At 38.6% G+C, this 288,358-nt stretch overlaps 3 protein-coding genes and 5 long non-coding RNA genes across 16 annotated transcripts; 4 read left to right on the top strand and 4 right to left on the bottom strand.

Annotated features, from left to right (window-relative positions):
* The first annotated feature begins 41,904 nt into the window (after window positions 1-41,904).
* On the top strand, window positions 41,905-44,502 carry LOC135758541 (uncharacterized). The gene is made up of 6 exons (XR_010536497.2): window positions 41,905-42,312; window positions 42,519-42,612; window positions 42,982-43,180; window positions 43,425-43,475; window positions 43,811-43,916; window positions 44,053-44,502. It is a non-coding gene; the product is annotated as an uncharacterized lncRNA (long non-coding RNA).
* A 1,689-nt stretch (window positions 44,503-46,191) lies between these two features.
* On the bottom strand, window positions 46,192-48,670 carry LOC135758542 (uncharacterized). Of its 3 annotated transcripts, none has more exons than XR_010536499.2 (6): window positions 48,411-48,670; window positions 48,083-48,193; window positions 47,515-47,713; window positions 47,218-47,268; window positions 46,777-46,882; window positions 46,192-46,640 (listed from the first exon to the last, which is right to left on the bottom strand). It is a non-coding gene; the product is annotated as an uncharacterized lncRNA (long non-coding RNA). The 3 variants fall into 3 exon arrangements; XR_010536501.1 differs by having other exon boundaries at window positions 48,400-48,418; XR_010536498.2 differs by lacking the exon at window positions 48,411-48,670 and having other exon boundaries at window positions 48,083-48,386.
* A 178-nt stretch (window positions 48,671-48,848) lies between these two features.
* Window positions 48,849-133,520, top strand: fmnl2a (formin-like 2a). Of its 5 annotated transcripts, none has more exons than XM_065273111.2 (27): window positions 48,849-49,226; window positions 76,010-76,093; window positions 80,079-80,159; window positions 92,056-92,132; window positions 99,836-99,919; window positions 104,086-104,238; window positions 109,326-109,434; window positions 109,792-109,868; window positions 110,282-110,375; window positions 110,456-110,530; window positions 111,203-111,313; window positions 112,374-112,523; window positions 113,090-113,191; window positions 113,671-113,995; window positions 114,362-114,532; window positions 117,873-117,997; window positions 119,254-119,456; window positions 119,713-119,947; window positions 120,576-120,644; window positions 122,537-122,617; window positions 122,710-122,839; window positions 122,962-123,125; window positions 123,412-123,513; window positions 125,089-125,187; window positions 125,653-125,779; window positions 127,779-127,882; window positions 131,272-133,520. In XM_065273111.2, the coding sequence occupies exons 1-26, from the start codon at window positions 49,113-49,115 to the stop codon at window positions 127,853-127,855; spliced, it is 3,219 nt and encodes a 1,072-aa protein (XP_065129183.1). In that variant the 5' UTR covers window positions 48,849-49,112; the 3' UTR covers window positions 127,856-127,882; window positions 131,272-133,520. The 5 variants fall into 5 exon arrangements, with proteins under 5 accessions (XP_065129183.1, XP_065129182.1, XP_065129184.1 ...); XM_065273110.2 differs by lacking the exon at window positions 127,779-127,882 and adding an exon at window positions 129,550-129,643; XM_065273112.2 differs by lacking the exon at window positions 131,272-133,520 and adding an exon at window positions 129,550-129,643.
* A 1,592-nt stretch (window positions 133,521-135,112) lies between these two features.
* Window positions 135,113-165,302, bottom strand: prpf40a (PRP40 pre-mRNA processing factor 40 homolog A). 3 transcript variants are annotated; one of them, XM_073811990.1, is made up of 27 exons: window positions 165,224-165,263; window positions 163,932-164,012; window positions 163,683-163,823; window positions 156,972-157,055; window positions 154,895-154,922; window positions 154,785-154,807; window positions 154,593-154,637; window positions 153,127-153,237; window positions 151,589-151,709; window positions 151,476-151,500; window positions 150,204-150,422; window positions 146,821-146,926; window positions 142,268-142,332; window positions 141,988-142,152; window positions 141,386-141,494; window positions 140,972-141,122; window positions 140,731-140,864; window positions 140,163-140,277; window positions 138,980-139,071; window positions 138,774-138,890; window positions 137,886-138,023; window positions 137,674-137,769; window positions 137,445-137,531; window positions 137,152-137,245; window positions 136,885-136,946; window positions 135,749-135,886; window positions 135,113-135,509 (listed from the first exon to the last, which is right to left on the bottom strand). In XM_073811990.1, the coding sequence occupies exons 1-27, from the start codon at window positions 165,224-165,226 to the stop codon at window positions 135,420-135,422; spliced, it is 2,640 nt and encodes an 879-aa protein (XP_073668091.1). In that variant the 5' UTR covers window positions 165,227-165,263; the 3' UTR covers window positions 135,113-135,419. The 3 variants fall into 3 exon arrangements, with proteins under 3 accessions (XP_073668091.1, XP_065129185.1, XP_073668092.1); XM_065273113.2 differs by having other exon boundaries at window positions 135,113-135,505; window positions 135,745-135,886; XM_073811991.1 differs by lacking the exon at window positions 163,932-164,012 and having other exon boundaries at window positions 165,224-165,302.
* Window positions 165,303-211,059: 45,757 nt separating this feature from the next.
* LOC135758544 (uncharacterized) lies at window positions 211,060-215,016 on the top strand. The gene is made up of 3 exons (XR_010536503.2): window positions 211,060-212,098; window positions 213,240-213,376; window positions 214,880-215,016. It is a non-coding gene; the product is annotated as an uncharacterized lncRNA (long non-coding RNA).
* A 222-nt stretch (window positions 215,017-215,238) lies between these two features.
* LOC135758543 (uncharacterized) lies at window positions 215,239-219,075 on the top strand. Its single transcript, XR_010536502.1, has 3 exons — window positions 215,239-216,263; window positions 217,553-217,595; window positions 218,903-219,075. It is a non-coding gene; the product is annotated as an uncharacterized lncRNA (long non-coding RNA).
* Window positions 219,076-222,356: 3,281 nt separating this feature from the next.
* Window positions 222,357-226,217, bottom strand: LOC135758554 (uncharacterized). Its single transcript, XR_010536521.2, has 8 exons — window positions 225,989-226,217; window positions 225,716-225,875; window positions 224,816-224,939; window positions 223,804-223,922; window positions 223,639-223,730; window positions 223,431-223,516; window positions 223,084-223,227; window positions 222,357-222,643 (listed from the first exon to the last, which is right to left on the bottom strand). It is a non-coding gene; the product is annotated as an uncharacterized lncRNA (long non-coding RNA).
* A 57,500-nt stretch (window positions 226,218-283,717) lies between these two features.
* rprma (reprimo, TP53 dependent G2 arrest mediator candidate a) lies at window positions 283,718-284,029 on the bottom strand. Its single transcript, XM_065273103.1, has one exon. It carries the CDS (start codon window positions 284,027-284,029, stop codon window positions 283,718-283,720), a length of 312 nt encoding a protein of 103 aa, XP_065129175.1.
* Between the last annotated feature and the right edge of the window lie 4,329 nt (window positions 284,030-288,358).

Here is a 288,358-nt window from a genome sequence, read left to right on the forward strand (position 1 = left end):
TTAACAGCGCGCTGGATCGTTTCAAGGCCACAAGCGGCAAGCAACGAATGCACAGCATTTGGGAAAACATTTATTTAAAGAATATATGACGTCGTCGTTCTTCTTAGAATCTCCACCCACAAAGGCTGCTCTTCCTCGTGAATCTGACTCCCTTACCACACCCAATTTCAGCCTGTAGGCAAAAATGGACACACACAGACACGAAGAACAAACACAGGAGATTCTGTTTCTTCAAGGTTGAGCTGCCCTGCCCCCATTAAGTTATTCTATATGCAACCTTCATTTCATTGGTTAATACAAATTTATCAAAGACAACATCTTATATTTATTACATCAATTATTCAATGATTAATACTGATTAAGTAAGAAATACGTTGCATATTTTATCCTGTGAATATTAAAGCATTAGTTAATACATCTTTGCCTGTTTACTTTTCTCCCTCAGGCCTCTCTCTTATCTTAACAATTTCCAGATGTACATTCCTCAGCATATGCTGTTTCTCCCCCAACCGAAAACACACAGACAAAGTTCTTGTATTCAGCACAGAAATCTTTGTTGTAACAATACACATAATTAAGATTATAAACAGCACAATTAGTAAAACAAAATCAAATCCCACAATTCCCTCTCTTGACTTCTGAAAGAGGTCACACATTTTCTCCTCATCATCCTCCAGGTTCTGTAGGCCTAAGGGCGGCATGCTGTATTTGGGTGGATTTTCTTTTTTCTCTATTGCAGACACTATCAGTCTGTTACACAGGGATCTCCATTGTTTATGCCAAATATTATGGTGATTATAATTGCAGTTATAACTCCTAGGGCCCACAGAACCTTCCAATTTCCATATAGCTTCATCTCTGTGGAAAAAATACACTTATGCCTATTGGCTAATACTCAAATAACAATCGTAAATTCAAAAAGGAAAAGAAAAAATGAAATATGAAATTAATACTGTAGAATTGTATAAGAAACTTAAGAAATTCAAAGATCAAAATTCAAAGGTCAATATGGTATGTAGTTACCCAGGTTATAATGAATATATGGTAATTGTGATATTCAGGTCTCTAAACACTTCTGTCAGGATTTCCAGCACTTTGTGGAAATCCAATTTATCCAGGCCACACCCCAGCCGGGGAGTGGATACACTTGTTATGTTTTCTTTCTCACACCACTCTCTCATACATCTGAGGCTGTAGGTAAAATTCTCATATGTTGGTAAATCAGTACAATTTTGTTTTGTTATTAAATGAAAAATCAATCTGCCGTCGTCCTCATGGGTAACTGCACATTCACCTGTGTGTTTGTTCTGTCTTACAACCTTTTGTGTACCGTACTTCGCTTTGAACTGTACGGCTATACCTGCTCCGTAGGCACAATCTGTGCTCACACAGTGTGCTAGGGGTTCTGTTACTGGGCTGGAAAAAATGTCACCTTTTTTATGCACATTGTTACAGTGTGTTTGTTGACTTTGTTGTTGGTGTTGTGTGAGTGTTACCACTGATGTGTTACCACTGATGTTTCACTTCCTGTTTGTCCTCTCTGTATTCCAGCTGATTCACTTTCACTTTCAACACTCTCCCTCTCTTGGACCTGAGTCCTCAGGTCCACAACTGTGTCTGTTAGAAACCCAATCATCATTTGTAACAGCTGTGTCGTTCTCACAATTTCGTTGTGTGGTAGCCTGGCAAGAAAAATGTTTAATCAGAGCAGTTAGTTTGTAGAAATAAACATCATTAGTTAGTGGCAGGATAGGGTCCTTCACCAGGGCATTCCTCGGACCCGGAAACTGACGACCTGTTAGCAATTCAAAGGTTTTGAAACCAGAAATCCTGTTAACAGAATAGCGAATAGACATTAATGCAATTGATAATGCCTCAAGCCATGTTATTTTTGTCTGTGCACAGATTTTGTCAGGTCAAGTTTAAATGTCGAAGTCAGGTTCATTATTTCAGTTTTGCTCTAACATTGGGGTGATTAAGCAGCCCCGAAACTATATTTCAATTCCAGTGCGTGTTTGTCAATTTTGTCAGATCTAACTTTGTCTTGGGAAACCATGGTTGGGGATATAAGTGGTTTATTAGGCAGTTGACAACAGCCACTTCATTAGGTACCTTCACAGCCTGTAGTATGTGTCAGGCTTTGCTAGCATTTATTATAGGCCGGCCTTTCCTGGTTTCAAACCCAGCTATCTGCCATATGGCAGTTCCATATTTACTGCACCAATCACATATGCAGAGTCACTATAAATAATCACCCTCTCTTCACCAGTGTAGTGCAAGGCTATGATAACAGCTATCATTTCAGCTCTCTGTGCTGACTGCTTACCCTCCAATTTACCACTCACTCTAGTCACAAAATCACCCTCAACCTGTTCAACCACTGCAAAACCTGCCGTCAATGTGTCATCTGCTGCTCTGAAACAACAACCATCTGTAAACAATATGATTACCGGTTGGGGAGTTGTCAGTGGTACCGCAAACAAACCATCTCTCAATCTGTTTGCTTTTTCAGTCAATGGTATGCAGTCATGTGGCTCACCCTCAGTGATGAGATCTGCCATGTGAACACCTTCATGCACATATATGATGTCTGGGCTGGCAATTTCCTTAAATACAAAGTTTGTCACAATAATCAGTTATTTTTCTATTGTCACAGCTTTTCCTGTTTACCTTTTATAGTGTTCTATGGTGTTCTTTTTTCTTTTTCAATTTATTTCTTTTATCTATTTTAATTTCCTTTCTTCCATAGCTGTTCTATGACATCTATATTTGCTTTTTAGCTTAATACCATCATTGGAGTTCTAACTTCCTCTGTAGATATCAAATTCAATTATGCATTTCTTCCTGTCAGATTAAATAGGAGTCTGACTTGATTACAGAACAGGTAGTCACACCTAACAACAAAGTTCTTGATCAGCCTTTAAATTTGTCCAGCTGATTTTCTCATAAAGATTGTCTGTGTCCCTACAGTAACAAGGTCTTTACTAAACATTGAACGGCTGTTTACTCTTTCCCCTTTTTCACTCAAAGGCTCGTATGAAGATGAAAAAGTTCAGTGTCCAGTGAAGTATTGTCCAGTTTTTCTCTTGCCTCCAAGAACAATATTGTCTTTGTGAGTCTCTTTCTGGATTCCACTCAGTCTTTTTGGTGTTTCATCCTTGTAATTGTCTCTGACCATATGCAGTGCCCCCTTCACTGCTTGAGTTCAATTATAGTCCCATTCAAATAGAATGTGTTCTCAGTCCAGTTTATGAGTTACTTCTCTCTTTGCAACTCCAACACTTTGATGTCACACACAGTTTTTCATTGTCTGTTTCTTGCCAGCTTTTATTCACTTTCTTGAATGTCAAAGGATCAGAGCTTTCAGCCTTTCAAGGTTTAACTTAACCCATTGCAAAATATTGCCTTTCAATTTAAAATAAAATTTATCTTGTGACCACCTTCCATCATCAGATGAAGACTCCTCTTCATTTTGTTAAATCTTTTTTCCTTTATACAATCTATCTGTTTCATTCACCTTTTAACAATTTTCTGTCCTTTTTTTAATTGTTCATCTTTATTTCCACATTTAATAACTTGGTCTCTACTCTTTTCTCTAATTTGTTGTTTTTCTTTCAAAGCTTCGCCTCAGTCTTTCTGCTAGATTTTGCTTAATCCCATTTATGGTTTTAACAGACTCATTATATCACAGACACACTACATTTTCACACAAATAAAATCTACATCTACATTCAATTCACCGCTATTGATTTGAAAAACAGGCTGTTTCATTTGGGCTTTGGCTTTCTCATAAGGAGGAGGTGTGTGCAAGGAGGGGTAGATCGATTTCACTGGGGGTGGAGCTGCAGGAGGAGCCGTAGGTGTCACAATTGAGTCTGGCTGACTGTTTCCTTGTTTAACTTCCTTTGGCTTTGCAGCTGCACCACTGTCAACTTCCCCTAACTAATACAACCTCTTTCTGTCTTTTCTTAACATCTTTAGGATCAGTTTGGGCCATCATTAATTGAATTATTTTTTGCCATGCCACATACACCGGTGAACACACATATTCATCACACTCTTTCTGAAATTCAGCCATAATATATATCAACGTTCAATACACGGTACAAATACTATTACAATACAATTTCTCAGACAAAACCACAACAATAACAGTAAGACGTCAATTTTCTTTTCCAGTATTCGTGGGCCTTACACCGCACGGGCTGCTGTACACCCCCTACGGCTACAACCGAGTCGGTATTTTATAACACCTAATGTATTAAAGGAATCCTCAACCTTATATTTAATTCTGTTAACTTACACCGCCATTAACAGTATTCGTAGGAATTTCACCTAACGGGCCTTTCACCCAAATTGGTACTTTATAGCGCCTAATGCACTAATGGCCTCCAACCATAAATTACAATATTCGTAGGATTTTCACCTAACGGGCCTTTCACCCAAATTGGTACTTTATAGCGTCTACTACGCTAAGGGCCTCCAACCCAATTTTAATAAATCTCTTAATATCTATAAAAATAAAAGTTTTTCACTCTGATCATTTCGTATTATTTAAATAATCAATTTCAGTTCGGAGCTCCTTATCAACACAAGTAATTTGGTATATTCAAATAGCAGAATTCGATAAAACAGGCTTCTGCTTACCTTGTTTTAGTAGAGCGCTCTTTTTGTGTTGAAATGGAGCCCTCCCTTACTCTGGTTTCTTCAATGTGAAACCCTCCTTCCTCTCACTCTCTCCTTTCCCTCCACAAAACGTCGGCGGTCACCAATTGTTGGACTTTAAGGCGTCCATTGCATGTTCATAATTTAGAGGAAAGGCACAAGATACAAATATCTAAGTTCAAATATTTATTGATCAGATATGAAAAAGTTTAACAGCGCGCTGGATCGTTTCAAGGCCACAAGCGGCAAGCAACGAATGCACAGCATTTGGGAAAACATTTATTTAAAGAATATATGACGTCGTCGTTCTTCTTAGAATCTCCACCCACAAAGGCTGCTCTTCCTCGTGAATCTGACTCCCTTACCACACCCAATTTCAGCCTGTAGGCAAAAATGGACACACACAGACACGAAGAACAAACACAGGAGATTCTGTTTCTTCAAGGTTGAGCTGCCCTGCCCCCATTAAGTTATTCTATATGCAACCTTCATTTCATTGGTTAATACAAATTTATCAAAGACAACATCTTATATTTATTACATCAATTATTCAATGATTAATACTGATTAAGTAAGAAATACGTTGCATATTTTATCCTGTGAATATTAAAGCATTAGTTAATACATCTTTGCCTGTTTACTTTTCTCCCTCAGGCCTCTCTCTTATCTTAACAATTTCCAGATGTACATTCCTCAGCATATGCTGTTTCTCCCCCAACCGAAACCACACAGACAACATTCTTGTATTCAGCACAGAAATCTTTGTTGTAACAATACACATAATTAAGATTATAAACAGCACGATTAGTAAAACAAAATCAAATCCCACATATGGGTTGGACTCCCATTTCCTTCTAGACCTGAGGAGCCATCATGTGTTTGTCTAGACCAGGGATGGGCAACTGGCAGCCCGTGGGCCGCACACGGCCCGGGGTAAATTTTAATACGGCCCGCTGGACCATATTATAATTAATCAAATACTTTTAAAATGAAGATTTTTGTATTTGGACGTAAAACCTCCCAACCAGCAGGGGGCGCTAGGTCCCGCGGATCGTCACAGTGTATGGGCTTATGTGAAGAAAAGGTCTTCACGGGGTCCGAAAACCCAAGGTCCAACCCGAGACCTGATCAGGTTCGGGTCTAAATGTTTCACGCGTGCCTTGGACACAGGTCGAGTACAATAATCGGGTCTTTGGTTATTTAAAATGAATGTGTTTTTGCCGAACGGACCCGAGAAGCCCTGAACTATGTGTGTGTTAATGTGTGTGTTAATGTGTGTGTCTGTTAATGTCCTTAAACCTCTCCTCTGTTTGCCAAGAGCGCTTAATTGCGACATTGTGTGGCTGGCGATAGGTACATTTTCGTTGAGACAGACATGTCAGATAATTTTAAATGTACATTTTAGCGGTTACCTTGGTGTCATCGTTATATAAACAAATGGAGCAGCTCGCCAAATTGGTTGCGAGCCCACCGGGGGGCTGCAGACTGCACACACGTCAGTTTACAGTCGGGTCCAGTCGGGTTCAAAACAATGCCACTGGTTTGAGTGACGGATCGGACTCGAGCCAGAATTACTCTTAGATTTGAAAGCTAAAATACATTGTTATTAACATTTTTATATATTTTGTTTTGAATGTATGTATTATTTATTATTATTATTATTATTATTATAACGTATATTTATTTTAAATAATTTTGTTATCTGAGGGCAGGATGAGAAACTCCTCTATACTAATTTAAAAGTGCCCTGTTTGTTACAGATGTTAAAGCAATGCAGTTAAGAAGTTTTATCTAAAAATGCTTTGTCCACTGAAAATAAAGTTATGATTTAGAATTAGCATAATTGCCAAGTTTAATAGTTAAAATCTTTAAAGACCGGTTCATTGTATATTGTGGTTTCTTAATAAAGAAAATTAAGAATGATGTAAATTGTGCGTGTGGTTCTGGCTCCCTCTGTATAATGGAGAAAAATGCTGGCCCTCGTCATTATCAAAGTTGCCCATCCCTGGTCTAGACAGACATCACATCTGTGGTTTCTTAAATAAATTTCTAAGGAGGTCTGCAATCAAAGTCATGCATCGTTGTCTGCGTGCTCTGTTGCTGTGGAGGAAACATTGGTTTCCATCCTAAGGACTATTTTGGGTGTGCGCTGCTGGTGTGTGACGCTGACAACAGACGCATCCCTTACAGGTTGGAGTACAGTTATGATAGGCTGATAGGGACAAAATCACAAGAATGTTGATTTTGGGATAATGGCATTTGTGGTCTCTGGCAGAGCATGTGAGCGGTGCGGAGCGGGAGCGGAGCGTTGAGCGGTGCGGTAATATTTCAATCATTTCCGAAAATTCCGCTCCGCTCGCTCAATACGCTCAGCACAGCTCGCTCATCCCAGAATGCCCTTTGGTTATTTGCTAGTTCGAGAATCTGTAAAAATGGCTAGCAATAAGTTATGGAGTTCAAATATTGTTTAATGAAGTTGTCAGCCTTATATATAAATGAAAGAAATGAAACTAAGATGACAGAATAACTGTAGCGTCGTCTGCATCTAGATGCAGTTTTAATGATTAAAATAACTTTAATCTAACTAATCAACACAAATACAAATATATTTGTACATAATATAACTGATTGCTTACCAGCATTAAAACCACTTAAAATAAAAACATTTATAGTTCTTTGTGTATGTACAGCAGCCACTCCGTGGATGAGGAAGCTGTAGCCAAAAACGCCGGTGCCTTTAGTATTAACTGACTGAACACTTGACTTACCTGGACATTTAGATATTACATTTTTTCATCAACAGTATCTGCGTGGAACATTATAAACATTGATGATAATCTGCAGACTCGACTGATTCAGCACGTCCTCTATTTTACAGAGAGTCCGCTTAATTAACGGCTTTTCGTTCGGTCCGCGTGAGCTAAACATTTTTGTTCTGTAATTTGTTCTCGTATAGGCTATATTTCTACATATTTTCGACCATGTAACATTTGGGATAAAATGTAAGTTGTTATAGATAGCATTTAAGCTTGTTCTTGTTCTGAAATGATGAAATGTTTAGTCTGACTAAAATGATCTATCCAGATGAATTTAGCCAAAATAATGATTTATTCGTTTTCATACTATATAGATACATGTTAATTTATCTAATAATATACTATTGAAAATGCCATAAATAAATATTCTGTATTGCATTCGTTTTGTACATTTACAGGTTCATAAATACAGTCGAATTTTAATTTCTTTAAGACACTGTGTTCTGTTTTTACCATGCAATGTAAATTCGCACTTAAAAACCTTCTTGTTAAGAAATTGTTCTTCAATTTATTTTAGTTTTTTCAAATAATATATTTATATAATATTATAGTTTGTTAATCTTTTTCTCATAAGGGGAACGAATTGTTATAATATTTCGTAATTACTTATTACATTTATTAAAACTTAAAATTGTGAATTAGTAAAACATGTGGATGTCGTGGAAACAAATTGTTAATTTGAATTATATCCGTATCAGTTAAACTAGGTCTAATAGCCAACAAACAACTGTACATAACTTCGATTTATTAGCTAATACTTTAATTAAATGCAATTATCCAAGAACGTCAGTACAGAAAACAATTAGGCTTACTAAATATTTTTTATGTCGGAGCGGGATCTGAGTGGGAATTGGTTTATTTTCGAGCGTGAGCGGAAAGTTAACGGAGCGCTTGCTTAGGCGGTGAGTGACTGAGTGGAGCGCTTGAACAGTAGAGCGGAATATTTAGCGGAGCATCACACCGCTCCGCACCGCTTACATGCTCTGGTCTCTGGACAAACTGTGCTCGTTGACGACAGTTTAGACCCAGGCCACTTGCATATGGCAGATGCCCTGTAAGGCAAAGCCCATTCTCTGGGAGTTAAGATTCCAGCCAGATGTGGTGTACCACATCTGAAGATTATTTGGACGCGCAGAGGTAGATCTGTTTGCGTCTCAGGACACCACACACTGCCTTATTTGGCTTTCTCTTCTTACCTCCAATCACTCTGTCACAGAAGTTCTGGAGAAAGTTTGCCAGAGATATGGTAGCTGTCAGCTTGGCCTCTGAGGGGGCCAGGCTCGCAGGCTCAGGTCTCCCAACTGAGGTTGAGGAGACCATACTTTACTCCTGACAAGTGTTGGTCAAGTTACTTGGAAATAGTAATTAGTTACTGATTACTGATTACTTCCCTAAGAAAGTAATCCCGTTACTTTACTGATTACTTATTTTCAAAAGTAATTAGTTACTTTACTAGTAACTTTACTAATTACTTTTCAAAAACATGATGCACGACATGAATATGCTACAGTATGCAACAGGGCCCGGTTGCATAAAGCACCTTAAGTGTAATTTTCCCTTAAGATCATCCTTATGTTTCATTTAAACTTAAGGGTGTTGCAAAAAAACCTTAAGCTTTTTCTGTTGCATCTCCATGGCAACAATAGTATTTTATAAACCTGGGTCGCTGTCATGAAACATTTAACCATTACCCTTACTTAAGAGAACCATTTAAGGGATTATACTGTATGCAACACCCTTAAATTATTCTCTTACTGTAGGTAAGGGGTATTTACCCCTTAAGTGTCATACTTAAGGGAAAAACTTAAGGCGCACTAATTCGTGGGCGTGATGGCGTTTTTTAAGTCTGCTAACAATATCTATAGCATACTGTCTACAAACATTAATATCAACATTACTATACATCGTTTAAACGGTCTATGGATTTAGCATCAGTGTATGGTGAGGGTCTCTGTTTTGAGATACATGCTTTAGCATCATAAATGTAGTATTTTGTTACAGAATTTCAGATGACAACATGCAAAATATAAACGGGACTTCTTACCTTATAACGATCGCGAGTCGAATCCGGTCTGTTTCATTTGTGTGAATAACCCATGAAATCAGTCTAATAAAATTTATCAAATGACCATTTTTGTCCACAAATGCGTATAATCCATGAAATATAGTAGTCTGTTGTTTACATCAGAATTCGCGTGAACGTGAGATGGAGCCGCAGCGGTCATGTCAGCTTCCACAAATGCGTACAATCCATGAAATACAGATATATAGTCTGTTGTTTTACATCAGATTTCGCGTGAACGTGTATGAGATGGAGCTGCAGCGATCATGTCAGCTGGGGGTTTAGGAATTTTTTCAGTAAGTTTCACATTGCTGTGCCGGCTTGCTAGTGTTTGCTTAGATTTGAGGTGGAATTTTTCGCTGTGGATAAAAGTGTTATTCCCATGCAGAGTGTACAGCGGACGCTGATGTTTTTGTCACCTTTAACTATGTTAAACTCAAAGTAATGTCGGTACTTCCAAGCATTAAACGCTGCATAGTCTTGTTCTCTTCCGAGCTCCATGTTGTCTTCTCACGTTCAACAATACACCAGGGACGGATTGGTAATCTGTGCGTTCTGGAAAAGTCCAGAACGGCCGTTCAACGGAGGGCCGTCGCCTGGCCGTCGGCAAAAAAAGTCTAATAACACAATATGAACAGCCAACAGCAGGGGCACTAATACGATCACTTATATGCTGCTACGTGTAAAACAAAAACGAGGAAGAAGAGTCGGCCTACTAGCTAGCCGTGATTGGTCCATGAATTCGCCATCCTGAGCATCCACAGCCTGGTCATGATGAGGGACTGACAGAGTTACTTCACATCAGCAAAAGGTCCTGTAAGTGCCAGTAGTAGCAGGACACGTGACATTATAATATAATATACACAATATAAAAATAAATAAAACTCGTGTGCAAATTAACGTAATGTGTGTGTGTGTGTGTGTGTGTGTGTGTGTGTGTGCGCGCGCGCGTGTGTGTTAGAGAGAGAGGCGCGGGCGCGATTGAACAGTAGAAACTTAAAAACAATACATACTCCATCATTTTGTTCATATGGGACATCATTCATTTGTATAAAGTCGAAATAAAAAAACATTGTGCTTTTGTCAAAGTGTAAACTCTTGTCAAACTGCATTATCTACAACTGTCATCTAACCAAAATCACACACACACCAAAGCAAAAAATATTTATCCAACCCCATTTAAAAACAGTCTATGGGTGGACATTCATCGTATTGCATTGGTTTTCATTTCTTTCATTGACTTTATTGTATATGAGAGGTTGTAGTGAGCTCACATTTTCTGCTACAATGAAGACTAGGTATTGAATTAAAAGGGAAAATATCAGGCATGCATTGCTACCACTCTAAACATGCTAATATACAAGAAAGAGGGCTAAATAAATGACCAAATTTTAGGTTAAACAAAAAAATCCTAGCTTGCACTATCTGTCTGTCTTCCATCAGAGTGCAGTTTTTCCTTGTCTTTCATATTTGTGTTTAGTATTGTGGAATTGGCAAAGACCTGGTGGTTGTTTGTGAAAGCTTTACAGACAAAATTTATTGGGCTTCGCCATTTTCATTATTTTACAGACTTATTATACATCAAAGTGTAATATGACTGTAATGGCAAAAAACAATGTTTGGGTTTTTCCTCTAACCCCCTGTTTTCTTCCTATTGTTTTTAAACCACTTCGAGAATGCGGGTACTCACAGCCCGAATCCAAGAAAATCCAAGAGTGTTGTCATTCAATGATTTATCCGTATTTATTGCAAATAAAATAAAATACAAAACATAGATGCAAATTGTTTTAAATGTCCTTAAATATGATTTTATGGCGCTTGGAGTTCAGCTTTTTAATACAGCGCTCCCGTAGCGCAGATCCAGTACAAGGTCAAAGACTGTATCTGCTGACACGCCTTCTCCTCATTATGCACTACCCACTCCAACTTATAGGGTAACGCCCTCTCCACCTGTTAAAGGTGCACTTCTCAAATGCAACACAAAAGACAACTATAAGTAAATTGTAAAACCATAAATAAATTAAACTGTGGCTCCTACACACCAGCCCCTAATTGTTCTCTATAGAATCAATTATTTAAAATAAATACAAAAAAGGAGCCAGTTTTCAATAATCTCTTTTTGCTTTTAGAAAATATATGTATACATTACTTCCCTTATTGGTAATCTTTAGGAGTCACCGGACATTCTTCAGTCTCCAGAATTCGGCATAGCTTGGTAATGGGCCTATCAAGGACTGAAGTCCGTGTCTGGAGCTTTACGGACCGAACCAGCCCCTTTGGATCAGGCTTGGTCTCTAGCACTCTTCCTAATGGCCAGGATCCTCTAGGAGCAGTGGGGTCAACTACCAGGAGAAGATCTCCAACATTCAGGTTCTTCTTCACTCCAGTCCATTTTTGCCTCTCCTGGAGTAGAAGAAGGTATTCTTTGGTCCACCTATGCCAGAAGAGATCCGCCATGTACTGGACCTGTTTCCAGCGGCGTCTGGCATAAAGGTCTGATTTCAGGAAGGTTCCAGGAGGCAGAATGGGCTGGGTTTTCAGCAGGAGGATGTGGTTTGAGGTCAGCGGCTCCAGGTCGTATGGGTCTGAGGACACTGTGGAGAGAGGACGGTTGTTTAAGATAGCCTCTACCTCACAGAATAGAGTTTGAAGACCTTCATCATCGATGGTTTGTTGATGGAGTGTGGAGTTCAGCACGTGACGAACAGATCTTATAAGTCTTTCCCAGACTCCACCGTGGTGTGATGCGGTTGGTGGGTTGAAACTCCACTCAATTCCATCAGGAAGCAGGGCATCCTGAATCTTTATTTCATTCAGTGTCATCAGAGCCTTCTTGAGTTCCACTTGAGCACCCACCAGGTTTGTTCCATTGTCAGATCTGATGTGCTTAACCTGCCCCCTTCGGCAAACAAATCTTCTCAAAGCGTGAATGCATGAGTCAGTGTTTAATGAGAAAGCTACTTCCAAATGAACAGCTCTGCTGGACATACATGTAAACAGAACTCCATACCTCTTGATGGTGCTTCTTCCTCGCTTTACTTCAATCGGGCCAAAGTAGTCCAATCCGACATTGGTAAAGGGAGGGAGGTCAGGTAAGATTCTTTCCAGTGGCAAATCTGCCATTTTCTGCTCACCTGCTTTGCCCCTCACACGTCGACACGTGACACATCTTGAGATCACCCTTCTGGCTAAGGAGTTAGCCTTACTAATCCAATATTTTTTATGGAGCTCTGAGAGCATGTGGTTTCTACCACTGTGACCACAGCGTTCATGAATGTGTCTTAAAATAAGAATTGAAATGTGTGATTCCTTGGGCAAGATGCAGGGGTGTTTAGTTTCATCAGGCATGGCAGCTTTATGTAGCCGGCCACCTACTCTTAAAATGCCTTCATCTAGCACAGGATCGAGCCTACAGATCCTGCTGCTCCTTTTCACTTGAGGTGGGGTCATTTGCAGTGTTGTAATTTCAGCTGCGAATGCTTGTCTCTGAACATAAGAGATAACTGATCTTTCTGCCTGTGAGAGATCCTTCACTGTGAGGAGCTGTCCACTGGGTTTGGTGGCTAGTTTTGGGCTCACCTTTAGGCTGTGGGAACGGGTAGTGACTTGATACGAGGGAAAGTTATTTTGTTTTTTGACTCTCAGCATCAAGGTATTTTTCAGCTTGAGGTACCATGCCACTGCTTTAAGTAGCTTCATCCAATCTGAAAAGTATGAAATAAGCTGTTCTGTGGGCGTTTCAGTGTTCGCCGCTGTTGTAAACACAGTAGTGCTTTTCCTAACCTCTGGATCATCCTGTTTCACTGAGCCCAATGCCTCCACCACTGGCCAGCTTTCCTCTGGCGTCCATAGGAACTCTGGGGCATGCATCCACCTCTTCTGTTCCATGAATTTGCCTGCACTCAATCCTCTTGAGGAATCATCAGCTGGATTGTCCTTGCTTCTCATGTATCTCCATTGAGACAGCTCAGAGTTGTCCCGAATCAGCGAGACCCTGTTTGCTACATACGTCTTGAATCTTACGGTGTCACTTCTAATGTACTTAAGTACGGTTTGGCTGTCAGTCCAGAAAACAGAGGGCTTTAAGACTAGATGTAGTTCTCTCCTTAGCATTTTGTCCACCTTTACCAACAATGCTGCAGCGGCCAGCTCCAGCCGAGGTACTGTGATGTTCTTTAAAGGAAGGACTCTGGACTTTCCCAGGAGAAAAGTGACATGTACAATGTCCTGCTCATTAGCTTGTCTTATGTAGCTTACTGAGCCATAGCCACTCTCACTGGCATCAGCAAAGTGGTGTAGTTCTGCACATTTTGTTGTTCCATAGCCCTTTGGTTTCAGACAACGTGCAACACTGAAGCTTTTTATTTTTTCTAAACTTTTTATCCATTCCTTCCACCTGTCTACTAAAACTTGGGGCAAAGGTTCATCTCATCCAAAGCCTCTCTGGCAGAGTTCCTGTAACAACTGCTTGGCTGGGAGAATGAGAGGAGCAAGAAAGCCGAGGGGATCAAAAATTGAACTTACAACAGAAAGTATGCCTCTGCGGGTATGTGGCTTTTGGCTTAAATTGATGTTAAACTGGAAATGGTCAGAGTCCACGCACCACTGCAGTCCCAGGGCTCTTTCAATGGGTAGGCTGTCTTTGTCAAGATCCAGTGTTTTGATTTCCTTTGCCCATTTTTCTGTTGGAATGGATGCTAGAACTGCTCGGCTGTTGCTGACCCATTGAGTCAGCTGGAATCCACCTTTGTAGCATAGTGCAGTGAGGTCTTTTACTAGCTGAATGGCATCAGACTCTTTGGCCATGGACTTAACACAATCATCCACATAAAAGTTGTTCCGGATTGTTTCAGCTACATGAGGGAGAAAACAGTTTTCATTGTCATCAGCAGTTTTTCGTAATGCAAAACTTGCACAACTTGGGGAGGACACAGCACCGAATATGTGCACAAGCATACGGTATTCATTTGGGGTTTGACTGGTGTCAGCCTGTGGCCACCACAGGAAGCGCAAGTAGTCCACACCTGATTTTTCTACTCTAACCTGATGGAACATTGACTTAACGTCAGCCATAATTCCAATGGGTTCTTTGCGGAATCTCCAAATAACTCCGACAAGAGAATTGGTGAGATCAGGACCCTGCAGTAGCTCTGTGTTAAGGGATACACCTCGGTATGTAGCTGCACAATCAAACACCACTCGTAGTTTCTTCTTTTTGGGGTGGTACACCCCATGGTGTGGTATGTACCATACCTTTCCAGGTGCCTGTGTGAGTTCCTCCTCTGGGACCTCCTCTGCATAAATATTCTCAAAGATGTCATTGATAAATGCAACATATTCCTGCCTGTATTGTTCATCTTTTTTCCTTTTCCTTTTCAGAGTTTGAAGACGCTGCTCTGCAACTTGGCGATTGTTAGGCATGCTGATATCAGCCCTCCTAAAGGGCAACTTCAGATGGTAATGTCCATCTTGTAAGACCGCCTCATTGGCTATCTCTAAAAACCTTCTGTCCTCAATTGACATTTCGGTCCTTTCCTCAGATGCTACCTCACTAAAATCCTGGTTATACTTGTCACAGTGTTTAACTGTGTTCTGTGTTTGTGTGTGTTTATTGTGTCAGTCACTGATCATCAGCATCACCTGGACTCATTAGTTAATTACCTGCCTCTTGTCACCAGCTGTTACCAATCACCTTTTGTATAAATGCTGTGTCCTGGGTTGTGTCTTTGTGGGATCGTTGTTCTTTGTCACTGGTTGTTTGCTCCTGTTCACCATCTGTGTTACTCCTTGGAATGTCTACAATTTGTACTACTGTGAGCTTTAATTATGTTTATTAAAACTGTTTAACCTGCACATCCTTCTCATTAATTGGACCGTGACAGAACAATCCCACCAGTATAGAAGGAGCGAGTTATCCAGTCACAGGATTTGGACACAGGGATTCACAGATGGATCAATCACAAGAGAACGACTTGGAGCGGGTGAGACCCGCACTGAGTGCCAGGGTGGCGGACTGGCAGCAACAGATCCAGTTGTTGCGGAGTGGTTCCGCGTCACCCACACCATCCGTTTCCCCCAACCCCATGGAGTCGAGTGGTCAGCTGGAGCCTAGCACAGAATTTCCTGAGAGATACGCTGGTGAGCCTAAGTTATGTGAAGACTTTATTAACCAGTGTTCTCTGCATCTTGAGGTGCATCGCAGGACTTTTGAGACTGAGGACTCTAAGGTGATGTTCGTGTTACTTCTGCTGACCGGCCCTGCGGCCATATGGGGGACGGAGGTGTGGGAGAACCAGCACCCATGCTGTGCTACTTTCAAGGCACTGACGAGGGAGATGATTTGGGTGTTTGGCAAGACTGAGGTGAAGTCTCCCTCTCAGAGGTCCAGGAGGTCTCGCCATAGGAATTTTTTGAGGGGGTGTAGTGTGCACCAGACTCTGCGGACTGGGAGGCTAAGTCTGCAGGAACAGACACCCGAGTCCTTTCACAAGATGGCGGCCACGCCTGAACCCCTTCACAGAATTGCTGCCACACCCACTTCTTTGCACCAAACTGCCTTGATGAACTCTCCAGCGCTGCCTGAGTTCCGATATTTAATCGCCAGTCTGGTGGATACACCACTGGTATCTGTACGGGTGGCTGGGGTGCCCCGTCCTGTGCTCCCCAACTCTGTGATGTCTGAGGTATGTTTTCCGCATTCTGCACTTCCCATATTTGGCATGGCTCTGTGGTGTGCGTGGTCCGTGTTCTGCTCTTCTGTCTCCCGTGATGCCTTCCAGGATCCCGAGCCGAGTGAGTCATCTGAGCCGAGTGAGTCATCTGAGCCGAGTGAGTCATCTGAGCCGAGTGAGTCATCTGAGCCGAGTGAGTCATCTGAGCCGAGTGAGTCATCTGAGCCGAGTGCTGAACTCTCGGCCTGTTTTAAGATGGCGGTTCCCAAGCTCCCTGCCCTCACTGCCTGGTCCAAGAAGGCCAGGGTTGAACTCTCGTTCCTATTTAACCTGGTCCAGAGGGCCTCTTTCTATTGTCTCCCTCTACCCAGGTTCCTGACACCACCAGCACCACCCTGGGTTCCTGTCCAGCCAGTTCCGCCCTGGCTTCCTGCCTTGCTGTGGCTCCAGCCTCCGCCCGCGGCCCCGCCCTGGCTCCAGCCTCCGCCCGTGGCCCCGCCCTGGCTCCAGCCTCCGCCCGCGGCCCCGCCCTGGCTCCAGCCTCCGCCCGCGGCCCCGCCCTGGCTCCAGCCTCCGCCCGCGGCCCCGCCCTGGCTCCAGCCTCCGCCCGCGGCCCCGCCCTGGCTCCAGCCTCCGCCCGCGGCCCCGCCCTGGCCTCCTGCTCTGCCGGCCCCGCCCTGGCCTCCTGCTCTGCCGGCCCCGCCCTGGCCTCCTGCTCTGCCGGCCCCGCCCTGGGTTCTAGACCCTCCATCCCTCCCCCAGGTCCACCTCCGTTCCTCCACCCACCTGAACTTTTACGTGTTGTCGTATGGAGTGTCTGGAATCCACTCCTTTAGGGGGGAGTACTGTCACAGTGTTTAACTGTGTTCTGTGTTTGTGTGTGTTTATTGTGTCAGTCACTGATCATCAGCATCACCTGGACTCATTAGTTAATTACCTGCCTCTTGTCACCAGCTGTTACCAATCACCTTTTGTATAAATGCTGTGTCCTGGGTTGTGTCTTTGTGGGATCGTTGTTCTTTGTCACTGGTTGTTTGCTCCTGTTCACCATCTGTGTTACTCCTTGGAATGTCTACAATTTGTACTACTGTGAGCTTTAATTATGTTTATTAAAACTGTTTAACCTGCACATCCTTCTCATTAATTGTACCGTGACAATACTGTGATATCAGAAGCTGTTCTAGACCTACAACTGATATCCTGTTCACAGTCACACTCTCTGCACTGCCATCAGCACTTCTCAGAGGTCCATTTACAACCCACCCTAACAAGGTTCTAACTGCATAGGGGCCCCCACCTTGACTATTAATAACCTCCCATGGTTCTATGCATTTTGGAGCATTTGTGCCAATCAATAGCTGCACCTTTGAATTAATGCTGGGAAGTTTGACTCGACTTAGATATTTCCATTGCGCTAAGTCTTTCTGCTTGGGAATGCTGTTTGTGGTAACTGGCATTTCCTTTTGAGTGAAGAGATCAGGAAGAGGTAGGAAATTATTGCTGTCCAGTGCTGAAACTTCCATTCCAGAGACAACATGAGTTTGAACAGATTTTTCTTGATTCATTGTGCGTAGAAGAATGTGTGTTTTTCTACCCTTCAGATTGAGCCCAAACATAAGATCCTCAGAGCAAAAGCCGGCGGAGGATCCAGGGTCCAGGAGGGCGTATACCTGTAGGACTTGGCTGCCCTTTGCTGCCTTGACCTGAACTGGGACAATAGACAGCACACTCTCTTGGTCTCCAGCCCCTATATGACCACATAACTCTGCTGATGTATGACCTATAACATCAGAGGGTACAGTTGCTTTTTTTGATGATACCATCTTTGGCCTCAATATGTAGAACACTAGGGTGAGCTTGCTTGCATACTTTACAGCTGAGACGCCTTTTGCAGTCTCTGCTAATGTGGCCTGTGGAGAGACACCCAAAGCATATGCCTTTGGTCTTTAAAAAACTGAGCTTGTCTCTATGCGTTATCTTTAAAAAGTCTTTACACAAATCCAATGTGTGTCTTGAGCTACAGAAGGGGCAAAAAATACCAAACTTTGTCTCCTTTTGGGCAATAGCTATACTAGTGGCAAAACTACTGCCAGATGACTTTGAGAGCTGTGATTTGACTGGGGATCTAGCATTTCCTCTACTAGCTGACTGATCTTGAAGATTACCAAAGACTGGATCAGCTGCTATGCGGGCTTGGTTTTCAACAAAGCAGACTAAATCTAAAATCCTTACCCTACGACTACGCTGTTCTTGCAGTTCATAAGCCTTGTTACGCCATCTCTCCCGGAGCTTATATGGTAACTTGAGCACAATGCTTCTCATATTGGATATTGTATCCAGCTCCTCCATATATTCCATTTCCTCCATAGCATTGCAGCAGCTCCTAAGAAACATGGCATAATCCTGTAGTGATTTAGAATCCTCAGATTTTATTTGTGTCCAGGATAGGGCCTTTTCCATGTAAGCACAAGAGATCTTGTATTCATTTCCAAAGTTTTCCTTTAGCAACTTCTTTGCTCTCTGGTAGCCTCTATCTGGTGATAAGTACTCACAGCTCTTGACTAGCCTTTGTGCTGGGCCTTTAGTATATTGAATAAGAAATTGCAATCTATCTTTATTGTTGTCAGTTTTGCTTTCAATCATATTTTCAAAGGAGTTAATGAATGACTTAAACTCAAGAACTTGTCCATCAAAGAATGGAACGGTACCTTGAGGTAGTGTAGACAGGAGTTGCTGTTTCATAAGAATTCTTGTTAATTCACTCTGATTTTCCAGAATTTTGATCATATGGCTTTCCTGTGCTAAACTGGGTGTAGGAATTTGCCATTGAGGTACAGCCAACTGAGTGGCTGGGACTGAACTTACAAGTGACTGGGGAATGACCGGGGGAATACTGTGAGCTGAGGTCTGCTGTAGTTGTGGATGGATATCACTTCTGGCACTTGGCTGGACAACAGGTCTGCTGTGATGTCTGTCTGGGCCTAAATTAGGAAGGGGAAATTGAACCTGAACACCTGACCTGGTCCTAACTACTGGGGAGGTCTTGTCATGAAAATAAAGTGAGCTATCGAGCTTTTCATCTAATGGTACATATGTAACACTTGGTATTTCTGTCTCCACTTCATCTGCTTCTGCGCCTAACACAGGCATCTGAACTGTGACATCAGACTGGGATTTATACATTTTCGTTTCAGCTTCTTTCAGATAATTAATTTTTGCAGTAGTGGCTTCAATTTCAGAATGCAATTCCAAAGACTCTTTCGTCGTAGAATATGCTCTTGTTCCTTAATCGCATGCTTTTCTTGCAGCTTTGCTGCTTTAGCCATTAAAGCTACTCTCTCTGCTTCTGCACTAATGCGCAATGATACAGACGATGTATGTGATCTAAATGATTGTGAATCAGTATCCTGAAGATGTGCATTTGCATTGTCAAGTAACTCGAGAGGAAAAGATTCTTCTACATGGGTGTCAGAAGGAGGGACTTCAGCCATGGCTTGTGAACCTGAATTTTCTATGTCTGAAATCCATTTCTCAACGTTAGCAATAAAAGCCATTATCTGTATACATCTAGGCTGATACCATGTTTCATGATCTTCCTTTTTTGCTTCCTCATCCAACATTTCACTATAGGAGGCATGCACGGCTTTGAACTCTTCAAAAAATTCATTAAACTTAATCATGTTTTGTCCAACTTCATCAATAAATTCTGGAGTAGTCATTAAATTATGCACAATGTTCATTCTCCGTGTTACATGCGACATTTTTCCTCCTCTAGATGAGCGCAATTGCGCAATAGTTTCATTCATGTCTTTAAGAGAAGTGGTTTCCTCTTCGCCAGAATCGGCCATTATTTTCAAAAAATAAACTTCCAAAAATCACAAAAAATATTTATCTTGCTTCAATCAATGCAAAAGTTTTCAAAAATGTAGAAACAGTTCGTATTCTTTCCAAGTGTGAACGTATCTTTGCGTTTTATTCATTCGAGGCAAGCCGCAATTTCACCGCTGTCAATTGTTTGGCCACGCTTTAATAAACTTCAAAAAATGATCACAGTTCATCAACTCAAAAATCTGCGGTGAAATTCGTTTCTGAATCCTTAAAATAATATTTCCAAACGAATAATTCTTCAAAAATGTTCGCTTTGAAAGCACATACCTCCACCGAAGTGTTTTCTTTGTTTGATCTGCCACGCGTTAAGCCGACGCTTCCTTTGTCTTCAGATCGCGCAGTTCCAACATAAATCCTCCAAAACCGATCCAAAAAAGTCCTTTAAGAATTTACAGCCAGTCTTTGACGTTTTGTAATGGCAAAAAACAATGTTTGGGTTTTTCCTGTAACCCCCTGTTTTCTTCCTATTGTTTTTAAACCACTTGGAGAATGCGTGTACAGGGTCAGACTCACAGCCCGAATCCAAGAAAATCCAAGAGTGTTGTCATTCAATGATTTATCCGTATTTATTGCAAATAAAATAAAATACAAAACATAGATGCAAATTGTTTTAAATGTCCTTAAATATGATTTTATGGCGCTTGGAGTTCAGCTTTTTAATACAGCGCTCCCGTAGCGCAGATCCAGGCCAAGGTCAAAGACTGTATCTGCTGACACGCCTTCTCCTCATTATGCACTACCCACTCCAACTTATAGGGTAACGCCCTCTCCACCTGTTAAAGGTGCACTTCTCAAATGCAACACAAAAGACAACTATAAGTAAATTGTAAAACCATAAATAAATTAAACTGTGGCTCCTACAATGACATTGACAAAATATTAAATAACCTTGTCTGAAAGTCTGACAGTATTGTGTCATATTAACAGGACATCCTTGTGTCTGTTGCGCACGGCTAGGGGCGAATGGCCGGATGATGGGCCTATTTGGGAGAAAGTCCAGGGCTGTTTTTTAGCCCCAGTCCGTCCCTGCAATACACTGACTGACGGCGCGGCGCTCATACGTCATTGTCACTCGACTCGCGTCACGACACGAGAGAGTTTCACGAAACAAAATCAAGATTAAAAAATAACGCAGTAACGCAGTCTGCTAACGGGGAAGTAACAGTAATCTAATTACTCGTTTTGCAATTGTAATCCCTTACTTTACTCGTTACTTGAAAAAAGTAATCGGATTACAGTAACGCGTTACTTCTAATGCGTTACTGCCCATCACTGCTCCTGACAGTCCCAGTCAACTGCCCTGTTGTTGTGGTGAAGTTTCTGTAGGAGCAATTCTCTGCTGGCTAAACTCCTTCCACTCTTAAGGTTTAGGTGGCAGCAGTCTCTGTCCACCATACTCCTTTGGGAAGGATGTCAGGGTCCCAACTGAGGTTGTGGAGACCATATGATTACTCCAGAGCTTCCTCAAGGAGAAAGCTTAGGCCTTAAGTAGAGAAACTTCACTTCTTGGTGTTCAGCTCACCTGACAGACCCAGTCAACTGCCCCTTGACGTGGTGCTGAAGTTTCTGCAGGAGCAATTCTCTGCTGGCTAAACTCCTTCCACCCTAAGGTTTAGGTGGCAGCAGTCTCTGCCTACCATACTCCTTTGGAAGAATGTCATGCTACCAACTGAGGTTGTGGAGACCATATCATTACTCCACCTTTATGGTATAGGTTGCAGCAGTTTCTGCCTACCATACACTTCTGGACTCTCTGAGGGCAGTCTACATACCAGGCCACCTGAATGTGGCAGATGCCCCTTCGAGACAACAGACATCGCCGGTGGGAGTGGAGACTTCATCTAGATGTGGTGAACCACATCTGGAAAAGGTTAGGACGTGCAGAGGTAGATCTGTTTGCATCCCAGGACACCACACTTTGCCCACTGTGGTTTTCCATGGTACAGGCATGGCTGAGGCTACGTCTCCCGGTTTTGTTTATCCCTCCATGGGGAAACTTTATTCCCTTAAGTGGAAAATGTTCACCTCTTGGTGTTCAGCTCATCTGACAGACCCAGTTATAACTGCCTGTTGACGTAATGCTGAGGTTTCTGCAGGAGCGTTTCTCTGATGAGTTTACTCCTTTCACCATTAAGGTTTAAACGGCAGCAGTTTCTGCCTACCATACTTCGGTGGAAGGCTAATCAGTGGGTAGACACCCGTTACTGGCTCACTTTCTTTGTGGCACTTGCAGGTTGCGACGAGTTAGCCGCACAAGGGTGCCAACTTGGGACCTACCAGTCAGGCTGGAAGGGCTCTTGTCGGCTCCGTTCAAGCCATTTGAGACCTTGCCAGATAGGTTTCTCGCCTTTAAGACTGTGTTCCTTCTGCTATCACCTTTTTAAAGCGAGTGGGGGACCTTTAGGCCCTGTCAGTATCCCCGACATGTTTGCACCTGGGATGGCAAAGGCTTTATTACACACAAAGCCAGGTTATATTCCCAAGGTGCTGAACAATGTGCCGAGGCTTATTGTTCTACAGGCCCTTTGTCCTTCCCCCTTCAGGAGCGCGGACCAAGGAAAGCTGAATTGGGTGCGAGCACTGGACACATACGTTCCCAGGACTGCTCAGTGGAGGAGGTCCAAGCAGCTATTTGTGTGCTTTGGTTCACCCAGAAAAGGTTTACCGGTGACCAAGCAGACTCTGAGCAGATGGATAGTAGATGCTATCTCACTGGCTTATGAACATCAGGGCTTACCCTCACCTGTCGCTGTGAGGGCCCACTCTACCCGGGGTATGGCTGCCTCTAAGGCCTTAGGGTCAGGCGCCTCTCTTCAGGACGTGTGTAATGCGGCCGGTTGGTCTTTGCCGCTCACCTTTGTCAGATTTTATGGTCTAGACCTAGACCCCTCTTTAGGGTCCCAGGTTCTTTGCTTTGACTGTGTTCAGTTATACACACTACAGGCATTTGGTAGTATGGAAGCGTGGGCATCTCGTTCCCCAAAGCGTTGCTATGGCGACGCAGCTCGAGTTCCTCGAAAGGGAACGTCTCGGGTTACGTAGGTAACACTGGTTCCCTGAGAAGGGAACGAGACGCTGTGTCGCCATAGCAACGCTTTAGGGAACGAGATGCCCACGTCATTGTTTGTTATATTGTATTTTAACACAACTCAACGCTTTTTTCACATATTATCTGTTCTGTTGTCAGACATAAAGAAAGAATATAAAATAGTGACTAAACACGACCCAATAACACCTCGTGTTTAATCCAAACAGCTGTTACTTTAACTACTGCTAAAAGTTTATAAAGATTTATAAACGCGACATCTGACAAAATCACCATACATTTACATTAAAAAGCTGAAAAACAAGTTGATTTTGGCAATATTAACTTTGCGTCTCATGCAGTGCAGAGCTTTACCGTTGCCCTTCTTGTCTTGTTGTGTTATGAGCGCTTAATTGTAAATGCGAGTGGTAGTATTATTGTAGATCGCGTATAGCACAGACAATTCGGTGCAAATTAAAAAATATAAGAGAATACACTGTTGCCATTAACTACAGAACACGCGCACACATACGGCACCAAGCAGTGAGAGAGCTCAAACACAACCACACAGAGAACCGGGGTGTCTGGGGAAAAACACTGCTAACCTTTTGTTAACTCATCACATACTCGTCAGCCGTCTTCTCTGTCCGTAACATCTGTTGACTGTTGATGTTTACGTAAAAAGGCAAGTAGACGGTAAAACGCACATGGAAAACACCGCCAACTTTTAATTCTTTCACTCAGGGTCATGTGTGAGAGGTGCTGTTGATGTGCTGCACGCAGCATGAGAGAAGGAGCGCGCACACACACACACGAGAGGCGCTGCTGAGCCCTCGCAAAAATGAATGAAGCCGTTTTACATATTAAAATATAAATGTAAATGGTGATCATGAAAAATCTATTTGTGGTGGCCAGTGTTGATTCTGTCGCGGTGCACCACAAATAAATTAATGTATGGGAAACACTGTGATGTGGAAATAACCAGCAAACATGGCCAATCCAGAGCCTCCCAGACTCTCTGCCCTCGTCAGATGGCTGCTCCGTAATTCCTGTATTCCCTTTCCCAGCTAAGATAGGCATATCCTGAACCCTGGCTCTTCTCTGATTCCTGTTGCCACCTGTACCATCCTGGTCTCCAGTTTCGACCTGGTTCCCCTTGCCACTGGTGCTTCCCTGGTCTTCAGCTTCGCACTTGTTCCCTTGGCAACTGGCGGCTCCACCCTGGCCTTCTATCCCTCCCTGATCTGCCTTCACTCCATCACCCACCTGGATTTGTGTTTTGAACTATTTTTGGGTGCTTTTAGATGCCGCTCCTTTGATGGGAGGTTTATGTCACATCCCGATTTGTCTCTTCGCTGGTTTTAGTGTGCCTTTCTCCCTCATGTTCCTGTGTGGGTCCGTCCCCTTGTCATGGTATTTAATTCATACTGCACCAACTGCCTATTTGTTTTCATATTCTCAGTTTGTTTGTTAGTTATTAAATGTAAATGGATTTTTGTATATGCACTGTCTGTACTTACCATGGTTCTGTTTCTGTGTTTTTATTAGAGCCTGACCGATAACCAGTTTGTTTGTTTTTTTTGGGGGGGGGGTGATACAGATATTAGGGAGTAAAAGAAGACTGATAACCCAGGTGAAAAAAATTCTATTAAAAATAAACTTTAAAAAAGTGTACTAAGTATATTTTCTATATTTTGTACTATTTTCCTCAAATCCAAGTATCGTTAAGTGTACTCAATTATGTATTAACTTCAACTTAAAACCTATTTGATTACACTTCAAGTGTAAATACTATACTAAAATGGAACAACTTTTTTTAAACTTCAAGTGCACTAAAATACAGTACAGTACAGTACAATTGCATTGTATTGCCATTTTAATGGAAATACACTTAAAAAGCCATTGCAGCACAAATTATAGTTGTGTTTAAGTACATTTTGTGCATACTGCTATCATACTCATAATTACTATAAACTATGTTAATTTAGTATGCCTCTGTAATATTTCAAGTGCTCTACAAATGCACTTCCTAACTATTTTTAGTGCTTTTAAAGTGTCCCACTATGACAATAATAATGTTTTTAAAGTGAAGTTCAATTACAACCTAAACATCATAGACACGTACTTTCAGTGCAATATTATTATAGTGTATTTTTTTTATATTTTAAGTATATTTCATCTGTACTTTTATCCCCATTTTGTTATACTTAAGCATGAATGTTGCTATTACACTACAAGTGTATTATATTACAATTCAGTTCAAATGCACACAAACAGATTACAAACTACATTTCAAAAAAGGATCTTTATTATTGACACAAAAGTAACACACAAAAAACAGATATTGGCAAAATGGGGAACCTTAAACAGTCGACTTTCTTTGAAATGCCGGGAAGAGAACAATTGCGAACAACTTGTACTATATGCACATCTAGCTCTGATTTGAACTACTGGAGGCCTTTTAACTGTCATTGTTGCACTTCCTCCATGGAAGGTCCCGGATCTCTGCCACCTCAATGTTTGGGAATCACTCCCTCACTGCATCTGTAAAAAAGGATAGAGACATTTCAATTCAATTCAATTTTATTTATATAGCGCTTTTCACAATTTGTAATTGTTTCAAAGCAGCTTTACATTAAAAGTAGCAGGGGAAACATAGAAAAATCGACAGACAATATAAGTAGCAAAATACAGCAGCTATGAATAAACTTTACAAGCGAGCAAATTAATAATGTCTTGTATACAAGAGGGTGCTAAGTTAAGCCAATGTTGGTTGACTCCCCGGGGTTGAAAAAACCCCTAGGAGAAAAACCTCAGGGATGAACAAAAAGTCCTAGGAGAAAAAGATATACACATATATATATGGGATGTAAACGGATAAGGAGATTTAAGGGGTTCCGTCGGTGGTCAGGCATCGGCTGGGCATCACGTTGAAGGGCAGCCAGTAGATCAGTGGTGTGTTGACCTCCACGGCAGCTGGAACTGGGTCTGTTTGTCTCAATGTCCTCGGGTTTGAGGACGAGACAGGGAGAGAGAAACAAAATTCTATTAGCGTAGGGGCCATTCACATGTAATGCAAGTGTCACACAGTGTTGTGTTTTAATAAAGGCTCGGTTCCAGACAGGCTAGCTATTGCGGCATTAGTAAATTACCCAGACGAGTTATGTGAATGCTTTGTTCCGTACAAGCTAACTATTGCGAGATAAGTATAATTTACTAGACTAAGTATGTGAATGCTTTGTTAAAGAAAAAAGTCTTAAAGAATAATTCCGGTATTAAACACTTTGAGTCTCATTTCTGGTTTGTTTTGGATGAACTACAGTGATGGTCACTGAAATTTTGACAATGGGTCGTGTCTTGACTTTTTTACTTGTTTAGAAGCGTCTCTTGACTGCTACAGAATGGAGGTCAAGGGCCATGCACAAACATGTCATTAAAATAACACTTAGGGCTCTATCTTACACCCGGCGCAATGCAGCGCAATGCGCGACGCAAGTGTCTTTCGCTAGTTTCCACCCTAATTTTCACGTTTAGCGCCGCGTTGTTTAAATAGCAAATGCATTTGCGCCCCCTTTTGCGCCCATGGGCGTTCTGGTCTAAAAACGAGGTGTGTTCAGGCGCATTGTTGGCGCGTTGCTATTTTGAGGCAACTAAAATAGACTACGCCATTGACCAACAAAAACCTGGTCTAAAGTCTAAAGTCAATGGCGCAATGTGTTTTATGTTATTTAAAGAGCGCATTAGTAAAATGCGCCTAAACACGGGAGGACAACGCGGGTTTGCTTATCACAAGGTACATAATGCGCAGCAGCACAAAAATGCTTTTAAATATGAAAGATTAAAGGATTGAATGTAAAAGATTATTATTGAATCTCTTGGACATAAATGAGGACAGATTATGAGACGTTAGAAGGCGCAAAGAGCTGCTTCACCTGCAGCCTGCTAAGTAAATAAATGCTTTGCTTTAAACAAATGCGTCTGTTTTTAAATGTTTTTTTTTTAATGCTACCTCACGGATTTATTGTCTATGATGACTCTGTACCTGTGGATATGGTGAGATGAGAAACATTTTTAAGTAATGCTTAAAAAAACTCTTTGCTAAAAAAAAACGCTGTCCAAAGTGCTGAAACGTGAGGAGAGCCGTTTGTAAATTCTTTATCTCCTGTTTATTACAAATAAAGTATTTTTAGAGTACAAACCTTATCTTACATGCTTGTAAATAATTTTTTGATGATATTGGATAGCCATACATTAAAAGCAATTACAAGCCTGCTTTTTACTTCCATGACTAAAAGAAAACGGGTTTTAAAGGTTTTGATAAAAAAATAACAATTTCAATACAAGTGAAAAACAACACAATTATTTAACATTAATCTTAAACTGGGGATCTTCTTCCTCCGCTTATTTTTTCAGTTTACAAAGTCCGTCATCTAAATAGGGATTAGACATAACGCCAGCGCAACTAGCTTTTAAAGGGGATGAGAGCAGAGACTCTCATTGGTTTATTGCACGTTACGCCCAAAATACTCCCATTACAATAGGACCTACCCTTTTCGACCATGCGCTCGGCGCAAAATCCATTTTTCCCGTCGTTAAATTAGCAAAAGTGGATTCGGACACGCCCATTTAGATGTTGCGCTGTGCGCTTTAGACAATGCGCTTAGATCGTTAAAATAGGGCCCAATACGTTCATTTTCAAAATTTGCTGACTGCATATGCCATTCAGTTAAAAACATAAGATATACAATCGTAGTTTCATTCTTACCTTAAAATGTAACGGTTGCTTTTCTGTAATAATAATAATAATCCTCTATGACGAAGACAAACACAAAATCCTGGATGGGATGCGTCCGGGAAGAATGGTACGTATGGTCACCCTAATGTAGAGGAATGAAAGTCAAACTTACCTCAGCGGTACTGTTTAGCATGAAAACGAAGACGAGTCAGTAGCGGTTTGAAATAATGCCGTTGATCCTGATTGGTGGGAATGAATGGGTGGGTGCAGGTGCATTATGGGAATTGAAGTCTTTTGCCCTGGCGTTGTTACTGCTGTAAACTGAGTAAACTGACTACAATTTCGATTTTTTTCATTATTTTGGATCCTCTGCTGGCACTTTATGGACTTTTTATAATCTGCATTTTCACACTGATTTGTTCTTTATATTTTATCAATAATAAAAATATAAAATATTTTTATAAAATGTATTTTTATAAAATGCATCCAGCTGTGAGGATTCCTGGAAACTCCCACAAGTTCCTGTTTACATCCATATACACAAGGTTTCTGGATGTTTCACGAGTTTACTTCTGAGTATTACGTTTCCAAGCACTCTGCCTCATTTATCTGGAAAACCTCAAGTTTACCAGGGATTTCCCATCCGTATTTGTCCGGATACAGCTCTTTTCATGCAGTGTATACATTTTATTATTCTAACGTATTTTATGAAAGTACTCTGATATGCAACTAAAAATACTCTTATTTTAGAGTGTACTGTATAAAGTGTACAGAAGTCACACTTCTAATGACACTTCAAAAAAGTAAATTAACAATTAATTTCCAAAAAATATACTTCCCATAAGTATATTGAATTGTCACTCTAAGTATGTCAAATTTAATACACTTAAAAAAAATTAACTTCTACACAATTTAAAATACATTGACAACAAAGTACACTTTCAAAAAGTAATTTTTAGTAGTTTTAAAAAATAATTGAATTACTGGTAAATAATATACTTATTTTTTGGACTCTTAAGTTGAACTTAATTACAACTTTTTGGAAGTATACTTTCAAAAAGTACATTTAAAAAATAATTGTATTACTGGTAAATTAGTATACTTATTTTTTGGACTGTTAAGTTGAACTTAATTACATCTTTTTGGAAGTATACTTTTAAAAAGTACATATTAAATACTCTTTAAATTAAGTACAACAAGTAGAAGCATACTTGTTTTATACTTCATGTACTTCAATCATATTTCTAATACACTAAAGATAACTACTTTTTTACCTGGGAATGATATTCTTCATGTGTATATTACAGTACAAAACACATACACTGAGCTTGGTCAGTACTTGGATGGGAGACCACCTGGGAAAACCAGGTTGCTGCTGGTACAGGTGTTAGTGAGACCAGCAGGGGGTGCTCACCCTGTGATCTATGTGGGTCCTAACACCCCAGTATAGTAATGGGGACACTATATTGTCAAAAACAAAATACCATCCTTGGAATGAGATGTTAAACCAAGGTCCTGATTCTCTGTGGTCGTCAAAAATCCCAGGATGTCCTACGAAAAAGAGTAGTGGTGTGCCCCCGGCATCCTGGCCAAACTTACCCATTGGCCTACTAATCATCCCTCAGACTTATTGGCTATATCACTCTGTCTCTCCACTATTAAGCTGGTGTGTAGTGGGTGTTCTGGTGGAAAATGGCTGCTGTTGCATCATCCAGGTGGATGCTGCACATTGGTGGTGGTTGAGGAGATTCCCCCATTCATATGTAAAGCGCTGTGAGTGCTGCAGAAAAGTGCTATATAAATGAAACAAATTATTATTATTATGATTATTATAATGACATGACAAAGATATGTAATATAGGCAGGGTGTTTAACAATTTCAATATAAACTTTATTATCCAAAATAAGTATGATATCAGTGCACTAAACAGTAAACTTGACTTTAAATAACTTTAAAACACAAACAGAACAAAATACATATAACTTGAATCATTGGCAGTTTTGATGAGAATAGCGTTATATTGGACTTGTATTGAAAAGGGAAACTTATGAAGTCATTGTATATTGCTTTATAGTAAGTTATTTACTTTTCCTGAAATTCTCAAAACTACCTGTTCAATCTTCACATCATTGGGTCACTTGTGCACATCAAAAAAAATTCTAATTTCTTTGAAGAAGTTGCAAATGCTTGGTACATCCATGAAAAATTCTTGGTAACACTCTTGGTGACACTACCTGAAAATGCTCAAGACAGCACTATATTTGCACAGCTACTATGATGTGCAGAAATGACTACATGTTGTGGAGGTTGAACTAACTCTTGTGCAAATGTAAATAGTGATGTGAGAAATGCACCAAAGCAACTGAGAAAAACTGTAACATCCCTCCAGAGTAAACTGTCATATTGACAACACGACTAAACAATTTGACTGTCTTATTCATTCACAAGGACTTGTCATTCTGATGGCACTGACATGTTCGAACCCAGATATTTACTTTTGAGGGATAAACTAATGATTTTGAGCAAGAGACTGGCTTTTGCAGGTAATCCGTTGTTAGGGTGACCATACGTGCCATTCTTCCCGGACGCGTCCTGGCCAGGATTTCGTGTTCGTCTTCCGGAAGTTGTATTTGTCGACGGTGTACGTCATAGAGGATTATTATTATTATTACAGAAAATCAAACATTACATTTTAAGGTAAGAATGAAACTATGATTGTATGTCTTATGTTTTTAACTGAATGGCGTATGCGGTCAACAAATACGACTCACCGAAATCCTGGCCTGGACACATCTGGGAAGAATGACACGTATGGTCACCCTATCCATTGTGTTTCGCTATTTGTACGAATTGTTTTGAGAAATGCATTTACTATTTTGCAAATATCGAGGATGATTTGAAGAATGCACTAAAGCGACAAAAAAAACCTGTAAACATTACTGCATATGGATTCACTGCCTTTGTGTTAACACATCATAGTTTATCATTTCTAAATCATAAACATCAAACATCACCCAAATACATCACCTTGAATGCTGTTTACTTCCAATACTAAGGGTTACTTGCCCATTGATAGATTATTGTACCTCTGGTACAAACCTCTTTTACTTCCAGTTGTGTTAACTCTTATTCGGCTACAAATTAACCTTCCCTTTTTACTGCTCAATGGTATATTTAAGATCTCAATTCCAACTGTCAGCAGAACATTTCAGAACATGATTGAAGTGTTAAATGGAAGACTCGTTCCAGCATTTGGGCTAATCGAGAAGAGCTTCAGCTCTCAATGCCTGTGATATTTAGACAGACATTTTACAGATGTGCCTGCATTATTGACTGCTTTAAGATTTTTATTGAAAAGCCTAAAGACCTAAGAGCAAGGGCACAGATCTTCTCAAAATACAAACATGTCCATAGCATGAAATATCTTATTGCCATAACACCACAATAAACAGTTTCTTTTATTTCAAAAGAAAAAAGGTTGGCAGATCAACAGACAATTATTTGATGGAAAACTGTGGGGTTTTATATATCCCCCGAGTTGAGACTGTGATATTGGCTGATAGAGGGTTTGATGTAGCCTATTCTTTGGTCTGGTCGGTACAATGCTGAGTTTAAGATCCTAGCATTTACTAGAGTGAAAAAGGAGCTGGGTCAGTACAACTGTACACCATACTTCAAAGTACAATAGGAATAGGAATTAAGATGTATGAAGGAATAGGAAGACGTACAATAGGAATTAAGATGTATGAAGCATTGACATATTTGGCTCCTTCAGTTGTTCTTGTGGACTAAGCCTTTAAAAAGTGCATAATATAATGCTATTTACATCAAATAAATAATGTCACTGACACGGATGAATTCATATTTTTAAACATAAATAAAAAGTCTGATGAAAAATCTCTTTTATATATGCTACTTTATAAGCTAACCTGAGCTGGTACATAACTTAATATACTATAATAGTCAACATTTGTAGTAGATCAGAAAAGTTCAACAGAGTTGGTGTATTGGGAAATGGTTTTAAAAAAAAACTTTTATAAGAGGTTTTGATCCTCTTCAAATGTTGACTAGTGTATTTAAGCTAAAAAAACAGAATGACATAAAGATATTGTGTGTACAATTTCACTGTCCTCAAATTGAATCAAATATTAAAGAGGGATGCATGAATCTTACCTATTTGCATAGTTAAAGGCACACCATGGAACTTTTTGGCCACTAGGGGGTGCTAGACATGTATTTTTCACGCCTAGCGCCCCTAGAGGCCACAAGCGCCGCAGCACTGTCACAAAGGAAAGGAACTGGCCAACCTTAAAACTAAACTAAAAACTAAACATTTAAAACGCTAAACGATCAACATTTTGAGACAACAGGGAGAAACACAGTCATGTTACAACTTTCTGATGAGGAACTCGTCGTGGCAGAAGCCATTTTTCAATCTGAAGGTTGCAGACTCCGGATGTCGTATTTCTAAGCTGCATACGTCATCAAGACTGTCTTATTTCACAATATTAATAATTATAAAGTTGACTATTATACTTAGTTAATCGTAAATTGTTGCAGTATGCTTATGACTTGCAAATGTAATGCTCAGTTTACCTTAATAAACCAGGCTTGATGACATATGCAGCCTGCATATTTGACCTCCGGAGGCTGCAGCCTTCCAATTGAGAAACGATCAGAAGTATTTCCTTGCCTTTCTCGAAACAAATATTGTTGCATCGTCTCTCTCTCCCTCGCCACCAGGATTTTCCGCAATGGCGCTCGTTTTTCCTCTCTTTTGTGTGAAAATTGTCGCTCCAAATCCAAGTAAACCGATGTGATCCAAGCAGACCTAAAGTCTGCCGCTTTGTAATACGCGAGTGACAGCGGAACGCAGCAAATGAGGAAGAGAGAAACGCTCGGATCTGATTGGTGAATGAATAGGGTTTGGTTTTACACTGTGTGAGTTTGAGCAAGTTTGACTGCTATAGCATCCTGGATTGTAATGTAAATACCATAGACATGTCACAAGGTGACGATCTTTTTAAGGGCGGAACCAAAGTTAAGGAAGTTTGGTTCCGCCCGGAAGGTTTCCCACCGGGCTGCATTCGAGGACGGACCTTCTCACTTCCTGGTTTCCAGGACAACGTAATCAGGGCTTTACGAGCAACAGGTGAGAGGAATTAAGCAAGCGAAGTGTGATTGGAGGCTGTGTGAAATAAATAGCTCTGCTGAAACACAAAGAAAGGGACGTCAGACACGAGAGGCGATCGACACGGGGAAAGCTCCTCTGCCTAAGGCAGCAAGAGGATCCGCACCTTTTGAAGAGCCCGTAGGCTCTGTTGATCCGGGCTGCGCTACGAGCGCGCGGAAAGAGGACAGGAGCCACGAGAGGCGAAAGAAAGGCAGGATGGGAAGAGAGAGAGAGTAAAAGAGCACCCCAAAGAGAGCTTTTGCTGGCTGGAATAGTGCGATTGTGAGGACATCGTGAACCTTAAAGGTTATGAGGAGAACGAACATATGACGGATTGAGACGAAGTGGAAAAAGGGATCTAAAACGGCATCGCTGTGAGTACTAGAGCAAGCTGAAAGTGACTGTTGTATTGACCTGGTTTATGTTAACTCCCTTCAGGAGAAGAAGGACATCCCTACCCCTCATAGAGCGTGTTGGGTGAGCTGAGGAAATATTTACCGAAGCAGACACAATAACGAACGTCACTAGCTGGGCCGCATATTTCCATCGCCACACCTGAACGAAGCGAAGTGAGAGAAGACGGGCGTCCTTTTTGTACACTTGGAGTGGTGGGTGAGTCTTTGTGCTGTGGAAACCTTTATTTTTGACTTGGTGCTGTCTATTGCTGTGGGTTGCTGTGTTTGGCTGTGTGTTTTGTCAGATTAACCCCCGCCTTCACACACTTCGTCAAGGGAAGACAAAGAGGCTGCTGGCGTAGTTAGTATAATACAGCATACGTTGTGAGCGTGCTTCGGGCCTCCAGAAATAGCACGGTGCTCAGAAACGATTCTTCCCCCTGTCTAGCCATTGGGTGGATGTGAAGAGTGGCGGTGAAGAGCTGAAGAAACAGCAGAGGTGTGAGTACGATTTGGGGCTATTATTGTGGATGTTTTCCATTACATAAACATTGTTGTTGCAGAGAGAGAGGTGACGTAATCCCTTCGTCCCGTGGACTCTACAAAGGGGCGCCCCTGTCCGGAGTTCGAACACCTGACGGTAACGAGGAAAGGGCAGCGCTCGGCCCGGTGAGACGCTGGGATTTTCAGCCCCTCTGCTACCATCTACTGGTCGTGAGGGTTCGCCCCCGACGCTACCTAGGAATTACTTACCCCAGCACACGTCGCGCCGATTGCTGTAAAGCCCGCCACTGTGTTTCTGTCTCCAAGTCGATACCTGTGGAGAGAAGAGGAGAGAGAGTGATTATTCTGAGGAGAAACAGAGTGAAACCTGTACTTACGGAACGCTGAGTCCAGCTAAGAGGTGAGAGCCATCGTAAAGCAAATTAACTGTGCTTTGTGTCCAAGTCGATACCTGTGGAGAGAAGAGGAGAGAGAGTGATTATTCTGAGGAGAAACCGAGTGAAACCTGTACTTACGGTACGCTGAGTCCAGCTAAGAGGTGAGAGCCATCGTAAAGCAAATTAACTGTGCTTTTGTGTCCAAGTCGATACCTGTGGAGAGAAGAGGAGAGAGAGTGATTATTCTGAGGAGAAACAGAGTAAAACCTGTACTTACGGTACGCTGAGCCCAGCTAAGAGGCGAGAACCGTCCAAAGCAGAGTAACTGTGCTTTTGTGTCCAAGACGATGCCTGTGGAAAGAGAAGAAAGAGAGCGAGTGAACGACCTGAAAAAGGAACTGTGTGAAACCCTGCCAGGGAGATAACGAGAGCCTGAAGAGGCCGTTATTTTAAGTTCCCCTCCCTCTTTCCCCTATTTATTTTATTTTAAGTAATTTAAATAAAGAGTATTTTAACTCTTTCACCGCCAGCGTTTTTAAAAAAAGTTGCCAGCCAGCGCCAGCGTTTTTCATGATTTTCACCAAAGTTTAATGCCTTCCAGAAAATGTTCTTCTTTAAATAAATAAACATACAATATACCAAATGAAAGAACAGACCCTCTGCTTTCAAACAAAAAAAACCGTTTCATCCTACCTTTAGTGGTTCTTTTGCAATCAGCTTTTGAATATGGGTAGGTTTTTGCAAAAACACCATATTTTGAGCAAAAAGCAAAAATAATTCCATATTTGTGACGGACTTTTCATAGAGATCCCATTCAGAGCGATCTTTAAAACAGACACGGACATGCAGCAGCTTGCCATAGGGCAATACTTCCGGTTTTAAAAAGTTGCGGAAGGGCGCCACCTGGTGGATAATAGCGGTATTGCGGAAAGACAGAAAATCTCGTCATTGGCGGGGAAGCGTTTTCTCTTAATTGACGAGATATCTCGTCAATGGCGGGGAAAGAGTTAATATTATGCTTACTGTGTGTGTCTGGTCATTGGGGTGGCTTTGGGAATCTCCTCGAGGTGGAGAAAGGGGCGTGACCTTATTAACATCTGGGTCCACCCCTACCTGTGACAGACACAGTAAAAGAAAGGTAAATACGTGAACACAGCATCTGATTACAGGGAACTATATGCAAGATAATCGCCGTCATTTATAAAGAAGATCGCATTTATGTATGAATCAAGAGTTTATATAAAAAAATTGCCTTAAAGGGGAATCAAACCCAGGTCGCCCGTGTCATAGGGCCACGAGACTAACACGGTGCCACAGAGTCACATAATAGAAGTTGCTCTCTACACTCCTTAAGTAGCAAGTCGATGTACTATCACAACGGTCTTGAAAATGTATTATGAAGGTTGAAAAATTACATGGTGTCACTTTAAATGCAGGTGAGGACTTTTTTTTGGACACAACAAGGGGAACGTTCAAGCTCACACCGGTGTGCAACGTTTTGCTACGTTTTCCGGGTTATACGACATGTTTCCTGGAAACGGTGTGCAACGGCGTGCAACAGGTTTTAGATGCGTTTTCTCTTGTTTGGTGGGTGTGTCAGAAATCTCAGCCCAATCAGCGGCAAGATGTATAAAACCACGTGGTAGTAAAGAGACAGCTCTCTCAATGAGTTCAAGTTGGAATGTTGTCTTTCATTCTGGACGGCAAGGTCAGTGACTGTAACATCAGTATTAAACACACATTTATAACGATTTCATCAAGCTTCAGAAACATTTATAAAAGAACACAAAGAATGGCCTCTCAGCTACCGTAATTGCAACTCTTGCGTCATCACAACAGGGTGTTCAACGCATCACTGTTTCTGTTTAATATACATGGTGCAATGTTTTGTCTGGGTTGAACGCAGCCCTGATGTTCTCTCAGTATAGAGGGTATGCATTGATGCCACGTGACCCCGCAGGAACTCGCCCTGTTGAGTGGCAAAACATTCAACAAAATATGAAAACCATCCCACCTTTGTAAAACACAAGGCTCATCATAATGGATGATTTTCAATGAAGGCTCACTGACAAAACTTTGCAATTACACAGAATAAGAGTATTAATTTATGCGTATTTCATGATTTTTTTTATATAGAATTTTTTATCCAAAAATTTAACATAGGCCTACCTGACATATGGCTGCTGTAACTGATTTACTTCTCCTGCTGTTCTAGCTGTGGCTGCGAAAATGTCAGTATAACTGAAAAATAAATACAAATATTTAGTTACACTTGAAGTGACCCTAGCAACTTGTTAACCCACCTGTGGTCATTGGTTGGCATGGACAATCCATTTACTTCTCCTTTCGGTGTTTCTTGGCAGTCTGTAAAACGATAGCTCCGAATTCTTGTTAAATTTGTACTACAGTCTATTGTGTGTGATGTTATGAGTACATTATGTTAAGAACTCCATTACCCAGCATGCCACAGCAGTTGTGAGCATGGGCAGAAGCCTCGGGTAAGGGAGGGGTTTGGTGTGCTTATATGCAGTTGTGAAGTAAAGATGTAAAAGCAGCTATCGCGCCTTGTCTGATTATTAAAAGTTAAAAATAACAACACATATCGCACAACTGCTTATTCCCATTTAGACGCGTTTTCCCCGTGTTTTCGCTGATTTAACACTGTACACAAATTCTGCCGATCTGTCTTTTGCCACTCAGTGGACGTCACTTTCGTTGAAGGTGGCGTCACGTGCATACCCTCTGTGAAATGGAACACTATTGCCTCCCGCAGGAAAAATCAGCAATTGCATTTTAAACAACTATCAAAATCAAAATCTTACAGCAAGTCACTTTCCTTGAGAAGCCTTTTATACAAAATATTGTCATAAGTTAGCAACAAAATTATGACATTTATACTATACCTGGCTAAACCGATACCATGGCAAAAAGCAAAAACAACAGGGAAGGTAATTCATCAATAGTATAAAAACTAATTGAATATTAAAAATTGAATATGATTAAAAAAAACCTTGAAAACTCTTACTCGACCAGCATGTTACTGCCTTGTTTTATAGCATTTCGTTCACTTAAAAATATAATGTCATGTCACCACACAAACTTGGTGCAGCACTCTTAAAGTTTAATTTTAGACACATTGAGTGAAGCCTGCTCTTATCTTTAATTGTTTATATTTTGCAAAATGGTCTATACTATGAATTAGGACATACTTTCCTTGCCTACTGATTTTCGCCTACTATAGCTACTGTATTATGGAAGTAAAGGATCTCAGACACAGCTGTTGTCATTACATTTGTAGAGCTAGAACTATAGAGGCTAGAAGACAACAACCGCCTCTGTTGGAGGGATGAATGATGATGGACTGGGATGTTGCAATTACTTTTAAATTCATAAATACTTTAGGTTTGTCCATTTATAAAATGCTGTTTTATGATCACAGACTTGAAGACAGAGTTTGGTAAGCCTTTGAACCAGTGGCTCCATTAGATGGTGCTATATTCAAAATAACAGTATGCCAGGAAACCATTAGCTCAAAGCAGAGATTTTACACACCTACAGTAAATGTTCATTTTTATTTCATTAGGCCCAATCTAATATTAAGAAAAAAAAACTCAATCATTATATTGTGAGATTTCTCACATATATTTTGTGAGATACTGTATGTACATATTTTTCATTATTTTTTTACATTTTGGCTGTCTTTACTAATATGTATTTATTGTAAAGCTACTTTGCATCAATGCAAAATTGCGAAAATTGTGTTGTACCAATAATAACACAGAGACAGGCACGTGCACACATAGACATCAAAGGGGGCTTGAGCACCTGCCCTTTTTATTCCTGAATAGAAAGTGCCCTTTTTTTCTGGGGTGCTTTTAAAAAAAAAAATAATAATATGATCTTAATTCATATAACAACTGATGTCTGTCTGTTTCCTGTGTTTTTTACTTGTTGCTTATTTAATTGAACATGAATTTATTCAGAAATCATTTAAATGAGATTTAAACTCTTATAAAAAGCAAAATAGCGCTATCTGTGGCACACAAACGGTTAACAGATGAGTCCCGCCTCCAAAATTCACATTGCTAATATGATTGGCTTTACCTTTCCTTAGTCCCGCCTCTCTAACTTACTTCGCTTTATGATTGGTTTGTCAACACTCGTGCTGCATCATACACGCTTCAAGCGCCAAAGCTCAGCCTGACCGAGACGCGATCATGTGCATGATTATGCAGGCAGGCTACCGGTAAGCGTGTGAGGAAGAAAGCATTCTTATATTAACAGTTTTATGCACAAAATATGGGACACGTTATTACACATAACAATTCAGGGACATTGTTTTCCATGGCAATCCCATATTAACCTGAAGAGTTGCAAACTTGTAACAGTGTAGTGTATGTAGTTTAAACAGACTGCTCAGAAAATAATAAAGCACAAACAATAAAATAATTGCTAACTGCAGTAGTAAGCTTTTTTGTTTGCGTTTTTTGTAATGGCTGTTAAATAAGTATAATGTGTTATACTGCAGTGCTGGAGTAGATTGGGAAGAAATCTGATGGTTCAGTATTTTACTTGCCCAGTCTGAATTTTCACTGACATCACAAAAAAGTAAAATATAAAATACAAATAAAATAGGCCTAATCTATATTTGATGTTTCTGACATGTGTAACACTAATAAATATGAAACCTAAGATTAAAGGTGCCATAGGATGTGTTGTCATAATATGTTAAATTGTTCTTTGACAATTACATAGAAGGTATGTTGCTTTATTAAGTGCAAAAATTATCCAGAAACGTTTTTACATGTCTATTTACAACCCTAGAATTTGACATTTTAATTAAATGGTCTATTTTTTCCCTATTTGAAAGTGTCATGAATAATAATGTTGAGCTCTGCTCTGATTGCTGTGCTCTGAGGCTCATGCCAGCTCACATTAGTAAACAGACCTTATATTTTGAGCCCTTTTCAGACAAAAATACATTTTGAGTAGGCCTAACAACTAATCAGCTAAACGCTACCATATGATATAGCATTTATTGGCATGTAGCGCTAACTCAGCAGTCACAACTTTGTTTTTAGCATTTTAACAAATTTGTAATTGATGTTATTGTAATGTAATTTAATGTTTTCAAAACATGCACATTGTGTAATGGCTTCCTTTGCTGCTCTATAAACCTAGACTACTGAGGAGACCATGGTGTCTGTGTGAACTGATTATTTTGTAGACATCTTTTGAAAATTAAACAATTGCGTGAGTTTGAGGAAGATAAAATTAATTAACTTTTTTAATAATTTTTTTAAAAAGGAAGTCAGAATTGCGTTAATATATATACTTTTTGTTTAAAAAAAAAAAGAAGAGAAGTGCCCTTTATTTCACTTGAGCCCCTGCCCCTCAAAATGTCTGTGCACGTCCCTGCACAGAGATGTGTCTTGTTAACATTTAAAGCTGTGGTCGGCAACTCTGGAGGATTGAGATGATTTTGAATGTTCACAATTTTTATTTCCCTCCCACACTACCACCGAGCAACCTCCCATAGAGCTTGTCCTCATCAGTGTGTGTGTGCACTTAGATTACTTACATAACACTCAAGAATACAATCAATGGTTCACAATTACCCGTCAAGAAGAAATGTGGCAAGCGCTGAATTCAGCTTGAACCCTTTAAAATATCATAGATCTCTCCACCTTGCAAAATGTGTGCATTCCGATATTGATTGTAGTTTTATTACAGGCACGGTCCATTTTTGCCAAATAAATAACAGGCACTAGGTGGAGGTAGAAGCATAGGGTGTTTCTTAAACAGTCTTATTTATGTTGTTTTATCGGAGCATAGTGTCGGTTTCAGTGAATATGATAAAACAAATTCTTGCCGACTGCAGCTTTAATGTGTTGTCCTTAACTAGACACAAAATGTGTTGTTTAAACACATTTAGTTAATATATCATTGGAAAGCTCAGAGTATTCATATTCAGTAGCGGCTCCTGACTAAAAATTTAGGTGGGGCAGATTCGTGGGTTATTTCGTAGGCTGTATGATTAACGTATGATTTACTGCTGGTATAAGTTTTACGTTTACATGAATGAACGCATGCAGAACACTTAGCAAGGTCTAGTGTCCTTCCATAAATAAGCGCTCTAAAGCTTATTAATTGGTTTTTTTTAGCCCTTTCAGACAAGCATACACACATATCCACTTGTCCCCATGAAGAAGAATGAAAAAGTAAGCATGGGAAATAAAACACTTTATTCTGTTTAGTATAACCAGACAGCAAAAGCTTTATGTCATCCCATGGCCCTTTAAATGCCCTTATTGAACAATTGGTCATTTGGCTGTTGCAAATTTTTTTATATCTGGCTTGTGAGGGCAAAGTTGTCTTCTCAGCTTGATCTTTACATACAGTAGCCAATTAAGCTGTGTGCTTAATTTCCAAGCTTAATTTCCAAACATATTCATCTTATTTTACAACTTAAAATAGTCTAGAAACTCTGGAAATATTTGTTAAAAATTATTAAGCAGATTTACAAGTTTAGATTTCACTTATGACGCTCTGGGTGGAGATTAAAGCAGGAGTGTATGTGTGAAGAGGGTGCTGGACATACTTGAATAATTTGTTCCACATTGTTAAACAAGTTGTAGTTCTCATAAAATACAAGTATGAAAACAGATCTTTCTAAAGACAAAAAAAGTGTGCATTACCTTAAATTTATTTCCTAAAACCGTTTATATTTGGTGGAACTAAACAGAAATCATTGAATTATTATAAGATTTATGTACAGGATTTGACCATATGTACAAAATGTTAGGAAAAGGCAACAATAAAACGCCACTGCTAAGAAGCAAACATGCTGGTGTCTCTTGAATACCAAAAAGCCATAAATATGGGATTCTTCAGTGCATAAAGCTGTATTTCAACCCCACCTCCAAACTAAAGCTTCCAAAAATATAACATTTGCTGTGAGCTACATTACGTTTTATTTATTGACATGCCATAATACACTGAATAGTAAATTTAGGATTTTTGGTGAATAGCCACCACAAACAAGACTGTAACATTAGAGAGAGGTGCCAGAGACCAGAGTAATGATTTGGAATGGAATATTGGGAAGTAAGATGGCAGGCCCCTTTAGGGTCTGTGAGGATGACAAAAGGACATCTGTGAGATATGTAAAGTTCCTAAAATACTGTATGGGTTTTCACTATGGGATATAAAAGGATTCATGTCTTTTGAAATAAATTTACTTTCATGGAGGATAATACACCATCCCATGTTGAAAAAAAAAACATCACTGACTATTTTAATTCATATGGGCATTAAATAAGAAACAATTACGGTATGCCGCCATCATTCTCTGACATTAGTCCTATTATGGAGCATCATTATATATGAAAGATCTGTGAGGTGGAGAGCACTATAATTCATATTCAACATCACCTCTGGAATGCAATAATAGCATCTTCAATTAAAAATGAAGACAGAAACCGTAAACTTACAAGTTTAAAGAATTGGAGAGTTAAAGTCATGTCAAAACTATGCTCATATATTTTTATGTAACTTGTGTTAAATGCATTATTTGATTTACATGGCTCTGGGGTCAGGGGATCTCTGGATAATTCGTAATTCGTTTGTAATTATAAAACGAAAATACCGCTTTTCTGTTTTTTGTTTCAAAACGAAAAACCAAATAACCGTTTTTGGTGTCAGAATCAAAAAACGAAACACCAATTAAAAACGTCCCGTTTTTCGTTTTTTGGCGATCATTTTATCGTTATTCCTTTTTGAACAAAAAATGAAGAGTGTCTTTGAACTTCAGTCAATTCGTTTTTCGTTTATTGCAAGTGGTGCCCGCTGCAGAGCCAAATGGGCGGAGCTGGAGCTCTAGCGAGGCGGGGCACCCTCGCTGGATCTAGTGGGCGTGGCAGCATCAAGTGCGCAGGCGCAGATAGAGTTTATTTAAACTTCCTGTACAGCCTGTATCAAGTACTCCGGAGTATTGCACGGTAATTTAAAGATAAACTGAGCTTTAATATGTATATTAAATCTTAATCTTACAATTATCGCTTTCTCGACGTGATTTTCGGGAGTGTGTTGAGTTTCGCGTTAAACACTCGATGTGCTAACATTCTCCCGTCCACCACAAGTGGCACGTAGTGTTTATATTGTAGTATTTATTTTTTGTATTTAAATATTTGTTGAACCTGCACAGGTGCACCAGACAATACTTTTGCGAGGACAGGATCACGGTGCCTCTGTAAATAAGCATTTACACGAGCTCTGAAATCATGCAGTTCAACAAAAAGGTATGTGTGTGTGAATTAAATATTTTAATTATACTGTGTGTGATAAACAAAATGTTTGTTGAACCTTTCTGTTTGTGCATGTCATAGTAATTTCTTTCTTGCATTTAAAACTAAAAACATATTGTTCATTTAATATTTTCTTGTGTTGTGAAACCTTTGGGATGTCTGAATTTAAACTACTTTATTTCAGTTGTTATAATAGTTTTTCTGCGTTACATTACTTATGACAAGTTAAAAACATGTATAGAAATACTCTTTATGTTGTGCTCTTGAGCAAGGTGATTCATCACAAAAGCTGTTTATATGCAATGCACTGTACAAAACATGTAAACAAGACAATGATGCTAATTTATGCTTTCTATGTTTTAGATTTTATCATCAAGCATGGTCTCAAGTGCAGACGATCCCACACTTTCACTGCTGTTACTGTACATCAACATTTTAAAATGTGTAAAAATCCAGCCTCTGGACAACCTTCCATTGGCTGCAACACCACCTTCATCCCCAGCATCAGCATCCCCACCTTTATTTCCCCTCGACATTGGAACATGTCTGTACTGATTTTGAGGTACAGCTTTTTAACTTCTTGCTGCTTGTAAACTTGTTTAAATATCTTTAGTGGAGTATTAAGAAAGAACGCAGTACACAGTTGTCACAAATAACCCACTGAGGGTCAGTTAAGTAAACCAAGTACACATTTTTAACAAAACTGTAAACAAACAGAAAGACTTAACTTAAAAAAACAATCCCTAGTTGTGACCGCTATATACTGTATTAATTGTATATCTAATTGTATTGTCTATAATTAACAGGGTTACCCTCTACAGCTAGGAGGAATTGATTGTGGGGTATTTATGTTGATGGTAAGTGGTCTTTTATTTGCTGTACACCTGTCTCTGTGTACTAAACATAGCATTTGTTAATATTGTTTTGTTTTTTCTATGAACTCTATGTTATGACTGTGAGAAAACATAAAAAAGAACTATTAAGATTTTCGATTGCTATCTTTTGCCAGTCTGACACACCAATAATCATAAAGTGGTGGTGCTCAGTTAATTTAGACATTTCCTCTGACAAAGTATGATATTAATAACTATACTTCTGATAAAACCTCCATTATGTGCATTTCCAGTAGGCAGACAATATAAATAAAGCAATGCATGCCTAAAAACATTCTAATGTTTGTCTCTTCTTACAGTCAAATCCCACAACTACTCACCCAGAAAGTAACATATGCAGATAACATGAAATTCACTCCACCTGAGTCAGATGTCATGGAGATCATCCAGACACCAGAAGTAGATGTATGTAGCGGGAATGTTTATGTACTGATTGACTTGTTTAACTTGTTAATGTGTGTATTAACCTTTCCTGTTTCATGAATTTGTTTATGAGCAGCACATCATTATTAATTATATTATTATTGGAATTCTTATATAGCACACAGGACTCAGCGGTGATGAGAAACATTCAGCTGACCTGTGAGTGGGTAAAGGAGACCACTTGCTGGGAAGATGAGCTGCAAAAGATCTAAAGGATGATGCCCAGTTGGCTATAACAATGTTGGACTTGTTTATAAACACCGTGTTTTATGAGGGTGAAAGGAATGAAAAAGAAATTTCGACTCCCTTCTCTTTTATATTTTAGAGAAGAGCAGGAGATATATGAGACAAAAGAGTTATTTGTGGGTTTTGTTTACACAAAAAAAACCCTGTCTTGTGAATCTACTAGTGGGGATAGACTAATGTAAAAATTAATTTTTTTGATTGGTTTTGTAAAATACCATTAAACGTTTGTGTGAACTGTAAAGTGATGTGTTCTTGAAATAAATGTATAATATTTATTATTGTATCTTATTATACCATTAAAGTCTTGTGTTCTTGAAATATTCATGATATTATTTTATATCTTCTTATTATAACATTTTATATAGATTTATTTTATGTTAGATGCATATTTTGCTAAATTTGGGTTAATAGAAACCAATAAATCCACTTGTAGGACAGTGGAGTATAACACTTGTACACCTGAGTATGTGACTATTAAATTACATTAATCTTCTACAAAAATGTAGTTGAATCGAATGCTTCACTAATGTCAAAGCACATCGTATATCCTCTACTATGAGAAGTCACATGGTTGGTTTTTGACTACTTGTCTGCTTATTCGTTAAAAATAGCATAATGCATAGCCTATCACATAAAGGTTTAATCTTTTCAAAGTTACAGTCAATATTCCATTTAAATTTGCAATATCATTTTTAAACCATATGCTTTCACATTTACATACAATAAGGGCAGATTAGGTAACCTAGTCTTATTTATTATTATTATTATATGTATTTATTTATTGAATTAATCAGATGATTTCGTAATACAACAAGGTAGTATGAACATTAGTAAATGCATTAACATGAAAAATAATTAACAATATAGCTTTTCAGCAAGTATTAATTCTTGTTAATGTTAGTTAATGTCAATACAGTTATTTAGTTCATGCATTAACTAATGTTAACAGTTACAACGCTTGTTAAATGTATTAGTAAATGCTGAAATTAACATGAACTAAGATTCATAAATGCTGTAGAAGTATTCATGTTAGCTAATGCATTAACTAATCTTATCGATCATTTAGATTAGTTCACAACCCACACGTTGCGGTGGACACAAATAAAGAGGGGTGCACAGATAGTAAGCTTTCACTGGCAAAGCAGCACACAACTCTTTCCTCCATAAAAGGGCCTTGTTGTCACTTTCAGATATTTACATCATGGTTTATGGTAAGCCACATTTCTGAATTGTGTTACTTTGTGGAATTGGATGATGTCAAATGATGTCTTTAAATACAAATGTACAACAGTACAGTGAAGCAGGGCTCTGCATTGCAACTCTTTCACTTGCATATATGCCCTTAAATAATTTACAAGCATAGTGGATGAGTGAAGACTAAAACCTTCTGTTTGTGTTATAATGTTAAGGTTATATTATACTTTTATACATTTATACTAGTTCCTGTGGCTTACCATAAACCATGATGTAAATATCTGAAAGTGACAACAAGGCCATTAAAGCATTTACTAATGTTTAATACAACCTTGTTGTATTACGAAATCATCTGATTAATTCTATAAATAAATACATATAATAATAATAATAAATAAGACTAGGTTACCTAACCTGCCCTTATTGTATGTAAATGTGAAAGCATAAGGTGTAAAAATGATATTGCAAATTTAAATGGAATATTGACTCAAAGATTCAACCTTTATGTGATAGGCTATGCATTATGCTATTTTTAACGAATAAGCAGACAAGTAGTCTAAAACCAACCATGTGACTTCTCATAGTAGAGGATATACGATGTGCTTTGACATTAGTGAAGCATTCGATTCAACTACATTTTTGTAGAAGATTAATGTAATTTAATAGTCACATACTCAGGTGTACAAGTGTTATACTCCACTGTCCTACAAGTGGATTTATTGGTTTCTATTAACCCAAATTTAGCAAAATATGCATCTAACATAAAATAAATCTATATAAAATGTTATAATAAGAAGATATAAAATAATATCATGAATATTTCAAGAACACAAGACTTTAATGGTATAATAAGATACAATAATAAATATTATACATTTATTTCAAGAACACATCACTTTACAGTTCACACAAACGTTTAATGGTATTTTACAAAACCAATCAAAAAAATAAATTTTTACATTAGTCTATCCCCACTAGTAGATTCACAAGACAGGGTTTTTTTTTGTGTAAACAAAACCCACGAATAACTCTTTTGTCTCATATATCTCCTGCTCTTCTCTAAAATATAAAAGGGAAGGGAGTCGAAATATCTTTTTCATTCCTTTCACCCTCATAAAACACGGTGTTTATAAACAAGTCCAACATTGTTATAGCCAACTGGGCATCATCCTTTAGATCTTTTGCAGCTCATCTTCCCAGCAAGTGGTCTCCTTTACCCACTCACAGGTCAGCTGAATGTTTCTCATCACCGCTGAGTCCTGTGTGCTATATAAGAATCCCAATAATAATATAATTAATAATGATGTGCTGCTCATAAACAAATTCATGAAACAGGAAAGGTTAATGCACACATTAACAAGTTAAACAAGTCAATCAGTACATAAACATTCCCGCTACATACATCTACTTCTGGTGTCTGGATGATCTCCATGACATCTGACTCAGGTGGAGTGAATTTCATGTTATCTGCATATGTTACTTTCTGGGTGAGTAGTTGTGGGATTTGACTGTAAGAAGAGACAAACATTAGAATGTTTTTAGGCATGCATTGCTTTATTTATATTGTCTGCATACTGGAAATGCACATAATGGAGGTTTTATCAGAAGTATAGTTATTAATATCATACTTTGTCAGAGGAAATGTCTAAATTAACTGAGCACCACCACTTCATGATTATTGGTGTGTCAGACTGGCAAAAGATAGCAATCGAAAATCTTAATAGTTCTTTTTTATGTTTTCTCACAGTCATAACATAGAGTGCATAGAAAAAACAAAACAATATTAACAAATGCTGTGTTTAGTACACAGAGACAGGTGTACAGCAAATAAAAGACCACTTACCATCAACATAAATACCCCACAATCAATTCCTCCTAGCTGTAGAGGGTAACCCTGTTAATTATAGACAATACAATTAGATATACAATTAATACAGTATATAGCGGTCACATCTAGGGATTGTTTTTTTTTAAGTTAAGTCTTTCTGTTTGTTTACAGTTTTGTTAAAAATGTGTACTTGGTTTACTTAACTGACCCTCAGTGGGTTATTTGTGACAACTGTGTACTGCGTTCTTTCTTAATACTCCACTAAAGATATTTAAACAAGTTTACAAGCAGCAAGAAGTTAAAAAGCTGTACCTCAAAATCAGTACAGACATGTTCCAATGTCGAGGGGAAATAAAGGTGGGGATGCTGATGCTGGGGATGAAGGTGGTGTTGCAGCCAATGGAAGGTTGTCCAGAGGCTGGATTTTTACACATTTTAAAATGTTGATGTACAGTAACAGCAGTGAAAGTGTGGGATCGTCTGCACTTGAGACCATGCTTGATGATAAAATCTAAAACATAGAAAGCATAAATTAGCATCATTGTCTTGTTTACATGTTTTGTACAGTGCATTGCATATAAACAGCTTTCGTGATGAATAACCTTGCTCAAGAGCACAACATAAAGAGTATTTCTATACATGTTTTTAACTTGTCATAAGTAATGTAACGCAGAAAAACTATTATAACAACTGAAATAAAGTAGTTTAAATTCAGACATCCCAAAGGTTTCACAACACAAGAAAATATTAAATGAACAATATGTTTTTAGTTTTAAATGCAAGAAAGAAATTACTATGACATGCACAAACAGAAAGGTTCAACAAACATGATGTTTATCACACACAGTATAATTAAAATATTTAATTCACACACACATACCTTTTTGTTGAACTGCATGATTTCAGAGCTCGTGTAAATGCTTATTTACAGTAGGCACAGTGATATAGAGAGCAGAAGATCCTGTCCTCGCAAAAGTATTGTCTGGTGCACCTGTGCAGGTTCAACAAATATTTAAATACAAAAAATAAAAACTACAATAAAAACACTACGTGCCACTTGTGGTGGACGGGAGAATGTTAGCACATCGAGTGTTTAACGCGAAACTCAACATACTCCCGAAAATCACGTCGAGACAGCGATAATTGTAAGATTAAGATTTAATATACATATTAAAGCTCAGTTTATCTTTAAATTACCGTTTTCTTACCGTGCAATACTTGATACAGGCTGTACGGGAAGTTTAAACAAACTCTATTTGCGCCTGCGCACTTGATGCTGGAATAACTCCAAAAAGGAATAACGATAAAATGATCGCCAAAAAACGACAAACGGGACGTTTTTAATTGGTTTTTCGTTTTTTGATTCTGACACCAAAAACGGTTATTTGGTTTTTCGTTTTGAAACAAAAAACAGAAAAGCGGTATTTTCGTTTTATAATTACAAACGAATTACGGATTATCCAGAGATCCCCTGACCCTCTGGCTTCAGCTAAACAACGTCTGTCTTCCAGCCAATTACCTACGCCTACAATGCAAACGTTACGTTACCTTATAAATATTCATGAACAAAGTCTTTGCTGTAGTAGGATTGGGCATCGTCTTGCGGGGCGGAGTGTAGAGGCATCGCCTGTAGTTTCTCGCTGAAGCGCGCTTGGCTTGTTTCAGTTCGTGATTGAATCATGAAGAACATAAAACATCACTGGGAGTGGTACGGACATTGTGCAATAGCTGGATAGAGGAGTTTATTTGCTCTCCTTTTGCCCGTGTGAAATTATAATGCTGCTGCGCACGGACCAAGCTGCTTTTCTCCATTTAAGCACCGATAAAGTTGGACAGAAAGTGATAACGGATACCGGACGTATACAGGACAAACCCGAATAATAAGATTGTGATTCTGCACAGGAAGAGAGATGGGGAACGCAGGCAGTATGAACCAGCACACTGACCCCAGAGGACACCATATGCCTCTCAAACTGCCCATGCCCGACCCGGGGGAACTGGAGGAGAGATTTGCGCTCGTCCTGGTCTGTAATAATGATTTTATTTTTAGTCATTTTGACGCGCAAAACAAACATAGTAAGAGAGTCTGACCCAAACTTTTACTTTAAGTGAGTTGGTTAGTTTGAACTTTCTTTTGTTATTAACTCTATTTAGTTAACTTCAAGAGAAAGTTTAAGAGAAAAATGTGTTTTCTGGGTATTTTTAAAATTTTTAAATCTGGGTATTTTCACGTTTTATTCTACCGTCAGTCGGAATAGGGACGGTCGTAGATGGGTAATTTGCTGTTGTTAACTCCTTAGGGTGTTTTGTTTATTGGGCTTTATGGTTTATACATCCAAAGCAGTTTATTTCTCTGTAAATGTCAAGGGCTTAACAGATTCTTTACATTATTATATAGGAGGAGTTGACACTTTTTTGACTTACACAAACCCTGCCTCTCTTCTATCCATTCTTTTTGGAGAACCATCTTGTCCAGATGTCAGATGTCTTTATTAAATTTAGTTTTTATTTATTATGGCCCACATGGCCTATTATTAGGTTAATCATTAAAACAAAATACATCTACACACCAGTTTTGTTTAATCTCTATCATCTACCATTGTCCACAACAGCTGTTCCCAAACAACCCATTTACTCCTTTAGTTTTGTCCATCTTGACTTGAATATGGCACAGGAAATTATGTCATGAAGTTGGAATCTACAATCCTTTGTCTCCATGTGTCATAAGAATGCCAAGAATGTATCAGATTAGAATGCAACTACCTGAAGTCTGGACATCTTCTAGTTCTGGTTTAATGGGAACATATAAATGTAGGTCAGTCGTAATGCTAACACAAGACAAACCCTTTCAGTTAACAAACAAACACCAATAAGCAGATAAAGTAAAAGAGTCTACTTTAAAAAAGCAGATTGTGGCAGAATGGGTGAGTTTAGTCCATCTCAAGTGAAATAGAGTTGGTCTCTGTTTTACACAGCCTCGGGCTCTGGTGATTTTATTAAACAAAAAAGTAGTTTTCATTCGCTGTCCTTCAGGTAGAAATGTTGTCTTTTTTCTTTTAGTCACTGTTTATAGTTTTTTTTTTTAGCTTTTGTGGTTGTGTAATAGTCATCACAATGCTCTGTGCTAATTGCCTCGAGTCACAGGCAGATGAATCCTGGATCCTGACGTCACTGCCTGGGTTAGAACAGATTGGAAAGTTTTATTCCGATTCCTAATCCATGTGTTTCACGATCACCTGACTATTTTGCTTTTAGATACATGTACTGTAGGAGCACTGCTGTAGCCCCAACGGCTTTGATCTGAATAAATACTATGGTTTTTATGTGGTATCTGTTTTCTGTATGAACCATGAAAACCACAGGTAGCCACATCAAAGTGACATCAAAGTTATAATTATACTATTGTTATTATACACTCTTAAATAGGTTTGTCAAATAATAAATGTGCTTTATGCAGTAACTTAAGCAACTTTTAATGCACATTCTGCCACCATTATACCAAAATACAACCAGCAGTTATTGCTACTAATGTAAAACCAGTGGTATTATAGGCATTAGCCACCACCGTCATAATTTTATATTAGTAACAATGAATACTGAAACTACCGTATTTGTTTCTTTGGAGAATTTCTGTAAGAGACATCTCTGTTGTTTTTGAGACTGACAAGAATTAGGGTGCCATTAGAGTCAATACTTGCAATAAAATAAAAAAATACACACTTTAAAAGTAGGCATCCTCTGTTTTGCATTGGGTCTTAATCACACTGTTGGGGCTTTCTTCACGATAACAACCGGCTGCATGTACATTATCCAGCTTATTACTTGGCTATTTACCTAGAAAGTTAAGGAATATTAAATATTGATTTGAAATATTTTATTAGCTCATTCTTAACAAATGCAGACATTCTGCAAGGAAAGGAACACACTATTTGTTTTAATAATTAGCAAATATAATGTCATATATGTTATTAAAAGACACATTTTATAAAATTTTTGTGTAATATTACCTGTCTAAATTATTTGAAGCATCTGGGTTACCCCCCAAAAAAACCTGGGTTATCTAAAAAAAATAATAAACCGCCATATGTCACGACTGGCCAATCAGAATCAAGCATTCCAATGAACCATGTAATAATATAATGTATAACACATCTTCTCCTTTACCTGAGGCTGATCTAGAGTTGCTCTACTCTTATCAATAGTTGATTGCTTTTTTGTAGGTAATACAAGACAATTCGCATACAGGTTTTTTACGTCATGAAGAAATTTTTTTGACATGCCACTTTATTTTTTAATAAAGCAAATTATTTACACAATATATTACAATACAGACAATAGGTTTACTTATACAGTGCATTATTTGTCCTACTGTAACCATTCAACCAGTATAGTGACACCCTGGGCACATAAAGGGAGGGGATTAAAGCACCACGTACAGAGTGTAACACAAAACATATAAGAGGCGACAAGATGACAGACAGATAACAGAGGGACAAGACAATTGACAGTTGAGTTGACCCAATAACGTATTATTGATGGTTGAGTAGAATGATCTTGAGGTTCACATTCGTTAGTCACGGTTAGGGTGTTTGAGGGGAAAAGGGTTTGAAAAAACATGTTATGCATGAGTATTAATAGTGTGTGCCTATGAAAGACTGAAATGATTGAACTGGTTGGCATTGCCACATGGCGTGCAAATAGACATCTATGCTACCTAAAGTGCATTGTGAACAAATATTGATGTTGGGTTGGCCCATTTTGAACATTTTACTTTGGGTGATGTGAGTTCTGTGAATGACTTTATATTGTATAAGCTGCAAGTTTGTGTTATCGGTCATGAAAAATGTGTTCCTACAGATTTGTTCCCAGAAGACATTTTTTAAACAAGGATTTTTATCAGAAAGGCAGTAAATGAACTGATCATATGGATTTGTTTAGCTATTTGTCCTTAGACATGTACAAAATAGGCTAAATAAAACGTGTGCTTTCACATCCATGTGAAATGTATCCTGTCACAGAGTGGCAGGCGCTTATAGGGATGATGTATTTTTTCTTGTCAGGCTGTGGTTAAAGCATTAGGAACACTTTAGAACCGTTATTGCAGATTTGATATTTACTGCAATGAAAATCCACAGGTCCTGTAAGTAAATGCCTTAGTGAGTGAGACGGATCTTTCTAATGATTGAACCTTCTGTGTTAGCGCTGCTTAATCTCAGAGGAAAATCTGATGGGTATCTGGCTGATTAATATAATGATGACCTGGTCTTTAAAGTCACATGTAAGTAAAATATAAGAGGAAATGGTACTTTCCAGGCAGAAAACCTTGATTATACTACATAATATATAACTATAACTTATGGACATAAAAAAGTTTTCCTGAATTAAATTTAAATAGTGCTTGCCCATGCTAGATTTGCTAGCACAATGCTAGTTGCTTGTCAGGGTGTTGCTGTATTATATGGTCTAAGATATGGTATGAATTGCCTGATTTATTGACAGGCTCATAAAAATAGAAAAGTATGGCAAACCAAAATGTTTTAAAATAGTTTATAGCACAAAGGAATGGGATGAGTATGGCACTTAAGTCTAACTCAACCAAAGGTATGAGCAATAGTAACCACTAACATGTGATGTTTTTTCATAGCAGAAGATCAGCTTTCATGAGCATCACACCAGTCTGTATACGGAAATATGTCTGTATACAGTACCAATAATGCCATGGACATGAGAATTCATTTTTTTGTGATGTTCAGCTTATAGTGTTTTGAGTTTGACATTTCACCCAAAAGCCAGATCCTAATGTTAGATTTTAAAGTCAGATTCAGTGTACTGTAGGTTAAGGTTTGCTGAAAGCTTGGTTGTTCAGATTTGAATGAGTTTATTCAGTATTTTAATACCAGGATCAACAGAAAGCCAGGTCAGTACAAGAGCTACAGTACACAAACTGATCACCCTTAGTAAACAAAATAGAAAGTCCATTGCTTGTTTTTTTACAGAGCACTCATCCTTTCAATTAGTGCTGCACAATTAATCGCATCGCAATCGCGATGTCAGCCTGTGCAATTATATGACAGCAAAATGTTGCAATTATATTAAATAAATAAATGTGTGGACTTGTTAACACAAACTTTCTGATAACAGTTTTATGATTTTCCTTGCTGTTTAAAAAAAGAAAGAAAAATGAACAAAAACGGCAGTGCACGTGTGGCATGCACGTGTGTGGTGTGCGTCGTCACTTATACCAGAGCGAAGATGGATGCAGAGGAGGTTGACAGTGATCTGGTAGCTAAAAAAACTCTATGTCTGTTGTATGGCGGTATTTTGGATTTAGGATTACTGACACTGAGCAGTTGCTACATCACGTGGCAATACGAAAACATTTCTAGTTTTACAAATACAAATTTTAGCTAAACTGTGTGTGGATTTTCTTTAAAACCCATCAAGTTGACTCATGATACCATCTAGTATAATCGCAATCGCACATCGCAATTTTAGCATCAATAACCGCAATGGGAAAAATTACCCAAATCGTGCAGCCCTACTTTCAATACAGTTAAAGGGAGTGTCTTTTTGAACTGGTTTCAATTGAGACAACCTTTTATATTTTTACGTCTCATGCTGTTACACTGTTCTGAAATCAAAGCTCACAGGAACACATTGTGTGACATTGGCCATGATGCGTGCTTCAACGATTAGGATATAACTCAGCTTAATGTTTGCTATTTTCCTTTTGTTTTGTCCTTAAAGGGACACTTCACCCATTTGCATTAAGCTTTGTATATTTAGAACCCCAGTCATGTTTTTGAATGGTCATGAATAATTTTCTCAGTTGCCACTGAGACAGGAGAAATACAGATTTCAGTGTTGCCCTTCCTTCTTTCAATGATGTAAAAATCATCATTTTGCATCATTGAAAGAAGGAAGTCCAATATCTTTGTTGAGGGAGTGAGACTACAAACACCCCTTTTCTCGGTCAAATAGGCACCAAATTCTAAATGTATGTTAAATTTTACCTACAAATATAATAGGGTTGCCGCAGTGACGTAATTTTCCCACCGGTATCACCGGGTGAGAGGGGCTTATAAATGCGCACGCAGACGTGCACATTTTACTTTCACTTTTAAATTACGTTTAAATGAACTGTTTAAATGCAGTGCTTGCGTACGCTGCATTAAATCGCATATAAATTTGCGTGCAATGTGAGTGCAACAGCTGGTTTACTTAAGTGTTTGAGTCAATGTGCGCAGGTAATTCTCAAAGAACCTGCCAGTCCCAAGCAGAGCAACCGGCTACTTCTCCATAAAGCGCTGCTTGAATGATGGGTTTATTATTTTTCTTGATGAAAAACACAACAAAAAAATGATCTCGCTTATATTAAACATTATATATGTACCGTAAAACTTCAAATAATAGCCACGTCCCAAATAGACGCCTGTCTCTTTTAGACGCCTGGTGTGACGACAGGTTTGGGTAAATAAACGCCTGTCTCAAATAAAGGCCTGGTCTGTTTTTTAGTTTCGGTTTGTATTTAATCTTCTAAAACCCGTCAGATAGTCTGTTTAAGACAGTTCTATGGTGCAGATTGAACACGCTAAAGTTTATTTTTGCTTACCGGTAGATGTCACGTGACAGACGCAGTCGTTCCGTTACTCATCACTATGACAACACAACAAGCTTCGTCGCCAGGATTGAGGTGATGATGACAGTAGCGAAGTGGCAATCGGGAGAGTCGGGACTTTTCCTGGTGGGCCGGTAGTGTTTTGAGGCCGCTGATAAAAGCCGGGCTTTCAGTCTTTTGTCATGCATGCTCTCCCGCCACACATTGTATTTCTCGCGCGGAAACACTATTTATCATATTTAATATGCTGCAGCGCCCAAAATGTATCTGGCCGCACTGCTCTCTCTCTCTATCAAGCCAGTCTTGCCTAGAGTTCTAGTCAAGCGAGCCAATACAAAGAAGAGAAAGAGGCTACACAATAGCCAATCAGAAGTAGCACTGTTGTATCTGGGTAAGATTTCACGCAACAACCAATAAAAAAACATATCCTTGTTTGCTTTATTTATAATTTAAGACTGTTGTTATTACACGAACTAATTTGTTAAACACATTCAAATTAAAAATAAAACGTAATATGTGGTAACCTCCTGCTGTCATGCTGGAACAATTAAATTGAAAGCCTGTCTCTTATAGACGCCTGGTGTGATGATAGGTTTGGGAAAATAAAAGCCTGGGCTATTATTTGAAGTTTTACGGTATATTATAACAAAAATTAGTAAGCACACGGCTTCTGCCATCGTCTTGTCAGTGTCAGCTTGCCTCGCAAACTCTGACAGAAATAAATGAAATCTGACACCTGCTGCTCTGTGACGTGACGCGCGTTCAGCTCCGCTGAATTCAGGCAGCAGACACATTCAGTTGTTAGTGTGTATGCTCTCTAATGAAACTAAATTATTTAATTACACGAAAATATCAAAACGATGGTAAAAGACGGTGTTGCGGTGGGTGGGCAAGTGATCTAACCGCTGAGAGGCTGAAGCACCGGTTATCACCGTTTCACCGACTATCGCGGCAAGCCTAAAATATAACACACTTTCAATAAAGATTAATGTTTCTATGGGTGAAATGCTCCTTTAAGTGTTATGGGTGTAATGTTTGTAATGTTAAACTACTTTCTGAGAGTAATGTGAAATACCAGACAACATACAAATGCAAGAAAATCCAGTCATAAATTGCACTAGTATAGGCCTATTTGTAGCAATAGCCAACAATACATTATGGTAGGGGTGGGAATTGCTTGGACCCTCATGAATCGATTCAGAATCGATTCTTAGGGTCCCGATTCGATTCAGAATCGATTCTTGACGTACTAATTTGCATATCTGTGACGTCATTACGTCACATTTGCTCTCAAAGCCAAAATGTTTGCGCTTTTGCTAGTAGTCTCTGAACTGTCATATACTGTACTTTAATGCAACTAAGGGATAAATAATGTCATTCTTATATACATATATGTCCTGTTTCTGTAAGACATTAAAACCAGTAAAAATAGTAATTAAACGTGACATATTAATTCTATATGTTAACAGGCATTAACTTCCACGAACTGACTAACGTTAAGCATCTAATCATCATCATTATACACAGTGATTGGCAGTATTACTGTATTTATATAATACAGCGCAAACAGCGACTGAATAACAAACTATGTGCATATTTTACAGAAGTATTCATGTTATATCTAAACAGTCAGCGGATGGGTTTGGGCAAGGGTGTCCAATACGTAGATCGCAAAGGCAATCCCGGTAGATCACACATAAGTTAACTGCTGCTCCACGAGCGAAATTGTCATTATGGTCTTTTAGAGTAATTGTGAAACACGCAGGTCTTTTTTAAATGCTGCGCCTTCCTTCTCAACTGTGTTTTGCCAGGCCACTGCAGCTCAGTCATCTTTAACTTCCAAAATTCACATGGATGCGCATTCTTGCCTCACGCAGGAGCAGATGCACGCGCACTGTGTGTGTGAGCGAGCAAACGAGAGAGAGTGAGAGGCAGCGTAGCGCTGATTTGTATGCTTCTGATACAGTTGTAATTTTCTAGTTTGTTTCACTAAACCGCATCTCCGCTATTTTAAGGAGTACTCGACATGTACTCAAAAAGAATAAAGTAATGGTGACAGCCCTAAATTCAGTGTAGAGATATATGCAGTATAATCCTAGAAGCATTTAAAGTGTTCTTTCTCTTCTGCTCTTGTAAGCTCCGCTATGCGCTTGTGCAGTGCGCGCTCTCTTAAGTTGTCTGTGTGAAGCACCGCTCCCCCAGTTGAGTTCCGCCTTTTGGTTCTGAAAACGTCACGTTATTATTTTGTAAACTGACATTTAAGAATCGATTCTTGAAATTTGTGAATCGATTCAGAATCGGCCCACGTCCGAATCGCGATTCATCTAAGAATCGATTTTTTTTCCCACCCCTACATTATGGGGCGGTTTCCCGGACAGGGATTAGACTAGTCCTAGACTAAAAAAAATGTAAGAGCTGTTCAAACTGAAAACAAATGCACTTACAAATCTTGCCCATTGTTTTGCCTCAAAATGCACACAACTAATGTTTTTAGTAAGGCATGTTTGTTCAAACTAGTTATATTTCCTAATTAAACTAAGGCCTAATCCTGGTTTATGCTAATCCCTTTCCAGGAAACTGCCCCATATATGGGTCAAAATTGTGCCAATATTTGTATGTCAAACTCATGTTTCATGAAAATTATTTATTATCAGTAATATGTGGAATAAGGATTTAGTTTGGAAAGGCGATTTTCTCAATATTTATATTTTTTTGCACTATTAGATTCCAGATTTTCAAATAGTTTTACCTCAGCCAGATATTCTGCTATCCTAAGAACCCATACTGTCAGGTTTCAGATTATTTATAATTCTCAATAAAAAAATGTATTCTTAGGACTGGTTTGTGGTCCAGGGTCACAATGTGTCTCCAGTCATCAGTGTTGTTGCCACAGCACATTAATGACAAAATGGCTTTCACTATGGCTTTGAAAAGGAATGTGTCTCACAAAAAGTTTATTGGTTGTTAAAAGTCAAGTTTGCCATTAATTATTAATCTTTGAACTACTTTAACAGCACGGATTTTGCTCTAAAACATGAGACTGGCTGTAGCACTCATATACTTTTATCGAGTGAGTAAAAAGTAGGACCATGATGCCATAGAAGAAACATTTAAGGTTGTATGGTTATTTGTGGTGCAAAAAATAGACCAGTTATTACATGCACACATGCAGAACATCACACTTGTCTTATGGAGAATAATTTGATTGCTGTTTAAAGTGGTTTTTTGTATGGTAATATTCATAATTTTTGTGGTCTGGTGTCTAACTTCTCTGTCTCTGTTCATGTTCAGTCATCTGCAAAGAAGGTAGGCAGTGGTGTTGTGCAGTGTGCAGGCCACACAGAGCGAGCTGAGTCTTGAGCCCTGTATTAAAGGATCATTCAGCGTGCTTTTGTTAGCCAGATGCTGTGAATTAAACACTAAGGCAGTTTTTCCTGTTAAGAGGGGGCGAGTTTTCCCCTTAAACAGGCCTTACTGAATCCCCTTAGAGAGGTTAAAAATAGAGGACGATCTTAATAAACAATGAAACTTTACAGTAGAACTGAAGTTGAGCTTACTGAGTCAAGTAAGAACATTTTCAGCCAATATTTCAATGTTTTCCAAAAAACAGGTGAGTTGGTTAAAAACAAAATATATATAGGTGAGATGATAGATGGCTAACTATTTCTCGGGTTAAGCATTGTTTGTATCTCAGTTCCTTAACAGAGGTAAATGTTAAAACTGTAATCAGTAACTTTGTTGGTTATAAATAAATCCAAACCAGTTGGCTTTTCATGACCTGTTGAGACATGGACTCCACTAGACCTTTCTACCAGAACCTGCAGTCACTTTTTCAGCAATTTCAGCTAGAGTAGCTTGTCTGTTGGATCGGACCACACGTTCCAGCCTTCGCTCCTCAATGAGCCTTGGCCTCCTATGACCCTATCGCCGGTTCACCACGTTTCCTTCCATGGACCACTTTTGATAGGAACACTGCAGGTTTTGGAAATGCTATGACCCATTCGTCTAGCAGTCACAGTTTGAGCACAAGTGAAGCTCGTGAGAGCTGTGCACTGCAGCTCATGCTGGACCAATCGAGCAGATGTGCGTCCGCTGCCCACCTTAAAGTGCTGTCCCTTGTTACATAAAGCGTTGCAACAATTCTATTGCAAGGTATTTTGCACTTTGGGTGGGAATTGAAGATGAGATTAATATCTGTTTAGCCAAAATGCGATTATGCAATGCTTTTTCATGGCAATATGTACATATTTTATGAGGTGGCTTATTTAAGATTTTCTTGACCCCTGTGATGTTGAGGTTAGGGTTTTGTTATTGTTTTTTATGATAATTTTATGATAAAAGCCAACTTTGCTAAATATGTATGAATTCTTGTAAGATCAGGCTGGATTATATGGCCGAATGTAAATGAAACAGTTTTAACAAAACTGCTATTCAGTCAGAGAAACACGTGAAGCGACCAGGTGTAAAAAGACCCTATGTCTACTTGAATCAGTGGCATAGCCAGAAAATAGACTCTGGATGTGAATCTAAAAATATGGGTGTGCCACATTTATTGTTGTGCAAAATTATTAACCATAAGCATATAACCATGCTATAACCATAATGCTATGAGTGAGAAGGCAGACACACATAGCGGAACTATAAAGTGTAAAGATGCTCTATTACTTTCATGTATTTCGGGAGAAACTGGGGAATTCAGCTGCTGTAAATCCGGTTGACAGGACTCTCTGAACTGCAGCGCTCATTATAGATCAATTTATAAAGGTTTTTAAACGAAGAATCGGAATATCAGATAGTTGACATGGTAAGCAAGTTAGTGAATATTTTTAAACAAAAACGAAAAACTAACTAAAAACAAATAGCATACATCTGTGTTAGTTATTGTGGCTGCAGTGTGTCACGTCGCCTTGGACACAAGGGGTCAGTTAAAATATTTTTTTACTTAAGCGTGAAAGGGTTGATTTTAAATATATATATATATATATATATATATATATATATATATATATATATATATATATATATATATATATATATATATATATTCTAAGGCCAACAACAATAGCACAAGTTAAGTAAACTTTTTTATTGAGATTATAAAAATTATTCTGCATCCATTTTTAGGGGGCTATTAACGTGAATGTTAAATAATGTTTATTGTTAAATAAAGTGAAATATATATGGTAAAAAGCACTTTCTGAAAATGTAACTTATGCAATGGTGAAAAAAAACTTGTTTAGTTGTTCAAAACCCTGCCTTCAGCTGAATGTTTCATTATATTCGGCTTCGGCCAAGAATTTTTTGGTTTAGGTGCATCCTGCTACTTATTTATACTGATACTGATCCTCACACATACTGATAAACTTGAATGCACTGTAAGTCGCTTTGAATAATAGTGTCTACTGAATGCATAAACGTAAATGCATCTGAAATTAAAACCTTAGTATAGTTTAACAACATGAAACATGAGTCTACTACTTCTGACAACATTTTTCAGTATGTGTCAGATGCACACTTTATTATCCCATTACACCATTGGAGTAAATTATTTTTGCAGTTGGCATTAGTACACAATAATAAGACACTTGAATATCTGCGATTTTGTGAATATACTTACAGCTGTAGGACTTTGTTGGGCATGAAACGGGTCGGTGTTTAATCACAATAATGCAAAATCTCTAATAGATTATTGCTTAATAATAGTTTTGATTGCACAGCAAAGACAGCACAAAGCTGAATTATGTGTTAATTGCACAACCAAAACCTAAAACCAAGCTGTCATGTGAATTCTGTGATCTCTTGTAATTAAAAGATTTTCATAACTTTCATAATATGTGCTTTTTTGTGGTGTTGAAAAAGTAGAAAGTGCTTTCTGCTGTATAAGCAACGTCATGTTTCTCTGTGCTGTACGTGTTCATGATTAGTATTATGGTCACAGGCCTGTTCTCCTGCTGACTCTTAATTAATCTCAATGAACAATAGCTGCTCGCCCTTCAGCAGGAGCTTAAAAACAGCTGTGAGTCCCGTGCAACAGCCAGAGAAAAACAAGACAGCCTTTATTCTGTCTCAGAGCAGAGCCTGGCACTAACCTTACCATCCACACCTCCTTACTCTATATCCATCCATCCATTCATTGTCCTAAGGCTTATTCAGGCTTTTTGATTTCATGTGGTCTGAGCGACAGACTGTTCACTGAGCCAATTAGTCATAGAGGGCAGAAAGCCAGTGGTCCAACACTAGCGCTGCATGATCATATTGAATACAGCTAAAGTTGGCTGGCACGGCTGGTTTGATGGTGCTGATGCTGCCGATGCTGTGTTATCTCATTGAGCCGATGACGATAGCAATGTGTCATTGCATAGTGCATGGTTACTCCATGGTTACGATTCAAACACTGTAATTGCTGTTTCAATGATTTGGGTTATTTGACAAAATGTATCTCATGACCTTAAAATTTTTAGTATTGTGCCAAGCATCACTCTCTCTGTTTCACCATCTGCATCGACCTAAAACGTTTGACTATACATAACTTTTTGAGGCATTCAAGTCATAGCAATATGCATATTTCCATATGCACTTTGCGATATTTCGATAATTTCAATATTTCTTATATATATCTTGGAGGCCTGAAATCTTTTCTGAAATGGATGACCTGTTACAGCAACGTTATGTTAATGTTGCTCTTGAGTCTTGTCTCTCTTCAGGTTTATTCACTCCTACAATACGTTTTACAGTTTTAATATAGTATGTTTTGTGAAGATTTGCAATAATACGATTTTCAATTTTTTATTATTTTTTTGCTACGTCTGGTAATATGTATTTTCTGTAAAGCTGCTTTGCAACAGTGCAAAACTGTGAAAAGCACTATAGAAATAAACTGAAAAGGCAGCCAAAAAGAGTACTACATGGATGGGAACTCCTTTAATACTTTTCAAAAGCATCCCTGGCTGATAGCTCAGGAATCTGGTTGATGAAATGTAGAGAGAATATATCTATAAATTCTAGGCAAAGGTTAAATAGTATGTTGAGGCACTAAATTACTAAGTTTTGTAATTGTTTTATTTTGTAGTTGCAGTAAAGTTCCCAGTGGTACATGTGTGTTATTCATAGTTTTGATGATTTTATTATTATTAACTAAATTGCAAAACAAAATATTATTAGAATTTATTGAGTTATTTTTATTAGCAATGTACACTGTGTGAGGAAGACACTTAAAGGTTTTCATTTTTCACCCAAAAATGACTATTCTGTCATCATTTTCTTTCTATGGGTTTGCTGCTTGCTTTTAGTGTGATGTTATCACAATGGGTCAACATAATATATAATACAGCTGTACTGCAATTATTACTATTATACAATTCCAACTTACAAATTATCCAATTGTGAGCACAAGTAACAGAAAATAATTATAATGATGAAAGGGGTTTGAAAGCGGTTCCCATTAATTTAACTTTATATATGTAAGCTCTTAATGAAGTTCCATGCAAATATTTATTATTATAATTATTTTCTGTTACTTGTGCTCACAATTGGATAATTTGTAAGTTGGAATTTTATAATAGTAATAATTGCAGTACAGCTGTATTATATATTATGTTGACCCATTGTGATAACATCACACTAAAAGCAAGCAGCAAACCCATAGAAAGAAACTCATAAGAGCAAAGTGTTCAATTATTTTTGTTGCACTTCTCTTTCCTTACATGACCCAGAAGCACAGTATATGTGATGGGTGTTTGTATCTATTCTGATTAACTGAGTACCATGCATTGAGTCAAATATTGTGTCATACAGTCCACACCATTAGTCCTATCAGGATGTCTGTGTAGCTGTATTGTGCTGGTGACGATGGTGTCACAGGTTGGTCTGGCATCGGTGAACAGTGACTGCTCAGACTGGGCTGCTGAGCTCTCTGCTCTCATTATCATGCAGTGCATTATGGGAGCTCACGGGATCCTGGTGTTGGCCAAGAGGACAGCTGTGAGAAACTTCAGCCTGAGCTCCGTCACAGATGATGTGGATGTGCGTGTGGGTGTTTGTTTTGGCTGGGTTATGTGTTCGTGAATCCAGATGTTATTGTGACTGTATAAAAGCACTGGAGGGTTTGATTACTCAATGAGGGAAGAGAAAGACTTTGTTAAATAACTGTTGTGCATGCAGAAAGGGGAACAAATTAACCTGATTAGGTTTAGTTTTGTCCTGTTTATGTATAAAAACATTTGTTTGGATATAAATTAAAAGTGTCACAGTTCTACAAGATAAAAGGTTTATCTTGAGTTGAGCTGATGCATAACAGCATAATGTCTGGTCTACGTTTTAGGAAAAAATGCCCATTTGACAGGAAGACACATCTGACCAACATATAAAATATTTTTTTTTACATTTCTCTTGAAAAATATGTAAAGTCTTTCTGTGAGCCCTTGCTGCTGCTTGTGTGTGATAGGCATATTAGTGTCTGTTCATTAATGTGCTGCCTGACAAAATTGATGTTATTTTCTTCAAATGCTTTCTTCTCTAACATGTATTTAAATAAATTTTCTGCTGTAATGATTCAACTGCTCTTCAGAGGTAATGGCCTGTGTCTGCAGAGGGTTAAACTTCTCATCCCTGAAATCTGTTCATGTCGAATCGTATCATTCTGGTAAATTTAACTCATGCCTGTTTCCAGCTCATGTTGTTAGCCAGCAGGGGAGTTCATTCAGATGTCTAATGGATTCAGTAGGCTACTGTACATAGTGAATTTGTTGTCTTAACTGTTTGTACTTAAACTTCATTGATGCACAGACACTTTTATTTCGTACAAATAAGTTGGTTTTCTCAGACTAAAAGAATCAGGAATCACAGGTGTCTAGAGATCTTGTGGGTGTTTTCTTGATAAGAAACAATTTTTTGTGTTTTTCCAAGTCATTGTTGTTAAAGGAATAGTCTACTCATTTTCAATATTAAACTATGTTATTACCTTAACTAAGAAGAGTTGATACATCCCTCTATCATCTCAGTGCGTGCACGTAAGCGCTGGGGCGCACTGCGACACTTCAATAGCATTTAGCTTAGCCCCATTCATTCAATGGTACCACTCAGAGATAAAGTCATTTTCTTCTTCTCACTCCTTTTCGAATAGGCAAAGGACATTTAATATAGTTTTATGTTTTGTGTGATTTGTATACTTGAATTTATCTTTTTTTGTTTGATGTTCTTTTTGCATAAATTCGAAATAAATACAATAAAAAAAAAAAAAAAAAGTTAGAAGCAGTGTTGGGGAAGTTACTTTAAAAAAGTAGTGTTTGCTCGTTACTCGTACTTTTTAAAAAAGTAATCCATTACTTTACTTAGTTACCGCCTTCGGAAAGTAACTTTTTACGTTACTCGTTACTTTTACGTTACTTTTATGTTGCCTGACATTGGGCAGAACCCAATATCTGTTTAAATGTGTAGGCCTAAATAAAGTTATACTATGGAGGACATAACAGGTATTTCTTTTGTGCTCTTTATTATAAAAAAGTATCAATAAGTTTCTTAGGAACAACATGGTAACCTCAAAATGAGTCATATGTCTCAAAATAAATTTATTTGAAAGTCTGTTTCTTCTGGGGGTAAGCACAAGACCTACCAGGCTGAACAGCCTTTCCACTAGTGCACTGGATGGTGCAGAGCCGGCCCTGGCCAATTTGCTGCCCTAGGCAAGATTTCACCTGGTGCCCTTTAGAATCACAGAATCACAATTGTGTTCCAATCATTTTGTTCATAACTTACACAGAAACAAACTGCACAGCTTTGTCTTGTTTTTCTTTATTTTGAAAATATTTTGGAAACACACACAAACACACGAACACATACACACAATATCCTGTTACTCAGGCATTTGATCTTGACATTGTTAAAATCTTGTCATTTTTACATGTTTTAACACTGTACATTTAACTTAAAATATTTAATTGTGTACAAGAAAACAGCTCTTATTAATGAATTATTAGTAGCATGTTGTAGTGTCTCGGTAGATTGTGCTCATTGTTAAATAGCTTTGTGGCTATACTGCACTGGAGCGGCAGTTTAAAATATAAACCCAGAATTCAGCGAACGTCAAGAACAAGAAAAAAACAATAAGGCCAAGACGCGGGATTTAAATTACGTTACACGGACCATGTATAAATTTCAATGTTTCTGGACAGAAATATCAACTTTGTCTGGTATTAATAAGCTGCACATTGGAATGCTGGCTGCTCCCCGCGGTGCTGAAGACGCATGATGGCACATATACACAGATATCTACGTGCAATCTATTGGAAAGTGGAGTGGAAAGTTAAGAATGACAACATTTGAAAAGCATTTTAAACAACCATGACCAATTCTTTCATTTGTTTTGCTTCCGTATTGTTGTCAGTAAGTGTACGTGCAATCATAGTATGATTTTATACAGGTTGGTGGAGTATACACATATGGATATAATGTTGTTTAATAGATTCGTTATTTGAATGGCCTTCTTGTACGAATAATTTTTGCCATACCGTAGATTTTCGTGAAATGCCGCCACTGGGCACAGCACCCAAGTAAAGTCAATGTGTGGGGAAACACTGTGACAAGAGTGTGCAGGCGTCAGAGTGAATACGACGCAGCGTCATCTATGGGAATACTGAGATAAACTCATTTCAGGACAATAGTAAAACGGCATTACAAAAAAATTTATGAATCGATTTTTGGAATTCTATGAATCGATTCAGAATCGGCAACGCTTGAATCGCGATTCAAATGTGAATCGATTTTTTTGCACACCCCTAGTACATAGTTCTGAAAAGATGTTCATAGTGTTCTTCAGCAACCCAGTCTCACCCCATTTCGTCAATATTTGACGACACTTGACCATTCGTCAATATGTGACGCGGAGGGTATACCTTTCGCGTCATTTTTTGACGAACTGGGGACTTCAATACTATTACGTCCGTTGGATTCTCTTCTCCTATTTTCTTACCAATTTCGCGTCGGTTTAGGGTTAGATTTACATAATGACATCCCTACCCAAACCTAACTCTAACCCCAACGCCAGGTGACAACTGTTTCTAACCCCAACGCCAGGTGACAACTATTTAATTTCGCGTACACTGTTTAATTTCGCGTACACGGTTTAATTTTGCGTAATCTAACCCTAAACCGACGCGAAATTGGTAAGAAAATAGGAGAAGAGAATGCAACGGACGTAATAGTAGCCTATTGAAGTCCCCAGTTCGTCAAAAAATGACGCGAAAGGTATACCCTCCGCGTCACATATTGACGAATGGTCAAGTGTCGTCAAATATTGACGAAATGGGGTGAGACTGTGTTATCTTCAGCATCCTTGCAAGTTATATACAACCAACAGCCTATTATTGTTCTGCATTTACTCACACACCTGTTGATCAGGAGTAAAAATACAGGTACATCAATAATAATATAAATAGATAAAAACAGACCTTGTTGAATTTGTTATTAACGAATTGGGGTATTTGAATGATCTTAAAACAATTTAAATATACGCTGTAAAAGTGCATTGTGCGTGTGGGCGAGGGGGCATAACGTTAGCTGTATATGTGAACGAGTTATGTCATTTTGCTAGTGTGGTTCTGTTTTGGTGTTTAATCGCTAGCTATAGTGTGGGGCATTAATTGTGGCAGTTAAATGCTAATCAAATTGAACCAAAATGTTGATTTAAATATTTTGGATGGTTTTTTGTGTGGGTTTTGGACAGTTTTTGGCTTGGAAACCATCAACTCTATCTGGCAACACAGGAGGCTTTTCAGACACAGAGCTTTTCAGATCGGTGAGCTTTGTACAAAATCAGAAAGTTTAATGAAGGCAGGGATATCTGGAGCTACAAAAATGTACGGTATGTGGAAAATAATGTGTTTTTTGAACCATAAACCATGCAAACACATTGTATTATAAAGACAGAGCACAGTTATGCTAATTTGAAAACCACGCCCACCGGGGGGACAACAATCCAACTGTCTCCATTGACTTTGTGTTACGTGAGGCTGCCTCCTTGTCATTTCTAGCTTATAACAAAAAACTGAATAATGCCTTAAAGCTGATGTGTGACTAGGTGTACAGCTAACAAGCTAAAAAAAAAACAGAAATACGTTTTTATAAGCTGTCGACCCCAAAAAACGAGCGTTTAATAACACAAAAGTGGATCGCCCACTACGTTTCTCTCCAGTGGGCGTAATTCTAATTATAGTAGTACTATGAAAAGTTGCCTGTATCCACCCGCAATGTCAGCATTGCTATTAGATGTCTACATATATAAAACACCTGATTCCACTCATCAGGCTACTGCCAGAATGTATGGCTGTGTCTCAGTCAGCTCCCTTGTTCAGTAGTCAGGGCACTGATTGGAGAGTCTGCCATTAAGGACTGTCTCAATCCAAAATCCTTCAATGTCAGAAAAAAGGTACAAAACTGTACCTTTTTTGTCGCTGGGGTGGTAACCCAAGGTACCGTTTTGTACCTTTACAGGTATATAAACATAATACAATGTTGTACCTTTTGGGGTTCATTACTGTTCTATAAGGATTGATTGTGTACCTTCAAAGGTACAGTTAACTGTTTTGTACCTCTAAAATTTAACTGGTACAAAATTGTTCCTTAAGGTACACAATTGGTCCTTAGGGTATAATATTGTACCCCATAAGGTACAACATTTGAATGTGTTGTATACCCATAACAACCGAAATAGGCTACCACCTATAGTAGAATTTTTTGGGGGAAGAAGGCTATTGTGATAAATGACTAAGAAAATATTTTGATAAATTATGGTAAGCACACAGTTGACAGTACCCATTAAATTCCATCATATTTTTTATTCCTACTATGGAAGTCAATGGTCACTTACTGCTGTGTATTTACCATCATTTCTCAAAATATCTTCTTTTGTGTTCATCAGAAAAAAGAAATTCATACCGGTTTACAACAACATGAGGATGAGAAAATCATGACAGAATTTTCATTTTAAAGTGAACTATCCCTTTAATTTACAGACTAACAAGCTGATGAACTGAATCAGGTGTTTTATATACAATAGTATTTATAAACAGCTACAGTAGTAAAGTTACATCCTAACAACAAGCACAATTTTTCTGTTCCGCCTGTCCATTCTTTCTTTCTTTTTTCGTTCTTTCTCAAGATAAGCATGACTGTTTACTTTTGAAGCAACTGTATGGGTGTGTCTCTGAGAAAGAGCTGCTACTCAATAAGAGAGCGTACAAAAATGACAGAAGACCCTGACAACACTCATCACCCACTTTTTGGACTAGGGTGATGGTTAGAAGAATTCTTTTTCTTCCATTTTCCTCCATTGAACTTGGCATATGACGAGACACAACATTGAATAGATTTGACACCATCCCTTTTCTGGGCTGCTACAGTATGAAAATCTATGCTATTTTTGATGAAACAAAAAAATATTATAACATTATATAAAATTTATATAACATATATATATTCATATATTTATAAGTTAAACTATGCTCAATTATTTTTAAACTCTTCTTTAAACCCTTTTTTAACTCATCTTAATTTCTAAATTTGGAAAAAATCCCAGTCCTACGTGTCTTCTTACAGAAGATATTACAATTGTGTCTATAGTTCAGATAGTTCATGGTTTGTGCTACTGATAGTGGTGGGGTGGCTCATCAGGTTAAACTGTGTGTACCAGTGACACTTGTCAGATTGTTAATCTCTAGTAACCTGTTAATCTGTTTCAGTGACTTTATTCAGTGCAGGATTTGTCAGACTGATTTACAGTAAACCTTGACTTGTGAGTCCATGAGTCTTTTCGGGAGATTCTGGATTCAGTCATACATTTGACTACAGTGATTTGCTGTGCATCACATACCTATGTGTAGCCAGCAAATATGACACAAAAAGTCCTTTATCTTTCTTTTCACATTAAATTCATACTGCAAACTTGCAACACAAATAAAATATATTTGCTGTCGCTCTTCATGTCCAGTAGTGGCAGTATATTGAAGAATATTATTCTTGTGTACTTTTGATTGAGTAAATTACTTATAATGAAAGGGAAACGGATGTTTTATTTATTATAAAATATAAGTTTATTTCAAAATGTTCAGATATAACCTTGTTAGAGAATCAAGTGGTGCAGTTTAAAAACCCTGTACATGCTAAAATCTTTACTACAAAAAAAATTGTATTCCTATCTGAAAATAAAGGTAAAAGGCAAAAAAATTCTGTCAGTATCCCAATAATATATTTAATAAACCTCCTTTTACCGGATAAAAAGCTCTTACCTCGACGTGTGTTCGCCATTGTTAACCCAATTACTCTCCTGTGTACTTACAGGACTTTGCTACTAAATCATTGTGATGTTTAACCAATTCTGCCAACAATGCAATATTTCTATATAGTGTTTTGGAAGGGTTAAGCAGATTTAAAGCGAAACTATTTGATGCACATATAATATGTGTTGAGAGCATTCGGTCCGGCATTTGCATAAGCTCTTTATATATTCTCCGGTCATAACCATTATTATGCTAAAATGTATTTACAGTGTTGTCATGACTGATACTTAGCAAAATATAAATGGCTTCATTTACAATGCTTCACAGAAAAGTCCTTTTGGTGCAGTCCATGTTTGCGTGGTAACAGTGAGTTCTTATTTGGTAAATCTTTTTCTAGACTCTTACCAATGACACCCTGACATATTTCCTCTTTCCATGTGGCTTCTGTGGCAGCTGGTTCATGTCAGTCCAGTGATTTATCTGTAGATGAATCTGATGGACACTGTAAAGCATACCTAACTCGACATGACAACTACATATCAGACTTCAGTAGCTATATCCTGCACTAGAGTCACAGGCAGGTCATGTAAGCTGTCTCTCTGTAGATGTAGGCTGAAACATATCCTCTTTGAGCTACTGTAACACAATAATACGTTTTCAGTCTACTGTATGTTTTGTGGTTTCAAAAAAATAGAGAGCTGGAGAAATAGTAAAGATTTTGTTCATGATGCTTTAAATACTGTATGTCGACTACATCCTAAAACACACACTAAATAAAGCCGTTTCTCAATACACTTGTGTTCTTGTTAACTTGTATAAGTATTGTTCTGTTCCAGTTCAAAGTTCACTAGTCAAGTCAAGTACAGTTAACTACATTTAAAAATGTTTGACACAACAACAACAGTAGTATTTTATGGATTATGCAGGTCACTGCTTCATTGCCGTTACTGTGAAATGCATTTTGGGAACTTGGTTGTCTCAATTTTGCACGCCACCTCCCAATGCATTCTTTATTAAACTTATCAAGTTTGAGCTACCAAGGTCGCAGGTCCTATGGGTTAAGTTTAGCCTTTTGGACAAATTACACAGAAGCCCTCAGCTTGTAAAATTTCAAGTGGTCAGATCTCATAAGGGAACTGGTGAGCTTTAATTTTCAAACCCTGACATAACTAAAATCAGAAAGACAAGGCATACTTATAGTTTATCTTCAGCACCGAATGGATGATAGCTGGCTATAATAGCATAATTAAAACATCATTATCTTAATGACACTGGATTTCTGAGTCACTGGAGTAGTAGAGAGACTAGATAAATGAGTTATAATAGGTATTCATTCTGCAATTATTAAAAATTAAAAACCTCGGACAGTATGATTAAGTTCCAAAGCAGTTATCATTTATCACTCTTAAGGTGTTTATTTTGTGATAATAATGAGGGTCTTATGAAATATTGATTTTGAGCGACAGAGAATATAGTAATATGGGAGACATAAAAGTAGGCATGTACTAGGTACAATTTAAGAAGCGAGATGATACAAGAGATGTACCAGTGCTGATTTATGCTTTTGTTCAAGGCATTAAATGGTTAGCTGAAATTCAGCCTTTAGTAGCCGAGTGCTTTTTAATTGCCCTTTTGGGCCAAACATGTTTGACTATTGAATTTCATAAAAGTCAAGTATCCTGGAGAGCATATCATATTGCCTAGAAAGAAAATAGGTAAAGGGGTGCTTTGCAGACAGGGTTTATCCTTGTCCCAGACTAAAATACATGCGTGAGCTGCCTTAATTTAAAAAAGTCTTGCACTGACATATCTTAACATAAACCATTGCCATTGTTTTGTCTCAAGAAGCACACCAGTATTGTTTTTTGTAAGGGTTTGTTTGTAAAAACGAAAATGTCCAAATAAAACTAAGGCCTAGTACTGGATTAATCTAAACCCTGTCCGTTAGAAAATACTACAGCTTTATCATCTGCAAAAACATGATCCACTCACTTAATCAAATTGCCCCTCTTACATATCTTTTGGATGTGGGGGTCTGCGATTACACAGCTAATCCGCTGGCAGACGGGGGACACCTGTGCTGCCCCCCAGAATTGACCGGATTACGGAAACATGTCGCGCTAATTAGGGGATGACACGTGCCACCTGGCCAGATCTGTGAGGAGCCATTTGGATCAAGTGGGAATGCCGGAAAAACACAGAGGAAAGAGAATTTCATGTCTGAGGTCTTGCAGTCACTGACCTCAGTGCTGATAGATGTTATTGATACTTAACTACTCAACTAATGCTCTTTAGTTTTTCTCTGCAAAATGACAGATTGAAAAGCGATGATATACAAAATTAGGTATTTGTGAAGGAACACATTACACATTAATCTGTAAATAGGGATACAGGGGTGGTTTCCCGGACAGGGATTAGACTAGTCCTAGACTTAAACACTTTTAAGAGCTCTCCAAACTGAAAGCAACTTACACTGACATATCTTAAAATACATCAGTGCCCTTTGTTTTACATCAAAATGCACACAGGTAATGTTTTTAGTAAGGCATGTTTGTTAAAACTAGTTATATCTCCTAATTAAACTAAGGCTTAGTCCAGGATTAAGCTAATCCTGGTCCGGGAAACCGCCCCATAGTGTATTTAAGCCTGTAAATAGATGAAGCTATTTGGTACCAGATGGAGACTCTGTTCGATTCCACATGCACTAAGAATTTTCATAGCATCCATCCACCCAGTCATATCATAGTTTGTGATTTTGGAACACTCTTACAGTTTTCAAATTAGGCCTAGATGCAAGGATATTGTGGTTACATTGGATGGCTTGCTGCTTTGAGTGTGGGAATGTAGGAACTAGGGAGAGAGAGATTGTAGGGTTTTTTAGGTTTAGTGAAATAGACTGTCTGGACGTCACCAGACACAGGAAAATGTGAGACGAGGAATCACATGCCTCACTGAGAGGAAAAAGCAGAGGGATTGAGTTAGTATAAGAGCAGCTGTCTTCCTTACACTACTGCTTTTTTCACTAAGATTGTAGGAGAGACAGAGACCAAAGCACTGTGCAATTGATACAAGAGAAGGACAATTCAAACTATAGAGACAGTTCAGGACAATGGTTAAAATGTGATGACACTTTATCAGGCTCAAGACATCCACACCTCATAAGTCACTCTTGTAATGTAGACTCCATAAAAACAGTGCTCTGTTATATCCATTTATGCACTGTAGGCTACATATCGTAAGTGCAGTTCATTTATTTAAAAAACTGCCTTCCTATTGGAAAAACATACATGTCTGCTGCTTTAATAAATTTCTTTTGAATATTATTATTAATACTCTACTCTAATTTACAGCCACATATATGTTTACTGTACTGCACATGATGGCTATTGCTTTAAATGACAGAAAGTTTAAGGAGCTGCTTTTAGTAGTATATGGGTGTGCCATTACAGGTGGTTATTTGGATTTGAAGTGGTTTAAATGTTTGGGACTGACCCAGAGGAACCACTCAGACACAGGTAATCAAACTAATTAATGGTCTTAGCTGCAGAGGTGAAACTGACCATTACTACACAAAATTAGAAATGACATCAGTAACCTAAATAAGAATGTGTTCCTGGAAAGTTTAAAAAGTCTTTCTGTTCATTTTTGCTGCATTGCTGTTTAATTTGGCTAGATACCGCCTACAGTACTTAGATGGGAAGACACAATGTGGATAACATAAATAACTAACCATTTGTTCCATGAAGCCAATAGCTATGTTTCCATCCACCTATTTTTATGCGCATTTTGGAGTATTGCATAAAAAGTGTCAGATGGAAAGATGCAGATAAATTCAAAAAATGTACATAAAAAACATATCCTCTACCGTATTTTCCAGACTATAAGTCGCTTCGGAGTATAAGTCGCATCAGTCAAAAATGTGTTTTGAAGAGGAAAAAACATATACAAGTCGCACTGGACTGTAAGTCGCATTTATTTAGAAAATGATTTCATAAAATCCAAGCCCAAGAACAGAGATTTAATCTTAAAAGGCAAGTTATTCAACTAAACAGTGGCACACAGACTGAATAGGTGTCCGTACATGTTAACGTAATATTACCATTTATTCACCGAACACAATAGCATATCAAACATACCTGAGAGACTATATAGGCTAAATTAACACGACAAGCCAAATCAAGTTATACAAGGTCATTCCACATCACTGAATCCATTGAATTACATAAATACAGGAGCAGTATAGAGCGGACTCTCGCGGCTGTAGACGGTAATGTTGTCTCTTGTCTCATATGAAATATTTTTGACGAAGTCGCACCTGACTAGAAGGCGCAGGACCAGCCAAACTATGAAAAAAAGTGTGTACGGTAAATTGATTCGAATAGATTTCTTATACAATAAGAAAACATGCGCATGAACTACAATGGAAATAAATCCTTATACATGCACATCAAAATAGTCTCGTTGGACAGCATAACTGTAAACTCAAACAGCAGTAATCCACATCCGAAAGCAGATAGCAGGTTTATCAGGTTGTGATGATCTTGCATTCTTTAGCTAACTGGATGGAAACACTGCTTCATTCACAACTTTGGATGAAAATAAAGCTTATGATTATTGATTGACAAGCAATGATGTGGTAGCTTACAGTTGGTTTAGACATTTAAACATCACAGATGATATAAGTAAAGGTAATTTATGTCTAGTCAAAAGTAAAAAACAGGCAAAACCTGTGGACATTGACTCTTAAAAGTGACATAACTTTGCACAGGTAAGATTAAAACGTGATTTTATTAAAATCATACAGTGTTAAAATCTTACAGCAAAAATCTTATCCTATGTAGAATTTCTTGCCCAATTAACACAATTCTTTTTTGACTGAAGGATTAATCTAAATTATTTTCTGTAGTAATAGACATTATATAGACAAAATAAACAGTATATGTCTTTATGAACACATGCAGTTGAAGGTGTTGCTCAAACCCAGTTTGATGGCTGTCCTTGTGTGTGTAGATTATGGTAAGTGCTGTGTTTCCCTCCGTTCAGCAGCTGCTGTTTTGAGAATGGAAAACACAACATACCCATCCGCTTTTAAAGCAGCTTCCTGCATGCTGGAAATCTACAAGGAAAGATTGAGATCAGCTCATGACAACAGCATACATTGACAAATAATATGGCTCCTGTTCAATAGTTTTTTTTCCACATTAAGATGTAATCGAACAGCTCTGGCAGTGATTTCTCATCAGTGAGACTCATGTGTTTGTGTTTGGGTGGATGAAGGGTGGGGTTCAGATAAAGCTCTGGTGACTGCAGTATTTTGGGGGAGTTCCATCAGCAGATGTGTGAAAGTAGGGCAGATGTAGAGGACAACACTTGTGTAATAACTGAATAGAGACGGAGGTCTGATTTCATCACATGTTTGGAGTTTAAACACATTCATGTATATGTATAGTTGTGCTACGAGTTACAACAAAAGACATTTTGTCTTGCAAAATCAAAGCTAATAGCCATTTGATAAGATTGCTACAGTCTATTAAACATGATTGTCAAGTTTGCCTTAAAATAAAAGTATAGTTAGTCATTACATACGTTTGTGTCTTTTAAGCAAAGCTGCTCGACTACATGCAAATACTGCTGCATTTAATCCCCATCAGTACAGAAAGTACTCAGACATGCTTCAATCATAAATGTTATCTATAAACTGAGGAGATCCAGACACTAAACACTGTTATTGTAAGGACTAAAGTCAGGAGAACTTTTCGTTCCAAAGAATGCCATAGGGGAGTTTGAATTACATAAATAATGACTAGACTTTCATTTTGGGTGAACAACCTTTTTTCTCCAATGAACAGTGACCTCACACTTTTTACTCATCTGGAAGTACATTTTTTATTAATGTTCTTAATTGGCAAGTCAAAGTCTTCATCAAGAACAACTTGTTTCTTTGGTAAGGTTAAAAAAATTTGATATTACACAAATACTTCTGTTTCCTTCATTGTAGATCTTGGTGGGCAAGACAGCAACAGCAATACCACTAAAAAATTAACAGTAATAAGTAACAGTAACAGTACCGGCAATAAATAATAGAATGCATTATAGTTTTAGATTTCCAAACTACAGGGACTGCTGTCTTCATTAAAATTTGTATACACAATATGATTGTAAACATGCATAACTGAAGCTTTGTCCGGTTTCTTTTGCACTGTTGTTTCTTCTGCAGTAGTGTTTGTTTGAGATGAGCAGCTCTGTTTGAAGAGATACAGCGGATTCTGGCGTAAACATGTAGCTCCATGTGTCTCCTTTGCTCTTCTGCTGAACTTGCACATTTTGCGCACAGACATGGAAGAGGGTTTGAAATCAATCTGGTGAATGAATGCAACTGAGTTTGGCTGTTTTTCAGGAGTCAGACAGGCGAATACCTAGACATATTCCTCCATTTATCTCACTGTTTAATTGCCTCTTTTAAATTGCATTGCATGCATGATTAAAAGCATCGTTTTATCAGTTTTTATACTTTTGAATGTGATGTGATCCGTTGTGCTGCAGAAAGCATACTGTATCTTGAAAGCAAAACAGCATTAGATTTTAGTTTTGGATAACTAGGCAAATATAGGATTACGAACTGTATGCAACATTGTTGCATTTTGGAGCCAGAATTAAAAATGTTTTTAAAGTTTATGTAGCTAAACCAACAATCCTTGAGAAGACTTTATGTCTTTTTATGAACTCAAAATGCCTTGCGGTATACCAGTGGTGGTTTAGGATCTGATCGAAGATCATTGAGGTTCTCAGCTCTATTCAGTATTTTTTAGTATTAAGACTCAACAACGTGAGTCTCTGCCATATCCATGGTGGGTTGATTTATTTGTTTGGTCTTTTTGTTTGAACATTAACTGATTGCAGTCTATGTGTCTCTATACAGAACTCAATGAATCTGCCTCCAGACAAAGCAAGATTACTACGACAGTATGACAATGAGAAGAAATGGGAACTCATATGTGACCAGGTAAATCCTTCACTTTTCCACTTGCACCTCTATTCACACACACAACAGTCTCTCCTCAAGTGCATGTAGGTTTATGAATTAAAGGGCCCATGTCACAGGACTTTTTTAAGATGTCAAATAAATCTTTGGTGTCCCCAGAGCACATGTGTGAAGTTTTAGCTCAAAATACCATATAAATAATTTATTATAGCATGTCAAAATTGCCACTTTGTAGGTGTGTGCAAAAATGTGCCGTTTTGGGTGTGTCCTCTAAAATGCACATGTGCAGATCAAGTGCAAACACTGATCACAATGATGGTGGTTTGTTGAAATTGAAACTCAATTGTTCTGTGAATTATTTTCTCTCTGCACTAAATGGCAGTGCTGTGGTTGGATTAAGGGGTTGGATTATTATAATAAGAGCTCCTTATGACATCATAAGGAGAGCCAAATTTCAACGACCTATTTTTTCATGTGCTTGTAGAGAATGGTTTACCAAAACTAAGTTACTGGGTTGATCTTTTTCAAATTTTCTAGGTTGATAGCATCACTAGGGACCCAGTCATAGCACTTAAACATGGAAAAAGTCAGATTTTCATGTCATGGCCCCTTTAAACAAAAAGCAATTGGTGAGTGGTTGAAGATTTGGGCTTACGATCAAAAAAGTTCAGGTTGGTTTGAGGATTGTCATCAGCATTATGCCATTGATTTAGTTACTACACTTAAAGCGTAACTAAACCCCTGGTCAGAGCCTGACTCCACCCACTGCAATATTTGAAAAATGCAAGAAAAGTGGGCAGATCCCAACAGAGATAGAGGGGACGAACTAAGTGTGTGGTGAGATCGTAACAAGGGCGTGGTGAGCTTGAACTTGCTTACGTCACGAGTCATTTCTTGGACCCAACATCCAATAGGAAAATTCAACTGCAGTAGCCACCGTTCAACCTCAAGAGGGCAGCACTCAGACGTTTTTACACCATATATTGTAGTATTGAAACACTTTATATCCAAATGTCAAAAAACTTACTAAAATCAATGAACAGCACTAGTAAAGCATCATTCTTACAGATCATTAACTAAAAAAAGTTGGCTTGGGGTTTAGTTACTCTTTAAGGGTTCTTTGGCAGTGTTGTCCCTGTAAGGTGAAATGGTCCTGCACTATGGTAACATTGTACATTTTTAATAGTCTGGATAGTCTGTATCTATGGTTATTCAGAACAAGATACTAATACAATTTAGTATTATTAAAAATCAATAATTAATAATGTAAGAAAAATTCTGAAAATGTCTTACAGTTTTTAAGCAGTAACAACAGGGTAACAGTGGAAGTAAAGGCTTGCTTACTGAAAATATTTTTCAAAAAATAAAATGTATATATATAAGATTGTGATACAAAAAAGTCTGGTAAAGAAGTGCTCAGAAATCATTACTGGGCACTGAGGGTATTGTAATATGTTGTCTGTTGTATTTCTACTGCACTGATACATTTTGACCCCTGTTCTTAAACGTTTGACAGTGTTTAACACAGATATCGGAGACCTTGTGTTGTTTTGAAGGGAACTGGGTCTCTTCCTTTTTCCTGTTATGTGTTAAGTTGACTAGGGGTTGGATCAGCAGCTCTGTAGCATTCACACATCAAAATAAGTGATGCTTATAGAGAGATAATTGTTTATCCTACTGTAATGTTACTAAAACAAATAACTGCAATACATATATGGTTTATTAGTGTACTAGTATCTAGTAGCTACATTCTAAGAAAAGATGTGTTCATTTTTTAAGCATTGTTTTGTGTTATGCCATTTATTTATTTATTAATTTAGATGACGCTTTTAACCAAATTGACTTACAATTGCTATATATGTTAGAGATCATCTGGATCAACTAGGGGTTAAGTGTCTCAGTGGCTCAGGGACACAATGGTGTGTCACAGTGGATTCGAACCCGTGTCTCGCACACTGCGCCATCACCACCCCATTTATTTATGAAAAGAACTAATTTAACACATTTTGTGTCCTTTCATGTTGATTTTGTGTTCAAATAAATAAAAAGGACAACACAGGATGTGTTAAAACAACACAAAGTTTGTTGTTCCAATAACACAGAGATGTGTCTTGTTAAGGACAACACATTAAGGGCTCTATCTTGCACCCAGCGCAATTGACTTTGTCAGTGACGCATGTATCATTCGTATTTTGCATCGGCGCACAGCGGGTTTTTCCCGTCACAGAAGCACGTCGGTAAACTAGGGAATGAACTTGCGCTCCCTGGGTGGGTCAGCGCAAAAAAAAGGCGTGTTCCGGCGCAAACCATCCCTGATGCTATTTTGCAGTTTCAAAAAACAATTGCGCCACTGACCAGAAAAAAAAAGTTTAAAGTCAGTGGCGCGTTGCGCGTTGTTCATTATGCTATTTTAAGGGCGCATGCTTGACCATATAGTGTGCACAACGCGCATACACTTTGCTTATCTAATCTACACAGATGCAACAGTTATTTTTGCAAATCATAAATTGTTACACTTAAAAATATTAACACATGAGATAAGGGAAATCATTGTGGTGATAGTTTTTATTTATTGTGTGTGGCTGCGTTAAAAAATTATCATGCAAATAACGATTAAAATATTTTCATAAGTTTGTTGTGTGGCTGTATTACGTTTATTTTATGTACATAATAATTAAAATGTTTTCATAAGAAACCTTAATGTATATGAACTTGATTTGTAAGTGTACTTTGGGGTTGGACCTTGCTTGCGTTTCTTGGGTCCGATTTCAAAGCCCCCAAACCCTTTCAGCTGTGAGGGTGGACGCAGCGATGTCCTCTGCTGGCGTCTGTGTAGAGGCAGATCCACGTCCCGTTACACGGCGTGCCCGATTTATGCTGGCAAGCTTGGGATTCCCCCGTCTCCTGATGAGACTGTAGCTATTTCCTCTCACGGCTGTTTAACCGACGCTGATTTGGGCGGGTTTCTCCCATCCCCATACAAAACAACTTCTCTGTCTTTGACTGCTCTTACAAGAACGTCGGTCTCCTCGGCTGTTAACCGCTCCTGGCGTGCGCCTGGTAAATCCGTCATAATAATAGCAACCCGCCATGGAACTTGCGCCCTTGCGTTTAAAGGGAATGTTGGATAGCGTTCTGATTGGTTTATTTGACGTTACGCCCAAACCACACCTATGAATAATGAACCTACTTCAGACCAACCCCTTATTGATTTGCGCCCGGCGCAAGAGTTATTTCTCACGCCGGGAAAATAGCAACAGCGCCCAAGATCCGCCCACAAACTCACTTGCGCGTTGCGCTTCACACTTGCGTTTCAGATCGTTAAAATAGGGCCCTAAATGTGTTGTGCTTAACTAGACACAAAATTTGTTGTTTTAACACAACCATTTTAAGATTGTAGTGTCTTTGCATGTAATCCTCTTTATTGGATACAAAGAAAATAAATTAAGTATCAAGTTTTTACTCTTCTGAAAACATGTTATGTCAAAAGTGTGGAAGATTTTTAATTTTCTGGAAAAGCAAGCTTGTAGTTAAACCTGTTTTTGACATTAAATATTGACCATGTAATGACAGGACAGAAAATATAGATGATTTTAGCAATATGTTGCCAACAATTTAAGCCTTCATGAAATTGTAATATGTAATGTAATGTATTTAATTATTTATAATATAATATTCAATTATAATATTGGCATAATTTCATTCAAAAGGTGAGAGTATATAATTTGGTAGTTAGTATGGTACATATGTGCAACTGACCTATAATAAAGGTAATGTAAACTATGTATCTGTTTTCATGGTCTGATCACAAAGACTAATATGATTATAATAGTGTGTTTTTAAAACACAGCCCTATTTTTTGATAAAATACGTCTAAGCATAGGAATTTGTGTATTCGTGTGTTTGCGGATTTGTCACTTTATAAACACAAACTTAATACTACAATGATTAACATTCATACACTGAACATTAGTGAGACAAATAACATCTATCCCTGTCTTTCCAGGAACGATTCCAGGTAAAGAATCCTCCTCACACGTACATACACAAGATGAAGAGTTATCTTGATCCAGCTGTTACAAGGAAGGTGAGTTCTGGTTTGATTCCCTTTATTCCAGCCAATCATGTGGCTGTGTGTGTATGTGTTTATGGATGGATGACCTCAAATGCAAAATAGCTCTTGATATCTTAATCTTCTCAGAGTCCCACCCTTACAGCTTTACTAGGAATACTGGAAAAAGAGAGGAACAACAGATATTTTACTTCCTTCTAGGATATGTTTATCTTCCTGTTTGGACAGACCTGGTGCCTGTGATAAAACGTCACACCTTTAATTTAATAATAAATATTTAACAAAAAGGGTCAAATAAGGCATCTAATTTTCAATAAATTTAATAAAAACATTATATACATACAATATATATAATTTAAGGACTGGATCTTTTTCATAAGATTTCAAAAGTTTGAATCCAGTATCTTTAAAACATCGTTTTGTTTCCTGTCAGCCTAATAAACAGATGCGCACCCTGACTTCAAGAAGTTGTGTTTTACTTGCAATGTTACAAGTTTTGTGCTGTTCGCATTATGTCTCAAGAGTATTAAGCAACAAATGAAGGCAGACATTTTAAACAAGATCCAACAAGACATCGCAATCTGATTTTAAAAATTAAAACTATATCGAACCCAAAAGCTGATCTGCAGCTTGTGCATGCATGCAGCAAAGCGCTATTGCTTATTTGTATTATGTAAAGAACATTTATATTAATTTGTTGACAATGTAAAAAAGAAAAAAAGTTTAATTGTAAGTGTAAGGAACATGGGGCATAAAAAAACTAAATTATAGCCTAAGTCTTTTTGGCACAATAAACTAACAACATAAATAGACCTCCGGGACAAAAATGAAAATCCTAAAATTATACAGTATGCCATGACCCATTTGAAAAGTTTAACCCTATTATGTTCAAGAGCAATGAGATGAGGGGAAATGAAAAAAAAAAGAAAATATAGGGAATTGACGATAGATGTGATAAATATTAAAGTTAGTTTGTTCTGTTTAGTGTGTTTACATCTTTCTTGTTGAGCACAGGACTGTGCTGTCGACTGAAATGTTCTCGAGATGTTCTCAAGGGCGTTACACACGCCAGCGGTTGACATCATGTCCCGCAGAAGGAGAAAGAAAATGAAGGCCGTTGGGTGGGGAATGACTGGGAGATGTAGAAAGAAAAACATGAGAGGACAAAAAAGTGATGGACAGATGGATAAAAAGACCCAGAATATAGTGGAGAATGAACACACACAGAGGGAAACACACGCACACACAGAGTAATGGCTGTACATTCTCACCACGGCTCTATTCTGTAGATGTGAACAATCGTTACTTTGTGTGCCGAAGAGCTTTACATACGGTGCATTCCACACTCAGCTCTGAGCCAATGAAATCGCAGCAGGAAGAGGGTCAATCCAGAGGGTCCTGAAGAATGTCTGTGCCATTGATTCCATTCCAGGATGACCTCTGGAGAACCGCTTTCCCTCTCTCTCTCTCTTTCGCTCTCTCTCCACAGCTGGGAATGCTTAAAGTAGAGGTTGGAGCATGAGCTCTATATATATACACACACACACACACACACACACACACACACACATGCACACACTGCATCCCAAATCCACATGTGCCAAACACACCCATATTGGAAACAACACTGCACACATTCCCCTCCTTCCCTTTGTTTTCATGCATTTCTTTCTTACTGTCTGTCTCTGCATTCTAGTTTGCACAATGTTTTAGTATGCAAGATTTTAAAAAGTGCATCCCAAATCTCTATAGTATGACAAAAGATGCCAGATATTTTTTGATGAGTTTTCAAAGCAAGCCTGTATGCATTTAAGCTAAAATTGCTTACAGTCTTCTGCACATTGACTATTCCCAGTTTTTTTCTGATCATAAAAAGTATATTGAAGTGATAGCGATCTATGTGCAGCTGACAAAACAAGTGTTACAAGTAATAATCTTTGATTTCATTTACACAGACCTTAAGCCCATAATCTACAGATGTGGCCTTTAAAAACGCGCGTTTTCTCCCGCGGCATTCGCCAAATCGTCTCGCGGAGTCACGCAGAATTCTGCAAGTGTTTTCGGGGGGGCTACTTTCCCTTTTCCCTTAATGTGTTTCGCTTCACAGAAAATCCACCAGGTGGCGCATAAAAAACTACATTTTTATATGCGTTGTCATTGCGGTTGTTTCCAGAAGTTAATAAGGGCATTGCTGAATATTTAATATTTCTATTAAAACAGCAAAGTGACGTCAACCCCTTCTTGCCAGCATAACAGCGCATACATTTATTAAGATGACTGTACGTGCAATGGGCATTTATACTAAGTGCAACAAAGAATTTAGTGTGAGCCTAATACCCTTAACTCTATTTACAATGAATATCTTAATTATTTGTGTTGTCGAATTTTGACACCGTTTCATTGTTTGTTTATAATATTAATAATTATGTCCGTTTTTCTAAAAGTATTACTATTTTAAAGAGATTCATGTGGTATAAAAATACATGTTTTAAAGTTAAAAATGTTGTAAAAATATATTAGTATTATTGTTCTTAATATATTAAGAACAATAATATGACACATGTATATTGCGCTAAAATGCTATACATATGGAAAGAGGAATTCTTCTCAACCACCACCAATAAAGTTAAAAAAATATTCTTTAGAAAAATAGCGTTTAAACCCACGCAGAGCGAACAAGAAAACATGGGCCTATGCTTACATACTGTACAGTGGGCATATGATATCTTTATTTAGTTTTACATATTTAAAACTTTAATAATACCTTTCTTGCGCATATAGGCAGTCAGTGTTATGATTTTTTTTTATCCTTTCAGCCGTTATTCATAACAATAAACAGATTTCCTTATTGAAAGAAAAACGTAGTAAATGTTATTATGGGTATAGTTGATGCAAATAAAGTGTGCAGTATACAAAAAATGCAAACAAATTATTTCTAAAAGTGGCAAGATTTTAAAAAGATAAAGGTGGTATAAAGAAAGACATGAGAAAAGTAGAGGTATGCAAAAGAGCACAGTTTAGTTATTGTTAATTAAAGCGGTTTTATACACCTTTGTTTGAATTGACAAGCATTTTATTCGCCACTTTCAACACATTTTGTGATTCATTTACTGATTTATTACAGAAAATTGTTGTCAGAAGCAAAGCTATTGTACAAAGCATCTTTATATGTATGTTTTAAAGTTAAAAATGTTGTAAAAAATATATTAGTATTCTTTAATTTAAGAATAACAATATGATACATTTATATTGCGCTAAAATGCAATATACATTATTCTGCAAGCAATATAAATTATTCTCAACCACCACCAATAAAGTGTAAACATTATTCTTTAGAAAAAAAACGGCGTTTAAACCCGTGTTGCGTGGAGCGAACAAGAAAACATATGCTTACATGCTTATTCGGCATATGATATCTTTTTTATTTAGTTTTACAGTTTTAAAAGTGGCAAAAAAGTTCTTAAAATCTAATGAATACTGGTTTTGTAAAATGTATATAACTGCAGATGCGTGCGTGGGATCCGTGCGTAGGTATCATTTTCCTCCAGACCTTGACGCATGGTCGCGGGAAGGCGAGAAATATATTTTTTTTTAGGTTAAAATATTTTGCACAATTGATATATTACTTATGAATATTTTAGGAAATAATTTTTGACACACGTAGGTTATTACGTGTATTTTGGATTTTAATTTCATTACTGTGCCTATCCGTGGCCTCATCCGAGCGCACTTTCTCCGCCTTGCATCTTTTGAAGACATTGGTATGCAGCACCATGACCCAGAAAAGACTCACACACCTTTCCCTGATGCATGCCCACACAGAAATACTGAACTCCCTGGATATTTGTCCTCTAGCTCATGAGAGACTTTGGAATCTCTATACAACCGGCGCAATTCGCGAGGCGAGTTTTTTCTGTTCGAGTAAAGAGCGCGTTGATAATATGCGTATTAACGGAATGACAACGCGGGTTTGTTTATTACATGGATGCGCAGCAGCACAAAAACGCTTTTTAATTTGAAAAATTAAAGGATTAAAATGTAACAGATTATTATTGAGTCTCTTGGACATAAATGATGACCAATTATGAGACGTTAGAAGGCGCAAAGAGCTGCTTCATCTGTAGCTAAGTAAATAAATGCTTTGCTTTAAACAAATGCATCTACTTTTAAATGTTTTTTTTTAAATGCTACCCAACGGATTTATTAATGACTCTGCACCTGTAGATATGGTGAGATGAGAAAACATTTTAAGTAATGCTTTTTAAAAAAACATTTCGCTGTCCAAGTGCTGAAATGGCTCTCCACACGTTTGTAAATTCTTTATCTTTTGTTTGTAACAAATAAAGTATTTTTACAGTACAAACCTTATATAAAGCCTATTCTAAAAATGTAATTATACACCATGTTTTTCTTATTAAAAGTATACAATATCAGAACTAAACCCATTATTATTTTTGTTCAAATTATGAATTATTTATATGTTTAAAAAAGACAGTAATAGTACTATTTAGTAAAAAAAGATCTATATAAAAATATACTAGGTATGTTAATGTAAAAATATTTTACATCTGTTAATCGACGTGTGATCTTAACTTAAAAACGAAAGTAAAATATGTTCGTCCGCATGGACATTGAAAACTGTGAAGTTTAATTAATATTATATGTTGTTATAATATTATATGTTGTATGTAAATTGTAACGAAAGTAATTCCCCCTGGGATAAGTATTTTTGCTTCTGATTAATAGCGCATATTCATCTGAGAACTGATGATGTCTGTGTTTCAGACCCTGGCTGTGTGCCCTGAAGTGTATATGACAATAAAGTAGTAAATCTCAATGTATTTATTTTTAAAATGTATTTTAAATAGGCCTATAGGCTCATAGGTTTTTTGGTTAAAAAAATTCACAGCACCCCCTGTTCAAAATGACTTCCAGCGGCCCTGCCTTGACGCTTTGTGTGTTCGACTTTAAATGGTGCGGCGCTGACTGGTCGGCGTATGACATCAGAGTACCGCGAGAGCAAAGGTAAAGTCGGACCATTTGTAACATTTCGACTTGCTCTCGCGGTACTTTGATGTCTTAGTTGCCGAACTGTCTGCGCAGCGCCACATAGAAACGCCCTTTGACTCTTTAAGGCAAAGTACCAGCAACATGAGAAGTGGTGGCACGCAAAAGAAAGTGAAGGTACGCAGTACGCTAAAATATAAAGTGTCTGTACTGCGAGCACTGGTTTAGTTATTTACATCGTGTGTTGCTCTTTCACCATTGTGCACCCGCGCACTCGCTCTGTAGTTTGTAGCTCGCGCTCCGGCTTCGATAAACAATGCCCGTTTCTCAATACCAAGTAGGGGAGAGTGGGGCAAAGTGAGCCAGTGGGTAAGTTGACCCACCCCCTTTATCTAGGCAACCATACAGATTTGTAGCCGTGTGACCACAAATACAGGTAGCAACCATAATTTATATTTGGCTATGTTAAAGAGAAGGACAAATTAAAGAGTTATGATTAAAGTATGATTTAAAAAAAAAAAAAACAGTTTTTATCCTATCAAAGTAAAATGTATACATACCAGGTATAATGGCTGTTATGTCAAAGTAGATTTATCCAGGTCTAAATATTTATACCATACATATTGGTGATAGGCTAATGTATAAAACCATGTGAATGATTTAGCTAAAGATTAGCCTGAATTACTAAGCTAGGCAGTTTTCCAAAACGGTGGCTGTGGGGCAAAGTGAACCAGATGGGGTAAACTGAACCAGGGGTTCAACCCCACCATGAGGCACTGTAACCATTGAACATGTTTCATAACAAAAAGAGCCTAGGTTATATCAACATATGTCAAATTAAGTTACCTGATATCCACTTAATTTTATAAGTTATAAACATTCATTTAAAATAACATACAGCGTATGTATTAGGCCTATTTGCTTAAATAGCATTTTAACAAAGAAACTGCAAGGGTTGAAATTAAAACCCAACGCGCTGGTGAAAACTGGATAAACCGGTTTTCTTTTGATTCCCTGATGATGAGGTGATCGATTAGCATTGGGGGTTGGCAAAGAATTGGCAGACCTAGGGGTGGGTGGTTTTTAATTTCTTGACTCTGTGTCACTGGTAGCTGCGAAAACAAGCAGCTAAACCATGTACAATTAATTACATTTTGGAATTAACTTCCTTCATGTCTTTTTATTTATACACTGTAAAAAATATTTTCTGAATTTTTAAGTAGTTAGCATTAAATATGTTTACAAACAATTGGTTTACAAACTCTGGGATGTTTGTGATTATCATCATTCAGAAAAGTGGTGCTTGTGTTTAGACTTGTGTTTTACGTGATTAAATCATGAAGATTACATTAGTTTCTTTTCAGTGTAGAACAGTTTGTAATCAAAATGCAAAAATATAGTATATTTATAAACATCGCTGAAACAAAGAGTGAATTAAAATTAAAAAAGTAATAAAGTTAAAGCTGCTGATAATTTTGTTTATATTTACTAGCCTTTTCTGAGTGAAAAATGTTTAGATTTTGTTAAGTAGCCTAAATCCTACTCCAATTTATTTCAGTGTGGGTTTCTCATTTTTATCAGCTTTCTTTTGCTTTTCAAAGGGCCGTCTACCTTTGCTACCGCCAGTGCTTTAATGTGGGCCGGTAGGCGCCAGTACTCAGTACCGCCACTTCCAAATATAGCTCTTGCGTACCACCACCTCTCCCTGCGCCCAGAACGTACTTCTAGCGTACCAGAACGCTCATTTGCACATCTGTTTAAATCAGAGGCTTAATTTAATCCTTTGGCTGCGCTGCCGCTTTTCAAAGCGCCCTTCACAATGCAAGCTACCTAATTCGTCCCACCGAGAGCAGAGACTACATTACCCATACACCTTTGAGTTTTACAAGTTAAAAGCGCATGCGTAGCTTTTGCTGCTGTCAATAGGCTTGTTCGACTTCATGCGGCGCCCCGAGAATCGACAGCCGGAAGACGTCACAGTATCGCGAGAGCGAGGCGAAATATGATTTCTTGAATCATTTTCGCGGTACTCTGACGTCATCCGGCTGTCGGTTCTTGTGGCGCCGCATGAAGTCGAACAAGCATAGTGTTAACAACGTGGTTTGGAGAGGTGTGTGAAACGCGCAACCATAGCTGCTCTGTTAAAATGAAAATACAATGAATACTTAATATGCCCTCCTGGTTTTAGACTCTGAGGAGTAAAAGAACAAGGCCAGAATCAGAGGACTCTCGCTGGCTGACATCCCACCAAGCCAGAATGATATCGCTGCAGGTACCCTTTTGTAGGTACTACGTGACAATCTCTGCTGTCGCGGCTGTCAGCTTGGTTCCCCTCGACGCAACTTCGGATTTCCTCAGACGATGTGCAGTGTAAAAACATTATTGAAATTGTATTATACATACTTGCTAAACTACAAGTGAACAAAATTTCAATGAATTTGAACGACGTGCACAGGAGTTTTATCACCCGCAAAATGGAAAACAATGGGACAAAATAAAGTGATGACTTTCGAGTTTCAAATGGCCAATATTTTGTTATTCTTGAACCCATAGACATGGTCTTGGTGTCCAGAGAGTATCTTTGCCCGACAGCGACAATATGTTATTAAAAAATAAATTACATCATTATGGATAAATGAGTGCTTGCAGAATATACATATTTGAGAATGCTTATCAGTACTTTTTTGTTTCTTTAACTTTAAAGATGAATATTCTTCTTTAGAGATGGGCAATTTTCAGCAATAGCACATTATATTCAACATTTTGAGCTCATAAAAAAGATTTTTCGCTTATTTAAATGATTTTTTTTATGTTTTTATGCACGTTTAGTTTTGGTGCAATTTCATCAAAAGCTTATAATTAGGAAATACACACAACACGCTTAACGTATATTTTATATATCTTAAAAATGTTGTAAAAATTGCGTATTCTTATATAATAAGAATAACAATATGATACATTTATATTGCGCTCAAAATGATTTAGAAATGGAAAATGGAATTGTTCTCAACTGAGTGCTTGCAGAATATATAGGCTATATTTGAGAATGCTTGTCAGTACTTTTTTGTTTCTTCAACTTTAAAGATGAATATTCTCCTTTAGAGATGGGCAATTTTCAGCAATAGCACATTATATTCAACATTTTGAGCTCATAAAAAAGATTTTTCGCTTATTTAAATTGCTTTTTTATGTTTTTATGCACGTTTAGTTTTGGTGCAATTTCATCAAAAGCTTGTAATTAGGAAATTCACACAACATAACGTATATTTTCCATATGTTAAAAATGTTGTAAAAATTGCGTTTTCTTATATAATAAGAATAAAAATATGATATATTTATATTGCGCTCAAAATGATTTAGAAATGGAAAAAGGAATTCTTCTCAACTACCACCAATAAAGTTTTAAAATTCTTCTTTAGAAAAACGGCATTTAAACCCACGTGCACCGAACAAGAAAACGTATGCTTACATACAGTCCGTGTATGATATATTTTTTATTTAGTTTTACATATTTTTATTTATATGCATTTAATAATAGTCTACCGTAAGGTCATAATGTACACACTGTTAAAAATGATTCAGTGGCTTTGTAAATATCTCTAAAATAAATGATTAAAGTAACTTAATAAAATCTCTTAATGCAGTTATGCGATTTTTTTAGTTGGAAAATAAATTACTTAAAATAGAACAGATATTTTGTGTAAAATGTACATATATTATTTGATGTATACGCCTTAATAATATAAGTATTACATTTACAGATTATTTTAGTCAATATATTTAAAAAGGTCAGAGTAATATATTTAAGTTTTTTAAACTGTAATAATTGCATATTTCAAATTATTATTATTTCTATTTGACATCAAAAATGTGTAAGTTTTACGCCTAACTTGAAGTATGAATTACTTATATTTTCACATTGATATTATTTGAGTAAATGTAGGCAAAAAATAAATTAATAATAAGTAGAAAAAATGTCAATTTTAAACAATCACATAGCCAACGGTTTTTAATCAGCAACAAAGAAACTGCACATTTTGCCGATGACAAACACCTCAGAAACTCCTCCAATTTATGAATATTTACACTCACAATATGATTTTATTTCCTTAGTACAAAAGTATAACATATTATACAAATTCTCAGTGAAATGTATTAAACACCAATGCATACTTTTTATCGTGTTTCATACCATGTAAAGGGAAACATGATAATATAAAAAGTAGCCTACTGTTCAGTAATGCAGAAAAGCGCACCGTACATGTTAAAGCTATTAAAACGTTCAGATGCAAAAATGAACTAAATGTAAAATTAGATAAACTAGTTAATGATATTGCGTAAATGCGCTCGGTCTCTTCAAAGGTCTTCGCGAATTATTTTGTTATTAGACTCGATTATCATACATCACGTCTCTTCTACTGTAAGTACACGGAAAAAATAAGACAAATGATGCGCGTTTGATTCCGATTTTTATGAAGAATATGTGACTGTTTATGTAACTGGCAAAAGAAAACTTCGCCAACAAAATGTTTGCCAAAAAGCATGCATTTGTATGACATCAAAGTCTATCGCCTAAACATTGATAATCCGTGTCATGTTACTTCAATATCATACAGTATACGCTAAGCATGAAGTCGAGCACACACATTGTCGTCAGTATGGCCTACATGAAACACGCCTGCCCTCTACAGGTTTTTATATTTCCTGCGTCCCCCACCGAACTCCCCTTCTGCGGGATCTCGCAGAATTTCGGAAGTCTCCGCGGCATTCTGCTCTCAGAAACGCGCATTTTTAAAGGCCACATCTGTAATCTGATACTTAAATGCTATTATTTTATTTTATAGTATGAATGTACAGTATTTATGTGTACTGGGATGCAGACAGACATCCCTCCTGCTTATTTTTCTGTCTCTTGCTCTTTCAAAACCTTTGTTGCCATTTAGTCTGGAACGTCCAAAGCTGGAATCATTTCAGCATCTGATATCAGAGATAAAGTGATTGATTATTAATGTCTGGTCTGTTGTTCATCATTAAACTGAAGTCTAGTTTGGTCCTCAAGTCTGATGAAAGCAGTGTGTCTGTCTTCTTGGATGGCTTGTTCACATGCACTTCACCTGACACGTGATTGGGTCAGACACAAAGCCCCACTGTATCCATGGCAATGGCATGGAGAACAAAAAGTTTTGACTTAGAGGCAGAACTTTGAGCCCACTTATCAAAGTTATCAAAATAATCCAGTGGAAACATCTAGTATTTATCATTACTTTATGTAAGTAACAATAAAACACCTTGTTATCTATAGCCTACTTTTTAATCCCACACAACATTTTATTGCTCAGAAGGTGTTGTTTCAAGGTTCATGAGATTGCTTAAAGTGCTTAGCTGGTGAAAAGCATATCTGGGTTATATTTCACCCAAAACATGAAGAAATTACATTATATTATACCTACAAAATGAAGCCTGTTTTAGGAGCTTTAAGATTAGTTTTTTCACACAGTTATTTTGATAACACACTCCAATTTAAATACACAAATAAACTCAATTACAAATAAACTCAAAAGTTCAACATGACCATTTTAAGATGAGTAAAATGAATGTGAGAGATGGGTCATGTCATGTCTCATTACTCCACATTACTTTGTTTATTTACTACCACAATGCTTACTGTCATAACACATTTCGGTAAAAACGTGTTTTTATACCAAGAAAGTGACGAGATGAAAACCACTATTTTCTGTTACAAACTTTCACATAGCATCTTTAGGTTATAATAACCATAAAAATTCAAATCCATAACAAAGATATATTATAAAAACGAATAATTTTTTCCACAAAATGCAATAAATCCATGCCAGGTTTTCTGACATTTATATATTTTGAATCAATATATAAATATATAAAATGTACATTGATCTTTGTCATGATATATTTATTTAGTTGACTAGTGGTATACACTTATTAAAAAAATAAACATTAATTTCATAGATCAAAACACTTTCTTTGTCATATTAAGAACATTTTCATTGCTGCTGTTATACTTGGAATGTCGTTGCTTAACTTTTTTTCACAGCAATCAGCTGTAAAATGTTTTGGTCCTGCTCGATTTTTGTTGGCTTCGCCTAAAATGATGGAAAGTTTATCATAAGATCCCATGGGGTCAATGTGTTAGAATGACTGAAGCTTGATGCTTAAGAATTTTTAACACAATTTGACTTAAAGCATAGGCGTCTGAACGTGAGTGGGACACGACCCGCCCACTTTTTAAGACCAGTGATATTTGACCCACGTTGTTGTCTGTTTACTTGTTGCTTGTCAAATCCCTAATAAGTTTCAGCTACAACCTTAACGTCCATGCTGCTGCTTCATCAAATCCATTCCACTTGCCTCATTATGGGGTGGTTTCCCGGACAGGGATAAGCTTAACCCAGGACTAGGCCTTAGTTTAATTAGGAAATATAACTAGATTTAACAAACAGGCCTTACTAAAAATGCACTGGTGTGCATTCTGAGGCAAAACATAGGGCACTGATGTATTTTAAGATATGTTAGTGCAGGTTGTTTTTAGTTTGGACAGCTCTTACATTTATTTTAGTCTAGGACTAGTCTAATCCCTGTCCGGGAAACTGCCCTAGGAGTCTATTATATTAAACTCCATTTTCACTACTTACCCCAACTGCACTCCTACTAGGGCTGTAACTCAAGGTAAACAAAGCTTTTAGGCTATAAAAGCAATTGTTTAATTAAAAGGCACCAGAACACCAGAAAATTACTACTTCAATAACTGTTTTGGACCTGCCCACATAATTTTTTTGCTTCCGACGCCTATGACTTGAAGATGGGATGAGAGTGTATATGATTCAGTATGTCTAAGGTTAAATATATCCTCTATTTCTCTTCTGTACAGAAGTTCAGAAGGAGGGTTCAGGAGTCAACACAGGTCCTGCGGGAATTGGAAATCTCATTACGGACCAATCACATTGGGTGAGTTCACCTGTCCATGTATTTGTTTTGATTATTTAATGTTGACACATGTGAAAACTGTTCTGTGAACCACACACTGGCTATGTTTACATGCACAAAATATAGTCAATACAACTGAATTTAATCAGATTAAAGGTTATGACAATACAGTTTACATGCACCCTTAACATTACAGTCTAATAAATATGTTTGTTTATTTCCATTCTATATAATCTGAACCAAACGTCTGCGCAAGCATTCAGCCAGGGTTGCCAGATTTGCGAATCAAAACCATGCCAATGGAAATTCAAAACTAGCCCAAAAGCATTAAAATGACTACTTACAGCCCAAATACACATAACTGATGAACCAAATCCTTTAACCTACAGAAGAAAAAAAACTTGTGGAAACAGTAGCTCAAATCTGAACTCGAGAAAAGCTTAAGGACTTGGCAATGCCATGCAGCGCTCAATACGATTACAAACAGATTATTTGGTTGCATGTAAACATAGCTAGTGACTCCTAGAGGAAACCTCGTGTACTAAATAACATTATTTAATCTGACTCTGCATTTGTACTAGCCAAATACTCATGACGTGAGCTTAATATGTTTCTGCAGTGGAAATTTTCTATTAATGATTATAAGTTAATAAGTTATTCTGGAATTGCACACACTATACTAAAACATTCCATAACAATACTGCTTCCTAAATGAGAAAATAGTATGTAAAACAGTATGCATTAACATTATTTCAAATATTGGTTTGTCACATTGTTCTCACATGGCCTTGCTTTGTGTCCACATGCAAAGTTATAATTTAGGCAAATAAACTTTTTAACTTTTTAATCGAGTTTTGTGTAGATTTGTAATTTGGTAGTCCAATGAAGTGATTAGTGCAAGATATGTGACCCATGCTGGCAAAATGAGTTATAGGGCCCTATTTTAATGATCTAAGGTCTAAAGCGCACAGCACACAGTCTAAACGAGTGTGTCCGAATCCACTTTTGCTAATTTAATGACAGGAAAAATGGTTTGTGCGCCAAGCGCAGAGTCTAAAAGGGTTGTTCTTATTCTCGTAATGAGTAATGGGTGTGTTTTGGGCATAACATGCAATAAACCAATCAGAGTCTCAGATCTCATCCCCTTTAAAGCCAGTTGCGCTCACGCCATGCCGTTTCCTTATTTAGATGCCGGAATTTGTAAACTGAAAAACTAAGCGGAGGAAGAAGACCACCAGTTTAAGATTGATGTAAAAAAAAATTATTGTTTTCATTTGTATTGAATTTGTTCTTTTTTGTATTAAAACCTTAAAAAGTCGTTTAATTTTTCTCAAAACTGACATTTTGCCAGCACGGGTCGCATATGTTCAGAATTATGTTCACACCTAATTAGTGATGTAACGATTCACTTAAATTGTGGTGCGATATGATTCACAAAACTGTTTTTTTTACAAATTGTGATTTTAAACAAATAGAAATGTAAATTGTATAAAAGTGTGGTTTTATTGTGTTTTCAGACAAAATGCTGCACATTTCTTTTCAATAGACATACCTTGTCAAATAACAAAACTAAATTGAGGTTTTAAAACAAATCCCAAATCAACAAATCCCAAAAAATCCCAAATCAACAAAAAAAAGACAGTTTGCTCACTGCTATCACGCCTGTAAAGCAAGCTGACAGCTTCAGCACCCCTGCTGTTTAAAATATGTACCACAATCCATTTAATATCTCAACCGGCTTAAATCTTCACATATTTTCTAGTGGCTTTGAGTGTATCGTTACATCCCTACAGCTGATTACACCCTGGAAATGGATAGTTAAGATTTCTGAAATTCTTTAAAAGCTAAAAACCACACATTCAGTTGCATGCTGGGAACTGAAGTGATTGACAGGAAGTGAAAAGGCTGATGAAACTTTGTGAGGTCAGGGTCACAAGAGGAAAATAGAAAGATTTGATGTTCCAGACCCCGCTCCCTCCCTCCCTCATACACACACACACACACACACACACACACACACACACACACACACACACACACACACACACACACACACACACACACACACACACACACACACACACACACACACACACACACACACACACACACACACAGCTCTTGCCTTGCCATGTCCTAAAAGAATGTTATTATAGTTTCATTATTCAAGGCCAGTCCAGACCAGACAAATACAATCCAGTGATTATGAAGGCCAGACCTACTGCACTGAGATTTCAGCAGCCGTATGGTACTAAACTAGATTACGGAAATTATCTAGCTAATCTATATGAGATAAAACCGTATTATCCTATTCACAGCGGGTGGATGGACACAAAACAGCAAAATAGCAACACAAATCCTAACCAAGCATTACTGCTTTTGTTGTTAAACTGCAACATAACTTATTACACAAAGCTGTTCTGAACATAAATATCTCAAATTGTGCAGGGCTGCCACAGTGTGCATGATCTTCACTGGGTGACAACTAAATTGGTTAAAAATAACAAAAGGCTTACCATAACTCACTCCCCACCAACCTTTGAGATTTTCACAAAAGTGTCACAAAATGTCTTTCAGAATTTTCTTCTATAAATAAACATACAAATATATCAAATGAAAGAACAGACCATCTGTTTTCAAACAAACAAACAAACAAAACGGAAAAGAAAGTTTCATCATATTTTCATTTGTTCTCTTTTTATCATGTGTCAAATATGGGTAGGTTTCTTCAAAAATACAAAATTTTGAGCTAAAAGCTGAGATAATTGCAATTTTGTGAAGGACTTTTGTTAGAGATCAGATTCAGAATGATAATCAAAACATACACAGAGTTTACAATGTTGTTGAATTAGTTGATACTTCAGTCTTTTATAAATTGGGTAAGAGCGCCACCTTATGAATAATAAAGTTATACAATTATAAATTATCGTAAAAACTCTTCAGGGAAGCGTTATTGGCAGGAAAATGCTTTCTCTTTATTGACGACATAACTCTTCAATGGCAGGGAAAGAGTTAAATAAAATAGCCAAGACTTGTGTTGGGTTCTTTAGCTAATCATTAACCATATGATGACCTTTATAGCCCATGACAGCTTGCCCACTAAAGCTAAGTTGCGTTGAGCCTGGTCAGTACTTGGATGGGAGACCACCTGGGAAAACCAGGTTGCTGCTGGTAGAGGTGTTAGTGAGACCAGCAGGGGGTGCTCACCCTGTGGTCTGTGTGGGTCCTAACACCCCAGTACAGTGACGGGGACACTATACTGTCAGAAAGCACCGTCTTTCGGATGAGACATTAAACCGAGGTCCTGACTCTCTGTGGTCATTTAGCCCATTGGCCTACTAATCATCCCCAAATCTACTAATTGGCTATTTCACTCTGTCTCCTCTCCACTAATATTAAGCTGGTGTGTGGTGGGCGTTCTGGTGCAATACCAAAAATCCAGGTGGATGCTGCACATTGGTGGTGGTTGAGGAGATTCCCCCATTCATATGTAAAGCGATTTGAGTGCTGCGAAAAGCGCTGTATAAATGTAACAAATAATTATTTATTAAATAAAAGTGTTTTTTGTCACTGTTTTGGTATTATAAGTTATGTTTTGTAATAATATTATTCTGTGTAATTTGTGTATATTTCTAAGGTTGATTATGTTGATATACTGTTGGTTAGTTTAATCTACATTAAAGTGTCATTTTTCTAAAATAAAATTTATATTTTTCTGGTTCCATATTTATTTTAATGAGTCAGAAACGTCTTCACTGTGTCCTGCTGACAGAAGTGCTTGGCGCGTGCAAAAGATGACACAACTATGGGGTCCTACGAAGGCTAGACCGTTTAATTTCAGTTTTCTTGTGAGGTTGCAAACCGAGTGCTGGGGCATGTTCAAGTTCAAAACGGTGCGCAACGTTTTGCTACGGTTTCTGGGTTGAACGACATGTTTCCTGTAAACGGTGTGCACCGATGTGCAACAGGGTTTAAGATACGTTTTCTCTTGTTTGGTGGGTGTGTCAGAACTGCAGTCCAATCAGCAGAAACATGTAAATAAACCATACAGTACAAAAGAGACAGCTCACACAATTGGTTTAAGCAGTGGCGGTCGTTGACTTCTTTTTTCGAGGGCGCTTGATGCGAGGTTCATCACAACATGTATGTAGCCCATCATGTGTGTGGTTACTTTTTTCAAAATATGTGTTCTGAGAGTTCCTGTGTGCATCATGGGGCTTGTCAAAATAAGGGCCTGCTGCAGACACGCGTCTAAAGGGTTTATGATAAAAGAGACACTCGCGTTTGCCAGATACTCACTTGGTAATAAAAGTTTACTGATAAGGGAGTGTCTTGCATGTATTTTTTGAATGTGAGCGTCTCTTTTATCATAAACGGTTTTGACGCATGTGCAGCAGGCACTTATTTTGACAAAACACATGATGCACATGGTTCACATGACGCAACAAACAAATATTTTGAAAACGCAATATTCAATATTTTTGAATAAGCGCCCCTCGGTTGAGCAGTCACGAGCTGCCACTGGGTTTAAGTTGGAATGTTTTCTTTCATTCTTGACGGCTAGTGCAGTGACTGTAATATCGAGTGTATTTTACAGTATTAAACATGTATTCATCAGGCTCCAGAAACATTTAAAAAGAGAACACAATGGCCTTCTCAGCTACCATAGTTGCAACTCTTGCATCATCACAACAGGGTTTTCAACGCATCACTATTTCTGTTTAATGAACGTTATACAACTTTTTGTTGGGGCTGAACGCAGCCCTTGTCTTCTGAGGTTGTGTCCTTAGAAGGTCGCAGTCTTTGAATTGTGACACAACTGTTGGTTGTTGTGCTATTTGTCCCGCCCCTCCTCCACTCTAATTGGATGGCTGACATTGATGACCTCAGTGTATCAACCAAAGTTGAAAATGTTTCAACTCTGGGTGCTCAAAGCTGAGCGTGGAAATAATGCAGATGAAACATCAGAAACAATGTAAAACAAAGTCGCCTTAGTTTACACGCCGCCATTGTAAGGATCCTACCATAGTACCGAGTCTTGTTTTATATTTATGTTTTATCATGATGGCAGGGTTCTGACAGCCTCATGTTATATGTGGAGGCTCATGGCCTTGTATATTGGGTCATGTGCCTCTGGTGTCTCGTTCCTAGTCCCCGCCCCCTTGTTCTCCTTGTTAATTATTCATTATCAGTTTATCCCATTCACCTGTGTTGCCCTCGTTATCTTGTATAGTTTTTCCCTATTTAATCTGCTCTTGTCTCTTGTCTTGTATTGGTTCATTGTGTACCGATGTGTTGTACTTTGTTGAGTTCATGTTTGATTTCAGTCTTGTTTTATATCAAAGTCTAGTTGGTATGTCATGTTAGTATTTTGTATATCATGTTTAATGTTGAGTTGCCCCCTCGTGGGTTTTTGTTTTCTGTGTTTCATGTTAATAAATGTTCAGTGTTCACTTTCCCCGACATCGTCTGCGCTTGGGTTCTCTTGTTCATTGTCAAATCCTGACACCCATATTCTGTGTCTTTTGTGATCAATGTTTTATCCAGAGCCGGCGCCAGACCATAACTAACAGGGGGGCACTCGGCTTCCAACGGGGGGCACGCAATAGCAACAATAACTTGCAAAAACAAGACATTAAAACAACAAATACAGCAAGCACACACTCATACAACTGGTACAGAGTGTCAGCTCATTTCCCGTATGAAGTGCAAAAGACCACAAACTATGCGCAAAACTATTGAACTTCGACCGCGGCTCGAGCGCAAGCTGAGCTTCGCTGCGCTCGCGCTCTCGACGCAACAATAAACCGCCCTCGCGCGACGCAAGCCAAATGAATGGGTTTCATAGCGCAGCGCACACCGCGTCCTAGCTTTAAAATAGCCGCTTTACCATAATCACGTCGTAATGCAGTTAACGGTCTATAGCCACACTTCACATTTAAGCTTACGTAATTTAAAACAACGCTTACTTACCTTTGAAATAGTTGAAGACGGCGTGTAAGAACATTAAACTTCCTTAAAACAGTGTCCTGTAGATTTGTAAATTCCACCTCAACCTCTAATCTCTGAGTTTGAGCCAGTCTGTGTTTGCATGAAGATGAAGCAGGCGGTGCTGGTTCGTTCTAAATGTTCTAATATCCATATTTTACACGATCCATAAAATGCCGCGAAAAAACACGTTGTAGTATCAAGTCACAAATATGCTAAAGACGTAAGACGGGTGAGACGCGGCAATACATCCAATCAGAGAAACTGGTCTATTTTAATTAAAGAAAACATATATCAACTATATTTTCCTCATTTAATTACATTACAAGTCATGAAACATTCAATGTTTAATTTGTTTTAATTATTATTGATATATATTAAAGTAATAAAAAACTTTTTTAGGGGGGGCACAACAACCTGTTCGGGGGGGCACTGCCCGCGAATGCCCCCCCTTGACGCCGGCCCTGGTTTTATCCTGGCCTTTGTTGTGTTTCTTTTCTTGTTGGAGCACATGGCTTTGTTTGCTATGTGCTCTTTTGTCCTATGTTTATTGTGGAAGCACATGACTCTTGTTTGTTTTCGATACCATGTGCTCTCCTATCATGATTATTGGCCCTTCCCCTTTAAAAAATGATATTGTACACTTGAGTGGTCACTTCATTGGGTGCACACGCTTGTCATTCAAAGATTATTCAAAGAATTTGCCATATGCTTTAAAGTTTGTAAAGGATTGCTACTTTTCATTATGGCAGACATCATTCATTGACCTATAAAAACTAGTCAGATATTTCATAGTTTCATCATAGCATGTAAATAAGTTTACTTGCATGAGTTGAAACAGTTTATTAATATGACTGATTTTTAATATTCTTCAGATAAATATTTTGTTGTTATGGATAAAAAGGATAACGAACAAAGAAAAATCATCATAAGTCATTTTTCTCAGATCTTATCACAGTGGTAAAGTTCTCAGGTGTTGACCTACTTTTCACTTCACAAAAAAGGTGAAAGCAACTTTTGATCATCTTTGTGATTCTTGAGGTCTTTGTCAGTGTGTGTTCATGCGGAGCTGTATTCTGGGATGTCTCTGCTGTGCCTTTGATGTATCTCTCATCGCTCTCCTTTTAGGGAGATATCCAGCTACCTTTGCTTTCAGTGAACTGCGTTGAAGCAGCTTTTTGTAAACTACTGACATTTCTAAGATTATGTTCCATGATGCATATTTAATGTTTGTGTCCGTAAAGCAAATCAGTTTCTGAATGCTGGGACACACCAAGACTGTGATTGTTTTTGCCCTGTTTAAGGACTGCAGGTGCAGTTGTGCATTTTAGTTTTTTATTGTATACTACTAGATAACAGAAATATCAAAGCATGACATATGCAAAATAATTTTTACCATGAACTACTGGTGTCAAAGTGTTTTTAGTGGACGTTTAAGCTGGTTCCTCTGAAGGCCACATAAATGTAGTGCGTCACATCCGCCACAAACTAATGATTGACATACACCACAACGTATGACATATACAGTATATCATATAAAACCTAATAAACAATTATGTTATATAGGTGTTTTATATGTATACCCCCCAAAAAACATCAACCTTACAACAACCGACCATGGGTTAATTTAAACTTTGGGTTTGTCCATATTTTATTTAAACATTTAGAGTGTGATATTTTTAAATTTTATTTCATTTCTGCTTTTTCTATCATTTGCTCTCTCTATCTCTGTTTAGGTGGGTACGGGAGTTTCTGAATGAGGAGAACAAGGGTTTGGATGTATTGGTGGAGTATCTTTCGTTTGCTCAGTATGCAGTCACGTAAGTCAGCCACAATTGCAGAGAACATGAACACAAAGAGTTCTTTGACCCGACTGCTGCTGAACCTGTGTGTGTGTGTGTGTGTGTGTGTGTGTGTGTGTGTGTGTGTGTGTGTGTGTGTGTGTGTGTGTGTGTGTGTGTGTGTGTGTGTGTGTGTGTGTGTGTGTGTGTGTGTGTGTGTGTGTGTGATCGGATCAGGTCACAAGATTCCATTTACGGCTTCTATTTACAACCTGATAAGAAATCATGTCATCAAGTATGTGTTCTGTGGAAAAGAGTACACCACAAAATATCTTACTGCATGAGCCCATCAAAAGACATTATTTATGATCTTACTTCCATTTAAATGTTTTAACAGAAATTAAAATAACTTAAAAATATGCTAAAATTCTTTATATTTTAAATTGTGAAAAGCACACTATTAAACACAAATAATTAAGTAATTATTTTATTTTAATTTAGTCTTTTTTATTTTAGAGTCATCTGGTAAACTGACTGGCTCATTATAGTGTAGTTGTGTGTACGTCCTATGGCGTACAAAAGACGGCATAACCAAGACGGCATAGGCTACGCGTCGGTTTTCATATACTTCTGCGTCGTCGTCCGAGTCGACAGGCAAACACACATGCAGGCCGCTGGTAGGCTATTTCTCAAGTGGAAGGGGGGTTTACCCTAAATATTTTTACTTATACTTTTATACTGTTTTTAATACTACATACACATTCCCTGTACTTTCAGGTTGTATTCTAATAAAGACACAGAGAAATAATTATATATTAAAACTGCAAGCAGTGATGGAAGGGCCCTCGCACACATGACACCGCCACGCAGTGGCATAAGAATTAAAGCGAACAGTAATAAATAGGCATTTAAGCATGTAAACATAGGTGAACCATTTAAAAGTGTAATATAATCTGCCACATTTCCTATTGCTAATTACAAATGACAGCGAGGTAGCATCGTATAAGATAGCATGAGAGAGAGAGAGTGATTGTGAGAGAGAGTGAGTGAGTGAGTGAGGGAGTGAGTGAGTGAGTGATTGTGAGAGTGAGTGAGTGAGTGAGTGGGTGAGTGAGTGAGTGAGTGAGATAGTGAGTGAGTGTGGGTGGGTGGGTGGTTGAGTGAGTGAGTGAGTGAGTGGGTGAGTGAGTGAGTGAGTGAGTGAGGGAGTGAGTGAGTGATTGTGAGAGTGAGTGAGTGAGTGAGTGAGTGAGTGAGTGGGTGAGTGAGTGGGTGAGTGAGTGAGTGAGTGAGTGAGCGAGCGAGCGGGCGGGCGGGCAAGCGAGCGAGCGAGAGAGACTATATGTAAATATTGGCACGTAGATGTGTTCAGTCCAGGACTCTTATTGATCATGTGAAATGTAGGGCAGATCTGACATTGAAAAATCAGTGTAAAACATGTCACTTCTCGGTGCCAGCAGGTGACGCTATGGCCATAAGTGACTATTGGCATGTAGATGTGTTCAGTCCAGGACTCTTGTCAATTATGAAAAGTTTGGGACAGATGGGACATTGCATAATCATTGTAAACATGTCACTTCCTGTTGCCAGCTGGTGGTGCTATGACCGTAAGTGACTATTGGCTTGTAGATGTGTCCAGTCTAGGACAGATCGGAAATTGCATAATCATTGTAAATATGTCACTTCCTGTAGCCAGCTGGTGGCACTATAACCACAAGTGACTAATGGCATGTTGATGTGTTCAGTCCAGGACTCTTATCAATCATGTAAAGTTTGGGACAGATCAGACATTGCATAATCATTGTAAAAATGTCACTTCCTGTTGCCAGCTAGTGGCGCTATAACCTCAATTGACTAATGGCATGTAGATGTGTTCAGTCCAGGACTCTTGTCATTCATGTGAAGTTTGGGACAAATCCGACATTGCATAATCATTGTAAACATATCACTTCCTGTTGCCAGCTGGTGGCGCTATAACCATTAGTGACTATTGACATGTAGATGTGCTCAGGTCAGGACTCTTAGCAATCATTTGTAGTTGGGACAGATCGGACACTGTATGCCTGAGTTCCAGCAACCTGTTTCATAGCGAAATATCAAACTTTGGCTGGCCAGAACAGACACAAAGGCCTTAAGATGAGACTCGCCAAATACGATGAAGATCCGAGGAAAACTGTATGAGGAGTTATTTAAAGTATGACTGCTGGAAATGATAAAAACTGAGCCTAAATCTGGGAAATAATTCAAAATAGCTGACTTCCTGTTTGGTTTAGGGCAATACTCCAAGATACTTTTTTGTAGGGCTTGTAATAATACATGAGCATACCGAAATTTGTACATGTACGTTAAACACGTCCAAGGGCTGCTTTGTTGAATATTTGAAAGCGGCGCTGAAACATGCCCCTTCAGGTTGCCAGCTGGTTGCACTATGACTATAAATGAAAATTGGAATGTAGATGTGTTCAGGTCAGGACTCTTAGCAATCATGTGAAGTTTGGGACAGATCAGACATTGTATGCCTGAGTTCCAGCAACTTCCTGTTTCATGACAAAACATCAAAATTTGTCGGGCCAGAACCGTCACAAATTTTTACGTAGAGTCAAATAATTCGCAATTTAGCATCACAAAGGCCTTATGATGACACTCACCAAATATGAAGATGATCCGACGAAAACTGTAGGAGAAGTTCATTAAAGTATGACGCCTGGAAATTACAAAAACTGCTGAATTCGGAGAATAATAATAATAACTCCTTGAAGAACAATGGTTCCTCACAGCCCGGTGTGCTCGGGCCGTAATGATCACTGTTAGGGTGACCATACGTGGCATTCTTCCCGGACGCATCCTGGCCAGGATTTCTGTGCGTCTTCCGGAAGTCGTATTTGTTGACTGCATACACCATTCAGTTAAAACATAAGACATGCAATCGTAGTATTATTCTTACCTTAAAATGTAACGGTTGCTTTTCTGTAATAATAATAATAATAATCTTTTATGACGTATGCGGTCGACAAATACGACTTTCGGTAGACGAACCCGAAATCCTGGCCAGGACCCGTCCGGGAAGAATGGCAGGTATGGTCACCCTAATCACTATACAATTGCAAAAACAACAAATCTAATGGTAGGATGGTGACCTAAGACTTAGCACTGTAAATAGCCAACGACTTTTGTTGCAGTTTGAGTTAAATCACTCCATCTTTGTTCATAGGGTCGCAAACGGAAAAACCTATGACGCAGTTTTCTCACCGGACGGGAGGGGTTTTAGTTGACCAATCACAGCGCTTTTGGTTCGTGTAGAACTGACGCGCTGTCAAAATTTTGTAGAGGTGCACGTCAGGCTACACAGAGCTATGCTCAGGCTACGGATAACCTATGGCTTAGCTACACGTTGACCTTACGCACGACTATAACATGGGCCTAAAGGGGATCGCACACCAGCCGCGCAGCGCCGTTCTAAAAAAAATCAAACACATTGTTTTCTATGAGTATACGCACACCGGCGCCCCCAGGTGGCGCCTGTCCGCGCCGCCCAGCTGTGACTCAGGAAGTTGCTCAAATCCCTGTCGCGCCACACAGCGCTACTCACATAGTTTAATAAAAATATTGTGAAATTCACAGTAATTACCTGGCAGCAATTGACAAGTAACTTACTTTAGAAAAAAGCACAGTAAGTTACTTGTCAATTGCTGCCAGGTAATTACTGTGAATTTCACAATATGTTTTTTACAGTGTAGTTTTCAAGAAACCATGAAGACCACTACAAGCTGATTTAGGTGTGCTCCACTTTAGCCCAATTCGCTTGTTGTCTGTTCCACTTATCCTAGTTTGAAATTTTTGTGTCTCAAATCATAGTATTTAAAAATTAGCATCTGTCAAGTACCCAAAAAATGAGCATCTGTAAAGTACCCAAAAATCTGCATCTGTAAAGTACCACGAATGGTCTTATATTTAAATTAGGAGTACAGATACATGCATGCACACTCTAATGGCTATACTGCCCACAACTTGCAAGAAGGAGGAGTGTAGTGAGAATACTTTGAATACATAAATGAAATCTATTTTGTTTTGTATAATTACTCAGTTACTACATTGTGTATTTTAGCTCTATTGACCAAACTTTTTCAAGGGTAACAATTATTCATATAATGCATTTGTGCTGCTCTTTGTGCTCACCCCGAGGTTCTGTTCTGTGTGTTTCACAGATATGATGGTGACAGTTCTGAGAACAGCACAGAAAACGTCATGGATAAATCAAAACCGTGGAGTCGATCCATTGAAGATCTCCATAAAGGAAACAGCCTTCAATCACCTGTTACAGGAAGCATCTCCAGAGCTAGCAGACATTCAACTCTAAGGTGTGCTCATGCATAAATACAAACCTTTGTTGTTATAAGTGTTGTAAACAAGTCACGCAGGTCAGTTGTTTCATCATAAGTGGCGTTTGTGCTTGGGGGGCACCTACTGGCAAACAAGGGTACTGCAATACTTTAAGATTAGCGAGAGAGTGTGGCTTCATGGTTTTTACATTATGGTTCAAAAGTATTAAAACTATAGTTTTAAGTTAAAATATTTAGATTAGACAAATACAATATGAATTCTTATATTTCTATTTCATGTCCCGGGGGACCAACTTTGCCATGCTTTGTGCCATTCAGCTTAGTGTGTGTCTGACTGCAGGGAATGAGTACTTATCTCATGTGATTTGTGAAAGGCTCTTTTATAGTCATGAGGTCTGTAAGTCTTTAAATGACTTAGGAAAGGGTGCACACAACCAAAAGTGGAACAGAGTTGATGTGTTTGTCTGGCTGGCTAACTGCTGACTCATATATCTTGTTTCTGTATTTCTGTAAAAGCAGAGAATAACTGAGACATAAACATCATATGAGATTTAATATAGGAATCCCTGTCTGCATCTGTCATCTTCTTGTCATAGTAACATGCATGCTACACAACACAACTTCAACAAGGTGAATAAACTACAACCCTACTAAAAAATCCAGCTAAACCCAGCCTAAGCTGGTCTTAAGAGGAGTTTTGGACACTTTATAGCTGGCCTTAGTTGGTCATGCTGGAAGACCAGCTGACCCACCAGCTTAAACTACCTCTAAAACCAGCTAATACCAGCCAACACGCTAAAATGTTTCCTCACATACATTTCATACTATCTGCATTGTGATGGCATGTACTGCACACCAAGACGATAAAATCAAACAGGTTTTAAAGTATTACATCGTCTGTGACTGCTTGACTCTGATCACGTCATTGACTGGCTCATACTACTAACTACAATGATCACAGATTTGGCTTTGATATGGGCCTAATCTGGCCTTACTATTGTGTACTGTGAACTTGCCTTTAGATGCCATGCAGGCTGAAAGTGGAGATCCACCCCTGAGATTTGTCTTTTACAATGGAAACGCCCTTACAGTACATGGTGATCTGACCCAGGCTTAATTACTATAGAGTGTGTTTGATGATAAGACAAGCTTACAGTATCGCACCCAAGCAAAACATTTTAATTTATATATAGTGGACATTGAGTAAACATCATTTGAAACATATTTGACATTACATTGTTACATAATCCTGTAAACCAACTGATAAAAGTTTAGTCATATTGTAATATTTGAAATGCGTGTGTCTGAATCTGTAAAAACTAATGAAGTTGTTGCTCTGTCTGCAGTTTGCTGTTGTGTGTTCCCATCTGCAACACAAGGCACGTTCTGTTATCTGTTAGATAGAAGAAACACACAATTGACCTTCCTGTTCCTGATCGCCCCTTTATTTTCCTGTATCTCCTCATAGCCAGTATTGTTTATTTTATGCTCCATTGTTTAGAGGTTTTTTCCACGTACACTTGTTTTGATTCTGTGTTTCTTTCTGCTCCTAGTAAGCATTACAGTAGGCTTGAGTCTTGTAGTATATTTTAGTAAACTTAATATTTAAATCATTCTCAAACTTCTCAATGGCCTTCTGAAGGATACGGGCAGTGGCACAATGTCCAAAGTGTTCACAGAAACGAGGGTATGTCTGCTGTGTTTACTGCTAATGTTTATCTCAGAGTTTTGAGATTATTTTGTATTCTGTATAAGTAAAAACAGAAGCACAAGGTTTTGGGTACCAGTATTACTGTAGAATCACAGTACATAGCCATCACTTCCATAAGTTAATGTATTCAGGGTAACAGAGATGATTGATATTTACCTGTTCATATGATTTCTGATGATTATGTCACTTAGGTGAAATAATCCATTAAAGTCTGTGTAAAGTCATTTTAGAGAATTGTTTCTAAACACATTATAAATGTATTGCTGAAACATGTTACGCAGACTTTTAACTATGTAGTACTGAATTGTGGAGTTACACCGTTAAACTGTTTATCCACATCACGTGTTTAGGATTATTTGGGTGGGGCTAAAACAGTGGCTTGATGACACACTGGAGCCACCGAGCATGGCCCCGCCTCTAACACAAACACGAGCATCCATTCAGGTTGTAGCAGTGTTTGAATGTTAAGAGAAACTGGCAGATTTTCTGCGAGTGGGTGTGGTTTATGCGCAGGCAGCAGACACGCACCCAATATTAATCGTAGCAGATAATCCTGCCTGTTTTTCCAAGATTTTGATAACTTATTTTATTTATTTGGCTTTTTAATCATTCAAGTTTGTCTTGGTGGGTATTGACACATTTTTCTGTGGTGTAACTGAGAACACATTTAATATTGGACTTTACACAGACTTTAACCGGTTTCATTAGGCTACTGATATGACTGGAGTCTAACGTTGAGTTTATATTATTGTAAGCACTTTTCAGAAGGATTTCTTATTTATATCAAAATCAGTCTAAAAACATTTTAGTGAGGATAAAATTACTTATTCAATCTAGTTTTAAAACTGCTGTCCATAATTCTCAAATATGTAGTGAGTCACAGCCTTTTTTAGTACTGAACCAGTAGATATTTCAGTAGCGTCACAAGATGTGCTGGGTATGACACAGACACACACGCACACACACACATTCTGGTTTCCATGTTTTGTGGGGACATTCCATAGACGTAATGCATTTTATACCATACAAACTGTATATTCTATTCCCCTTACCTGCCCCATTCCCTAACCCCAACCATCACAAAAACCTTTCTTGTACCTTAGATTTTCAATAAACATCATCTTGTTTGATTTATAAGCTTGTTTCCTCATGGGGACATCAAAATGTCCCCACAAGGTCACAAAAACACTGGTATTCCTATCTTTGTGGGGACAATTGGTGATAATTACCAGGTACACACACACACACACACACACACACACACACACACACACACACACACACACACACACACACACACACAGAGCCTTAAGGAAGGCTTTGTGTTCAATGCTGAAAACTCATTCAGACTTCACACATACAAACACATTTTCACACTCATGTTTCCACTGACTTCCACTGAATTTCACTCATGTGGTTTCTTCACAATAAAATGTGTTTACTTTATAATAACTCTTTCAACCCAGTCATACAATTCCACCTTCTTCAAACAAATCTATAAGATCTTTCTGTGTTTCTGAATCATGGAGTACTAAAGTGTGTTTGTGCATGCACGGGTTTGTGATTAATGTCTGTGTCATACTGTATAACCGGATGAATGAATGTGCTTTTGTTGAACACAATATTCATAACTTGTTCTGTATCTGTCAGGTGTTTTTAAAAGCTCACAGCACACAGGCTTAAACAGGTTCTTTTTGAAGTTGACGCTTCCAGCTATGTATTTTATGAAATGATAATATTACTTTTATATGTGGCAACCTCTACAGTGCTTAGTACTGCTTACCTTAAGAGCGACAGTGGAGAATGTATAAGTTTTAGATAGTTTATTTTGAAATAAAATACAGTATTACAGTTTTTTTCGATTGCTAAACGACAGTGGGCACAACTGGAGTCACATGTGCAAAACTCTAACTACAGTCTGCACAGCAGCAGTTCATGTGGACCAAACTCTAGATCATTTTTCATTGCTTGAACACAGTTTTCAAAACTTTACACACTTATCCCATGACTTTAACCACAACCTGCACAACACTGTGGATTTACAGCACTTTGTTCAAATGCTAACACACTGCTGTCAAAACTGTGAACCACACATTCAAAACAGTAAAGATTTCAGCCTTGTGCCTTTCAAACACTGCTGATTGCAATTTCATATAAATATAAATTTCAATTTCATATATGTATTTCATTTATATATAATATTACCTTTCATGTACTTTAAGTTTCTACCTTTTTTTCTCATTACTGTAATTCCGTAAATTACTACAGACAACTGAAGCAAACTGCTAATTTTCATTTACCTTAAAAAATTATGATGTTCTAAAAAAAATAATGTGATAAATCAATAAATAAATCATTCTTTAAAGAAAACATTACTTGGTGTGACATCACTGAAATTGTTAAAACTGTAAAGATATAAAGTTTGTATTTTGTGTATTGGTGTTTGATGTTAGTGTTTTTCCTCTCAGTGTGTTCTGAGTGACAGTGTGTGTTATCTCAGTGAGGGTTGTGTTTAGTGTTTGGCTGCACGGAGGTGTTTTGAGCCATGTGTGTAGAGTTGTGCTCATGTGACTTTTGGTATTGCAGACTGTAGTTAGAGTTTTGCACATGTAGCTCCAGTTGTGCTCACTGTCGTTTAGCAATCGAAAAAAACTGTAAATACTGTATGCCTCTAGAAATCTTGGTCAGTATTTCATAGTTTTTAATTCTGTTATTGGAAATAAAAGAGCATTTCATATTATTTTACTGAATTAATGCTTTAGGGTTAAGCTAAGGGTTAATAATGATAAATAACTGTGTCTGTAGTGTTTGTTTGCGTGTGTAAACCTCCTCTAGCCTGTCTTCTGTGTGCACTGTTTACACTGCTCTGTGTACATGTTTGTGTACATATGTTTGTTATTTAGCCCATGTTTATCAGTGTTTGTTAACAGAATGTGTATGTTTGTACCTGTTTGTGTTTGTGTGTTTGCACTCTTTGTTTTGTGTGTGTTCCCTCTCTGTCCTCACACATAAAAAACCTTTGGCTGGGTTCTGATGGTTGGTATGCATGTCAATGATGCTGTTGTTGTGTTGTTGGAGGTGATATGTGTGCACAGGGCACTATAACAGCTCGATAACAATACAACTCCTCCGATCACACACAGCAGTCCTCAATCACACATGTACTGCTAAATTCAGCACTATAATCATTGATACTGACATAAACTAGAGGTTTTCTTTTTGTTTTGAATTCGACCATGCTGTCAATTATTTCATGGGTGTCATCATCATCCCTTACTAAACAAGACATCCATGTTTGAAAGAATTTAAATATAACACTTCTATATTTTTGGCATTTTGTTGGTAGACGGTGTGGTAATTTGTAAATGTCTGTATTTCTGTGTTTGTTCTTTAGGTCTAATACATTACCCAGCAGGAGAACGTTGAAGAATTCAAGATTAGTTTGTAAGAAAGATGACGTTCATGTCTGTATCATGTGCCTACGAGCCATCATGAACTACCAGGTACAATTTATATACGCACACACATCAAAGATTTTAGATATTAACAAGATGCCACAGTTCTAATACTATGAATGTGGAAAGTTATACACTCGATACAGTCATGAACAGATGAAAGTCCCGCCTCTCAGTAGTAAAGGCCAAACGTCAATCATTAAAGACTGATGGTTGTCTGTGAGGGGGGCACAGTGAACCTCTGAGCATGCTCAGTAGCTGGAGCGACCTGAAACCCACACAACCATAAATACAATTAGTGAAATGCGGTTTGGTCTGTAAAGATAGCTCATGTTTTATGTTCAGTTAATAAATCTTAAAAAGCATGCTATGTTTACTAATGAGATCTCTCTCGTTTTTTTTCAGTATGGCTTCAACTTGGTAATGTCTCACCCACATGCTGTGAATGAAATTGCACTAAGTCTAAACAATAAGAATCCCAGGTAACCAACTGAGATGAATGTGTATGTGATCGTGTGAGCAAAGAGAGAGAGAGAAGGGGAGAGAAGTACTCTAATAAGCTTTCCCAGAATTCCTTCATTAATTTATGCCGTGACTAGCTGGGTCATAAATACAGAAACTACAACAAAAGACCCCATAATGTCTCTCTCTCTCTCTCTCTCTCTCTCTCTCTCTCTCTCTCTCTCTCTCTCTCTCTCTCTCTCTCTCTCTCTTTGTGGGATTATGTATGTGTGGTAGGGTTGCATTGTACTTCTACAGCATTTATTACATAAAAAAGTGTAATATTGGCTTACATGATCCAATCTGCCTTTTACATTTTGTAAAGTGATTGGATGGTCTGGATTACAATATTGTTAAATATCTAACGTGTGTGGTGCTGCTCATTCTGGTGCAGGACTAAAGCTCTGGTTCTTGAGCTGCTGGCTGCTGTGTGTTTGGTTCGAGGAGGTCATGAGATCATTCTGTCTGCCTTTGATCATTTTCAAGAGGTGTGTACTAAAAACATATTTTACCAGTGTACAGTACTGTATTTATCTTCTCACTGTGTAAACTTTATATTGCTTTACAGGTTTGTTTAGAAAATCAGCGGTTTGAGAGACTCATGGAGCATTTCAAGAATGAAGATAATAACATTGACTTCATGGTATGTGTTGAGTCAGGACAGCCAATGAGATTTAAGAGAAACTTACTATAAATACTGAATTATGAAAGATCAAGTGTGTTTTTTATTAATGTGAATAAACACATTTTATATGGTAAACAATGCATTTAACTTTGTTACATCCTATAAGTTAATGCAAAGACCAGTGTTTGTGTGCTTAAACTGAGAAACATAATCATAATATCAAACCGCTTATTGGAAAAAATGACTTACATGTAAATAGTGGGGCGGTTTCCTGGACAGGGATTAGACTAGTCCTAGACTAAAATAAATTTAAGACAACTTGCACTGACATATCTTAAAATACATCAGTGCCCTTTGTTTTGCCTCAAAATGCACACAAGTAATGTTTTAAGTAATAGTAAAGCATGCTTGTTCAAACTAGTTATATTTCCTAATTAAACTAAGACCTAGTCCTGGCTTAAGATAATCTCTGTCTGTGAAACCACCCCTCTATATATATGAACTTTATTAAAGAGGAAAAGTTTTTCACAAACCTTATAGAAATAAGTAGATGACAGAAGGTTAAGAACCTTCGTTCACTGAACATTTAAAAAGGAAAAAAATTGCATTTGCCATACAATATGTTATGTGCCCCAGATTGTGAAACATTTGCCAATGCATTAATGTAAATGTATATATTTTGTATACCAGGTCGCCTGTATGCAGTTCATAAACATTGTGGTTCATTCTGTGGAAGACATGAATTTTAGAGTGCACTTACAGTACGACTTTACAAAACTGGGCCTGGATGAATATTTGGATGTAAGTAAACATGTTAAATATTTCTGTAACTAATGTTATGTATCAATTAGTTTAGACTAAATGCTCATACTGGACTAGTGTCTCTCTATTGTCTGTGTGTTTCTATATGTCTAACTTACTTCTGTACATGTATACAAGTAAGGAATAATTGACGACGGGCCGTTGAATTCTAAGAAAATAATGCACACCAAAGGTGGTAATGCGGCACGATGCGAAGAGGAGTGCCGCTACACCGCAGGTGTGCATTATTTTTAATTATACCACGGGTCTGTTGAATGCTTTATTCTGATTGGCTGAGAAATGTTCTGTGGGTATGCATTAATTTCTGATAATCGCACACCTAACTTGACAAATGTTGGCCAAAAAGGCACCAGAGCAATGTTTGTGGTAACCGTGGTATAAGAGGAATAATTGACTCCGGTCCTTTGAGTTATTTGAAAATAATGCACACTCCGCTTCGCGTCGTGCTGCATTGCACCTTGGCCCGTTGTCAATTATTCCTTACATAATTCAAAGGACTGGAGTCAATTATTCCGCTTATACAATAGTTACCACAAAAATTGCTCTTGTTCCTGTTTTAAAGACAGGTGAGGTGTGCGGTTTACCAAAAAAGAATCAACACCCATTGAACGTTTCTAAGCCAATCAGAATAAAGCTTTCACCAGAACCCTCCCTTACGAAAATTAGCCATGGTTTTACTACAGTTTAAACAAAACAAAAACATGGTTGGTGTAGTAAAACCATGGTTTTGCTGATAGTAATCAATACACCAAAAAACCATGGTTACTACACTTTTACCACAATAAAACCATAGTTAATTTTCGTAAGGGCTGGTATAAATAATGCTAAACAACAGAGTTAATATACAACTGGCGATTTAAGGTATAAGAGATGATGTTAAGAATTTTAAAAATGATAATAAAGAGGTATGTCAGGATTGTAATGTGAACACATATTGCATGAAGCTAGAATACAGCAGTTTTAGTATAATGGGGAGTTTTGCATTGTTTGACAACGTCTCAGAGTTTTGTTTTGTACGTCTTTCTCTATCTCTTTCTAGAAACTGAAGCACACAGAAAGTGATAAACTTCATGTGCAGATTCAAGCATACCTGGATAATGTGTTTGATGTGGGGGCTCTGTTAGAAGACGCAGAGACCAAGAACGCAGCGCTGGAGAGAGTAGAGGAACTGGAGGAGAACATGTCTCATGTTAGTAAAAGCCAAAAAAGAATAACACATTTATAAATAATAGTTTATATTAATAATAACAAAACATCTTTAACATGAGTCAGTTTTAATACATTGAACAATATGACACATGAGCATCCACATGAGCTTGTTATTTATTCCTTAATGTTTGTTCATTCACCTAAGCAGTGACCTACAAACCTTCATCCAACCTCTTTTGAATCTTTACAGTATGTTCTCATCTGCATAAGCAACAGAGACCAGCCAAATCACCTTATAATTAAACATAGTCAGCTAATGGCCTTAATATGACTTTGACCTTTTGTCACAGGAGAACATCTGCTTGTTAACATAAAGTGATTTTTCCTCTATGCATCATTGCATTTATAGTGTCCTGCACACCATCTGTTTGTCTTGATCTTGATATAGGATTTTTCATTAAATATTTGTGATGCTGTAATGTATTCAGTTTTGTTTATTTGTCTGTGATCTTTATGTCTTTAAATATACTGTATACTTTGTTTTGTTGTGGTGTTCTACACATCTCATTTGCTGAAATCTTGTTTCTTGCTGATGTGCGTTTCTAGTTGACAGAGAAGTTACAAGACACAGAGAATGAAGCAATGGCAAAGATTGTTGAGCTTGAGAAACAGCTAATGCAGAAGAATAAAGAACTGGATTCAGTTCGGGTAAAAGATCCCTTACATCACTTATTCCCCTTACTCTGTTTGAACTCTATACACATCACTCTCAGTAGCTGTGTAATAAGACAGAAATTACATATTCAATGTCATATCACCCTGAAGGGGTTTATATTGTGATAACAAACATCTGAATGTACTGTTCATTCTCACTTAAACAACAAATGCATGCATTTCATGTTCTTTAGACCCTTTTTTGGTAAGTAAATCTTTTCGGTCACAATTAAAACATCATTTTGCACATTCTGGTGTATTTTCATTTTATTGGTATTTAACATTTAACCAAGGTTTTTAGTCTAATTTAATGTCAAATTTAATAGTTTATTGTTAGAAAAGAGTGATATCACACAAACCAGGGTTCAGTTGTAGAAATGTCCCAAATTTTAGTCTCAAAAGTTGTTGTTTATCATTGAATGTACTTTTACTTTTGCTTTATTTCAAACCCTCCTGCTCTATGGTGGACACAGGAAGTGTATAAAGATGCCAGCTCTCAGGTGCACACCCTGCGTCGGATGGTAAAGGAGAAAGATGAGGCCATTCAGAGGCAGTGCAACCTGGAGAAGAAGATCCACGAGCTGGAAAAACAAGGAACCATTAAAATCCAAAAGAAAGGCGATGGGGACATAGCCATTCTGACGTCCCTACCGCAGGGAAACCATCTGGCCGTTTCAGAAGTTGTGGCTGGAATGCCTAGTGCGGGGATGGTCTTTCATGGAGGTGTGGCTAATGGGACAGCACATGACATACCCATGCCTGCACCTCCACCACCCCCTCCTCCTATGCCAGAAACAGGTGAGTGATTAGCCTTGATTTATAATGCCCATCTACACCAAAGACAATACCTATTACTATAAAGTTTTAACAATCAGTCTAAATTTAAAGGCATAGTTCAACCAAAAATTACCCCACAAGACACACGAGAACCAATGTTGCCTTTTAGTTGGTCACTCACCCAGTTTTCACGTCACAATCGTTGCCTCACGTGCTTGTTCTTTTAGCACGCTGAGGCGGTGTTCGAGGATGTTTTCATTGCGGGAAGATGCCCATCTTGGATCTGAGGATGCGACGTCACTGCATGAAAAGGACATATGAACTGTGAAACATTTTTCTTTTATAGGAAATCTCTCATTTTGTATTTCTCGTTTTAATTTTTTCCAGTAGTAAATGGCCCGTATGCTGTCCCTGCACCTCCTCCACCACCTCCGCCCCCTCCTCTTCCAGGGCCTGCGATGGATATATCTGCCCCTATGCCTCCACCTCCACCTCCCATGGCTCCACCACTTCCCGGCTGCGGTTCACCCACCGTCATCATGAACTCAGGGCTGTCAGGTAAAAGCACCTACTTAACACCAAAGACATGACAATAACAGTCCTAAAATGTTTTTATCACATCCTTAAAAGATTTTACAGTAAACCAAAACAATGACATCACCGGAAGACCAGATTCAAATTTTTTCTTTGAGGTTCATGCATCAGTTCAGAATGACTGTGGGTCTTTTTATTTGTTGTAATACTGTGTCCTGCGTGAGTTGGCTGATAAGCTGCATGGTTAGTTTCCTGTAACAGGTCTAATGTCTGAACAGGCTAAACAGAATCAATGACGGTATTCTGAAGAGTCAAAATCTCAGCTGTGTGATTGTGAGCAGATAACTTGTAGCGTGTTTCATCTCAGTTTAAACAAAAGATTTTTTGACTGACTGACTGACTGACTGAGAATGCAAGCACTTTTTACCCTAGATTTAATGAGATAAGATTTTAGGTTAAGATGAAAAGCTTTGAACTGGAACTTAATTTTTTGTTTTATGTTTGTTGATGCTACAAATGATTTTTTTTTAGAAGTTTAAATAAGTTATTAATTTGTGTGAGAGTAGTCTCTTAATTATTATATTATAAAAACTGTGTTTTGCTCAGATGCAAAAGCCTCTAAATGCCAACTCCATGAAAAATGAGATGATGATATGTACCAAATGCTCTCGGCACGTATTATATGTTCATCAAAAACTTTTGCTTCAAATATGTTTAATCCCAGCCTCAGACCATTCAGAAATACTGATTTGTTGGCAGATTCCAAAATAAAAATTCAATCATCATTTTCTCATCCTCGTGTTGTTTTAAACAATGGAAGTCAATGGGTACCATCAACTGTGTGCCATCCATCTTTTATCAAAATATCTTCTTCTGTGTTCATCAGATAAAAGAAATTCATACATGTTTAGTACAACATGAGGAGTAGAAAATTATGACAGAGTTTTCATTTATGAGTGAACTATCCCTTTAAGATAAAATTGCTCATTTACAAGAAAACATGTTAGTCGCACTTCGGGGGTTTTGCATTTGAGCTCTTCAATTATTATTATCCAACAGTTCTTTCTTTTTCTCAAATCAGAGTGGCTCCGTATTTCATAATAATGTTTATACACTCTTTTCAATCATTATAGGGTTTTGTTTATGCAATGCTGGTTTCAGTAAGAAATTGTGACCCTATCTGTGAAATCCAAGCTAAAGTGTCATAATCTACATGTAATGATGATTACATTTTAATAATTGATTTAAATCTTTGACATGACCTTACTTAGTTAATATAAAAAAATCAAAGTTATATATAACACAGAAAGTTATTTACTTTATGTAGGATGATTTTATGTAGAAAACAGTAAATTACCACCTTAAATTTCTTAAGCTGGGTTTGCACAAACTGTGTCTCCATTATCCAGGGCACAGTTTGTTCAGACCAGTCATCTTTTATTTGCTTCTTTAACCAATAAAAATGATCTGAGGTTTGTTTTAATCCACATTTATTGGTTAATAGGGTTTCTTTCCAATCATATTCACTATGATTCATAAATTCTCAGTTTGTTATGAAGTAATTCATATTTAAAGACACAGTCTAGTGTAACTTAGTGGAAAAGGCCAGTCAGATTTTTAAATCATATATTTTGTTTCGTATGTTCCTAACCACCTTTTTCTCTCTGGTTATTTCTGCTATACCTGTTGTGCCACCAAAGAAGGACCCATCAAACTGTACTGTAGGTTTAAAACGTCTTGTGTTGTGTTTGCTTTGTGTCTTTTGTGTGGTCATGGTATTTTTGGTCTCTTAAGTCAACTCACTCAGTTCCTCTGTAATCAGACCTGACAGCGTCTCTGGTGTCCCGTTTCAGATGATGTTGGATGTTTCTCTTGAAGCCAAGCATGACATTGAATTCTGTGTAGCAGGACTTTTCCTTAGCATTTAAAAACCAAAGAGGAACATTATTTAGACCTCGTTTAACAGAGTTCAGCAAATAACAGGACACTAATGCCAACCTATGATACCACATGAAATGTAAGCTCTTATTTCTACAGTACACGGCAGGCAAAATCCCTGTTTCCACACTCCATGAACTGAAACCTCATGGAAAACAAAATTACAATTCACATCGGCTCCAGATCTACTGTGCAATTCGGCACCAGGTTGTTAAAAACTGCTGAGCTCCAAAATCAACAAAAATGTAAAATCCAGTACATGAGATCTCTGGTAATTGAAAGAGAATTCACTGAGAGCTTTGAAGTAAAATTTTGTGAATCTACAGTGGTCCCAAACAAGTTGGGTTGTACATAAACGTATCTTAGGTTGTTGTGTACCCTACCATGGGTTGAAACAACCCAGCATAGGTTTATTTAGAACCCAATAGTTGAGTTTGTCCATATTTAACCCAACCATGGCCTATGCTTTGCAATCTTACAAGCACCCTTTAATAACTCTTAAATAAATACTTTGTTATTAATGCAAAGCATTTATACAAATGTTGTTAAGGAGCTCAAATTCTTTTTGGGACCATTATAAATGTATAAATTGCTAATAAACACATTCATCATTATATTGGCCTTTTTATACTTAAATCATGAATGTAAACAACAAGAAAGCAGCACAAAAAAATTCCATATCTACATCTATGTGAGCATGTGTTTGATTGAGTTGTGTTTGCATGCAGAAACAGTTTGACGTGCTGTTACAGGCGACCGATTGTCAGATAAAGAGTTGCGTAAATTCAGGAATGCAGTTTCACACGCGCACAGTTTAATTCACTGGCCACACTCTTTGCATGGTCCAGTATCACTTTATCACAGATATTACCCATAATCCTCTGCTTACATCCAGCTGAACTGAATACCAAGCACCCTTATTTTCACCTTTGAAAAGAGATTATTGCAAAATTTTGATCAGGCCTAAACACGTTTGTGTTTGCAGAGCAATGTTATTACTTAATGGTGTTGGATGTGTTCAGTATAAGATAGGAAACCCAACACATGACTCATTCTCGTATTGAGACGCCATTTGAGTCACATCCTCACAGGGTACAAGCTCGAGCTGCAATAAGTGTGGATATTGCTCATTTCATAGATCATTGATCACATCCTTTCTTTAAAATGTCTTAGGAAAGAACATTCCTATAAGAAATTAAAAATCAATTGATAGCATTAGACCCCATTTGCATTCATTGTTGTCAAGGTGAAAAAGTGGGGATATTTTTACTGTATATCTGTTTTAATGCAGGATGTTTCTCCTCACATATCTTCACGTGCACTGGATGTATTCAGATAAATCACATCTGTGTGTTCTGTTCACAAATCACAGTGTATGTTGTGTTTGTACGAACATCTCTAACCAATGTCTTTATGTGTCGTGTAGCTGTAAAGATTAAGAAGCCCATCAAGACCAAGTTCCGTATGCCAGTGTTTAATTGGGTGGCGCTGAAACCCAACCAGATCAATGGCACTGTGTTCAATGAGATTGATGATGAAAGAATACTGGAGGTGAGTTTACGTTATTTCCCTGTGAAGCTGAAAAGCTCAGATGCAAAAACGCCACCACAATCAAAATGAAATAATGATATTAACCGAATGCTTTTGGCATGTACTGTACGCTCGTTGAATACTGTCACTTCAAATCTGCTTAATCCTGGCCTTAGGCCACTCAAAAATGGCAGTTTGTTGTCAGAATCAGTTAAATGCCACAACAATCTTTCAAATACTTTTGAGAATACAGAATTAGAATTAGATGAATCACAGCCTGCATATTTCGGATTGTAATTGTTAAGCTGAAAGTGTTTTTTACCTGTTAAAGGAGGTTTCGCAAATATATTAGGATATTGACAGAATTTTTGAGCCTTTTACCTTTATTCAGAAAGCACAGTTGAGAGTGGAAGTGTTTGTATGTACTTAAAGGGTTTTGCAGCAAAAGACAAATTTGTTAATAGCAATGAAAGTGACATTTGTGACAATACGGCATTTAAATTACTGACTAATAACTTTTCAGTGCCATTAAAGTGAAATTACTGAACCTAAAGATAAGAGTCTTATAAAAAATGAGACACATTTCATTAAAAACAATAATGAAACCCCACCCCTAACCCCAACGTCACAGGGGCAAAAGCAAATTTAAAAAAAAAATGTAGAAATTGATATGAATCAGCCACATTATAAAATAAGTACAAAATGCCATGAGATCCCTACTGAAAAATCCAGCTAAGACCAGCATAAGCTGGTTTTAGCTGGTCTCCCAGCTTGGTTTAAGCTGGTATTGCTGGTGTAGCCGTGTTTTGGTCACTTTTTAAGCTGGTCTAGCTGTGTTTGGTCACTTTTTAAGCTGGTCTAGCTGTGTTTGGTCACTTTTTAAGATGGACTAGCTAGACTTTGTTGTTCAGGCTGGAGGACCCGCTGACCCACAAGCTTTGACCAGCTTTCCCAGGCTGAGAGGACCAGCTTAGACCAACTACTGTCACCTTAAATCAGCTAAAACCAACTACCAGCTTATGCTAGTCTTTGCTGGATTTTTCAGTAGGGATAGCGTTGGTACATTTGTGTTGAATAACACATTTTTACACTGTTTTTACAGCAGACCTTTTAAATGTTTGGCCATGATTGCATTTCAGTCCAGTTTTAATAAGTTTATTCTTCTCTCTATATCTATTTGCACCAGGGGGGTTGTTAATGTTTTACAGTAGGATATGCATACAGATGCATCTGCAGTATTGGTTGGTGAATGGTGGATTTATTGTCTTTCTGTTCAGGATCTGAATGTGGACGAGTTTGAAGAGATGTTTAAGACAAAAGCACAGGGACCAGCCATAGACATCACCTCAAGCAAACAGAAGACCTCTCAGAAAGGACCAAATAAAGTCTCACTATTGGATACCAACAGGTCTAAAAACCTGGCCATCACACTGAGAAAAGTGGGCAAGACTTCAGAGGAGATCTGCCGAGCCATTCAAATGTAAATTACAACAGAAACACAGTCTTCACTAGAACACTAAAGTTGCACTTGTAGAAAACAATCATAATCTTTTTAAATAAGCAAAAGCATTTTTGTTTGTGTGGATGTACAAGAGTGCAATTTCACAAATGACTACACACAAGCATGTACATTTTATTCTCCCATCCCCGCTGGTTTATCTGTTTTCTGCCGCTGTGTGAACATTGTCTTTTTTTAACTGGAGCTGAATTTAGTTTTGATTTTGTTTATGGATCAGATTTGACCTGCGGACGTTGCCGGTGGATTTTGTAGAGTGCCTGATGAGGTTCATCCCAACAGAAGCAGAGGTCAAGATTCTGCGGCAGTATGAGAAAGATCGCAAACCTCTGGAGAACCTGACAGACGAGGATCGTTTCATGATCCAGTTCAGCAAGATAGAGCGCCTCATGCAGAAAATGACCATCATGACATTCGTGGGGAATTTCGCAGAGAGTGTCCAGATGCTCACTCCGGTAAATAACAGTAACACACATTTAAGAAAACAACAATGATAGATGTTTCTAATAGAGAATATTCACTTGAAAGACTCTTGTAAGACATAATGTCTCTCTCAATTGTCTGTTCTATTCTTTCATTCTTTCTTTCATACTTCACTTGTTGAAAGTGCTATTTGAATTATCAGTTCATGGTTATACTTAAATGTCCTCTGCTATATTTACACAATTATTCTTATTATATTTTTCATATAAATGAATGACAATCATTGAATTTGTGTATCATCCTGTAGTTTAGTTGGTAGATAATTGTATTGTATAGCTTGAATTGTGTGGCTCATTATGTAGCACTGTTGTCTCGAGCCCTGGCTAGGTCAGGCGGCCTTCCTATGTGAAGTTTGCATGTTCTCTTTGTGTCATTGTGGGTTTACTCCAGGTAATTCGGTTCCCCCCACAGTCTGAAAATGCAAGTTAAGTGAATTGGTGTCTCACAATACCAAATTGGCTCAAATTGGATTAACCGGTTCTCGCCATGAATATAGCCGTAGATGCTGGAATGGTGTGAAGAATAAATAAAGAAAGAAAGAATGCACTGTATGTCTTCCAAATGCATAAATGTAATGTGTTTTTCTCTTTCTTTTAACAGCAACTTCATGCCATCATTGCAGCATCTGTATCTATCAAGTCCTCGCAAAAACTCAAGAAGATTCTGGAAGTGAGTTTTTCACTTCTGTATTGGTGCATTTAGGTTAGGTTAGGTTACTTTTATTGTACATGTAGGTAAATTTGTTTTACTGCAATGACATTCAATGGCATCCAGTGCAAAAACACACAACACAGAACACTCCAAACCACATAGGGACAGAGATGTTCACAAGTCTCTGAGCTCGAGTCCAAGTCAAGTCTGAAGTCTTTGAGCTCGAGTCCAAGTCAAGTCTCAAATCTCTGGCCTCGAGTCCAAGTCAAGTCTCAAGTCTCGTTGTAACAAATATAACTCTAATAACAAATAAAGAAATTACAAACATTTATTAAAAAGAACAGAAGTTGCACCTTAAGTAAGGTCTAAAATTAGCATTAGGTACAGAAATTAAATTAAATGGATAATAACACTGTCTTTATTGTACAAATTAAATATTATTATTATTCTTTTTATAGCAATAGAAGTGATTTTCTCTTTGTCTTGGGTTGTTTGATTAACATTAATGACACAGACTTAAGTAGGTTATTTAAGGTTACTGTCTCTTTAAGAACAAATAAGCTCAGATTGGTTTCTTAAGACATAAACAAATGTTTTTATTAGAAAAAGAATACTGTGAGATCATTTTGTGTGGATGTGCCCTGTCAAGAAAAGAAAGATTTTATGTTGGCTTAACTTTGTAAACACTTCTCTCTGTATGTGCACTACTGAGGGCACTTAAACGCGTGCTCAAACACAGGCAGAGGGCGAATTCCAAACAGCGCTTCAGGAAGAAGATGCAGCAGTCGCTTCACATAAAAACGTTAGGTTGTTTTTCATTGCTCTATTCAACAAATGTATGTTAATAGACTACAGGATGCACAAAGTAGCGCAACTCTGGACCTGACTGGAGCTGGACTGGACACATTTAACCGCATCTGCGTACAGAAATCTGCTTACTTGAGCGCCTTTTTGCGGTTAAATTGTTAAACCATTTAAACAATTGCAAGCCTTAGAAACACGTTAATGAAAAACTTACCTTAAAATTGCATATTAATCCACGAATCGCATGCGAGACGAACCGCGGATCCGTCACGGCACTACCCAAAGCTTCAGATGAATGGCACAGCAGCGGCCGGTGCAGTCGACATGTATGTTCGCGGGAATCGCGGCCGCGCGCACGGAGCAGATACGTTACGTGTTACATCGTGGGCAGGTTGTAGTTAACGAAGGGAGGGGAATAACACCAAGCTCATCAGACGTTTCCTAAAAATAAACATTGTTCACGAGTCGCGCGGCTCGAGTCCGAGTCAAGTCTGAAGTCTTTGAGGAAGAGTCTCAAGTCGAGTCTGAAGTCACTGTGTGTGCGTCTTAAGTCGCACTCGAGTCCGAGTCTCAAACTCGAGTCCCCATCTCTGCATAGGGACAATTAAATAAATACTCATACTAAATAAATAAAAGTGCTCTCAAAAACATTAAATATTGTCTTTGTAAAAGAACCTAAAAAATTTCTAAAAAACCACTTCTACAATTTGTTTATCATATTAACCGCATTTGGTACAAAGCTGCTCTTATATCTTTTCGTTCTACACCTTGGGACTTTATACCTCCTTGCAGATGGAAATAACTGAAACTCACTGTGCAGGGGATGAGAATCATCATCTAAGATTGAGATGGCCATCCAACTGTTTGGTATACAGGGATGCCACTCCTGGTTTAGCAAATGACCAGACCATTTTACTATCTGGTCCAACAGATTTTTTGCCTTTAAAGATATATGACCATAGCCTAGAAATCTAGACGCACCCTAGCGGACGCAAAATATATTTTTATACATCTTGATGTAGGTCTGGCTAACCAGGCTAATATGACCATACCATTTATAGACTAAGCATGGTTTTACTAAGAGTATATCTCTCTCTCCCTCTCAGATTGTCTTGGCTCTGGGAAACTACATGAACAGCAGTAAAAGAGGAGCAGTGTACGGCTTTAAACTGCAGAGTTTAGACTTGGTAAAATTCACTTATTTTTACCTACTATTCTTATCACACAGCATTTGACTGTTGTGACAGTATTTAATTTGTTTTATACACGTGTTTTCCAGTTATTAGACACCAAATCAACAGACCGCAAGCTCACACTTCTGCACTATATTGCAAATGTAGTGAGGGAAAAATACCAGCAGGTGTCGCTCTTCTATAATGAGTTGCACTATGTTGAGAAAGCCGCAGCAGGTATGTACATTATTTTATTCACCATACGCAGATCTTATTTACTCACAGGTTTGATCTAAATTTGTTGATAAATATAATGAAAGTCAGACCATGACCATGATTTTTCTCTCCATATTCTTTAGTCTCTCTAGAGAATGTGTTATTAGATGTAAAGGAGCTGCAGAGAGGAATGGATTTGACCAAAAGAGAATACAGTATGCACGGCCACAACACGATGCTTAAAGATGTCATACAGCAAAACGAGAATAAACTGAAAAAACTTCAGGATGATGCCAAGATTGCTCAGGTGTGGTTAACACAGTGCACACATGACCCAAAACGTTTAAAATGTTTGACACGTTGATGCTTGAATGTGCAGTCCTGGTCAGAATACCAAAGGTGTGAACATTATACTTTTGTTCGTTTTTTAGTCACAGCTGTCCTCGCTCATATTTAATAAAGTTGCCAATAATTCTGATCACACCTTTTGTTCTTTTGTTCACACTGCTAGTTTGTATTTTCAAAAACACTAATTTTCTTGTTTTTCTTTTGATACGAATAAAGAATTAAACTTGTAATTTTCCTTTTTTAAGGACGCCTTTGATGAGGTGGTGAAATTCTTTGGAGAAAATTCAAAAACAACACCACCGTCTGTGTTCTTTCCAGTATTTGTGCGCTTTGTAAAGGCATACAGGGTAACTAACTGACCTCTCTTACTTCCTTGGCCATTAATATGAACTGTTATTAAACTGATCACAGATTTGAACAACATCCAAAACTAAGACCAGAGACTGTTTATAATGCAGCTTTTCCATTGCATAGTAATTTGGGTTTGGGTCAGGTCGGGTCAGCTCACCTCACTTTGGCTTGGTTAGCTTTTCCATCGAGTTTAGTTTGCACATTCCTATACATTCATTTATTTTTCAGTCCGCCACAAAATTAAAATTGGCCACCACAAATAGATGTTTGCAAATCGCGTTTATCACTTCCTCTGTCTCACATGGGAGTTTCTGTTCCAACACCCGTGGCGTCAGTCGAAGCACTCCGTTGAGCCTCATTGAAGTTGCATTTAAGCATATATAATGCTGACGTGCTCGTCGCGAATGTGCCACCACAAACTGCAAGTCCAGAAAAAAAAAACTGTTATGATGTCCCTGATTCTCAATCTGTTGATGTTTTTCATCGCTAAAAGGGAGTTACAGCAAAACATAGATGACAACAGGTTTACTTGAGACAGCAAAGGTAAAGCTAATCTTTAAGATTCTAGCGATGACGCTGGTAGTGACGATTGTCTCAGACCAATCAGTGATCTACAGTGTTTTCGCGTCACGTTTTGGTATCAGTTCGAGTCGCTTGGAACCCCAAGAAAGTCTTGCCGACTAGGGATGGGCATGATTAATCGACGATCGATAATTGATCGTTAAGAATTTTGTTGATGACCTTAATTTGTTATTGATTAATCTAATACTTTTTTTATCTAATGCAGGTTGCGTTGCCTAGCGTAGCGTGTGTCTTGAAGCAATTAAATGAATTTCACTGTGTGGCAGCAATTCAAAATTTTTCCACCGGGGTGCAATATTTGACACCATACTCCATTAGCTGTGATCTTCCATTTTGATTTCAAAAGAATAATCATGAAGAGGTCATGATTTTTTGGAACAAATGAGGTCTCTGTTTAAGAGTGCGCCTCGCAGCTGCAGGTTCCGCTGCTTTATAGCACCGCATATTCAAGCGCATATATCTTCCGTTTGTCTAACTAAATGTAGTTTAACTGTCTGTCACAAGTTGATCTTGTAATAAAGGTTTCATGGAGGAAAACACGCTGTATTTTTGTATTCAACATTTTTTAATTATAAAAGTTAAATAATTATTTTTTATTCTAAAATATTAATAATTAATCGATAGTCGATCGTTAATTCTCCCGACAATAGACAAAAAAAATTTAGTTGAATGCCCATCCCTATTGCCGACTAAAGAAAGAAAGAAAGAAAGAAAGAAAGACATAAACATCTTTAATGACATGGGGGTAAGTAAATAATTGTTTTTTTATGAAAGTGGAGTAATCCTTTAACATTTAGCCATTAAGCAGTGTCATGGGAGCATCACTTCAGCGGCTGTTAAAAATAGAAAAGTGTTGTTTATAATACAGTTAAGATTTTATAACAGCACTTTGAGGCCATTCTAAGGTTGGCCTAGAAAAGTGACTTGCTTTGAAGAGACTTTAGTGAGACCTGACCGATGGTCATTTTCTGTCTTTCTCTCTTTCTCAGCAAGCAGAGGAGGATAATGAACAGAAGAAGAGACAGGAGCAGATGATGATGGAGAAACTGATAGAGCAGGAGGCTTTGATGGAACAAGAGAATCAGAAGGTAAAGAGAAAGAAAGAGAAATTATAATTAGCTTTAGAAATCTTTGATGTGGGGTTTGGTGCACAGTAAATATTTGTGTCTGCACTTTTCAAAATGACCATCCAGCTAGTGTCAGATATAAAAATGTGCTTTTACATGTAAATAATAACATCATCCTATATAATGTTAAGAACTTTCTGTAAAAAGTTAAACTTGAAAATATTTAATATTGACTGAGTAAAGTCAAACATTACAATCAAAAATCATTTCAGATTATGAGACTTTAGCCTGGATTTGACAGGCAGGGTCACACTTACTTCAGTTTCCTGGTGCATTTATTAGCAACATAACTGCAACATAAATCATAAATCAACATAAACACCACCTGTAACAGAAATCTACCCTGTTTGGTGTGTGCTAAACCATGGCACATTCATTAAACATTAATAGTGTTGTGTTATCTTGTGTGTGTGTGTGTGTGTTCAGTCTCCTTCTCATAAGAATAAGCGGCAGCAGCAACAGGATTTGATCGCAGAGTTGAGGAAAAAGCAGGTGAAGGACAGTAGACATGTGTATGAGGGTAAAGATGGAGCCATTGAAGACATCATCACAGGTAAGACATACAGAGACTCAGACATATCAGTGTTGGTCCTACATTCAGTCTGCATGCAGAGGACTTTAAAACATTGAAACTTAGTGTGAGTCACTAACCAGATCTCTGTGACTGGTGGAAAGTTTCTGTCTGAAAGCTTTACCGCTTAATAACAATTTGCTGTGTTATTACTGGCTAAGATTGTATGTGTGCATGCTTTTACTGCTTACAGCTCTGAGCTGGAGATTAACAATATATCGTTTGATTTGTGTCATTTTAAAGGGGTCATTTATTTATGTTTATGAATATTTAGCCAAAAAAGCATGTCTTAACCCTGGAGAACCCAGGAACCCTTGTCTTAGGATTATTTAACATTTTCCAAATTTGACCCGTGGGTTCTCCAGGGATAAATCATTTGCTGCAATTGTAGCTGATAGGAGAGGCATCAGAGAGCGTGTGGTACAAGGCAGAGGATTGTTTTAACACGTAGCTGTTTATTTGGAATGCCTGAGGAACATATTATTCTTATGACATACAGGACTCTGCAAAAGTCTTAGGCCACAATGATACCATTAGATTTGTTGTTTTTGCAATTATAATTATTTTTTAGTCTCTTTATTAAAATACAACCAGAAAATACAGAAAATGTGTATGTAGTATTAAAAACAGTATAAACGTATAAGCATAAGTGTCAAGTATTTGAGGTAAACTCCCCTTCCACTTGAGCAATAGCATGAAACTGCAGGATCTCTTAAACCTAAATAAAATTAAATCCTAGTTTATATTCAAATTACTTCAGTCTCCTTAAAAAAGCTCAAGATGTGTTTAATGTCACACTAAATACTGACTGATGCCTTAAGAAGACATTTCTGAAAATGGTTTTGTTTTTAATTTTGTGTACATATTTCCTGTAGTGCTGTTTGTATCTTAATAAAAAGAGTGAAAAATAAAATATGAATGGACATTAAAACTTTGCTAAAACAACAAAGCTGGCGATGGTGGCCTAAGACTTTTGCACAGGACTGTATTTACTGATGTTCCCCATGATCGTTTTTTGAAACTCTACAGATTATCTAGATGACACATATATGACACAAGCAACTGTTTTCTAAAAAAGCTACACACTCCCATCTGGAGCACATGCCATGAAGCGGCCGGCTTCTCTTTGTGACGTAATCACACAAAGACGAGTGGCTTTTTCAAACTTTTTTTCTGGGAATACTGACCTGACAGCTTAAATTATAAATCATTCTTAACTGAAAAATGTTATGGATTGCAGCTTTTAAAAAGTAAAAAGCATTTGAATTTATTCCTGTTTAACCCTGGAGAACCCAAGAAGATTTTGGGTAGCAGCAATTAACAGCAACCAAATTTGACCCTGTGGGTTTTCCACGGTTAATGGCCTTTTTTCGTGGAAGATCTGGCAACAACAGCAAACACTCGTACCTCTGTAATTTTGTGCAAAAGCCCATACTAAAGACATTTTCCCCATCTAGGTATTTATTGTTCAGAAAGAGGAATTTCCATAATGCATGTTTTAATAGTCAACAACTAGTTAGTTCTGTACACACTACGCAGGGTTTCTGTAAATGCGTTTATCACTACCTGCATTATGCGGCAGTCCACTTGTAAATTACTGAAGTGTGTGTGTACAGAACAGGATTAAACTGAACGGTAAAATTCCGTTTCAATTTTTCTAAATGGAAAATCTGATTTTTAATGATATGACCCCTTTAAAAACATTTAACTATAATGATGAAAAATGTGAATATCTATATTCTGTACATCTATGCTTATCTCTACAGAATCATTCTGTAAATGAATTATACATTATGACTAACACTTTTAGGCTTTTATAATACTGATCGTTTATATAATAAGTTTATATAATACCTGTTAGTACGCTGTGATTGTAGTAGATATTCTGTTATGCTGTAGAAAGTGCTAACCATGTGCTTGTTGCTCTGGCAGTTAAACCCTGTGTTGTTTATGTGTGTGTGTGTGTTTTGTCTGGACGCAGTGCTGAAGACTGCCCCCTTTACCGCGCGCACGGCCAAACGGAGCTCGCGTTACTTCAACGAGGAGCTCCACTTCTAAAGCTTAGACTCTGTCTCTCTGTTGAAGGTCGCTGGATAAAAGCTGCTTTATTTCATTCTCTTTCACTTCAACTGTGTGTGTTTGTGTGTGTCTTTCACAATCCTTCTGGATGTGGGTCTCTGTATTGATGTGATGTCCTGGGCCCGCTCACATTTCTTTCTTTTACAGCCAAACTCCTGCATGAAGGGGAGTTTGGAGGGAATAATTTGTCACCAGTTTTATTTTGCATGGAGTGGATCATCAAGAATTACATGTAACACAAAACCACTGTAACAAAGGAAAGCATGATGTCACAAAAGCCAAACACATTTCTGTTGGGTCTGTGCATGGAGTATTCATTTAAACTTCTGTTTCACTTTCAAAGTTTTTTGCTTGTTGAGATCACCCTCTGCAGTTTGATTTGCAGATTGCAACAAAGACATAAATATGTGCAGGTTGCTGTAATCCTGTTGTTTTTTAAAAGTTTATATGCAAATGCAACTCTAGTTGTATACTGTAATGACTCATTTTCTTTAAATCTTTAACACCCTTAGATTTTTTTGTGTTTGGCATAATTTGTGACATTATGATTTCCTCATATGTTCTTCATGTCACTATGAGTATATGATGTCATTGATCATTTTGGTGGTATATGCAGTATGCTGGTTTTCTACATTTACTTACAGTACTGTCTTCTCCATCTTTGCTCTGATACGACCCATGTCACATGACTTCCTGTGTTTGCATGTTTAATCTGCTGCATGATGGTTTGCATTTTTAAGCATGTTTGGTACATTGCTTCCTTGACTAATAGCCTTGCATGCCGCAAATGACATGAATTGTTGCTTTAACTTTTAAGTTCAATGGGTAAATCTCATACAACCTTTTGACCTTATTGTCACAAGACCACAAAAAAATTGTTTTCCTAATGTGAAATACTGAAAATAATATTATAATTATTATGAAAATAATAATACTTATATTATTATATTATTTTATCTGTATATCAACTACAGTTCAGAGTACTTCTTAAATTAAACAAAATTATTAAATATTATAAATTTGAAGGCAAAGTCTAAAATTTATAAAAAAGGAAACTGGATAATAATATTCATTAAATCATGTTTATTAAAAACTTTCTCATTACTATAATGTGAAAAGGAAATAAATGTAAATATTAATTGTTTCATTATTGTGTTACTAAACTGTTTCTCACAGTAATAAAAAACAAGGCAGGTATTTGATTAATTTTCATAATTATAATGACACAATGCAAAAAATATTAAAAGTTTCCTTTAGTAGTCCTAAAAAAATGGTTTCATGAGATTTGCTCACATCATACCATTGTCTTTTATCACACAGTCTGCATATCTGCCTGAGCTTAACTTGTGTCTTCTGGGAGGTTTAACCGTTTCTCTGGTGACCTATTATTGGTTTTATTGTTTTAATTTGAAGTGATCATGCAGACATCAGTGTTTGCTTTCTTGTATCTGGACGCTGAAGTCATTGTGCAAAGCAGCTTGAGTTTTAGAGTCTATATTATTACCTTAGCGCAGTATCAGCAGTGCTTTTGCCATCAATAACACCCTACAGCTTCTACCTGTGACCTTTCACCTTTCTTCTTTGAGACCTGGGCAGCTTGGCTCGCCGTTCAGTGCCGTGGCCGGTCGGCTCTGCTCCAGTCTAACCTTCATTTTTGTTTCCTCTCCACTCAGCCTTAAAGAAGAATAATTTTACTAAATTTCCCAATGTGCACTCGAGGGTAAGGAACTCTTCCAGTAGTACCCCAGTGGATGTTACTCAGACCTGGCAAGCATCTCTCTTTATTTTTTATCCTTTACAATGTCTCCCTCCATCACATACCACTTTCTTTCTTTTGACACCGAATGACACAAGCAAGTCTTTTGTGTTCTTTTTCTCTATTTGTCTCTTTTTCTTTTAAACACACATCAAGGCTGTTGAAAACTGATGCTCAGGGTATTTCTCCAGGTATTTGGGTGCACCTGACTCAACTGATTTGATTGTAAATGAGTCCATCAGGTGCTGCTGTAACCTAGGACTACATTAGTCTCATGTTTAACTGACTTACACTTAGAGATATTTAAGTTTCATTTGTGCCATTTAGATACTCAATTTGGGCCTCAAAATTTATTTACACACTTAACTACACTACAAATAAATGTAAATCGCTTTGATATAGCACCAAACACAGCCCAGACGTCTAGTCTAAAACAAAACAAAATCTGAGCTGTAAGTAAAAATGTAAACATCTAACCATAGCATAAAAATAAATGAAATAAAATAAATCAATCAATACCAGTGGCGGCTCTCCGAGGGGCACTGATTCAAAATAAGTTTTCGGAGTGTAATGTGTGTGGTTCCTTTTTCCAAAATATGTGTTCTGCGCATGGAGAGATCCTGTGTGCATCACGTGTTTTGTCAAAATAAGTGCCTGCTGCACACGCGTCAAAACCGTTAATGATAAAAGAGACGCTCACGTTCACAAAATACACACAAGACACTCCCTTAATAGTAAAATTTGATTACGCATGAGATTATGTGAGTAACTGGCAAACGCGAGCTTCTCATTTAATTTTGCGAATTGAGGGAATTTTATTCAAAATTTGGCATTTCTTATGTGATACTTCAAAATGTAAATAAAATCGTGGTGATGGATACCTGGCTAATGTTGACATGATGGAATATCAGACATCTTCAAGTTATTTTGGCATTTATTTTAGCTAGGGTTACTCGTAGCCAAACTATATCGGATCTATACACTGTAAAAAATTCCTTATATTTTGAAGTTTAATTAACTTGAATTTACAATTTATTTAAATTACTGAGAAGTTATCAAAATCAAGTTAAATTAACTTAAGTTATTTTAACTTTATTTTTATTATAGCAATAATATAATTCTATAATAATATTTTTATTAATTATATATAATTTCTTTTTATGAATATCAAGTTCAGAAAGTTTAAATTAATTGTAATTTCAAATTAATTAAACTTCAAAATGTGCAACAAGGAATTTTTTACAGTACAGTTAAGATTGTAAAATGACGACATGCGATGCAACAGATATATTGTTTAGGTCAAATGAAGACATTTGGAATACATTCAGTTACACAACAAATACAACATATATCAGAAAAAACCTCTGATGAATTTTAATCTAATCTTATTAAAACAATACATTTAAAAATATTTATTTGGACCCAGGATACTGTAGATCTAGATAGTTACAACCTATATTGGATTCAGACATTTTTCGGACAGGTTTTTTTCCTTATTAGAAAACAAGCTTATATACATTAGGTCTGAACCTGAAATAAAATGTGAATCTCAAGCTGCCTTGCCCAATTGACTACAGCACGTCCAGAGTACTTTAACATATAGGACTGACGTCTCTTTATCTTCTTCCTCCTGTATCAGATCTTAGAAACCAGCCTTACAGGCGTGCTGATGCCGTCAGGAGGAGCGTTCGAAGACGATTCGATGATCAAAACTTGCGGCCAATTAATGATGCAGAGATGGTCATGTGATGAGGGAAGAGTGGATGTGATTGGATGAGCTTAGGGGAGTGGAATAGGAGCTTACTGCTCTTGATGGTGATGGATGGATGAAAACGACGGTGGGATGTGGATATTAGAGAAGCCAAGTGCCTCATTTTATCATCTGTCTGATCAGGTGTTGGATCTGATCGCACGACACGAGTTAACACTCATTGTGACGTTGTGTGATTGCAATTTTTTTTTACCACAAACTTGATCTTTCTTTTGTACACTACAGCTGATGATAATGAAGCGATTGTTTAAAATTATTCCAATACTATGTATCATGAACTTAAACGATGGCCTGTTACCTTCCAGTACATTTGCCATTTAAAACTACACACTCAACTAGTCTGTAGATTATCTCAACATTATTTTGATACATCATTTTACAGCGAAAAGCTAAAGACTGATGTATGACTTGCCATCGCAGAGCAGAACATGTTTAAAGCACTTTTATATATATTGACACAAGGGCTAATGTTATCCTGACGACCAATGGAGTTGCAGAAGCTGAATGTGAGAGCTTACTTGACCCGATAGTGTAGGGGGAAGGTAAGAAAAGGATATCTTTATATCACAGGTAACATGCTCTAGGTTTTTGAAGGACTTTTATATTTGACCAGACATTTAAGTCTGAATGAAAAATGTTACGCAAGCAAAACTGGATTTAGGGTTTGGCCTAAGCGTTATACACAAATTATACACACAAACCAAACTGGAAAAGCAAGAGCTTAAAATCTCAAACATTTCTGAACTCTTGTTTTATCATTTTTAAAAGTCCATTGCAGTGACAAATTTAAGGCAATTTAATGATGGTTCAGCGTGTACACTAATCCATGTACCATGAAAGTCTATAAGGCAAAGCACTCCACTGATATAAATGTTACAATTTACCCTGTTTATGTGTAGCAACAAGACTTAACTGTGTTAACACAAGAGTAGTGTGATAAAATTGCAGCAAAGTTATAGTTAATCTTCAGCTTGGCTATAATAACCATGTGAAGCTTATAAACCAGATCACTCACAATAGACTTTACAGGAACTGCATTAATACCAAAACTTCTTCTACATAGAAAGTTAATAGACTGAGCAATAATATTGTGTAAATTATCTTACTGAAAAGTGCTTTAACAAAAATGTGATCATATTTCTGCTTTTAATCCCTCCAATACACATGCCTAATAGATGTCTGTGTTATTGTTTTTGTTTGTTTGTTTGTTTGTTTGTTACTTTCTGCACTCTGAACATGCTGGGTCAAAAGAAATAATCCAGAAAATGTTTATATTTGACCCAACAATGGGTTAAAACAACCCAACATAGGTTAAATTACAACCTAACGGGCTGAGTTTGTCCATTTTTGACCCGACGCTGGGTTGAAAATAACCCAGCATTTTAGTGTATGGTTGTCTACAGTATGTCAGAGGATTGCCTGTCGTGTTAAAAAACCTCAACTGAACCCCCCAGCAAAAATTGCCACTGCATTAACTTTGCATAAAATACAACATATGACCACTAAATCCTCTGTGTCAACTTCATACAGTAAAGTCAGGGTCCTTAAAATTCAAATATCTGACTTTTTATATCAGATAATAAGAAATATGTCCTTCTGTGGAATATTTTATGATGGGTGAATGAAAGTCACAGATTTTCCTGTACAATATTGTCATTATATTTAAGATCAAACAAATACATTAAAAAAGCAAAAAAAAAAAAAAGTAAATGTACAGATATTTTACTACAAATTTGTCCTTTTTTAACTTTTTAATATTGTACATATTGTTTAAAAAACAAAACAATCTTACAGCGTTTGACATTTTGTATATTTAATAAAACTAAAACCATGAATATTGCCTTTATGCAGTATAGCATTTAGAGCATGCCGTATTGCCAAAAAACTACATTTTTACATTTCATTTCTCAACTAAAACATCTCATCAGATAGCTGCAATCTTACAGTTGTGAATGTTTTTTTTTGTTTGTTTACCTTTGTGCATTCCACTCATAAAAACTGGATTAAACTGTCAGGTTTTATATCTTAGGCATTAAATGCTTACTGCAGATTTGTTGTCTTAAATTAGATATGTGATTTCTCAATGTCCAAGTAAATAAACTATTTACACAACTATAGCACAAGGGATGTGTGTGTCTTGCACTGTTTATTGTATGCTGCATCAATATAAATGCCAATATGGGACACAAATTAAAATTGATGGGAGAGATTGTGTTACAGTGAGGTTTTATTTATCCCCAGGTGAGATCTGATCCAAACATTGTACAAAGAAGACATTCCACAATTATAAACAAATATATGAACCTGCAGCACTAATATCATCATGTTCTCTGTACACCAAACACCACACACAATTTATACAAAATGATCATTTTAAATATTTTGTTAAGAACTGTGTCTGGAACCTAACCTAACAAGTTATATGCTTTCTGGGTTGAGATTAGGTAATTGGATTATTTTTTTTTTTTTTTGCCGTCAGAAGCCCCCACGTTGATTTTCAAGTGGGGTTTTGCAGTTTGTCCATCTGAAATGAGAAAAAATAGCTGAATCTGGGCAGACAGCAAGTTCAGAATTCATCCAGCTGTTTCTGTCTTCGGTCACATCATCAATAAACATCAGTGATGCAATGCCACTGCAAGCCATGTATGTTCATCATATCATCATACTGCATTCGCTGTGTTTTACAAATTATGTTGTATGCTTTAGATCGTGAGCTGTTTCAAGCCTTCTCCATAATTAATTTTCCCATCAGTCTGGTAAAGTTTGAGAACTGGGACAGAAACTGCTGTATTTTGGTAAAGTGTAATCTGGCTTGTCTTGGTATATGACTGGTTTGCACCTTGTGGTGAATCCTCTGTATTTGCTCTCGGGAAATTTTCACTTGACAATGTTGTAAAAGTGTTTTCTTTAACACAGAGAAGTGTTGTCTTCTGTGGACGTTTAGGCATTTTTATGTTCACCAGTGTTTTCTTTATTCTCAGACGGCACAGTAATTGTTGCTCTGGCCTTTGCCTGTTTCACTCACACCGATACCTCCCCTTTGATCACATGATGTGGATTCACAGCAACAGCTTTTTAATGCAAATGTCACACTTAGAATCCACCTTTACCTGCTTATTTAATAAAGAAATAATGTAGGAATAACCCAAACATGTACATGAAATTGAGTCTACTTTCCAATTAATTTGGCACCTTGAAACATGGTGAACTAAATATTCAAGAACTGTAATTTATAAACCTTTCAACCAGTTTGCATGTAAATTTCCTTAAACTAAAGATAACTGGAATATGTTTTGGTAAACAGCTAAAAAAACAGAGATCTACCGTTTATAATTGTACTACTCTAAGATTCAATTTTTGTAATATTTTTGTAAATAATTGATCAAAAAGATAAATGATGCAGATTTATTTCCATAGCCTTCTTTCATAAATCTTCTAAAAGTGTCAGTACGGTAATCCTGACCAGGACTATAGGGCAAAATTTCATTTTTTTGGGTGAATGTTGTTTAAGTTGAGTGGTTTGAATGTTTTGTCAATATGTGCATTAGCTGTAGTTCAAATAAATTAAACAGAAATAGGAAAATGTTTATTTATTTGTCAAAATGAAAGTTTAAAACAACTTTTTTTCTTCATACTAGTAAGATCGTAAAAGCCATTTTTGAAAACACCTTTGCCAATGAATTTGAAGTTTGAACAATAATAATAGTCGTCTTTTTGCATCCTGTTTATTTTTTAGCAAATTTTCAAGTTAACTAGCAACAAATGTACAACTATCTAAAAAAGGTTCTGCAGTTAAAGGCAAAGTAATACTTGCAACCTCTGAAAATAATCTTACAAAAATTCAGCTGATGTTCAAACAATACTGCCTTACAGACAGAATACAGGACAGTCAATGATTCACAGCCAAAATTCCATCACTCAGATCCTCGTCAATATGCTGTTAGCACATTCCAAAGGGATGCAATACACATTACAGGAATGCATAAGAAAAAGAGAGAGAGAGATGTACAGTAAGACTACGGTGCGTCCAGCTGTTCTAAAAGGGTACGTCTCCTCTTTTCTAGCTCTCCTTCACTTAGTTCACTGCCGGACGTATCCCATCCTCCCTGAAGAGACACAAAGAGATCTGATCAGCTCAGTATACATTGTCATCTACAGTAATTGTTATGGCTACTAATAAAATATATAGACACGTAAAAATAAATAAATAACACAGCAAATGAGTGGTACGATTTCGCTTTAATTCACAGATATGCAGTGGCCATACAGGAAAATAAGGCTGCCAGAGTTAGCAAAATGTGTGCAAATAGTGCCATTAACCACATGTAATACTACAAACACTTGCCTCCTCTTTTGTGCTCTTTCTTTTGGGAGATTTCTGTTTGGATTCTCCACGCGTCTTCCCTCTAGATTTGTCATTTTCTTTATCCTTCTCTTTTTCTCGTCCCTTTCGTTCTTTATCTCCATCAGACTCTGGAGAGGCCTGCAGGATGAAGGGATTCAAAAAGACTTCAATTTTACTAACACCTCGCAAAATCTCTCCCGTTACCAAACTGTAAAGAAAATTTATTTTGCACTGATTTAGTCCATGAAAATTTTTCTGACATTACTATCTCCCCCATATCATCCAAATCCCTGCTTAATTTCTGCTGTAAATTTGTTTTTTAATCTGCATCTATAGGAACATTTGAAATATGAATGACTTCTGTGTGGAACTGCTTGTTCATCCTATTCAACCGAAGCTGCAGCAGATTAAACCCTTACATGATTGTAGTTTACATGATTTTATCTTTCCATGTTTTTGCTCAAGAATGACAGTAGCTGTATCATTTCTATTGTAAAGAATTGGACAAATACTAAAGATATAAAAGGTTTAAAACGTTGTTTGGCTAAAAGTGAATCTAAATTTTCTCAATCTAAAGTGAAAGTAACACAAGCAAGTCCGCTAGAGCCCTCAGCAGGCATTTGTTATATTACATAATGCTGGTTTTTAACACATAGGCTACATATTACTGTAATGTGTTAACTTATTTTGATACTTTATTTGAACCAATTATATTGCATCGTCATTATGGTGTCATTTTTAAGGTTACTGTTCACTTGGGTCTATTTTTATTACCAAAAAAATATCAAAATTACTTCACAATCAATTAGCAAAATATTTTTTTAGGGGCAGTCGTTGATGATAAAGTGATTTCAGTTTGCCATTCATATTTTTTATCATTGAGGTTTTCTTAAAAAGTGTAAAAATCTCATCTCGTTCTCGTGAACCCAGTCTTTTCCCACCCCTATTAAATATAATATATAACGGGCACTCTATTGTTACTTCCACCCAAAAGACACCCATTCCTAAATGCCTTACCACTACCGTTTTTAAATCCGTCTGGGTCCTGGGGTTTCCACAGAATTGCAGACCTTGAACTCTAAGCATGAATACCAAGAGCTGAAAAAAATCTTAATTTGAGGTCCTACTGTACTCACAGATTTGTGTCGTCTTTTCTTTCCCTTCTTCTTGTGCTTCTTAGATTTCTTGTAACTTCTCTCTATAAAGATACATATTTAAAACACATGATGAGTGATGTTAAAAATCATGATGTAATATGTTTTAATGGGTTGTGTAAGACACGAGATGGGTTGTGTAAGACATTGATGTGAAATGCTCTTTTTGTTAAAATACCAAGCAAACAAGAATGCAACCCGTGTAAAATAATAATAGCAACAATGATAGTTATCAGAAACAACACTAACCAGATTCTCCAGAGGACGAGTGCTCAGATGGAGATTTAGATGTTGAACGTTTCTTCTTCTTGGAGTGGTACTCGTCATCCTCAGACTCCGAACCCTTCCAGAGCAACACATAGATGAGAGATGTTAGAGGGTTGTACATGTGTCAAATAATGACAAATAATAATAATAATAATAATAATAATAAACAAATCATAATTACATAATTAAATAAAAGTACTTATTAATTATTAATAATAATAATCAAATAATATTATTAAATGTGTCAAATACAGAGAACATGATACTTTACTCACCGATCGAGATCTGGAGCGTTTTCTGTGGTGTTTCTTGGATTTCTTTGAGTGTTTTTTAGTTTTAGAATGATGATGTTGACACTCGTGCTGTGCAGAGAGATAAGACACAGTTAAGAACACTACACTATCCAAGAGGAAGAACTATCATCTACAGCCATACATTTGAAAATTGGCCTTCATTGCCCCCTTGTCATTTCTTTAGTCCAGAGCTTTGTAAATAACTTCATACCTCTAGAACATGCATGAAGTCTTTAAATATCCTCTTCCTCTCGGACTCCAGTGTGACATCCTCAAACGCAGGCTCCTTCAGGAACCGCTCTCGTACCTGTCACACACACACACAAAAAACAATGCATCAAATATATTAATAAGATCAGGAGTCAGACCAAGTAAAATCGCAAAATAATGTCATGTTGTTTTATAATTATTGATGTGCCATACTCCTTCCCACGTGGTTTCCGGCTCCAGAGGGGGTGTGGCCTGTTTCAGCATGCTCTTAAACGCCGCCTCTTTCCTCTTCATCTTTCTTGCCTCCTCTTTTTCTCTCTCCCTCTCCCGTGCTTCTGCCTTCTCAAGTAACTATAATACATAAATTAGATTAAAAAAATAAATAAAAAAGGTAAATGCTACTTTTTAGGCAGTATCATAACCATCATTGAACCTTCTTAATTGACTTTTTTGAAATGTTTATATAGCACGAATGGTACAACACAGGAGACTCAAATCATAAGCAAAACACTATATATATCCTAGGTAAAAATTAGGGATGCACCGATACCACTTTTTTGGAATACGAGTACGAGTACTTGCATTTCAGTACTTGCCGATACCGATACAGAGTACTTAATTAAAAAACATGATTTAAATTTACAGGTAACCGCTTTAGTCATATATTTTAACAAAAAAACAAAGGACTAGTTTTCCAGTTTGTTGTAAACTCTGCCTCTTTGGACAACACAAGGCATTAACCCCTTACACGCTGCTCAAACATAGACATTTCTCAGACAGTGGTATCGATTCCAGGTATCGGGGGACTTTTAACGAGTACTTTAGAAAATGTGGTATCGAGGCCGATACCCGATACCAGTATCGGTGCATCCCTAGTAAAAATCATAACACCAAATAGTGAACAAATGGTATGAACATAAGACCACTTAACACTAAACAGTTCTCCTGAATCCAATTTCGCATTAGATTTTTTTGTAGACATTTACTTCTAGAATAATGATGCTATTTAATCTGTTATTTATACAAGCCAAGTTATAGAACATAACAATCGTAAAGACACAATAAATAAACATTTTTAGGTTGTTAAATTATCCTGCTTACGCTGTTGAATGCCAGTTTGATGTTTCCTGCATCCAGTGTGGTAGCACGTTTATCAGAGCTGATCACTGAGCCGAAATCTTCAAAGCTTGTGTTGATCTCCACCAAAAAGCCTTTATCCTGTTCACAGACACAAACACACTTTCTTCATGAAGTGCCGGAGATCACAGATCTGATAGACACTGATCACAACACTCTGATCCACTCACCTTTAGGATGTCTTTAATAATTCTCTTCTCATCATGGTACCGAGCTTTCAGATCCTCCACGTAAAATTTAAATAAGTCCAGAGGGGTGGAACCTGAAAACAAACAACAGTAATCTTATAAATGCATGCACATTTGTAACACTACTATCTGTATACTTTCTTCTTCCACATACACCAGAATATTCAGCAAAAGCAATATCAAATGCAATATTCCATGCAAGAGTGATATGGGCCTTTCACACTATTGATGATAAAAATGAATAGTTATAAATTAAAGAAATAACAGGAGTTCACAACACAACTATAATGATAAAGATACAAGGAACGATATTGTTGTAAATGATTTGCGCAAACACTGTGGCACGCGAAAAAATTAATGTAATGTTTATCGCTATCAGTGCTGTAGAAGCAAATTGTTACAGTTAACATTAATATTATTGTTAAAATGTGAATGGCCCTTTATGCTAGACGCTAAAGCTTGATTTACAGTTTTCGGTAGGACAAGGACTCTACACCGTAAGTTTAGTTTTTTATTCATACTTCTGCGTCGTTGTTTGCATCAATGTACACATGCAGATGGCTAGTACACTTTTGGAGAGGTACACGGAATCATAGGAGTCTATGCGTACAACTGACGCAGAAGTATAAATTGGACTTAAGGTGTCTAAAGGCTGCTTCATTCCGATTTAGCAATTGGCAACAAATGCAAACATACTTATTTAACATGAACAAGTTTTTCTGTGTTTGCTGACATTCACCAGATCAGTGTGAAAAGCATTAAGGTGTTCAAGGTGTTTGCTACAGCATTGCAAAGGGCCCAACACATCAATATTCTTTAATGTCCATAGAAATGGCTTTGGTCTCCTTTTCAATGCAAATTTATGAGATCGTTTTGAATTATTTTATTATCCATCATGTGCAAATTGTTCAAAAGTAAAATCAAACCTCTCCTAAACAACCACATCATCTGAGGATCATTCATGTAAACACGCCGCAGAGAGAGAGAGGCTTTGTTCAAATCCTAATGCGCGCAGATTTTACAGCTAGAATCGTTTTCATGTTTGTTAATGATATGAGTTTGTGGAGTTCACAGACAGTACTATTCAGATAGAGATATGCTTAGAAATGAGGACAAGGCCCTTTCACATGTATTATTCATTCATTAGCATCATAGAGTGTCTGACCTGGCTGGCCCAACATGTTATTGAAGCGGATATCAGCGCTGACAGTCGGGTACATCTCCATCCAGGCTGACATGGAGTGCAGCTGCCCGTGATCATGAAGCTCATCCAAAAATTTCTGAACACACGCACACACAAAATGTCAAATGCAATGTTGCTTTCCACAAAAGCTGTAAACTTCATTGTCCCATTTTCTTTTAATAGCATCAAAGGCACAAATCCCACGCGTCGTGGTGTATGCCTGATAAACTATTATGTGAAATTAAATTAATGTGGCATGAAAAGTAGCATTGTTCTGTATTAATTGAAAAGCACAATTAAAAGTCAATTCAATCTTATTTAGTTGATTACACAATAACAACAATACCTAAAAGGCACTGTTTGGACAAACATTCAGTTTACCAACCCACACACTGACCTGCAGCAGCCTAAACTAATACAAGTATCATCTATTATCACAACCATTAGCTGACATTCCAGCATCAAGTTTCAATTAATCAAGCTAAGAGCTTTATAGACGTACATGTGGATAAAACAGGGTTAAGTCACTTGTGTGCGTGTGTGTAGTCACCTGGAAAGCTTCTCTGTTCTTGCGCTGTCTGCGTCGTTCTCGCAGTAAAGTTTTCTGTTTCTCGTCTTCCTCCTCTTTCTCAAGAGCACGGATGTGTTCCTCAAAACAGATCAGGGCATCCTCCTTATCCATGTCTAACACGCACACAAAGAGAGGAAGATTAAAGCTTTTCCCATATCAAACACACAAATGAGGTTAAAAGCGTGATGATCATGGCACTGCAGTGGGCTTGTGTTCGTACTCTGTAGCTCCTCATCCTCAGCAAAAGTGGGGTTGTCTAGTAGGTACTGCTGAGCCTCAGACCAGGTGGTTCTGTACGTGACATTGGCCATATTGTCTAATATGTTCTTAAGTGCCTCCCAGTTCCTCTTTCTTAACTGCTTGGCTTGTTCCTGAAACACAAAACATTGAGGTCAGGTGTTGTGACATACGATTATATATCTTAGGACAACTGGATTTTCTCACCCCATTTACCTTCATCAATATGCAAAAAATGTCATTCACATTACTGAAATTATATATTTACAACACATCATGGTTTTATTTGAATACAATAGTCTATTTACAATTATCCTATTGTTGTCTTTAATTAGACATGGATTATTGCTTTTAATATACATTTTCAACAAGAGCAGTGATGAAAAGGAATACAAACCTTTTCTTTCTTGGCCAGATAAAAAAGCACGTCCTCATAGATCTCCAGTCTGTCTCTCTCTGGGACACATGACCACACCTCCTGGTCATTAAACATCTGCTCCGCTTTTCTGTTAAAGATACAAATAAACTCCTACATTTAGCTAAAAACACTAAAAAGACTTTATCATCAGGTCTGAAAACTCATAAATATCCAAAAAAGTCAGAAACCAAACACGGCTGCAATTCATGAATTGGGAAGAAGGGGGCAGTGATGTTACAGCAGATCAACATAATCCAACTTCATTTATTAAAAAGACTAATGTATCACTGAGACCTTGAGCAGACTCACGAAAACAACACTGCTACTTAAAAACAGATTAATGATGTGATTTAACAAGACCATTTAATTTAATGACATCATCAAAACCTCAATGCCATAACAACACAAATGTGATTTTAATCTTCTAAAAATTTGGGGCAAAAGAATAAGAATAAACCAATTCATAACGTAACCTTCCCTCCAAACAAACGACATATCCTAACCACCCCCTTAAAATCTGTTTTGGATAGGCACAAAATCTTGTGGTGGTTCTAATGGTCCAAATCTCAAGGTTTACTCACTTGTATCTGGTGGTTGATGTCATTTTCTCATGGTTCTCAAGGAAGCGCTGGAAGGTCTCTTTAGACTCCTTGTATTTGATTCTGGCTTCTTCTTTCTCCTCTTTCTCTGTCTGGACTTTATAAGCATTAAATGCCTGTTTCTTTTCACTTAGCTTGGGCAGAGCACTGGACACAAACAGAAAACGCAAGGGAAGATTTGCGTGATGAAGCACAGCAGGAATGTGTTTAACTTAATTTAACTGCAGGATTTACACACTACTGCGTCAATAATGTAGTATACCTGTAACGAGGGTCATTAATGATGAGCTTCATTGCCTGCTCCCATGATGCATTGGAGGAAACACCCTAGAGTTGAATAAATGGTGACAAAAGTCAAAACAAACATTATTCAAGAGCAAAAAATAATCAGACTAGGAAAAAAAAGTACAATTTTCCACATTTAGGGCGCACTCATATTATACACAACCAAACCGAAAAGGTGCCCGAGTGCGATTTTACCCCCTCCATACTCCCCCAGACACGCACGCACGCACACAGTACTTTTATCAATGGAGCACACTTTCATCATTAGGATGCGAAGACAACAGGAAGTAAAGCGCTCTATAAACACTGGAGCCCATTGTGATAAGCAAGATAATGTGAGTGCGCCAGATTTAAGCCAGTCCATCAAAATAATTCTTCATAAGTGATTTTGTCATTATTTGATTGTGGTTACCCAATTATTATATGAAGGTCTAATAATGTATGCCAAAATAATTTAACCATAGCCTGAAGGCAAAATTATCTGTACAGTTGTGCGAGTCAAAGAGAGATAGAGAGATGAAGGATCTTAGGGCTCTATCTTACACCCGGCGCAATGCAGCGCAATGCAAGTGTCTTTTGCTAGTTTCCACCCTGCGCAATTATCATTTTCACATTTAGCGCCACATTGTTTAAATAGCAAATGCATTTGCGCCCAATTTTGCGCCTGTGGGCGTTATGGTCTGAAAACGAGGTGTGTTCAGGCACATTGTTGGCGCGTTGCTATTTTGAGGCAACTAAAATAGAGTACACCATTGACCAACAAAAACCTGCTCTAAAGTCTAAAGTCAATGGCGCAATATGTTTTTTGTTATTTAAAGAGCGCATTAGTAATATGCGCATATAAACGGGATGACAACGCGGGTTTGCTTATCACATACATGAATGCGCAGCAGCACAAAAAAACGCTTTTAAATATGAAAGATTAAAGGATTGAATGTAAATGAAGACTAATTATGAGACGTTAGAAGACACAGAGCGCTGCTTCACCTGCAGCCTGGTAAGTAAATAAATGCTTTTCTTTAAACAAATGCATCTATTTTTAAATGTTTTAAGTAATGCTTAAAAAAAAACTGACGCTGTCCAAGTGCTGAAACGGCTCTCCGCACGTTATCTCCTGTTTGTTACAAATAAAGTATTTTTAGAGTACAAACCTTTTCTTGCATACTTGTAAAAAATGTTTTGATGATATTGGATAGCCATACATTTAAAGCAATTAAAAGCCTGCTTTTTTACTTCCATGACTAAAAGAAAACGGGTTTTTAAGGATTTAATAAAAAAATAACAATTTCAATACAAGTGAAAAACAACACAATTATTTAACATTAATCTTAAACTGGGGATCTTCTTCCTCCGCTTAGTTTTTCAGTTTACAAAGTCCATCATCTAAATAGGGATTAGACATAGCGCCAGCGCAACTGTCTTTTAAAGGGAATGAGAGCTGAGACTCTCATTGGTTTATTGCACCGTACGCCCAAAATACTCCCATTACTCATAAAAAAAAGAGCAACCCTTTTCGACCACGCGCTCGGCACACAAACCATTTTTCCTGTCGTTAAATTAGCAAAAGTGGATTCGGACACGCCCATTTAGACGTTGCGTTGTGCGCTTTAGACAATGCGCTTAGATCGTTAAAATTAGGGCCCTTAGTGTTTGACATTTTTTGACACGGTCATAGCTTAATCTATCAAAGTCGGATCTATCGGAGCATTGTCATATCTATTTTGCATCTTCTTAAAATAGTTTTATTAAAAAACTACACTGCTACAAAAATGGCATCATCTCACTAGTGAGATTACTATTCCTTGCACCATTTTTCCAGATTGCAAACCCAAAAACTATCAAGATAAATGTGTAACATGAACTACATGTACTTCATGTCGAAGGATAAGCGCACTTTGGTGACTGAATTGCACTTTTTTTAAAATGGGTAACACCACAAATTTTTTGCACAATATCAACGTTTTACTTTGTCAGAGCAGGGCAAAGACGACGCCATATCTTAGTTTATTTCTCAACGCCATTTCAGCATTTATGGCTATATTCATGTTAATCCACACAAAATTTTTACAATACACAAGTTAAAGATATCGTTCTGCCAAAAATGTAAATAAACCCATGATTTACTCACCTTCAAGCCATCCTCATTGTATAACATTATCTTAAATGATTAAGCAAAAAAGTCCATCCATCCTTCACAGAAGCAGTGTTTCCCACAGAATTTTGAGAGATGAATAGTCTAATAGTAATTAGCATATATGTGATGTCATTGCATCATGCTTGCGTTTGATCTTTGATAGTGTTGTCTGTTGGTACCCAAGATCTGTTTCGCTTCTACTCTTTGATCTGTCACATATTGCATTTTAACAACTGAATGCATTTTTTTCATATTATCTGTTCTGTTGGCAGACATAAAACAACCAGGCTTTTGTAACTAAACACAACCCAGTAACATCTTATGTTTAATCCAACCAGCTGTTTCTTTAACTGTTGCTAAAATTCTGATTTATAAACGTGACATCGTCTGACAAAATCACCATACATTACATTGAAGAGCGGATAGATAAGGTGATTTTGTCTACATTACTTGATTGTCTCACGCAGCATTTACTGTGGTTGCTCTTCTCTTCAATGCGTTGTTTTTTTTAAGCACTGTTTTTAATTGTACATGCTATGTTTATCACATGTAGCGCATAGCACTTTTTACATGCAATGTATATTGGGTATAGCACAGACAATTCAGTGCAAATTCAGAAATAGGAGAGAATACACTGTTGCGAGTTACGACTACAGAACACACGCAGGCATACCGCACCATAGGGAGAAAGAGAGTTTGCACACAGACTCACACCAAGATAACAGGTGTGTGTGCGTGTGTGTGTGTGTGTGTGTGTGTGTGTGAAGCACTACTGCTAACCTTTTGTTAAGTCATGCTAAACTCGATCAACCTTCTTTGCTGTCAGCAACATCTGTGACTGTTGACTTTAATGCGAAACACAAGTACACGGAGGAATGCACATTAAAAATCCTGCCACCTTTTCTCGTGTAAGGGTGAGACGCTATTGAGGGCGGCGCTGCACGTAACATGAGAGTAAGAGGGAGGCGTGCTGAGCGCATGCAACAATAAATTAAGCCGTTTTAAATATTAAAGGGGACAGAGAATGAAAAACCATTTTTACCTTGTCTTTGTTGAATAATGGTAGTCGAACATACAAAAAGTGCTAGACATGCTAAACATCTCAGTCTCATAGAAATTCCTCTTTTAGAAATGTCAGCCAGAAAACGGCCCAATCTGAAAAACTGACGCTTATGACATCACAGGCATCTAACTGTCCATCCACTTTAAAATAATTGGCTACATTTTTTGAGTGGCAGCAAAGTCAGCCAATCAGTAATGATATTGCAAGTTAAGCCAGTAGGGGCAGCCAAATAGGTGCAAAACCACTTGTTTAAAATCCCCCACCCTAAAAGAGCTATCTGAGAGAGGTTTTTTAGGAAGCTTCTAAGGCATTACAGACACAAACAAAAAATTTTTGTCTACATGTCACATCACAGAACAAGGATAAATACCCCGTTCAATCATTCTATGTCACCTTTAAAATAAAATTTAAGTAGGGATCATGAAAAATCTATTTGTGGCGGCAAGTGTTGATTCTGTGGTGGGCCGCCACAAATAAATCAATGTATGAAAAACACTGCAGAAGTAATCCACACAGCTCCAGGTGGTTAATAAAATCCTTCTGAGGTCAATCCTACAGTATGTCATGTGATGGAAACGCTCGGTCTTGAGAATCAGCATCGGTCTTTACAGGAAGCTAGTTATTTTAGCTTGTAAAGTTTTAAATATTGATATTTTTCCGATTACCCTCAGAAGGCCTTTATTAACCCACTGGAGCCAGATTATTCAGTAAAGGAACTTTTTTGGGCTTGAAATCAGAAGCACTATCTACAACCATTTTAAAGCTTGAAACAGCCAGAAAATTTTCTAATATAACTCTGATTGTGTTCTTTTGAAAAAAGAAATTCATATACATTGAGGATGGCTTGAGGATAAGTACATTTCATTTTTGTCTGAACTTTCTTTTAATCTACACACAAGTTAAGGAAAGACAATTTGGCATCTCCAATTCACCTAACCTGGATGTCCTTGAAAGAATATTTGATTCCTTGTGATTGTTGAGTAGCACAGATGGATCCGAATAAAACAAACCATCAGGTAAGTGGAAAACCGAGACAAAGAATGAAGAAATATAAACATTGTAAACAGTATAGATGCGTGTAGACATCACTAGAGAGAAAGTACATCTATTATAAGAGTGTCTGTGTGAAGGGCTGTCAGCATTCTGTGAAGCGTGTGATTCCACTCTTGCCTATTTCACTCACTCATGTCTAATCACACACACAGCAATTAAAGACCCACAGCTCTCACAGGAGCACTTTGTGTGCCAAATTAAAACACTAAATTTAGAAAGAGGCTGCTGGAATATCAACACCCTATCTATCACTGCGAAAGAGAGCAAGTGATTTATTTACCTTTTCTTTCAGAAGTTCTTTAAAGGCCTGTTTTGCCTCCTCTTTTGTGTTCCACTTGTAAACTTTCTTCACCAGCTCAGGTCTCTCCTCCTTAGATGTGTCATTACTGTGGAAACAGAACATTTACTTAGGACTGGGCAATATGGCAAAACCATTGAATCGATTTTTTTCCGAACATTTGACCGATTCATGATTTAGATTTTCTATTTTGTTTTTACTAGTAAACTCAAAAAAAAAAAAAAAAAAAAAATTATATTATATTATTATAATATATTATTGCATCTTTAAAAAATTAAATTCTGTTCCAAGTGCACTAAATGATAGTTATTAACATGGTAAAAATATAAATTACCACTTTTTTTAAAAAACATCTATGAAGAAATTAGGCATTGTTTAGAAATACAATGGTGGCCTAAATGTGATTAACTTGGCCATAAAACCCATGTTCATGCATTTTTTTATGTTTTGTTGTATTTTATTGTAGTTTAAGTACACATATTCCATGTTAAACAAAACAACTCTACTATTATGTCTCTTTTAACTCTTTCCCCATCATTGACAAGTTATCTCATCTATGAAGAGAAAACATTTCCCTGCCAATGATGCTTTCCTGATTAGTTTTTATGGTAATCTAAAATTTGACTATTCTCCACTATTATCCAATTCAACACAATTTATAAAAAACTGAAGCAAAAACTAATCCAACAACATTTTAAACTCTGTGTATGTTTTGATCTTCGTTCTGACTCTGGTGCCGAATTCCCGAAAACATTATTAAGACAAAAAATAAGAAAGTTTTTAAGATAAATTAAGACCTAAAGAAGTTTGTAATAATGTTCCTAAGTGCAATCCTTGAAGATTTCTTAAGAAGTTAAGAATATTTACTTAAGAAAATTATTGTCTTAAGAAAAAAAATGACAAGCTTTGAAATAAATTATTCTGCTCATGGGGTTATATCCGTCCATTAATCTTTTTACCACCTTCAATAACGCGATACATAAATGAGTGATGTGTTAAGACAATAGAAGATGCTTTTTCCACTTGTAACAGATGCCAGCTAGTGTATGAAGGCGGTGCGGTGAGTAAATATCATTCCCTAATCTCCCAATTAGGCCGTAATGCGGGATGAGCGCTCTGCGTGCTTCACTCTACATGCCCGGCTCTATCTCCCGTGCACACACGTCCACACGATAGAAACAGACGCGGAGGGTGAAGGGTGCCTGGATTTCAGAGCCTCGCTTCACGTGACAGACTGATTGCCATTTTGTCTCCCGCTCAGAGCGTCTTTGAGTAGAGTTGTTAGTAATTTCACAATAAATGTATTATAAAGGAAGTAACATGTAAGCTAATATTAATAGTTACGTGTTATACATGACATATTACTGAAGTAAGAAATTAAACTTTATTATTATAAGAGTATGAAATTCCTCATTAAACTAATCTTTGTGAAGTAAACAGTTTAAATTGCCATTCAAACTACACAATAGAACATGTCACATTTAAAACAATCAAATTAACTTATAAAACATCTTACATTTTGAGATTAAAAGACTACTGTGAGGTTATCCTATATTTAAGATGTTTTTTAAGACGAATTCTTAATTTTCTTTCTTAAGTTTGAATTTAAGAAAAAAATGGGAGTTAAGAAGAATTTTCTTCTTAAGTTTGTTTTGTGAATCTGGCCCCTGATCTCTAACAAAATTCCTATATAAAAATGCAATTATTTCAACTTTTTACTCAAATTTGGTATTTTTGAAGAACCCTACAGTACATGGGTTTTAGTAACTCAGCGCTCATATGGTTCACTTCTTTCTTAACAAACAGGACCCAAGTCTGTGATGTTGAGAGGACCCTCTTTGACACAGAATATAACATGTGGGGTGCCCCAAGGCTCGATCCTGGGATCCTTATTATTTTTTGTATATATAAATGACATATCAGCTGCGGTACGGTGCACCCTGCCTTTATATGCTGATGATTCTGTTTTACTTGTCCGAGGGTGTAATGTTGAAGACATTAAAAAAATACTTAAAAAAAATACCTCTTTGTCCAGAACTCAAGTCTGTTAGCCAGTGGCTGGTAAACATAAAGCTCTTTTTGCATCTGGGCAAGAATGAATCAATATTGTGTGGTACAAAAAGGAAACTCAATCAAAATTCAATATTTTAAAGGTGATGTCTAATGGGTTTGAAATTGTATCTAAATTAAGTGTTACATATTTGGGTTTGACATTGGATCAATCACTTAAAGCTGAAGAAGCCATTGCAGCTAAGGTTTCTGCCAAAAGTGCTTGTAAGTTAAAGTTTTTATATGGTAAGAAAAAGCTTTTTGATTTCTCCGTAAAGAAATTATTGGTATTAACTTTGATTCAATGCCATGTACATTTTGCTTGCTCTGCATGGTTTTCTGAGTTGACTGTGAAATTTAAAAGTAAATTTCATGTGCTGCAAAATAATGTTATTTGGTACCTATTAAAAGTACACTCCCGTAATCATATTGGTAGGGAGGAGTTTACAAGAGCTAGGCTACTACCTGTACATCTAAGAACAACTTAAGTTAAACCATATGTTTAACATTGTTAATGGTCATGTCCCCAAATATTTGTGCTCTAACATACACATGGTCCATACGCAGCATGGCTATAATACTAGGGCCAGCATTCGCTCTTGCACAGTTCCTAGAACTACAAAAGGAATTAAAAATTATTTCTTTTGTACTAGTATCATGGCATGGAATAGTTTGCCTACTGCTAAAAAAACTCCCAAGGGATTTTTTTAAATACAGGTCAAAAAACCTTTATGGCACTAGGTGAATAGTTATTGAAAATTGGAGAGTCTTTATAGCATTTTTTTTGTTTTTATGTTTTTAGTTTGTTCTGTCATGATGTTTTATCCTGTTTTCATATTGTACATTTTTAGTCTGGACTGTTGTTTTTCTGTTTATTGTGTTACACCAAGGACCATGTTGGAAATAAGTATTTTTACTTAAGCATGTTATCCTTTTGGATTACTGTCTTTTTTTGTACTGTTTTAATCCAGAAATAAATCTATGCAATGCATCAAACGAAACCTTGCATGACCTTGTACTATACCAGAAAACTGGAAACTTTTTAGCAAGAAATTATCAATTAAGTATTAGCAGGCTTAATGTTAGCATGCTAACTAGCTTAGCTTAGCTAGTTGAAGAGGCTCAATTTAGATTTCTTGTCTTTCATGTAATGCATTCTTCAATGTGTATATTCATGTCAGTTATGTGCAGTGAGGCATGAGAAACACTGTTCATTTTATTTAGTCAGACAGTCAAGGGACTTTTAGAAGAGGGCATGTGAGGGTTTGTAAGTTATATTGTTTTTTTGAACAGTAGCGGTGTACATGTTCCATTACCTGGGTAGTGTCTCTATAATGGCCGTTTCCTCAGTGGAGTTTACAGGGACATCATTGCTAACCTCAGCAGCCTGCACAGGCACGAGAGCCGGCTGCTCCTCTGTGGTGACTGTCGCCATGGCAGTCTCTGTCTCAGCAACTGCAGCCATGACAACAGAAGACTCGATCGGAGTTGTAAGAGCAGGGGTGGTGGTCCCAGGAGCCACGATGTCAGCCGTCCTTTTAAACATACATGCATAGAGAATAATTATGACTGCATCATTTTTAAAGCTGTACTGGAAATGTTATGCGTGTAAAACTCATATATCAGAACAGGCAGACATTATGTCTGATGTAAATTATTTTGGCATAAAAACAACTGGAAATAAAGCATTTTAGGAAGGGGAGATGTGTGATATTGATTGGTAGAGTTATTTCAAAAATACTGCATGTTCTTGTGGCTTTAACTCTTTGTTGGCCCTCCTGTCACCTCTTTTATTCCACCAAGTCTTCAGAAGTCTTGAATCTACTGCAACCTTTTCACAATAGACTGTATACCCATACTAAAAAACAGATCTTGGATGATCTTTTGGCAAATATTTACTGCTACTGGCAGTTATGGGACACTTAAGGCTGCGTGTCAATCAAAGCTTTTCTCAGCGGTTGAAAACACTAGGTCCCTTTGAAAGGCTTTTTAGCTTAGATGCTTTTGTTGGTATGATAAGTTTAGACATTGCACAAAGTGACAATGACAAGCACAGCTTTTTACCCAAAATACAACAGTTTTAACTCTCAGTGACCAGAAAAAAATGGCAAGTGTCCAGTGTGAACAATCACCTCATCACACTGATCCATGGCGAACAAAAAACTGAAAAATGCTTTGGTGAACAAATGGCCTAAGGCAACAACAGACAATCCACAACAGCTGTCAAACATTTTAGTAAAATACATTTTGGACAGTAAAATTAAATTTTCAGTATGGGGAAAACCAAGTTTAAACCACTTTTCAATTAGTAAAATGCAAATAATGTGAAATTCCCTGTCTACAATGTTATACCACAAACTGCATATTACAAGGTTAATGCAGTTAAAGCAAGTTTGGTTTATTAGGAATTTATTTAATATTTTTTATATTTTAGGTTATGTTTTGTGCCGAATTGAGCTAACATAACCTCATTTGAGCTAATAAAAAAAAACATAAACAAGTGAATTTTATAATTATATTGATAGAAAAAAATACCTACAGGTGACCTGTTACCATTGTAATAAACTTGTAAAAAAAATGACACTTACCCATTCTCCTCTGCTTTGATCATGGCTAAAAAAAAATTAATTTAAGAGTTTACTTGTGCAACAGAATGCTGAAAATGTAATCAATTTTACATGTGCCGATTCTGTGTACAGACCTTCTAGATCCTCCAGTTCTTTGGGTTTGGTCCAGCGGGACTCTTTGGTCTGTGAGTTGTAGTAGTAGGGCTTTCCTGTATCCGACTTATACTCCTTCCAAGGGCACTTGGACAACATTTGCTGCAAAAAACAAATCTCTCTTAAAGTTTGCTTGAAACAAGTGAAAAGGTTAGTATACACAAAATCAATTTTTGTATATACTTTTCTCACCTTTCAAACAAATAAAAATCATTGATTACAGTGAATACAGGGCCTAAAGTGAAAAAAAATCCTGAGCCTGAACTTTCTGTGGCTCAACCAGGACTTTTACCAAGCCCATTTTTTCTATAAACTAATTCTATGAGCAACAGCACAGTCATATTTTCAACACATTAACAACTTATTATGCCAAAAAAACTATGCAAAAACAAGCCTCAGGTTTCGGAAGTTTACTGCACCAAGTGCCTAAAGCAGGGGGCTCAAACTGGCTTTGGGCCATTTCTAAGATTGACATCTTGTTGGAGGGACATAGAGCTATTTTAACATAAAAACACAATATTTCTGTATATGTACTGCATTTAAATTCTATTATTTAACATATAATAATACATACAAATATAAACAGTGCTTTCAATTTATTTTATAATTTATTGTTAAGAGTAAGTAAATCTTTTCTAAACCTTATCTTAAATTAATAATAATAATAATAATAATAATAATAAATACAAACTTTTTCTATTAAAACCTTGCACTAAATTAACAAATTAAATTCCTGAATACATTTATTAACTATTTTAGCATACGCATTTATTTTGGACTTGAATATGTTCGATCTCTGTAAAAATTAATATCAATGCTTCATGTGTAACTGCATAGCAAGCAACATAATGATACATATACTTTATTATTCACTTATATTGAGTTGAGTGAGCTGCATACATAGACTACTGTAGTCTACTTTTATCTTTTGCACGTTTCTCCTAATCTTTCCTCTTTTCAAAACCTGGGCACTTGGCTTTTTCCGCATCCGTAGTTTAATATGCGTTGCATTACATCTCCCGCTTGCACTGCTTATGACGTGTCGCCAATGAAAGCTGTGACTTGAACAAACAAACCCCATGCAGCTTTTCTCCGAGTACAGTTGGGTAACCCAGAGTTACAGTACAGCTCTGTGATTGCAATACCTGTTTTGGCCACAATCCTACATACTGTTCCTTTAACTGCAATACTCAAGTACCATTAAACAATAAATAAAGCGTATTTATTATAAAATCTAAAAATGGAACCTAAACAAAAAGACATGTCCATACAAAACAGCAGTTAAACTAACAATCTAATCTTAAAACTAAGTAACCTTGTCAAATCTTGGTGGCTAAAAATGCTGTTTGTTCTTTAACCAATTTAGCAGACATTAATTGTAGCCCATTAGACCACAGCAACAAAAGAGCAGGTTTGTATGTTTAAAAATATGACCTCCTGACTGAATTGGCAATTAACAGTAATTTGTGTAATAATACAAGCGTCTGTGAGCAAAATGGCTTTGTTTATATCTCTCTACCTCTGCAGGTGATTTGAGCTCATCAGGTTTCTCCCAGGTGGATTGTTTGGTCTCTGTGTTGTAGTAATATGTTTTTCCATCCAGTGATTTGTGCTCAGTCCACACTGACTTCTGAAAGACACATTTTTAACACTTCACTAATCAGATCATCACAATCATCAACCACATCCTGCAGTCGATAGTTTAGTAGTATGGATTGAGTAATAAAAGCCAATAACCTATTACTATGCATAACATTCAAAAAGATAATTATTTAATTCATTTCTTGTATCCCCGCTCTGAGATGAAATATCTGAGTTTCGTGACATGTAACATTTTTATTTGTATTATTAGTTAATGTCCATGCAGGGCTCGCAAAATTGCTAGCCGACGTCCCAGGGCTATTGTGAATTCCTGTCGGGCTACCAAAATGTATCTCCGCCCTGCCCGTCGGGCTATCTTGGGAAGGAAATAATATTTTATCTAAACCCATCCTTTAATGTGCACGTCTGAGATGGGCACGACCCTCTGCAAGTGCTTCTGCCGGGTTCGCTCTTCACGAGCACCTGCTTGCTCTTGTGCTTAGCAAAAAAAGAGCGAATGTTGACGCGCGTCTGAAGGTCCGGCGGCGCGGAAGAGGTGTTTGGCACGCTGTGAAAGACGCGTTTCCGCCTCATTCGCGCGAAAGGCGCGAAATGAGCATTGTGCGCGGTACACGCGAATGGTGCTATTTGTGCATTTTGCAGTTCACGCGAATTTGCGACTGACACCCGAGTTAAATAATTTGAACTTTGGCGGAATTTCGCGACGCGATAACCAATCAGGAGCCTGCTTGCTGCTGTGGTGGCAGCCCCGCCGGGAGTCACTCACAGGAATAAAAAAGACCTTGCTTGGAAGAGTGTCAGTGAGGACATTGGGCAACCTGGTAAGTTGTAATACACACTTCACTTTTGAGTCACGTGCCGCATGCGTTTATTTGCCCCCTATAGTAAGGTACCAAATACAAACCAGTTACTCTCTTGATAAATGCACAATCAACATAAGTCATCTTGCAAACAGACAGCCGCATAGCACTTGCACCTCCCACAAGAAGCGGATTTTGCCTCTGACGCACGTCAAATGCTTGCTTTTTCCACGCGTCTACTCCGCTCTACATGCGCAAATGCATACAAACTGTTCAAGCGGCAAACGCGATTTTGACGCCTGAAACGCGGTTTGTGTAAACGCACCATAACATTCTTTTAGCCGCTAAGGGCTACAAGGGATTTTAACATTTTGCGAGCCCTGCCATGGTGATGTGACATACCTATAGTTAACTCTGCTAGGGGGTGAACTAGTGTTGAAGTTGCATCATTGAAGTGAAATCTAACAATGCGTTTGCAGATGACACTTACATAAAAGTGCTACTATAAAGTGTCTAGATATTTTTTGGAGCACATTCTCAGGAGTTTGTCGTAATATTACAGATAAACTCTTTTTAGTTTTACCTTTTTCGGCTGTTCGTCCGGTGAAGACTCAGTTGATGTGGTGCTCTGAAAGAAAACAATATTATTCAAAAGATTAAGAATTAAATCATTTTTATAGAGTTTATAGTTTAATGAAAGAGAGCATCAATTAAATTCTTATAATTATTAATTATATAATGATAATAACAGTATTTTATGGTTATTTGCTCTTACCGTAGTTCCAGGAGCAGCTGGAGCTGAAACAGAACAAAACACAGATTATATTGAGAAATAATTATCCACAAAAATTATCTAAATCTGACTCATCATTATCAATCTCTTACCTGCGGGTTCCACTGGGCTCACACCAGGCTGAAACAGACAGAAAAGACATCAAGATCTTTAAAAAGCATGATTAATAATTTATGCGTTACATCTCTTGGACAACTTCAAACTTCAACCATCTGTCGTTTATTGGGATTAAATTAGTTCTCGCATAGATCAAAAGATATCAGAGTTAACTTCATTAGCAGCATCCTGTCCCCAAATTACAGGAAGAAATGGCTTCCTGACAGAAACAGGAGGGGGATTGATTGACAGCTCTTGTAGCGTCACCTGCTTTTTGCATCTGACAATTTCATCTAGAGTTCAAAGCCGAAACTAATTACTACTGATGCTATCAATATTTAATATGCTTAACAAACAACAGACTGCTTAGTGCTTAATATAGTAAATTAAATGAAAGCAGATCGCTTTGAGCACTGATTGAGGAGGTGCGTGTCTATAGTAAGTGCACATTAAACTGTTTGTTTGTTCTTATATTAAAAAAATAAATAAAAGAGTAGCGCGAGATTGTGTCATCCATATTTAACGATGATGCTGTGTGTGTTAAATGATGTCAGCCAATGAGTCTTTCAAGTGAATAATCAGATGCAGATATACAAAACGACAGACAGAGGTACATTAATTATTCAGAAAAAAAAATTATTCACACTAAAGTTCTGACTGCTATCAAAGTGCATTAATCTTATTCCCAATCCTCAAATGATATTCAAAAATAACCAAGGTTGATCTCTGCAGTTACTTCATCCATGTGTCCGTGACAGCATTAGTGTTCATTTTGTTGACGAATAATTTTCCTCATAGTTTTGTTAACGACATGTTTTCACTGACGAAAATGAGAAGATAACAAGATAAAACCTAATCCATGATGATAACAACTATGACGAAAATCTATTGGCATTTTCACCATCAAATAAAAACGAGACAAAAGGGTCAGTGAGTGAGGGATAAAATCTCTGTGTGGTCGAGAGGTTAGTCACACACACATACAACTGTGGGACTTCATGCGGCTCTATGGAGGGCGATTCTAAACCATACAGAAAAGTGTGGTCTCACGGTACTTTGAGTGTTAAACGCTGAACGGCTTGCGTAACGCAAAATATAACAGATACATAGGTGATGATCTACTCGGCGCAAAGTTCATGTCTGCTCTAAGGGGAGGGATGAAGAAGAGACATATGGATGCATATAACACTTGATTTTGTCAAGGGACCCATTGTTAAACTGTGATGCTACAATCAAAACAAACGTGAAACGCGATTGAAGGAGAGTTATCCCTCAATTCATTTTGAAAGGCAAGCACAAACGTTTTATATGCTGATGCTACTTTATTAGCTTATACAGCCGGTGAGCCGGTACATAACTTGATCCACTTTATTAGCCAAAATAAACCAGTGATGTCCTGTACTGATGGCCTGAGTAAGATTACAAGATTCATTGACAAAGAAAATAAGTGTACAATTTCTCTGTCCATTGAATCCAGTACGCTATGTACCATAAAGAGGGATGCATGACTGAAGAAATGTAGTGCACTTAATGTGAGATAACATTCAAAAACTTAAATAAAATTAACATTTTATGTTAGAAATAAAATAATTAACTTAGAAAGGAGCTGCTGCAACTTATTTAAGTACTTAAAAATATTTACAAGACATATGTACTGCGGATCTGACACCTCACGCTTCTGTTTGATTAAGTTTGATTAAGGTATGTAACATCACATGAATAAGTGAATAATGATTGGTCATTTTACATTTGAGTGTCTCTTCATTAGAAATAACAGATTAAAGGAACAAAGATTTATTGGCCGATGCTGATAAAACAGCAAATATTGACCGATATATTGACCGCTGCAATATATTGGCATATCACTACTTAGTTTTAATAAAGCATTCTGTGTTAAGCCACCTTTTGGGCTTGTCTAGCTCACATCACATGGATAAGTGTTATTATAAAAATAGAGACGAGTCTAAATTGGTACATTTTCCCACTTTTCAGTGTGTTCATTACACTTCTTCTAAAAGCATCTATATTTAACAAGCACAGCGGGAACAGAGAGTGATATAGAGGTTAGTTTACCGGTCCTGTAGGTTGTACTGATGCGGCTGGCATACGGGGGGGCAACATCATCCCTGGCATCATTGGTGGCATCATGGAAGGTATCTTAGAAAAGGAGGAGAGGGGGAGAGGTAATGTATTTATACACGCAGTGAGCTGAGGGGTGTGAAGGCAGTTTGTGCTTTGCACAGTTCCTCATTACAGTCTGATCCTCACAATTACAGTCCAACAGCTCCATAGGCATCAGAACTAGCGGTAATACAACAAAACTAATGTTCAAATATGACTATAGTTCTAATATTATTCTATAGGTCTAATATTAGCATTAGGTACAGAAATCGAATAAAATAATAATAATACTGTCTTATTGTATAAATTAAAGAGCACCCATTTCATTGCTAAAATACGTTATTTTGTGTATTTGGTATAATACAATGTGTTCACGTGGTTTATGGTTCAAAAAGCACATTATTTTTCACATATCATACATTTTTGTGGTTCCAGATTTCCCTTTCTTCCTGAATCACACAGATTTTGTACAAAACTGTCCTTGATTGGCCAGCTAATCTGTACGTTGTTATTGGTCTGTATATCTCTGACATCAGCTGGAAATGTGACGCTCCTTACCATGTTTGAAAGATTCGGTTGCTGACAGGAGTTAACTTACAGGCTGTGAGTCCAAGCGGGAAGAATTATGATAATGTATGACAATCTGTGTGTTTGTTGTAGTTCAAGAAAAGAGATTTACGTTGGAGACGATAACTCGCATCATACCTTTTGCATATTGTTAACATGTACTAATAAACTGTGTGTACAATAGGCAAGTTGTATTTTTGAGGATTACTTTTGTTACTGTACAACTACAGTGCTCTCGCTCAGTTCAAAATGTTAACAAATCCTCAAACCTGAACATTTAAGTACACTGTGTCCCATACATTGATTTACTTGATTGCGTTCTAGGCGAAAAAACAATTCAGTGGCAAGTCAGTTCCTGAATACCACGACACAAACTTTAAAAAGTCAAATTCACTTCTCAGAGGTACGGAACTGTTCCTGAAACTGACGTTCTCTCCAAAATGAAATTAAACACAGTGTTTCGAGTTTTTCACATCTGCGTTATGTTGATATTAGAAAGCAAGGTAACGTGCACATGACGACGAGAGAGGTGACCTGTTGCGCAATCGAGTTACCACTCCCACTTCTGAATGTTTTACTGAGATTTCTAATCCCGTCCGAATTGACCATCAATATTACAGACGTCCTGTGGTAAAATTACATTACGCCATCTACAACCGTAAAACCAATCCCATCCGAATAGGGCTATAATCTACTCATTTTATGTCTGCAACAGAACTGATAATATGTAAAAGTAGCAATCAGTTGTGTTAAAGCAACACTAAAGACTTATTGCTCTTTACTCCCCCTACAGGTTAGAAGCGTAATTGTTCATTAGCACTGTCGTAAATACTGCAGCATAGCTAGCTCTGATTGGATTGTAGGTCTGCCGTAGAGCAAGTTTTTGTAGTTTCGACTCGAACTACAGGACCACTACCTGACGGTTGGAAACTTCTTTAGCGCGGTTTTGGCCGATAGAGGGCTGCAAAGCGAATGTGAAAGTGCCATTCACCCTGTTTTGAGTGGATGAACCACTGAAACTTTTTTGGAAACGTTATTTTAAGGTAAAAAAAAAAAACTCTTTGGTGTTGCTTTAAAATGCAATATAACATGACAGATCAAAGAGTAGAAGTGAAACATATTTCAGGTGCCAAAACTTGATCAAACATGTGAAGACGTCACTTAGCGTGTGACGTCATCACTGCCACAAGTCTCTCAAAATCCTGTGGGAAACACTGAAGTAGTAAAAGTGAAGTTTTGGCATTCTTAAGAGAATATTTATAGGTAAACCGTTATTAGGCAACTATTGGTGCAGTAGGGCTGCACGATAAATCGCATGCGATTTTCACACGCAGTAAAGCCGGTTCCTTGATTAGTAGTAAATAGTAGTAGTAAATCGCCATCAGCTGCTTTCAGATAAAGCGACATTTACTACACAAGAGACCTATTTCACTGCAGAGAAATATCGCATTCATAATCACAGGCAATTAATGTGCGATTACAGGGCTCCAGACTAACATTTGAAAGAGGTGGTACTGGTGCCACATGGCCTCAATTTGGTGGCACCAGTCACTGGGTGGTTTAAAAATAAACACTAAAACTAAGTCCAAATATTTTTTTATTCATTAATAAATTCATTACAAATATAGATAATTTTCTTCTTAATATACATAAATTTTTTTAACTTTACCATACTCTTAACATATATTTGCCTTAATGTAAACCATTTAACTTACAATCAACTTTTTCTTATTGCATGTGGAAGTTGCGCGATCTTATTTAATCAATTGCGCTGAAATATCAAAGAAAGCTCTTACATATACATGAACAAAACACTGTGCAACATGTTTATTAACAACACAAGCAGCCGACTCTGACATAATATTAGTTCGCGGGAATTTCAACCTGTCATTACTCCCACTTGCGTTAAACTCAAGTAGTCATTGGGGTCTATATGACCTCAAGAGACATTTCATTAATTAAAAACAATTTCCCTTTATCTTAGAGATATAAAATTGTGTGACTTCCTAAATAATCTCTCTTTACATACACACAAAAACTGTGCTTGATTCGGTTGTTCTAAAGGTATGTACTTTTTTTATTAATCTGTCCCTTGACATTTGTCAAAAAATAAATATCAATAAATCCAGCATAAATCTGAACATTTTGACACAAAAATGAAGGCCTGGTACTTATGCACAAATGCAATGCAGAAAACACATGCTTACACAAACACATATACACACACAAACACACACACACACACACACACATACACATACACAGGTATGACTGCCACAGAGAGCATTTGTATGGAAAATAAAATCAGTCATAAATGCAGAAAAAAGTTATAAAGGGTTGTGACCTAAAGCATGCACACATACACTCTCATACACACACACTAGTGCTGTGTTCAAAATATCGATACAACGATACATCGTCATGGACGCCTGACGATGCGCGCATCGATACAGCACCTTCCATATCGATTCGGATGTACTTTTGAAAGTAACGTGACGAATTGCTGTTGATCCATGATCCATATGGAAAGGACGCATGTGTCCCGCGGAGAACGTAGAGTTAAAGGTCGCAAAATTCTGGCCTATTGATTATCCCTAGACTATCAAAAGTGTCTAAAAGTGGAAGATCCTTTTCCTACTTAGCCCCTAAGCTCTGGAATGATTTACCAACCGATGTCCGAGAATCAGACACAGTCGATCATTTTAAATCTAGACTTAAAACTTTTCTCTTCAACAAAGCATTCGCATAATTTGTCTAGTAAAGGTTCTTAACTCGCAATAGTTATTTTCACGGAACAAAGCACTCACGGTCATAACACAGACCAACCATATAAATAAATAAAAACCTTTTCTGCATGAACACTTAGAATGAATTGCATTAAATAGTTTGCCACCGTTTGCCACTGAACCTGCATTAACGACAACAGTGGGGCCTCCAGCCTTAGTCAAACGGGTTGGCACGTATGGTTGGGTTGCGTTTTTCGCGCTTTCGTGTGTCTTCTGAATAGTATGCCATACAGACCCGTTTGCCACTGAACCTGCATTAACGACGACAGTGGGGCCTCCAGCCTTAGTCAAACGGGTTGGCACGTATGGTCGGGTTGCGATTTTGGTGCTTTCGTGTGTCTTGTGAATAGTATGCCATACAGACCCGTTTGCCACTGAACCTGCATTAACGACGACAGTGGGGCCTCCAGCCTTAGTCAAACGGGTTGGTATGTATGGTCGGGTTGCGTTTTTCGCGCTTTCATGTGTCTTTTGAATAGTATGCCATACATACCCGTTTGCCACTGAACCTGCATTAACGACGACAGTGGGGCCTCCAGCCTTAGTCAAACGGGTTGGCACGTATGGTCGGGTTGCGATTTTGGCGCTATCGTAAGTCTTATGAATAGTATGCCATACAGACCCGTTTGCCACTGAACCTGCATTAACGACGACAGTGGGGCCTCCAGCCTTAGTCAAACGGGTTGGTATGTATGGTCGGGTTGCGTTTTTCGCGCTTTCGTGTGTCTTGTGAATAGTATGCCATACAGACCCGTTTGCCACTGAACCTGCATTAACGACGACAGTGGGGCTTCCGGCCTTAGTCAATCGGGTTAGCATGTATGGTCGGGTTGCGATGTTTTGGCGTTTTCTCCTGGTCCTGTAAATGGTATACAATATAGACCCGTTTGCCACTGAACCTGCATTAACGATGACAGTGGGGCTTTAGGCCTTAGTCAAACGGGTCGTCAGGTTTCATTTTCTCTTAAAGATCGGAAGGTGACCCTTATTTACCATATATACCCTCGCATTGGGCCCCCAATTTGCTAAATCCTCAACTGTGGATAATATAATTATGCCGTAATAGTTAGTCTGTCTGGAACTAAGCTGAGTTAAACCACATCACTGTGTGACACTTCAATACATATGAACGGCCGCTACGCTAATACGATTTTGTTTTTCTCTCCCTGTCTCGTCCTCGACCCGAGGACAACGAGACAAACAGACCCAGTCCCGGTAGATGTGAAAGTCGGCACACCTCTGATCTACTGGCCGTCCTTCAACGTTATGCCCAGCTGATGCCTGACCAACGATCACCGGCAGAACCGCTTAATCTCCGCTAAATCTCCTTATCCGTTCTCCCAAGGGTTTTTCCCTCCTAGGACTTATTTTTCCTCGGATAAAAGCCCCGGGGTTTTTTTTTCTCCTAGGGGGTTTTTCACCCCGGGGAGGCAGCCTTTTTGGGCTTTACCTAGCTTCCTCTTCTATACGTTGCTTTAGTAATACGTGCACTTATAATATTGAGTCATAGCCGCAGCAAATTTAACTGCTCATGCTATCATGTATTCTGTTGTGCTATCTGTCGTTTTTCTGTGCTTTTCACTGCTTCTATTTATGTAAAGCTGCTTTGAAACAATTGACTTTTGTGAAAAGCGCTATATAAATAAAACTGAATTGAATTGAAAGGTGGCGGGGTATACTTTCACTTTGCGTGTCTGTCTCGCTGGCGCACGTGTCTGCATAGTGAGACGCGTACTCGCGCTCTCTCTCGCGTGCGCGCATTAAAGTCAATGAGTTCAGTATGAAAGCACAGATATCTTAGCTACTACTGCAAAGGGCTTTATTAGCCATGCTCTTATAAAACAGTACTAACGCATTTGAGATGAAACACGACATACAACTCTAGAGAAGAGATACAGAGCTACTTCAAACTATAACTGTCACATTAATAATCTGATTTCTATTAAATAGTATGAAGTCTGACTGCATGTTTATAGATATATTCATAGATTTAGAATAATGAGAGACAAGAGTAAGGCACATCTATGTAAAACTGCTTTTAAAAAAAACATAAGTTAAGTACTAAATCTGGGATTTTAAATATTTCTAATAGCTAATAAATGAATGGCAAAAACACAACTGTTACAACACTGCATATTCAATGTACAATAAACAAATAATAATAACAATAACAAAATGTAATTCAAAATAGTCTTGTATCGTGATGTGCATCGTATCGGGACCCTTGTATCGGGATACATATCGTATCGGGAATTGTTGGCGATACACAGCCCTAACACACACACACACACACTCTTTCTCTCTGCCTCTCACGCACACATGCTCTCTCTCTTTCGCACGCACGCACACAAACACACACTCAAATTTCTGCGGCATTCCGTGAATGGAATAAATTTCAGAAATGTTTATTTGTAAATGTAGAGTTTGTTTATTATTCTCACTTTAACAGGTGAAAATAAACAAGTGAGATGGGAAAATCTTTGTTTTTCATTTAGTTGCATAATTATTCTGCACACTAATAGTTGCCTAATAACTGTGTATATATAAATGTTCTCTCAAAAGAGCCAAAACTTCAGTTTTAGAACTTAAATGTTCAGGTTTGAGGGTTTGTTAACATTTTGAATTGATCAAGAGCACCGTAGTTTTACACTAACAAAAGTAATTCTCAAAAGTACAACTTGCCTAATAAATGGTAAATGGACTGCATTTATATAGCGCTTTCATAAACCACGGCCATCCGAAGAGCTTTACATATTGCCTCATATTCACCCATTCACTCACACATACACCTATGGTGTCCACACAGTGTACACACTTACATACCATAGGAAATGTTAATTTGTGAATCAGAAAATTGGTGTGCTTTAAATATATTAATTAACTTTCCCCATTTAAATTTGTGTATTAATCCAGAAATCGCAAGCGAGCCGAACCGTGGGTCGTGATCCTCACACATCAACTGCAATCCGGTACACGGCTAACTACTTTTATCCACTTAGTAAATACAAGGTGAATAAAGAAATCTAATTTCAGCCCCAATACAGTTTAATGTAATGTATAACTATTTTCTATGCTGTATTTAACTTTTGTGGGAGATTCTTGGTAAAATTCATCTTTTAACCATAGATAAAAAAAACTGAGGGACGATTATAGAAATATAGAGGCAAGCAGAAAATTAAAGAAGTGATTCATTACTTCATTAAAACTGACATTGCTAAATAAAATATGGAATCTGTTTCAAAAACTCTTTATTCTGTCTATAAGAAATCTGTTTCAATAATCTGTGTTTCCTATTAGCTCTAAATCTTACCTGTCCCAGTGGTGGTGCTCCCATTGGGGGCATCATAGGGGGCATTATTCCTGGAGGCATAGGGGTCATGCTGGGTGGCCTCTGGCCCATGGGCGGCATTCCCATTGGAGGGAAGTGCGGTGGGATTCCTGGTGGTCCCATCTTTGGAAAACACAAACATATTCCAGACATGAGTAATGTAGAAAAAAACAAAAATCCACAAAGAGAGAGATGGCTTTACAGGAATGGCTTCCCAAAACACCAACTTACAAAGGGTGGTGGTATTGCTGAAGGTGGAACACCAGGAAAAGGTGGTGCTTGACTGGGGCCACTATTAGCATCAGTCGAGGACTGTCATGAACAAGAGAGTCCATTACAGTAACTAAAGGTCTGATAGAGAGATGCTGCACATGACTGATCAAAAGTGTGATGATCTTTTATGAATCTGTTTTAAATATTCAAGTAGTAGCTGACAGTGAAGCTAACTTTATTACATGTGAATGCATGTATAATACTGCCAGACACATAAAACAATGATAAAATCCGGCAATATTAAAGTCAGCCTACAGATGCATTAACATATTTAAGTATTTACACAGACACTTATGATAGATTTTTTTTAAGAGATTATGCTTGTTTCTGTGTCACAAGGGTTCTAGTCATTTTCCTTTTTTTTAGGTAGGGGTTATTAAAAGCTACCAACATTTGACGTGGGGTATGCAAAATATGTTATTAAGACATATAAGATATCAACAACATTTTGTCAAACTCATTATAACTGAATAACTTAGAGTTTTGTTTAAGACCATTCTGTAGTGCAAGAGATTTTTGATAACTTTTTAAAACATTTATTATAAATCTTTTAAACATTTGTTTGAAATATATCATTTGCCAATATTTTGCAACAATAAGCAATGAGGTGAAAAACTTGTTTTTAAAAAACTTCTCAGTTGTTTTGCACGTTTTATCCCTGTTCTCAAGAATCATTAATAAGCAAGTCTGAAGTTTTTATTTTTTACTGGCATTAATGAAGCTATTTAAACAGCCAAGAGTTGAATGAACGAAACTGATCTGTCAATCTCTAGAATCTCGAATAATATATGATCGTTCAGTTGAGGAACGAAACAACTAACGCACACGTTTTACATAATATTTGACAATATTTTATGTAGTACTGTGTTCCCACTGATAACTTATTCGGTGGACCATAAAACTCAATCCTTTGACTTGATTACCTTTTATACCAAGACAAACTAAAATCGGTTAATTAAATACAGAAGTGTATACAGAGACACATTCAGACCTCCCCTACACTAAACAGAAGCTACAAAGTAAAATAGACTCCCATTCAAACGCACATTAGCCTTAGCATTAGCATTAGCATCACATTAGCTCATGTGCTAATCAGGTATCATTTAATCCATAATACATTCACTGCTTCGCTTTAGGTGCCTTTAACCCAAACAACAACATCGACCGTAGATGATATGTTTACTCTGTAGACGTTAGACTGTGCAAGTAACGTTAACATGCGAATAACCTGAGTGATTTGTTGGACTCACCATGATGAGTGAACATGCAGCGGCCCTGCCTGAGACAAAAACCTGCAATCTGATTGGCTACTGCGCGCCGGGTTCAAACTACACCAAGTGTGTTTTAGTGCAACAACACTACGCAACAGATACGCGGTTTAGTGGAAAAGCCATTGTGTTGCGCAAAATATACGCAGAAATTGAATGCATATTTGTATTTAATTTATTTTTGCTTATTCATTCTTTGTTTGAAAACTTTTTATATATTATGATATATAAAGATTTAACAGATCAGGAGAAAATTTCTGCTTAGCATGAACTTTTTTTTTTAAATGAAGAAAAAAAAGTGTTAAACATTGATATAGCCAAAATATTCTGATCTGTACATCCTTGATTGTATTTTTTAACAAACCTATTAACTGCTCAAACAACTGGGAACGTTCACGTTTTATATTATCACTAAGTTCTCCTAAAAAGCTGTTAAAATTCTTGGAGTTTCCTTTTAAAACTCATTCACAAAGCTGCTGTGCTGAGCCCAACTTTTACTAAGGAATGGGTAGAAATTTTAAGCTAGAAAGGGCAGGATTGACCTTGATGCTATAATGTCAACATCTCACTATGCCAGAAAACTGTCATCATATAGTCATCAATAGTCTCTGTCAGTCATCATAGAAACAGGGCTGCCAACTCTCACGCATTCACCTGGCGTGAGACTCACGCAATTAACCCCATTCTCACGCTCTCACGCCACACATCCATTTTCTCACGCAGGCTCGTGCCCACCATTGAAATTCCCTTTGGGTGTAATAAAAGTCATGAAATAATTGCGTAATATACCTAACTGTAAATACTGTAAAACTCTATCTGGCCTGCCTCAATCAGCATATGAAAGCGCTCGTCAAAGTCAAAATGATGCGATGGCCAATCAAATCAAAGAAGGTGGAGTTATTGTTTACAGAAGCCGGAGCGCAAGCTACAAACTACAGAGCGAGTGCGCGCCTGCGCGATGGTGAAAGAGCAAAGAACATGTAAGTAGCTAAACCAGTGCTCGCAGTACTGACACTTTTATATTTTAGCGTACCTTCACTGTCTTTTGCGTGCCAACACTTCTCATGTTGCTGGTATTTTGCTGTAAAGAGTCAAAGAGGATTTCACTTTATGTGGCGCGCTGCGCAGAATTCGGCACCGAAGACATCCAAGTACCGCGAGAGCAAGTCGAAATGATACAAAATGGTCCGCCTTTACCTTTGCTCTCGCGGTACTCTGATGTCATACGCTGGTCAGTCAGCGCCGCACCATATAAAGTCGAACACACAAAGCGTCAAGGTCAGGGCTGGGTTTCCCGATAACGATTGAACTTAGCACTTAAGAGCGCTTTCTACGAGCTACTTCACGAACATTCGTTGTTCATTTACGTGCGTTTCCCAAAGATGAACGTGAAACGATCGCTCGCAGCTGGGTTTTAAGTGCTACTTACGAGTCGCTATCCATTTGTCAAGTGCTGAAATGTCACCAATAGAATGACTCGAATTTGTAGCAGAAGCTTGTTTAGGCTAATGATCTTCAGCCGATGTGCACTAATATTTTTAATAATATATTTTCATTATTGTTCAATGACTTTTAAAATGTTTTAATAATTTTTTAAATATTCTTTTCCGTATTTAGTTAGGACTCGTCCCACTGCGAAATGCCTTCTGCGTTTCTATTATAGTTTAGATTATTATTATTATTTGTTGTTTATTATCTATGTTTATTTATTATTATGGGTTATTGCATTGTACCGTAAATATTTATTTGGTTTCTTTAATTAGATGCCATTTCCCTTCAAAACAATGTTTAGATGAATTATAGCAGCAATCGGTATGAACCATTTATCAATTTGCTATACCAACTTTTACCAAAATACAAAAAACTTTTACCAATTTGTACAAAATACGTTTTCCTTCTTTATTAATTTATGTTTAGTCATTTAAATTTGATTTCTCATTTGAATTTTAAACATATTATATTATATATTTAATATAAAATAAACAAAGAAGAACCCAATAAATAAATAAACATTTAAAACATTACATTATCGTCATTGCAGGAGTGCAATTTGCTGGTTGTCCTGTAGGTGACCTTGTAACTCTGTTGTCTTACGATGCACTTATGAACGATTACTCCAGAGCACTCGTAGATCTACAATGATTTTCAAGTGCAACTTAAGTTACGAATCTTTTGGGAAACAGCCCGTAATTCTAAGATGATTCGTACGATAGTTTTTACGATCTACTTAGCCTTACGATGCTTTTGGGAAACCCGGCCCTGGATAAGTAGCAGACCTTCCCGGTTTCCACGCACGTATATGGCAATTTTAATCAACTCTCACCCACCTGTGCATGTTTGTAAGCAGGACAAGCCTGCGTGATGTTTGCTGGGACAGTTTTAAATAAAAGAGAAAAAAAATCAATTGATATTTGACAACTATAAACAATACGAAATATAATTATATGGTCTTGACATGCACATTATTTTTTTAATATATAATATATTTTTAATGTGACAGTCCCTCTATCACCAATCAATCACAAACCTTTATGCTTCTTCTCTTTCTCAGTGGATAAACTGAATCAAAGCTGCTGTCATCTGCAGTTAGGCCTATACATTACAGACACTTTTATCAGAAGGAAAGCAAAATAAAAGTGTATAAAATAATAATAGAAACTATAATCTCTGGCATTTAAAAGCTTTTATTTTAATTTATAAAATATTATTAGAATTTTATTGTAAACCATTTTTCCACAGTCTTTTCCAACAATTTAACACAGAAATAGCTCAAATTTACACTATGATCAATTGGTAAATGGTTAGAATTTATATAAAAATTAAAGAACCCCTATTTTCCTTTTCATGATTTTACTTTTTTTGGTGTGTACTGTGAATAGGGATGTAACGATTAATCGTGTGTCCCATTTAAAATTCCTGTTTGAAATCGATTCTGAATTGCAAAGCTGCGATTCTTTGTTTCATGCACAGCTTGTGCGTATACTACGGCATTTGGTCAGTAGGAAGTCCTTATCAATCTAAAATCATTATGAGTCGGAGTCATTTATAACGTGCATTTAAAAAATCAACACTCATTAAACAAAATCATTCAAAATATTCTTTATTATCATGAAAATACCTGAAACAATTTGAAGAACAGCGATATAAATATTCTTGTAGACATTTCCTGAAATAGCGTTCGTAATACTACTTCTTCTGTGGCACAAAGGGAGTTTCTGCATGAGAGCGCCCCCTGGCTTTGGGATGTGCCGGGATTTCACCGTAATTCATTAAAATTCATTCATTGAGAAAACGCGCATTTGCACGGTTAATCGTTACACCCCTAAAGGGCTCGTTATAGTCGTGCGTAGGTCCTACAACGTAGCTGCGACGGTGTAGGTTTCCGCGTCGGTTTTCATTTATACTTTTGCGTCGTCCTCCACGTAGATCTGACGCGCTGTTAAATTTTTTGTGAGATGCGTGTCAGGCTACGCAGAGCTACGCACAGGCTACGGATAGTCTACGCCGAACCTACGAACGACTGTAAATCGCCCTTAACTGTGAGTGTGTGTTAGTACATGTTCTTTGGGGGGGCCACAAAGCTGAAGAAGTTTGAGAACCTTTGCTGTACGTAGCCTGTTTTATATTTAAATAACTTGCTACTGACTTTTCAAATTATAATTCAAACATGAATTTTGAGCAGTTTAGAGTAGCGCTTGTTGTTTGTCATTTTAACAATCACAAATACAGACATGATTTTATGTAATATTCTTACCTTACCAATCTGATACATTCTGCCCAAGCCGCGCTAGCAAAGTTGATAGATCACAGGTTTGTTCCAATCGATCCAATCCTGAGGAAGCTATTAATATTATTATTTTGACTGTATGGATTTACACTTGACAGAATGTTAAAATGTCAACCTAACTCAAAAACAGAGCTTTGGCACTCCTCCTCTCGTCTCATCTCATTCACCTGCGCTCCTCACCTGATCCTGATTTTCTCCTCAGTTGCCTGGTTATTTAGCTCCACTGTGTTTTCTGTTTTGTGTGAGTTTGTCATTCTTTATGTCTTGTCTAGTTTATCCTTGTCGTGTCTAGTTATATTTTCAATGTCATCCGCATTCTTTTGTGGTTGTAATTTTGTTATTTCACCTTGTTCCAGGCATCGCTCTGTGGTCTACGCTCTCCCTGGCATCACAGGCATCGCTCTGTGGTCTACGCTCTCCCTGGCATCGTCCTGTGGTTTATGATTAAATAAAGATTTCATTCTGCAACTGGATCCCTGTCTTTGTCTGCTATATCCTGACACAATACAGCACTTTGTATCAACTATGTTGGGGGAAAAGTGCTTTAAAGTAAAGAAATAAAGACCCTGTTTTTGTTTCTTTCTAAATCTCAAGTTATGAGCTTTAGATATTTTGTGGATATGGCCCCTGATGCATATGGCTACTAAATCTTTCATAAACCCATTATTGTTATTCCTGACCTTTCATAACAAATAAGCCTAAATCAAATTTTTGTCACACATAAAAATTACTAATCATCATTATGGCCTAATACACTCTTTACTTCAGTCAATAACATGAGCTTACTTGGATAAAATTATTAATCTATGTATAGAGTCAGCCAAGATGAAATATAGTAAAGCTTTTGCAGTGAGATGGGAAGGAAATCAATGCAGCCACCTGCGGCGTTCAGGAAACAATAGTCTCTCTGACACCTGCTCTATTTCTAAACTCTCTGCAGGTAACCGGCAAAACTCGGCCAGTCGTCTCAGCACCACAGTCATCTGTCAAGCTTGTTTAATTGGCCGCTTGTTCTCATTTACCGTAACATTTATTTTCTTGAGCCAAGGGAGGGAGATGCAGTTTTGAGACTGAAACATGCTATATGCTGAATAAAAGCCAGATGATTTACAGTTATGCGGTATTTGTGTTTTTTCCACATTGAGAGTTACATATGCTGTACACTCACCGGCCACTTTATTAGGTACACCTTACTACTACCGGGTTGGACCCCTTTTGCCTTCAGAACTGCCCTTAATCCTTCGTGGCATTGTTTCAACAAGGTACTGGACACATTCCTCAGAGATTTTGGTCCATATTAAGATGATAGCCTTACACAGTTGCTGTAGATATGTAGGCTGCACATCCATGAAGCGAATCTCTGGGTCCACCACATCTCAAAGGTGCTTTTTTGGGTTGAGATCTGGTGACTATGGAGACCATTTGAGTACAGTAAACTCATTGCCATGTTCAGGAAACCAGTCTGAGATGATTTATCCTGCTGGAAGTAGCCATCAGAAGATGGGTACACTGTCGTCATAAAGGGAGGGACATGGTCAGAAACAATGCTCAGGTAGGCTGTGGCGTTGACACGATGCTCAATTGGTACCAATGGGCCCAAAGTGTGCCAAGAAAATATCCCCGACACCATTTCACAACCACCAGCAGCTTGAACCATTGATACAAGGCAGGATGGATCCATGCTTTCATGTTGTTGTCAAATTCTGACCCTAACATCCGAATGTCGCAGCAGAAATCGAGACTCATCAGACAAGGCAACGTTTTTCCAATCTTCTATTATCAAATTTTGGTGAGCTTGTGCGAACTGTAGCCTCAGACCAGCCCCTCTGGCACCAACAACCATGCCACATTCAAAGTCACTTAAATCACCTTTCTTCCCCATTCTGACGCTCGGTTTGAACTGTAGCAGATCATCTTGACCATGTCTACATGCCTAAATGCGTTGAGTTGCTGCCATGTGATTGGCTGATTAGAAATTTGTGTTAACGTGCAGTTGGAATGGTGTACCTAATAAAGTGGCCGGTGAGTGTATATGGCCAAGTATACCACAGTGATGTTGACACAGACAGGACTTTTGACATTTATAGACATATGCACACATTTTAATTAGCCTCTAGATTACTTTGACCTGATTTCAATTTCCTATAACCCAACTGCATTACCCTATTAACTCTATAAATGATTGCTAAACTAGCCAGCCTCTGCTGAGTGACAGCTTATACTAGGCTTAATCATATCCCTATTAAATAATCTTGCCACCTATTAATTCTGCCATAATTAATCATATATTTTGCTATTTTTATATTTACATCACACTATTCACATCATGGTATGTTTCCTTGCTGTTTGATCCTAAGGTACATCATTAACATATCAAACAGCCATTCATGGCATTTCAAACAGCAACAGTTTTCATGGAAGAAAAATAATGTGTCACACATTTAGTGTTCACGGACATCAGTATGAGGCAGGGACATGGGAATATTTCGGGGACAATTTTCATGTAATTGAGTATAATCAAGGCTTCTGGAGGTAGCCCGACTTCAAAGCCATCGGAAAATCGGACGGGTGGGTGTAGAGCAGCTCACTGTCCTATTTGAGACACACCGCTGCTGCGCCTATGATGCCAGCTGCCCCGGACATCTGCAACACAAACAGGATCTAAGACTCATTAGAACAGGGTCATACACACACAACACACCTCATTAACATAATGACTGCTCTAGACGTCTTCATTTGATTACATTGATCAGACTTACTTTCTCAACAGTGATTGATCTCAACCACCAGATTGTTCTCTTTAGCTACAAGAAAATAAAAATGTGTGTTTAGAGACATGTGTCACATATGTCTCATCTGCAGGTGCTGTCTGCTACAAAAAATAAAAACACAGTCTGTCTGTGAGCAGGCGTTGTGCAATAATAGGTGTTCACATTAGCACTGCATGCTTCAGAAAGATGTTTCTCACCTTCAGAGTGCATATTTGCATGTCAAAATGCACTCTTATAAACAAAATCACATTAACACATACACATGCCCACACAGAGAAGCACTGATGCTTTGCTTTATTTTTAAATAGAGTGCGTCATCTCTCACCTGAGCCCCTGACTGTAGTTTTCACAGTCTCTCAGGGCAAAGACACAATCAGACACCCTGAAAATATATGTGCAGAGTTCTTTGTTGCATAATTTCGCATTAAGGTCCTAATAGGATTTTATCATAGATTTACAAAACAAAATAAAACATTATAATTCTCAGTTTGATGAGGGGTAAAATTTCTAATGATCATTCCATTAACCACCATTACAAACTTTATGAAAAAATCTTGTGCGCTTGTCATGGTAGTTCAAATCCTCATTCGAATCTTTGATTTGCTCTCTCCCTCTCTCTCTCTCTCTTGTAAAAATACTATGCGTCATCTCATCTCTCTGTACAGTTAAAGCACAGCAAGATGTGTAAATATGTCTTACTGATTGTGTCCCTGTATGCTGTGATTTTAGCCCATTCAAGCCCAACACAAAGAACCTGATTATTGAGAGCGACAGAGAGAGAGAGAGAGAGAGAGAGAGAGAGAGAGAGAGAGAGAGAGAGAGAGAGAGAGAGAGAGACTTCTAAAGATGCATGATTTCATAAATATCTCTCTCTCTCTCTTTGTCTGTCTCTCCCCATCTGTTTCCTAGTCTTTCTTAATGATAAAATAAAGGGGTATTGTATCAGATTTAGTATTTGTTATGTATGCTGAAGTTGGTATCACTATTTATTTTGCTTATACTCGAGGTTAGGGGGTGGCAGCCAGAATATATGGCACACATACGCTTAGTCAACATGCTCGCATAGCAGCTTACAGAAGTTAAGATCTTGTTTATTTATTTAATTGCAGACTAATCTTTGTCTAGATTTGTTTTCTTTTGTAAATACTCAGAAATGACAGAATTTTTAATATTTACATATTTCTAAGATAGAACATACACATGTTATCACTCTATATTTAAATAAAAGACAGCAAAGATCTCTAACTTTCATCTTTTTTATACAAAACATTTACAATGAATCATCATGGTCATAAACAGCAATCTGGAGAGAGAGAGAGAGAGAGAGAGAGAGAGAGAGAGAGAGAGAGAACAATGGTATTTATCATTTGGTTTGTCAGTAAGCATCCATAATTGATTAATGACCATGGATGTTTTGCTCTGAGGTCTGAAGAGCTCTGAGATGAGAAGCAATTCAAGAAAATAAATATAAAATAAATAATAGCTCATCTCCGCTTTCAATATTTGTTGCATGCATTCATACATTTAATGTTTAATTTCTGTTTCAGAGGTTGACTTTAGCCTGTACCCTGAAAACTGCTATCAGTCTGTCTCCAGCTGGTGGCAGTAATTTGACTGTGTGATCATTAAACAGGAACACACTGCACGTGCAGTAAAATTCAACACATGCAGCTTAGCTTACCATGTTAAAATGACATATACCCAGTTCCCCATGTTTGCAAAGTTTCTACCCCATGTTATATTTGAACTCTATCATAAAACTGTCTATAAAATCACAAAAAATGTATACAGTATATTGCATTTCTACTCAACCAATGAGACGGAATTAGCTTAAAACAATGCATTTATTTTTAAAGTCTTCCTGCATGCCATGTCAAGTCTACAATATGACACATTTAATGCATTGTGAAAAGATTTAATGCATGTGATGAATAAGGATATAATTTAATGCATACATTATAAGTACTAAATTTCACTCAACTTGTTGAAGCTGTCATCATTATATTCATTTTTAAAGCTGTTTTTGTCACTTTGTTCAAGCCACTGTATGTCTTGACTGTATGTTCTACAGAAATGCTAGCAAGTTAAAACAAAAAACTGTTACCACCTCCAGCTCGCAGAAACCTCAAAAATAGAATGGAATCAATCTCCCCATCAATAATTCCAGCATACAATTGATGCCCCTGTAACCCCCCAACATATCCACTGGACAGAATGTTCTGGAAACAAACATATGATCAATTGAACAAAATATGGCACAAACAGCCAGTCACCCCATTCAGATGTTTACTTCCTTCAATTTGAAAAAGACACAGTCTTTACATAAGAGGTAAAGTCAGGTGTTGTCTTTATGATCTATCAAAAAAAAAAAAAAAAAAAAAAACATTTACACTGTTGTTCACAACCTTTTTTCACTGCTAAAGCCGAAAGTATACTAGGGACGTCCGCGTATGCGCGCCGTCCGCATGACGTCATTTTTGTCATCAGGAGGGTCCGCTGTCGTCTGCGCGATGCAATGACAATGACACACAACTGAGCTATGGAATACTGAAACACACAACGCTTTAAATGCACTGAAAAAGCGCATTTGTGGTCAATCTTCTAAACGTTTTTTTTTTTCAGGTTTAAAGGTGCTGTAGAATGTAAAATTGTATTTACCTATAGGCATAGATGAATAATAAAGGCCCGGGTATACTTTTTTTCCGCGTCCGCGTCCGGCTCGCGCGCGCACGCGTCCGCGCAGCTTTCCGGGTATAGTCCTCGCGGCTACACGCGGATGGCCGCGTTCGACACTATACGCAATACAAATGATTTCTTATTCAAATGATTAGTCTAACAGGCTGTCAGGGCAGCACTGATTTGGAGACATTTACAGTACATTATAACATTAGGATAGGTGAAGAAAAGTAACTGATCCACCATTGCAAACACAGTTTAGAACAAACAACAAGACAACAAAGAACAGGAATCAAACAAACATGCTCCAGAGCTTTCTGTTCTTGGAAGAAGTAAAAGTTAAAGAAGAAAAACGATAGTGTGTGTGCAAATGCTGTCTATTTCCTTTGTATAATTGTTTATAGTGGAGTGTCCTGTCTAAATATTTTCATGCGCATGCGCTGTCGTACGCGGACTGTACGCGCACTGTCCGCGCGGTCTCAAATTTTGGGCTGCACGCGGACGGTCCGCGCGGCCGGCCGCGGACCCTCCTGATGACGAAAATGACGTCATGCGGACGGCGCGCATACGCGGACGTCCCGAGTATACTTTCGGCTTAAGAGTTATGTACATGGTAATGACAAATCGTGAGCTTCATTCCTTGTGTAAACCTTGTGCATTTAAAAGACCGCTGGAAATCTCAGAATAACACAAACTGTGACATTACAGTAAAGATGAACGCCTAATTACACGTTACATTAAGTACAATGATGTTATAATGCTAAACACAAAGTTGTGACTGCTGAGTTAGCGCTGTAAGCTAGTTAATGTTTTATGCTAATGTTTAGGTTGGAGTTCTACTATTGATGTTACAGTCACGTTATGTTGTTTTAGATGTTACAGGTCCATACTGAAAAAAACACAAACGTACCACTCAGAAACATCCATTAACAATCTCCAAACAATTGATTATTCCTCAAAATCTGTATCTTCATCTGATACAGACTCAAACATAAGGTCTGTTTACACACACACACACAGAGAGCTACTGAAGGAGCTGCTCTGTGAAACAGCCAATCAGAGCAGAGCTCAACATTATTATTCATGACTCTTTCAAATAAGGTAAAAATAGACCATTTCATTCTAAAGGCAAATCCTAGTGATGTAAATGGATATGTAAAACCATATGTGGATATTTTTTGCACTTAAAAAGCCACAGACCTTCTACACAGATATCAGAGAACAATTTAACCGATTATTAAAATTCATTTTTTTGGCACCTTTAATATGATACAAGGGAAAATAATGACAAAACTATTTTATAGTATTTTAAAACTGCATACATGGAGAGCTAAGAAAAAAACTCCATGTGATTTATTTTCTGCAAATCTTTCCAGACAGCATTTCCCCAAGAGCACTTAAGTTTTATCCTGCTGATATCTTCATTTCTAAATTGATTTAAATAAACAGGCTGATTTCCAACAGAGAGCACGGCTGTCATTAAATGTTTCAGAGGGTTTATGTTAACTTTTAATAGGATCGGAGCACTCAAGATTCTCCCATGAGTTGCTGTAGTCATGGAAATGATTAATGGCATACAGTGGGTGCTGTGAGAGAGAAGCCGGTGCTCTGCTGTCTGTAGCGGCCAAACTAACCTCCTCACTGACTGACATTGGATTATAATATTCCCTCCTGAAAGTGCACCTGCTCCTGCTTTTAATGAGCCTGTTGAGTTATCCTGCCACGAACCCAGCGCTGAAACACCTGATGAAAAACCCCTCTCTGACAGGATAGACTTATAATAGCACACACAGACACTCAGAGAAATAACAGCCTACAATTGGCGTAATTTACCTACTGATATCTCATTAGAGTCTGTTCTCTGCAGATAAAATTAAAATGATAGCTCACCCCAGAATAAAAATGAGTAAACAGTTCGATTTTTATCTGAAACTTTTCCACAGGTGCCATCTCGTAAAAGAGAAACAAATCAGACACAGGGAACACAAAAATAATACTTACAGCTTCTGGTGAAAAATTGTGGTCTTGTAAAGTGAAATAAATAGTATGTGCAAGAAACTGAACAGATGATCTGTGGACTTGCATTTAAAAAAAAAAAAAACACACACTTGTGACTACACATCTTCTTTACTGCTCTACTAAACGACAAGTGTCACTTACATTTTTGTTGACCTGAGTGCGAGTAAATTTATGGTAATATATGGAATCAATCACACCATCAATAATTCCAGCACACAATTGATGCCCCTGTAACCCCCGACACATCCACCGGACAGAATGTTCTGGAAACAAACATATGATCAATTGAACAAAATGTCACAAACAGCCATTCACCCTATTCAGATATGCTTGCTTTCTTTGCATAAGAGGTAAAGTCCGGTATTGTCTATATGACGTGATCTATAAAAAAATCCATGATGCGAATCTCTCATTCTACCACATCCCAAAGGAGCTCGTTTGGATTGAGATCTGGTGACTATTCAGGACAGTGGAGTACAGTGAACTGATTGTCATGTTCAAGAAGCCAGTTTGAGATGATTTGGACTTTGTGACATGGCGCATTGTCCTGCTGGAAGTAGCCATCAGAAGATGGACACACTAGTCATAAAAAGATGAACTTGATCAGCAACAATACTCAGTGTACTACAATCTTAAATTGTATCCTGTAATGGACAGGTAACCAGTGAAGAGATGCAAGAATGGATAAAAACTCAAAATTTTTCATATAGGGCCTTACAAATGAATTCAGTTCACCAAGGTTAAAATCTGCTGACTCACAATTAGTGTGTTGTGATTCGATAGTAGCTTAGCTTAGCTTAGCAGAGCCGTTTGAACCAAAGCTGGCGACTGACCAATGGCGGCTCGTGACTGCTCTTCCGAAGATGCGCTAATTCAAAATAAGTGTTCGTATTGTAACGTGTGTGGTTCCCATTTCCAAAATATGTGTCCTGCGTGTGGAGAGATCCTGTGTGCATCACGTGTTTTGTCAAAATAAGTGCCTGCTGCACACACGTCAAAACCGTTTATGATAAAAGAGACGCTCACATTCCCTAAATACACGCAAGAAACTCCCTTAACAGTAAACTCTGATTACGCATGAGATTATGCGAGTATCCGGCAAACGTGAGTGTCTCTTTTCAAGTTCAAGTTCAAGGCAGCAAGCACTTATTTTGGCATGACAAGTGATGCACACACGATCTCTCAAAGCGCAGAACACATATTTTGAAATGACGAACCACACACATGACAAGCTACATACATGTTGTGACGAACTTCGCATTGTGCGCTTCAAAAAAAGAAGTCTCCAGCCGTCACTGCGACTAACATATTCCTGTGGGCGGAGTTTATAAAAAAAAACTGTAGCCAGAGGTTTGGCTGGACAGCACACATGAATATAAAAATTGGCAACAATTAAGATTTGATTGTATTTTGGCATAATTTCAGCAAGAAAAATGAAAACTTATTGATAAAATATACAGGGGAGGACGATAAACAACAGTGCAAAGCAACGGGTAACCCACACTTAGTTAAAAAATATTGAGTTTAAAGTTGGGGTAGGAGTAAGATGACAGACGCTGACAGAATTAGTGTTCTTTAAAAATGTTTTTTTACTCCACCTCCTCGACCTGTAAGCCACGGAAAATTTAAATAGGTACAGTTCAGTGGTAAGACTTCTTATCAGACCAGGCAACGTTTTTCCGACCATTCTGTTGTCCAATTTTGGTAAGCCTGTGTGAATTGTAGCCTCAGTTTCCTGTTCTTAGTTGACAGGAGTGGCACCTGGTGTGGTCCTCTGCTGCTGTAGGCCATCTGTTTCAAGGTACGAGAAAGAACAATGCACACGGACTAACACTTGTTATTCAGGTGAACTGGCACCTGAATATATAAACACTAGGTTACTAACAAAGCCAAAAAACATGATAATATAAAAATAGGAAATCCAAAAACATGATAGAACCACAGTAGCTGGTACTGTTATATGATCACTGTTTAGCTAGCAAACTACTGTCTAATATTTTGTAATATTTTGCACATTGCATCTTTATCAGTCACAAACATACATATTGTGTATTAAATAAACCTGTGTATTAAATAAATTCAGTGCACACAGACTTAAGTTCTTTAAGTCCTTTTATTATAATTGTGATGATTTTGGCTCACATTAAAAAAACACCAATATCTCAACAAATTAGAATATTTCATAAGACCAATAAAAAAACATTTTAAGTGAATTGTTGGCCTTCTGGAAACTATGTTCATTTACTGTATATGTACTCAATACTTGGGATGGGCTCCTTTTGCTTTAATTACTGTCTTTTTTCACTGTGGCATGGAGGCGATGTGGCACTTCTTAGGTGTTATGGAAGGCCAGGTTTCTTTGACAGTGGCCGTCAGCTTATCTGCATTTCTTGGTCTCTTGTTTCTCATTTTTCTATTTACAATACCCCATATAGGGTTCAGGTCTAGGGAGTTTGCTGGCCATTCAAGCACATTCATTTAACCATCTTTTGGTGCTTTTGGCAGTGGTGTGGGCAGGTGCCAAATGCTTGCACTCATCTGAAAAGAGAACTTTGGACAACTGGGCAACAGTCTAGTTTTTCTTTTCCTTAGCACATGTAAGACGCCTCTGACGTTGTCTGTGGTTGAGGAGTGGATTAATAAAAGGAGTATGACAACTGTAGCCAAATTGCTTGACACATCTGTGTGTGGTGGATATATTCCATGTGAAGTTCACCCAAATTCGATTTTTGTCTGCGGTACTCTTGGTTAGTTGTGCACCTTTTTCTTCCAACAGCACAATGGACATTCAAAACTAGCCCAAAAGCATCCCAATGACTATTCACAGCCCAAATAACAAGAACTAATGAACGAAATCCTTTAATATTTAACAAAAAACAACTCGCGGAGACAGTTTAAACAGTATCCCAAATCTGAACTCGAAAAAAGCAGAAGACCTGGCAACGCCACCCAGCGCATAGAATCTCCCTTTGAGTTTGCTTTATCTCTGGATAAATGTACAAAGCTGAGTTGAAGAAAGTTGTTCTTAAGAAGTTTTCACATATACAATTTTCAAAAGGCACAACGCTGTTTTATTGCTTAATGTTATGAAAGTACACATGAACGCTGTATAATGTACAGCACGTGACCCCATTACCTTAATAATGCATTTTGCCATTGCCTTGCTATTGCATGTCTCTTTCACAAGAATTATGTGAGACGTAAATATAAGGTCAAGTTCTGCGCATGTGCACAATATATTTTTGCATACGATTGAGAAAATACTACGATACACGCGTTTTCCTGCGGGTCAGATCATATTGACAGAAAATATATTTTTAGCATTGTGACCTGCTGTTTCTGGATAAACCCTGTAATCTATTATCAAACTGACATTGAGTAGCCCACCACACACCAAATGCTCTGTATCTTGTTTGTTTTAAACTTTTTGTTGTTGACGACACTGTGTTCAAAGCCCAGATTGTAAATCAGATAGTGCCAAACATCGTTATCTGAAGCACTCAGTGTTCACGCTTATCTCAGGGAAACAGTTGGGCTGCTATCCGAAAGCGTGTGCTGCCACGTGTGTATTTCATTGACTTCATGCATGCATTGAGTTTGGATTTTGTCTCTATGTAGCCCTGCAGACACACCATGTCTGTTTAACTTGACAGGCCATGAGTTTGTCATTAACACACAGCTCTCCTCATGCTCCTGTCACAGAAAATGACCACATTGATCAAAAAGAAGAGCAGCTCAGTTCAAACTATTACAGTTGACTCTTCTTTGTGGTTTACTCTCTCTCTCTCTCTCTCTCTCTCTCTCTCTCTCTCTCTCTCTCTCTCTCTCTCTCTCTCTCTCTCGCTAGCCCTGTTCACACAGACATTCCGTAATATACACGGAAAATGCATCCTGGATTTTATCGGGATGCTTAGATTTTTTGTTCATTCACACTGCCATGATTAGCCGGCATCTGATGGTCGCGGAAAGACACGTGACCTGTTGAAAGTCCTGCCCTCTCTTCTACGCAGCGTCTGAAGTTTGCATATTATTTATTATTTCTCTTTCCAGAAACCACCCGCGTGCATTTTTGTTTATGATAAGACTATAAAGCAGTGCGTGACGCGCCGTTCTTATGCTGGTGAATGATCTCAGCTTCTGAGTGGATATTTTACGAGCTCCCTGATCTCTGCTTTAAAGCAACACCAAAGAGTTTTTTTTACCTTAAAATAACGTTTCCAAAAAAGTTTCATCCACTCAAAACAGGGTGAACAGCACTTTCACATTCGCTTTGCAGCCCTCTATCGGCCAAAACTGCACTAAAGAAGTTTCCAACCGTCGGGTAGTGGTCCTGTAGTTCGAGTGAAAACTACAAAAACTTGCTTTACGGCAGACCTACAATCCAATCAGAGCCAGCTATGCTGCAGTATTTACGACAGTGCTAATGAACAATTACACGTCTAATCTGTAGGGGGAGCAAAGAGCAATAACTCTTTAGTGTTGCTTTAATACAGTTTCAGATATTTCTCATTGTGATTGTTTATATTCCTTTTAAAACCCGCATTTTGAGGAGCTGAACGATATATCTTGTTGGGATGACGCGCGTGTATTTTTGTTTTTTATAGCTCAAATGAGCACGTGACGCGATATTCTTTTATGCTGCTGAATGATCTCAGTTTCAACGCAGTAAGTGACGAGCTAACTTACCTGATATCTGCTTCAGTCCACTTTGCTGACATTTCTCGTCGTGAATGTTGTAAATCCCTCATTTTAAAGAGTTGAACCAACTTCATGTTGCCATGACACGCGCGTTCTCACTACGGCACGTGCGTCATTGTTTATGCGTCTCATTTATCATTTCCTGATAACTGCTTCAATCTAGTTTGCAAAATTTCTCATGGTGAATCTTAATATGCATGTTATCTCTCATTTTAATTCAATTCAAATCAAATCAAAATTTATTTATAAAGCACAATAAAAACAACAGTAATGAAAATGAAAAATAAAAAGTTTCAACCACAAATGCACTATCGAGGATGTATTTAAGGGTGTTTTAGGGAGCTGAACCATAACTTTTGTTGTGATGACGCGCGCATCCTCACTACGACAAACCCATTACGGCATTGTTTCGGCTTCTTGTTCGGGTTTTCCGTGTATCTGACTAGGTCCTCTTTCCGGCAACGATCCCAGAAGATTAACGGGACGAGTTTGTGTTCACACAGACGCTTGTCTGGCAATTTTACGGGTATTTTCTGGGACCAAAGGTCTGTGTGAATGGGGTTTCTCTCTCTCCCTCTTCCTCTCTATTACCCCATTCACACAGACCTTTGGACTGAAGCAGATATCAGGTAAGTTAGCTCGTCACTTACTGCGTTGAAACGGAGATCATTAAGCAGGAATAAAGAATATTGTGTCACGTGCTCATTTGAGCTATAATAAACGAAGATGCCCGCGCGTCATCCCAACAATATCGTTCAGCTCCTCAAAATGCGGGTTTTAAATGCATATAAACAATCACGATGAGAAACGTCTGAAAACTGTATTAACCCTTGTGTGGTGTTCGGGTCTGTGGGACCCGTTTTGAATGTTTACTGAAAGAAAAATTATGCAATTAATTGTTGTTTCAACCTCAGATTCATTGGCCTTGGCTCATTTTCTATGAAGAACATAAAAATAAACAACTTTATAAATAATGTACACTGTACACCCCCCCTACACATTTATATTACATATGTGGTGTTCGGGTCCACTGGACCCGCAATTAATAAAAGTGTAAAAATTGAATGTGCTATGTAACTTCACTCTGTTTTTCTCCTACCTGGGACTCCTGTGAGTGCATGAGTGTGTTTGTATACATGTCTGTACATATGTGATGGATGCATGTCAGAGTTTTCTCCTTCTGCTTTTGCTGTAATGCCGCAAGGATATAACATGTTATATGCCGTGCATGAACATTTGTCTGTACCTACTGTCCCAAACACTTTACCTTCTGTCTAACAGGAACCATTCTACATTTTACCATTATAAAAAATCCATAGTTTTATTGTAGTAAAAGAGTAGTAATCATGGTTATCTGGTATATTGATTACCATTTGTAAAACCATGGGTTTACCACAAAACCTATGGTGTGTGTACCTGCTATTTATCACGTTGTGGGGACCAAATGTCCCACAAAGATGTGTGTGTGAGAGAGAGAGAGAGAGAGAGAGAGAGAGAGAGAGAGAGAGAGAGAGAGAGAGAGAGAGAGAGAGAGAGAGAGAGAGAGAGAGAGAGTGAATAATAGAGAAAGTAAAATATTATCCATGTATTTTCATCATTCTAAGTTGTGGCCAATAGCAACACATTGTACTTCAATGTGTGTGGACCAGATGGACAAAGTATATGTGTATAAAATGCAAGAAATGCATATGCAACACAGCTACACATTAAAAATTTGCTTCTTATGTGTTGTGTTGGCTGGCATGAACAGGTTATGTGTTTAGTGTGGATGATGTCTTATGATACGGCATCTGTTCAGTTTGGGGCCTGTGCTGTGTAGACTGACACAAATGTGTACAATTTCAAAAAGTTCAAATAATTAAACATCAACAGTGATGAAAAACTTTGTTTCATTTATACTTATTTAAGATAAATATGATTTTTTCCCCCAATATCTGGATCAGAATAGAATTTTCTTCTTTCATTCCATATTACCACAAAAACGAATGGCACTTTAGTTTATAAATAGTCCTCTACCAGTGGTAAATGACCAATATTAACCATAAATTCTGTCTATATTACTTGCAATAAGGCTAAAGTTAACATCTGTAAACAATATTACATAAATTTGTATGAATGCATTGGTTTAAGATACTAATAATGCTCTGGGTCCACCAGACCCACAAACATCGTCTAAGTAACAAAAATACGAACACCACACAAGGGTTAAAGCAGAGATCAGGGAGCTCGTCAAATGTCCACTCAGAACCTGAGATCATTCACCAGCATAGAACTGTGCGTTCACGCGCTCCTTTATAGTCTTATCATCAGTGTTGGCCAAGTTACTTGGAAATAGTAATTAGTTACTGATTACTTCCCCAAGAAAGTAATCCCGTTACTTTACTGATTACTTATTTTCAAAAGTAATAAGTTACTTTACTAGTTACATTACTAGTTACTTTTCAAAAACATGATGCACGACCTGAATATGCTACAGTATAAAGCAACAGGGCCTGGTTGCATAAAGCACATTAAGTGTAATTTTCCCTTAAGTTCACCCTTATGTTTCATTTAAACTTAAGGGTGTTGCAAAAAAAACTTAAGTTTTTTCTGTTGCATCTCCATGGCAACAATAGTATTTTATAACAACAAACCTGGGTCGCTGTCATAAAACATTTAACGATTACCCTTACCTAAGAGAACCATTTAAGGGATTATACCGTATGCAACACCCTTAAATTATTCTCTTACTGTAGGTAAGGGGAATTTACCCCTTAAGTGTCATAGGAAAAACTTAAGGTGCTTAATGCAACCGGGCCAAGACCTTTCAGCCTAATTCTATTCTCTCTGCATATTCCATCATCTAAAATTGAATCAAATGAAACATTATCTGTTTTAACTTCTCGACAAGCACTAATTCGTGGGCGTGATGGCGTCATTGTTTTTAACGCTGCTAACAATATCTATATAGCCTACTGTCTACAAACATTTAACATATTACATATTAACATGACTATACATCGTTTAAAAGTTCTACGGGTTTAGCATCATTGTATGGTCTCTGTTTTGAGATACAGATGCTTTAGCATTGTAAATGTAGTATTTTGTTACAGAAGTCCAAATGACAACATGTAGAATATAAACGGGACTTCTTACCTTGGTGTTAATATAACAATCGCAAGTCGAATCCGGTCTGTTTCAGATGTGTGAATAACCCATGAAATCAGTCTGATAGAATTCATCAAATTACCATTTTTGTCCACAAATTCGTATAATCCATGAAATATAGATATATAGTCTGTTGTTTACATCCGTGTGTAGCCGCGGGGACTATACTCTATACACTTGCGCGCGCGAGCTGGACACGGAAAAAAGTATACCCCGGCCTTTAGAATCATCTCTTGGCATACAATAAAACTGACAAAAAAACTGAAGAAGGGACCCAAGCCAATCCAGAAACAAATATTTTGGGGTGACGTGGCTAACTAGGTTTGAGCAAAAATGCACTGCTTTTGTTTTTGTCCTTTAATTGCAAATGAGCTGTTGCTCTTAGCTTGCTTTCCAGAAGAGGGTGGAGTTTCAAGAACTTGTATTCAGCCTTATATGTTTGAACCAATTAAAAAAGTAAATCATCTGTATTGTGCATACTAAATGTGTGTTTATGAATTAGCAGACGGTGAGCATTGTGGTATAAAAATAATGACATATAGTTTAGGTGTCATGATGCCCTTATGTGCTGGTTAATGTTTTAAAAAGTGGCAATGATTTTCATAAACATCAGAAGTTCGTTTTTTGACCAAACCACTAAAGCATGTTTAAATGATCTACAACAAAAAACTAGTGTAAACTAGAGATTCATTTCATATGAAATCATTTTTAGCATAAAATCGCATACAGTTGCTTAAAGAGCACCTATTACGTTGCTGAAAACAATGTTATTTTGGTACCTGGTGTAATACAATGTGTTTGCGTGGTTTGTGGTTAAAAGAAAAACATTATTTTCCACCGACCGTAACATTATTGTTGCTTCTCTAAGCCCTGCCTCCCTCGTTTTGATTTTGTACAAAGCTCATGGTTCTAAAAAGGGCTGTGCCTCCAGTTGGCCAGCTAACCAGAATGTCGTCAGCTGAAAATGTATCTCCCAATGCAATACTGACAGGAGTTAATATTGACTTTATTACCTTATCAATACAAGTCTGATCCAAATACGAATCTGATCCAAAAAATGCAGATGATCAAAGCTGATCGATTTGCCAGTGCAGCTTGAGCAGAACATAACAGATTGGTAATGTAAGGATACTAAAACAAAACCATGTCTGCATTTATGATCGTAGAAAAAAAACAAGCACTATTCTGCACTGCACAAAACTTGCGTTTGAATCATGGTTTAGTCAGTAGTAAATTCTTTAAATATGTAGACTACTTACAGGCTGTATGTCAGAAGCGGGCAGGATTATAATAATGAACATCAAAAGTTTCACCTGCTGCTGGTAGAGGTGCTTATTTGGTAAACGCTTTTGTGGATTATATTTTGGGCAAAAGACAAATGACCTAAATGGTCCTATTGGTTGGAGGATACGTTGAATAAAGAGAGAGTCTTAACTGCACACTTAATGAAGCATCATTTATGAGTTACCAACCTTTTGTCAAGATAAATCGCCTTTGTCAAGGTATTAGGATGAAGATGGTCACAAATTTTGTCCAGCAATAAATGTTATGTGCAAAAGAGATGGTGATGACTTAGTTTCTTTTGAATCTCATTAAGATTTACACGGGTGACAATTGCCAACTGATTAAAAACAAGAACATAATAATAACAGCGGGAGAGAAGTCTGCGTGAAACATTATATGGCATTTATTAATTTCTCGCTGTTTTCTATGAGCTCTGAGAATTGGTCTCTGATCATAGACAGATGTTGTAATTGTAGCTGACAGCCTGTCATGATATATTTACATCTTAGCATGAACCAACTAATATTAAAACACAGAATGAATGTGTGTCTGCAGCTGTAGCATGATACCCGTCATCATGCTTTGATACATGCTTTTGATGAACGTCCTAAAAGCTCTCTGCTAGAATTGTGTTATCTATGGGTATGGATAGAGGATTTCCTATTTGTCTCTTATCTGCAGAACATATAAAACAACAAAAATAAGATGGCGACAGAAAAATGTGGACAGGTTTTGTAAAATGTGTTTGTATTTGCGCGTATATCTCAAATGACTAATAAGTGTAAACTGTAAATTCATTTCCATAGAACAGTAAATTAACAAAAAAATGTACATAAGAATTTAAAGGGATAGTTCACCCAAAATAAAAATTCTGTCATCATTTACTCAATCTCATGTTGTTACAAACCTGTATAAATTTCCTTGTTCTTCTGATGAACACAAAGGAAGATATTTTGAGAAATGCTTGTAACCAAACCATTTGTGAACCTCATTCACTTCCATAGTAGGAAAAAGAATCCTATGGAAGTTAATGGGGTCCACGAATGGTTTGGTTACAAACAACAACATTTATACAGGTTTGTAACAACATGAGAGTGAGTAAATGATGACCAGTGTTGGCAAATTACTTTTAAAAACTAATAGTTACTAGTTACTTCTCAAAAATAGTATCTGAATTAGTAACTGTGTTGCATCATTATAAAAGTAACTAATTACCAGGCAAAGTAACAATTGCATTACTTACAAAAAAGTTCAAATATTTAATATAACTTGGATGCCCCCAATATGAAAGGTATTAAATGAATGAATTGGACACTAAAGAGAAGCCACTAATTTTGTGGCAGCATGTGATGATGTGAGGTGCTTTATTAGATCAGAATTACAGACGTGGAAAGACTCTTTCTTACTGGGCATAAGTTGCACGTGTAACGACTGAGCCAGATCAGACACACAGTAACTTGTTATTTTTTGTAAATATAACTGCAGACCCTCACCATGTATATGGGAAATGTATAAGGGAAATGTCTTAATCAACTATTCCTAATCTCATCATGGATTATGTTCTTGGTGTTTATGTTATATCAGTATATTAACCCAAACTAGTTTAAATGAATGTTTAGTATTACTTAGTTAATCCAAATCATTTCTAGACCTTGTTTGGTATCTATGTGTTCCATTTTTGATTTCCGGAAAGATAATATGCATTATGCTTAGGAAACCCTTCTTCATAATAATATTATAAAACTCCTTAACATTTCCACCTGAACATCGAATTCCATATGCAAAACAGCATGTTGGAAGACAAAGACAGTTAACTTTCCCTCTATAAGTGTGACCTCTGATTGGGTCAGACACATCTTAAAGGTGTGACCTCTTCCCTAAAGACCCCTGCCTAAGAACACATCTCGAGTTCGGTGGAGTTGCGACTTGTTATAAGTTCTGTGGAGTTGGAAGATGTTCTGAGTTCTTATGCGAGATGTTGTTCTGAGTTGGGAGTTATTATCTGAGTTCTTATCTGAGTTGTGTGTGTGGAGCACACACATCTCTTAAGTTTTTCTTTCTGGATACATTTGAGTCCTTTTAGGACTCACATCAGGATGAGGATGCGAGGCCTTGTCTGTTCATTTACCAAGGACCATCTGCATCAAGCTGGTTCTTCTCTCATCAATCCTTACAGCCACGATCAACTGAAGCATCACCAAACTACATCAGGACACTTTCTTTTAACGGGCAAGACATGCAAGCATCATACTTAGTCTTATTCACTGATGCATCACGCATCATTATCCCCTTTTAACTAAGGTGCATTCAAATTAAGTAACTGATGGTTAGTTTTAGGTTTTGATCTGCTGAATTACAAATACTGCCATAACTTCATGCTTTATTCTTTTCTCTACTTAAACCTTTACTTTCTTCCTATGCTGACCTGTATATATGTATGTGTGTGTTTGTATGTTAAGAGTATTATGTGTTAAGTTAGTCAATAAAGTCTGATTTCTATATTACACATTGGGCCCTATTTTAACGATCTGAAACGCAAGTGCGAAGCGTAACGCGCAAGTAAGTTTGTGGGCGGATCTTGGGCGCTGTTGCTATTTTCCCGGCGTGAGAAATAACTCTTGTGCAGGCGCAAATCAATAAGGGGTTGGTCTGAAGTAGGTTCATTATTCATAGGTGTGGTTTGGGCGTAACGTCAAATAAACCAATCAGAACGCTATCCAACATTCCCTTTAAACGCAAGGGCGCAAGTTCCATGGCGGGTTGCTATTTTTATGACAGATTTACCAGGCGCACGCCAGGAGCGGTTCACAGCCGAGGAGACCGACGTTCTTGTAAGAGCAGTCAAAGACAGAAAAGTTGTTTTGTATGGGGACAGGAGAAACCCGCCCAAATCAGAGTAGGTTAAACAGGCGTGAGAGGAAATAGCCACAATTGTCTCATCAGCTGGCATCCCAAGCGCTACAATGATGTCAGGAGACGGGGGAATCCCAAGCTTGCCAGCATAAATCGGGCACGCCGTGTAACGGGAGGTGGATCTGCCTCTACACAGACGCCAGCAGAGGACATCGCTGCGTCCACCCTCACCGCTGAAAGGGTTTGAGGGCTTTGAAATCGGACCCAAGAAACGCAACCAAGTTCAAACCCCAAAGTACTCTTACAAATCAAGTTCACATTAAGGTTTCTTATGAAAACATTTTAATTATTATTTACATAAAATAAACGTAATACAGCGATACAACAAACTTATGAAAATATTTTAATCGTTATTTTCATGATAATTTTTTATCGCAGCCACACAATAAATAAAAACAATGCTCACCACTATGATTCCCCTTATCTCGTGTATTAATATTTTTAAGTGTAACAATTTATGATTTGCAAAAATAACTGTTGCATCTGTGTAGATTAGATAAGCAAAGTGTGTGCGCGTTGTGCACGCTATACATTATGGTCAAGCATGCACCCTTAAAATAGCATAATGAACAACGCGCAACGCGCCACTGACTTTAAACTATTTTTTTCTGGTCAGTGGCGCAATTGTTTTTTGAAACTGCAAAATAGCATCAGGCATGGTTTGCGTCGCAACACGCCTCCTTTTTTGCGCTGAACCGCCCAGGGAGCGCAAGTTCATTCCCTAGTTTGCCGACGTGCGTCTGTGGAGGGAAAAACCCGCTGTGCGCCGGTGCAAAATACGAATGATACATGCGTCACTGACAAAGTCAATTGCGCTGGGTGCAAGATAGGGCCCACTATGTTGTTTGTAGTTCATGCTCATAATCTGGAGTCACTCATCATTAAAGGTATCGCTACCTTCTCTTAAAGCTGTTGGATCAATGTTAGGATATTCCTCTCCTTAGCCAAGAGAGCTATATCCTAATATAGTCTATGGTGTCTGACTAAACATTCGCTGGACGAGTGTTGGCCAGACAACCAAGACCTTTATTTGATCCACATACTTATAATTGATTACAATCCATTGTAATTACTTTACATTTGAGCTTATGTTTGTTTCCCTTAATTGGGATGGTGGAGAATGTTTTTTAAATATTAATAATTAATGTAATTAATTATTAATTATCATAAGCCCCTCCTTTAAAATAGCTACACCCGTTACATAAACATTCTTGCCTTTCACCTAGACAACGGAAAAGTAGTGTTTATTATACTTTGTGTTTGCGACTGCTACCTTTGAGTTTGTTGTACTATGCCATTGCTCTGTCGTTGCGGGTGTGTGCGACTCGGACAGACTGCAGCACAAGAACCAGGCTGCCTCTGAGTGGCTAGCAGCAGCACCCACTGCTTGTTGAGAAGCGATACATGGTCTCGCGTCAGTCTCCAACCATGGCAGAAAAGATCGCTAGATTTGTTTTTGTCGCTTTTTGAAAATAAAGTTGTTAAAGGGGTTTAGAAAGTTGCTAAATCTAGCGACAAAGTCAACAAGTTGGCAACACTGCACTGCTCAAACTGTGCATGAGTATGAACTCTACCTGCCTGGTTGGCTAACGATGCAAATTAAGCCAATCATCATCGGTTATGTGGTTGTCCCACCCCCTCTAACACACACACACACACACACACACACACACACACACACACACACACACACCACGCACACGCACACGCACACGCACACGCACACGCACACACACACACACACACACACACACACACACACACACACACACACACACACACACACACACACACACACACACATAAATACATGTTTAATATAATAAAGCTTGACGGTGAAAGACTTTATACCCTAAAATTGCCAAATTTCCCTCAGACATCACACGTAATTGAATTACAGTTTTTTACGATTGGTTACACACAAAATCTTTTCATGTCACACGATTTTCAAAACCTCTCACTCAAAGTGCAAAACTACAAGCCAAATCTTCAAAACCATAAGCTATTTCTCAGCCTTTGACTCAGTTTTCAATTGCATAAAACACTTTTTTCAAAACACTACACACAATTCTCTACCTAAAACACAAAGATCTATGAGGAAGTCACTTGCTTTCTTTTCCAAACACAACCAATCAAAATGCTACACTCATTCACCAGGTCACACAGACACACTCCTCACATGTGCAAACACTAAATGCTTTACTGATCACTAACCAATCACTGCTTTACTTTACAGTAGTATAGATATGCCTATAAATAGGTCAAAGGTCACTGTTTTGACAATCTGCACCCCCCCTGCCAATTCCTGGAACAGGACCCCACACACAATTTACTGTATTCTACTGTAAAGAATATACTTTTGGTTTACATGTTTATAGTTTTGTTGTATGCTAATGTATACAACAGTAATATTTGGACTAATAAATATTTTCTGTTTCTACATTGCATTGGCGTCTCCGGTGTACTTTTTACCCCTCTCGGCAGATTACTTTCACTGTAGAACATTGTATTGAAATGTAGATATAAGCCCATGAAAGACCAAAGAGCTTTAGATTTAGAACAGCAGTGTTTAGATGGTATATCCAAAAATGTATTATTTTGAAAGAAGTGTTTGCCATTTGATGCAAATGCTTCATTTTGACACGTGTTTGTGGCATTTTGAATGCAGTGTTGCATTTTGAAGGAGATATGTGCTATTTTGCATTTTGTGTGTGCAGTTTTGAGAATTGGGTAACACTTTATTTTACGACCCGCAAAGTACCGCGTAATTAAACCGAATTTACAGCGTACCTATTTGTAACAACAGAGTATCTCTAAAGTACGTACTTGTAGTTATAAGGGAATAATATTTTAAGTTTGGGGTAATAAGGGGGTAAGAATATATGGAAAATTATTCTCTAAGTATTTCATAACTACAGGGTACCTATTGTAATATTACGTGGTATGTATGACTTACGTCTATGGGTAATATGGTCTATGTGTAATATGTTTTTTTTTTCATATTTGCTACTTACCTGATGAAGTGTTTTGTATAGCCTACAGTTGATGTCTACAAGCCACGTCGGCAAATAAAATATAACACACAATAAAGATAATAGCAACTTGTACCTCTTTGATCTGTATATGTATACAGGAGTTACCAGGTAACTCTTATATTTGCGGGCTGTAAATTGAAGTGGGGCTTATTCCCCGATTGTTCTGTGTATGTACCAGGTAACTCTTATATTTGCGGGCTGTAAATTGAAGTGGGGCTTATTCCCCGATTGTTCTGTGTATGTACCAGGTAACTCTTATATTTGCGGGCTGTAAATTGAAGTGGGGCTTATTCCCCGATTGTTCTGTGTATGTACCAGGTAACTCTTATATTTGCGGGCTGTAAATTGAAGTGGGGCTTATTCCCCGCTTGTTCTGTGTATGTACCAGGTAACTCTCATATTTGCGGGCTGTAAACTAAAGTGGTGCTTTGTTCACCTCTTGTTAATAAATGTTATAGGGTAAATACCATAAACATACAGAATATTGTTATTTTTATTTTAAAACAACTTATTTCAAAACATCTTTAAAACAATAACACTATAATTAAGCCAACACTTAATGTTTATTATCACATAACTTTTATTTAAAATAAAAAGTCATGACAATTTTTCATTGTTTTTGCGGCTTGGCTTCCTCTGTTGGTGTTCTTGTCCACTCGGATGATGAGTTGATGTCGTCTCACAAATGCTGTTCTGCATTACATATAAAAAACATAAATGAAAGCCTTCAGTAAATGTTTCTTCACTGTGCCTTGACAGAAACAGAGTTTTCTAAGCCAGTTACGTTTATAAATTTTAGGCTTACTTATGTGCTAGCTAACCTGCTACCGTTAGCTAGCAACTTTCTTGAAAAACATTGTTTGAAATGCGTGAGTCATGTATTAACAAAACCAGTCACCTTATCCAGCATGCGGAACCTGCTAACATCACTCGCAGCTGTACTCCACAGTGTAGAACGTTTTTAAAACCTCTTAAAGAAATTTCACCTCAGGATCGCGTTCCAGCAAACCTCCTGCAGACGACCGCGCGCTCTACACCTGCGCAGTAGTCTATGCATGTAGTCGTCTTTTGCTTTAGCGGGAGCTGATATCTGCTGTTGTTTCATTCTGGTTTGCCATTGCATAAATTATATTTGGCTAAAATACTTTACAGTAAATAAATTGCAAAGCACCACTTCAAATATGTCCGCAAATGTAGGAGTTTCCTGGTAAATAGGGAATAAGTTGCTATTTTTATTGTACTTACCTTAAAAAAAAGATAACCACATTAAATCAGCTTGACTTTTGTTATTAAAAGCAAGTAATATAGGCTACTAAAATAAAAGTGATATGCTGTTATATTTATTTGCCGATGTGGCTCGTAGACATTGACTGTATACAACATTCAGTAGTCAATATGAAAAATTCACAATAAAAAATAAATAAAACATAATTTCCCCATAGACTTGACTAAGTCATACATACCACGTAATATTACAATAGGTACCCTGTTGTTATAAAATACTTAGAGTATAAATAATTTATAATTCTTCATATTCTTACCCCCTTATTACCCCAAACTTAAAATATTATTCCCTTATACCTACAGGTTACCTACCCTGTTGTTACAAATAGGTACGCTGTAAATTCGGTTTAATTACGCGGTACTTTGCGGGTCGTAAAATAAAGTGTTACCCACATAACATAACACACCTTTATATAACTTATATCTTTACAAAAACGTCGAGTATTTGCGTCTTTCCCAATTAATATAGTCTAAAATTAACATTTATTTACAAACACTTACCTGACTTGAACTTGAGGAAACGGCTGATGACTTGTGTCATGTGAATCAGTAAGTGATTCAGGCTGTTAGGTGCGGATTGATCTCAGATGAAATGACCTGTGATCCAGATCCTTCCTAGTTAAGACATTTTAAATTAAAAACTCACGCACATACTGTACATATACACACGCGCGAGCGGGTACACAAACGGGTATATTTAGAAGTTTTTATTTAAGATTGTTATGATATTGGGACTATTTCTACACCCGCTCCTTCAGCTCTGAAGTTCAACTTCGCATGCAGTCCGGTTATAACAAATGTAAAAGATATGAAACATCACTCAACAGCCATATCAATTAACCCTCGTGTGGTGTTCATATTTCTGTTACTTAGACAATGTTTGTGGGTCTAGTGGACCCACTGCAATATTTGTATCTTAAAACAATGCAGTCATACAAATTTATGTATAATTGTTTACAGATGTTTACTTTAGCCTTATTGCAGTAAAATAAACAGAATATATGGTTAATATTTGTCATTTACCACTAGTAGAGGACTATTTATAGATTCAAGTGCTATTCGTTTTTGTGATAATATGAAATAAGAGAAGAAAATTCTATTCTCTCCCAGATATTGGGGAAAAACATGTTTATCTTAAATAAGTATTAATCACTTTTTCATCTCAAATACGTTTTTCATCACTTTGATGTTTAATTCTTTGAACTAAGTTTGAAATTGTACACATTTGTGTCAGTTTACACAGCACAATCCCCATCTGGAAAGATGCCGTATCAGAACATATCATCCACATTGAACACATAACCTGTTCATGTCAGCCTACACAACACATAAGAAGCAAATTTTTACCATGTAGCTGTGTTGCATATGCATTTCTTGTTTTTTAGAGACATATACTGTGTGTTCCTCTCCATCTTATGTCCACACACACTGCAGTACAATGTGTTGCTATTGGCTACAACCTAAAATGATAAAAATGCTTGGATATAATTTTTACTTTCTCTATTTCTACTTCTCTATTTACTTTCTCTCTCTCCGCACTCATACGCGCACACACACACGTGCGCGCGCACACCATAGGTTTTGTGGTAAACCCATGGTTTTACAAATGGTAATCAATACACCAATTTACCATGATTACTACACTTTTACTATTATACAGCCATATTTTTTGTAAGGGAGATAATGGTAAAATATAGAATGGTTCCTGTTAGACAGAAGGTAAAGTGTTTGGGACAGTGGGGGCAGACAAGTGTTCATGCTTGATATATAACATGTTGTATCCTTGCGCTGCTACAGCAAGTGCAGAAGGACAAAACTCTGCCATGCATCCATCACATAATGTACAGACATATATAAAAACACACTCATGCACTCACATCAGTCCCAGATAGAAGAAAAACAGAGTTAAGTTACATAGCACATTCAATTTTTACACTCTTATTAACCCTGGGTCCAGTGGACCCGAACACCACATATGTAATATAAATGTGTAGGGGGGGTGTACAGTGTAGATGTCACCAGGTGACTATAGGAGGGCGGGAACCAAAAGTGACGGAGAAAGGTTCCGCGAAGATGGTTTCCGCCCGGGCCCGATTTTTAAATCAGTTTTGCTTCCTGGTTTCCCTGCCAACGCTGATGACGAGGGAATGAGCAGCAGGTGTGGCAAATTAAATGGAGCAACCTGTGATTGGAGGTGAGGGTGAAGGCAAGCCATATAAAAAGGGCCAAGGAAGCACAAAGAGAGAGTTGGTTTTCGGGTGGGAGTCCCTTTATGCCTTGGGCAAATGCAAACACATGCCCCGTCCCTGGAGGAGCCGAAGGGCGCCGTTGATCCGCTACAAACACTTATGGTGTAAGGAAAGAGTGCGGCTGCCAGAAGAGGCGAGAAGGACGGGGCTGTGGAACTAATTAAAGGGACACTACACCGGTGCTGGTGGTATACTTTGTGTACGCTGTGTTGCTGCTTTGCAGACGGACCACGCTGGTTGGATCGCTCTCCTGGGGAAGAGAGAAAGAGACAATCAGCTGACGAAGGAATATTGTGGAGTTTCAGTGAGAAAGAGTGGACACAGAGCCATCAAGAACGCAGTGAACCGAGGTTATTGGAAACAAAGCGTGAGTAACCGTGGTGGTACTTATCTGTACATAACTTGTATGAAGAGTTGTCCTGGTGTGTGCTTTTTGCGTTTCTTGAGGTCCCTGGCCCCACTGGAGAGGAAAGCGTGGGTGAGCCGCGGGTTGACCGGAAGCACGGACGACGCACCGTTTACCAGTAAGTCAGTGGCCCTGTGGGAAAAAGGAAGTGCAGGTGAGCCAGGGGAGTGATAACCAACACGCCGGGCCTGTGAACATCACATATCTCTCCCTCAATTGTGATCCAGTTGTTACCCAACCATCCTCTCGAGGTCGTCGTAGTCCGGTGGCAAGGACGATCTAAAATTCACGTGAAATTGTATAAGAGTGCTGTGGGTGAGTTTCACTGACTGATGGTGTTTACGCTTTACTTGCTGTGTATATGCTGTGCTTGTAGCGTTCAAACTGCCGAGCCTCCGACGAGTCACGAGAGGACGACATCCGTTGTGGCCTGAGTCCTACAGAGAGAGAGAAAACCAAGCCCTGTGCCCGGGGTGTGACAACGAGAGCTTCGTTTGTACACAGAACAGACAGTGGTAGAACACAGTGAGTAGTATCAAGTGTGTACCGTGCGGATTGTGGGTCGTAACGGTGTGTGTACTGACCTCGTCAACAGAAGCTTGTGGTGAACGGAGCCTCGACGAAAGTTCGCCCCAGCTCGGGACCCCGGTCGTGGAAGAAGGAGGGGGAGTTTGGGAAGCGTTCGGCTCCGGTCATCGGACTCACTAGTCCCTACGACGCCCGGACAGCCATACTGGAAGGGCGAAGGAATACGGTACACGGACACTGTAGCAAAATCCACTGTATGTAGCAACTATCTACCTGAAACCAGTGAAGCTTTGTGTGGTAACGAGGATCCCCCGGCACTGTGAGTAATGCAACCTGTGAAATAAACCTGTGCTGTGCTTATAGCAACTACCTACCTGAAACCAGTGAAGCTTTGTGTGGGAACGAGGATCCCCCGGCACTGTGAGTAACGCAACCTGTGAAATAAACCTGTTCTGTGCTTATAGCAACTACCTACCTGAAACCAGTGAAGCTTTGTGTGGGAACGAGGATCCCCCGGCACTGTGAGTAATGCAACCTGTGAAATAAACCTGTGCTGTGCTTATAGCAACTACCTACCTGAACTAGTGGAGCTCTGTGTGGGAACGAGGATCCCCCGGCATTGTGAGTAACGCCACCTGTGAATTAAACCTGTACTGTGCTTACAGCAACTACCTACCTGAACCAGTGAAGCTCTGTGTGGGAACGAGGATCCCCCAGTACTGTGAGTAGCAAAGGAGTACTTACCCTGGTCTGACTGTGTTTGATTCTGCCTCCAGGAGAAGCGGAGCGCGCCACGGATTGCTGGGCCAGAGCCCCGGTCCCCAGTCCTTTTCCCAAGTGGCCCTGGAGGCAAAGAAGAGCCACATTAGTTTTAAGTTTCCCTTTTTCCCTTCCCCCTTTTCCCTTTTTAAATATTTAATAAAGTCTGTTTTAATAGTAGTATACTCGTCTGTCTGGTCATTGGGGTGGTCTTGGGAAACTCCTCGAGGTGGAAGAGTTAAGAGGGGTGTGACCCTTTGGTCTATTTGGGTCCGCCTCGGGGTGTGACATACAGTCATTATAAAGCTGTTTATTTCTATGTTCTTTATAGAAAATGAGCCAAGGCCAATGAATCTGAGGTTGAAACAATAATTAATTGCATAATTTTTCTTTTAGTAAACATTAAAAACGGGTCCCACAGACCCGAACACCACACAAGGGTTAAGTGCAATCCTAAAATATGATTTAAAACATAACCCTTTCATTGTTAAGTATGAGAAATTAAAATGAATTAAATCACTTTTAAACGCCACAGAGATATCAGAGCCAGCAGTCGATTTCTGATGCGCTTGCCGACGCGAGGCTGCACTGGGCGGGGTGTGAGCGCTTAACCTCTTACACTCTGAGGCTATTTTGGGGATTTCCGCCTGGATTTGGCCTACCCAATTTCAAAAGCTTCTCATACCCACAAGCAGAGGTGCACATACAAAAGTTTGGTATCATTTTACAGGAAACCCTTTGAAATTACATAAAACACTGTTACAAGTGCTCAACATGGTTATATGTGTTGTCAGTCCTCTAATAAACACAAAAATAAATAGGCGCTTTTTGATGTTTTTTTTCTAAAGTCTGTATTTAAAAGTGTATAACTCTGGCCCTGAGTGGTAACGAAACCTGCAGTTTTGTTTGATTCCAGCAATTGCCAGCTTACAGAGGAAAAAGGAATTTTTTCTCTATCATAATAAATGCAAAAGTTATTTTACTCCAACTGATGGGAGAAATAATACGCTTTTTGTATACAATTTCTGCCTAAAAACATTTGAAGTGCTCCCATAACCACATACAGTGGAATAAATGCAATATCTTTATATCATTTTGCAGAAAACCCTTTGAAGTTACATAAAAAGCTGCTGTTTGTGACAAATATTGTTATTTATGTTGTTTTTCATATGATAAAACACCAAATTTTCTTTTTTATGTTGTAAATACTGTATTTGATAGTGTATAACTCTGGTTCTGTGTGATCCAGGGGCGGAGTGGGACCCAAAAATGAACCGGGAAATTTCATAGACCACCAGCCCTCTGTGGTCAAAAAAATTAATAAAAAAATGGTTCGCTGTAAATAAGCAAATGCTGAAATCTAAAATTACAATAAAATGACTGCAAAACAACATGAAATACCAAGTGTAATATTATTTAAAACATCTTAAAGTCAACAGATCCCTAGTTTTAGGTAAGCTAAAGCTTACTTTGGTTGCAAAGCAGTTGCTTATAAAATTATTAAGCCTGTTTGGAGAGAGATATTTTATGTGACAAAATGTCAGTCATCGTGTGATAACGAAAATATAACGAGGCTTAAACTCGAAACTTACGTGTTCTGAGCAGGTGTTGTCAGTGAACAGGCTGTAAACTGTTGGCTAAGTTACAGATACTCGTGAAAAACTGATGCTGATTATCTGGGAAACATTCTCTAACAGCAGTCAAGTTGTCATTGTTTGTGTCAAAGTTGTGCATTTATTGTAACATTAAATCAGGAGATCAGGCGTACTCTGTGCTGCTCAAAGTGATGCTCGAAGCTCCATTCCTCTGTGGGTGTGCGAGGCTATGCTTTTTTATTGGTTGTTGCGTTAAATCTTACCCAGTGTTGGGAACGTTACTTTAAAAAAGTAATTAGTTATAGTTACTAATTACTTCTCACAAATAGTAACTGAGTTAGTAACTGCGTTACATTATTATAAAAGAAATTAATTACCAGGAAAAGTAATTACTGCGTTACTAAAAAAAAATTAATATTTCAAATAACTTGAATTCCCCTTAAAAAATTTAATATGTTAAATGACTAAAATGGATACTAAAAAGAAATCACTAATTTTGTGGCAGCATGTGACGATGTCAGGTGCTTTATAAGATCAGAATTACTTGCCACAGACGTGGAGAGACTTTTTCTTCATGGGCATAAGTTGCAGATTACACAAACATTCTTGCCTTTCACCTCAACAATGTGCTTTATACTTCGTGTTTGCGACCGCTACCTTTGAGCTTGTTGTACTTGCCATCGCCCTGTCGCCGGTGTTTTCGGAGTGATTGATGCGCGATGACCGGGCTGCATGTCAGTGCTTTGAGATGGGGCACAGTCAGCAGCAGCACCGCTGCTCGTTGAGAAGACAAAACAACGCGTATTTTCATGTCAGTCTACAAAAGTCTCCAACCACGCCAGAAAAGATAGCTAGATTTGTCCTTTAAAGTCGCTAAAGTGATAGAAAGTTGCTAAATCTTTTTGTGAACTCTGCCTCTGGTTGGCTACCGATGGAAATTAAGCCAATCATCATCCATTATGTTTCTCACAACACACACAAGAGAAAAACAGTGTTTGGCTGAGAGAGTGAGCATACGCGGCTGAAAATCACTACAGTAAGATTAATTTTAGTAACGTGCAGCATTTTAATGTCAGTAACGATAACGGCGTTATAACGGGGGAAACAGTAATTTATTTGATTACTCGTTACTGAAAAAAATAACGCAGTTACTAACGCCAATTACTTATAACGCCGTTATTCCCATCACTGATCTTACCCAGATACAACAGTCCTATTTTCTGATTGGCTATCGTGTAGCCTCTTTCTTTAGTTTTTGATTGGCTGATAGAACTCCAGGCCAGGGGAGACGGGCTTAATAGAGAGAGCGGTGCGGCCAGATACATTTTGAGCGCTGAAGCATATTAAATATATGATAAATAGGTTTTTAGTTAACACACAAATGCAGACCAAACTCACAAAACTTGCCAAAAATGCAGCAACCACTGGACTTCACATCAACAAAACAAAAACCAAGGTGATGACCATAAACCACAAAATAGATGCCATAAAACTGGATGGAGAGGGACTAGAAGAGGTGGACACATATACATATTTAGGAAGCGTTGTTGGGAAGGATGGAGGTAGTGACAAAGACATACAAGCAAGAATAGGGAAGGCAAGATCAGCTTTTCTAACACTTAAGCCAATATGGAACACAAAATATATTTCCAAAAACACAAAACTTTGCATCTTCAATTCCAATGTTAAATCAGTTTTATTATATGGGGCAGAAACTTGGAGAACCACAAAAGCATCATCAAATAAGTTACAAACATTCATTAACCGATGCTTACGACACATCCTGGAGATTTACTGGCGTAACACCATTACAAATAAAGAAATCTGGCAAATCACACAACAAGAACCAATTGAAACTCAAATAAAACGCAGGAAATGGGGTTGGATTGGGCATACCTTAAGAAAACCATCTTCTAACATGACGAGACAGGCCTTAACCTGGAATCCACAAGGAAAAAGAAAGCCAGGAAGACCAAGAAACAGCTGGAAAAGGTCTGTTGAGGCAGAACTCAGGAAAGCAACATCATCTTGGAAGGAAGCAGAGAAGATCGCCCAACATCGAACCACCTGGAGGAAGTTCATGAATGACCTATGCTCCCCAAAGAGCAAAAGGTAGAAGTGTAGAAGAGTGTGGCCGGAGTGCATGACTAAAGACTGAAAGCACGGCTATTATCAGACCAGCCCTCGCAGCCTTAAAACACTACCGGCCCACCGGGAAAAGTCCTGACTCTCCCAATTGCCACTCTGCCACTGGTGTGATCTAGCAGATTGCAGACAGTTCTGGTTGTTGCAGCAGCAGACAGTAAACACCCAAAAAAAGAATGAACTCTTTAGCATGTCGCATTTAAAATATATTCTTATTTTAATGAAGGGTGCGAAAATAAATTTTTCATATAAATATTATTTTTTTGTTTTGCACATATAATGAATAGCAAGCGATTAATTATGCACACAACCAAAGAAAATGCTGTGAATGGACTCATTTTTGAGAGTAGGACCTTAGATAAAAGATGGTGTATCATTTGTGGCAATATGTGAAATCTGAGGCAGTTCACACTCAAGTTTCCCATATGTTTACAAAAGACCATTTTTTACCTTATTATTCATTCAACGATTGTTGGATATGTGTTGATAATAGAACAAAAATAACGATGTAGCCTTATTCCTGAGAATGAGAGCTTTCATTTGTTATAAGACTTGCCCATGTTTGTCCAGTGTTGGGTAAGTTACTCAAAAAAAGTAATCCACTACAAATTACTAATTACTACTTTAAAATTGTAATTTGATTACATTACTGATTACTACATGCAAAAAGTAATCTGATTACTAATTACTTTACTTTTAAGTTACTTTGACAACATCAAATGTAAAAAACTACAAAGTGAAACTGTCAGAAACAAGGACGAATAAACCCAAAGGCAGTGTTAATGTGAAAATGTTTCTTGTAACATTTGAAAACAGTAATGATTACAGTGCATATTTGAATGCTTAAAGCTATTTTTGGTGTGATTTTGCCCCCTCCTAAAATTACTGGTCATATAGTGAATATATAGTCCAGAAATATTTGTAGCTTTTATAATAAGTTACAGATGTTTAACATTTAACATTCTACATTCATTAACATCTATCTATCTATCTATCTATCTATCTATCTATCTATCTATCTATCTATCTATCTATCTATCTATCTATCTATCTATCTATCTATCTATCTATCTATCTATCTATTGTAGCAGTGTTTAAAATGATGTTCTTGGATGTTTATTACAACTCTGTTCTGTAAGGGTTAACGCTGAGTTTCTGTTCTCTTTGCCATGTATTCCCTGAAATGTGATTGGTTAGTGCAATGAGGGGAGGGGTTTTTGTTTTGGGCTATGATGTTGTGCACGCTCTGGCGCGGGCGCGCGACTGGATGTGCGTGAGCATCGGCCTATGGGTGCTCTGTTAAAATAAACCCAGCAGTTTAGTTAAACGAGTGTCTGTGCATTTCTCTTGAATGCTACACTATCTACATTCATTCGCGGTCGCGGAGACAGAAACTAGAGTTTTAACACGTTGTCGCATTCGCGAGGGCTTTTTGGTCAAGTTAAAGAATGTTAATATTCATGTTAGTTCGTTAAATATAACAATTAAAAGTTGTTTTGGTAATTGTTTAAATAAACATATGATTACTTAATGCAGTGCACGCATTGAGCTCATGATAAAATAACATAGTTAAATAATGTTAACAAATAAAACCTTATTGTACATTAGTGATTTAAAAACACACCTGTACGACCGCTTCTAGCAGACCAGATGTCATCGCGCAAAGCCCACTCTGAAATGCCAAGGTTTTGGACATGTATTGTCTGTATTCCACTTGAAGTATCAACCACCGCTCACATAGCATCCAGTTGCTTGCGTCTCAGACGAGTGAGTAAGCATATGCTTGTTAACTGACGCTGCGCGCATGCTCGTTAACAGACGTTGCCGTGCAATGGCAAAACGTCATTTTAAAATACATTTTAATTAATTTTTCAGCACTTAATTTGTAACGCTAGTAACGTAATTTTGTTGTCATTGGTAACTGTAATCAAATTACATACATTTAAAATGTAAAGCGTTACGTTACTGCGTTATCAGGAAAAGTAATTAGAGTACAGTAATGCGTTACACAGTAACGCGTTATACCCAACTCTGTGTTTGTCATACTTGAAAAATATGAAATATGTGAATATTAAATCATATAATAAATTGTCGGGGGGTGATAGTGTAAATTAAGTGTAAATAACTTTCTTACAGTAAAACATATGTCAAAATGATGCATATCTGCAGAAAGTAGAGACTCTAAGCTTTCAAACAGTATCTCATATGTGGTACTGGGTCCATGACAGACCATTAAAAATTAAAGGAATATTTTATATTAAGTCAAAATAAGATAATTCTGGACCCGGTCCACAGAGTCAAACAAGTTAAGCGCCGGTGATTTTCTGGAGCTCATATGGAGCTCATCTCCGTCCGAAAGTGTTCGAGCACATTTTTAAATAGACGCTATCTTTATTAACCGACCGCATATTTAAACTTTAAGCACATACATTCACGCCTGAACAACTCTTACAATTACATCTTGTGACCAAATAACAGTAATATTAGGAGCATTTTGTTGCCAGGAAACAATTAAGCTGTCATAAGTCCACATATTTACCTGATTTGTCTTAATGAGTTCAGTCAACACTAGCCATTCTGAATGTTGACTGGATTTAAAAATAACCATTCATTTAATGTTTTAAACACAGATTTATCTAGACTTAAAATAATATGTCTTCTCAACTAGCTCAAACAAAAAAATTGGTTTAACTTATATATTTTTGCCCGTCCAACATTACATTAATTGGATTTTTTACAGTGCTTAAGCTCGGCAGAGTCCAGTTCCATACCGAATCAAGAGATCTTCTGGGCCCCCTTCGCAAATTTTTTGAAGACACAGGGGGACAGAGAAAGCCCGAAGGGTAAGACTTTGTACTGATATGCCCGCCGCTCAAAGCTGTGAAACGGCCTGTGTCAGACAGAGAATCAAGACAGTAAAGTATGCGTCCTTCAGGTCTGTGGCTGCAAACCAATCTCTGTGATGGATGCATTGAAAAATGATTTTCTGTGACAAACAGAAATGATTGGGTTACACAAAACTACCCCCCAAAAACCTACTCAAGACTGGGAATTTTTTTAGTGTGTGGAATTGCTTCATCTGAAATTATGCTTCAGTTTAGATATTTTTGGAAGTATAATAATCTGATGCCAAAAAGATGAGACATATTTAATGTCAGGAGCATGCCACAAAATAATGTGAAGAAGTTTAATAAAACAGTCACAGTAATAAATGCTGCTTTACTGATGGTGTGGTGATCTTTAATGATCTTTGCTTGACCTGAGTCTGTCTCTGTGGTTTAGTCTTTTCATGTGTGTGAAGTCAAAAGTTTACTTAAATTAGAGATTTATGTGGCACTGGGATAAACAACAACTCACAGGGGGCACATATAGTCCAGAGGACACAGCTGTCAGAAATAAAACCTCTTTCTATAACAGACTATTGAGTTCATTAAATAAAAGAGCAGAAGGGCAGGAGAAAGAATAAACTTGGAGGTGAAAGCTTTGTAACACTTCCCCATTATGTGTAATTATTTTTTCATGATCTTATTGTTTTGCTCAACATTTAAAATTCGTACACCATCTCATGATTTGCATCGTGTTTGTGGATTTGCCTGTTTTAGAAGAATAAAAAAGTTAAATAAAGATGGTGTTATGACTGTCACTAAACTTTCTTTGTAAATTTGTATGTATTTGTTTTGACAGATGTTGTTTGAGGGTGGAGTCCAGCGGGTCACAGTAACACACACACACACACTCAACAAATCTTTCCACTGACAGCTTCTCTGACAGCACTGATTTCTGACAGATGTATAACAGCAGAAATACTCAGATATGAAATATTCATTTCATCCCTGATGTGACTTTCTGTCTACAGCACACAGAGCGAGCAGATGTTACCCAAATATTGGTCAAGGGAGAGAGAGACAAAGAGAGTTAGTTAGGTTTTGTGTGCCCTACGTTATGTCCCCCATCCATCTTATTGGTTCAATCGAATAGGAAGCAAGCTACTGTATGAGCTTCATAAACACATCAAAGTTGCTTCAGGAGGACTAATTCTGTAATAATTTTTTTGAATGTTGCTTTAGATAAATAATGTGCTTGCTAAATACTTTCTATTTGTCTAATCAAGTACAGTTTTAACTTTTAATTTGAAACAGCAAAATGTCTCATGGGATTTGTAATTCCTTCCTAGATGATTTTTTCAAATCTAGATTGTAAAGTGCAGAAACAGTTCCAGGTTAATAATTCAGTGAATTGTTGTTTACCTTAACTTCCATATTTCTTTTCACTGAAACCTCAATTTTGATTTGAAGCGGGTGGCTGTGTCAAATCAATGTATAGGAATCTTTACATTGACAACATTGAGAGACAACATTGAAATAAATCTTTGCACTGTTGTGTCTGGTCCAAATGTATGATACTATAACCTTATGATAGGAAGCACCCATACTTGTGCAAGAGCATCAGAAGAAAATTATAAAGTCAGACATGGATAGAAGACAAAGATTTCCAGACTTAATGAGAATAATTTGTTATTTATTATTTTATTGGTTTTATATATATTTATATATATATATATATATATATATATATATATATATATATATATATATATATATATACACACACACATACAATAATATAACTTCTAGAGTACCTACTGCTCTGTCTCACTTAATACTTAATGAGCATATTGAAGAAGCCCACCCATTCGATACAACCTCCTGTGCAATTCTAAGGAATCTGAACCCTGAATCAACCCCATAGGAATACTGTACATTTCCCAAAAGCAATTGGGAGTTGCTATGGTTACACTCACTGTTTCACAGGGCTCCTGTCTTCACCCGAAATGAAGGAATAATGAAGCAACATATTTATTGGCCGAATGTTGATATGTCACCCTCAATGTAGACATTCTTCCGTTTAGTTAGTTTAAATAATCCTTGGTGTGTTTCAGCCTTTACAAGAATGTTAAAGGGGACCCAATGTGCAAAATTTACTTTTGTAATGTGCTAGAACCTCAATGTCTCTGCAGTGAGTGTAAACAATCAGCCTATAATGGTAAAAATCTGCTCATTCTTTTTGTTATCATTTGCATAATTGAAAACATATGTGGTCAAAAACACAGATTGAGATTCTTCCTATTAAAGTCGTCATCAGAGGAAAAGCCCCGCCCAGCAGCACTTATGATCAACCCTATTTGCATAGACAGCACTAAGTTAGAAGCACACCTGTAAAAAATTCCTTGGTGCCCTTAATGTTTAAGTTTAAACAACTTGAATAAATAAGTCATTTCAACTTTTTGGACTAGTAAGAAGTTGCTACAAAAAAAAACTTCAATTACAATTGTAATAACTTCATTCAAAAAAAAAAAAAAATATATATATATATATATTCCAACTCCTCACTAGTCAAGAACGTTGAAATTATTTGTTAATTCAAGTTGTTTAAACTTAAACATTTAAATGCAACAAGGATTTTTTTCTGTGGTCTACCATCGCTGTATGCTGTAGCCGCTGGAGTTTTACAGTGCTTCCTACCAAAGAGGCATTATGTCTTTTTCACATCACACATCTGAGCTGCATATCAGGAAAGCGTTTGCAGCGCATGCCTTTTGTGTTTTCACATGTGACTTTGACTTGTGTAATTAACATTGTTTGCATGCTCTTTCTGGAACATGTACAGTAGTGCAGGGGTGTCTAACTCATTTTAAGCTGAGCGCCGGATTGTAAATAACGTCACCATGTGAGGGTTTAGTGTGCTGATAATTGTTGTAATAATCAAATACAAATTAATTATCAAGAAATAATTAAACACAGGCAAATCCATTGGTGTACAAATTTGGAGTGTTGAGCAAAACAATAACATCATGAAAAAATAATTACACATAATGGGGAAGTGTTAAAAAGCTTTCACCTCCAAGTTTACACTAGGCAAACACACAGCTCTGTAAAACTAAATTTCAATAGTCACACTCATACTGTACATATTATACACACAATTTTACATCTGTAAAAAACACTGGCCTTAGGTTGGAAAGCTTTAATCTAACTTCTTTTGCATGAAACCTTAACAGAATTGAACCTTCATAAACCATTAATTGTTTCTTTGGATTATATTTGTAATGAGAACAGTCATTTAGAAAATGGAAATGCTAGATGGGGCAGTGGCTGAAACAAACAATGCTCTGAAGGTTATGATAAAAGATAAGGGGTCAGTCTCCTTCTGTAGCACTTTTTAGGGATGTTTAATAATTGTTTATAAAATGCAGAAATGTAAGAGAATGTAAATTAGATTAACATTTACTTGTTTAACTGTAAATATATGTAGCCTACATTTTACAATCTTTATTTAAATTTTTATTTTTAAATCTACAATATACCTATAATTAAATCGCTCACAGAGACCCATCACCTACTAGCCAATCACTGTGGCAATAATCTTGATCACGTCATCCATAACTACAAGGTCAACACTGCTTTTTCCCTTAGCTGAAGATTTCTACCAATTCTTAAGTAAAAGCTTTATAGGAAAAAAACTCTTATCTAAGAACTTTTCCAGCTATTTAGGAGAACTCTGTGTGCTAAGATAAAATGTTTTGTGATTACGGTGTCACGGTAGGCAAACACAGTGTTGTGTTTACTCACGTGTACTGCCATGTGCTCGTCATCCCGATCCCTTTACCTGTGTGTTGATTGTCTCACTCCAGCTGATCATCATTACATCCACTCCATAAATACTCACTTGACTCTCTGTTTCTCGCCAGATCCTTGTTATATGTTTGCGCTCTGTTCGTTTGGATTATCGTGTTACGTGGCGTGTTCATGTGGATGTTTCGGTCTGCTTTTGGATTCTCACCATTGACCATACTCGACCAACGCCACCTTCATTTACCAACACTCATTCGATCACCATTGCCATCAACTGGACTCTGTGTTGTTCCTGCTCTTTGTGTGTGTTTATTTATAATTAAAATAAACCTTTGAGTTATCCTACGACTGCTTCCTCTTTCCTTATAGTATCGTTACATATGGGCCCAGAGCTATATGTCTTTATTTGTCCCACAACGATCACCATATGTTAATAGACCCTTTTACTGTTTGTACACAATGATGACGTGGCAGCGTATGCGCGCGCATTTAGGCAACGGAAGTATCGTAAGAATCAACAGTGAAGCAACACAAACAGTAAGTTATTTAAAAAAATTTACTTTATCAACATTTTCAACACAGCTACCAGATCCGTGTACTATAGTGGAGTGGATAAAAGACGTTAGCAGATGGCCAAAAATAAAGTTGCCAGATACATATATACGTATATTATATTAGTGCAACCAAACGCAACAACGGGACATTTTGATGTTGAGAAACCATTTTAATAAACTTTCTGAGTTGCTACCACGTTAGAACCAATGGGCAATAACACCACTTCTGTTGCCCAAATGCGCGCGCAGGCTATTTGATCACGTGAGCTGTAAAAGGGTCTATAAACACGCACAAAATATGCATTGTCCGTATTTTTTAACTTATAAGGCTGAACACCGTTTCTGACTTGTTGTGTGAGATTCTTCAGCTTTGCTATGTGTGTGTGTTTGCTGCAGCATGAGTTCTTGAAACTCCGCCCTCATCTTGAAAGTGAGCCAGAAGCATATGCATTTAAGGGAACACACACAAAACGGCGCATTTTGCTCACACCTAAAAAGTGGCAATAATAATGTATGGTGTGTTTTGAGAGAAAACTTTACATGCCCACTCTGGGGACACCAAAGACTTATTTTAAATTGTGTAAACTGGGGCACAATAGGTGACCTTTAACTATCTTTATAACAAAATTTTAGCAGTTTATAAAATGGGTCAAATCTGTATTTTGGAGACAGGGGAAGAACCCACTCTATGTAACATTACTCAGAAACTCTGATCAAAACCTTTGACAAGACATATTTCAGTGAAAAGAGATAGCAGACCTTGGAAAGAGATATGTTTTGTTCAAATATGTCTGCCCTCAATTTGCATTTTGAAATATGTTAGATAACGTAAGTAGGTCTTTCATCTTTAGTGTTGGTAGAACACTGAACATTAAGGGTGATCTCAACATAAAGCTAGACTTTTCGTTATTCTGACTTCTAATGAACAAATTTGCAATTCATATCACATGGAGACATCTGACCAAACGATTACTAATACGTCACAGTGTGACCTTTTCAGTTGGACTGAAAATAACAGTATCGCACACTCTAGTACAGCAACAATAATGGTGCAAGCATCATAAAACACTAATATGCAGTTGATAAGATGACTCGCATGTTATAAATGCTTAAGAAATTTATTTATTCATACTTGCTTTACTTAAAGCCAGATTCATGATTATCATGATGTTATTGTTTTATAGACTGTTATAGTGAGACTGAATGCAGTTGTTTACTTGAGGAACTCACCATAAGGTCCTAGTTAATATTTAACTTTAAATTTTGCTGGGTTATTTTAAACCCAATACTGGGTAAATATAAGACAAAACACATGTTGGGTTATAAATAAACCTATGCTGGGTTGTTGTTAACTCGGCTATGCATTGCATTGAAACAATCAAGCATAGGTTAATAACTTAACATTTGTTTTGTCTAATATTTACCCAGCAGAATTTAGAGTGTTATGACTCAAAAATAATTGGTTAACAGGTGTCCACTCTACATTAAGGTGCACTTTCACAGGTTACTAATGTTTATAACTCATGTATAAATGGTTAACAGGATCCACTTTACATTAAGTAAAGTTATGCCTACTAATTAAATACTGGTGACTCAAAACCATTATATAGGTTAACATCTTTTTAGTATTCACTTTAATTCACTAGTCAACATTTGAAGTGGAAAGTTTTCTTTGTGTTTTGAAATATTACCGTTCTTGTCCTATGACAACTTTTATGAACCTTTCATTCCACTTTAAATGTTGACTTGTGTAGTTAAATAAGAAACATCATCAATATTAGTAAAAAGGGTCTTCAGATAATAAAAAGATGTGAAAAATGATTCTTTAAAGAACCTTTGACTGAATGGTTCTTTGAGGAACCAAAAATGGTTCTTCTATGGCATCGATGTAAAAGACCCTTTAAGCACCTTTATTTTTAAGAGTGTAGTTTAAAACAAACTCTAACATGACTATTAGATGAAAATCTTCATTTAAATTAATTGTCAGACAGACTTTAAGTGCTAAACTCCATAGAAAGTAGAACGTGCCATTTGTACCCTTATTCAGTTTGCATATGCGTGTGAAGCATTCCCTTACTGCTTAAGACATTTTCTACATCTAATGTGGAGATAATTTGTCGTTGTTGCGTTAAAACGTCTGACCCTTTGAGCACTTCCCTAAATGTCAGCAATAATTGCTTTCCCTAAAACTCCCTTGTGGCACAAGCAGAGCACAGAGGTGATTTCGAGCACTATACTACTTCCCCACAGTCACAATCAAAGAGAGAGAGAGAGAGAGAGAGAGAGAGAGAGAGAGAGAGAGAGAGAGAGAGAGAGAGAGAGAGAGAGAGAGAGAGAGAGAGAGAGAGAGAGAGAGAGAGAGAGAGAGAGAGAGAGAGAGAAAGAAAGAAAGAAAGAAAGAAAGAAAGAAAGAGAAAAGACTTAAAGTTTATTTTCGACACATTTCCTAGAAATGTCACCACTGATGTGATGCAGATAGGAAGATGATAAAGAGGTTAAAGTTGACATATATGAATGAATAAAGGTTTTTGTTAAAAGCTTAAAAACTTTAAAAAGTGCTAAAATACTGTCTTATTAGAGGCCTGTCTGGAAATGACTGTAGACTGAAATATTAACATTACGGCCACCAATAGGTTGTACTGTAGTACGTTTTATGTACATATTTAGAATGTGTGTTTTAATTGTATTTTTAGAAGTGTCATTAGAAGTGTATAAAGAGCTTCTTTTATTAATATAAATTGTTTGCGCACCACCAGCTCTTGCCATTTGTTTACATAGTTTGTGTTTTTGTTCTCAATAGTTGCTCAAAATGTGCCAATGGCTGATTTTAATAAATGTCTGATAGTATTAAATCATATTTGAGGACAAATGAGGAGGTCTGATTCAGTACTTTCTGTCAGGACATAATGTTTAGTTTATTTTATACATAGTATTTATTTATTTGTTTAACCAATGGCTGGGTAAATATTGGACAGAACAAACTGTAGGGTTATAAACAATCATGGGTGAAAACAACCCAGCATTTTAGAGTGTTTAAATTGTCCCACAAAATGGACATTTAAGGCACACTAAAAAATGCATGAGGCACTGAAATTTAAAGATCAGTGCATCTGCAAAACGTGAGAGTTGAAGCTAGAGCTTTCCTGAAACTTTTTGCAATTAATTTAAAGCAATCAATGTCAAGGTAAATTTAACCCATTATGAAATCAGTTCCACTAACATAGGTGTCATGCACTGTCAGAAACAAATGTTTAAAAGCTGTCCCTTGGGGGACCCTTTCAAAAAGTAAAAATTTGTACATAAAGGGTGCATATTAGTACATCACATGTACATTTGCAACCCAGTCTCATGAAAAAACGTACCCTGACTACGTTGGTCCAATTTGCAAAACGTGGAGGGGTTACAATAATGGCCCTAGAATTGTATGACTGTTACATTTTTTTTTCGCCTATTCTTTTAATGGCCCTTGAATTGTATGACTGTTACGTTTTTCTTTCGTCCAAGTCACGTGACTTTCAAGCTACCGGCCGTGAGAACAAAAAACATGGCGGACATTTCTCTCATTTTTAGTGGAAAAATCTATATTGTGAGTTAGTTTCTGCATAAAAATAAGTTTTGATTACATTTCTAGCGAGAAATATATATTTTATTTTCATAATATGCACTCAGTGAATTTACATAATCACTCGCTTGCTCGATGTTACGCAGATTTTTCAGATCTCGCCAGAATAATGTAAAACTGATACGTTTTTGGTTGCTATGGTTGCTGCCAGGGCTCGTCACATGACGTCTTCTACAGACTATAATAAATAAGAATAAATAGGAAGAGGCAACAATAAATGATCTATGCCAGCGCAAGTCAATATTTATCTGGCCAGTCAACTGGTTTTTAATTTTAAAAATCCCTCGCAGTCTGAACTGCAACAGCACGGTCTGCGGTGAGTTAAACAACGTTCAACTGCAGGATCAATAGCATTCAGCGGTGAGTTTAACAACCCTCAAATGCGGTTAAAACAACATTCAGAGGGAAGCTTTATTTAAACCGCGTTCAACTGCAGATAAAACAACATTCAGAGGTGACTTTAACAACGCTCCACGGCGCGTGGGAGTAGCATTTTAAGCGTTTTCTGATCATGTAGGTAAGTGCTTTGATTACCTTTAGACGTGATGCATGCTGGGAGGCAAATATTTTTTTATCAAAGGCTCGTTGATGGTAATAAATATACATATAAATATACATTTTACTATACTACGATTGTGTTCGATTAATTAATGGGTTGTTTAATTATTAATTTGTTTATTTTAAATCCTGTAATTTAACAACTCTGACGTCATCGAATGCGACGATGCCAAGGTCCATTGCGATTTCCACTCGGTAAGTTGATGGAGATGATTCTTACATTTACACAGCAAAGAAATGTTTAATCGTGACAATAAGTTGTGTTTGGAACATTCTAATGTATAAGGTAGCAATCTTAGGATGGTAAATAATATAAGTCATTAAACAAATAACTTTGTTGCACCACATATGCATAGGCTAATAGCAAAAGTAGCTAATTAAACTATTTTTTGTCGCAAATAAGTTGATAATGCAAGATACAGGGAAATGCAAGATTTTCAGTAGCGATATGTTACCTATATTACACTAGCTCGCAACAATTAAGCCTCTTTTAGCCAACATGATCAGATGAAGAACAGTGTTGCCAGATTGGTTTGTTTTCCAGCCCAGTAATTACTTAAAATCCACACAAAATTATACAATAAACTCCCAGAATGATCTATAATAAACAATACAACTTAATTCATAACAGCACTACTTTTGTGGCTTGTCATGTTGTAATATGAAATAATGAATAATTTAAGTGCTCTTTCAGATATTATATAGGAGCCTACGATAGACACTGCGAATGTAAAATTATTTTCCATTTCTGTACTTTCCCTTAAAATAACAAAATTTCACCTGCCCAAGCCCATTTTAATACACATAGTACAACCCAGAACCAACTAAATGGGTGGAAAACATTCTGCCTGACAAGACTGATGAAGAATACTGGTGAAAATGTAATGCTCTTTATCTCCTACAGCACACACACACACACACACACACACACACACACACACTGGGACACACACACACACACACACACTGGGGGAAAGCTGTCCTTAAAAGCAAATGCTGGTCGTATGATCTGTATCCACACATCCATCCAGTAAAACCTTTCATAGAAACTGCCAGTAAACAATAAATACGATAATTGTTTATAAACAAATAATATTATGCTCATAAAAATATGCCGATTTAGCTGTTTTATTTATTCTGCTATATATTATTACAAAAATGTGATTACAGTACAGAATATATATGACATAAACTGATTCACGTTCACAAGGTCACGTTCTTTCTGATCCCATTTTTAAACCCAGTTAGTGTGTAATGTTGCTTTTATAGCATAAATAATACCTGTAAAATGATAAAGCTGAAAGTTCACTGCCAGTCGATTTATTTTCTTTAACAGAATTTGCCTTTGAAAGCCTACAGCGAACGGACGGTTTGGACTTCAGCCCTCTACTTCCTGCTTTAATGATGTCACTAGAACAGTTTTTTGACTAAACTCCACCCACAGGAATACATCAGTGGCCAGCTAAGCTAACGGCAAGCTAATCTGCTATCAAATCACAACACACTAAACAAACTACACAATCACAACACACTAAACAAACTACACAATCACAACACACTAAACAAACTACACAATCAGAACTCGTTACTTATTTCTGAAGGAGGTACTTCACATAACAAGGAAGACTTCAGCCCATTTTTAGGACAGTGAAAACAGCCCTATAGACCCTTTTACTGTTTGTACACAATGATGACGTGGCAGCGTATGCGCGCGCGCATTTAGGCAACGGAAGTATCGTAAGAATCAACAGTGAAGCAACACAAACAGTAAGTTATTTTAAAAAAATAGACTTTATCAACATTTTCAACACAGCTACCAGATCCGTGTACTATAGTGGAGTGGATAAAAGACGTTAGCAGATGGCCAAAAATAAAGTTGCCAGATACATATATACGTATATTAGTATATTATATTTTTGCAACCAAACGCAACAACGGGACATTTTGATGTTGAGAAACCGTTTTAATAAACTTTCTGAGTTGCTACCACGTTAGAACCAATGGGGAATAACACCACTTCTGTTGCCCAAATGCGCGCGCAGGCTATTTGATCACGTGAGCTGTAAAAGGGTCTATAGAGATAAGTAAATTATGTGAAAAATGTTTTTTTGAACGTGAAACATGAACACGTTATATTGCGCACTATAAACACAATCAAAGCTTTAAAAACACAGAAAGAACGGGAGCTTTAATGTTCATAACAGTTCTAATTGTGTTTGTGCGTTCTTTTGTTATGTTTTAAATTAAAAAGCAAATAATTTTAAAATAAGCAAATAATTCCAACTCATATCTCTCATCTTACCTCCTTGGTACCATCTAGTGCGTAAGAAACAATGTAATCATATTTTCATAAAACGAAAACAATATAAAAAATAGTTTAATATGTTTATTATGGTTTGATAAAATAACTTACAATGTGTTGTATGAGAAAGATACTGCTGACTGTCAGACCACATGAAGCATGATGTATCGCCATAAAAACTAAAATTGAATTTTTTATTAAAAATTGTTGTTTAAAAAAATCACACCAGAGGGACAATTTAGACCATTGCCTGAAAAAGTTAAAAACACAAAGTCTTCTTGATATATTCACAAACTCTCGACTGACTATCCCATTGTAAAGATACTGGTATGTCTCTGTGCTTTTATAGTTGCACACTGAAGACACGTCACCCCCGATCAACAACACAAAATCACTGAATATATCTTCATATGATATATCAAAACACTTTAATCCTCACACTGGTTCATACATGGCAGGTGTAGTAAATATTTACAATACTGTTAAAATCATGTTTTATGTGTGCTTCCACGATACTGTTTTCTACCGGCTGGTTATTGAAACGGAGGTCTTGTACAAAGAAGGGAAATACGTCAAATCACTAACGTCCACATTCAAAAATAAGGTGGATACAGTTCAAGACTAATATTTTTTTAATCTTTTATGGTAACACCTCATTTACTTGTTCATTTCAGGTGCGAGCCAAGCCAATTTTATTTATTGGGAAACAGGATAAAAAGGCTTCGAATAAGTGGGTTGCATATATTATTACCCATTGGCACCCCACTCCTGTCACTACAATTTTTTGGAGGAGATGCGGAGGTCTTTATCTTAACAAAAGGTCAGAGTAATGTTTATGTTTAGAGATTTAGGATTTAAAATACATGTATATTCCTTTGTTGATATGTACAGATTTTATGATGAAAGTAAACTTGTATTATAGCAACCTCCACAGGACAGCAGCCTGAGAGCCTTGCCATGGAGCGGCCTGAGAGCCCTGCTGTGAAATGGCCGGAGAACCTCACCAAGAAGTCTGAGGCTATATTTGTACTAAATCTTGTTCTTCTGTCTTCTAGACTCTCTCCAACCTCTCTTGCTCCTGCTACCTCTACTGCTTTAACAACAATTTTCTCTCCACTTTTTTTCCCCACCTTCACTGCCATGCTCTAAGTTTTTGCCACAGAGGAAGATAAAGAAATCTACCTCTTCCCACTATACCACACTTGTCTCTCTTCAATTTGCATCTGTCTCTTCCAGTTCTAAATCTCAGAAGTGGCCACTGGTGAAGAACAGAATGAAGGATAACTTTTCCTGTTACATCTTACTCCACAATTTGCTCCTAGTCAAATATGTCTTCATGTTAATTAAATTCATTTAGCTAACCAGGTATTTGTTAGCCAGTTCACAGTGTTTTAGAGCCCAATGTCCAAGGACTGTGGTCAATGTAAATTCCTGACTTAAAGGGACACTTCACTTTTTTTTGCTAATTTTCCAGCAGTAAGTTTTACCGTTTTAGAATCCATTCAGCTGATCTCTGCGTCTGGCACTACCACTTTTAGCATAGCTTAGCATAATACATTGAATCTGATTAGGCCATTACCATCACGCCAAAAAATTACCAAAGAGTTTCGATATTTTTCCTATTTAAAACTTGACTTGTACTAAGACAGACGGAAAATTTAAAGTTGTGATTTTCTCAGCTGATATTTCTAGGAACTATACTCTTATTCTGTCGTAATAATCAAGGACTTTGCTGTCGTAACATGGCTGCAGAAGGCATAATGATATAACGCAGTGCCCGAAAATAGTCCCCTTAGTATCTTTCAATAGCAGGGGCAATTTTCGGGCACTGCGTAATATCATTTTGGTTGATTGACAAAAACAAGCACAAATTTGTTTGACACTAATGGAAAGGACTGCATATCACTTCACATAAATATGGACTCATGTGATTCACCTACAAAGCATGGCATTCATGGCTTAATAAACTTTTTGTCTTTTCATCATTTCAGGTTGCTGAAAATGTAGTTGGCAGAAGGTTTCCTTTTCGATAAAATAACTGGGGAACAGATAAATGAGGTAAAATGTTATTTACTAAGATGAGTGCTTGTCTTAGTGACTGATTCGGACCTTTCAAAGATAATATCCAGTAATTCAACAGGTAAATAATTATTAATTGTGTTTTGTTTGTGTGTGTCTGTGTCTGTGTGTGTGTGTGTGTGTGCGTTAGGGGTGGCACGGTCCATGAAAAAAATCCGAACCGTTCGGTTCGCTTGTCTCGGTTCGGAGCGCGTGTGTACCGCACGGTTCAACGGTTCATGGCATGCGCAATGTAGTCTCATGCCCTGTATGTGACCTCAGACAGCGTGTTTCCCTTTCGCGCGAAAGAAGAGGTGACTGGTTTGGAGTATAAGTACTGCGGGTTATGTTACGTGTAGAAATGGCAAGTGGGAGAGAAAAGGAAGTCTGCCCGCAGTTGGAGGATGCGCCAGCGTCGTAAAAGTTTGGTGTGTGGAAACATATTTTTATTTCATGTTACTTATGATGACAGCGGAAATAAAACAACAGATTGAACTGCAGTCTATGGGTTGAATATGCTCCAACAGCCACAGGAGATCGCCTTCTCTCCGAACATTTATCTGAGGTACTGAACACAATGTTTTACGTCTTTTCATATTCAGCGCTATTTTTAGCCTTTCATTGATAAAATTAAAGCGGCTGATTTCCGCGTAGTTTCATTTTGCTAGCGTGTGAAAGTTGCGCGATCTTATTTCAGAAATTGCCCCTCAAAGTAATCAGAAGTGGTCAAAAGTGGACAAAAGAGACTTAAAGAGATTTTAATATTACAGGTGCAAAGGTTATGTTTCTCTCTCGTCCACATAAACTCTCAGTATTAAAGCAGCCTCTCAGTGATAAATCTAAGAGCTACACTGAAGTTGGCATTTTAATAAATGCAAGTTATCTTTGTGTGCTAAAAATGCACATAAAGTTTATGTAGATGGCAATACACATTCTCCTTTTTGCCAATTAAATGAAAAGCATGTTGAAATCATCAATGTCTTCTCTCTTGCTCTATCCTTAATCTCACCTGGCTTTCCTCAGAGATGGTCCAATGTGCTTAAAGTCAAATTCAGTTTGTGCATGATTACATGATATAACTTTTTTAATGATGTATCCTAAATTATGGATAATTAATACATTAATAAGATAATACATTTCTGGAGTGTTAAAAATTTAAAGAAAAAATAACAACAAGAACCGTACTGAACCGTGAACCGTGACCATAGAACCGTGATACGAACCGAACCGAGGGTTTTGTGAACCGTGCCACCCCTAGTGTGCGTGTGTCTGTGTGTGTGTTTGTGTAGAGGAAAGCCGAATTGAAAGTTCACTGGTTACGTGCTCTGTGTGGTAAGTCATATTTTATTACCTTATTATGTTTATTCCATTGAAATGCAAATAGTCCATTCCATAACCAATACAATGTAGGCAGTGATGTCTGTTAGATAAAGTTCCCTGGACATGTTGATCCTGACAGCAAAAATAAATAGTATTTAAAGAGTTAGTCTGGATTTAAACAGAGGGTGATCCTGAATGTGGAATGGGAGATGATCTATCTAATCTGTATGTAGAATAATCTATTAACATCTTGGAATTTTGTGAAGTGGATACAGTCAGGGTTCCCACGGAGCATGGAATTTCTGGAATATCATGGAATTTTAAAGGTCTTTTACAGACATTAATAGTCAATCATGGAATATCAGGGATTTTTGTTTGTTGCTTTAAGGTTTAGTTTCCATTTATGAACAGTTATTCAGCCTGTTAACTTGTATTACAATAGTAGGAGTGATTTGTGCACAAACAAATAAAAATGTTAGCATCTGAAACACTAAGCATGTGATAATTTAGTACTATTTCTGATAGGAGATCTGGTTTTACTTATGCTGGAAATGTGATTTAATAAAACGGTTGTATATTACATATTGTAACAATACATCCATTAAGAGTCAAATTAATAACATTTCATCTTATTTTGGGATTTTGTTTTACCAATAATTAATACCTCTGTTTTGTCAGAATGCATCATGTTAGGATGATGCTGGAATTTGGTCTAGTAGTGTCTTGCAGTATTACTGTAATAATAAATGTGAGGAAGAGGAGAGCAATGATGAGTGGAAGTGATGCAGACACTATCCTTATCTAACGTGCCAGATCTGGAACACATTAAAACATGCAGAAATTGTTTACCTTATTCCGCTTATATAAAATAGCTTAGTTACCTTAACAAATAGGAGAATATCCTTAACTCACTAATGACAACTTAATAATTCATTTTAATAAATACATTTTGAAATCACTACATTTGAAGGTACATCCCTTCTGGAAAAACCAGCACACAAGCCAGATGGGAAAGTTGTGTTTTGGTGCTGGTTTGCTGGTGACTACCAGCATAGACCAGCATAATTCCCATGCTGGTTTGGTGCTGGTTTAGTGGTGATCAGCATACCAGCATGGACCGGCATGGGAATTATGCTGGTGTATGCTGTTTTTTTCAGCAGGGATGGCTTTCAATATACAGGAACTGTATGGATATTTATTTTAAAGTACTATTTTAACTACAGTCACCAGAAAATGTTGAGAAAAATATGCCAGCTAAGTACAAGTACCTCACATTTGTACTATGTGTTCTAATGACATTATCTGCACTTATATTACAGTGGAAAAACTTGGGATGACACATAGGAGCCTGCCAGCGAATTCCAACACAAGTCCCCACATCCCAACCAGTTTTCAGCATGACAGCCTACACCTTTACATTATCAAGCACCCTTCAACTGTTTAATTTTGAGTGTCTTTGCTTGCTGTTCTTTATTAAAGTTTTTGCACAGTACCCAGTCTCTTTTAGTTTTTTTTTTCTTGAATTTTGTCTTTTTGAAAACTCTGTATTTGTCATGAACTAAACAGCAGACAAGAAGTGTCCCATGCAAGATCATAATGTAAAGATTTGTTTGTCATAATTAAATTCCCAAAGGCATTATAATTAAAGATTTTTGAAGCACAGCATGGGTAGTACAGTTTAGGTAAGTCTACTTTAACTATTTGTGTGGTATGCCAGCCATGAATAAGTACCAAAAATTCTCCCAAAGCTACTTAAATCTCACTTAAATTTTGTAGTCCTGATTGAAATGTTCAATTACAATATTAAATAAGAGTTACTTTGACATTTATAATTGTTATTAACAAATTGTAATTTACTTACATTTATTCAGAGTAAAACAATAAAAATTTAGTCATTCTAAATTTAAAACAGTAATTCAAATATATTTTATTTTTGGATATTTCTTTAAAGGACATAAAATATATTTTTTGGTAGCCCGCATGCTGCAATAACTTTATTTTATTTTGCAAGCAAAAATGAAACATTTTGAAATATTGTAGCCTATTATTTATTTCACATACAGTAGGCTATACATCTGGAACAAGTATATAATATTAGTAACCTTCAGGTTTATACTATTGAAACCAATAGGTATTTGCTTAGATAACTGAGAAAACCTTTTTTCCTGTTTCATTTAAGTGTGTGTTTCTGCGTGTGTAATAAACATTATAATCGTACCTACAGCGATTTACAGCGGTGCTGATAATTTACATTCAGGAAGAACGTGCACGTGATTACCATTTATAGACGTGTGACGTTTCCTTGGCGTTAAGCTTTGGTTGGACTAACTTTAATTAAAAAATAATAAGTGATCCGTTTTGCAAACTATGTTTTGCTGTTGTTATGACGTTAGTAATACTGTCAGTAATTGTAAGGTATTGCTATGTTAAAAGAAATTACCCGATTATCGAGATGCTAACCCTATGGTATAACTACACTCTTCAATGAACTACAATTTACAACGCCATGTTTTCCCGTCCCATCGATAGAATGACAATGGCTTATGGGCAATGTAGTTTAAAAACGTTTAGTATTAGAATTAAATAAATACAATCTTTAATGAACAAAATGGCATGTAAATATGTTCATTGTACAAACCTCTATAACATATTTAAGAGTTAGAATGAAATATTGTATTTTATTGTGATTACTTTTTATAATGCTTTTTAACAGCTTTCCATGCATGTCACAAATCTCTGTCCAACATTATTTAGTAAACATATCATATCATAAATAGCTGTCCTAACAATTTTCTCTTTAATAAACTAATCAGACTTTGGTTTAAAGCCATTTGAAATGTGCATTATTTTTGCATTTCCATGGGCTGTTACTGGGCCCCTACATAGATGTACCCTCTTCATCATGGATAACAATCTGTGCTGAGTGACATTTTTATCTGAACAATATTCTTATTTCCCACCTTTTCCAAATTCATTGTGTTAGGTTTTGTTGATATTATGAGAAAATCAGAATACAGAAATACAGTAACAAATTTAACAGATAAGTCAGGCGAGTCATAAAAATCATGCAATGCAAACAATCACAATATAAAAGACAATAATAGAGCATTATTGTCACAAATGTCATAACATAATGTGACTAAGATACTTTTAATAAATTACACAGAAAAATTGTTGTATCATAACTGTATCATAATGATTTTCAGGATTAAATTTTTATACAGCACACTACAGTTCAACTAAACTGTACTATTTTATTCTCAGCCACCAGCTGATGTTCAAACATCCAATTTCTCCCTGTCAATCATTCTTTGATTATTATTACTCATCCAAGATTATTTGTTGGTGTAGTTGAGGTGATTAGCTGAGGTTGTGTAAATATTAGTTGCCAATCAAATAGTTTATTCTATAGTTTATCGTTTTGCTTATAACAATATTAGTTCATTTTTTTCTATCTAAATGACAATGGAATAAAAATAGAAGGTCGGATGAGAAGAAATACCTCAAATCTCTACTACAATACAGTGGATGTTTGTTGGAGTTGTGCACTTTGACTTTGGCTCTATCATTCAAAAGATATTTAAGATAGATTAATACTTTTTTTTACACAATCAACACACACCTCTCTGCTACAAATGAACACTTATAGTTTGTTTATGTGACCCACCGTTATTGTACAATTACACCGAAAGTTACTGGAGTGCAAACATTACAACTTACCTCATAGGTGGGGTTCATTGTAACAAAAAGAGGGTTTGAAAATTTGGTTAAAAGACAAATAATTCAGTTCAATTCAGTCTATATAATAAAGGTGGATGTTCATATCTGCCTATAATAGATGAATGTGTGAATGTCTATCCCAGTGGTTCTCAAACTGGGGGCCGGGAGATGGTGCCAGGGGGGGCCCAGTTTTATGACATTTTATAAAATACATTCATTTATCATGAATTCTGTGTAATTAAACCTAAAAAAATAATAAGCCAACTAACCAACAGCACTACTAGGTATTATTTAATATGTTTTGTTTAATTAAAATAATACATTTTAGAACTGTTTTTGTCATAAAAAATTCTGGGGGGCCGCAAAAGAATGCACTGTACACAAGAGGGGCCGCACACTGAAAAAGTTTGAGAACCACTGGTCTATCCATCCTTCATCTAACATCCTTGCATTATGCATCAATGCATATAAATAGATTTTTATAGGGCCGCACAATTAAGACAAAAAAAATCATAATTGTGATTTATTTTCCCTGATATTGTATTATCATTTTAGTATTTACACTGTTTTCATTTCACTATCATTGTCTACCCGACTGTGTTACAACTAACCCCGCTGTGTAAAAATTATTTCAATCCCAGCTATCAGCTATATGCTGACATGTTTCAAAAACCTGTTATGTTTAAGGTAACAAGACAGTGATCAAAATAATGCAAGGTTGGATTTGGTGACTTACACACCCAACTCAAAAATAGAAAAAAACATTAGACAAAGAAATTTACTTCCATGCCTCTAAAACACTCTCTGTTCAATATCTTAACCAAAACACATTACACAAATTCATCTTCGACAGTCAGAAAAAAGACCAAAAGCACAGATTGCTTGGCCCTGTATAAAAAACATGTAACCGTCTTACAATCAACCCCATGTTTATTTGTGCCCCGCTCACCCCTACTTTAATTATTCACTTTATTTCCACCACTGAGTAGTTGTAGAAGCATATTGTACATGTATACAGTATGTGTATTATGTGAATAAAGAGGCTACATAAGGTTATGAAAAGTAGATTTTATTAAATGCTTTATATTGACAGTTAGAAGTCTTTGTCCAGAATGATGGAAGGTGACAGTCTTGTGGATTACAGACCATCATCAGAAATGTCAAAGTCACTGTCGTACTCATCAGGTGAAGCACTGTACAAGAAGTTGATGTTCTCTGCTCCAGACAAAACTTGTAGGTAACAGTCTATTGCTTGCAAATTTTTCTGATTTTATGTTGCTCTCTGAGAATGGTGCTCAGCAGACCTTTTAGACCCTCTTCACTTAGGCCACATGGTGAATCTTAAAAGAGGAACACAATAACTTTAATTAGAAACTTAATAAACAGACAGTATATTTATTAGAGCAGCCCCTATAAGTCAACAAAATGTTTGCTGGTCAGAAGAGTCATAGTCTGGCAAATTTTGATTGGTGGCTGCACAAAAAGTCTATAGGATGTGGTGACAATCCGACGGACCACACGGCTGGTCCCTATGGTTATTAGAAAGTAGTTATATATTTCAGGAAGAAAAAAGTGCAATGACTTGTTGACCTACAGCCACTTATGGTTTAATAAAATGTGTTTTCATTACTACTTGTTACTTCAATGATTAGAGAGGATATGTCCTATATGTAGTTATGTGAATGTGCACTTTAGCAGATTTAAGTTAATAGGTTATACTCTTACTAAAAACAAAATAAAAATATCCATTGCCATTATGCCATATATTACAAATACATACTTTCCATTGTCTCATTAGAAAACAAGCAGGACAGCTCTCTGATGGCATCAGCACAAGCTTAGAGATTTCCAATGATGGTCCATCTCTGCAACAAGCATCTTCTGCTCCTAAGTCAGCTTGGAGACTTCAGGAGATGTACAGAGTCTGGAATGCAATAATGAAAAAAGTCTTAAGTCATATGTATTAAAAGTCAACCTTCAAATAATCTCTGAACTTGTATAGGGATACAGACTAATATTTGAAGCATTTTGGAAATTGTGTCCTTTTTCATAAAATTTGTCAAATGCATTCATAATAAAACAAATTATTATTTCATCACAATCTGCCCATTCCTTTATATCACTGACCTAGCCTTCCAATTAGCTTTCTGTCACTGCCAATTGGGCTTTCATGGACTCTAGGTTTTCTAACTGGCTTTCCAGAGCTTTTTGGTCTACAATGACAAATAATCACAGATAACAAGAAACAAAAAACAAATGTTGTTTAATGCACTTCTTCAAACATTGCTCAGACACATTTCAAAACATCTAAAACAAATTCTACTGATTTCATTACTTTCTGATATCGACGAGTAATTGAGATGGCTAAATTGTTAAACTTTTGCTGATTCCAGCGCATGGCCATGAGAGGCAGATTGTCTGCGCGTCCTGCGAACACAGAAAATGTGTCAGATATCAACATATTTATTATATGATTATATAACTAGTGCAGTTGTCTTACCTGCTTTTCACAATTGTTTTGTAGTCACTGCAATCCTAGAGAGGAAGGTACTGCACTGTCCCACCTCCTCTCCTAGTGTTAATACAGCAACATCCTGCATTTGCCCCACTCCATTTCACCTAGTTAAAGAAAAAAAATATACATAGATGTTCACTTTATTTTCTATCACATAGCAACTTTTCCATACCTCACATTTAAAATTATGGGCTTTGGCATGAAAAACTGAAAGGAATGGGTTCATGTTAAAGGAACACGACAACTTTTTGTGACTTTAGCTTATTCACTGTATCCCCAGAGTTAGATAAATCCATATAAACCTTTTTCATCTCTGTGCGTGCCGTAACTTTGTCTGACGCACCCACCGCTAGCCTAGCTTAGCACAAAGACTGGAAGTAAATGGCTCCAACTAGCATACTGCTCTCAATTTGTATAGTTTATGTATATATATATGTATGTGTGTATGTGTATGTATATGTGTATGTGTGTGTATGTGTATGTGTGTGTATGTGCGTGCGTGCGTGCGCGTGTGCGTGCGTGCGCGTATATATATATATATATAAGCACTGCTACTTGGGCAGAATAATTTGCTCGCAGCACCTGAGAATGGTGAGGAGAAGAGAGTTAGCTAATCACTCCGCCCAAGTAGCAGTGCTTTGCCTTCTTAGAATTTTGTTCACAGTATATATACGATTAAAAGATGATTATGTCTCATATGACCTTGTTATTTGTACACGATGTGACGATACAAATCACAACATGGCGTTATTTTGTCACTTATTGGGAGCAGTATGCTAGCTGGAGCTATTTACTTCCAGTCTTTGTGCTAAGCTAGGCTAGCAGTGGGTGTGTCAGACAGAGTTATGGCATGCACAGAGATGAAAAAGGTATGTATGGACTTATCTAACTCTGGGGGTTATCTAACTCTCTAAAGTCCCAAGAAGTCGGCGTGTTCCTTTAAGAAGGTGCTGGAGCTCTGGACAGCTTTTCACAACTATTGAAGGCCAATATTTACAGGTTACATCCTGTTTTCTGGCAAGCTTTTCGTTGTGGTTGTGTTGTGAATGTAGTCCACAAATCTGGTAACATCTTTATCCTTGGCTATAAAGACACCTTCAAAGATGGCCGGTTCCTCAGATCTAAAAATGGGGCAAAACAATTTATGATAACTTATTGTGTAGGTTTACTTGATGCACAAGATTTAAGTTTCTAGATAACACTTTACAGTAAGGTTGTATTTGTTAACAATTAGTTAATGCATTAGCTAACATGAACTAACAATAAACAATATTTCTACAGCATTAATTAATTTTAGTTCATGTTAATTTCTGCATTTACAAATACATTTATAAAATCAAATGTTGTACATTTTAAGTCATACACCATGAGCTAACATTAATTACTGTAATGACATAAAATAACATTAACAAGAATTAAAACATGTTGGAAAACGATATTGTTAATTGTTTGTTCAAGTTAGTTAATGCGTTTACTAATACATTATTGTAAAGCGTTTAGTGCTGCTTTGCAGAAGAAAAGTGTGTGTACTGTGTATAATAATTATGTATATATAAATACACACACATACATGTATAGTTTTAAGAAAAAAAATATATTTATATAAGAATTATATATATATATATATATATATATATATATATATATATATATATATATATATATATATATATATATATATAAATTATATATAAATATAAACATATATATGCACATGCAAATGTTTCTAAATTATATACGTGTTTGTTTATTATTATTATACACAGTACACCCACATAATATCATGTAAACAAACTTTTATTCTGCAAATGATTAGTCGCGACTAATCGTGAGGCAGCACTAAAAGTGTTACCATTTTCTTTTTAATACAAACACTGTGAAAAAAAGTTTGGAGTACCTAGCAGTATTCTTGAAATGATCTACTGAACTGCAAGCATCTCTGGGGTGCATGCAGGGCAGATGAAAGGCTCTTCCTTGCAAATATTGTCCACCTTGAATCGCACAGCCTCCCACTCAAAAAAACTTTTCTGAAAACTGTCTGCTGAGATCTTGCCAGTCTATTAAAAATAAGGAAATCAACAGCTAATAATGTGCAACAAATACATTAGCACCAAGCAGCTTTCAACCCACAATTCAAATATATTATCAATACTGTAGGATAAATACTCACACGACCAAAGCAGACAGTTCGCTGATCCAGCATTCTTAAAAAATGCTTGACAGGACAGTCCTGGTGCCGCCATCTTCATCTCTTGAAATGAAAACAAGATATCTATGGCATAAATTGTGGTGAATTGAAGGGTTGCAGGCCAGTACCCACTTCTGTTTAAGTCTCCCACTGCACATTCCCTGTAAAATAAACCTTAATTAGATTCATTAGTGTTTGATTTCTTTGTACAATTTATACATTTCTTTCTACTTTTCATACATATATACAAAATTCCAACTTGTCCCAAGGCTAGTGGCACAGTCTGGTTACCAGTTTGAAATGGTGCAAGCTCTCTGTTTAAAGGTCCCATTTTTCCTGTTTTGAAAGGGGAATCCTGTTAAAGGAAACATATCGCTTGGCATTGAACTTTAAGCTTTATAATTCTGAAGGTATTGTTTATGCACTAACAGCAACCTTACACAAAAAACATTATAGCTAAAGAGAAAAACTACAACACTTTAATTTCCCAAACCCTAATGTTAACAGTCCAGTTACTGGATGGTTATCTATGTCATGCAGATGATGACAGCAAATAAGAATGCTTTAATAAAACAGATTATAAAGAAACAAACTGATTGGCCATTGACATTATCCTTAGAAGTAGAATCCATTAATTTTATACACCTGTAAGTCCTAAACAGTGTAGATACTAAAATATATATTTTAAAATATAAACAATACTGACCTTTCTTTGGTTGATTCCTGCTTGACCTTGGCCTTGCATAGACAATATTTACATCAGTGTCTCTTTGTCTCCAATGCACCCTCGGCTCAGGTGTCTTCTCTGGTGGTGGTGCTGCTGCCTCCTCTTCTTACAGATCACCAAGTGTGTGTGTGTGTGTGTGTGTGTGTGTGTGTGTGTGTGTGTTTGTGATGGGGGCATAAAGAGTTGAAGGACCTAAACAGAAAAGAAATAAATAACACACCTATATATAAACACACACATATATGTATGCACACACACACACACAAATTTAAGCTCAAATCTATGTGATATTGATTTTGTACAGTTAAATGTTTATAATTTATACTGATCGTGTTGGCTGAAATTGGCTTTAATTACTTTATATTAAAACATGATGAGCCACAATAATGGTGCTGTTATGAATTAAGTTGTATTGTTTATTATAGATCATTCTGGGAGTTTATTGTATAATTTTGTGTGGATTTTAAGTAATTACTGGGCTGGAAAACAAACCAATCTGGCAACACTGTTCTTCATCTGATCATGTTGGCTAAAAGAGGCTTAATTGTTGCGAGCTAGTGTAATATAGGTAACATATCGCTACTGAAAATCTTGCATTTCCCTGTATCTTGCATTATCAACTTATTTGCGACAAAAAATAGTTTAATTAGCTACTTTTGCTATTAGCCTATGCATATGTGGTGCAACAAAGTTATTTGTTTAATGACTTATATTATTTACCATCCTAAGATTGCTACCTTATACATTAGAATGTTCCAAACACAACTTATTGTCACGATTAAACATTTCGTAAGTTATGAATATAACTATGGATCTGTGAGACCGAAGGATGACCGTCACTACGGTCCAATAGGATGATAACCTTCGTTCCGCCTTCTCTCGAGACCTTATGTAAACAAAGTCATGCCCATGACCCCGGAAGCGGAACGTCACGCGCTATAAAAGGCGCATTAAACTTCCGGCTCGTTCTCTTACCTTGAACGCCCAGTATTCCGAGCGACAGGGATAGTGACGGTCATCCTTCGGTCTCACAGATCCATAGTTATATTCATAACTTACGATCTGTTTCGACCTCACTCTGACCGTCACTACGGTCCAATAGGATGACTCATGTCAACAGGGTCGCGAGGAACTACAGACTCCGAATTATTCAAACCTCGCTGGGCAACAGACATCAAAACTGCAGTGCTGACAGGCGTATTGGCAGTTACGTCAACTCTGTAAAATTTTGCAAATGTACATGGTGTAGACCATGATGCTGCAGCACAAATCTCCCCCACCGGAACTCCTTTAAGTGCAGCCCATGAGGTAGCTACACTTCTGGTTGAGTGGGCTCGTGTTCCCATAGGGACTGGTAACCCCTTCCCCTTATAAGCCTGGGAAATAACCTTAACCAACCAATGTGACAAACGTTGCTTAGAAAGTGGCAACCCCAATCTAGCCTTTCCATAGCAAACAAAAAGTTGAGAATGAGACTTCCTCAGGGTCTGAGTAAATTTTACATAAGAGCGCAATGCCCTTACTGGACACAGGGTGAGCAAATTCTGCTGATCTGCCTGTGAAGGGGGTTGAAATTGAACTACCTCCAGAACCTGATTCCTGAACTGAGGATTAAGTACTTTAGGTAAAAAGGCCGGGTTGGGCCAGAGCGTCACCCCTGAGCCATCCGGCCGCCAGCGTAAACAGTCATCACTAATAGATAGCGCACACAATTCTCCTACCCTTTTAGCGGAGCATATAGCCAAAAGAAAAGCGGTCTTGAGAGACAAAGCTTCTAAATCTGTATCAGTCATAGGCTCGTATGGGGGCCTAGTGAGAGAGTCTAGTACAAAAGGCAAATCCCAATTGGGTACCCGCAAAGAGCGGTTTGGACATAAGCGACGAGCTCCCTTCAGGAACTGACCTACCAAGGGATGTCGGCCTATTGGTTGGCCATCCACTCCCCCATGAGATGCTGAAATAGATGAAGCATAAACCCTGATTGTACTGGCTGCTTTGCCTTGATCCAGTTGAGCCTGTAGGAATCTAAGGACAAGTGGCACAGAGCAAGTTACTGGGTCAACATTTATGCCTACACACCATTCAGAAAAAATTCTCCACCTTATGGAGTAATTAGCCCGAGTAGATGGAGCTCTGGCATTATTCAGTGTCTCGCGTACCGTTTCATCTAGTGGTTGAGTGATGGACTCTGCAGAGGCCATACCCATAATTGTAGTGCCATCGGGTTTGGATGCCAAATCTGCCTGTCTATTTGGGATAGGAGATCCGCCCGTGATGGGAGTTGCCACGGGGAACCTTGAATCAGCTGAACTAGGTCTGGGAACCATGGTCTTCCCGGCCACCGTGGAGCAACTAGTAAAACTGTGCAATGACTCTCCCTGATCCTCTGGAGGACTTGGCAAATCAGAGGAAAGGGGGGAAAAGCATATAATAAGCCTGTCGGCCACTCTTGTGATAGTGCATCCAGGCCTAAACTGCCCTCTTGTACCGTGAGGGAGTACCATCCCTGGCAATGGGTTGTCTCCCTGGAGGCAAAGAGATCTATGTGAGCTGTCCCATATCGGGTCCAAATTTGGGCTATTACCTCCGTGTTCAACCGCCACTCTCCTGGGAGAGGCCCTGTTCTGGACAGAATGTCGGCTGCTCTGTTTGTCACACCCGGGATGTGTATTGCTCTCAGTGAGGACAGCTGCGGCCATGACCATGTCAGTAGGTTCGTTGCTACCTGGAGACAACGTAGTGACCTTGTCCCTCCTTGGTGATTTATGTGGTAAACTACTGAGGTGCTGTCCGTTCTCACTAGCACATGCTTGTAGCGTAGAAATGGTAACAGACCCTGAAGAGCGAGGTGAACAGCTCTCAGTTCGAGCACATTTATGTGTTCTGATGACCAAGGGTGATCCCATTTGCCCCTTACTGACCTGCCTTCCCAAACAGCTCCCCAACCTGTCAGTGATGCATCTGTTGTCACCACTGATCTTCTGTGAGGAAGATTGCCCAGTGGGGTTCCCCTGCAGAGAAAGTCCTTGTCCCTCCAATGAAGTAAGGCCCGCATGCAGGCCTTTGTCACCCGCAGCCTCCTTCTTCTGTCCTTCTTTGGATGAAGATGAAAAGAATTCAACCATCTCTGTATCAGGCGTGTCCTTAGTAGGCCTAAGGGAATCACCACTGATGCTGCCGCCAACAGTCCTACAAGCTTCTGAACTCTGTGAGCGGTTACAAGCTTCCCTTTCCGGAAGTGACGTAACGCTTTCTGTAGGCTGTCTATTCTCTGGGGAGTGAGACATGCTTTCATTGTTATGGAGTTGAAATATAGCCCTAGGAATTTCACCTGCTGCTGAGGCTGGAGACTGCTCTTTTCCCAGTTCACTGTGAACCCCAGGAACTGAATGTGAGCTAGTACCTCCTCTGTGTTCCTGATCCCCTGCTCTCGAGAAGGAGCACAAATTAACCAATCGTCCAGATATGGCAGGATTTTGATACCGCGCAGCTGAAGGGGGGCTAGGGCGGCTGAGATCACCCGAGTAAAGACTCTTGGTGCCAAAGACAGGCCGAATGGTAGAACCTGGAACTGAAAAGCCTGGTTTTGAAAAGCAAAGCGGAGAAAAGGCCTGTGCTCTGGACAAATTGGAATATGGAAATATGCGTCCTTTAAATCCAGAGATGTGAACCATTCTCCTGCACCTATGGACTGCATTACCCTCTTTGTATGAATCATCTTGAATGGAAGAATTTTTAAGTACTGGTTGAGGTGCCTGAGATCCAGAATGGGGCGATGACCCCCGTCTTTTTTTGGAATTATGAAATAGGTGGAATAAAACCCAGTCTGTTGTGCGTTGAAGGGCACTTTTGCGATTGCTCCTTTTTGCAAAAGAGCTTGTACCTCTTCCCTCAATACGGGCTCCAATAGTGGGTCCTTGACAGTGGTCATTCTGACCCTTGAAAATGGGGGGGGGGCGCCGTCGAAACTGTAGCCGATACCCGTGAGTTATTGTGGATAAAACCCACTGGTCTGAGACCACTCTCTCCCAACTGGCCCGTGAAAGTTGAGAAGAACAGTCGACGGTCGGCCCCTGACCCCTATGCAGGTCCACCATTACGTCCTGCACCCCTTCGTGAACCTCTCTGATGAGCTCCCCCGCGCGACTGAAATCTCCTCTGGGGATACGGGGCAGGATTTTGTCTTTGGCCATGAAAGCTCTGCCCCGGAACACTAACAGGATTGTCACTTGTATGTCTAGACCAAGCAGGTTGCTGCGGCCTTTGTGTTTCTCTTGACCTCGGTCTGAAGACTGGAGCTGGTTTACGACAAGCTCGCTGGACCGCTTCTCTTGTTGTGATGGAGCGCTCAGCCCTATCCAGCACCTCCTGGGAATCTGAATTAAAAACGTGACCGGGAATTACTGGCAAATTCATTAGTTCGCTTCTTATGGTCTCTGGCAAAGAAGTTTGTGCCAGCCATACCTGCCTACGACATAAAACAGCCGAAGACATCGCCTCCCCCACATCTCGTGTCAATTGTGAGTGAGCCGCCAGAGCAGAATCAACAAGGTTCCTAGAATCCTGGTCATCTGCACTTACTGTTTTCCGTAAGGCTGCCAAGAGGATAGCCAAAGCATTGCCTGTACGAGCTGCACGTGCAGTGGCATTAAAGGATCGTGAGATCAGACGGTCAGTTTTCGCACACTCCTTTTTGGGACAGCGAGGGTTAGCCGATGTATAGGCTGGTCCCAAAGTTGTCCAGGATGCTATTTCCTGTTCTACTGGTGGCATGTCCCCCAGTCCCGTTTCTTTTGGTTAACTGGCATTGGCCAAACGTCTGCAGCCTGCATTAAATTGGGGCTTTTGAGATGGTTTCTTCCATGCTGTCCTCAACATTGAGGTATAATCATCTGCTACTGGAATGCAAGATGGAAAATTAGTCTGAGGTATGCCTTCCCAGATACCCCCGACAGGAGATGGGTCAGGCACAGAAGGCTGCAAACAAAGAATTTTTGCTGCACTTATTACTCTAGCAACAAGAGTATTTGCTGGAAAATCGTCTCTTCCCGTTGATTCGCCATCCACTTCGGCAGAATCTGAATGGGGTCCTTCTCCTTGGCTCTCTCCTTCTGCCTGCTGTGCATCATCAACCAGTGAGTAGGGAGCCAGAAGAGATAATACATCAGCCTCCTCTGCATCAGTTTCAGGATTACCCTGCTGTGCAGGTGGAGGAACGTATTCCTGACCAGGAGGTAGTGATGGTGAAGCTGAGTGACGAGCTTCAATTCGGTCCATCCTCTGCACTAAACTCTGAATAGCAGCCAGGATCTCCAGTTGAGTGTCTTTGTTGCCACTCTCTGCTGGTGGAGCAGGAGTTGGGCGTTTAGCCATATCCACCACTTTCTCATGTCTTGATTTATGCGGTTCATGGCGATCATGTGAGTGCTTATGAGGACGCTTACGACTATGCCTGTCTGATGAGCGTTCCCCCTCCTTACTGTGCTCAGGTACAGAACTGCCTGCTCCCTTAGCACGGTGAATTCGTTCCTCTCTGGGTAGGTCACAAGCCGCACTGCAGGGATTATCCACATCCTCTCTTAAATGTGCCATCCCCAGGCATGAAGGGCATTCCCTATGCCCATCTCGAGGGTCCATTGCTGATTGGCAATGTCGGCAGCCATGAGAGGCCATGATAAGCTCACACCAGGTAAGGCCACACACAATCCCACTGACTGCGAACAGCAGCAAAGGTTGTATCTAGCCCACGAAAGTCAAAAAAGGCCTGTACGCGAACGTACTTAAGAGGCCCTTATTATACCCCAACAACTGCGAACAGTGATATAGGGCTCAAAAGGGAAATAATACTCACCAACTTTTAATGCAGTATATATACTACTTTAATGATGTATACTCTGAGAAAAAAAAACAGAAATAATCCATGATATTGAAGGGCTAATATGTTATAAAGTAGCCTCAGCATATCTGAATAATACAATGCAACTATCTCAACTCAAACACCTATAGCAGAAATTGAGTGTTTGTATTAAAAATATTGCATGGCTAGTATGTAAAACTAGCCTCAAATACCAAATAATAAACATCACAATTCAAGTACAAACAGCATGAATTAAGTGATTGGTACAGATAATGCAAATATACAAATAGACATCACAATTCACAGGGGCACAAGGCACCTGCACCACTTGGGTGATGAATTGAATGATGAAATATTAATTCGTTTCCTACCTGTACCAGGTCTCTAAGGCGAGAAAGGTAAAGAGAACGAGCCGGAAGTTTAATGCGCCTTTTATAGCGCGTGACGTTCCGCTTCCGGGGTCATGGGCATGACTTTGTTTACATAAGGTCTCGAGAGAAGGCGGAACGAAGGTTATCATCCTATTGGACCGTAGTGACGGTCAGAGTGAGGTCGAAACAGATATTTGATGTGTAAATGTAAGAATCATCTCCATCAACTTACCGAGTGGAAATCGCAATGGACCTTGGCATCGTCGCATTCGATGACGTCAGAGTTGTTAAATTACAGGATTTAAAATAAACAAATTAATAATTAAACAACCCATTAATTAATCGAACACAATCGTAGTATAGTAAAATGTATATTTATATGTATATTTATTACCATCAACGAGCCTTTGATAAAAAAATATTTGCCTCCCAGCATGCATCACGTCTAAAGGTAATCAAAGCACTTACCTACATGATCAGAAAACGCTTAAAATGCTACTCCCACGCGCCGTGGAGCGTTGTTAAAGTCACCTCTGAATGTTGTTTTATCTGCAGTTGAACGCGGTTTAAATAAAGCTTCCCTCTGAATGTTGTTTTAACCGCATTTGAGGGTTGTTAAACTCACCGCTGAATGCTATTGATCCTGCAGTTGAACGTTGTTTAACTCACCGCAGACCGTGCTGTTGCAGTTCAGACTGCGAGGGATTTTTAAAATTAAAAACCAGTTGACTGGCCAGATAAATATTGACTTGCGCTGGCATAGATCATTTATTGTTGCCTCTTCCTATTTATTCTTATTTATTATGGTCTGTGGAAGACGTCATGTGACGAGCCCTGGCAGCAACCATAGCAACCAAAAACGTATCAGTTTTACATTATTCTGGCGAGATCTGAAAAATCTGCGTAACATCGAGCAAGCGAGTGATTATGTAAATTCACTGAGTGCATATTATGAAAATAAAATATATATTTCTCGCTAGAAATGTAATCAAAACTTATTTTTATGCAGAAACTAACTCACAATATAGATTTTTCCACTAAAAATGAGAGAAATGTCCGCCATGTTTTTTTGTTCTCACGGCCGGTAGCTTGAAAGTCACGTGACTTGGACGAAAGAAAAACGTAACAGTCATACAATTCAAGGGCCATTAAAAGAATAGGCGAAAAAAAAATGTAACAGTCATACAATTCTAGGGCCATTATTGTAACCCCTCCACGTTTTGCAAATTGGACCAACGTAGTCAGGGTACGTTTTTTCATGAGACTGGGTTGACATTTGACACTGTCCTCCAAAAATAACGACCCAATAATTTGTTTATGCAAGCACCTTATTACGGCATAAAGTAACGTGTTAAAGGATTAGTGCGTTCTAGTGCCAGTAGCGTATACAACCTGTGATTACGTTTTAAGGTTTTTGCCTTATACGCCTCTACGTGTAAATGTAGAAATGTTTTTTTTTTATAAAATTCATCGTTTTAAAGATATTTTGGAGCATCTAATCCCACACATACACCAAACCCAACCACTTCTCAACCATATAAAACACAACACACAAGTAATTATTGCACAAATTGAAAAAAAAATTCTAAAAAGTATTACAACTACTTCGCGTTGCAATATAAAGAAATATAAAGAAATCCATGACTGCAACGCACACAGTCAGATCTCATTCAAACATAAACCAGAACACTAGAGTATGACGCAATCTGCCACGAGAGGGGCGGGGCATAAACTTCTGGACTTCTGGTTCAACGGTGCCTGCATGGTTTAAGTTTGGAGCTCTGTTGAGTTTGTTGGGTTTATTGAGTTTATTGATCATCAAAATCCTTTTTTTCTTATTTTATTCCTATCTATTTAATATAACTTAATATTCAAACCTAATAGTTAAACTCAGGAAAACTTTATTACTAAATGTAACATCTTTTACTAGTAAAGCCCGCTCTTAACATATAGCCTGCTAGTGTCACTAAATGGTCCCAGCTAGCCATAGCATTTGTTTTACACTGTCCATTTACTGTGAATCTATATTCTTTGCTGATCTAATGGCAGACTTATCTGATGTATGTTTTTCATACCTGTGCCCACCTTCGAGTGCAAGTCAGGACCGGCATACGGACCATGTCCCCCCTGTGATGCAGCTTCTGGTGTTCGGAAACTCCACCGCCCAGAATGGAAGTGGTAATGCTGGGTACACACCAAAATATTTTTTACATCTAATAAGATTTTCAAAATGTGATAGACCACAAACATGAGGATAAAAAATCCTTGATTGCACCTATAGTGTGTGGTGTGCCATGATGTATCAAATACCGCACACCACACACAAACAGATTTTTAACCAGAGTTTCAACTGTGAACACAGGAAATCTCGCAAAATCTTGTGAGATTTTAGAATAAGCATGGCGGACGATATGCAGGAAGAAATTTAAATGATAGTGTTTGGAATGATTTTCACAGAAAATTCAGGGGATAAAAGAAAAGGGTGAAGTCATCGCGGGAACCATCAAGATAATCGGGACATAGCTAGGATTATCAGAAGGGGGGAAATTGTCCAAAAATCAGCCCGATTATCTTTTGGTTTGTTCCCAGCATAAGACTCCACTTTTTACTACGTCTCTAATAAAATGTTTTAATATTTTAAATAATAATTTGTTTTAATTTATTTTAAAACAAGTGTTTTTTATGTCATCGTTATATGTATTGTTCACTGTAAAAAAATCCAACTTCAGAATGTTCTTTTAACAAACATAATTAAGTAATTTGAACAAAGATTTTTTGTTGAAGGGGATCAATTAATTATTTTGTGTTCACTGAATGAAATAAGCATAATCATCCAGCTTAAATTTTTATTAATTGTCGACTGGACTTAGATATATAAGTTTTTGTCCAATTAGTTTGCCCAACTTACCAAACTGAGTAATCTGAACAAGCAATAAAAAAACAATGGTCGGAATGGTTCCCAGCATGCATTGCGACATGTTCACTTCTTTGGTTAATATTTAGTAAAAAAGATGAGTGTTTTAATGTTTTCTGGATTTATTTATGTTGTTAATGTTAGTTATATGTTGTATTTAGAGTTATTTTGAAAGATTGATGTTTGTTAATTGAGAACTGTGTGTTCAGTGTAGTGACGGCACAGTGGGTTAGCGCGCATCATTGTTACCTCACAGCCAAAAGAAAATGTCGCTGTGAATGGGTCCTAATAGCTCCACAATATTACTGGCATTGGTAAATGCAGCTTTCTTTGTCAGTCCCCTATTTCCAGCAGCAGGGACTGTGGCGTCCATGTGCCCCGGTGAGTCTTGTAATAAAGGCCAGCAGTAAACATTGTCTTCAGAACATCTGTCCCATAGTTTAATAAACACTCTATGACACAACGATAAGGATATGTGCTGGAACTCTGTGAAATTAATTTGTCCCCGAGTGACACATCAACCTGACCGAACAAACTCCCGATTGGATAGTTAATTAGGCCTACAGGTGCCCTTTCTGCAATGTCAGTCTTGTCAGGATTTTTACATGCTAAAATATCAGAGTGTTGTTTAAATTGATAAAATCTCTGGTTCCTGTTATAAAAAAATTCCAAAGGTGCACTGACTAATAGCGGCGATAAAGGTGTTATTTCTACATGAGTATTTTTAGTTTTAATAAACATAATTTTTCATAATTTAACTCTCTTTGCCGGGGGTCTTTTTGATGATCACTTACGCTAATGTTTCACGACTGATGATTTCTTAGTTGTTTGATCTTTTTTCTTTGGGTTTTGGCCATACCTTTTGCTTTCTGGAGGCGTTTGCACGACATAACCATCAACCCAGAGCTGTCTTGACCGTGGTTATTGTTGAAAGAACTTGATATTGTGTTGCTAACAACATCACTAAGTATGTTTTTTTTGCTGCAGAACATCCTTGATGGGTTCAGAAATTTAATGGGTGCGCATAGCATCTCCTATAGGTATAATTGGGTTCAGTCCTAAAACAACTGTTTTGCAGGACTGTTTTGATAGGACTAACTGGGAGGTCTTTGAACATACAGACCTGGAAGTGTTTACGGATAGTGTTCTTTGTTACATTAAGAACTGCATAGACACTGTCACAGTGGACAAATGCATCCAGGTCTATCCTAATCAGAAGCCCTGGATGAACCGTGATGTCCGACATCTACTGAAGGAAAGGAACATCGCATTCAGGTCCGGCAACAAGGTTCGCTATAATGTGGCTAGAGCTAATCTGAGGAGAAGCATTAAAAAGGCCAAGTTGGATTACAAGAGGAGGATCGAAGACTACCTGGAGAGTAACAATACCAGAGAGGTGTGGCAAGGAGTCCAGCATCTTACCAACTTCAGGTCTAACCTCGGTTCTGCAGAAAGTAACGCCTCGCTGGCAGAGGACCTAAATCTCTTCTTCGCCCGCTTTGAGAGGAAACAACCAGATACACACATACATCATCCTGTGGTCTCTAGTAATTTTACACTTACAGTGGAAGAGGATGAGGTAAGGCATACTTTGCGGACCATAAACCCGAGGAAGGCGGCTGGACCAGATGGTATCGCTGGACGTGTGCTTAAGGACTGTGCGGACCAGCTGGCGGGAGTCTTTACAAGGATTTTCAACCAGTCATTGTCCCAGTCAATGGTACCACCCTGCATGAAGTCCTCCATCATAATACCAATGCCTAAGAAACCCCACATTAATAGTTTTAATGATTACCGGCCAGTTGCACTCACCCCGGTGGTGATGAAGTGCTTTGAAAAACTGGTTCGGAGTCACATCACCTCATACTTTTCACCGACCTTTGACCCATACCAATTTGCATATCGGTCGAACAGATCCACAGAGGATGCCATAGCTACAGCCCTACATACAGCGTTGTCCCATTTGGAGCAGGAGGGAAGCTATGTGCGGCTGCTCTTTGTGGATTATAGCTCCGCGTTTAATACCATCCTTCCTCACAAACTGGTGGACAAACTGGTTGCATTGGGACTTCCATACTCTACCTGCACATGGATAAAGAGCTTCCTGTCTGATCGTAACCAGAGGGTGAGAGTGGGTTCGCACACATCTATGGCCCTTAGTCTCAGCACTGGCTCCCCACAGGGCTGTGTGCTGAGCCCTCTGCTCTACACCCTGTACACTTATGACTGCACCCCTGCCCACCACAGTAATACCTTCGTTAAATTTGCTGACGATACCACAGTGGTGGGGCTCATCACCAAGGGGGACGATACTGCCTATCGGGACGAGGTGGAAAGGCTGACAGAATGGTGTGGGGAAAATAACCTGTTACTTAACGTCTCAAAGACTAAGGAAGTAATTATTGACTACAGGAGGAAGAAAACTGATATCTCACAACTGTACATCAGCGGAGTCTGTGTGGACAGAGTGTCAGACTTCCGCTTTTTGGGAGTTCACATCGAGGAGGATCTTACTTGGAAGGTGAATACCTCTGAGCTGCTAAAAAAGGCTCAGCAGAGACTGTACTTCCTGAGAGTGCTCAGGAAGAATAACATCACCCAGAGACTGCTGATGTCCTTTTATCTGAGCTCCATTGAGAGCATTCTAACGTACTGTATATGTGTATGGTACAGTAGTTGTACAGTAGCTCAGAAGAGAACACTCCAAAGTGTTATCAAATCTGCTCAGAAAATTGTTGGTTGTCCTCTTCCTTCTCTGGAAGAATTACACCGCTCCCGCTGCCTTAAAAAAGCCCAGAACATTATTAAAGACAATTCACACCCTGGCCATTCACGCTTTGAGTTGTTGCCATCAGGCAGACGGTACAGAGTAATTAAAACAAGGACTAATAGACTTAAGAACAGTTTTTATCCTATAGCAGTTACTGCACTTAATGCTGCTAATCCAAAATTATGTGCAAAAAGCGATTAGGATAACTATGACTAAAGGTTTGTGGATGCCTGTTTATTTTAGGTGTATTATATTTTTATATTTTAGCTGCTTTTATTTATTTTTATGGGTGTGTGTGTGTTAATATAAGTGTGTGGCACTGTTTTTAGATGGCACTTTAATTTCGTTGTACTTGTTACAATGACAATAAATTTGAACTTGAACTTGAACAGCCAATTTCCGGTAAAACTTTAACAAAACACTGGCCGTTGCTGTTAAAAATACCCTGTTTTTAGGTTTTAGAGACTTGTTCATTTCACTAATCAGCAATATAACATTTTCATACTACCCTGATTTTATTAAACATTGTCTACTCTCCAATAAAGTATTGGATGATCCTATTTCTATATTTAAATCAAAAATTGCATCTTCAGTACTAAATGTGAACCATGTTCTCAAAGTTTACATTTAAAGGTCCAAATCTGAATTCTCATCATTCACAGGTCCGGAAAATCTGGTTATTATATAAAATTGTCACGCATGGTAATAACTTTATGTAAATCATTTGTTTATATATCAAATCAACACAAATAGTTTGGAAAAAGTATTTTCTAATAAAGTACATTCATAACAAATGTGTATTTTGCATTTAAAGTAAAAATATTTAAACATGAAACACAAGAAGTATGCCAAAAGTAACCAGGTGCAAAATACAGAGCAACCTAATTAGAGAAATGGCACAGTTTGTTTTCCATCAGATGCATAAACCATGGCAAAAAAAGGTGTGGATGGTAGACTGAGACACTGACCTAAATTAGGGGTGCACCTATTCACCTTATTCCGCCCCGCCCATTTTTAATTCTTCACTCTTCCACATTTTTTCAACCCACTTCCGCTGCTAACATGGCACAGCCCATTCAGTAGCTAGTTTGGTGGTTAGAAGATTGTTTGTAGTTCCCTATAACTTTGGCAAAATGACAAATAACACTAAGGGCCCTATTTTAACGATCTGAAACGCAAGTGCGAAGCGCAACGCGCAAGTGAGTTTGTGGGCGGATCTTGGGCGCTGTTGCTATTTTCCCGGCGTGAGAAATAACTCTTGCGCCGGGCGCAAATCAATAAGGGGTTGGTCTGAAGTAGGTTCATTATTAATAGGTGTGGTTTGGGCGTAATGTCAAATAAACCAATCAGAACGCTGTCCAACGTTCCCTTTAAACGCAAGGGCGCAATTTCCATGGCGGGTTGCTATTATTATGACGGATATACCAGGCGCACGCCAGGAGCGGTTTACAGCTGAGGAGACCGACGTTCTTGTAAGAGCAGTCAAAGACAGAGAAGTTGTTTTGTATGGGGATAGGAGAAACCCGCCCAAATCAGCGTCGGTTAAACATACGTGAGAGGAAATAGCCACAGTCTCAGCTGGCATCCCCATCGTTGCGCCAAGCGCTACAATGATGTCAGGAGACGGAGGAATCCCAAGCTTGCCAGCATAAATCGGGAACGCCATGTAACGGGAGGTTGATCTGCCTCTACACAGATCTGTGTCCAACCTTACCGCTGAAAGGGTTTGGGGGCTTTGAAATCGGACCCAAGAAACGCAAGCAAGGTCCAACCCCAAAGTACTCTTACAAATCAAGTTCATATACATTAACCTCTTCAACCCTGAGGACCCTGTCCCGGGTCCAGAATTTCGTATTTTGACTTAATATAAAATATTCTTTTAATCTTTGATGCTCCGTCATGGACCCCAGTAACACATATGAGATACTGTTTGAAAGCTTAGAGTCTCTACTTTCTGCAGATATGCATCACTTTGACATATCTTTTACTGTAAGAAAGTTATTTACACTTAATTTACACTATCACCCCCCCAATATTTTATTATATCATTTAATATTTACATATTTCATATTTTTCAAAAATGACAAACATGGGCAAGTCTTATATCAAATGAAAGCTCTCATTCTCAGGAATAGGGCTACAGTGTTATTTTTGCTCTATTATTAACACATATCCAACAATCGCTGAATGAATAATAAGGTAAAAAATGGTCTTTTGTAAACATATGTGAAACTTGAGTGTGGACTGCCTCAGATAGCACAGATAGCCACAAATGATACACCATCTTTTATTTTAGGTCCTACTCTAAACAATGAGTCCATTCACAGCATTTTCTTTGGTTGTGTGCATATATAATCCCTTGCTATTTATTATATGTGCAAAACAAAAAATTAATATTTATATGAAAAATGTATTTTCACACCCTTTAGTAAAATAAGAATAACTTTTGAATGCGACATGCTAAAGAGTTCATTCTTTTTTTTTGGTGTTTACTGTCTGCTGCTGCTAACAACCAGAACTGTCTGCAGTCTGCTAGAGCACCCAGAACCAGAGTTATACACTATCAAAGACAGTATTTACAACATAAAAAAGAAAATTTGGTGTTTCATCATATGAAAAACAACAAAAATAACAAAATTTGTCACAAACAGCAGCTTTTTATGTAACTTCAAAGGGTTTTCTTTAAAATGATATAAAGAAATTGCATTTATTCCACTGTATGTGGTTATAGGGACACTTCAAATGTTATTAGGCAGAAATTGTATACAAAAAGGGTATTATTCCTCCCTTTAGTTGGAGTAAAATAACTTTTGCATAGATTATGATAGAGAAAAAATTCCTTTTTCCTCTGTAAGCTGACAATTGTTGGAATCAAACAAAACTGTCTTCAGGGACCTGAGATACCCAGGGCCAGAGTTATATACTTTCAAATAAAAACTTTAGAAAAAAACATCAAAAAGCGCCTATTTATTTTTGTGTTTATTAGAGGCCTGACATCACATACAACCATGTTGAGCACTTTTAACAGTGTTTTATGTAATTTCAAAGGGTTACCTGTAAAATGATACCAAACTTTTGTATGTAAACCTCTGCATGTGGGTATGGGATGCTTTTGAAATTGGGTAGGCCAAATCCAGGCGAAAATCCCCAAAATAGCTTCAGGGTGTAAGAAGTTAAGGTTTCTTGTGAAAACATTTTAATTATTATTTACATAAAATAAACGTAATACAGCCACACAACAAACTTATGAAAATATTTTAATCGTTATTTGCATGAGAATTTTTTAACGCAGCCACACAATAAATAAAAACTATCACCACAATGCTCACCACTATGATTTCCCTTATCTCGTGTATTAATATTTTTAAGTGTAACAATTTATGATTTGCAAAAATAACTGTTGCATCTGTGTAGATTAGATGCAAAGTGTATGCGCGTTGTGCACGCTATACATTATGGTCAAGCATGCGCCCTTAAAATAGCATAATGAACAACGCGCAACGCGCCACTGACTTTAAACTTTTTTTTTCTGGTCAGTGGCGCAATTGTTTTTTGAAAATAGCATCAGGGATGGTTTGCGCCGGAACACGCCTCTTTTTTTGCGCTGAACCGCCCAGGGAGCGCAAGTTAATTCCCTAGTTTGCCGACGTGCGTCTGTGGAGGGAAAAACCGGCTGTGCGCCAGTGCAAAATACGAATGATACATGCGTCACTGACAAAGTCAATTGCGCTGGGTGCAAGATAGGGCCCTAATGCTGTAAATGTTTTAAGATGGGAGCACGGAGAAAACTTACATACAACGCTCGGATAGTCTCTGTCCCATCAGTCGTTACATGGGTAGACGATATGAAGTGGCTGTGGCCACAGCAGGTAACCTACAGGACATATTTAACTACCTCATCCTGTCAGAAGGAGTTGATGGAGCAGCATTAAAAATTATTAAAGTACTGATGCCTACCAATATTTACACAGTGTGCCGTGTACTGTTACACAGTGATTTCGTCTTTTTTAAAATAAATGTGCACCCCAGCCAGTCCAATAACTCACAATCCATTTGTAATGTATCACGATAGAATTCATTTGCAAACTTGCCAAGACTAATTCATTCAAATCAAGAGACTTTAAAGCAGGATATGCAAGAATTATCTAAAAAAACTTTTTTACAAATTTTTAAATTTTTCAAAAAAAAAAAAAAAAAAAAAAATTTCAAGTCTTTATATAACAATACATAAGTAAAAGGTAAGTACTCTGAAAAGGAGAATATAAAAATCGAGTGTCTGTAGACCTCTCACCACTGTTTTAAACACAGCTCATTTTTCCATTCACTCCACCCCCTCCCTTCTGGGATTCTTCTAAAGCCACGCCCCCAAAACACATGAACGCGCGACGCTGACCGGCTCTCCTGGGAGCAGCATTTACCTCAGACGAGCGGAGAGGAAGGAGTGCGGTGCATGTAATAACATCATGTCACAATCACATGTAATAATACACCTAACTACTTTATCACTATGAATATAAACAAATAGGATGGCTTTTAGTACTCACTATTAAGTGTTTTGCATGGAAGAGTTTCCGTGATGAAAGCATTGTTGACTCTGATGAGGACTACACTCCGGAGACAATAACACTACCGCATCGTCGACTCGAGGAAAAGCCACGCAATATTTACTCTCGTTTGATTGATTCGTTTATTCCTTTGTTTGCCTTCGCTGACTGGATATGCAGGTACTGTGAGTTCTGAATGCTCTTTCTCTGCCATACTTTTGCTCTTCCTAGAGTGCCTCATGCACGTTCAAATCAATCGGGTGTGAGCATGTGTGGGCAGATCCCATAGCAACAGGGGTGTGCCATGGTCGCGAGAGAGAGTGATAGTCGCGCAAGCCAATAATTTTTTTCGTCCCGAATGGAAAAATTAGCTGTGTCGCGAGAGGTCTAAAGACACTTGAGTTTTATACTCTCTTTATCAGAGTATACATTTTAATTATGTATTTGTATATAAAGACAGTTTAAACAAATTTGTAAAAAAGTTTTTTAGATAATTCCTGCCTATCCTGCCTAAAATCCTTTTAAGTGGAATATACAGAGCTCACATATGGTTTAAGAAATTCCTGACAGATAGCATCTGATCACATTGTAAAGGTTTAATATAACTGCATGGCAGATAAAATCTGATCACATTGAAAAGGTTTAATATTACTGCATGACATCTGATCACATATGAAGGTTTAAAGCAGACATATCATGCTTTTAAATCTGTCCTTTTTACATATAAATCATCTATTTGTGGTCTATATAAAGCGAAGCTGCAATGCTTGGATCTGAATTCCTCATTATTATAGCCCCACAGGCCCCCTTTCTACCCCTTTTCTGATGTGCATCTGAGAGCAACTCGTTTTGGTACTGTCTTTTTAAATGCACGTCATACCCTACCCCCTCTCCAGGTTGCAGAGGTGACACTCGGTTAAACTCCTCCCCGTTCTCCTGTAGTTTTATAGCAGAGATACGATTATCTAGCGGCACAGAAACGTTTTATTTACTCGTTATTCACAAAATGTCAACAACGGAAGACTTGTCCATCCAGCCTTATATGTTCGCGCCAGAGTCGGAAATGGAGCGATATGAAAATGAAGACGACGAACCTGCAGAACAACGTCTTCATATGGAGGTATCGCAATGGTGTGTTAATGCTGGCTGTCTTATTTCCGAATATTAACAATTATATAGTTGACTATCATTCTTAGTTAATTGTAAGTTGTTGTAATATGCTATAACTTAATCCCGGGTTGATGACCACATGCGACATCCGCAGGCTGCAGCCTTCGGATTGAGAAACAGCACTGCTAAACCATGACTACCGTGTACTTTACTGTTTTTAAAGTTATTTACAGCCTACCGAAGTGCTCTGCTCGTCGTCTCCAAAGATATAAGTAATTGACCCCTCAATCAGACGAAGTCTATCGGCAAATCCTACTTTATACTGGTGGAGGTTGGTGAAATAGTTATCCTTGAAGTGCTTCGCGCACTAAAAAATGACATTTCTGTGAAAAATAAAACTCAACCAGGCACAGGTTCAACAACCGAACATTTTGATTTACTCTCTCGTAACTTCTGCAAATCCTTGAGTTCGGACTACAATATCGCAGCGAGAAATTGAAAATGGCGGATTGCTCGTAGTGTTGGGCTTGGAGTCGATGTCCTTATTCGGCAGTTCCGCTGCAAATACTGTGACGTAATTGTTCAAAAAACGTAATAGATAATAGAAAAATCAGAACAGGTTGGAAAATATGACCAAAACAGAATATAAAGATATCAACAAAGCACCTGAAGAGACTAATTTCAACTTTTATGTACTTCTAAACACTACAAATGTACAACAAAATGCATTTAAGAGCTAAGAAAGTGGATTTAGCATGATATGTCTCCTTTAATGTAACTGCCTGATAGCCAAGTAACATCTGATCACATATGAACGTTTAATGTAACTTTACAACAGGTAGCATGATCTGATCACATAGTAAAGGTTTATAAAAATAACTATGGACTAAGAAACAGCTAACTTTTCAGCAAGACCACCCTGCAATAAATTAAGACGCAGCTTTATCAGAGTCATCAGGAGCTGATCCCAAGCATATATCTGAAAGCTGTTAGTGTATGTACTGGTAAAGTGCTACCCATATAAAGCTGATAAAGATGGTTGTTTCTCAGCAGAGTTATGTACATTTGTGCCAGCTCAACACATTGGAGCAGTTTCTCGGACAGGGTTTACAGGACTAGGCCTAACTAATATTAGGACATTTTAGATTTTACAAACAAACCCTACAAAAAAACAATGACACTCGTATATGTTGAGGTATGTCAGTACAAGGTGTTTTTAAATTATTGTAGCTCAAACATGCATTAGCCTGGGACCAGGATAAGCCCTGTCCGGGAAACCGCACCATTGTTTTCCCATATCAGATGTAGGTTGCTTCAGGTTGATTTTGAAATGATTGGTTGTGATGATGGTTGTGATTTTAAGGTGTAGTTGTGGTCAGAGACTGATGGATCCTCCCATTGTGTTTCTGCATCACAGTTTAGGGACATGTTGATTGTATCATCCTCACAGTTGTCCACTGCTTCACCACACATCAATGTATCTGTGAAAATAATATAACCATAAACATTTTTATGTTAGTATTTAAAATAAACTTACATCATGAGAATTAATATTATGGTACCCTTACTTAAACAGAACAGTGTGTAAGAGAAAGATGCATTAAAAAGAGACAGTAACGTTATACACACAACCTCTAACTTCAGTGTTAAATAATATGTCATTTAATAGGTCATTATCAATATCTGAATGAGAAATGAACTGACCCCCTAGCATCGGAAATCTCGGTAACTTGTAGGAATCACGTAGCCTGGTAGAACCATCCTCTGCTATTTTGCTTCGCTTCATAGACAGTCTGGCTGGGCATAATTGACAATCGTTTTCCTTCTCATGGGAGGGGCTTGTCTGAAGTTTAAAATCATTGGTCTAAACGTAAGCCAATCACATAACGTTTGGATATGATGTGCGTTATGCGCCAGCTCAGCCGCATCAAATTTCTGCTGTAAAACACACGCATGATGTGAAAACAAACCCATCGAGCGAAATACCGAAGTTAACATGGCTATGAACGACTTCTGCAGATTATGTAAAGTAAATCGGGCCAGAGCTAGTTGAACACTATCCTTACGGTGTCTTTCCACTCACGTCTAAGTGGAGGAACGCCCCTCTCTCCTCTCAAACTCTTCCACCAGACGGCCATAACCATATGTAAATTAAATCTTCCTACCTTTTTTTCTGGTTAATCAGGAACGTCACCAAAGAATGTTTGCCCACGCGTCCTCCACCGTTAACTGTGAACAATGAAATTTCCTTCCATGATATCTCGATTGTTGTGCACGTCAAGCTGTGCTGCACACAGTTTCTCGCTGACGATCGATAATAGTTGATAAATTAAACTTTTCCCAAAACCTGTCGGGAGTAGGGCAACAACATAATCTCCATTCAAAATGTTTAACAAACACTTTTCTTGTTCGGGATTAAGTTGGCAAGTGCCGGTTCTCCACAACAGAGCAAATAGCTTTCTGTGCCTCCATGTCCACTACAAACTACAACCGTACATTCGGCGCTTAGCGTCTACGTCACGGCTCTCAGCCCGCCCTCTGTTCATTGATTCGCCGGTTGTTTTGAGACCTGAGGAAAACGGTTTGAATGGGAGGTATCTCAGACTGAGTACAGAAGCGTAATGAAATTTAGCGGAAGTACAAAGTCTGACGTAGTCAGGCTAGGAATCACGTGAGCTACTGTAAAAATGTAATGTACTATAATATCTTGTTGTACTATCGTAAATATAAAAATATAGGTGGGCAATGAAAATTATTCAAAATAGTTGTATTTTATTAACTAACGTTACTGATCTTAAGTGTATTCATAGAACGGACTTCACAAATCTAACGTTAGGCGAACGAGCCCATAGTTAGCTATGTTAGCTTACCTGAAACTGACCACCTTTTCAACTCCAGGAGTGGCTTCAAGTTACCGGAACATCGTAGCCGAACTATTACTCAGGATAAGGGTGTTCCTCAGACGCTTTCCCGTCCATTAAAATTGGTAAGAAACAAACATAAAGGCGCTTGAGTGAGCTTTTTAAGTTTAACGGGTCGCCTTCAGCCTCAAATGGCGCCACCCTTGTTGTCATAAAAAATAAGGTGAATAAATCAGCAGTTGATGCTTGCTACGTTCTCAATGAATTACCATGAAATGCCACTACATCCAAAAGCCAGAGGGCGCTCTTGTGCAGAAACTCAACATGCGCTGCAGATGAAGAACCAGACACACGCAGCTCCAGGAAATGTCTTAAGGATATATTTATTGCTGTTCTTCAAACCCTTTTCAGGTATTTTCATGATAATAAAGAATATAATGATCATGTTTGACGAGTGTTGCTTTTTCAAAAGCATGTTATAAACGACTCAAACCAACAGTGATTTCAGACTGATAAGGACTTTCTGATCAAAAGCGTAGTACATGAAGTAGCTGTGCATAATATCTGGGTGTGATGGCTACAGCGTCACACAGGAAATTTTTTAATAACTTGTTTTATTTTCAGAGAAGAAATACTCTTAAAAATAGATGGTTTACAAGTTTAATATATATTTTCAAAGTAGAAAATGCACACATTTAATATAGACATTATAAACATTTTTGTAATTCTTGTTCATAAAAGCAACCATCAATAATATGTTATCATAATTCTGTAATTTGTAGACAGGAGGATTTCATGGTATGCACTCTGTGATTGTAAAATACTCTGTGTAATTCTGCTCATAACCTTTCGCGAACAGGCCCCTAACCTTGGAGATTCTAACAACATCCCCGATCTGTATTTTCAGGTTTGTCTTGTTGCACACCTGCAAGCCCATACAGGTTTTCAAACACAACATGTTCAATATCTTTGTTGACATCCATAGGCCTCATCTTAATACTCCTGTGATTACTGGTATTGTAGCTCTGTGTGATATCTTGTAACACGTCAATGTACATCCTGGAGTTTGTGGCTGTTTAAAAACGCCACATTATGATTTTCAAACTTGTATTAAATTTTTCAATTATAGATGCTTTTAAATCATGTGACAGCAAAATGATGAATGTTATAGTTTTTAACAACATCTTGAAAATGTTTGTTAAAACATTATTTCCCCTTATCCGTCTGCATTTTTTGAGGTACACGTCCTTCCTTAAGTATAAATTCAAAAGCGTTAGCGACATTAATACCCATTTTGTTCTTTAAACTACTAAACACATCTATGCATGTGAGTAAAAATGCATGACATAAAAATGACAACCAAAAAAATCTTTTAACTTGCACCAAAAAATACAAAACCTTTTGATTGACACATCAATAAAAATGACAAACAATCATGCAACAACTAACAGACAAAAAAGAATTGCAGCTCTTTGATTTACGCATTATAAAATGACGGGCATTTGGACTGTCGGCTAAAAACCCATAAAAATGTCACTCAAAACTGGACAGCGCATACAATTTTTTGATTGATAGGGGTGGGACCATCTGTAAAAGTATGGTTGACAGGGGGCCATAAATCTTTTTTTGACAGGAGGTACCTAATATTAACTACTTATGAGCACACAGTGAGTGCACAGTGTGGTTACACTATTAGATCACTTCACTGTGACCCACAAATTGTGACCACATTATAAACTGGACAGCACATACAATTTTTTGATTGATAGGGGTGGGACCATCTGTAAAAGTATGATTGACGGGGCCATAAATCTTTTTTTGACAGGAGGTACCTTATATTAACTACTTATGAGCACACAGTGAGTGCGCAGTGTGGTTACACTATTAGATCACTTCACTGTGACCCACAAATTGTGACCACATTATGAGGATCTTGTGAGCTTTTGGTGACTTCACTGAGAGAATTGTTGACTGGGAAGGTAATGGGTCATGTGCTGTACGGTACATTCTGCATCATTCATGTCTTTCATAACATAAGGCTACATGTAGCAATAAAATAGTGTTGTTCCTTTTAAAAAGTGTTTTTTTATTGCCTTGTGGCATCGTGAGAGGTAGGGTATCACCAAAGTGTGGGTTGTTTCACAAAACGAGTCCAGGCAGAGATCAAATCATTGGGTTCTTTTTAATCATCAACTTAAATACCAAAACGATTTTTAACCAAAACTATTCCAGCTTCTCTTTGTGTGTCCTATCAAGACTCTCTGTTCTCAGTTCATTAACAGCTTTTCTCCTTCATTCGCAACAGCTGTCTCCACCATTGAGAAACCTGGTAATTGTAGTCCGGGACCCGGTGACCATCTTGGTTTGTAGTCCCCATGCTGCAACCACCTAGATGGCATGGCAGATAGCTTGCCTCTATTACATACCCTCTCACAATGCCACACACCCCCCTTTTCTGCTCTGTGGCTCGTGGTTGCAGGGAGAAAGTGTAGAGGGCTTCTCGTCGTGAGAGGGCATCAGTGTTGCCATGGCAAGGTCCGGGCCTGTGAATGACAGAGAAATTAAATGCTTGGAGGCTCAGGAACCATCGAGTTACCCTCCTATTGGTCTCTTTATTCCTTGCCATCCATTGTAATGGGCATGGTCTGTTACCAGGACAAACTTCCGCCCTAGAAGGTAGTACTACCCCAAGACCCACCTCTGATGCATCCGTGTGTACTATAAAAGACTTCTTAAAGTCAGGTGCCACCAGGACAGGATGAGATGTCAGGGCCTTCTTTAGTTGTGCAAATGATTCTTCAGCCTTTTCAGACCATTTCACCATCCTGGAGTGTTGTTTCGTGGTCATTTCTGTGAGGGGAGCAATCATACTAGCAAAGTAAGGGACAAACCTTCTGTAGTAATTGGCCAGGCCTATGAAAGACTTAACTTGTGTCTTTGTGGACAGCCTAGGCCAGTCCTAAATGGCCTTGATTTTGGGCTCTTGGGGTTTAACTAGGCCTCGTCCTATAGTGTATCCCAGGTAGTTTGTTTCACAAAAGGCTAGTTTGCACTTTTTAGGGTTAGCAGTGAGGCCCGTCTCTCTTACTGAATTCAACACTTTCTGTACTTGCATTAAGTGGGTTTCCCAGTCCCGGCTATACACGACCACATCATCTAAATACGTTGCAGCATACCTTTGGTAAGATTGGAGGACGCGGTCCATCAGCCTCTGAAAAGTCGCTGGTGCCCCATGAAGGCCAAAAGGTAGACAAACATAATGGTATAGCCCCTCTGGGGTAGCGAAGGCTGTCTTTTCTTTGGATTCTGGAGAATGAGGAACCTGCCAGTATCCTTTGGTTAAATCAAGGGTGGTAATAAATCTGGCCTTGCCCAGGCAATCGATCAACTCATCTACATGTGGCATTGGATAAGAATCAAACTGTGACACTTCATTTAGTTTCCTGAAGTTATACAGAATCTTATTGTTCCATCTGGCTTGGGAACCAGCACAATAGGGCTTGACCAGGCACTCTGAGATTCTTCAATGACCCCTAGTTTTAGCATTTTCCTTACCTCCTCTTTGATAGCTTTTCGCCGTGCTTCAGGGACTCTGTATGGCATTGGTGTATGATTTTGCCAGGTATCGAGCGGATTTCATGTTGGATCAAGTGGGTGTGACCAGGTTCAAAAGAAAAAACATCTCTATTCTGCTCTACTAACTCCAACCTGTAGCTGCTGTGGTGTCAGGTCTGGACTGACTTGGATTTCTTCTCTTGGACCATTAACCTTCTCTGTAGTTAGGCCCCCACCAAACAATGCGTCTCTTGCATGCCACTTTTTCAGAAGGTTAACATGGTAAATTTGTTGTAACTTCCTCTTAACTGGTTGATTCACTTTATAATTTACTTCTCCAACTCTCTCTGCAACTTTAAATGGCCCTTGCCAGGTGGCGAGGAACTTGCTTTCTGTCGTGGGTATGAGCACTAACACCTTATCTCCTGTTTGGAACTCCCTAGGCTGTGCTGTCCGGTTATAGGTGGCTTGTTGTTCCCTCTGGGCCTTTTCCATGTGCTCTCTGACAATGGGGAACACTGCTGCCATCCTCTCTTTCATAGTTTCCACATGTTCAATTAGAGTCCTGTGTGGACATGGCTGTTGTTCCCAAGATTCTTTGGCAATGTCTAAAAGACCTCTTGGCTTGTGTGGATAAAGCAATTCAAAAGGGGAGAATCCCGTGGGGCCTGGGGTACCTCTCTCATTGAAAATAGAAGGTAGGGTAGAAGCTGGTCCCAGAGCTAGCTCTACTAAGGAAAAACGGGTGCTGGTAGTATTAACCCCATGATAAATGGGGTTTCACCGGTTTGAGGAGAGAACATGAGAGGAAACCGGCTCGACACGATCACTATAGAATCTAGTAAACGTGTTAGGTGTTGCCAGCCAGCAGCTCTGCAGATGTATGTCAGTGAGGAACCATGAGCTTATACCCAAGATGATGTAATACTTCTTGTAGAGTGAGCTTTCAACTTAAATGGACATGGGATGCCCTGCATTTGATAAGCAAGGGCGATGTTGTCTACTCTGCTTAGTGACAGCTTTCCCTTTCTGCTGACCACTGTTACAAACAAAGAGCTGGTCTGAGGTCCTGAAGCTTTGAGTTATGTCCACGTACAACCACAGTCCATGAACGGGGCATAACAAAGCTAGGACTAGGTCTGCCTCCTCTGGGGCAGCGCTTGCAGTCTCACCATCTGATCTTTGAAAGTGGTGGGAACCTTGGGCACAAAGCCGGGTTTGGGTCTTAATGTAACACTAAAGACAGCAGTTCCAATCTGAAGGCACAATTCATCGACCGAAAATGCACTTGTAAAGGGCACTTGTGCATACTATGGCATGTCTGGAGACCTGTTTCAGGGGTACACCAAGCCAGAGAAATGACGGGTCTCACCACAGAGTGAAATTGTGATGGCAAACTTGTGTAATGGTTACACAGTGCAGGCGCTGTGCCATGCCCTCCCTGGGACTCGGTCGTGAAGCAAACATTGAAGCAATCTCATATGAAACAGCCCAAGTGGTGTCATTCCCCCCGCTGCTGCCATATGCTCCAGAAGCCTCTGAAATTGAAACGTGTTTAAGCAAGTCAGTATTGACTGACTGTTAGACATGCCATTAGTTTAACCGAGTCCAGAATCATACTGAGAAAAGAAATCTTCTACATGGAGCACAGCTTGCTCTTCTCCCAGTTGACCTGAAGACCCAAACGAGCAAGGTACCTGAGCAATAAGTCTCTGTGTTCGCAAAGCGTCTTCTGAGATTGAGCTATTATAAGGCAGTCGTTGAGATAAGCTAAGATGCAAACACAGCTCTCTCTCAGGGGGGCAAGAGCCCCCTTTGCAACTTTCGTGAAGACACATCTTGAACGGCATTCTGTGAAATGCACAGTTCAGCGAGCGCAAATCCAAGATCAGTCATAACCCACCACTTTTCTTGGATACTGGCAGGTAAGGGCTGTAAAACCCAGACCTCATCTCTGCTAGAGCGATCGGCTGTATTGCGTCCTTCACCAGTGGACTGCGGTCTCTGCACGCAGTATGTGTGGTTGGCACCTTTCACTGTAGTGAAGTGGATGCCCTTTTTGGGGAGACACTGGTTGAACTGAATCGCATTGTGGGGTACTCCAGCTGCTCGACCAACCCCACTGGCAATAGATTAAGGGGAGGACGGGAGGTTTTGTGACCGCTCTTAGTTGCCAAGTTCCTCTGGAGACCTGGAAAAGGAAGGGGACATCACGCTTTTTGTGGATTTGTGAATGCTGGCTGAAAACCTGAAGGAACAGTAATTAACTGAAACAAAACTGAAACAAATAACGAGGGTCATGCTCTCGCAGAGAGAAAATTAAGCCTCCACAAACGCTGCCTCAGTATGACGAGAGGCAATGATCGAGTTTCTCAAAGTTGATTGGTTCCCAATAGCGTGTTCCAAATATGTTGGTCACGATGTGATGTCATAGTGACCGACTGAAAGGGAACGGTTTGTTTTGTTTAAAAGCAGAAGGGCTGTTCTTTCATTTGAGATATTGTATGTTTATATATTTTAAGAAGAACGTTTTCTAGAAGGCATTAAACTTTTTCTAGAAGGCGGGGAGGGGACCAGAGAATATAACATTGTTTGACATTGTTTTTGCAATTTCACACACCTCTTTAACATTATTTTCTGGTGCCATTAGTGCAGACGTGAATAACAATCTTAGTTTAGAATGACTTACGTTTAGAAACTTACGTTTAGAATTAGCGAGCACTTTAAGTTTGGATCTAATGTCAAACGCTCTGGCTCCCAGTATACATACAGGTAAGTTGGCTGGTGCCTCTATTTTCAATGTTCCACTGATAATAGAATCACCTATAACCAGGGTGCTTGTGACAGGCATCTCAGCTTGTGTGTTGCTGAGTGGGGAGGTCCTGTTTTAAATTATAACAGGAGCATAAGATGGATGTCGTTTATGACTATGCCGCCTTACAGTCAACCAGTTAGTCAGACGCCTTGACTCTGATGTCGGAATCAAGCCATGTGCATTACTCATAACACTAGGTGCATCTAAAACATTGTCTGCAACATTAACACTAGCAGTCTAACTATCTTTGACTAGAGATCGGATGAGCGCTTCTAGTTCTGCAACCTTCTCCATCAGCCTTATTACTTCATTACAGTTAGAGCATGTAAAACCTTCTTTGCTGATAGAAGAAGTTGGAAAATGGAAGGGTGGTTGTGCTAAGGGCTATGTGGCTGTCCTTAAAGTGGAGCAGCCAGTTGCAATGTAGTTGTTTCCAGCCACCACTGCGTCTTCATTTCTTCTGGCAGGTGTGTTTGTAGAACAGATCTCCAGGCAAGGTGTGGTATTTACGGATGCCTCCACCATGTGATGCAGTATCAGGAATCTGGTTGGAACCCCAGTTGCATTGGCACAACAACTCCCTCAAGGTGTGGACAGTATATCTTGCTCTCGACTGCCTCAAAAGCGAGTTACAAGGCAAAGATGTTCTAGTCTACAAGACACGCTTATGCACAGAAGTAGAACCTTTTTTGTCAAACAGTTCATTAGTGTTGTTTTCTTTTTGCTGCAATGGTTGGAGAGGAGGCTGTTCCCCTTCACGATTTTAGTTTATATTGCTGCAATCTCCGCCAATCATGACCCTATAGAAGGTAGGTCGGTTGGTCAACACGACCTGGTCATCAGGTTCCTTGGGGGGGCGAGGAGATTAAAGCCCAATCCCATTTCTCTGTCTTACCCCTTCCCCTTACCCCTACCCCTTAGTTTTGCATGTTCACGTGAGAGTAAGGACCAATCGGGATAGCCCTTTCGCTCTCGTGAACGTGCAAAACTAAGGGGTAGGGGTAAGGGGAAGGGTTAAGACAGAGAAATGGGATTGGGCCTAAATCCAGATCGGCTGACATTTGTAGAGCTACAGGCTGGGCGACACCGAACACGTTCATTACATTCTATAGTGTTCGTGTCGAGCTGGTTCCACCTGTGTTCTCACCTGAAACGGGTATAAGCACTGAGAGCACTGAAAGTAGAAGTGGCCAACTGAAAGGGGACTTCTCGATCACGGATGTAACCCTCGTTTCCTGAAGGAAGGGAAATGAGATGTCGCATTCCATCACAACGGTTGCAGGCAAATGCAAATGATGCATGCCAATATGCATTGCATGTTTTTTAGACACACAAAGCAGATTGGTCTCCACCGAGCTCCCAATTAGTTGGTCATCAACATGACATCTCTGTTCCCTTCTTACACGAACCAATGTGTTACTTCCATATCCGAGATGTTTTTTGGAGGTTTAAAAGCTACCTTAATGTCCTTATATACTGTATACTGTCCAGAAAACCACCCCTATGTATTTTAAACATTAAGCATAGACAAGAACAGACATTTTGGAAGTTAAAAGGACACTTCACCCATTTGCATTAAGCTTTGTATAGTTAGAACCCCAGTCATGTTTTTGAGAGGTCATGCACTGTTTCCTCATTTGCCGCTGATACAGGAGAAATAAAGATTTCAGTGTTGCACTTCTTTCTTTCAATGATGTAAAAATCATCATTTTGCATCATTGAAAGCAGGAAGTCCAAAATCTTTGTTGAGGGGGTGAGACTGTCACACCGAGGGGCTGGCTACTAATGGCTAAAGCCACGCCCCCCTTCAACTTCCACCTCGAGGAGGTCCCCAAAGCCAACCCAATGACCAGACAACAACAAGGACAGGTAAGTATAAAAATAATTCTTTATTGATTTAATAAATAGTTAAAATGTTCTTGGGAAATGGGGAAGGGGGATTTAAAACTAATATCCATCTCTGCCCTCCAGGTGGGCCGCGGACAGGGAACAAGGGGCAACGGAATGTCCAGGACACTGAGGACCAGGGGGGAGGCGTGGGACTCAGGCTCCAACCTGGTCTCTGCTATCCGTGGCGCGCTCCTTTGTCCTCCTCTCTGCTGGACACAGCGTACCGTAAGTACAGGTTCCTTCGATCTCTCCTCAGGTTATTCACTCTCTCGCTGTTCTCTCCTTCACAGGCATCAACTTGGACACAGAAGCACAGTTAATCGGCTTTGAATGGCTCTCACCTCTCTGCTGGACTCAGCGTACCATAAGTACAGGTTTCTTCGATCTCTCCTCAGATTATTCACTCTCTCTGTTCTTCCCTTCACAGGTATCAACTTGGACACAGAAGCACAGTTAATCGGCTTTGAATGGCTCACACCTCTCTGCTGGACTCAGCGTACCATAAGTACAGGTTTCTTCGATCTCTCCTCAGATTATTCACTCTCTCTGTTCTTCCCTTCACAGGTATCAACTTGGACACAGAAGCACAGTTAATCGGCTTTGAATGGCTCCCACCTCTCTGCTCTCTGCTGGACACAGCGTACCGTAAGTACAGGTTTCTTCGATCTCTCCTCAGGTTATTCACTCTCTCGCTATTCTCTCCTTCACAGGTATCAACTTGGACACAGTGTCTAGTGGAGCAAGTCGTCCCTACGTGGCGTCGGGGGCGAACCCTCTCGACGGCTGTGCGGTGGCAGGGGGGTGGGATAGCTCAACGTCTCACCGGGCCGAGCGCTTCCCTTTCCTCGCTGCCGTCAGGCGTTCGAACGCTGGACAGGGGCGCCCCTTTGTAGAGGCCACGGGTCGAGGAAATCGCTTCACCTCGCTCTCTGCAACAATAAGACTCGCACAGTTGACAGTATTGAATGATAATAGCCACAAATCGTACTCACAATGCTGCTGCTTCTCCAGCTCTTCGTGTCCGCTCGCCACACCCACCAAATGTCTAGGCGGGCAAGGATCGTCCCGGGGCACAGTGCTACTTTCTGGGATCTGAAACACGCTCACAACATATGTAAAGCTGTATTAAGCTAAGGCCGGCAGCCTCTTGGTCTTCCCTGAACGAAATGCGTGAAGGCGGGGGTCTGTCAGACAGGACATACAGTAATCCACAGCAACCCACAGCAATATACAACACCACGTCAACTTAAAGGTTTTCACAGCACAAAGACTCACCCACCACGCTCAGTGCACAAAAGGGACTCCCGTCTTCCTTTACTTCACTTCGGTCAGACCTGGCGATGAATAATGCGGCCCAGCTAGTGGTGTCGTCGTTGTGACGGCTTCGGTGAATGTCCACTCGGCTCACCCACCACGCTATAATAGGGGTAGGGCCGCCTCCTTCCTCCTAGAGGAGAGTTCTAGCATACACCAGGTCAATATGCCAATCACTTGCATTTGCTTTGGTACTCACAGCGTTTGTTGATTTAAATATCCCCTTTCACTTCGTCTCAATCCGTCATGCGTTTGTTCTTCTCATCACCTTTAAGGTTTGTAATGTCCTCAACATTTACTGTTCAGCCTGTGAGAGAGAGAGAGTTTAACAGCCACAAAACATAGCGTACCAGCAGGCACAACGCAGTGCTTACACACACCCAAAGGGAACTCAAGGGATCAATGTTTAAAAAAAAACCCTCCGGTGCAGTGCTCCTTTAACTCACAGCCCCGTCCTTTTTCGCCTCTCCTGGCTGCCGCACTCTTTCCTCTCGCTATAAGCGCTCTTGTGGATCAACGGCGCCCTCCGGCTCTTCCAAGGACGGGGCATGTGGTTCAGTCTGCCCTAGGCAATAAAAAGGAGCTCATGCCCGAAACACTCTTCTCTTGTGTGCTGCTACAGCTCCATTTATGTGTCCCGTCCTCATCTCTTCCTCCAATCGGAGCTGCTTCTTTAATGTGCTGCACCTGTGGCTCGTTTCTGCACAATTTGCGTTGCCCGGGAGACCAGGAAGTGAAGGGTGCGTTTAAAAATTCTGCCCGGGCGGAACCTCTCTTCTCCATTTTTGGTTCCGCCCTAAGTCACCTTGTGACATCCTCCCCCGCCAATCCGTTCTAGTCCCTAGAACGGCTCTTTGTAGGGACGGGTAAAAATGGTGTAGGGTCTCTCTTTAAAAACAGGACGGGCATGGTACGGGGTTGGGCTGCGGGCCCTGCGTTGTCGGTCATTGGGCGAACTTGGTTACTCAACTCGAGGTGGAGCCCTGCCGACTACGCCAAAATCTGTCACACCGAGGGGCTGGCTACTAATGGCTAAAGCCACGCCCCCTTCAACTTCCACCTCGAGGAGGTCCCCAAAGCCAACCCAATGACCAGACAACAACAAGGACAGGTAAGTATAAAAATAATTCTTTATTGATTTAATAAATAGTTAAAATGTTCTTGGGAAATGGGGAAGGGGGATTTAAAACTAATATCCATCTCTGCCCTCCAGGTGGGCCGCGGACAGGGAACAAGGGGCAACGGAATGTCCAGGACACTGAGGACCAGGGGGGAGGCGTGGGACTCAGGCTCCAACCTGGTCTCTGCTATCCGTGGCGCGCTCCTTTGTCCTCCTCTCTGCTGGACACAGCGTACCGTAAGTACAGGTTCCTTCGATCTCTCCTCAGGTTATTCACTCTCTCGCTGTTCTCTCCTTCACAGGCATCAACTTGGACACAGAAGCACAGTTAATCGGCTTTGAATGGCTCTCACCTCTCTGCTGGACTCAGCGTACCATAAGTACAGGTTTCTTCGATCTCTCCTCAGATTATTCACTCTCTCTGTTCTTCCCTTCACAGGTATCAACTTGGACACAGAAGCACAGTTAATCGGCTTTGAATGGCTCTCACCTCTCTGCTGGACTCAGCGTACCATAAGTACAGGTTTCTTCGATCTCTCCTCAGATTATTCACTCTCTCTGTTCTTCCCTTCACAGGTATCAACTTGGACACAGAAGCACAGTTAATCGGCTTTGAATGGCTCCCACCTCTCTGCTGGACACAGCGTACCGTAAGTACAGGTTTCTTCGATCTCTCCTCAGGTTATTCACTCTCTCGCTATTCTCTCCTTCACAGGTATCAACTTGGACACAGTGTCTAGTGGAGCAAGTCGTCCCTACGTGGCGTCGGGGGCGAACCCTCTCGACGGCTGTGCGGTGGCAGGGGGGTGGGATAGCTCAACATCTCACCGGGCCGAGCGCTTCCCTTTCCTCGCTGCCGTCAGGCGTTCGAACGCTGGACAGGGGCGCCCCTTTGTAGAGGCCACGGGACGAGGAGATCGCTTCACCTCGCTCTCTGCAACAATAAGACTCGCACAGTTGACAGTATTGAATGATAATAGCCACAAATCGTACTCACAATGCTGCTGCTTCTCCAGCTCTTCGTGTCCGCTCGCCACACCCACCAAATGTCTAGGCGGGCAAGGATCGTCCCGGGGCACAGTGCTACTTTCTGGGATCTGAAACACGCTCACAACATATGTAAAGCTGTATTAAGCTAAGGCCGGCAGCCTCTTGGTCTTCCCTGAACGAAATGCGTGAAGGCGGGGGTCTGTCAGACAGGACATACAGTAATCCACAGCAACCCACAGCAATATACAACACCACGTCAACTTAAAGGTTTTCACAGCACAAAGACTCACCCACCACGCTCAGTGCACAAAAGGGACTCCCGTCTTCCTTTACTTCACTATGGTCAGACCTGGCTATGAATAATGCGGCCCAGCTAGTGGTGTCGTCGTTGTGACGGCTTCGGTGAATGTCCACTCGGCTCACCCACCACGCTATAATAGGGGTAGGGCCGCCTCCTTCCTCCTAGAGGAGAGTTCTAGCATACACCAGGTCAATATGCCAATCACTTGCATTTGCTCTGGTACTCACAGCGTTTGTTGATTTAAATATCCCCTTTCACTTCGTCTCAATCCGTCATGCGTTCGTTCTTCTCATCACCTTTAAGGTTTGTAATGTCCTCAACATTTACTGTTCAGCCTGTGAGAGAGAGAGAGTCTAACAGCCACAAAACATAGCGTACCAGCAGGCACAACACAGTGCTTACACACACCCAAAGGGAACTCAAGGGATCAATGTTTCAAAAAAAAACCCTCCGGTGCAGTGCTCCTTTAACTCACAGCCCCGTCCTTTTTCGCCTCTCCTGGCTGCCGCACTCTTTCCTCTCGCTATAAGCGCTCTTGTGGATCAACAGCGCCCTCCGGCTCTTCCAAGGACGGGGCATGTGGTTCAGTCTGCCCTAGGCAATAAAAAGGAGCTCATGCCCGAAACACTCTTCTCTTGTGTGCTGCTACAGCTCCATTTATGTGTCCCGTCCTCATCTCTTCCTCCAATCGGAGCTGCTTCTTTAATGTGCTGCACCTGTGGCTCGTTTCTGCACAATTTGCGTTGCCCGGGAGACCAGGAAGTGAAGGGTGCGTTTAAAAATTCTGCCCGGGCGCAATCTCTCTTCTCCATTTTTGGTTCCGCCCTAAGTCACCTTGTGACAAGACTACAAACACCTCTTTTCTCGGCCAAATAGGCACCAAATTCGAAATGAATGTTACATTACGACTACAAATATGACACACTTTCAATAAAGATTAATGTTTCTACGTGTGAAATGCTCCTTTAAACACATTTTGCAGGTTTACAAGGTTACCATTTTCAGGAGCAGTAGTGAAATTTCATGTGTCAATCATAATAACGGACACAGATTTCAAAGCAGGATGAAGGATAACTAAGAACCAGAACTTGAATATTTCAACTTTTTCAGTCATAAAAATGTTTTAGTTTAAATGTCTAACAAACGTTTAAAGGGTGCAAACATTTATGTGATTCATGTGTTATCTAATGTGTTGTATTGTCCGTGTGATGACCATTAAATTAGCTGTTTTCTATATATTATGCATAAGGTTAAGAATGACTGTGATCATATTATTAATGAAGTAAATTAACTTGGTTATTCCTTGGGTCTTCCTGATGTTAGAACATTTATTAAAAAAAAAGATAATTGAAAATGTATTTCTGTAATGTTTAATTTTCTTTTTTTGGTGAAAGTGGATCCATTTCAGGTCTGTGCTCATCAAGATATGAAGACTCAGGAGTGGGACAAAAGAAGGACGATGGGGTGTAAATTCCAATAGACACTTAAAACATTAAGGTAAATTGAATGTTGAGGTTCATGTAGGCATCTTTGTATTTATATATCAAGATGTATACTCAATATGGCTAAATAGCCACATTGTGATTTCAGGGAAAGTTTATAAATACAGAGAGCTGGACAGTGGTTTCATTGATTAGGTGAGTAAGAACTGACCATAGCCTAACATTACTTTAGTTACGCGAATTGCATTGTTGAATACAAACTAAAATGTTAAAATACATTTTTTTTTTGAATAATGGAATACTGTGAAATTATTTTCTGTTAATCATCTGCTGTGTTTACTTCAGGTAAAAAGGTGGGACAAGGATGCTGACAGGACAGGAGGAGGTGACATTCAGGTTAGTGACAGTAAATCAGGGCCACCATTTAATTTAATGTTAATTTGTTTGCTTGCTTTTACTTGTGTGTTATTTAATTAGACTCCAGAATCAATACTTGACAAATCTTTAAAATTATATCTGCAAAGCTGAATTTCTCATGGGTGGATAAAGTATGACAGCAATAGTGAAGACCTTAGACGTGCACTACATGATTCTTCTCACAAATTGATCTTTACTCACTCCTATTTCCTTTATATTGATTTGTCTTATTTGTCTTGGTAAATAATAATGGGGATTTTTCTAATATAGTATATTTTAAGTACATGCTCAGGACATATCTAATTTGCTTTTAAGTACTTTAAGTGCATTTTATTTAGACATTTAACGCAGCCAATTTCGTCCAAAGCAACTTGAAGAAGAAAACAACAAGCAGTTCACCCTAAAAGGTTCATCTTCTAATCTTCTAATCTAACTCTCTGTTTTGAAGCATATATTTATGCTTTTAATTACTTTATTATATGGCTTTGGCTTGATAACAAATATTCATTTGTATCTATTCTCTTATATCTTCTATAACATTGGGCTGCTGTAATGTTTACGTTTATGGAAAGAGGAACTGAGAAGAAAAGCTAGGCTGGAAGCAGTACTTCTTGTTGAGGACAATCCTGAATAGGAACACTTTCTCCTTCACATACATGTCACAAGGTGACGATCTTTTTGGGGCGGAACCAAAAGTTGGGAAAGTTTGGTTCCGCCCGGATGTTTCCGCCCAGACCGGAGAAAGGAAACACCGGACATCCGGCAGTTTCGCGAAGGGCTGTAATCAGTCGATTAAGCACAGCTGTGTGTAGTTAAGGAGATCGCCGGGTGATTGGACAACTGGAGTACACGGAGGAGTATTTAAAGAGCAGTTAAATCACAGTTGGGGAAGTTTTAGTGTGTGCTGAGGAACGGAGCTGTGCTCGTTGATAGACGTGGTGGCTGTCTACATTTTCTCTCTCTCTCTCGTTGTAGTCTGCGGTGGACATGCTGGAGTAACAGGAAAATCCTATGGGTAGAAGAAACCTTGGTCTAAGCAGCACCTTTAAAGGAGTAAAGCAGGAAGAAAACCGACTTTTGTTTTGCAACGTAAACAAAGGCAAACCGCTGTGAGTATCAACTCTGGTGTGGAGCAACTTGTAAAAATTAGCCAGTGCAATTGTTGGATACCTCCAGGAGAAGGAGGGCGGCCCTACCCCTGAAACAGCGTGGTGGGTGAGCCGCAGAAGCGTCCATCCAAGCAGCCACAGCAACGAATTACTATTCAGGTCGTATTTCCATCGCCCTTCTTTCAGCCCAAGTGAAGTGGAGGACGCCGGGCGTTTCCTTTGTTGTGTACACTGATAGTGTGGTGAGTGAGTCTTTGCAATTAGTAAACTTTTCACGTTGAAGTGGTGCTGTGTATTTGCTGTGGGTTGCTGTGTGTCTTGTCAGACGAAGCCCCGCATCATCTATTTTTCACTGGGCAGAGAACGGAGAGGCTAACGACCTCAGAAATTACCAGCTACTATACGCAGTGTGCGGTTTGGAGTGTGAAGTGACGCAGATCAAGAGCTGTCAACGACTGTGAGTACAATATTGGATTATTCGTAGTGAAAACTTACCTGTGTCTGCCCTTGTCACAGAGTCAGAGGCGAAAGAGTTCCGCCGCCCCGCGGTCCCTACAAAGGGGCGCCCCTGTCCAGGATTCGATCGCCCTACGGGCAGTGGGGATAGGGCAGCGCTCGACCCGGTGAGGCGGTGCGTTATCTTCGCCCCTCTGCTGGACCTGCGGAGAAAGCCATACCTACCAAGAGCTGTAACCAGCAGACCAGGTGAGAAGCATTCAAAATCCAAGTAACAGTGCTTTTGTGTCCCAGCGGTCACCTGTGGAGAAAAAGGAGAACGAGAGTGAACATTAGGAGAACAGACTGTGGAAAGTGATACCTACCCAGAGAGCTGTAAACAGTAGAGCCGGTGAGAAATACTCAAAGTCCAAGTTAACAGTGCTTTTGTGTCATAGCGCCCACCTGTGGAGAGAAAGGAGAACGAGAGTGAACATTAGGAGAACAGACTGTGGAAAGTGATACCTACCCAGAGAGCTGTAAACAGCAGAACCGGTGAGAAATACTCAAAGTCCAAGTTAACAGTGCTTTTGTGTCCCAGCGGCCACCTGTGGAGAGAAGGGAGAACGAGAGTGAACCTTAGGAGAACAGACTGTGGAAAGTGATACCTACCAAGAGAGCTGTAAACAGCAGAGCCGGCGAGAAATACCCCAAGTCCAAGTTAACAGTGCTTTTGTGTCTCAGCGGCCACCTGTGGAGAACCAGGAGCCAGAGAGTGAACGTACGACGGAGAAACGTGAAGGCACGCGGGGCGAGGACCCCCTGTTGAACAGAGAAAGGTACGCAGACAGCGGAAAATCTCCTTTCCAGTCACACTGATTTTATTCTGCCTCCAGGAAGGAAGAAGGAGGGCGCCACGGATAGCAGGGACCAGGCCGGAGCCTGACGTTTCCCCTTCCCCCCGGCTTACGGTGGTCTGCACCCCTGTTGCCCTTGCCCCTGTCTGCCCGTGGCTGCAGTCTCCCTGGAGGGAGGAGTTAGAGACTCATTAGTTTTAATTTCCCCTTTTTCCATTTCCCCAGTTCTTTTAAATATTTAAATTCAATAAAGATTGTTTTATATTTTACTTACCTGTTCTCGTGTTTGTCTGGTCATTGGGTTGGCTTTGGGGACCTCCTCGAGGTGGAAGTTAAGAAGGGGCGTGGCTTTAGTCAAACATAGCCAGCCCCTGGGTGTGACAGATTTTGGCGTAGTCGGCAGGATTCCACCTCGAGTTGAGTAACCAAGGTCACCCAATGACTGACAACGCGGGGCCCGCAGCCCCACCCCGTGCCACGTCCATCATCATGGGAAGCCCATGGATCCAGAAATATGGAGGAGCGGAGTCGGAGGTACGACTGGCTGAATGGAAGGCCCAATTGGAGTACTTAGCCGACTTACAGGGCCTTAGTGCCGCCCAGCGGCTCCAGTTTGTGTTAAACTCCCTAGAGGGGGAAGCACGGCGAGAGGTACAAGCCGCCCCCGAAGCAATTAGAGCCACCGCCCAGACTGTGTTCCAGTTTCTTACTGAGCAATATGGTGACCATACCCCCGTAGCTGTCCTCCGTTCACAATTTTTTAATTGTAAGCAAGGCCCCCGACAACCCATCAGAGCTTTTGCCCTCAGGCTGCGAGAGCAGTTCACTCGGCTGCAGGCCCGACGAGACCATGGGCTAGGAGACGGGGAGACCTTGCTACGTGACCAGTTCCTCCTGGGGATGAAAGAGGGCCCCGTGAGACAGAGTCTGAGGGTCCAGTTTCGGAGGGACCCCGGGCTCACCTTTGAAGATCTAAAGAAAGAGGCGCTGGCCTTGGAGGGTGACGAGGTCGAAGTAAGTGAAGCCCCTGTATGTGCAGCCGTAAGTGAAACTGCAACAGCACAGCCTGAACGTGCGGATTGGAAGCAAGCCCTGAAAGCGGAGTTGTTACAGGATGTCCGAGAACAGATGTCGGAACTATCTAAGACCCTCCTGGGAGAACTCCGCCAAGGTAGGGCGCGAGAGGACCCGACGCCCGAACCGTTTTAATCGGCCCCGTTTCGAATGGGATGACCAGGGGCGGCCAATCTGCAATCGTTGCGGAGAACCAGGGCATTATAGCCGTCAGTGTGGGCCTCGTAGGGCATCGGAAGGGGGTTTTTAGGACGACCGGCCACAGTGGGTCGTGTGGCCGGGACCCCTCGAGAAGACCCGGGAAGAAGTGATCATTCTAGATACCAGATGGTTGGGCATAGCCCAATGGCAGAGGTAAAGGTGTGTGGCAAGACAGTACAGTGCCTGGTAGATACGGGCTCTCAGGTAACGTTGTTTGCAGAAAGCCTCTCGCAGGAAGTATTCGGTAAGCAGGGAGCACAAGGAACAGAGGCCCCCTGGCTGACGTTGCGGGGCGCCAACGGCCTAGAGATCCCTTACATTGGCTACCGGTTGACGGACTTAGAAGTTCACGGGGTGTTAGTTCCCCAGAAAGGGGTGATCATTGTGGAAGACAGGTGTTTGGGTGCCCATCGAGCCCTACTAGGCATGAACGTTCTCTCCGAATGTTGGGAGGAGTTATTTCGGGCTAGGCCCGGCCCTAGGATCCCACCTGTCGAGAGGCCCAAATGGGAGCGAGTAGTCGCCGACTGTCGTCGGGTCCAGATGACCCAGGTCCGCAGAGACCAGGAGGAGGTAGGAAGAGTGATGTGTCGTTTTGCTTTATCTATCCCTCCTAGGAGTGAGGCCATTGTGTGGGCGAGAGTGCCCCCCCGAGGAGTTGGCCCCGAGGAGTGGGTACTGGTTGAACCTGATGCCGATTGCCCCCAAGTGGAAGTAGCACGAGGCCTAGCGGCGGTCCACCGGGGGAGGGTCCCTGTAAAAATACGAAATGACCATCCATACCCAGTGCACTTACACCGACACCAGCGGCTGGCCCGATTAACGGGGGTCGCACCCCATCAGGTGAGAGAAGAGAGAGATGTTAGTTTCCGTCAGGTGTGCCCCACTGTCATTGAGGTGGCCCTGACGCAGATGGAGGCCCCTTCGAACAACAGGGAGAGGGACATGCCGAGGCATCTGGCAGGTGAGTCCCTACAAGGGGAAAATTTGGAACAGGCACAGACACAAAAACTCCAAGCACTCCTTCAGAAATGGCAACATGTGTTTGTAAGACACGAGGAGGATTACGGATGCACTAAGGTGGTGGAACATCATATCCGACTGGAGATGCAGGACCAAGTAGGGAGAGGTACCGGCCGATCCCACCCACCTTGTATACAGAGGTACGCTCACTGTTGCAGGGCATGCTGGGGCGGGGCATCGTCCAGGAAAGCAGTAGCCCATGGGCAGCCCCCATCGTGCTTGTACAGAAGAAGTCGGGGGCTTGGAGGTTTTGTGTGGACTATCGTAAGCTCAACCTGGTGACCAAAAAAGACGCTTTTCCCCTACCACGGATTGAAGACTCCCTTGCCGGTCTTACACGGTCCGCGTGGTACTCCACTCTGGATCTTGCCAGCGGGTATTGGCAGGTGCAGGTGGCCGAGGCCGATAGAGAGAAGACCGCCTTTACGACCCCGTTCGGATTATTCGAGTGGGAACGGATGCCCTTCGGGCTCTGTAACGCTCCAGCCACGTTCCAACGTCTGATGCAGCGCTGCCTTGGAGGTCAGTTAATGGAGTCAGTCTTGGTATATTTAGATGACGTAATTGTGTACTCCCCAGATTTCGATTCCCACCTCCGACACCTCGAAGAGGTTTTCCAGGCTATGGAGAAATATGGGCTAAAGTTGCAACCCGATAAATGCCACCTGTTGAGGCGAGAAGTCCATTTCCTGGGTCACGTGGTCAGCGCTGCTGGAGTGGCCGTAGATCCTGGGAAAGTCTCTGCGGTAAGAGACTGGAGTGCACCCAAGACTGTGAGGCAAGTGCGATCATTTCTAGGGTTTGTGGGATACTACAGACGGTTTATAAAAGATTTTTCAAAGATTGCTAAGCCGCTTAACCAGCTGCTGGTCGGTACAGGGCGAAACCGGGGACGAGGGTCACCCCCTATTAACTGGGATGAGTCCTGTGAGGTGGCATTTCAGAGATTGAAGCAGGAACTGTTACAGGCTCCTATCTTGGCCTATGCAGACTTTACTCAACCATTTGTCTTGTATACAGACGCTAGCAACCTGGGGTTGGGAGCGGTCTTGGCCCAACGACAAGAGGGAGCAGAACGGGTGATTGCCTACGCAAGCCGAAGCCTCCACCCAGCTGAGAGGAACGATGCAAACTACAGCTCATTCAAACTGGAACTGCTGGCCCTGAAATGGGCCCTGAGTGAGAAGTTTAAAGACTACCTCTGGGGTGCTAAGGTGACGGTGATTACGGACAATAATCCTTTGGTGCATTTACAGACAGCAAAGTTGGGAGCCGTGGAGCAGCGCTGGGTGGCACAGCTCGCAAACTTTGATTACCAACTGCAGTATCGGCCTGGGCGAGAGCACACGAACGCGGATGTCTTGTCCCGACTACCAGAGGTGGACAACCCCGGGTGCCGGGGGGGCCAGGAAGAAGATAGCCAGAGGGAAGGCTATTTGATAGGGGCCGTGGAAGCACCAGGAGGCCAGCAGGAGGCGGTGCCGGGGAACTGGGGCTGGGACCCCGGTCGGTGGAAAGCGAGGCAGGCCCAGGATCAGGATGTGTGTCAGGTGAGGATGTGGGTGGAGCAGGGCCGACGGCCAACGTCGTCAGAGAGACTGACCCAGACAGAGACGGGGAAAAGACTACTGGGACAGTGGGACAAGCTGGAACTACAGGAAGGGGTGCTTTGCCGAAAGGTTAGTGACCCGAAGCTGGGCGAGGAGGTACGCCAGATCGTGGTGCCCGCCGATCAAGCAACAGCCTTGGTGTCAGCCTACCATGATCAGTTGGGGCACCAGGGACAAGAAAGAACTGTATCTCTGCTGCACAGATTTTTCTACTGGCCGGGGCTGGAAGCCTCAGTACGCAGCTTGGTCCAAGCTTGTCCCAGGTGTATGTTGTTCAAGTCCCGACGAGAGGCTCGAGCGCCGATGGTGCCCATCCATGCCAAAGCCCCCCTCCACATGGCGATGGATTTCCTGACACTGGGCCGGCCACAGGACCGCTATCCGAACATCTTAGTGATCACTGACCTGTTCACTAAATACGCATGGGCAGTTCCCACTCTTGATCAGACGGCAAACACCACCGCAACGGTTCTATGGCGGCACGTCTTCCAAACGTTCGGATGTCCGGAGTTCCTGCACTCAGATCAAGGGGCCAATTTCGAATCGAAAGTGATCCGAGAATTATGCCAGCTGTATGGGTGCACAAAGACCCATACGACGTCGTATCACCCACAGGGGAACGGCAGCTTTGAGAGGTTTAATCAGACCCTGTTGGGACTCCTAGGGACCCTGGATCAACGGAAGCAGAGCGATTGGGTGAGTGCTCTACCAAACCTTTTACAAGCCTATAATAACAGCATCCACAGTACGACGGGGTACGCCCCCACTTATCTGATGTTCGGCAGACATGTGCGGATGCCCACGGACCTGGTCTTGGGAGTGGCAGCTGGTCAGGAGGAAGGGAGTGTGACAGAATGGGTGGGGCGCCATCACCAACGGCTACACTTTGCCTATGAGCAGGTATCCCAGAAGATACGGGCCACAGGGGAGAGGAACAAGCGTTTGTACGACCGGACTGCCCGGGACGCCCCCTTGTTACCAGGAGAGAGAGTCTTGGTACGAGACAATCGGCGGCAAGGCAAGGGAAAGTTGAGTGACCGTTGGGAGACCACCCCTTTTGTAGTCTGCAGGCAACAGAGACCGGGACAGCCGGTGTATACCATCCGGCCGGAAGGAAAGGCCGGCCCCGAACATGTGGTACACCGAAACATGCTTCGCCCTTGCCCAAATTATCCCGAGGCCGCGAAAGAGGTAGTTATGGAGCCGGTACCGGCGGCCCCCTGGATGGAAGGATGGGCTGTGGTACCAGGCCTACCCGTGGCGGCACCACTCCCGGCCGCCCAGAGACAACTAGAGTTAGCACCCGAGCCAGCTGAACCCCCGGCCGCCCAGAGACAACCAGAGTTAGCACCCGAGCCAGCTGAACCCCCGGCCGCCCAAAGACAACCAGAGGTAGTGCTCGAGCCAGCTGAACCTGACTCCCCTGTGAGGCGCTCCCAACGGGAGAACCGAGGCCGACCCCCTGCCCGTTACGGTGAGTGGACGACTCGAAGGCATTCCAGGGACTAGAATGCATTGGCGGGGGAGGATGTCACAAGGTGACGATCTTTTTGGGGCGGAACCAAAAGTTGGGAAAGTTTGGTTCCGCCCGGATGTTTCTGCCCAGACCGGAGAAAGGAAACACCGGACATCCGGCAGCTTCACGAAGGGCTGTAATCAGTCGATTAAGCACAGCTGTGTGTAGTTAAGGAGATCGCCGGGTGATTGGACAACTGGAGTACACGGAGGAGTATTTAAAGAGCAGTTAAATCACAGTTGGGGAAGTTTTAGTGTGTGCTGAGGAACGGAGCTGTGCTCGTTGATAGACGTGGTGGCTGTCTACATTTTCTCTCTCTCTCTCGTTGTAGTCTGCGGTGGACATGCTGGAGTAACAGGAAAATCCTATGGGTAGAAGAAACCTTGGTCTAAGCAGCACCTTTAAAGGAGTAAAGCAGGAAGAAAACCGACTTTTGTTTTGCAACGTAAACAAAGGCAAACCGCTGTGAGTATCAACTCTGGTGTGGAGCAACTTGTAAAAATTAGCCTGTGCAATTGTTGGATACCTCCAGGAGAAGGAGGGCGGCCCTACCCCTGAAACAGCGTGGTGGGTGAGCCGCAGAAGCGTCCATCCAAGCAGCCACAGCAACGAATTACTATTCAGGTCGTATTTCCATCGCCCTTCTTTCAGCCCAAGTGAAGTGGAGGACGCCGGGCGTTTCCTTTGTTGTGTACACTGATAGTGTGGTGAGTGAGTCTTTGCAATTAGTAAACTTTTCACGTTGAAGTGGTGCTGTGTATTTGCTGTGGGTTGCTGTGTGTCTTGTCAGACGAAGCCCCGCATCATCTATTTTTCACTGGGCAGAGAACGGAGAGGCTAACGACCTCAGGAATTACCAGCTACTATACGCAGTGTGCGGTTTGGAGTGTGAAGTGACGCAGATCAAGAGCTGTCAACGACTGTGAGTACAATATTGGATTATTCGTAGTGAAAACTTACCTGTGTCTGCCCTTGTCGCAGAGTCAGAGGCGAAAGAGTTCCGCCGCCCCGTGGTCCCTACAAAGGGGCGCCCCTGTCCAGGATTCGATCGCCCTACGGGCAGTGGGGATAGGGCAGCGCTCGACCCGGTGAGGCGGTGCGTTATCTTCGCCCCTCTGCTGGACCTGCGGAGAAAGCCATACCTACCAAGAGCTGCAACCAGCAGACCAGGTGAGAAGCATTCAAAATCCAAGTAACAGTGCTTTTGTGTCCCAGCGGTCACCTGTGGAGAAAAAGGAGAAAGAGAGTGAACATTAGGAGAACAGACTGTGGAAAGTGATACCTACCCAGAGAGCTGTAAACAGTAGAGCCGGTGAGAAATACTCAAAGTCCAAGTTAACAGTGCTTTTGTGTCCTAGCGGCCACCTGTGGAGAGAAAGGAGAACGAGAGTGAACATTAGGAGAACAGACTGTGGAAAGTGATACCTACCCAGAGAGCTGTAAACAGCAGAGCCGGTGAGAAATACTCAAAGTCCAAGTTAACAGTGCTTTTGTGTCCTAGCGGCCACCTGTGGATAAAAAGGAGAACGAGAGTGAACATTAGGAGAACAGACTGTGGAAATTGATACCTACCCAGAGAGCTGTAAACAGCAGAGCCGGTGAGAAATACTCAAAGTCCAAGTTAACAGTGCTTTTGTGTCCCAGCGGCCACCTGTGGATAAAAAGGAGAACGAGAGTGAACCTTAGGAGAACAGACTGTGGAAAGTGATATAAAAGGAGATAGAGAACTGGAGAGCAAAGTCACTGGTAGATCCACACACAATAATCCAGTACAGATCCGAAGGGAGAGAGAGAGCCACTCACGCACTTCGTCGAGAACACCAGCACATTCATCACACGCAACAGAGGGATGAGACGCGCCGCCCTGAAGGTGGATGACAGGCGGAGATGGAAGATGGTAAATCCAAGTTCTCAGACGGGTAATCCACTGTGAAATCCTGATGTAGAAGAGCCACCCGAAAACCACTGGTCACCGCCTAAAAACGAAGCGAACCAGCGGTCCCGAGAAACAACAGTCGATAGAGTCAATGTAATCCACAATGGTAAATAGGTGTACTCCACTCACGGGTGATGATGCAAACCGGAGAGAGACAGAGACAGCTGGTATACCGCCTAGAAACGAGGCGAACCAGCTGTACCGAGAGACAAACAAAGTCAATGAGATCCAGTACTCCACAAGCGAGCGGTCCGGGTGAAGACGAGTCCCCGAACGCCGAAAACCAAACCTGGGGTAACAAGAGGAAGAGACAGAGAGCGACTGACAAGACAAGGCAGGGCAGCAGGACTGTGATAAAACAATGAGCGCGCAACGAAGGACAGGACTACGTGCAATATAAAGGAAAAGGTAAACGAGACACCACCGGTGAACAATTAACGAAGCAAGGGGGCGGAGTTAGTGAACACACGAGGAACCGGCACCACAGGTAAACAACACACACACACAGATCACACAGCCATCGATCACCCAGCAGTCATGACAGTAGCCCCCCCTCCACGACCGGCACCAGACGGACCGGGAGACTCACCCTGTCGCCGACGGAGGTCCTCGATCAGCCCAGGATCCAGCAAATCCCGACCCGGAACCCAGCTCCTCTCATCAGGACCGTATCCTTCCCAATCCACTAAATACTGAAATCCTCTGCCCCTGCGGCGGGAGTCTAGTAACCTCTTAACAGTATAGACAGGGGCACCATCCACTAGACGAGGGGCGGGGGGATTAGGGGCAGAGACAGGAGGGTTATAGCGGGCAAACATCACAGGTTTAACCTTGGATACATGAAAAACAGGGTGAACCCGACCAAGAGAAAGGGGTAACTTAAGCTTTATCGTCACCGGATTAATGACCTTAGAAATACTGTATGGCCCAATGAATCTCGGAGCCAGCTTACGAGAAGGCTCACGGAGAGACAGATCCTTGGTAGAAAGCCATACCTTTTGACCACAAACGTAACGGGGTGGAGGTCACCGATGACGATCAACTGCAGCTTTGGTTCGTCTGGAATTAGATAATAACAGTGTCTTAGCTCTCCCCCAGGTGCGCCTGCACCTGCGTACGAAAGCTAACGCAGACGGAACCGCTGCCTCGGGCTCCTGTGATGGAAACAGGGGAGGTTGATAACCGATGGAAAGTTCAAACGGGGATAAATTGGTAGACGTAACGGGAAGAGAATTATGAGAATACTCAACCCACGGGAGCTGATCGCACCAGGAATTCGGATATTGTGACGACAGACAGCGGAGCGTTCTACCGAGATCCTGATTAGCCCGTTCGCATTGCCCATTGGTCTGCGGGTGATAACCAGAAGACAAGCTGGCCGTGGCGCCAATTTGTCTACAAAACTCCTGCCAAAAACGAGAGATGAATTGAGGACCCCTATCTGACACTACGTCAGTCGGAATACCATGTAACCGAAAGACGTGATTAATCAAAACCTGAGCCATCTCTTTTGCAGAAGGTAGCTTGGGCAGGGGAATGAAATGAACCGCCTTCGAAAAACGATCCACCACAGTTAGAACAACAGTGTTACCATTAGATGCCGGTAAGCCAGTGACAAAATCAAGGGCTATATGAGACCAGGGGCGGGAGGGCACGGGCAAAGATTTAAGCAGACCAGCGGGTGGTAAATTAGATGCTTTATTACGAGCACAAACCGAACAGGCTAGTACAAACTGTCTGACGTCAGTGGACATAGAAGGCCACCAAAAACGCTGACGGACGGCAGCCAACGTTCTCCGAATACCTGGATGGCAGACAAACTTGGACTCGTGACCCCACCGGATGACATTGGAACGTAACCGCTCAGGAACCCATAGGCGACCCGCTGGACACCCCTCCGGAACTTCCCCCTCCCGGCCGGCCTCTCTCACCCGCTGTTTGATTCCCCATACGAGGGCGCCGACCACCCTCCCCTCCGGGTCCGAGTACTGCGCCGGGACCCCTGAGAGATCGACAGCCGGAACCTGCGAGACAGAACAAGAGACAAGAGAAGGAGCAGGACCAAGACAAGAAACATAACACGAAGACTTCCAAGATAACACAACATTGTTCTGCCAATCAATCTGAGGATTATGTTTGGATAACCAGTCATGACCTAATATGACTGGTGATTGAGAATCCTCTAAGATGTAAAACTCGATTTCCTCACGATGATTGCCAGAAACAAACAAACTCACAGGGGGTGTACGGTGCGTGATCACAGCCATATGCTGGCCCTTCAATGTCCAGGCAGACAATGGAGAGGAGAGAGGAATGAATTGAATACCCCAGGACTTGGCCAACCCAGCATCCAAAAGACACGCCTCCGCACCGGAATCCAGCAATGCCTGTGACGGGAAAGAGTTAATAATAACAGGTAGAGTAGTGCTGTTAACGGAAGATTTAAATGACGATGCGCCCACCGAGACTCCCAGGTTCATCGGCGGGCGTGAGCTTTTTACCGGACATGTAGCTGCCAGATGCCCCGGCTTGCCACAATATAAGCAGAGACCATTAGACAGCCGACGATCTCTCTCACCAGCAGAGATACGAAACTTGCCCAGCTGCATAGGCTCCTCGGAGGGCGTCTCTGGTTCCGACATCAGATGGCGAAATGAGCGACGCAGATCTCTCTGCCGATGGCGAGACTCAACCCTCAGAGCCAGATCGATGGCAGCCTCCAGTGACGTGGGTGGCTCCCTCAGTGCAATCTCGTCTTGAATGCCCGGTGTAAGACCCTCAAGGAATTGCGCTCTTAATGCCGCGTCGTTCCAGTTGCAGCAAATAGCGAGAGTCTTAAATCTTATAGCAAAGTCTGTAACGGAGTCATTACGTTGCCGTAATCTCACCAACTCAGCCGCTGCCATGTCCCCCTTGAGTGAGCGATCAAACAACTTTAACATCTCCTCCTCAAGAGCCTCGAATGAAAATGTAAATGGAGCTTTAGCCCCCCAGGCGGCCATACCCCAGTCTCTCGCTCTTCCCGTGAGTAACGTCAGAACATAGGCCACCTTGGAAGTGGATGAAGAAAATCGACGGGGTTGGAGCGAAAAGACGAGAGAGCACTGTTGCAAAAAGGATCTGCAGGTGTTGGGGTCGCCATTGTAGGTGGAGGGTGTTGCCGTGTGTGGCTCCCGTTCAATCGAAACGGCTCCTCCGGATGAGGCTGGGGCTTCATGGTGAGGAGTCACTTGGTCCACGCGATTGCTGAGCTCTTTAAGTTGCTCAGACCAGATACTGAAATCTCTGGCAGCAGCAGACAATAACGACGAATGTTGGTCGATGGCCGCCCCCTGCTGGTGAAGGGCGGTCTGCAACTCCAGACTCTCTAAACTTGCTGACTCCATTCGTGGCGCGCTCATCTGTCAGGAAATGAACTTCGGAGTCAAGTGCAAGTTAACAATATTTATTTAGAAAAGGAGATAGAGAACTGGAGAGCAAAGTCACTGGTAGATCCACACACGGCACACACCCGTTGACTCACTCTAGATGATAACTCTACTGTGGGAATGAAGCACTCCCACAGTAGGAGAGAGTGAGTCGGCGCTACACAATAATCCACTGTGAAATCCTGATGTAGAAAAGCCACCCGGAAACCACTGGTCACCGCCTAAAAACGAAGCGAACCAGCGGTTCCGAGAAACAACAGTCGTTAGAGTCAATGTAATCCACAATGGTAAATAGGAACGAAGGACAGGACTACGTGCAATATAAAGGAAAAGGTAAACGAGACACCACCGGTGAACAATTACCGAAACAAAGGGGCGGAGTTAGTGAACACACGAGGAACCGGCACCACAGGTAAACAACACACACACACAGATCACACAGCCATCGATCACCCAGCAGTCATGACAGTATGTGTGCCGAGTTTTAAACTATGTTTTTATATAGATCATCAGTTCAACTTGACACCACAATGTTAAACAAAACTTTACTGATGTTTTACAGATCATCAGCATGATTAATGTAAACCCTTTAAAAAGAATTTTACTTTTTCTGAAACTTTCTGAAAATGTTAAATGCAGTTTATTGGCATATACCTTGTCTATGTCAGTTTAGTGCCTGATTCACTAAACAAGGTAAGCCAATCATATGTACTGTATGCCAGGCTATGATTACCATTGTTGTTTTCTAGAAAGTGCAACATATGGTTTGGTGGGATCAAGGGTCCAAAAATCAAAAAGGCACTTATTCTGCCCTACAAAGGCAAAAGGCAGTAACTTTGTTTTTGGTCGAAAATTTGTTATTGATATTTTTGGGACATTCAAGACCTCCCTTATCATGTGGATAAGTATTTGAGTCAATTTAGTTTTTTTATCAAGAATCAAGAAGAAAATAACTGACAACAAAAGTCAGTAAAAAGTCTAAACTTTAAAGTCATTTTTCTCAGTTCTACACTCTAGCGAGTTAAGGTCTTTTGCCTTTGTAGGGCAGTATTCTTGAAGATAGAAGTAGCCTAGAATAGATCACATATATTGAATAAACAGGGCAGTGGTTAAAGGGACAATGAATCTACTGTTTTTGTTGTTTTATAATGTTGCCTGAGGTTTACTTATGATGTTTGCATCGTTTTTACATTCAAAAAGCAATAAGGAATAGGCTATTTTGTACCCTGGTTTTGAGGCTTTCTGAAGAAATGCTCTATATTGATGGGCGGACCGCATTGAAGACCTGGAAGGAAACGCCCACTGCTATGATTGGATGGTTTCATTCCCTGTCATTACATGTGGGGAATTGTTTTGAAAACATTCATGTGTAAAATTAGCAGCCGAACACATGTTCGAGCCATAAAAGATTCTGGGTGCTAAAGATGATACACATAGATGACAATGCGTTTAGTGAAGTAGAAACAAAACTTCAGACTTGACGTAACTAAATTACCGCATACAACACAGTAAGAGCGCATCAAAATCTAAATCGCGGCTGATAAGTCCTTATCAATAACTTTGTATATTTCTAATGTGCTTGTGAAGTTGCTCTTATATACAAGTAATGTTACCACAGTTATATGATACAAATGCAACTTGCCTAAATTACCATAAATTTACTTTCCTTATAAGAAACCGGAGTCCTGTATCAGGCAAATCTAATACTGTTTGCTTGATAATCATATGCAGTTTTACTACATAAATGTCTTAAACTGTGTCAATGTATCATTTTTGTTTTGTGTGTAAACCACATGTGGTCAGCTTTTAGCTTGCAATGGTGATATCCTTGCTCATTTACTGGACACACACACATATTCACACACTTTTCCATATGTCATAGCTCAGACTCTCTTGAGAGCAACTTTAATCTTCAAAGTCATCAGCTGTTCTGGTTTCGATGGCCTGGGTATGACACCTCCACTGCCAGGCTGCTTCCACTGAATGAGATGTGTCACATGACAAACACACTGTAATATAAATGAGTTCAAACATAAGCAGTAAAAAGACAAAGGACATGCAGACTGAGACAAGAAAGTGTTAATAATGTATACTGCTATTAAACACCTCAGTATGATGAGGCCGCTCTTCAAATACATCATCTATTATTTAAGAGAAGATTAGAAAATTAAACTCACACTGTAATGAGCGGTTTGGACAGATTTATTATTTATTCAGCACTGTAAAGTTATACAAGTATTACAATTACACTGATTAAAGATATAATTCATCCAAACATAAAAAAAATAATAAAATAACTCCCTTTCATCAATTAAACACAGGAAAACTATTTAAAAATTAATTATGTACGTTTTTTTAACAAGGTGAACTCACAAAATGGATTCATTCACATACATTTATCATTAAAGAAATCAAAATGCCTCAGTTGTCTCTATTATTGGATAATGTGTCTATTATTGTTAATAAATAATACATTTGTGGGAGAAACAAATTCATATTTTAAGCTTATTTAGCAAACAATATGTTCCATATCCATGTAAAAATTCAGATCAATGCTGTAAGTTTACATATCTGCACATGGCTAACTTTGAATCTCATTGGATCTTGTATCTCTCTACCAAACACCCATATAAAAAACGAGGGCAAATGAAATCAATGATCCACCATATTTGAATTTAGCACAGTGATCTGTACATTACCATGCATATGCAACACTTTGATAAGCTTTTAACAAAAATTTCAAAAAAATGTATTCACTAAAGTGGCATTTAATTGATCACATCAATAAAGTGAACCTTTGCTGAACTAAACTTGGATTGACTGGACCAGACACATTGAGAGAATGACAATGACCCAGTACAGAACAACAGACAGAAGGCATTATATAGTCAAAAACCTAAAGAGGGTGACAAGGGGATATAGATGCAAGAATAAAACTATGGGATATTTAACTAATTAAAAAATAATTAATAATAATACAAAATATAAAATTAAATTAAATGAAATATATAAGAAAATGTATACGTTGTTACTATTGTGTACATACAGGTTGTTTATTGGACTTATATTTAAAGGGCACATAAGACGTCAGTTTTTTTAATGCTGCTAACAATATCTATATAGCCTACTGTCTACAAACTTTAATAATATTAACATAACTATACATTGTTTAAAAGGTCTAGGGGTTGAGCATCATTGTATGGTCTCTGTTTTGAGATTCAGATGCTCTAGCATCATAAATATAAGTATTTTGTTAAAGAAGTCCAGATGACAACATGCAAAATATAAACGGGACGTCTTACCTTTGTGTTGATATAACGATCGCGAATCGAATCCAGTCTGTTTAAGATGTGTGAATAACCCATAAAAACTCTCCAACAAAATACATCCAATGACAATTTTTGTCCACAAATGCGTATAATCCGTGAAATATAGTAGTGATGGTCGTTTTCGAAGCACTGCTTCATGAGGCTTCGAAACATTTACGAATCTTTTGTTTCGAATCAGTGGTTCGGAGCTTGTTTCAAACTGGCCCAAGTCACGTGATTTTAGCAAACGAGGCTTCATTATGTCATAACTGTTTCGAAACGTTTTGAAAATCCGATGGTTTACCACTAAGGGGAGTTGATCACATGACCAGTGTCTAATATTTTTAGGTGAACTCGGGTCAGTTTTATTATGAAAGTTCATAAAACATTTATCCTTCTGACTAATAACACTGCCATTCTGTCTACTTTTTGTTTATAGACAGATTTAATTACAAAAATGTGCATAATTAAAAGGGTAGTTAGTTTTAATGATTTGTTTGCCCTAAATAAAATTAAAAACACATAATAGACTTTTAACTATGTCTTAATTAAGTTAAATAATTTTTTAAACATATTTTCATACAAATCTTGCTATTATTTTGTTAAAAAAAAGTCTAAAATGTTTGGACATATCTGCTTTTACACTATTTTGACCAGCAGGGGTTGCCAGCGTGTGTGGTGTTTCGAACTGCTTCGAAAAACTTATGCTGCGTCCGAAACCGCCTACTACATACTATATAGTACGCGAAAAGCAGTAGGCGAGGCGAGTAGTATGTCCGAATACATAGTATTCGAAAAACAGTATGCGAAAAGTACCCGGATGACCTACTACTTTCGGTTAGATTTTGCAGTGTGCATACGATGGACGCTTCACTATCCCATGATGCCCCGGACGAGGAGTTATCCAACAAAGAAGAAGAGGCACGCGGCTGTTTTCGCGCTGAAATGACATGAAGTGATGACGACGTATGTCACGTGATGTAGCAACATGGCGGATGTAGTACGTCCAAATCTCATTCATACTACCCGGATTCATACTATACAGTACCTACTGTTTTAATGCCAAGTAAGTAGGTACTTCATCTAATTCAGTACCTACTATATAGTATGCGGTTTCAGACGCAGCCTTAATCAATTTTCGAAGCAATTGGTTCAATTGATTCGAAGCTTCGAAAAGCTTCATTTCTCCCATCACTACAGAGTGACAAACACAAGGGCCTTAAATAGGGGAGAACTAATGAGGACAACAGGGGCACGTTCAATCTCACACCGGTGCGCAACGTTTTGCTACGGTTTCCGGGTTGAACGACATGTTTCCTTGAAACGGTGTGCAACGGAATGCAACAGGTTTTAGAAGTGTTTTCTCTTGTTTGGTGGGTGTGTCAGAAATGTCAGCCCAATCAGCGGCAAGATGTATAAAACCACGCGATAGTAAAGAGACAGCTCTCTCAATGGGTTCAAGTTGGAATGTTGTCTTTCATTCTGGACGGCAAGGTCAGTGACTGTAACATCGAGGGTATTTTACAGTATTAAACACACATTTATAACGATTTCATCAGGCTTCAGAAACATTTAAAAAAGAACACAAAGAATGGCCTCTCAGCTACCGTAGTTGCAACTCTTGCGTCATCACAACAGGGTGTTCAATGCATCACCGTTTCAGTTTAATAAACGTTGTGCAATGTTTTGTCGGGGCTGAACGCAGCCCAGGTGACATGGGTTAAACAATAAAGAGGATGACAAGGGAGCGGGGTGAAAGTGACAAGACACCGGGAACACGTGGTCTAGTAAAACCAATACTAAGATCACGCGATCCCAAAACAAAACATGGGTCTGTCATGATCCTGTATTTATACATCTGTATTTGCACATAGTAAAATTAAATCTTGCATATTTTTATGTAATTAGTGTTAATTGTCACTCTTACTACATTTAAAAGGTACAATTATTAGAAGTACTACTGAATACTAAAAATCTTTTGTATATTTAATGTGATGTGTAAAAGATACGATGCTTTGTGAAAATATTAATACAGTGCTATATTAATTTAGTTAGTTTTACTCTTAAGACACATTTTTGCAATTTTTGAGCAAAAAGAGATCTGCACTTCTTGTTTTAAAAATGTATGGTTTGATGATAATTAACCTCCAATTTCACTGATTGGCCTGGGCAAGACATGATCCACAGTCACAGCAATATAAATCTGTCCATATATAGACAGATTTTTTGGAAAATGCTACAATTTCATAATCAAAGAATAAGTGAAGAATTGTGCATAAATATTTATAAATTATATATTTTACTGTAAAGTATTTTTTTTTACTTCTGACTTTTTTATCCTTCTGGGTCAGGTATAATAGTATACCATTTTTTAGAACTACACAAATGGGTAAAAGTTGCTGTGGGAAAGGCTTGGTTTTTGTGACATCACAGTAACAAGAGAATCAAAACGGCATGTCTACACTGCAAAAAAAGAATACGCTGGATTTACTTAAAAATATAGAACATCATTTTTGCATCCACTTTTTAAGTAAGTTTTACTTGAAATTTAAAGCAATTGTATAAGTTGCTTAAAATTCCATTTGAAACTTGCAAAAAAAGGATACAAAAATTATAATTATGCACTATATTTTTAAGTAAATCCAGCCTTTATTTTTGTCAGTGTAATGAGACTGCCTTGGTTTAATGGGGATTAATTTATTCCCAAACACCAAAGTGGATTTTGCATAATATGTGCCCTTAAAAGTTTTCAGCATGTACCCAAACCCTAAACCAACCAGGAAATATGTATGTACACAATAAATTCAATGTATCAATTTTTTACCATATGTTCCTCTAAGTACACAGTAGTTAAATTAAGTAGGACCACTTAAATGTAAACCCAGCTGAATTCAGTATGTAAAATATTTGATTTCATTTTATATTGTTAATCAACTGTAATTGTGGGCATATACGTTCTTTAAAAAAAGATAGAAAATATGACACAGACTAGATTAAATTGTTGTTAAATATTTACACAGTATAAAATCTTAAGATATATTTATGAACCATTAATAAATAAAAGACAACAATCATAAGACAACAATCATATTTTTTTTTTCATTTTGTCCAACATAAAGATTATATAGCCCAAAACCTACATACAAAATACTGTACTGTACTTCCTTGTTAACTTTATGTGTGACATTTGTCTCTCTCATAGCTGTACAGGCAGCACAGGAACAAAACTGATTGCTCTGTCACAATGCAGTCTAGAGCTGTCAATCAATATCACAATCATTGATGAGTCCGCCGGAACATCTGAGCATTTCTGCCAATCAGCTGATAGATGAACTGCAACTCGGGCTGCCATCACATAATCACAGGAGACATTTTCAACCTCTGGATATGAAGTCCAAAACTTAGTGTTCAACTTTTTAACTGGATCAGACACCAGTGAGGTCTTCTCAAATCTGTTTCCTTACCTTGTGATGCTGACTTCTTGAAATAAAAAGACACATACTGTTAAATTGTGTATTTCGCAAGATGTATTTGCCTTATACTTAAAAGGATATTGCATTTATTCCAACAGCAAACCATAAGAGTTCACATGGACTGTACCCCAAACCACCACTAGTGGTTACAATTTGCTGGTGCACATGCGTTTGTAAAACACCATTCACACCATCCGAATGGACCAAACTTTAAAAAACTCTAGTGTGAATTATAGTATACATTATCAGCAAATACAATAGACTTCACTTCTGTGATGATGTGATTAATGGATGAATCCCAAATAGATCTTGAAGAGGTTTTACACTTCCAATCAGGGCATCCAATCAGTAAAAATGTGTGATGTAACCATTTGTATACTATGTGTTGTTTTCTTGATGTCCTGCTAGCTGCATATTCATGTGCATCAAAATGTAGGTTTGTAATGCCTGTCACCCAAGTCTTAAAGTATTAAGCAGCCAATGCAAATCACACATATATTTAAAATTTGACCTTTGCAAAAGGCAAAACAAATGTCATGAGACAAATAATGACAATCATGGCGTTTTTAGTTTTATGTAGATACGTGGGAGCTTTTATGCATAATCAAAAATGAAATTATTGAAGCAACTCTGTATATCAATATCTCAGGAGGAATACAAAATAAATTAATAAAATATTAATTTTCCTTTTAAATGTTTAATATTTGGAAACGAAATATACATTTCTTTACCCTTGTATTTTTTATGAACACCGGTACAAATTTATTCATTCATCATTAATAAGCTTAAATGACTCTCACTTTTTTGTTCTTCAATCTGTACTCTGATGTTATTAAGCCATGCACAAAGACAGTCTGCTTGTCTGTGTTAAAGCTGATGTCACTGCAAGTGTCTGGCTTAGTACTGATGCAGCTGTTGTAAAATTATTCATTGTGAAGTTAACAAGCTCTCAGCTCTCACAGACACTCTTATAAATAGATGTGTCTTAAAAGTGGCAGGCCTCCTTTATCAACAGCCCTCTATATGCGCTGGTAAACTCATTTAAATAAGATTTACTCATTCATGCAGGGTGTAATTTAGTGTAATCTTGCTGGTATCAACGTGAAATATTACAGGTCAATACTTATGCAACAGTACTAATAGAATAAAGCAATACACTCTGATTCTCGATAGCCACCCTGAAACACTATGTGCTTTGTCTTGACGTTGTTTGAATAAACAACGGCTAATTTAATTAAGTTATCTTTGAACTCTAATCACTGATTTATTCCATTTAATTACAATTTTTAACAACTCTAATCAAATGAATATAAAAATCAATTGATTTTCAATGTAACTTGTAAAAAAAACCTGTAATCAGGGTTCATTAGGCTCATGTTTGGAAAGCTCTATGCTTTGTTGAGTCTTTATGTGAACTTACTGCAGGTAACAATTTACAGAAAGGTTATGTATGTTACATAATCACCAATACTTAGACAGTATGTAAACTTGCTTATTGTTAATTTATATACTGTACTTTGAATTAACTAAAAAATAATAGTATATTTTCAAATTGATATTTACCTAGATTATTAAATGCTATAATTTTTTTCATTGTTAGTTTATAATACCTTGTGTTACCAAATTTTAGCTTTATTTAACGTGTAATATCCTTATTTATATAAGAAAAAAATAACTGTTCATTTTTGGATGTCCATCCTTTTCTATATTCTCCCCTAGTTGACACTGCAAATTGTGAAAGGGTCTTTATTATACTATAATTTTATCTAGACTGGAGATTTGAAAAGTGCATGGTTGTGTTATGTTGTCTGTTGTCTATGTTGTCTTAATTGTCTTTCAAGACAATTTTTCAATATTTCGTACATAAGTGCAGAATGCGAGATCCTACTAGAATAAACAGTAAAGTGTCTTTGAGTAAATGTTAGTTAAGTTTTTCTGATGATTTTAAAATTAATCATGGGTGCAGGTAAAATGCTGACAGAGGACTGTAATAAAGTCATGTATTGTAAATTATTAGATGTTGCTCTGGGCATTAAATTAACATGCAGCAATGTAGCATGAGAGTAGTGTACATTTCTTTGCAAAAAAATACCATGGTTTAACTAAAAAGTAAAAGAGCTTACTATATAGCCATGGTTAATAGCCTATTAGTAACCATGTTTTTTAACTGTAGTTAAAAACTGTAGAATAATTTTTGTAAGGGGAAACAACCCACTTAATTTACATTACAGATACCACGTGAAGGATATTTTAGTTTACCTGTAGACACAAATCCACATAATTGACATAAAAGGACAACGTTTCTATTAAACTTAAAAATGCGAGAGAAATATTATTTATTAGATTATGAATTTATTATAATAAACATGATACCTTACAAGACATAATCAGTCAATGCAGAGCTCGCATTGTGCTTTACAGGTCCATAACTTCGACAAAACCACAAACTAGTCACATCTCCTTCTCCTGGGCTTTGGCCAAATATTTCAATCGCAAAATAAGACTTCATGACTGTATGTCATTTGGGATTTTGGGTGGTTCATTCCCTATAAACGACCGCGGTTACACGTAACGATGAAAAGGGTTGTGCGCAAAATGGAGACAGTGCGTTCAGTTTATCTCCAGCGACTTCTCATCCAGTCATTTAACACTGTCCTGTGAAGAACCCATCACAAATATGTGCATCAGGTGGTCCAAAACCTCATTGTTATATCTGGCAGTAGGCAAAATAATCCTGTTATATCTAGTACGCACCGACGATGACCGCTTCCACTTCTTTGGATGGTCTCCGGTCCGTTACCAGAAAGTTGATCATCCCCTCTGACTTGATCAGCAAGTTACAGCCCAGGAAAAAGATCCCGAAGACTACAGTGAGGGAGAGTACACACATCACTGCGATCTGAACTATTCTCATGATAAATAGACTCCTCTCGTCCGGTGCGCTCCCCGTGAAGCCATTATCCGTCACCACCGACGACAAGTTACAGCACATGAGGATCTCCTCGGTCCGGTTGGAGAAGATCCCGCTCTCCGTTTGGTTAAACGTATTATTCATGTCAACTCTCCAAAAATATCTTATAAATGTCAAGTCGTTCAAGTAGTTTGGATCTGGATGTCGGAACACATGCAGAATTGCTGACAATTTTTTGTTAACTCAAGCGCACCCATTTAGCGTTTCGTAGGGCTGGCGTCCCCTTAAACTCTCTTGTGCTGATTCTCAAGTAGCCTACTGGAACCGAGCGCTTCTGCTCACACCTGCTCGGGTAAAACCATTGAGTGAAACGATGGGAGGAGACGACTTGTGTCAACCTTTAATGCACACAAACATGCCTTTTGGCGCCACCTAGAGCACAGACAACATGTCTTTGGATTATTACACACCAGTTTACCACAAAATAATAAAGTTAAATTGCTTATTGGTGAGGTTTTTTTTTTTTTTACTTAATATGCCTATTCATCCAAAGTGCTTTACAAATAAGAGATCATTCAAAGGGGACATTTCACAAAACCTTTTTAAGATGTAAAATAAATCGTTGGTGTCCCAAGAGTGTGTATGTGAAGTTTTAGCTCAAAATACCATATAGAAAATGTATTATTGCATGTTAAAATTACCAATTTGTAGATGTGAGCAAAAATGTGCCATGTTTGGGTGTGTCTTTTCAAATGCAAATGAGCTGATCTATTCACTAAATGACATCACAAGGGGAGCCAAATTTCAATTACCTATTTTTGCTTGCAGAGAATGGTTTACCAAAACTAAGTTACTGGGTTGTACTTACGGTTGACATTTAGAGGTTAGTCTTGTGAATGCGGAACAGGTGTGTCTACAGTTGTTTCTTAAAAGTTGTGTGGACACCGCAAATTGAATGGAGGCTGGCAGCCCATTCCATCAGAGAGGAGCAGATTAAACCTTATTTAAAACATTAATGTAAATGTTACAATATTTTAACATTAGAAATGAAATGCATTTAGTTTATTGTAGCCAAGTTTCACTGTGGGTGTTCTGAAGGACATTTTGGGGGGAAGGTTGCTTGAAATGATGTTGATCGTTTATTAATAATGCAGCAGCACATTATAGGACTGTCCCAAATTTGTCTGACTTCTTTAAAATTTCCAGCCCTCTATCCACAGAGACTTATATTAGACTTATAAATATTTAAAGTGCCATAAAATGTTTGCTTGTATACATCCATCCACTCTATAATTCCTTTTGCCCTCTGAGTTGTGGGGGTCTAGACACTATTCCACTGTTTTAGGCCAATTCATTTCAGGACACTCGATCTCACACACAAACACACATTTACAGTGGTCATTCACTGTGGTAATGTCTGCAACCACAGAATACCATAACAAAAGTTGAGTAAAACACATGATTAAACACAAAAACATTACACTTAGTTATTTTCAAATAATAGAAATGAATGAGAGTGAATAAAGTGCAAAAAAATGTATGAATAGATTTTATTTCCTGTTTTCAAATGTATTAAAAACATTACACATTCAATTCCAAATCAAGGCATTACCAAAATGTATCAAGTCTGTCTTGCTTTTTAAAAAAGGCAAAGGAAATATTAATATGTTCAACTTTAGACACTTATAAACTAAATACATTTCTTAAGATTTAACTTCACTTTAAATTTTTATTTATTTATGAAATATTTAAAAAATGTTTTGGTCAATAAAAAAGCAATTTATGCAATCTCCTGTGTCTGACTATTTTTAAATTCAACCCACCCTGAATAAGTCATGTGTAATTTTTCCTAATGGCTAATCATTATTAATAATAATTTAGTAGATTAACTGTTGCTTACTTCCAGTATAGTTAATGTATTTAAGTAATTAGTTATGAGAAATATTAGCTAGATCTTACCTAATTTTTGTTGTTGTCATAGTTGTTTAATTTATGTACTCTTTACTCAAATAAGATCTACCCAAACAAAGTGAGTAGGTTGTTTTTTACAGTGTTCTGGCACCTAGAAACAGATATTTCAGCCCAGGATCCATAGTTCCAATTTTTAGCTTTTGCTTCAGAAACTGCATTTTTAATTGTCACCCCACACATTTTCAATCGGGTAGATATCATGGGATTGAGCTACATAACCTTTATCCTTTTTGTCTGAAACCAAGATTTTGCCCTCTTGGGTTGTTGTCTTGTTGAAACATTTCCTATTCGGGAAATGGCAACATAATCTCATGTATTCATACCACTATAAAAAATGCAGCATTTTTGTCAAATCAACATATATTTTTATGTTACTTTAACTTAACAAATGAAGTAAAAAAAAAAATCAACTTGTTTTTATAAGTTATGTCACTTTTTACAACAGTTTTTAAATAATGTTTTTTTATCATTACAAGCAAAACATTCATAACGTTATTGGGAACTTTGGGAACTTTCAAGGAACGTTCTTAAAACCTTTCTCTGTGGTTCAGCATTGTGTTAGCATCATAAAACGTCATGGGTTCGAACCAGGGAATGCGCATGCTGAAAAAAAATTTATACTTTGCATTGCCCTGTATGTTATTTGCCTTTTTCTGTAAATGTAAAGATAAATGTAAAGACAGACAGTCATTGTTTCATTTTAAACCAGTTCTATTTTAAAAGAACTTAACTGGACTAAATAAAAGGGTCACAAAAATTTTATATTTGCTATTATGATGCTGATTTTGTGGTGTTTTGGGTTTTCTGGTGACAGTGGTAGTAAATCATGATCACCTGTTCAGCTTCAAAAGTAGAATGCAAAATGTATAACACCAAATCATTATAGCATAACTCCATGTATCTTGACATAGAATGATTAAACAGGGTATTTATCCTCGTTCTGTGATGTGACATGTAGACAAACAAAATGTGTTTGGGTCTATAATGCCTTAAAAGCTTCCTAAAAACCTTCCTCAGATAGCTCTATTAGGGTGGGGGATTTTAAACAAGTGGTTTTGCACCTATTTGGCTCCCCCTACTGGCTTAACTTGCAATGTCATTACTTTTTGGCTGACTTTGCTGCCACTCAAAAAATGTAGCCACTTATTTTAAAGTGGAGGGGCAGTGAGATGCCTGTGATGTCATAAGCATCAGTTTTTCAGATTGGGCCGTTTTCTGGCTGACATTTCTAAAAGAGGAATTTCTATGAGACTGAGATGTTTACATGTCTAGCACTTGTTGTATGTTCGTGAATGCGGGTAGACTACCATTATTCATCAAAGACAAGGTAAAAATGGTTTTTCATTCTCTGTCCCCTTTAAAGTCTTCTAAAGGCAGACATGATTGCGTGTGAAGTCCTATGCCAAAGACTCTCCAAATACTGCATCTACACTTTCTTCCTGATGTGTATATTTTGTTGGTGTATCCTAACTTGACTGTGAGCATCCTATCCATCAGGTACAACTGTTTACTTGCATTACTCATTTAGAGAAATGACGGGTCAAAATTGATTTTTTGGATTACATTTTCATCACCCCTTTTTGTATGTCTTTAGGACACTTGAAATATATTGCACATATAATGTGGAGTCATTTTATAATGCGGTCACAGACTACTCCCATTGTAACTGGAAAACCAAAGAAAATATTTTTTTTAATTTTAAAATTATAATTTTTGGATTAACTAAACCTGTAATCAGTGTTATACCTATGTATGTTTATAATTTGTGTTATTTTAAATGTATTACTGCAAATGATTTAAAATGTGTATGTTTTAAATGTAATATCACATTTTCTTCTTCTTAAAGTATTTGTATTGTTTTAAATAAAGGCTTCAATATTTGAAATTGTCTCTTTGAATTAAATGTTAGCAGTATCTGTAGGTTAAAATTTAAAAATTAATTTTATCTAAAAATTATAGATAATTTAAATAGAATAAAAATGAATGTATAAAAAATAAAAAGAATAGTAGTATAGTATACAGTAGTATACTGTAAACCTGGGGGGTTTACGGTAGCACACTGTATTACACATTTACAGTAGCATTTAGATACTGTAAAATGGAAATACAGTTTAGTACATTGTTGCCATCTGATTAAACTAAAGACTCTTCTGAGATATAAAGGATGTAATACTGCTCTATAGGTACTCCAGATTAACATCAGAAATGCAGAAACAGCGTACGTTACGTGAGCTTTAATAAATGAAAATGGACCTGTTTTTTTCACAGAATGAACTAATTTTTATTTACTAATTAAACTTCAGCCAATTGAATCAGTCAACTACTTAGAACAGGTAGTGTGGATATCATATTGTTTGTCTATTACACTACATCTGTAAGTAAATAATTTGTAATGCAGACATATTACTACTACTAATATAACAATGGTTTATTAGGGTACTGATGATGCACAGCTATTTTTTTAACACAACTGTATCTGCTATTTGTAATGCTATTGTAGAA

Source organism: Paramisgurnus dabryanus, chromosome 15 (genome assembly GCF_030506205.2).
Source record: "Paramisgurnus dabryanus chromosome 15, PD_genome_1.1, whole genome shotgun sequence".
Taxonomy (NCBI): Eukaryota; Metazoa; Chordata; class Actinopteri; order Cypriniformes; family Cobitidae; genus Paramisgurnus; species Paramisgurnus dabryanus.

Excerpts from the sequence above, each read along its gene's own strand:
- fmnl2a (XM_065273108.2), top strand. The coding sequence starts at position 49,113 with ATGGGGAACGCAGGCAGTATGAACCAGCACACTGACCCCAGAGGACAC. Across the intron at positions 113,996-114,361 it reads TCCTCCTATGCCAGAAACAG|TAGTAAATGGCCCGTATGCT; the intron begins GTGAGTGATTAG and ends AATTTTTTCCAG. Across the intron at positions 122,618-122,709 it reads AACTGCAGAGTTTAGACTTG|TTATTAGACACCAAATCAAC; the intron begins GTAAAATTCACT and ends CGTGTTTTCCAG.
- prpf40a (XM_073811990.1), bottom strand. Across the intron at positions 157,056-163,682 it reads GAGCACCACCACTGGGACAG|ATACCTTCCATGATGCCACC; the intron begins GTAAGATTTAGA and ends TCCTTTTCTAAG. Across the intron at positions 138,024-138,773 it reads TCAAACTGGCATTCAACAGC|TTACTTGAGAAGGCAGAAGC; the intron begins GTAAGCAGGATA and ends TATGTATTATAG.
- rprma (XM_065273103.1), bottom strand. The coding sequence starts at position 284,029 with ATGAATAATACGTTTAACCAAACGGAGAGCGGGATCTTCTCCAACCGG.